At 33.5% G+C, this 288,358-nt stretch overlaps 5 protein-coding genes and 2 long non-coding RNA genes across 13 annotated transcripts in view; 3 read left to right on the forward strand and 4 right to left on the reverse strand.

The window, feature by feature from the left end:
* Positions 1 to 21,138: 21,138 nt before the first annotated feature.
* LOC116421521 lies at positions 21,139 to 24,188 on the reverse strand. Its single transcript, XR_004231909.1, has 2 exons — positions 23,767 to 24,188; positions 21,139 to 22,534 (listed from the first exon to the last, which is right to left on the reverse strand). It is a non-coding gene; the product is annotated as an uncharacterized LOC116421521 (long non-coding RNA).
* Positions 24,189 to 35,125: 10,937 nt separating this feature from the next.
* On the forward strand, positions 35,126 to 193,788 carry GNAS (GNAS complex locus). The gene is made up of 13 exons (XM_031951690.1): positions 35,126 to 35,307; positions 38,726 to 38,798; positions 66,015 to 66,021; positions 106,342 to 106,392; positions 106,480 to 106,599; positions 140,645 to 140,742; positions 176,695 to 176,749; positions 179,638 to 179,711; positions 181,436 to 181,494; positions 188,128 to 188,248; positions 188,728 to 188,858; positions 189,717 to 189,784; positions 190,969 to 193,788. The coding sequence occupies exons 1-13, from the start codon at positions 35,169 to 35,171 to the stop codon at positions 191,113 to 191,115; spliced, it is 1,143 nt and encodes a 380-aa protein (XP_031807550.1). The 5' UTR covers positions 35,126 to 35,168; the 3' UTR covers positions 191,116 to 193,788.
* A 2,079-nt stretch (positions 193,789 to 195,867) lies between these two features.
* LOC116421520 lies at positions 195,868 to 203,276 on the reverse strand. Its single transcript, XR_004231908.1, has 2 exons — positions 203,194 to 203,276; positions 195,868 to 196,303 (listed from the first exon to the last, which is right to left on the reverse strand). It is a non-coding gene; the product is annotated as an uncharacterized LOC116421520 (long non-coding RNA).
* NELFCD (negative elongation factor complex member C/D) lies at positions 202,933 to 220,874 on the forward strand. Of its 2 annotated transcripts, XM_012539666.3 has the most exons (15): positions 203,340 to 203,399; positions 208,823 to 208,938; positions 209,734 to 209,843; positions 213,640 to 213,749; positions 214,062 to 214,169; positions 215,269 to 215,421; positions 216,745 to 216,875; positions 218,130 to 218,295; positions 218,539 to 218,673; positions 219,192 to 219,331; positions 219,481 to 219,595; positions 219,855 to 219,950; positions 220,046 to 220,186; positions 220,358 to 220,487; positions 220,571 to 220,874. In XM_012539666.3, the coding sequence occupies exons 1-15, from the start codon at positions 203,340 to 203,342 to the stop codon at positions 220,603 to 220,605; spliced, it is 1,746 nt and encodes a 581-aa protein (XP_012395120.1). In that variant the 3' UTR covers positions 220,606 to 220,874. The 2 variants fall into 2 exon arrangements, with proteins under 2 accessions (XP_012395119.1, XP_012395120.1); XM_012539665.3 differs by having other exon boundaries at positions 202,933 to 203,399; positions 220,358 to 220,874.
* A 106-nt stretch (positions 220,875 to 220,980) lies between these two features.
* On the reverse strand, positions 220,981 to 229,715 carry CTSZ (cathepsin Z). Its single transcript, XM_003757642.4, has 6 exons — positions 229,484 to 229,715; positions 228,887 to 229,050; positions 222,936 to 223,115; positions 222,253 to 222,403; positions 221,846 to 222,011; positions 220,981 to 221,292 (listed from the first exon to the last, which is right to left on the reverse strand). Exons 1-6 carry the CDS (start codon positions 229,636 to 229,638, stop codon positions 221,182 to 221,184), a joined length of 927 nt encoding a protein of 308 aa, XP_003757690.1. The 5' UTR covers positions 229,639 to 229,715; the 3' UTR covers positions 220,981 to 221,181.
* Positions 229,716 to 272,851: 43,136 nt separating this feature from the next.
* TUBB1 (tubulin beta 1 class VI) lies at positions 272,852 to 282,020 on the forward strand. 6 transcript variants are annotated; one of them, XM_031951692.1, is made up of 6 exons: positions 272,852 to 273,009; positions 275,222 to 275,365; positions 276,707 to 276,815; positions 277,663 to 277,773; positions 277,894 to 279,045; positions 280,062 to 282,020. In XM_031951692.1, exons 2-5 carry the CDS (start codon positions 275,309 to 275,311, stop codon positions 279,018 to 279,020), a joined length of 1,404 nt encoding a protein of 467 aa, XP_031807552.1. In that variant the 5' UTR covers positions 272,852 to 273,009; positions 275,222 to 275,308; the 3' UTR covers positions 279,021 to 279,045; positions 280,062 to 282,020. The 6 variants fall into 6 exon arrangements, with proteins under 6 accessions (XP_031807552.1, XP_031807551.1, XP_031807553.1 ...); XM_031951691.1 differs by lacking the exon at positions 280,062 to 282,020 and having other exon boundaries at positions 277,894 to 279,090; XM_031951693.1 differs by lacking the exon at positions 280,062 to 282,020 and having other exon boundaries at positions 272,858 to 273,009; positions 275,295 to 275,365; positions 277,894 to 279,090.
* A 3,202-nt stretch (positions 282,021 to 285,222) lies between these two features.
* Positions 285,223 to 288,358, reverse strand: part of ATP5F1E (ATP synthase F1 subunit epsilon) — a 6,473-nt gene continuing 3,337 nt past the window's right edge. Inside the window, 2 exon segments of the mRNA XM_012539662.3 lie at positions 285,223 to 285,374; positions 287,834 to 287,960. Of these exon segments, the coding sequence (XP_012395116.3) occupies positions 287,837 to 287,960 (124 nt within the window). The 3' untranslated portion in view covers positions 285,223 to 285,374; positions 287,834 to 287,836.

Raw genomic sequence — 288,358 nt, forward strand, 5'->3', positions numbered from 1 at the left:
GTTTCAAGTCAGTGAGTTTCACAGTTGTGAACTCAGGTGACTGGAAAGATAGGAGTTCCGTCAACATAAACAGAAAAATTAAGAGGAATGGTATATTTAAGAGGGAAGGGACACAATAGGAACTGAAGTATTTGATAGAGTACTATGTAGAAAAGCAATTTTATTTGTTCTGCTTGTGGTTAGATTTCAAGAACTAGAATTAGTAGGTTAAAACTACAGAAAAGAATGGGGTTTTCTCACACACACACACACACCAAAAAACAAACAAAAACTGTTCAGTGATACAGAGTATAGAGCACTAATTAGAGTCAGGAAAGCCTGAATTCAAATGCGGCCTTAGATACTTACTAGTTCTATTACCAGGAGCAAGTCAGTTAATCTCTGTCAGCCTCAATGTCTTCATCTGTTAAAAAAAAAAAAAAAGGAGGGGGATAATAATAGCACCTATCTTTCAAAGCTATTATAGAGATAAAATGAGATAATATTTCTAAAGTGCTTTGCAAATCTCAAAATGGTATATAAATATTATTTATATAAAATATAATATTTATTCATATTATATATAATATTTATATTAATTTAATATATATCATTTATATAAAGTATATAATACTATGTATTATATGTATTACATAAATAGTATTATTAGTAGTATTAGTAGTTGTATTAGTAGTATTATCAGTATTATTAGTTGTATTCATCTCTTCATTCCATTCCCCATTCCCCAATTGAATTAAATTAAAAACAACAGCCCTGAAAAACAAATCTGCATGGCTGGCAAAAGCAAACTCTCACATTAGCAATGTTTTAAAATACCTCTATCTTTTAAGTTTAATAGGAAATGAGAGGTATATTTTATGTTCTTTCTTTTGGGTTCATGGTTTGTCATTGTGTTGAACAGAATTCTAAAGTTGTATTTTCTCTATATTGTTGATATAATTGCATAAATTTTTTGCCTAGTCATACATTTTACTCTGCATCAGTTCAAAAGTTTTCTTAGTTTTCTCTGAAATTATCTATCTAACAATTTCTTATGGAATAATATTCCATGGCATTCTTATACCACAATTTGTTAAATTACTCCCTAATAAGACACCTCTTATTTTACAGTTTGGAGCTGCCATGAACAGAATCAGACAACACAAAGACAAAATTTTCAGTGAGCTGTTCACAAATGAGACTGGGCTGCCTTATAGAGATAGTCTGTTTTCTAAGGAGTCTGGATGATTGTTTTCTGAGAGTGCTGTTGCATAATGGACTAGATGAAATGTAGGTCCTTTATAAAATCACAGTGAATATAACTAATAAATTCCTTTGATGACAGTCTGTGGTATAGTGCAAATGTCCTGCGAGTCATACAGTAGACATAAGATCTTGCTTCATTTCTGTCACTAGCCAGTTTATAAAAGTTTGAACTCCATTCTAAAAGGCTGATTTCTGTAATTCAGAATCTTATAAGTATTCTGAATCATGATTCTGACCATTCATTCCCTTTTTTGATGATGTAAGTGAATGGACTGAATATATATGCATCTTTGACATATAATTGGAAATTGATCTTTTTTTAAAATAAAATGTTATTTTTATTCTTTGTGTTTTATTTCTTCTAATGATAATGTGGAATAGAAATCAATAAATACATGTATAATCTCTATCAAGTTGCTTGCTGTCTAAAGGAGAGTTGGAAGGGAGAGAATTTGGAATTGAAAAAATTTAAAAAATAAAGGCTAAAAATTGTTTTTACATGGATTTGGAAAATATTTTAAAAGAAATAAAAACCACATATTTCATTTGAGCTGGGTTTGAATCAAAGATTTCCCTATCACTAATGTTGACACCTAGAAGAGTGAATCTAAATTGTCATCAAATATGGTTGGAGTTTAGAAGTAACAAACCTTGAAAAATGTAATGCCTTAGGTTTGAATTGTCATCTGGAAGATCTTCTAGGAAATTTTTGTTTGAAAGCTGCCTTTTCAATCTTCATTCATTTGGTTCCTATAAAGTCTTGGATAACTATTATAATAAGCAAGGGAGTCATTACAATGTTGGCTTTTGGATGATGTATAGGGTCGGTGTAAGCAAATGAATAAAGATTTTTTTCTGTAGATTTGAAAAAGCCTATTGCAAACACTCTACCATTCTTGGTTGTTTGCTTTTCTAGACTTTACTGTATTGTTCAGCCATCATTTTTTCTGTCTTTCCAAATTGTTTTTCTACTTCATATATAGAGTATTAATTGTATCTATATCCCTAGGGCTTATCACAGCACCTAGCCCATAGTAAATGCTTTGTAAATGCTTGTTCCCTTGCCTTGCCTAGTGATAAGGGAAGTTGGAAACTTTTTCAGATGATAAAAAGAAGGTTTGATCTTGAGAAAACTACCTCAAAATGGCTGATAAAATTTCATATGAAGTTGGACCCAAAATGGATAATCTCCAGAATTATGACCAGTGATGTAAAATTATTTTTTACAGGACAAAATTTTGACTTGCTAAAGTATTGAACACTCTGTTGCATAATTGTATTCTTCTTTATTCTAAAAAAAAATCTATTTAAAATGGTCCTTTCTAAAGAGTTATATACCACTCTGTGATGACACACATTTCCAATTCTAAGAACTGACCAAGCTTCTAAAAACAAAAAACAAAAAACACCTTTTCTCATTCTCAAAATAAAATACAAACACACAGTATTACTATGTCTACAGAATATAAATTGGATTAGAGATCTGACAGTGTCAACAAAAGGTTGAATGCCAATTAATAATAATTGGTTTTGGCTAAAGCAACTCATGAAAATGTTTGTCAACGTGACTTTTAATTTAAAAACTCAATACTTAATATGTTTAGATAAAACAAAAACATCAAAATGGTCCATTTGTAAAACTATGCAGACCTTCTAGTGATACTGCCAGTGCTCAGAACATTGCTAACCTTTTTGGAAATTTCCTTTACAGTAGTTTAGATGTCATGCAAGAAAACAATTCTCTTGAGGTGTTTCTTGTTTTATAATAATTGGAGTTCGTACAAGATTTTAGAAATGTGTAAAGCACTTTATGTACATCATCCCTTTTGAGCCCCACAACAATAGTGATGTAAGGTACACTACAGCATGGATGAAGTTATTAAATCCTAAAGTGATTAAATGACATGCTTTGGGTCATGCAGTCAGTTAAAAGTCAGAGATGAGATATGAACAAAATTCTTCCTGATATTAATCCAGAAAGTTTTTCACTATGTTATACTGCTTTCTTGGACTGGTTTTTACTATGAACCATGAACACATTACCAAGAACCAATTTTATTCACTTTAATCAGCAGACTTGGCTGCAAATTACTTTTGACTTTTTCCAAAAATCAAATTCCTCCACAAAGGATGAAGATTTGCTACTACTGAGAATCAGAAGAATGTCCTGAGAGGAGAGGGGGAGCTCAAAGCCATTTCCAAAGTGGATTATTGGGTATGTGGGGAAGAATGAGTTTATTTCAAAATAGGACATCTGTTTTGAAATGAATATAAATGGAATTCATTGGTATTTAGTTTCTAAGAGGGGCTTGGGGACTCTGGAAATGAAGGATCAATTTAGAATCAATATACTTGCTAAAAAACCAAATAACAGAGTGGGGGAAAGTTCCAGACATCACACAAGTTCTTTCTAATAATTCTCATAGGACTCATATTATGGCTACAGAATTTGTAATGACTTTAAATATTATTCACCAGGTTCAAGAAGACTTTGTTTTAATTGTCCCAGTGCACTAAAGAGAATATAAATCATTTGGAAGATTTAGTTTTGGGAGGAAGCAGGGTGATATTGAACACAGACTCAAGCATAAGTATGGCTAATGAGAAATATCCAGGAAATAAATGAGAGATTTATTTTTCAGTTTAATACAACAGCATGGGAAGTATTTAATTACATATTGGTTTATAGTATGTATCTATGTGTTTCCATTTTGGTATGAAATGAGTGGAAGAATCAGAAAGAAAAGAAACGGTTATACGTACGTAGAAGCACCTATCATTTTTGCATTTATTACATGAAGACTAAACTACTTATAAAAGTGAAAGTCCTTGGAATAGTCTTTTTTTAGCATATTTTGAACATTTCAAAAACTCAGTTTCCGCATAAGAATAGTTGATTCCTTCACTAAAGTCACTATAAACTACAGATATGAAATAATCCAGTTTTCATGCAATAATTTAAAATGGAATTAATTTTTTTTTGGTTATTTCCCCAGTTGTCATTGGGAGAAAAGATTAGCTGTTTTTTTGTATTATGTGCAGTAAATGAGTGTCTTGGGCTGGATTTGAATTTAGGTCTTCTTGATGTCAGACTCAGTGATCTATCCACTATGCCACCTACAAAAGATGAAGATTTGACACTACTTTGAGTCAGAAGAATAGGCTATAGGATCAGAGAAGAGTATGAACACAATAATTAAAAGGGGAAATCATAGAGCATTAATAAGGACACTAACTAGTGAGGAAATTATGAAGATGACACTACTAACCAATATATATTTTGTGAGTTTAGGAAAGCTGTCTTTTGGGGGTTTGTGGGTTGTTTGTTTGTTTGTTTGTTTTTAGTAATGATGAAGGATGGAATAATCATTAATCTTTTTATGTTTGGGAGGAATAGCCTCTCTCCCTAGGAACATAACACAATGCAAAGAGACTCTAGAAAGAGATCTCATCTACCTGGTTCTTGTCTTCCCTGTCAGAACTCTCAATTATGCATTATTAGAGCGAGTTTAGGAAATATTGGTTCAAAGAAGCAGGATTAATTCTGCTTTCAGAAGTTGGATATGGGCAGCCTCAGAATAGCTAATGGCTAGTCTTTTCTTCAAGGTTATGAGGAACAGTCGCCACCTTTATACTCTACAAAAAGTTGGTCTACCTGCTCAATTGTGCTAATAATGCTAAAGGATTAAACCTAGTACTATAACCTCGCTGATATTGAACTTTAACTAACTACTATTTAGACAGTGTAATATAACCAAAATGTTAATGGATGCTAAGTTGGGGTAGCTAGGTGGCACAGTAGTAAAGTGCTGGGCTTAGAGTCAGAAAGACTCATTTTCTTCAATTCAGATCTGACTTGAGACACTTATTAGCTGGATGACCCTGGGCATTTGCCTCAGTGTCCTCATTTGTAAAATGAGTTGAGAAAGGATTGGTAAAGCACTTCATTATCTTTGTTAAGAAAATCACAAATGGGATCACAGTGAATGAGACATGTCTGAAAATGACTAAACAACAAATTGAAAATATTGACATTTTGAACAATTGAACAACAAAAGTTGAAAACATCAATATGCAATCAGAGAATTTTATTTAAACTTCAATAACTTCACACTTCCTTCATGATTATGTAGACTGATTACTGAGAATGATATTTTCTATGATTTTTCCATAATTTTAAGTTGAGAATAATTTTTAAAATTTAAAATAATATTTCATTTTCCTCAATTATATGTAAAGGCAACATTCTTTTTTTAATTGAATTTTAAATTTTCTTTCTTTCTTTTACTTCCCTCATATATGAAGTAGTAAGCAATTTGATATGTTATACATGTGCGATCATGCAAAATATTTCCATACTAGTAATGTTGTAAAAGATGACACAGACTCAAAGGGAAAAAAACACAAGAAAGTAAAAAATAGTATCTTTGATCTGCATTTAGTTAGACTCCATCAATTCTTCGTCTGGATGTGAATACATTTTTTTTTCATGAGTTTATTAGAGTTGTCTTGGATCATTTTATTGCTGACAATAGCTAAGTCATTCACCATTGATCTTCATACAGTATTGCTGTTTATTGATCTTCACATAATATTGCTGTTACTGTGTATGATATTCTGGTTCTGCTTACTTCACTTTGCATCAGTTTGTGTAAGCCTTCTGAGGAACATTTTTAATCAGTTAGAGAAGTAACTGGGAAGTTGGATATTATAGGCTATTATTTGAGTACTCTTCTGCGACTATGACAAAATATTTATTGACATCCATGAAACTTAACTGAAAATATTTGTTTCTTGTATAAATCACTTGAGATCTTTATTACATATGGTTAATAAAATGGTATTCTTGGAGTTTTGAAAGCTAGATAACAACAAAGGAGTAGAAATGGACTACTAACTCCAGAGAGATTCCAGAGAAGATATTAAAATCTAGATGTATATATTTTCCATGTTTCTTTTCCTTGGTGATTCCAGTACAAAATTTTAATTATACCCTCACTTGAATTATTTTTTGATTATTTCATAAATGTTTATGTTGAATCTGCCAATGAATTTTAAATTCCTTGAAGACAAGTGTCATGCTTTGGAATGTATGCTTTACATATCTGCTATATTACTGAATGTATATCCTGTCAAAATTTGATGGATCAATGATTTCATTTTGGGGGCACACTCTCCATTAGTAAAAATCTCAACATTTCCATGCCTTCTTGTTCTGTGCAGTTCCTCTTCATATCTTTTCATAAATCTTCCAGCTGTACAGGCTCTGGATCCACTCTTAAAATCTGGGGACCTAGTCTGTATAAATTGGGAGATTGAGGTCAAGCTTCAATCACATGTGGGAAAGGAGTAATCCACATCTTCTCAATACTGGAAATCCTTTTGTTAATTTGTAGAACCCTCCTAAAGTTCTCTCCTTAGTGTAGTATTAGTATAGCTTTCTGCTGAGCTTCTTATATAGTCCTAAAGTTGCCTTTCTCCATTCTGTCTAGTTTGTCCTCAGCTCTTAATGCAAATACTGCTATCTGAGGAACACTGTTAGGACCTAAGAAACCCAACATCTTTTGACCCTTCAAGGTTCTCGGGGTTCTCCTCAGGCTAAGGAGTTGGGATGAGGCAGATACTTTTTCCTCTCTGCCCTCCTTCCCAATAAGTTCCTTGTCAGGGGCAAGGATTTAGTTGAAGTTGCCATCTTAATAACATCTGTCATCTGTTACTCCCTCCCAATCCTCTCTGCTCACTGCTATACCTGCCTTTGAACTATCTTGCTGTTTTTATCCAAGTTCAATTCTTTATGACCAACCCTTTAACTAATCCCAATTAACTTCTTACATGGCATACTTTTATTTCATTCAATGACTAGAAGCATTTTACTTCTTTCAAATTAATTAAGGACTTTTTTGTACCTAGTCTGATAACTTTGAATAACTGATTCATTTGAGATATTTTCACCTGATAAAGATATTTGGGTATAAATACTTTGGGTTCAAACTTATATTGAATGCATATGGACTTAGAAAACTACAAATTAATATTATCTCTGTTGTATTGTATTTTTGTTTGTTTTGCTAAATGTTTCCTAGTTATATTTTTATTTGGTTAGTGCCAAGGAGTTTTATAGGCTGCTTGATGCACTAAATTTGACCTCTCTACAGAGTTATTTTGAGGGGGTAAAGAGTTGGAAAACTGATTGAATGAATCAGCCCTAATCCTTATATTCCATAAAGGATTTATCAAAAGCACTAGGGGTCAGATGCTGAGTCTTTTAATATTTTGTAGATAGCAGTGTAACACTTAAGCTGTCCACTTTTTCTTATTATTGTTATTGTTATTATCTCTTTTACCACATGACCAGTTCCTTTCTGGTCATATATGTCCTCAATGACTTTTTAAAAGTCATTTCTCACATATTTGAAATATATTCAACAAATATTGAGTTAATTGTTATTCAGTCAAAGGCTAATGAATGTGTTAGTGTTGGAACTCCCCCATACTCAGATCTTAGCCTGATGATTCAGAGAAATTAAATGACTCATTTAGGGTCACACGGTTAGTAAATATCAGAGGCAGGATTTGAATTAATTTCCTGACTCAAAGTCCAGAAGTCTGACCACTGTAACACATTGCTTTTGAGTTAAAAAAATTTTAATTAATTGATAATCATTAGTTCTTTGACTTTCTTCGGTGTCCTCATCACACTTTGATTGTGTGCTGAATTATTTGGTTCTTAATTTTAATTTTTAATTGTCAAAATGGATAAGATTAATAGGATAATTTTTACATGCCTACATCTGTCTATACAGTCTAAATAGTGTAGACATAGCCCAAGTATTTGGCAATATTTCAAACTTCCTTGAGGAATCAGAATATTTCTGAATAATTTAGGAAGCCATGACAAATCGAACAGAAAAAAAAATGAAAAACTATAATCTTATATATATCTTATAGCTAGTAAAGTAGCATGTATGATAGTCTTTGTCAAAAGTTCTTTTTAGAAGGAGAAAATTGTTTTTTGAATTTGTAAAACTCATTTAGATCCAAAAAAAACATTTCAATAGGAATTATTTCTCCCAATATTTTTATTTATTTCATTAAATATTTCTCAAGTATAAGTAAACAAAAATTAACGTTAATTTTTCAAAAATTTTGAGTTCTTAGTTTTCCTCCTCCCTACTACCACTCCCCCTCTTTAAAAAGGCAAGCACTTTGATTTTGTTTATACATGTGAAGTCATGCTGGACATTTTCATATTAACTATGTAACAAAAGAAAACAAACTGAAAAGCCCAAAGAAAAATAAAATAAACAAAATATACTTTAATCTGTATTCAGACTCCATCTTTCTCTAGAGGTTGATAGCTTTTTTTTTTTTTTTTTTTTTTTTTTTTTTTTTTTTTTTTTTTTTTTTTTTGCATTGCAAGTTCTTAGAATTGTCTTGGATTATTGTATTGGCCAGAATAACTAAGTCATTTATGGCTGATCATTGTCCATTATTGCTGTTACTGTGTGCAATGTTCTCCTGGTTCTGCTCCCTTCACTTTGCATGCATTCATGTAAGTCTTTGAGGTTTTTCTGAAATCAACCTGCTTCTTATTTCTTATAGCACAATAGTATCTATTACAACCATATACCACAACTTGTTCAGCCATTATGCAATTGATGGGTATCTCTTAATTTCCAATTCTTTGCCACCATTAAAAGAACTGCTATAAATATTTTTGTAGCATGATAAATAAATATATCCTTTTCCTTTTCATTTGACCTTTTTGGGATATTGAGAGTAGTGGTATTGCTAGGTCAAAAGATATACACAATTTGATAGTCCTTTGTGTATAGTCCCATTTGTTTTCCAGAGTATCAGTTCACAACTTCACCAACAAGTCCCAATTTTTCCCCATCCCCTACAACATTTGTCACTATCTTTGCTATTATGTTTACTAATCTAATAAGTGTGCTTTAATTTGCTTTTCTCTAATCAATAGTGCATTAGAGCATTTTTATATAACTATAGAAAGCATTGATTTCTTATTTTGAAAACTGCCTGTTTATGTGCTTTGACCATTTAGCAATTGAGAAATGACTTGTACTCTTATACATTCGATGCCATTCTTTATATATTTGAGAAATTTGATGTAAAATCCACCCCTCCCACCCCAGTTTCCTGCTTTCCTTCTTATCTTGGCTTCATTAATTTTGTTTATGCAAAAACTTTTAATGATAATGTAATCAAAATTATCCATTTTACATCCTGTAATGCTCTCTATCTATTGTTTGGTCATATCCCTTGGATTCCTTATCCATGATTTGATAGGTAAAATTGTCTGTGCTCCCCTAATTTGCTTATGATAATACTGTGTAGGTCTAAATAATTCAACCATTTTGACCTTATCTTGGTATATGGTGTTACATCTTGGTTTATACCTCGTTTCTATTAAACTGGATTTCAGTTTTCTCAGCAATTTTTATCAAGTAGTGAATTTTTGTCCCAAAAGCATAGATCCTTGGGTTTATGAAACACTAGGTTACTGTTGTTATTTACTACTATGGTTTGTGTACCTAATCTCTTTCCCTCATCCACCATTCTATTTCTCAGCCAGTACTAGATTGTTTTGATGCTACTGCTTTGTAATACAGTTTGAGACCTGGTACTTCTAGGCACCTTCCTTCACTTTTTTTTTTCAGGGATTAATTATTGTTTAGGAAAAAAATTTCATAAAGGCAATTTTCATTTCCTCTCGAAGGAACTTTAGAAGAGAAGACTGAGGAAGATGTAATAATTCTTTTCAAATATTTGAAAAAAAGGGGAATGTGGAAAAGCAATTAAATTCCTGCTTAGCTTCAGAAATCAAAATTAGGAACAATGGGTAGAAGTTATGAAGAAGAAAAGTTGGGTTCACTTCCTAATCGCCTAACAATATTAGCTCCCCAAATTGGGTGTCTCAGAAGATAATGGGTTCCCTTTTATTGAAGGTCTTCATACAAAGATTGAAAGACCATTTGGGAATATTGTAGAGAATTCTTTTTCAGCTATGGATTGGAAAAGATGATCCCTTCCAATTCTGAAATTATCTGAGTGATATCTTTGTGGAATTAGCTTTTAGTTAAACTACAGTACTAATACAAGTCATTCTCCTTTGGCTAAATTATAGCCAAACACTTTATAAGTGCCATATGTTATTCTTATTGCTTCAACAGCTAGAGTTTGTTTTGCTGGAAACGTATTTAGTGTTTCCTAGACTGTTAAGGTGACATTTTCTCTGAGATCTTTAGAAAAACAATGTGTGGTAATCCCATCTAATAAAACAGAGAGGATAAAGCTTTTGTTCACAAACTGTATTGCAGAACTAGGCTTCCTAATAGTATAAGCTTTCCCACTTAAAAGTGGCTTTATTATCCTGAAATGAATATTAGAAAATCACAGCATGTTAAAGCTGGAGAAAATTTTAGAAAACATATAGATCAACTTGTAGATCTTAAAAACTGAGGTCCAAAGGTACATAGCTAATAGGGCAGCGAAAATTTTTGGCTCCAGGCTAAATCCATGTCCTAATTATTATGATACTATTTGTAAATTAAGATTCAATCAAAGAGAAGCCAACCATACCATTGGCTCCTTGAAATAAAGCTTAAGTAGAATGGCCAGGCCAATTGTGTGATAAGAATGTAATGGAATACTATCATACCTTCTGAAAAAAATGTACATGAGAATTCAGAGAGGCATGGAAAGAAATGGATGTTATGATAGTGATATTAGCAGAAGCTTAAGAATAATATACATAGTGACTATAATATTGTAAAGTAAAATAAGACCAAAAGATTGCCAAATTCTGAATCTTTGTAATAACCAATCTTGGCCCTGAAAAATGAAATGTGCATTACTTCTTTTGGTAAAAAGATGGGAAATTGTAAGTGCAAAAAGTAGCAAGGAATCACTTGCTTTGTTTGGTTTTCTTTAATTACATTTCCTTTTATACTATGTTCAAGAAGGGGGGATTCTGTCAAATGAGCATAATATAGAAACAAAATGCATCAATAAATTTGAAAAAATTTAATCTGTTCTTCATTCTAAAAAACATGTAAACTTAAGCATACATGCAACTTTATTTTAAAATGTAGGGACAGGAAATTTTCTTAAATTTTATTTACCAATTTTGTATGCCATTTATCAAGATAAGGCTAAAATAGATACATGACCTAGATATGAAAGAAGATATCCTAAGAAAATCAGAAGAACATTTTACATATCAGACTTATGAATAGAAGAATAATTTATGAATAAATAAGAGATGGAAAGGGAAAAAAAAGATCATCTATCTGATGTCATTGATCCTCTTCAAAAATGAAGAATGAACAATAACAAGACAAATGTGTAAAAAGCAAAATGATCACTTTATCCTGAATTTTAGATTTAAAAAAACTAGCTAGAGAAATATTTGTCTTTGCTAGCTTTGCTTTTGGGGCAGCGAGGTGACTTAATAGTTAGGGTGTCAGGGCTGGAGTCAGAAATACTTATCTTCCTGGCTTCATATCTGGCCTTAGACAATTAGTAGCTGTTGTGACACTGAGCAAATCACTTAACTTGGTTTACCTTAGCTTCTTCATTTATAAAATGAATTGGAGAAGGAAATGGCAAAACACTCTAATATCTTTGCCATGAAAACCCCAAGTGGTTGTAACCCCAGAATCTAACACAACTGAAAAATAACTCAATAACATAAGCTTTACATTGGAAATTTGTGTTGAAAATAAGAGGCAAATTTGTTGCCTAATTCACTAAACTTGGAATCAGAAGATAACTTTTGAGTCCTAGCTTTAAAACCTATGAATTCTTCCCTTAGTCAAGACATTTAACTCTGTTTCTTATCTGTAATATAGAGATTTGGGATGTGTACATTACTTACCTTAGAATTCTGTTTTGGAGAAAATTGCTTTGCAAAATACTATATACTTGTAGGCTACTGTTGGTCTCTGTGTACTTACATAGGATTAGAGCAAGTTTACTTATTTTTTGAACATTATCCTTTGTATTATGTACTTTGGACTTGGTTTCTGAAAAAAGTATTATCAGTCTTGGTTATTACTTCTTCTTAGGTCCAGTGTCTAAAGATTTATTACTTAGATTTGATGTAAGTTTTTTTTTTAAATTATCAGGGATATTGAACAAGGCAGATACCTAACTAAAAATTTTTTAGTTTATATTATGGGATTGATTATATATCTTGCACTGAAGGAAGATGAATTAATAATTGAGTGTGAATGAAATAATTCTTGTTTATGAAACATAGTTTGGTATCATGGTAAGAGTATCAGATTTGCTGTTAGAAGAGTATTAACTCTGCTACTCATTGAGGTGAATCTAGGTAAATCACTGAAAATCTTTCCTCATCTCTAAAATGAAAGAATTGAACTAGGATATATCCAAGATCTTTCCCAACAATAACAACAACAAAATCTCAGGATACTTTCTTAGAGTTCTTTTTTTTTTTTTCTTTTCAGTTTTAAAATGGTCCAGTTCTTTTCTGTTATGGCTCCACTGCCAAGATCAGTAGTTCTTAATCTGGGATAACAGATTGTCTCCCTCCCTACTTTTCTTCACAGAATTTATATCTGCATTTCAGGAGTTCTGTGAATTTAAATGGGAACAACTACATCTTTATTTTCATTAACCTCTAATTGTAATGTAACATTGTTGGAGGAGTTAGACATTTCAGAATTTTGAGAAGGGGTTCATAGGTTTCACCAAACTTCAAAAGGATATCACAACTCAAAAAGATTAAAAATTCCTCTGCATCTTCACTATTGAAATTCTCTACAATTGCAAACAATTCCTAAGGTTTCAGTTTAGGTTATAAGTGTTCTAATTTGAATTTCTGGCTTCCAATTTCCAAATGAAATATTTGCAATGATCCAAGTAACCTGAGATATTTTAAATGTTCCTGAGGCTTTTAAAAAAATTCTTTAAAAGGCAGCCTACCACTTAGGATATTCCCCTTTAGGAATATACTGAAGTTTTGAGGATTTGAAAGGGCCTTAACAATTATCTGATTCTATTCCTTCCTCTTACAAATGATGAAGACACTGTGAACTAGAGTTGGGAAGTACCTTGTTCGAGGTCATGCAGTTGGCAGGGTTAACATTCACCAAGGTCTTTTGACTCCAAATCCACTTTTCTTTCCCAATACCAAAATTCTGTGCAGTTCTCAAAACATTATCCACATGCAATAAATATTATGCCATATTATTCCTAGGATGAGGCAAAGTATTTTATCCAATGAACATTTGTTAATAATAACTGCATTTGAAATTTTAAAAATATCTTGTGCATATTGTCTTTTTTGATACAACAACCCTATGAGGAGATACTATAGCTATTATCCTTACTTTACAGATGAGAAAACTGAGGCTTAGAGAAGTTTAAAAAAAAAGTTATTCATGGCCTCCATGGCATTTAAATCTCTTTGTGCTAATTCAAAGTCTTGTGTTCTTTCCACTACCTTATATATATGGACTAAGTGCACTGTGTTAGCTTCTGAGGGAGATAAGAGGATTAGATAGGACATAGTCCCTTATCTCATAGTAGTTGCAATTTAGAAAGAAGATAAGGCCAAATATTGCACAATATTATATGTTAAGGTAAGAGACTAAATGCTATATGAAGCTAGAAGGGGTATTGTAACATTCCATTTAATTTAACAGACTTGTAAAAATGCCTACTAGATGCAGTATATATGATACAAATATAGAAAAACTATACAGTAATAAGAATAAAAATGAAAATGTGATATAGTGTTTTGAATAGGTTAAATAGAATTTCTTTAGAAAATCAAGGAGAAAAAGTTTTTTTCTGTAGAAAACAGGAAAATTTTCTTGAAAGAGGTAGTGTATAAGCTAGACTTTAAAGGAGAAATATAGGAATTGAGAGTAGAGACCATTTGAGTCGTAAAAAGTAATAAATGCAAAGGCCTGGACAGGTGAGAAAAGGTGGAATAAAATTAGTGTTCCAGTTTGGCTTGTGGGCAGAATTTGTAAAGGAAGTATAATGAAATAAGTTTGGAAAGGTAGATAAGATTGAAAGATTTCAGGATTCTGATCAATGCAGGTCATCCATGACTTGAAAGGAGTAATAGTGAAGCCTCCCTTTTACCTTTCAACAGAGAAATGATGTGTTATGAATGTAGAATGAGGTAAAAATGTTCAAGCATAGCTAATGTTTTGTTTTGCTTAACTGAATTTGTTACAATAGAGAATTCTTTAGAGAGGGAATCATTGGGAAATAACAAATGATGTGAAAGAAGACAGAGGCATCAATAAAACATGTAATACTTGGGGGGAGAAGGGAAAGGTTGTAGCTAGGTGGAGGATCTTAATGGTCTAGTTAAAAAAATTCTCATGTTATTTTATAGGTCATGGGTGCTTCTCAAAGTTTTTGAGTGGAGAGTGAGTGATGTGACCAGACATGTACATTTCAAAGATTACTTGAGCATCAATGTAGGAGAATCTAGCTAGCTAGAAGTGATTATAATAGACAAAATGCCTAAACAAAGATAGTGGCATTAAAATGGAAAAGAGAAATTAAATGGGAAATAGTGTCAAGATAGAATCAACTGGGCTTTGCAATTCATAGTTTGATAGGGATTGAAAAATGAAGAAAAAGTGGAAAAAAATCATTCTGGGGTTTTCTAGTCTAAATGGTAAGAAGAAAGAATGGTAGTAGAATGATTCTTGTTTTACATTCTGCAAAACAAAAAAGTAATAGCAAGCTAACAACATGTGAACTATTTCTTTCTGGACTTCAATGAAAATATTCAAAGAACAGACTAATAATGATATATTTATATAGTGCTTTTTAAGATTTGCAAAACATCACAATTGTGTGAGTTGGGTTAGTACACATACTATTAGAGTCATTTTATACATAGGAATGCTGATGCTCTGAGATATTTAGTGTCTTGCTGATAGTCAAACAGCTATTAAGTGTCTGAGGTAAGATTGGTAGGTGTCTGACCTCAAGTCCATCAGTCTTCCCACCATAGAAATCAATAGAAGAGCATATTGTTTCAGAAAGATGAAGAAGTATTCATATTAAAGAAATGCTGTTAAATTTGGTAATTAAGGAATCAGTGATAACTTTGGAGAAAGAAAAACTTTTAGTAATATGATGGGGAAGGGAGTTGAGGTAATGAGAAAATAGTTAGCCAAATATAGGCTATTTCTTTTAGAAGATTATAGAATAAAAATTTAAAAAAAATAGTGTGTGGGTTGGTAAATCCAGAGAAGGGACTTATTTCATTAGGACTGGAGAACTTTAAAACTATTTATTTTTCTCTGAAATTGTTTTATATTCAGCCTCACTCTCCCTTTGCCCCACTTCTGTTATTCTTGCCAAAATGCCCACCTTACCCATAAGTTTTTCTAAGGTTGGACAGTAAATGTTGCAATGGAAAATTTAGTCTTAACCATGACATAAGGTCTTTTGTTCAGTTTGACTAAAAAGAATAGATGGGGTGATTTTTTTTATATTATTATAGTGATGGATAACTTTCTTTTAAACACTAGAATTCCAGGGAAGCTAGCTTGAATTCTGTGGGACTTTTTAGCAAATAGAATTTCTGGTAAATTTTGTAAACTTTTTGTTTTTACACACATACACACATTTTAAGCTTTGTGAAGCTATTTTTTAATCCAAATGTAGTGAAAAGAACACTTAACTTAGGGGTAGAAGAAACAAAAACTTCATCTGTCACTCACTATTACCATAGGAAAGACACAATCTCTATGCTTAAATTTTCTCATTTATAAATTGAGGGAGTCGGACTCAATGACCTGCAAGGACCCCATCAACTCTAAATCCATAATCATATGATTCATAGATAAAGCTCAGTGAAAGTTATTAATCCTATTTAAACCATTAATATCTGGCTATTGAAGTTGAAAGAGTCACTGCTGCTCAAAATTTTGCTGATGAAGTTTTTTTTTTCTTTCATAAATCAAGTGTGGAAGCACACCAAAGGTACTAAGAAAGAATATTCAAAAGTAGGATTATCTCTAAAAGTATGTACACACACACACACACACACACACACACTCCAAACTTGAATGGCTTTAGATTTTTGTTTGTTTCAGAACGCAGTTTCCCAAATTATTTTATCCATTTCATTTCATTGGGATTGCAGGTTCATTCCAGTCCAATTTCAAAAGCCCTTTTCCGAATTGAACTTTGAAAATTCATTTATTCAAATATTCATTCATTCAACAACATTATATATATGGCTTCTAAAGTAGGTTGCTTTCTTTTTTTGATTATATTTTTATTGTATTTACAGACTTTGGTTTAAATACTGACAATACTTAAAATAAATCATCTGTTATTTTAAAAAACAACAACAACAACATTGATAGCCCTTCTGTGCAAACCAGTATACAAAGATAGATATATCTGTTAGCGTTGCTGTCTTCCATGGATTTGTGATCAGAACCAGTCATCATTAAAATAATGGAAAACAGTTCAAATATACAAATCTATTATTGCAAATGTCTAACTACTACGGGGGGGTGGGAGAGACAAAGCAAAGCAATGGCTGGTGAACTATTGATATCATTTTTGTATGTGTGGGATAGCACATTACTTAGTATATTAATCTCTGTTTTGTGATTTGTAAGTTCTACTTCAATAAGGTCAATAAAAGAAGGGACATTTAAAGTTATAGCTAGAATCAGCATTTTAAGAAAATTTATTTTGTTAAGAGTTACTATAGTTACTAGCAAAGCATATACTTTAATTGGTTCTCCTTTTAAAAAGATGTGCATAGAGGACTTTTGTAGACACTTGAATTTCATTTTCTAATTTAGAATGAAAACTTTTACTAAAATAAGGAATATTAATTTGTTCCCAAAAATCAATTGTATTATTATAGTAGAAAAGTGTGATTATAAAAAGATTATTAAGTTGTACTGAAAATTAGATTAATATTGAAAACAGCAATCTGATTTGTGCACTTTCTTCTGCTACTTGCAATTTTCACTCCAGAAAAGGAATTCTTAATTTTTTTGTGTGTGTTGTAGACCTTTATGGTCATCTCATAAAACTTATGGATCTGAATGGTGTTTTTAAATGAATAAAATAAAATACATGGGATCATAAAAAAAATCCAATTGTATTGAAATAGAGCTATAAAACCATTTTTCAAAAAGAAATTCACAGTCCTCAGGTTAAGAAACCCTATTCTAAATCTTTCAAATGATTTTTTTTAACTCCCTGACAGATCTTGAAGCAAGATCTTGATTCTTTGTTAGGGATGCTTAGGGATGAGTTTATGCTTTGGGTTAAGAGTTAACCTAAATGATCTCTGAAGTCCCTTTTGATTATAGAATTTTATGAATCTATTAAAAATAATTAATTTTCTATTTTGCAGTTGGAGCTAAAATTCTGCTAAGTAATAGAAAGAATGTTTCTTTTTTTCTTGTTTTTCCTGGGCTTATATGTGCTGTTTCCTATATGTATTATTAGGAGTATTATGTTAGTTTGCTGCTCTAGCCTATGGAAAAGCATATGGGTATATTCTCTCAAGTCCTATGAAAACAATTACTTCAAAATAAATAAATTGATTAATTTTAAAGTAACATATACAGTAACTACTTTCCCCCACTAAAAAGGGGGGGGGGCTTTTAAAATTCAAAATTTTAGAAAATAGGCAGACAAAATTCCAGTCTAAAAATCCTTAAACAGTGTCCATTTACTACAACAATTAAGTAAATCTCATCTTTCACTTTGTATTAGGTAAAAACAGAAAGTCAAACATACCACAAACTAGCTTGTTTGTCTGAAGTATTGGCATCTTTTGTTTACCAGTAAACTCTCAGTTCCACCTGTTGTCATTTATTTACAAAGTAAATGCTTTATTTGTTAATCAGTGGTTAGTGATAATAAAATTTTGGTGAAACCAACACTTTAAAATATTATATGAAATGGTTGGTCTGCTTATTTAGCAGCAGGAATAATTAACACATTGACCTTGCTATTCACATTCTCAACAAAAGCATCTTCTTTATACTTTACAGTGCTATTGAGAATAGAAATAAAATTTTGATGTATTCATTTTGTGATGGTAATAGTCATACATGTGTTCTCCTACTGACACTAGGCTAAGAATGTCTACCCCTAACTAGCTGAAACCAGATTGATCTGATTTTCTCATCTTTGGTCAGTTTTCTGTTGGTTGAGTTCTGGCTTTTTGCATCATGTACATGTAGTTAATTGATCTCTTTTGTTATATTTTTGATTTTGTGATTTTTTTTTCAGTATTTTATCCCCCACCCAAAAAAATGTAAAAGTTATTTATACTGTATATAACTTGTGCATAACTTGTTTGTATATTTCCTCTCCCATTAGAATTGTGAGCTTTTTAAGGGCAAAGACTATGTTTTTACCTTTCTTTGTATCTCCAGCACTTAGAATAGGATTTGGCACATAGTAAGAGATTAATAAATGCTTGTTGACCGACTAACTCCTCAAGAGCCACACTTCAGTAACTGTTGGCAGGATCATAGCAACTGTTGCTGTGTGGAAGTCAAACATTTCAAGGATCATCTAAGCCCATAATTAAATCAGAACAGTTATACTGCAGTAAAAAGGAAAGTGGTGTTAAAAATTAAAACAACAACAACAAAACATTGGGGAAATTATTGCTTCAAAACAGCCTAATTAATTTTCAGAAAATAAGCAAAAACCTTGAGAAGAAAGTGGAAACTGGAGGAGTAGTTGTTGATTCTTCTGCAGAAGACTAATGAAAACAAACAATTGCTAACCATTTCTATAAAGGGGGACAAACCTGTCATGGGCAAACAATACAAGAACTGGAGTACTGAAGATTGGTAAAAGTTTGCTTTTTTACTGATGAAACTCACTTCTTAATTCAAAGATTGACTAAGAAGTTAGAAGTTCAGGTCTGGCCTATAAAATACGGACATTTCCACAGACTATGAAACATAATCTGGGGGGGAAAAAGTGTTTGGAAGATTCTTTTTCTTCTGGGCCTGGATATTTGTCCCCATTGAGGGAATAATAAATTTGATTAAATATATTGCTAAACTGAGAAGCAGAACTTTTCCAGAATTATCAAAATTTCCAAATAGAGATGGAAAACCTTTTCATTTGACCATGTCTTATTTTCACCAAAGATTAAGAAATTTACTCAATAGCTAGAGATAAAATGCTTCATTGACTTGGAAAATCACTTGATTTAAACCCAGTTGCAAATGTAGGGGCTACAACCAGGACTAAACTTAAGAAAATGGAATATTTATCAAAAGTATACTTAATATTCAAGGTGATAAAAAGTGTGGCTTCATGATAAAATTTACCACCTAGATGCCATACTGACTATCCACTCTTCATATCCCTTATATCCACTCTGTTTTTCAGTTTGGGCAATTAAACCTTTACAATATCTCCCTCTCTTGTGTGACAGTGCCACTACCAATACTCATCACCTTATACCTGAGCTATTCTATTTGTCTGGTTGGTCTTCCTGCCTCAAGTTTTTCTCCACTATAGTTCATCCTCTATTCAGTTGTCAAACTGATCTTCCTAAGATAAAAGTCTGATCATGTCACCTCCCCCTCTTTATTCCATTACATTCCATTGATTCCCAGTCATCTCTGAGATCAAATATAAAATCCTCTGGCTTTTAAAGTTCTCCATACCCTGACTTCTTCCTATTTTGCCAGTGTTTTTCATCATATTCCCCTCCACTTACTCTGTGATCCAGTGTCACTGGCTTCCTAGCAGTTCTCATCAGATGAGATACTACATATTCCAATTCTGTGCATTTTCACTGATCATATCTTTCTCATCCCTGTCAGATTGGCAAATATGGCAAAAGAGGAAAATGGCAATTATTAGAGAGGCTGTATAAGAATATATGCTAAAAATTGGTCTAGTAATTTTGGGAAACAATTTGGAATTATACTCGGCAAAAGTCACTAAACTTTTAATACCTTTTGACTAGCCACAATTTATGAAGGACAAGAAAACAGTTGAGTGACCAAAAATTGGAAAATAACTAGGAAAATTGTGGTATATAAATAATATTATCTTATCATAAATGATAAATAGGATGGATTCAAAGAAACCTGAGGAGTCTTATGTGAACTGATATAGACTGAACAGAACCAAGAGAACAATTTATTCAGTGACCACAATTATGTAGAGAAAATTAGTTTGAAAGACTTTATGACTCTTGACAATTCAGTGACTAATCATAATTTCAGAAAACTGATGGTAAAATTTGCTTCACACCTCTTGAATGAAAAGTGATGGACTAGACGTGCAAAATGAGATATGTTTTCTTATAAGGCAAATATGTTGATTGTTCTCGACTATAATTCTGAGGCTTTGAGGTTAAGGGAATAAGAAGCTGGTAGAAATTTATAATGATTCAAAAAAGAAGAAGAAGAAGAAAATTGAGTCAATGAAACATTTCAAAGTACACAGAAGTGAGCAGAAGGAAATCCAGAACGAATGCAAACAAGCATGGAAGTTTTGTTGTTATGATGTTAATTAAAATACATTTTTAAAACACTTTAAGTAACAAGTTGTAACAAGTTCATTGTTTCACATGCAATCTTCTATTGTTTTTCTATTGAAGTATTTGTTTACTGGTTTTTAAGTTCATAATAAAAAGAAAATAAGTATAGGCATGCAGTCACACCTGAAATTTCCAAAAGGAATCCATTATGTTTTCCTCCTGTTCAAATATGAACACAATTTATTTTCACAGTATGGCCCAGATTCATTTACTGATTGTCAAACTGTGTAGGTTGCCTCCAATGACTGATCATAATCTAGACGAAAGACCTTTTTCCTTCATTCAACTTGGGTTTTTCTATATGGATATTTAGGTCATACTCTTTAAAGTAACTATGGATGCCATTGTTACAGAGTTTAATAAAATCAGCATAATGTTATTTACAAATAGGGATAAGGAGAGGATCTCACATATTTAGGAAATCCATCTTGGGCTTAGAATCTGTTTTCTGGACTTCCACTATGACAATGGTGAACAACTTTTATGAGCTTATGTCTACCAATATAATATATCACCTGATATTAATAATCAGAAGATTTATAAAACAGTGTATCCAATGAATGTTTCAAAATATACCTCAAAAGATGTAACAATAAAGTTAGTTTTATTTGATGACTCCTTGATTATTTTTTCAAGTAAAGTCTGAGATTTTTTTCTCTATTTTTGGTATCTTTGCCTCTTTCTTCTATCTTGAAAACTGACCTTTTAATGCCCTTAAAGTTATGTCACTTCTACCATAGCTCTCCTCTGTGTATGTTTGATTTCATTTAACTGCTTTTTCCACCTTTGTTTTCTTCTATATCATATCCATTTTATTTAACAACATATAACAAAAGAATTTGTTATAAAAATTTCTTGTCTCAACCCCTTCCAATTTAATCCTTGAATACCTATAGGATAATTTTGTTTAGTCAACTTTCATCAATTTTTCTTTAAATTTTTTTTCCCCTTAATGCTACTCACTGATTTGGGAGGAAATATAGCTAATATTCTTTAAATATCCTTCTCAATAAGATTTTACCAATGAATTTGTATCTTAAACTGGCACTGCTCTTATTAGATGTAGTTTTCCATTTGTTAAGAAGACCAAATATTTGCCAGCAGAGGTGATTCCTAGGCTCTTTTGGCCTCCTCATTGATGTCTCTCTCTCTCTCTCTCTCTCTCTTTGCTGTCTTGTTCAGTTCTGTATGAAATCAGTATCAATGTCGTTCCCTTCATCTATTTTCCATTTTCAGCATCAATAACTTGTTTGAATATATTAAGTTGGACTTGTTTTAATTCTATGCACTATCCTTTATTACATTTTTTATTTTTTTTCTCCTAGTTTTGTATTACTTTCAGTATTTACCCTACCAATGTGGTAGTGTACTTGTTCATAGCTGACTTGGTAATGAGTAACTTCCTATCTATGAAAATCAAATCAATTTCTTTTTCATGGTGTTATTTGATGCTTACCACATTCCTTATACTTGGTTCTCACCTCTGGATTATCTTCTTGTGTGCAAAAAAGAAAAAATAATAATGAACTACTGAAAAGGATGATTGGCAGAGCACAACATCTGACAGTTTCTATCATATAAAAAAGCTTCAGAAATTATTCCAATTTCATTCATTCACTGACTTTCTGAGGAAGAATGAATTGAGTGCAAAGAAGATTATCACTAGTAGGTGAACTTGGAGAGGGATTCTTTAGCCATAGAAACCTATGAAGCAAGGGGAAATACAAAATGAGCTTTAATATTCTTCAATTTCAATCCACTTTTTTTCAGTGACAGTGGCAGTGAGTGTTAATAGTAATACAGTTTTTAGACCATATATAAACATTAATTTAACTATTGATACTCTAAATGTGAGGTCCTAATCCAATGATTAATGACTAGACATCGAAACAGGTATTATCTTTAGTTGATATATCTTTTTGCTTGAGAAAAAGATCAAGTATTTGCTAGTAGAGGTGGTTCCTAGATTCTTTCAGTACAGAGGAACATAGTTGTATCAATTTTGACGTTCTTGCTATAAATTAAACTAGAAGACAAAACAAAGTTTCAGCTAAATGCAAGACTAGCTCACAAGTTCTCCTTACAAAGATTAATAAAAGTGTTACCAGAATTGCTTTTGTTGCCCAAGGGCAATAAGATACATCATTTTAGTGGACATTTGCTCATATTGCAGTGCTTATAATAAATATTTACAAAAACACCACGGTGAAAATAATTGCAACATATATTCCAAAATTGTTTGCAGAGTACAGGGAGGATTGTATGTGCAGGAGGAGAAATGAAGGGGAGAAACTTCCCTGACAATCAAGTTTTTCAAAAGAGATAAACTGTTTTGTGAGTCATAGGTTCCCCATCACTAGAAGTTTCAGGTAAAGGTTATATAACCATTTGTTGGGAATATTACAATGATTCCTCTTTTAGTACAGGCTGAATAAGATGACTTTTGAAATACCATCAAACTCTGAAATTCTCTAATTCTATGAAAATGCAGCTTGGTGGTTAGAGCAATGAATCTGGAGTCAGAGAACTTGAGTTCAAATTCTAATTCTGTCACTCACTTATGTGTCTTTGAGCAAGCAAATTGATTTCTCAGGATCTCAGGCTTGGAATAACTGGTCTTAGATGTCCTATCCAGATCATCTGTGACTCTTATACTGAATGCTTATATCTAAGTATATTATATCTAAGTATTTGCATTATGATTTGGGTTTTGGACTGATGTTAACATAATTTTTTAAGTTACTGTTTGTCATTTGGATCTAAATACATTGTATTTGTATATTATACCTTTTGCAAAGACAGAAAAGAGGTTATTTGAGCATAAATAGAAAAGTATAGAAACAAAGTATCTGATATACTCTTTTATAATAATAACTGAATTCTTTGTATCAATCTTTTCAAAAGATGTCATTATTGAGCTTAAACTATATGCTTACCATTATACTGGATGTTTTAGGGAATTCAGAAATGTAAGATATGGTGCCTATGTTAAAAAAAAAAAAAAGCAAAAAAAATGTAATGTAAAATTTAGTTAGGGAAACAAAATTTATCCAAAATAATTAAATAATGACTAAATTTCATGGTCATCTACTTCAGTGATTCTCCAAACAACCCCCTAAATTTTGTTGCCCCTTGATCCATTGCACTTACCTAGCTAGTCTCCAACCCTTCTGATTTCTGATCATCTATCTGACTTATATGTATTCACCTTACTTCTAAGGCTATTAAGAGTTACCAGAAGTCTCAAAATTGATCTTATTTCAGTCACTACAAAATCACACCATATTATGTAGGATGCGATCTCATTGCTACTTTTCAGTTCTTTGAGGATACTCAGTGATTCTGTTTTGTTTTCAATAGGAACTAATGCAAATATTTCTCTCTCTTTGCCTTGAAAGTAAAGGACTCACTTGTTTTAAATAAGAAGATTATAAATGTCAATCTTGAAGTTTTCCACTTTTGTCTACAACTCAAATTTATCCAAAAATCAGTATGAAAACAGCAGTAAACAGATAAGGGATTTGGATTCAGAGGATACAGTTTCCAATTCATGTTCTGTTATTACCTACATGAGACTGGCTAGATAAGTCAGCTTCTCTGGACCTGTTCAATTTTGATGGTGGAAAAACTTCATAAAAACATAAACATGCATATAAATAGGAATAGTTTAGAAACTGGCTTGACTAAAATGAAGTGTTTGTTACAGAGTAGTGGGAAGTAAGGCTAGATATATATAGAAAAAATATTAGCCTGTAGAGAGCCTTCAGAATCCCCTAGAGGAATTTATACTTAATTATTTAGGCATTAGAAATATATCATCGTTTCTTGAGTAGGGGTGACCATGTCTTTTCCCCAAGATGCTAAATTTAGAGGCCATTGGTAGTCTTTGTAGGCTTTTATGATTATTAATATAAGAGTTTAGTATTTAATAATCAAGAATAATGAGGTAAAATAGGAAACTATAAATGACAGACTGAAGAGAATCTCTCAACATCCCTCTCAACTGAACTTCATGTTTCTTTCTTTGGTGTGATGTTTAAAAAATTCCTATGTTGAAAATATCCTAATGATGGCTCTGATTAAAGCAACTAGGATCATTAGTCTGGCTATGATGTACAAAATGACATCAAGAAATGGAGATTCCTACCTTGGATCCTCTTCAGTAGTAACTGAGATATTTTGTGATGAGGGTCTGAACTAACATTGTGGCTAAGGAAATAATGGAAGAGACAGTAAAAATCTGAGAGTAATTTGGGAAAATGAAATGATAAGATTTGGCATATATATATATATATATATATATATATATATATAGGGATTGCAAGAAGTTTTCAGAATATAAATCCTTTGAGTTTACGATCTGTTATATTATCTTCATATTTGCAACATGAAACATGGTAACTTTCCTGGAATAGAAATTCATTAAATATTTACTTTCTTCATTTGAATAACCATTATATTCAGGCCTGTATTTTCTCTTGTCTAGATTATTGAAATAGCCTCCTAATAGGTCTTCCTGACTCAAGTCTATCACATTCCTAATATACCCTCTACTCAAATGCCAAAATAACATTCTTAATGGACAGGTCCAACCAACCCTGTCAATTTGTGTTAAAAAAAATTTTTTTTAATCTCCCTAATTACTTTTAGGATCAACTATAAATACAAATGTCTCTTTGACATTTTAATGTCTTCACTACCTGGTTCTCTAATCTATCTTTCCATGGTTACAATATATGTGTTTTTTGTACTGTCCTTTGTATACTTTTATGTGTCAGTCACATCGAGCTCATTGCTTTTTCTCCTATATAACATTCATCTTCTAACTCTCTCCCTTTGCACTAACTTTCTCCCATGCCAGGAATGTACTTCTTCCTCATATCCACATCTTGAAATTCCTAGATTCCTTTGAAGCTTTACTTCTATTATATGAAATATTTCCTGATTCCTCAGGCTTCTCCTTATTTCCCACCTGGCAGCACTCAGTTTGAACTTTTGACTTCTGCATCATTACTCCCCCTCCCCCCATTAAATTCACCATTGGGCAATATCATCATCTTGCAAGAAACACTCTTTTTACTCACATCTTATCAATACCCTCTGCTCCTCTGATTGGAAGGTGGAGTATAAAATCTTCCATTTAAGGAGAAAGGACAGACATCTCATCTCCCTCTCCCACATGGCTTCTGCACTCAGATTTTCAAAATGCTAGTGCACTGGGTCCTTCTCTCCACCTCCTTTAACTTTCTTTTATGGATTGTCTTCTCTCATTAGACTAAGCTCCTGGAGGTTAGGAACTCTTATTCTTATTTGTATCTCCTATACATAGCACAGTTTCTGGCACATAGTAGACAATTAATAAATGTCTATTTGACTGACTAATTCAATGATGATTCCCTATCTTATTAAACCTTCCCCAAAATTACCTTATCTACACTTTATAAATACTTATAATTAAGAACACATATGTGCATGCTGTTTTACCAAATATAAAAACTCCTTAAGGAGTTTTCTTTTTTTTATTCCCAGTCTAACACAATGCTCAGCACATAACAGATAATAAGTGATTATAATAAGGGATTGATTGGTGGATTGAATTGAAAGAAAAATTGGATTTAATTTTAACGTTTCTAAGTTGATGGTAAGCAAAAGGCAAATTGGTGGTGCCATTGACAGAAGGAGGTAGTTATCAAAAGGAGATATGGAAAGGGGAGGGAGAGAAGAAGAGATTTTAAATTTTGTGTTTTTCAAAATAATGGAAGAATATTTTAGTGGAGTAGTAACTAATTAGATACACAAAACTAAGAGTTAGTATTAGAGTTGTAGATGGAAGTCAGCTGCAAAAAAGTAACATTTGACTCATGAGAGTAGATAATTGAGTTCACTAAAGGAATTCATTGAGAGAAGAGCTAGAGAGCTAAGGCAGAAACTCTGAGAGACATCGAGAAATAGGCAATAGGAAGAGAAGATAGGGAAATAGAGTAACTTATTCAAGAAACATCAAGTTGTTAAGAGGTAACTAGGAGAGAATTTCAGATCATGCCCTTGAAAGTTTAATGGAAGCCAATCTAGAAAAGACAAGGATAGGGGCTGTACTAATTTTCAAATGTGTGAAAGTATTTTCAATCTCTTTTTAACTATTGGTTATTTCTCTGCTGCCTACATATTTTTCCCTGCCCTGGTCCTCATTTAAAAATTTGTTTTCACTTGATCCTACCATATTTACTTACTTTTTTTTTTGCTGAGGCAATTGGGGTTAAGTCACTTGCCCATGGTCACACACTAGGAAATGTTAAGTGTTTGAAGTCAGATTTGAACTCAGTTTCTCCTGACTTCAGGGCTGGTGCTCCATCTACTGTGCCACCTAGCTATCCCATCCTACCATATATTCAATCTATCTTCCTACACCTTTCCTCCATTTCTCAGTCAAACTTCTGGTAGGAAAAAGTCTAGTTTCATTGGATACTTCAATTTCTTTAAGAGGTGAAGCATCCAATGATGCTTCGATTTCTTTACCTCTTACCCACTTCTCAGTCCCTATATCCTGGCTTCTGACCCCATCACTCAATTGAAACTATTCCCTGTAAAATTAACAACGATGTCTTAATTGCCAAATTCAATAGTCTTTTCTCAATTCTCATCCTTCTTGATTTCTTTCAATATATGGCATTATTGACCATTCTCTTCATTCTGGATTTGTGTAATATATTGGTCTCTTCTAATTCTTCTACCTAGCTAGTGTTCTTTTTCCATCTTCTTTTTAAGTTGCCAGGAGCAGCTAGGTGGCACAGTGGATAAACCCACCAGCCCTGTATTCAGAAGGTCCTAAGTTCAGATCTGGTCTCTTCCTAGCTATGTGACCCTGGGCAAATCACTTAACCCTGATTGCCTCAGCAAAATAACAATAATAATAATACATGTATATAAGACAATCATCCAGATCTCATTTCTAACTTTGGGTGCACTCAAGGGTTTGTCCTGAGGCCTATCTTTTCTCTACAGTCTTTATTTTAATAATCCAAACAGCTTTCATTATCATTTATAGCAAAATTCTTCACAGATCTATATATCTAGCTGTGGTCTTTCTTGTGAGTTCCAGTCTTACATTGTCAACTAACTTTTGAAGATTTCCCTGAGGACATATTCTAAGCATCTCAAATTAAACATTTCTAAAACATAACTCATTATCTGCCTATTTCTGTTGAGAGTACCACTAATCTTCTAACTACTACAACTCTCTTGTATAGGACATGCTCCTGTCACCATTATCTTTGTGCAGACCATCTCTCATGCCTGGAATATGATCCCTTTTCACTTTTACCTACAACAACACCTAGTTTCCTTTCCTATTTCCTTACATGCCATGTTCTACATGAAGAATTTCCTGATTATTGCAGCTGTCAGTTTTGTTGTTTCTCATATTGCTTTAATTTTTAAATTTTTTTAAACTAGCAAACAATTATTTTCTTTATCTCCTACTCATCTTCAATTGAAGACAAAAGAAAGAAGAAACCCCTTTTTACAAATATCCATAAGCAAACAAAACAAGTTAGCTAGAATTTGTGTCTCATTTTGCATCTTGGATCTCTCCCTTTTCTTTCAGGAAGTAAGTTTTCATGCTTCATAGTGGCTCTTCTAGATTCCTGGTTGGTCATTGCATTGATTAAAGTTCTTTTTTTTTTTTTTTTAATAGCTTTTTATTTACAAGTTATATGCATGGGTAATTTTACAGCATTAATAATTGCAAAACCTTTTGTTCCAATTTTTCCCCTCCTTCCCCTCACCCCTTCCCCTAGATGGCAGGTTGACCAATACATGTTAATATGTTAAAGTATAAATTAAATACAAGATTAGTATACATGTCCAAACAGTTATTTTGCTGTACAAAAAGAATCGGACTTTGAAATAGTGTACAATTAGCCTGTGAAGAAAATAAAAAATGCAGGCGGACAAAAATAGAGGGATTGGGATTTCTATGTAGTGGTTCATGGTCATCTCCCAGAGTTCTTTCCCTGGGTGTAGCTGGTTCAATTCATTATTGCTCTATTGGAACTGATTTGGTTCATCTCATTGTTGAAGATGGCCATGTCCATCAGAATTGATCATCATATAGTATTGTTATTGACGTATATAATGAATTGATCAAAGTTCTTAAGTCTTTTTCAATTGTTGGTCTTCTCATTTCCAAAATATAGAGAGAATTGACTCTCATTTCTAAAATATAGAAAGAATTGATTCAAATTTATAAGAATTCAAGCCATTCTCCAACTGATAAAATGGTCAATGGATATGAACAGATAATTTTCAAATGAAATTTAAATCACTTTTAGTCATATAAAAAGGTTTTTTTAAATCACTATTGATTAGAGAAATTCAAATTAAGTCAACTTTGAGATACCACTATATATCTTTCAGATTGGCTAAGATGATATGAAAAGATAATGATGAATGTTGGAGGGGATATGGCAAAATTGGGACACTAATACCTTGTTGGTGGAACTGTGAATGTATCCAACCATTCTGGAGAGCAATTTGGAATTATGCCCAAAGGGCTATCAAACTTTGTATAGTCTTTGATCCAGCAGTATCTCTACTGGGCCTGTATCCCAAAGAGATCATAAAAAATGATAAAAAGGACCCACATGTGCAGTTTGTAGTGGCTAGAAACTGGAAACTGAGTGGATGACCATCAATTGGAGAATGGCTGAATAAATTATGGTATATGAATATTATGTAATATTATTATTCTGTAAGAAATGATCAGCAGGATGATTTTAGAGAGTCCTAGAGAGACTTATATGAATTGATTCTAAGTGAAATGAGCAGAACTAGAAACTCAGTGTACATGGCAACAAGATTATACAATGATCAATTTTGATGGACATAGCTCTCTTCAACAATGAGATGATTCAGACCATTTCCAATGTTCTTGATGGAGAAAGCCATCTACACCCAAAAAAAGGACTGTGGGGACTGTGTGTGATTTACAAGATAGCATTTTCACTCTTTTTTGTTTTTTGCTTGCATTTTATTTTTCATTTATTTTTGTTTGATTTAATTTTTCTTGTGCAGCAAGATAATGCATATATTGGATTTAGCATGTATTTTTTTTTTTACCATGTTTAACATATATTGGATTACTAGCCATCTAAGGGAGGTAGTGGGGGAAGGAAGGGGAAAGTTGGAACACAAGATTTTGCAAGGGTTAATGTTAAAAAATTATCCATGCACATATTTTAAAAATAAAAAAACTTTAATTAAAAAAATAGATTGTTAGCCTTTACTCCATATATTGTTCCCCAGTTTACTTCACTTTGCATTTCCTAAAGTACTTTGTACATGTTTTGTACTTATGTGCACATACTCCTTAAGGTCTGGGACAGTTTGCCTAGAACTTAGTAGATATTTAAACAAATGCTTGTTGGTTGACTAATTAACTATAGATCAATTTACTATCTTGTAAGAATTTTGAGACACTAGATCCCCTTTGGAAAGGGAGGCTGTGGCGAAAGCAATGGGGTGTGTGTGTGTGTGCGTGTGCACGTGTGTACATGCGTGCACATGTGTGCTCTCATGTATTTGCTTGTATATATGTGTATATATATACTGTATATGTGAATTTTATAAGCTTGTGGAGAAGGGGAACAATTTCTTAAATAGGAGCTTTTGCTATTTCTAGCCTTTTACATTTTAATAGCCAATTATCTTTAAACTGAAAGTTGAATCCTATATCTTTTAAGAATTTCATCAAAATTGCTAAATTTTTTTTCCTGCCAGGGGAGAGAGTAAAGATAATAAAGAAATGCTCATATTTTCTGTAAAGCAAAATAAAAGTATCATTACATTTAGCTACTTTTCTATATGTAGCTATAGGCTAATGATTTTTCCCTTATGATGATCAATAAACATTTGTTAATCTGAATTTGCTCAACAAAAGGATAGAGGTGTTTTATTGGCAAGTGGCACAGTGGATAGAGCACTAGGCTTGGAGTCGGGATGCTAGTGTTCAAATCCAATCTAAGACATTTGCTAGTTGACCCAAGGCAAATCACTTACCCTCAATTTTCCCAATTGTTAAATCGGTATAATAATAGCATTTACCATAAGAGTTGTTGTGAGAATCAAATGAGATATTTGTAAAAAAAAAAAAAAAAAAAAAAAAAAATGCTTAGCACAGAGCCTGGCATATAATAAAACTATATAAATGTAATATTTCCTTCCCATCTCAACTTTTACTTTTTATTTCCAAGTTTTATCACTTTTCCTGATTAGAGGATAGTGATAAAATTTTGTGATAAACTGATTAGGAGAAGTGGGTTTGAATTGTATGTCAGACATTTGCTAGTGATTATAGGCAAGTCATTTATTGTCTCAGGATCTTAGTTTTCTCATCTGTAAAATGGAGATAATAGTACTTGAGGTATCTACCTCATAGAGAATTTGGGAATGACTCACTTTGCAATCCCTAAAGTACTACAGAAATGAGTTATTATTGGTGTTTCTTAACTATCTCTGTTGTAGTTTCCCATGTAAGAAATAAAAGATGTATTCATGTGAAATTTTTGTCAACCAAGTAGCATTTGGTACTATCCAGTTCTCTTTCAAGTTCTTAGATAGCACAATGTAGAAAATAATAGATTTGAAGTCAGGAAAATCTGAATTTGCCTCCTGTTCAAGCAGTGACCTTAGATATGTCATTTAACTTCGTTATACCTCAGTTTCATTATCTGTAAATGAAAATAATAATAGCATCTATTTTGCCAATTTATTCTGGGTATAAAATTGGATAATTTTTGTGGAATACTTTTGCCAACTTTAAAGAATTATGTAAATGTTAGCTATGCTATCACTGCTGATGGTGATGACATGACTGCTGTGTGCCAGGTAGTGAATATACAAAGAAAGACAAAAAACAGCTGCTTTCAAAGAGCTCACAGTCTAAATGGGGAAACAATATGCAAATAACTATGTATGAATACGGTAAAGACAAGATAAATTGGAATTAGTTTCAGATGAAAGGTACTATGGTAAAGACCCTTGAAAAAGGTAAATTTTAGCTGAGACTTGTAAGAAGTCAGAGAATTAAAAGTACTATTGAGTAAAATAACATGAATTCCTCACTTTGAGGAATTCAACTGAACAGAAAACTATAAAGTTCTCCTTTAATGCTTCAGTTTGGGAGTTCAAAATCCTGGATTCTCAAGGCTGTCAATGGAGTGCAAGCTCTGGCAGCTTTCTTCAAGTTTTAAAAATTTCAAGAAGTACCCAGTCAGGCGAATTCAGCTGAATTTAGAATCTGATCAATTAAAAATCTGGGCAGCAAGTGCTAATTTTTTGTTTGTAGCAACTCCTGAAACTGCCTTCTAAGATAAAGAAAGGATATGTCCACAAAGATGATTTCACAGACCTTCTGAAATATTTTCAGTGAATTTACTTATGTTGAGTGAATTGTTTATTTAGGCAGATTTCAGTTTTGTAACAGTAGTAGATTATTAACTCTTTAATATTTTTCATAGAGAGCAAAATATTAATGTGCTCACCATAATTACTATGTGTTAAGTGTATAGTAAAGATCAAACCATATTCCCTCACAGATTGGAAGGTGTGTCAGAAGTTAGGTTTAATATAAATACGAATTATTTCAACTTGGTATAATTTGTAGACAAAATTTTTAAAAGTTACTGTTTACAGTTGTATAAAATGTTCATTTTTTTACTGAAATTTTTTTATGGTGTGATAAGATGGGATTTTTATAGTATAATACACTAATAACTGAAATCTGCCGATTGTCTCAGTACTTTCTGCATTTGCAATAATTCTTCCATTTACCACATAATTTACTATCATCATTCTTTTAAGAATACATTGTACTCATATAGAATCTTTCAACAGAGATCTGAAACATTTTACAGGTCAAGTAATTAATTAAGATTCACAGGTTCTCAGTGAGTGTAATTATAACCATTTTACTAAGAGAGAAGTGGGGAAAGAAGGGCTTGGAGGAGAGGTTGAGCGACTTGCCTTAGGCTAAAGTTCAACACCGAAAGTCTGAAGTCTTTCTGACACTGACTTCTTAGTCCCCAGCTTCTGGTCTCGTCGCTAAATTACTTCGGTTGTAAATTGCTGAATCACAAAACCCTAGCAAAATAAATATACTGCATATGCGTCCTGGGTGAACCTCACTTCCTTTGCAAGCTTCCTTTTCGGTTCTATTTTTCTCTCTTCCCTTTCCGTCATAAGGGGCTGAAATCCCCATTCCTTCAGAAGAGGTTGGCAGGTCAACAGTCATGGTTAGTTAGGAAAGGGACACTTGGGCGTCACCAATAGAGTTAAAAGCTAACAGGTGGAATGTCCTAGCTTTGGCTCAGGCCCCTAGAACCGTGGCCCTTTTCTTGTACATTATCTGCATGTGTGCGAACGTGCGCGTGTGTGTAAGAATGCGTCTCTCTAAGTCGGCCTCAGGGTTGGTTTGAAGAGGGCGCCTAGCAGTCCTGACGTTTGGCTATCATGTGAATACTCAGTTCCCATGGTTCAATGTGTGCTCTTGCCCCACCCATTTCTCTGTGTGTCTCCCACTCTGTAGACCTAAGTGCATTAAAATATGTGTATACACACACACACACATACATACATAACGACATACAGACTTTGTTCAGAAGATAATTGAACTAAGCATGAGGAGAATACAATAATTAGGGAAACTGACCTAAAAGTCCTTACAAAAAAAAATACTCGGGAAGCCGGCTTTGAGGCTGAGGAGGAGGGGGACTGGAGGTTGGGGGATGGGCGGGGCGAGGGGAGAAGTCTGCTTTAGGAGACCCTCCCAGGGACTGGATGCAGATCACTGTGGAGGGTGTGCCGAAGCCCCAGCTAGGATGAAGAGCCTAGAAATGTGATTGGGGGGGGTGGGGGAGAGAGAGGAAGAGGGGGGTGGTAGCGGAATGAGAGAGGCCTTGCATTGGAAAAACCACCATTAGAAGAAGGAAGAAGAAACCAGAGACAAGGAAGAAAAAATATACACACATACAAACACACAGAGGAGACCCCACAACTCCCAGAAGGGAAGGGGGGGAGGGGAGGGGGCTGAGAGAAACAGGCAGCTAGAAACCGGGAGTGCGGAGGGTTTTTTTCCTGTTTTACCCCCACCCCCACCCCTGGTGGCCGTGTTTGCTCCATATCCCGGGTGGATTTGCTGAGAGTTATTTGGAGTAGAGCTGCATTTTGTTTTTGAAGATTGGTGTCATATGTATATATATTCTTTATATACACATATATAATATATATATACATATATATGTGTGTATGTATATAAGTATATCTATCTATCTATATATATATATATAATAGACATAATTTTTTTTTCCCGGGGGGTTGGGAATCTGTTCCTCTCCCCGCCCCGAGCAAAAAGGAAAGGAAGAGAAATTGCCACCGAAGAGGAAGCGGCGGCCCAGAGTTGGATGTGTGGATGACTCTAGGGGCTAAAGGAGATTGATTTAAAAAAAAATTTTTTTCCGCCCTCCCAACCCCCACCCAGACCCCCGCGAAGACCCGCGGAGGGTGGGGGAAAGCTCTGCGGCCCCAGGGGCTACTGGAGTGGGTGGGCTGTGGGCCTTGGCTTGCCCAAGAAAGGGGTCGTCGCGAGTGGGAAGACATTCTACCCCAGTTGTGGATTTTTCGGGGGGGGGGGGGGGGGGGAGGAGGGTTTTTTTTTCCGCTCTTGCCGCCGCCGCCGCGGCCACGGGAGGGAGAGCGACTCCCCCTCGGGCGGCCCCGGGGATCGCTCTCGCCCTCGCCCTCGCCGCGGCGCGGAGGGAAGGAGGGTTTAGGGAGAGCGCTCTGGGCGGCGGCGGGGCCCGCGACGAAGCCGGGAAGTGGAGGCAGCCCCAGCGGCAGCGGCAACAGCGGCAACAGCGGCAGCGGCAACAGCCGCCGCCGCGGCGCCATCAGCCCCCTCAGCTCGACAGGGCTTCCACAGAGACGGGGGGCGGGGAGGCGGCGGCCCCCGCTCCCCCGCGCCTGGGAGACGATATACACACACGCACCCTCACCCACACGCAGACGCGCGCACACACACACACATACACATACACACACACACTGATATTTTTGGGTAGAGGAAGTTGATTTTGTGAGGTAATTTTTATTTACCTCCCCGCCCCCCCCCCCAGTCTTCTTGCTCCCCCCTTCCTAGTTCTCCCTCGCCCCGTGTTAATTTTTTTTTCACTTTCTTCGGGGTGGGGGCGCCCGGGCCGGGCTGGGCCGGGCGGGTCTGACGGACCGAGGCCGCGGGGTGGGGGTGGGGGTGGGGGGGGCCGCCGCTGCCGCCGCCGCCGCCGCCATGGGGTGCCTGGGGAACAGCAAGACGGAAGATCAACGGAACGAGGAGAAGGCGCAGCGAGAGGCCAACAAGAAGATCGAGAAGCAGCTGCAGAAGGACAAGCAGGTCTACCGGGCCACCCACCGTCTCCTGCTGCTGGGTAAGGAGGGCGGAGGCGGGGGGCACCTCGCCCGTCCGGCCGGGCCCGGCCAGGGGCCAGCACGGAGCGCAGACTCTTCCCCCTACCTTCCCTCCCCTATCGCCGGGGGAAGGGCCCGGGCCGCGGGCTGCTGGGGGGGATATTAGGGGGACGCGGTTATCTTCTTGGAGGGGGGAGTTGGGTGATGTTCGATTGAGGGGTAGGGGGAAGCAAAGACCTTGGGGAGGGGCTGGAGGAGGAAGGAGGGGCCTAGGAAATCGAAATTGGGGAAGGGGGGAAGGCGAAGAGAAGGTTGGAGGGGTTGAAGGAAAGAGACGCTTCCAAGACCCCCACTTTCTGGATTGTTTTAGCCGTCCTGGTGAGAGAGGGGGAGCTAGAGTTGTGACTCTTAAAAAAAACCCCGCAATTTTTGTTATTTTGGGGGGGAACAAGATGAGAGGTGTGTGAGTGCGACGGGACTTGGGGAACAGGAAACGGGGTGTCAAGGCGTGAGGGTGTGAGGGGGAACCCGCCATCGGAGAGAGGTGATTGGATAGGGAAAGGGGTGTCACTTGGGGGCGCCGTGGAAATGAGGGGGGCTAGGAAGAAGAGGATTTGACAAGGGAAATGGCTGTTTGTGAATGGGAGGGGGGGGGGAAGTGTAAAGGCGGAAAGACTGTGACATAAGGGCCTAGAGAAGGATTGGGGTAATAAAGGTGTTGGTTTTTCCTGGTTGAGGGGTGAGCAGGCTGCTCTGGCCTGGAAAAGGATGTTTATAGCAACTTAGTGCATTTTATTATAGAGTGCCATATGTGTCTTGAGGGTAATATGTACATTTATATATATGTGTTTAAATGTAACTAAAATATATACATGTACACATAGTTGTATTGTGATCTCTAGGAAAGGGTATAGAGCTAATGATGGGGGAATCACAATTTTTTTACAACCTGATTTCCCGCCTCAAAATATTCAGTAATTTAAAACCAAATACCAGCATTAGTTGTAGTAGCAGGTGAAACATCCCCCACCCACCCATACATACATACATACACACGTCAGTTCTTTTAAAACGTAGTTTTTTTTTTCTTGTTACTTGAGTCGTTTATAACCTATTTAGTAAAAAATAAAATGGGGCAAAATTGAAATATGAAATTTTTTTTGTTTAAAAAGGTTTATTGGTTTCTCCATCTCCCCCACCCCTCATAAGTCAGAAGAAGAAGTGGTATATTTCAGATGCCTGATTTATTTTGGTGATTATTTCTCTTTGGTGAAAGGGGTTAATTCTTTAATATTAGAACTATTAGAATGTCATCACTGTTACTAATTTAATTTATTTTTTGAAGATAGGAAGAGGCCTAAAGCAAATTGTAGATATGTTTGAGAGGATTACACAAGCATGGAAGTTTCCTATTTAATAACAAAGCTTTTTAAAAATACAAATCTGCTAACTTGAGAACTAAAATGCCTTTAACCTCCCTCCTTCCTTCTCTCCCTGTAACTGACGTTTCAAAAAAAAAAAAAAAAGAGAGAGAAATTGGTATAGTAACACTTTAAAAAAAATCTGCTCATTTTCATGACCTGCCTCTTTTTCAAGTCCAGATTCTTGTAAAAACCAAAGTTCTTAAGTTAAATAAAAAAGTTTTTGCTGTTATTATATGCAGTTTTTTAAATCAATGTTTCATATTTTGAATTATATGTTCTGTAATGGTAGGATTTTGCCCTAGGTATTAATATGTATATTAGCAGCATATATTCAAAGAATAAACTCTAAAGATAGGATCTGCCACTGACCTATGAGTGTTAATTGAAGAGTAATTTAAGTATAGAGATACTTTGTGTATAAAAACATGATTCCAAGAGCCCAAGCTACCCACTTAATTTGTCTTTGAATCTAAAAACATCTTGTATTACTATGGGCAGTAAGTTGTCCCTTAGATGAATACTTTTAAGGTGTTCTATTTCATGACTGTATTGTAATTTGACATAGTATATGATTCAAAATATCTTTTTTCTTAGCTAGTATCATATTTTTATTTTGATTTTTATCAAATAGCTTAAAATAGAAAATTAAAATGCTCTTTACTCTCTTCGCCTAATCTTAGCATAATTGCTTAGGACTTTAATAAATAATAGCCTTCATAATTAAATCTGAAATATACTTAAATAATCTATATGATGTATTTATGGTAATGTTTCTAAGTTATAACCATACACATTCCTATTTCCTCCTTTCGGTGTTGTTTCATAATTTCTTTTATATATTTTAACATGCTGGCAAAAGTCTCTAAGGTACATTTTCTGTTTGAAAAACTTAATTCATAGAGACTAATTTTAAGTCTTACAAATATTGATTAGTGCATTGTCAAAAAGGAAAGAAGACAACTTGGGTCAGGGTAGTTAAAAGGTTGAACAGGTTTGTGTGGAAGGGCAAAGAAATGTCAGTGCAGAAACTTTTTGGTTGGCATGTGCATAGGTAGAGCAAAATAACAACATTAAAAATTCATCTAAGTTAGTAGAATATTTCTTCAACAAAATTGCACTTTATAAGTTTGCATGAGATTTTCAAAATGGAGGCATTTGTAGAGTTTATAATCCATGCAATGGATGTCAGGAGTACTTGTGATCAAAGTGCAGAATATATTTCTTCTTCTTTTATGGATGCTCCAACCTAACTTTAATGTAATTCTCTTGAAGAAGCAATGGGTTTGGTACTAGGAAGGGGAGTTGGGGAAGGAAGACAATGAATGAAGTAAATAAGAAAGTAAATCTTTCACTTTTAACTGGAACACTGTTTTGTCCAGAAAGACTTAGACCTAAAGCCATAGTTTGGGAGGTTGGTGGAAGAGTAGGTAAGTAGGTGGATTTGTTAGAGGTAAAAGTCTATTGTAGCCCAGAGGTAGGCAAATGCAGTGAGAGAGACTGCTTTCTCAGCTAATGGTTTGAACTGTGTAAGAAAGAATTGTAGTTATTGGACTTATTTTGGAGGAGCAACTCCTGGATATTTTATTTGTTATATATCTTTTCCTGTATAGGTATATGTGAGTTTTTATATAAATTCACATGTATTATGCACATTTATACATTTCTACTTAGTGATAGTGAACTAATTAAGTAGTTTCAGAAATTAACTTTGAGTTTTCCCTAAATGACAAAATCATCCTATTTTTTTTCCCATGCCATTTCTGTATCTCAATTAAAAAAGAAATCTTTTTTTTTAATCTTATGACAAATTGATGGTAAGATATTTGAAGAGGACCTAGAACTAATATTTACTTCAACTATGTACTTGTAATAATTTACATTGCAACTGAAATTTCAAAGAGGATTACTATTAATGTCTATTATTTTTTAATCATGTGTATGGAACAAACTGCCTTATGTGTCTTGACTGTCTTTTCGAGCTTCCTGCATAAACTGATTTACTTTCATTTTCTAGGTGCTGGTGAATCTGGTAAAAGCACAATTGTCAAACAGATGAGGATCTTGCACGTCAATGGATTTAATGCTGAGTAAGTACCTTTATTCCTTGGTCTTATAATATATTTAGTAACAGTTAAAAATGTTGTACTTTTACAGGATGTACAAAAATGTTTATGAGATTGAGTAGCCAGAAAGAATTAAATTTACCAGCCTACATTAAAGAATTAGTCATCTTTTTTCCTGCATCTCATCTTTCCTTCCTTTCTTCCTCCTCCCTCCCTCCATTCCTTCCTCCCTTTCTTCCTTTCTTTCCTCTGTCCTCCTTCCCTTCCTCCCTTCCTCCCTCCTTCTTTCCTCCCTCCCTCCTCCCCTCACTCCTTACCTCCCTTCCTCCTTCCTTCCTTCCTTCCTTCCTCTCTTCTTCCCTTCCTCCCTCTTCTTTCCTCCCTCCCTCCCTTTCTTCTTCCCTACTTCCCTTCCTTCGTTCTTCCCTCCCTTCCTTCCCTCCCTTTTTTTCTGTAGGTCTGCCATTCTTTCAGTCTTTCTTTCTGAAACAAAAGCAAAATCACTAATGGTTTGTAAAGATGTTTTTCAGGTTCAATATAATTTAGTTGGAAGTTAGTTAACTCCAGAAACATTTAGCCTCATGAAAACCTTGATCACATCAAGGTTGTAACAAACTTGAGCGAAAGTTTTTGTTGCAGTTTCTTTCACAACATAGTAGACAATAATTTACCTCCTCCGTGTCATGTTAGTTCCTTCTGTTGTCAACATTGTTTTCTGGTAGATTTCAATGTATAAAAATATAGGTTTTTTTAAATGTCAGTAAGAAATTTTGATTTAATATCATTTTTATGCAAAGCCTTTCTGCTTATAAGGTATGGAAAGCATAAATATTTTTCATTTTGTGGCTGAAAATTTGGTTGAATATTTTCATATTTGTGTTAACAAATTTCAGTTGATTCATTTGATAGGTTGAAGAGATTAAGCCTGAAAATCAATTCTTGTCAGTTAATCTATTTAGGAAATCTTTAGATCCCATAGTACCTTAATTTCGTTATGTGACTTCTCCTTTACTTGTTCTTTATTGGTATTATTTGTTTAGAAAAGAACAATTTAACTTGAATCAGAAAAAAATTCTTCACAAAAAATGTTCATCTTTTAAAACTTTAGGAAAAACCTTTTTTTTTTTGTACTAAATGATTATTAGTACTCTGAAAACATTTTGAAGAAGTATGGAGATAAGCATTCAAATGCTAATATAAGTTTAAATGACTGTCATTTTTGGAAAGCTTTTGTTTATGTTGCTTCTTCCTCAACTATTTGTTGATTATTAAGTCTCATTTAATTGTGTGATTGTACTTTGACTCTTAGAATAATATTTAGGGTTTTTTGTTTCTTAGATATTGCTGTTTGGAACATATTTAAGAAATTATTACTACTTTTTTGATATAAGTTGCTTGTACCAAAAGGTTTGAGGGACTTTGTAGTTAAGTAACATTTTTTTTCATAAATGAATTTGCTACAAGCTGCCCTAATCTTTGGAATAAGACTTGAATTTATAACTTTCTCAGTAGTCTAGCATTTTAACATGTATTTGTAAGGAGAATTAATGCTTTTACTTGAGAGACAGCATTTCCTTTTTAAAAAATATTATCAAGGATATTTGGAATACTAACAATGGTTAAAATAAGATATACCTTATGTACTTGTAGGTGGTTAAATAATTTTCTTTGGCTATAATGGAAATATAAAGTTAGTATAACATATGGCATGAAGGAAAATGTGTAGGACACTATCTGATTTTATTAGTCATCTTGCCAAGACAAATAAAACAGTGGAATTAGAGTAATGTAATCCATCCATTACCTTTCTCCAATGAATACAAAATATTTTAGATGTATCATTCTGTTATCATAAAATGTGTTAATAACACATTTTACAAATGAAGCAGAGATTTTACAGTTGAAGGTTAAATGACTTACCCAAGTCATACAGAAAATCATCACCATTGTCAGGATAAGGAGTAATCTGCTGACTTATTAAACTACCTGTTCTTTCTTTAAACCAAACCATAATTTTATCTCTTTTTGGAAAATAATCAGACTCAACTATAGAATTTTAATTTGTATGACAATAGTAGAGTGACATATTTAACTAATCATAGTTTAAAAGTTATAATTACATTAATGCTTTTTTATATATTAGTACTTTGTTTTGATAATTTCATAAATATTAGAAATTAATAAATTCGTTTTGTAAACGCATGCAAAAATTCTAGCTTAAAAAAAGCAAAAAGGAGAGTTTAGTGATAGCTGTGTGATTTTGTGAGGTGTGCATGTATGCAGTATATGGTGAGCAGAGTATGTTTTAGCAACCTCTGAAATCACTCAATAGTCTACCAAATATAACTACATTGAATTTCTATATAAATACAAATCTCAGTATTTCTACTGGAGAAATGGGGGAAAAAACAGTAAAGGTATTCTATTTGTCAAATATTCTTTTCTGTGGTTTAAATCACAATTATTTTTGTAGCCCTGACAAATACTTTAATTTCCTTTATTGATAGTTTACTCCTGTAATAGTTTCATGTTAGAATTTATAACTACATGTGTTGTATGCTGTTTTGTTTAAAAATGGATTAAAGTATCCATGAACCTCGGCTTTCTCATCTGTAACATGAGAGTTGGTTGAATTAGATGATCTCCAAAGTCCCTTCCAACTATAAATCTATGATCCTGTGATTTAGAAAAGTAAATGGCTTTTGTAGGAAGGCTTTGTAATGAAAAAACGTTGTGCATTTGGAGTCAGGAGACCTGTGTTTGTATCATTATTCTAACATCTCACTGGGAGATGAACCTCAGTTTCTTATGTAAAATAAGGATTATAATACTTCCATGAGAAAAGTATAGATCTGAAAATGTGTGAGTTATTATTTGTATATGTCTATATACAATTTTTAATTAGTCATCTTAGTGTATGTAAGACCCGGGATTTTGTAGATAAAGTACATATTTTATAATAATCTAATAAGTAAGTTAAATGCATCTAATTTTATTTGGAGTTATGATGCATTTCAGAAATCATAATTATCCATTTGCCTGTTAAGTTGCTTCCAAAATTGTCATTAAACTTGCTAAATTCTTCAAAATAAAAATGCTTTTTTGAGTGTAAATTAGATTTGTCTTTGCATTTTTGATGATTTGACTTATAAGGGTGAGAAAATAGGTGTTATAAATAGGTAACAGATAAGTTATTAATAAAACCTCATTTTAAAGTTTTAACTACACAGAACTCCAGATTGATTTGTTTTAAACTCTGAATCCTGTGATCCTAAGTCAAGAACTTGAAACTTCTATGTTTGTAAAGAACTAAATAAACAATAAACAAATTGTATTTTCCCTCTCTCTTCCCCTAAAAACACTACACATGATACTTTTCATGTACTGTAAAGAACTATGAGAGAATACATTTAATAGTATCCATCTATGTGTCTTGCTTTTGTGATTTCAAAAATGATTCAACGTTTTAGTTATTTTAAGTTCTGTACTTTGTGTGGCTATAACAATTTATGGTAAAGTCAGTAAATTTCATTAAATTTCAGAGGTTAAAAATTTATACTGCATTCTCATGACAGAATCATCTTTTGAAATTCTAAAATTTATTAAATGAATTTGCATATAACTCAACAAATTAGTTCTCCTTCCCCCTTTAAATAGTAAATATTAGATAGCTTTCAATTGTTTAGTTCTTTAGTATTAAGATCAGGAAGGTTTTGGTCTACATGAGTGGATTTGATCTCTTTCTATTTTATGAATGAGTTGAAATGAGTCATAAATACCTATATTTATGAGTCAGCTGTTCACATGTGTTGTTAATAAGTTACCTACGTTTGTCACAAAATGATTCTAAAATACATAATTCCTGCCACATTTATAAAAATGTTATAGATGTTATTATTGGTCAACAAGCAAAACATCCTTCGATGTATTTTTAAAAATACTGCTTCAATTTGGTTTTTATATCCATATATATGTTTTAAGAGCATCTATATGGGAGTGATTGTTCTTTGAAGTTGGTTCATTTTCATTACAATATCTAGAAATTGCCCAAAAACATACTTTGGACTTTAGTCTTCAAAGTATAAGAGAGCATGGTTATCTTGTGAACATGACTAAAAAAGGGATAATTGTTTGAGTTCTACATTAGCCAGTCCACTATTGAGAAAACTTATAACTTTAACCAAACTAAAATGTCCTCTATATTATTAAGAACTTTCAGAATTATTAAATTTATGTTGACTGTTCAATTCTTGCTCCTTGCATATTGTTAAGGCATAAAAGAAGGAAGATATAATGGGAAGAATGTACAGAGTTAAAGTAGTTTCGTAAACAGCAGCCCTGTCAGAATATCTTCTCGTTTTTTTTTTTTGTTTTTTTTTTAATGGGGGTTTTTGTTTTTGGAGGGGTTTTTTGGTGTATGTTTTGTTTTTTTGCCTGAAATAAAATTAAATAACAGAGTCCATCTTCAGGGAAGAACTGAAAATAGTTGTTTTGAGGTAAAGTAATTGGGTCTGTGGTTTTTTTTTTTTTTTTTCATTTTTCACACAATTTCAAATACATGTCATTGATGATAAACTTTGTACAACAAACTACATATTCCCCAGAAATACTACCAATATTTTTTTACTACTTAGAAATTTTGCTTTTCATAAGATTCTGAAAGTTTCATTTCAGTTTCATAATTTATAGTACTTGTTTAAGTAATATGCAATAAAAAGAGAAAAGTATTGAAATGGACTTTGGATGCTTTAGCCATGAAGGAAAGTTCATTTCTATTTTAACTTTTGCCCCAACACTTGACAGGGCAATGTCTTTTTACAAGGTTAGTTAAGCAATAATAATCTACAGTGTACCCATTGGGTAAATATTATGATTAAAATTGGACACTGCATATATTTTTAAAAGATTGAGCCATTGCTTATTAAAGATTTTTTTTATCTTAGGTTTGGTAGAAAACTATATTTTTATTTAATTATTATATTTTTTTTTACACAATGAATTTTTAAAAGTTTTTTTTAATGAAAAATATATTGATATTTAATTTTTAGAAAATCAATATAGATGAGCTTTTTCTTATCTTGGGCACAGATAAGACATTTAAACCATAACTTCTCTTTTCTATTTTTAAAAAGAGGAAATGAAATCCCCAGACTAGTTCCTTTGTGGAAGAAGCCATAGGTAATCTCAGATTGTTATATTTAGCCTTTGAATGACATACAGGGGAATTCTTCATTTGGGTCATAGTATCTTTTTATTTTTAATCTCTTCCAACTGAATCTTTTCTTTTTCCTTTCCATAGTGGTGTCAGAAACAGAGATTCTTGAACTTAAGAGGAAATATTCATACAGTCTTAGATCTAGATAAGATCTTAAAGAACTTTCACAGATGAGGAATTGAGGCCTTGAAAGGTTGAATAAGTGGCAGAGCTAGTAGGATTTAAACTCAAAGTGGTATCTCCAATCAGTATTCCAAATGATACCTTTCTGGGAGTGTTTATATGCAAAAAGGATCATTCATTTACTTGGTGAATTTGGATTTTATCTAGATCTGGGTAGAAATAGTCTATACTCAACAAACTGATAAGTACATTACCTAATATATTTTTGAAGTATTATGAAATAATTTAACTTTCATCAAAGAGGAGGTTTGTTTTTACCTGAAAGCTAAATATTCAGATTTATATTTTAATTTCAGGAAAATATATTAACTTTGGTTAAATTGCTAAATTTATTTAAAAAAAAAACCAGGAATTTTTTTCTTCTAAAAAATTATACTGGTTTTTTCACAAGGCAGCAAAGTCACAAGACTCAGCTTCAATTCATGTAGGTCTTTCCAGGCTTTTCTGAAATTAGCCTGCTCATTATTTCTTAAAGAACAACAATATTTCATTACTTTCATCACTTATTTAGCCATTTCCCCAAATGATGGGTATCCACTCAATTTCTAGTACCTTGCCACTATAAAAAGAGCTGTTGCAAACATTTTTGCACATATGGGTCCTTAAAAACAAAAACAAAAACAAAAAAAACCCAAAAAACAGTATTTCATTTTAAAAATAAATCAGTATATGCCCCGCATGAATCTTTATTATGTCCTGTATAATGTCCTCCATTTTTATTTGATTTTGATGCCACTGCTCTAAACAACAATTTAACACTGTACATTGAAAAATAGGATGTTGACCTGCATTCATAGAGGGAGTTTCCCTCATTTGGGAATTCCTTAAATCAGTGAAATTATAGGTCCAATCCCTTTTCCTTGTTTTATCTAACACATATTTTTTTTTCATTTCAAAGTTGGAAAAAATTAACTCACTCCTTTTGTTGTGGAGTGTAAAGTGTTCATCTTAAGCACTATTAATGAATTTTACTGCCCTTAGATTTCCCTGGACAAGAACTAATGGTTTTACATTCCAGGATTAAAAAGTGCTACACTGTTTCAGACATTAGAACTAAATTGTTTTAATTTTTAAGGTCCCAGAAATGTGTTATAGAACAGGGCTGTTTCAGATTCTATCTTACTATTATATATTTTTTCTTCCCTCCCTTCTATCTTCCTTCCTTATTTCTGTTTTTTTCTCATCCTTTCTCTCTCCTTCCTTTTTTCCTTCCTTATTTTCACCCTCTTCCCACTCAAATACATGTATATATATATGTATGAATTATGCTTATACCATATATAGATTAGTATTTTTGAAGTTTTTAATTTTGCTTTAAAATATCATAACATCTTTTCTTGTAACATACACAAATAATACATTGTAGTATGTATTTTAAACATTATTTTAAGTTTTTCTTTTGTGATCAGATTTTTTAAAAAATTATTTATAAACATTTAATTTTTGAAAATTGATAGGGTATAGTTTTTACCTTGGAGGTACTTTCTGTTTTAAAAGATATCATATATTTCTATATTTTAGCTTAATTTCAAAAATTTATTCTTTCTGTTGACAAACTCTGATATGATTTTGCTATCTCTAGAACTGAAAATTTTTTTAATTGAACAATTTCTGTTCACTCAATGAATTATTAATAAAGAAATGAAACTTTATTTGTCCATCGTCTCTCTTTTTAAAAGAATTATCTTAATTTATAAAACGTGTTACCATAAACTAAAAATGAAACTATTCTTCAACATCTATTACCATTTAAGATTTGTTTTTCCTTCTAAGACTCTTTACTTTGTTTATCCTCCAAAGGCCATATTTTTTCCTCATTGTCCTTTTCCCTTAGTACTATTCTAAACTTGTTTCAGATATCATCTTTGGCAGGCATTGACAATCTGCAAAAAGTGTGGTGTGCCAGGTTCTAGTTGTCACACTCCTATTCTCTACTGGTCACACCCTAACTGAAGGAGTAATGTTAGGATTCTAAAAGGCATACAACTTTTGTTGAACCAGAAAGCACAGACTTATCACAGATTTGCCTCTAAATAGTACTGATTGTTCTGGGCCTCTCACAATCTGACCACTGGTATAAGACACTGAAAGAAACACATATTGTAATACTGTGCATCTAGAATCATGAGCCAGAATCACATATATCAGCAATGATTGTCTTACTTTTCTCCATTAAATATAGTAAGTGGCTGTTGTTGTATGCTCTACTTTTGAAATATTTGCTACATCCATAATTTTGGAGCTCAACTTTGCCATCTCCTTTGTGGTGCTAACACCAATACCTTACTTTCTGTTATGCACTTGTAAGATAGAATTTGCATGCTAATTTTTTTTTAGTGGACAAATGAACATATGCTCTTTCTGAGGAGTGTGTAATGATTATACTCATGAGAAAGTGGGTGTGGTAGGAGGTGTATGCAACTAAAACTGGCTCTCTTCAAATATTATTTATTTTTATGGTCAGTACATTCCTAAACATTAGCCTATTTATCTTCTTTAATATATTCAGTAATTTTGAATTCCACTGAGATGCCAACATGTATTCATTTTTTATGATAACTATCAGTTTGGTTTTAGTTCAGTGTTTTTTTTTTTTTTGTTTGTTTGTTTTTGAGACTTGTGAATATCTGTTGGTGCAAACTTCTTAGATGTGTTCTATTAGATAGATATAGTATCTCACATTCACAGTTAAAAAGAAGGTATCAGATATAGTACTTTGAACTTAAGTTAAAGTTTCTAATTTGGGAGTCAGAAACAATTTTTGGTAGTAATTTTGCTATATATTTGAACTAATATTTTTTAACATCTTCCTTTGGAGTATGATAACATCTAAATAGGAATTGATATATTATCACTTTTATATCATACACTATTAACTATTGTCTTGTTGAAATCTTTATTCAGGTAAATCTTGTATTTTTATTTATAAGTCTATTTTTCTCAAACCAAATCTAAAAATGAAAAAAAAAAAAGTTTATGTTTAGTAATAAATTTGTTGAAGTAGAATACATTTTTAAAAAATTATACTTATTCTACAAATGAAAGAGGCATATATATTAGTTATTTCACTCTAGGTACTTTAAATTGAATACCACTTATGTTGAATTTATTTTAAACTGTTGTTATAAGTACTTTTCTGATAGTCATAAAAGGAGAACATATTTTTGTACCAGATAATTGTGGGCAAAAGTCATCTTGGTTTTCCCTTCTGTGTGTCATAAAGATAGTTATCTAGTAGGATTAGCCACCAGTTTCTTAACCATATCTCAATGGGACTGTGAAATAAATCACCATAGAATCTTACCTGCTGATGTTCATTTAGCATAGGTACCAGAAAACAATTATCTGTCCCTGCTGCATCTCTCTAGACTCCCAAGAGCAAAGTGTTAATTGTTTAGGCAGAGATATGGAATTCTTCCTTCTAATAACAGATAATCTCAATAGATATTCCAGGTTAGCCGGAGTAGTAAGTTTAAAACAAATTGTATAATTGTCTCTTTAGCTATGTAAAGTATATTTGTTAAATGTAGAAATTGAATTATACATATATATGTGTATAACATAGACCTACTTTATTAATCTCTTACATTTTATGTTGGAAAAAGCATGGTATAATGGGAAGAGCTAGAGGAAATTAATTAACATGCTGAGGAAATTACAGATCCTTAATATCTGTGTTACTGATATGTGAACATATGCATTTATATTCATATATAACTAAGTTTATACATTTTATGAATATAGGATATAACAATTCATGCTTAAGAAGTTCATAATATTTTTAGAGCACTTCTAGGCAAAAATTAGTTGGGAAGTTTATTAAATGGTACTTTCTACAATGGATACATTGTGTAGTATTTAAAAGATAGTAAATGATTGTCCTATCTGAAAGATGTAATTGGGTAGAAATAGGAAAATTCAAAGAACTAGATGACATAAATTTTGTGATACCACTGTAAAGGAAGATAGTTATTTTGGAAGAAAATAGCTACAAAATACTTGAAAGTAGTAAACTTTTTTGCTTCTGAAAGTAGCATTCGTGTGTGTGTGTGTGTGTGTATGGTTATATATAATTTGTACATAAGAATTTGTACCTTTAAGAGAGAGAGAGAATGGAAGGGAATCAATAAATATACTGTCATAAAACTATTAAACAATTTAAGTTTTGAACAAGCCAAGGGCAAATCAAATTTAGCTCTATTATTGAATCAATTTTCAGAATTTAAATATTTATACTCATAATGCATTGAGCAGAGAATATATATTCATTGATTCCCTTTTATTTTTGTTCTCTACTATGCATTTTTAAATTTTTATTCTAATTATTTTATCTCCCTTTCTCCCCATTCTGCACTAGATAGAGCTCTGTAACCATACTACACATATTTCTATTTATCAGTTATTTCTCTTGGGGAGGATAGCATTTTTCATTTTAGATCCTTTATCATTGACTTGAATATTTATAATACTTAAAATAACTTAGTTGCTCACAGTTGTTCATTGAATAATATTGCAATTACTGTATGCAGTGTTCTGTTGGTTCTACTCATTTCATTTTTTCATTATTTCATGCAAGAAAGCTATGTGTTTTCATAATCATGTATTTTATTTGCTATAATGCAATCCTTGTATTTGGAAGAGGAAGTTTAATTATTCCGTGGGTATTTATTTTGGTTAATGTTTGCTAAGTAGTTATTGTGGAAAAAAAAACTTGAACTTAATAACTTCCCTAACTGTAAGAGCCAATCTGTTAACTATTGAAATTCATTTGTAAGATATTTTTAAAATGAGAATTTATTAAATCTATTCCTGAACTAATGACTTTATTTGAATATGGAATTTCAAAAGAAAAACTCTTTAGATTCAAATCCTCTTACACTGTGATTTGTGATCTTGGGGAGTTCGCCAATAACATTTATTAGGACTTTACTATTTATAGTGGGCTGTGTTAGAAAACAAAAATTAAAAAAAAAGAGAAGATTTTGAAGTCTAGTAAGGAGAGGTAATATGACACATTCAATTAAGATACATTTAGAATAAGCATTGTATGATGAAAAGATTTCTGAGTTCAAGTCCTAGCTTTGTCACTTAATATCTTTGTCATCTTGGACAAATCACTTGAAATTTCTGGACCTCACTTTCTGCTTTTGTACATTAAGAAAGAGGAGCTAGATCAGGGGTCCTCAAATTTTTTAAATAGGGGGCCAGCCTCCCTCTGTCCCTCAGACTGTTGGAGGTCCAGACTATAGTAAAAACAAAAACTTTGTTTTGTGGGCCTTTAAATAAAGAAATGTCATAGCCCTGGGTGAGGGGGGATAATTGTCCTCATATGCCGCATCTGGCCAGCTGGCCGTAGTTTGAGGACCCCTGAGCTAGATCAACTTAGTCTCTTTCAATACTAAATCTCTGATTCTGTGGTATTTGCCTGCTGTGGAAAATCTAAGGGGCAAAGGAAAAGTTTTAGATTGGGGGAATTTGAAATAGCTTCATGAAGATATTTTACCTGGAGCTTAAAGGGTAGGTAAATTTTTGGTGGTATTTCAGTTCAGGAAAGTGTATTCCAACCATAAGGAGTAGCACAAGACAGAAAGGCAAGATAACATGTAATAAGTAGGGGGAAAGGGGGCATCTGGTAAGTTTCTTTGAATGGAACAGTAGTGCATGTGGAAAGCAGTAGTCTCAGATTAGGTTAAAAAGGTACGATAGTACAAGATTATGAGAGGCCTTGAATGCTAAGCCTCAATAATTTTATTTTTATTTGTTGGGCAACAGTTTTTATTAGAGGAGTAATATCAATTCAACAGTCATTTGTTAAAGGGATTACTATGTGCAAAAAACTTTTCCAGCCACTCATGATATAAAGGAAAAAAACCATATTTTCTGTTTAAATGAGGTCCTATTCTATGTAGCGGTTAAGAGATAGATAAAGCAATAAAAACAGAAATAACTATATTACTAGGAAATTTGAGGAGGAAGAGAATATTAGTAGAGTCTACATGGAGTAAGTAGCACCTGAATTGAAGTTTAAAGAATCCTTCTTTGGTTTTCTTATGCTGTTTTCTCCTAACTCTTCTCCTATCTGTTTAAGAAGTACTTGTTCTTTCCTTTGCTGATCCATCCTTCTCCTTAATTTTTTAAAAATCTGAGTGAGAAGCTTGGGTATTACCCAAGATACAGTGCTGGGGTATGTGTATGTACATACACACACATCAAAACAACTAAATAGCTCAGTGGATAGAGTTCTGGGTCTGAATTCAGGAAGATCTGAGTTCAAATGTGGCCTCAAAAATTTTATTTAAAAACCCTGTGACCCAAGACAACTCACTTAATTTCTGTTTCCTTCTTTTTCTTCATTTCTTTAATGAAGATGATAATAACAGGTATCTCCCAGATACGTGGTTTTGAACATCAAATGAAAAAAATATATGTACAATGCTTAGCCTATTACCTGACATATATTAGCCACTATATAAAAATTAGCAATTATTATTAATTGAATTCCAGCCTTGCATTTCCTAAGTGGACTTCTGATATTGATATTTGTCAGTGCTTCAAACTGCATATATCCAAAACTCAGTTTTTCCAATCTGCCCCCTTTTTTTCTTACAACCGCTTTATTATTGTTGTGGATAATATCATCCTTCCAGTTAACCAAAAACAAAATCTCTTAAGTCATCTTTGACTCTTCTTTCTTTTTCTTCTCTTACATCTATTTGGTTGTAAATATCCTATATGTAATTCCTCCATTGTATTATTCCCATCTGTTCCCTTTTCTCAACACACTGCCATCATCCTATTTCTAGCCCTTCTCACATTCTGCTTTGATGACTGTAATAGTTTCAGAACTCGTCTTTCCTATCACTCTTTACTGTTCATCTTCCACACAGCTGCCAAAATAATCTTACTAATGTGCAGATCTGATCATATCATTCCCCTGTTCAATAGGAGGAAACATAAACTTCTTTGTCAGGCACTTATAAACTCTCTCCAACCTACTTTATTTTAAATTATGTCTGTTTGCACATTCAGCCAAACTGTACCTCTCATGGTTTCTTTACGTCTTCTAATTTCTCCCAAGGCTATACATATATGTACAACCCCTTTTCCTATGCCTAGAATACTCTCTCATCTCTATATCTATCACTTATTGTGCTTAGTATGGTTCCTGGGACATAGTAACTGATTAATAAATGCTTGTTGCTTTGACTCCACTTATTGAAATCCTTTTCTTTCAAGGACCAGCTCAGGTCCCTCTAAATGGCAGTATTCTATTCCTCAGATTTTCTTAGAAGACTTTAGATTATTCTTCTGTATCACTTTATGCCATACACAATATTTACTTATATATATTATGCTTGATAATAGTGTAAGCTCCTTGAGGATAAGGATGAAGTTTTCTATCTTCATTTTTCTATCTATCCCAGCTGTCTCCATAACTTCCTGTACAAGTAGATATTTAGAAAACATTGAATGTACATGAGAATGAGTATGTTAAATTAATTTTATTATGTAGTACTGAATAATCAAATTCAATCAAAATCTGATTTACAAGATTAGAATGCACACTTAAAATATTTGGTAGAACATATTTAATCATGATGTTTTGGAATAGCTTTTCCCCCACTTTAAATGTTGAGTCAGTAGATTTTTTTGGAGGTAAACCTTTTAAAGAGGACAACCCAATTCATAGAAACAATTAAACATATTAGGAGTAGTGTGTGCTTTTTTTTTTTTAATGCAAAATTTAAATATTTTCTTAGGAAAATTTCCAGAGCAAATTAAGTGTCCAAAGTGTAATTTTTTTTTTTTTGGGGGGGGGGGGAATTATATACTTAAAATGTAATTAGTTACAGCTGTAGAAAAAAAATTAATTTTAGATTTCAGGACTGGAAATACCAGTTTAATATTGTGAGAAAAGTTGACATTTTACATGTAGCTTCTATTTTTTTGTATTAGTTTTGATTTTGAATTGATTATTTGTATTAAAATTTATGTTAAAATTTAGTTAATTGTAGCCACTCATAAGTAGCTCTCATTTTAGATTTGTAGGCCTTTTTGAAAATACTTATTTTTTTTTATGAAAACATATCACTTAATTATTCCTTTTAAGAAATTCTAGGCTAAGGATAGGGAGAAGCAGGGTGGTGGTGGAGGTGGATGTGGAAGGGGATTGGAACACAAGGTTTTGCAAGGATTAATGTTGAAGAGTTATCCATATATATGTTTTAAAAAATAAAAAGCTTTAATTTAAAAAATGCTAGCACTCTGGAAGATGAATTTTAAAAAGAGAGGAAACACAGTCATTCTCCTTCCACATCTTCAGCGTTATGGGCATGGCACCCCCACAGTCTGGAAAATCTGCATAAAGTTTTTTTCCTCCCTTAATATCAGACAAGACATCTGAATTGATAGTATTAAAAGATAAAATATGTTGATATTATTCAATATTATCCATATGTCTAATGTGTTTCTGAGTTTCTAAACTTTTTCTGTGTCATCTTTTGGCCTTCCCATGAAATCTTTGGCTTCTGCAAAACTCCCCAAAAAATTATCATCTAATTTCTTAGGCTGATCTGTTATATAGCCAAACCATGATGTGGAAAATTGTGATGTGGAAAGGATAACTGTAGTCTTAAAAAGGAAAAATGATTGTTATATCATCTTGAAAAACAAGGAACATTTTTGTAATTTTTGTTTTAAAAAAATTTTTAGATTATTTTTATGTTACTTTAAAAATAATTGTACCTACTATAAAGTTTAATTTAGGACATTGTAAAATAGTGCTATAAACAAGAAATGAATGGAAACATTAATCTTTTATTAATGGATTTTCTACACTTTGTAGTATAACTATTCCAAGTAATTTGCTTTATTTTATTATTATTATTATTATTTTGCTATGACAATTGAGGTTAAGTGACTTGCCTAGAGTCACACAGCTTATCAGGAAGTGAGACCAGATTTCAACTCAAGTCCTCCTGATTTCAGGGCTGGTACTCTAACCACTGTGTCATCTAGTTGCCCCTTAATTTTAAAAATACATTTACTTGTGTAGCAATGGTGAAGAATGTGGAGATTAGGTTTTTTCAACTACTTGTATTTGACTCTCCTATTGATGCAGTTAGTGGCAGTGTGGAGAGTCGAAAGTTGAGGTGTGAGAATCCCCTTCTGGTCAGTGCAGGTTCAATGTGAAAGAGTTCACGAACCCGAAATATTAGTGGCAAAAAATGGAAGTTTTATTGTTGGCACAGCAAAAGTCAGTTTTGCTAGGAAGATTGATTTCCAAGTGACATGGTCCTGGCAGAGAAATAAAGGTCCTAGCAGAGAAATCCTGCTTATTTCATTGAGAAGATAATGTCTTCACAGCGGGTAGGAGTTCTGGCAGGCAGCTATGCCAAGGAGAGAGGTCCCTTGACAAGGCATAATCCTGCTTCAGACATTTTGCAACTTATGAATTTAAAATTGCCTTTTTTATAAGAAATCAGTTGAATGAGATTCCTTCAGTGTTGTCACTGCCCCCCAGCCTAGATTTCCAGTTGAATGAGACCACTTAAATTTGAGCTAAGTAGGAGTGGTCCTGGACTAATTTTCAACTCAATAAGAGGGTGGAACTAGTCACCACCAAGATAACAAAATGAAGCCACTTTATCTTGATTCCCTGAAGCAGGAAAGTTTCTCAAGAGTTTCCCCCATGGTTTTCCCCCCCAAAGTCAGAGAAGACAATTTCAGGGTTCCACACACACCCCTGTCAATATTATCTAATTGTCACCCAGATGGGTATCAAAATTTCTTTGATTTTATCTTTTTTCCCCCTCTCCTTTAGTCCTGAATCAAAGAAAGCACTTTTTGGCAAAAACACCTTAGTTTAATTTTTGTCTGTCTTGATGTGCCTCCCAACTTCATTTCCAGTAAATTCACTGGGATTGGGAAAGGCCTGAAGTTAATACTATTTATAAAGACAAAATAAATGTATAAAACAAATAGAGGTAAATAGACTTTACCTTTACTTACAAGGAAAAGGTTCAGTTTTTTTGTTTTTGTTTTGTGAGAGATCCCTTGAATAGAAAAGAGATGTGGAATTACTTCTTGAGGTCTATAGTCTAGGGATTTTGGCAACAAAACATATGCCCCCAAATCCATGTTGCCCAATTAATTGACCCAATCAGCTTCACTTCTGATGAACAGGCCTCTTTAAAACATTTGCTTCTACTTGTTCATGGATTATTATAACTTCCTTTTTTTCTGGCTCCATGAGTCTTTTATTCTTCCGTATCAGGAGCTAGATTCCTTTTTGAGCTTGTCTCCTGGATTTGATGAATTGACTTTTAAAGATCATTCTGAGTTGTGGCCTATCATCCTGCCAGGTTTGTTTCATTTTTTGATTCATTCAAACCAAATCAGCCCTCAGGGAGGGATCACTTGGTGTGTCTACATCTGTTACAGTTAATTGGACTCATTGTTGGCATTGTTTCTGCAATCAGGTCTTGGGCTTTCAAGGATCATTCCCAACTACTTATACTTTAATAACTCAATGGATCTGTGATCTCATTGACATTGGTACTTCCTCAGATAGTGAAGTTTGCAAGTCATTCATACCTTTTCATCTTCTTTCCTTGTGATTCATATTTTCTCATAAATTTTCATAGAGAATCTTTCTAGAGGCCTTCCTCTAGGTCAGGGGTCCTCAGACTTTTAAATAGCGGGACAGTTCACTGTTCCTCAGACTGTTGGGGGGCCGGACTACAGTAAAAACAAAAACTTTGTTTCGGGGACCTATTAAATAAAGAAATGTCATAGTGAGGGGGATAAATGACCTCATCTGCTGCATCTGGCCCACAGGCAGTAGTTTGAGGACCCCTGCTCTAGATCATCTAACTTTTTGTGGACACTAAAACAGCATTCTATTTATGCCCATTTTTATGACTAGCCTGCCTCTCTTTTTTTTTAATTATTTAGTTCCAAGATGATCTATTTTACATAAATTTGAATGTGAATTGTTGGTAATAATATGCTGCAAACCACTTTATACTTTTTGTAGTTTTGAATTGCCCTTTGGAATCAGCCTTAGTTTTGGAATCTTAAGAGTTGGTTGGAAGCAGAGGCAGAGGAAGTATTAAAATTCTCCTGTGCTTGTGCTTTCCAAATAGATGATTTGGTGAGGAGGAGAGACCAGTGGCAACCAGAGAGAAATAAAGAATAGCCCACTCACAGGTGGCAAGGGGAAAGGACCAAGCATTTATGAAATACTTATTATGTACCAGGTACTATACTAAATGCTTTACAAATATTAAGTCATTTGATCCTTATAACAACCCTGGGAGGGAAATAATAGTTCTGTTGTTCTTACTTTACATTTGATGAAACTGAGGCAATGAGAGGCTATGGGATTTTTCTGAGATCACACAGAGTAAATATAATACCGGAGAAACTGAGGCAAGATAGCGATCAGAGAGTTATTAATATTTTATTTGAAAGGGAGAGATTTACTGGGACCAAATGGATCCATGGTTTGGTCCCAGGGCTGAATGAAACTATCATCTCCAAGAATCCAGCAGCAAATGTGAGATACAAGATTCTTTTATAGGGCAACAAGAATGTTGACATAATGGAGAGGTACCTGAGAGGCTCTCAATATTCTAATGATGTCTAAAATGGTTAAAGACCTTTATCCCATCAAACATTAAGAGGGAATGATTATAGCCTGAGGTCTTGGGGCAGTGTAACTGAGGTAGGACAATTAGGGAAACTGGGTCAGGACATTAAAAGGGAACTGTGGCACAAGATAAGTGTCTGAGACTGCATTTGACCCCAAGTCTTTCCTACTCTTTAGCCCAGTGCTATCCACTCTTCCACCTAGCTTTGTGGTTCTGCAACCAGGAAAGAATATAATCACAAATGATCAAGTATGGACAGTGAGACTAAGAGTTTTGCTGCAAGATCTATAAAATGTTCATAAAGATTTTATAATGACTCAATGAAAATCATTGATCAGGCACTTGCTAAGTGTCAGACTCTGTGCTGAGAGCTGGTGATATAAAAACAAAAGTGAAACAGTCCCTACCATGGAGGAAGGTAAATCTTAATAGTTATGAAAACATTATAAGGGAATTGTGGTTAAGCAAGGTTGTCTACACTTGAGAAGTCACTGGGATGCAGAGCAGAACCTGAGGGCAGTTGATTGGCATATCTTTCCCAGAAGCAATGATTATATTGATTTGAGTATTATTCCCTGAATAAGATATTGATAGGAAAATGGATGGAGTAGTCATGGATGGTATCTGGAAGGATGCCTGGATGGAATGTAAACTTGTGTCCTGCTCTGGGACCAGCTAGATATATTTGAACTATATCTTTTTATTTTTACTTACCAATCAGGACAACTCAGCCTCAATGCAAAAGATAAATTGAATGGATTAACTTCCCCAGGGTATGGTCTCTGGTATTATGGTGAAAACTCTAGTGTATTGCTTTTCAGTCCTTTCAGACTCTTTTGGACTGCTTTATTTTGTTGTTTTTTATTTTGTGAAAAAGATATTAGAGTAGTTTGCCATTTTTTTCTCTAGCTCATTTTTACCAGTGAGGAACTAAAACAAATATTAAATGATTTGCTTAGGTTCATATAGCTAGGAAGAGTCTGAGGTCAAATTTGAACTCGGCTCTTCCTGATTCCATGCTTAACATTCTATCCACTGTGCCACCTATCTACCTATTTTATCAAGCATTGAGATGTTATTGTTTTACTTTCATCGGTCATTAAAAAAAAATAGATACTATGTGGTACGGAAGATAGAGCACTGACCCTAGAGTCGGGGAATTCTAAGTTCAAATTTGGCCTCAAATACTTGATATACTTAGTAGCTATGTGATATTGGGCAAGTTACTTAACCGTGATTGTCTCATCATTCTCCCCCCCACCCCCACCAACCCCAAAAAAGTAGAAATGTTAGTGAACACATTCTACTTTTTTGTTAGAATTTTGCAAAATTCTGTTTTGTTGCCCCTCTGCTTTTAACTTTCTGTATTTTTTGTAATTAACTTTGTATATCTATCTTGCTTAGCTTTCTACAGATTCATTTCTATTTAGCACTTTTTGCTAAATATGAGTTGTTGTATGAGTTCATACTTCTCATTATCACTTATAGCCCATAACATTTTACAAGCAAGTTTGTATTATCGTTGGTTACTGTTTCTCTTTGCACTGCTGGCTACAATGATTTCTGAGCTCTTTAGCTTCCTCTTCTGATGATTACTTTATTTCTATTAAAAGTTCTGTGGGAAGTATAATACAGCTAGTATCTCTTCCTTTTATCTATTTCCTATTTTCCAGAATGAGATAGTTTTTGTTTTGTTGGGATTTTTTGGAATAAGACAAGTTAACATATCAACATACTTGGGGAGGGGGTGGTAATTGCTGTTGTAATTGCATGCAGCATCTTTTTATCTCTTATACTTCTGATTTGTTATCGAGTTTTGATCTTTGCTCTAATAAATGTTCTAATTGCACATATCTAATTCTAACATTTTCTAACATCTCTAACCAGTTTCCTATTCACTAAGGTAATTATAATTTTCATGGTTTTGGTGATGCTTACTTAATGCTTTCCATATCAAACTTGTTGTGATTTTTTAAAAGTATTCATGATATATAATTATGAAGTTTCTAAAAACTCTTAAAATTCTTTGTTTAACTTTCTTCATAAGTTCAGAGATTTTTATTTATTTTTGTAATTTTTATTTCATTAAATATTTCCCAATAACGTATAAAAATTATTGAACAATCTTCCCCCCAGTTAGTGAATATTTATTTTTTTTATTTTAAAATTTTTAATATTTCACTTTCTTCCAATTACTTGTGAAAACAATTTTTAACATTCATTGTTAAGTTTTGTATTCCAAAATCTATCCCATCCTCCTTACCTTAGCTTTTTCCTGAAACACTAAGCAATCTGATAGAGGTTTTGCAAACCTATGCATGGAAATGCAAAACATTTCCACATTAGTCATGGGGGAGGGGGAGGGAACTTGGAAGGAAGGAAGGAGGAAAGAAAGAAAAGAAAGAGAGAAGGAAGGAATAAAAATGAATGAATGAACTAGTTTTCCTGGTTCTGCCCACTTTACTCAACATCTGTTCATATAAGTCTTTCCAGGCTTTTCTGAAATCAGTTTGTTCATCAGTTTTGGACTTTGGTTTGTATTCATTTGTTATCAGTTCATTCTCTGGTGGAAAATAGCATTTTTCATCGTGATTCTTTTGCGATTGTCTTAAATCATTGTATTGCTGAGAATAACTTAAGTCATTCTCAGTTCATACAATGTTGCTGTTACTATGTATGATTTTCTCCTGGTTCTGCTCATTTCATACTTTATCAGTTCATGTAAATCTTTCCAGGTTTTTTGAAATCATCCTACCTCTGTCATCGCCTCAGCAAAAAATAAATAAATAGTCTTTATCACAACAAATAGATTCTCCTTTCCCACCACTTTCCCTTTCTAGCTGCTTTTTGTTGTATTTCTTTGGGATACAGACCTAGTAGTAATATTATTGGATCAAAGAATAGGTGCATTTAATAAATTTTTTTTAAAATTGAGTTCCAAATTTTCTTCTTCCTTTCCACCACTCTCCTCTTCTCAAAAAAGCAAGTACTTTGATTTAAATTATACATGTGAGGTCATGCCAAATATATTTCCTTATTAGCCAACTTAGAAAAGGAAAAAAAAAAGAAAAATAAGGAACGTTTTTAAAAGCATATTTCAATCTGCATTCAAAGTTCATCATTTCTTTCTCTGGAGGCAGATATAATTTTTTTTTCTTTTTATTTTATTTTGATAGTATATTATTTTTCCAATTACATATAAAGATGATTTTCAACATTCATTTTTATTAGATTTTGAGTTCCAATTATTTTTCTGTTTCCCTCTCTTACCTCTCCTCTCCCTATGCTAGCAAACAATCTGATATGGGTTATATATATGCATTTAATTTTAATATATTTTCACATAAATCATGTTGGAAAATAAAAGTCAGAAAGGGAAAAATCACAAGAAAGAAAAAAAGCAAAAGAAAAAAAGGTGAAAATTGTATGCTTTGATCTGCATTCAGTCTTCATAGTTCTTTCTCTAGATGCAGATGGCATTTTCCAACCAAAGTTTATTGGAATTGCCTTGGGGAATTGCTGGGGGAAAAAGCTAAGTTTATTGTGATGACTATGTATTTTAAAATCAGAAGAAGTCAGGAATTCAGGTTAAGGGAAAATCTTCAATCTTTATTCTCAGTAGAGGTGAAGAAGGATCGGAGGTGAAGGGGCATCAGAGGTGAAGGGGGGTTCACAATCGCAATGTGTGCAGCTGAGTCAAGAAGCCAGCCAGCCTTCTCTCCCCACCTCTCTTCCTGCCCCTCTGCCTCCACCCACCCAAATCGTCATTTCCTATACAACACAACAAGACTTGCACAAAGAGTGGGTGGGGGCCATTCTTTCTCCAAGCATATATATTAATAGAGTATGGTCCAATTACTATTTAGCCTCACGTGCTTGGGACCTCAGTGCATCAACTCGAGCTTCAGCTCATTACAGTTTATCATAATTGATCATCACACAATTTTCCTGCTATGTACAGTGCTTTCCTGGTTCTGCCCATTTCATTCAGCATCTGTTCACATAAATCTTTTCAGGCATTTCTGAAATCACCTTCTTATTTCTTAAAAAACAAACAGTATTCATTACATTCATATACCATAATTTATCTAGCCATTCCCCAGTTGATGGGCATCCACTCTCATTTTCCAATTCTTTGCCACCACAAAAAGAGCTGCTGCAGCTGTTCATGGAAATGGGGGTACTTTTCCTTCTTTTATGATCTCTTTGGGATACAGACCCAGAAGTAAAACTTCTGGATCAATGGCTCTACACAATTTTGTAGCATAGTTCTAAATTGGTCTCCAGAATAGGTGGATCATTTCACAACTCTACCAACAATTCATTAATGTCCCAGTTTTCTCACATCCCTTCCAATGTTGATCATTATCTTCTCCTGCCATCTTACCCAATTTGATTAGGTGTTCAGTGGTATCTCAGAGTTGTTTTAATTTGCATTTCTCAGTGATTTAGAACATTTTTTCACATAATTATAGATGGCTTTAATTTCTTTCTTCATCTAAAAATTTATCCTTTAACCAATTTGGTAAATTTATCATTTTCATCATGGATCCTTTGGAATTGTCTTGGATCATTGTTTTGATTATTGTACCTAAGTCTTTCACACCCTTACAATATTGTTTTTTATATGTATAATGTTTTCCTGGTTCTGCTCATTTTTCTTTAATCAGTTCATTTATATCTTTACAGGTTTTCCTAATATCATCTTGCTCATCATTTTTTATAGCATAATAGTATTCCATCACAATCACATGCCTTATCTTGTATGACTATTCCTTCATTTGTTGGGCATTCTTTCAATTTCCAATTCTTTGCACCCCCCCAAAAAAAAAAAACTGTTATATATATATATATATATATATATCCTTTTCCTTTTTAAAAATTTTCTTTTATTTATTTGGAATACAGACCCAGTAGTGGTATTGTTTGTTGGGTCAAAATGTATGTACAGTTTGGGCCATATTCCAAATTGTTTTCCAGAATGATTGCCTCAGTTCACAACTCCATCAAGAATACATTAGTGTCTCAATTTTTCCACATTCTTTCCAACATTTGTCATTTTCCTTTTCTATCATGTTATCCAATCTGAAAGGTGTGAGATGGTATCTCAGAGTTGTTTTAATTTGCACTTCACTGATCAGTAGTAATTTAGGGAATTTTGTTATGTAACTCTTGATAACCTTGATTTCTTCTGAAACCTGCCTGTTCGTATCCTTTGACCATTTATTAACTGGGGAATGGCTCTTATTTCTATGAATTTGACTCAGTTCTCGGCATATTTTAAGAAAATGAGACCTTTTTTTCAGAAAAATTTGTTAAAATTCACTTCTAATTTTTTGTTTTCCTTCTCATTTTGACTGAATTATTTTTATATGTGCAGAAAATTTTTAATTTCAGGTAATCAAAATTATCTTTTTTATCTATTTCCATAATTTCTTCTATCTTTTGTTTGGTCCTAAACTCTTTCCTTGTCCATCGATCTGACAGAAACATTTTTCCATGCTCCCCTAATTTACTTAAGGCAGCACTCTATATGTCTACATCATTTATCCATTTTGACCTTAGTTTTACATATGCTGGAAGATGTTGGTCTATGTCTAGTTTCTGCCAATCTGCTTTCCACTTTCCCAGAAATTTTTGTTGAATGTTGAGTTTTTATCTCAAAAGCTTGGATCTCTGAGTTTACCAAATGCTAAATTACTATGGAAATTTACTATTGTGTATTGTGTTCTTAGCCAATACCAGACTGTTTTGATGATTACTATTTTGTAATATAGTTTGAAACCTAGCTTAATTTTTTTAAAAATTGAAATCCTTGATGTTCTTGATCTTTTATCCTTTTAGATGAATTTTTTTTCTAGTTATGTAGAATAATATTTATGGCATTGAATAAGTACATTAACTTAGGTAGAATTGCCATTTTTATTTTATTCTTTTTTTTTCTATCCAAGAACGATGAATATTTTTCTAATTGTTTAGATCTGACTTTATTTGTATGAAAAAATGTAACATAATTGTGTTCGTATAATTCGTGGGTTTGTCTGTAATTATTTTAAATGGAATTTCTCCATTTTCTTCTGTTGAGCTTTGTTGGTTTTATTTTATATTTTGAAATTTTGCTGAGTAGTTTTTTTAATTGAATCATATCATCTGTAAATAGTAATAATTATGTTTCCTCATTATCTGTTTTTATTCCTTCAGTTTCTTTTTTTTTTCTTGTCTTATTGTTATGGCAAGCATTTCTAATACAATATTGAATCATAGTGGTAATAAAGAATATACTGGCTTCACACCTGATCTTATTGGGAAATCTTTCAGTTTATCTCCATTATAGATAATGCTTGCTCTTGGTTTTAGATAAATAATAGCTGTCATTTTAAGAAAGATTCAATTAATTCATATGTTTTCTACTATTTTTATCAAAAAGAGTATTATATTTTATTGGATTTTCTTTCTGCATCTCTTGTCAAAATTATGTGATTTTTGTTGTTATTGTGATAGTTTTCCTAATATTGAACTAATCTACATTCCTGGTATAAATTTTACTTAGTCATAGTATTTGATCCTTGTGATACATTGTCGTAATCTCTTTGCTAACATTTTATAAAAGAATTTTTTTCCATTAACATTTGTTTAATATTAAAAATATATATATCTGTTTTTGTTGTCCTAATTAGGTATCAAAAATCATATTTGTATCATAAAAAGAATTTAGCAAGACTCCTTTAACTAATTTTTACTTTTAAATTTATTTTTTTAATATTTCCCAATTACATGTAAAAAAATTAAATAATAATTTTTAAAAATTTTGAGTTCCAAATTTTCTTCTTTTGGTGCCCTTCTCCCATTCCTTGAGAACACAAACAATTTGATTTTGATTTACACATGTGAAGTCATGCAAAAATGTTTTTGTATGAGCCATGTTGCAAAAGGAAACAAGAAAAATAAAGTATAAAAAAATATACTTTAATTTCCTTTCAGAGTTCATTAGTTCTTTCCCTAGAGATAGATAGCTTTCCCTATTTTTTCAAATAGTTTATATAGTATCAGTGTTAATTGTTTCTTAATGCTTAAACATTTATGTGTGGATCCATCAGGATCTGGGGATTTTTTCTTAGGGAGCTCATTGATGTCATGTTCATTTTTTTTTCCTAAGATAAGGTACTTTATTCTATCTTCTCTTTTATTAGTACAGGCAGTTTATATTTTTCTAAATATTCATCCATTTTACTTAGATTATCAGTTTTACTGGCATATAATTGGACAAAATACCGTCTAATGTTTTAATTTCATCTTTGTTGATAGTATATTAACATTTTTTATTTTTGATATTAGTAATTTGATTTTCTTTTTTTTTTAATGATTTAATTAATGGTTTCTTTCTGTTGTTTTTTAAGTAAAACTAGTTCCTCCTTTTGTTAATTTTGTTTTTTCTAGCTTTTTTTAGGTGTACATCCAGTTAATTGATTGCTCTTTTATTTGTTGATATATGCATTTAGACATATAAATTTTCCTTTAAGCACTGTTTTAACTGCATTCCACAAATTTTGGAATGTTTCTCTTTGTTATCTTCTTTAATGAAATTATTATTTTTATAATTTGTACTTTGATGCACTCAATTCTTTAGGATTCTATTATTTAATTTTCAATTAATTTATAACCTTTATTTTCACTGCCCTTCTTTGATTGTATGGTTTTCCTGCTCTAATAACATGATCAGTTTCTGTGAAAGTGTCATGTACAGCTGAGAAAAAGGTATATTCCTTTGCATTCCTATTCAATTTTCTCTAGAGGTCTAGAGGTCTTTTATAAGATAATATTCCTTTCCCTAATTTCTTCCTTATTTATTTTATGGTTAGTTATATTTAGCTCTGAGAAGAGAAAGTTGAGGTCCCCTATTAGTGAAATTATTAGTTTCACAATTTCCTCCTTTAACTTTTCTTTTAATTTATGTTTAGTTTTGATAACTGTTATTCTGTTCATTATCTGTTATTACTTTTAACAGTCTGTTTATTCATTTTAATTAGATCTATTTTTGCTTTTGTTTGAGATCATGATTTTTATCTTTGTCTTTTATACTTCATCTGAATTGTAGTATATTTTGCTCCAGCCCCTTATTTTAATTTTGTGTGTACTCTCAGCTTCAGGTGTGTTTTTTTGTAAACAACATGTTGTTAGATTCTGGGTTCTAATCCATTATGATATCTACTTCCATTTTATGAATGAATTCATCCCATTCATGTTCACTATTATGATTACTAACTCTACATTTCTTTCCACCTTATTTCTTCTGTTTATCTTTCTGTCTCTCTTTCCATCTTGTTCTTCATCTAAATTTTATTTTGCTTCTGATGGCTCGCTTCTTTTGTCTGCCCTTCTTTTTATTATCCCCTCCCATTCTTCTTTCTTCTTCCTTTCACTTTTTTGTTGGGTAAAAGAGATTTCTCTTAACATTTGAATGTGTATGAATGTATGTATTATGGCTGTATGTATGAATGAGTGGATGGATGCATCTGGCTATAGCTATCTTTTCCCTCTTTGAACCAACTGAGATGCGAGTGAGATTCAAGCATTGTCCACTCTACACCCCCTTCCCCCAACTATTTCTAAGCTCCATTGTAAAAGTTTTTTCTTGTGTATTTCTTTCATGTGTGATGATTGATTTCCCCTAATCTTCGTCTCCTTTACCCTTCTTCTAGGGAATTCCTCTTTAAATATTATTTCATTATAATTGACTCATTCCTGCATCTTCCTTCTATATAGAATCTTTCTAACTGCCCTAATCATGGTAAAGTTTTTAGAAGATAAATGCATCATTTTCTCATATAGAAAGATAAGTAGTTTAACCTCTTTTTTTGTTTGCATTTTTGTGCTTCTCTTGTATCTCATATTTGAAAAATCACTTTCCATTTTGGGATCTCTTTCAGGAGACAATTGATGGGTTCTTTCTATTTTTATTTAAATCAACCCTTTAGTCTAAGTACATCAGGGCAATTTTTCTTTATAATTTCTTAAAATACGATGTCTATACTCATTCTTTGATCACGGCTTTCTAGCAATAAAATATTTTTTACATGATCCCTTCCTGATCTACTTTTCAGATTAATTGTTTTCCCAATGAAATATTTTATTTTTTTTTCTATTTTTCATTCTTTTGACTTTATTTTATTGTTTCTGGATGTTTTGTGGAGCATTATTTTCTGCTTTCCCAATTCTAATTTTTAAGGAATTTTTTTCAGTGAGATTTTATCATTTTTTTCTTCATTTGGCCATTTCCGCTTTTTAAAGGAAATTTTTTCAGTGAATTTTTGTGTCTCTTTTTCCACTTGACCAATTCTGTTTTTGAGGTGTTCTTTTCTTCAATATTTTTGTATCTTTTTACCAAGCTGATGTTTTTTCTTTATCTAATTTTCCCTCTACCATTGTTTGATTTTGAAAATAAAATTTTATCTCTTATAGAAATTTTTGTTAGGCTTGTGTCCAATTCATACTTTTCTTTGAGACTTTGCTTGTTGATGTTTTGACTTCATTGCTGCCTTCTGAGTTTGTTTCTTGATCTTACTTTTCATCACATTAGCTTTCTATGGTCGGGCCCTTTTTTTGTTGTATGCTCATTTTCCTATCCTAATTCTTGATTTGGAATTTTATGTTAATATTGAATTCTGTTTCCAACAATTGTGTAGAGGGGCTCTGTCTCAGGCTTTTAAGATCTGTTGTTTTTGCATTGCTGTTTTCAGAAGTAGTTCTGGTATTTCAGAAGTTTTCAGTACTTACAAGGTATTATGATCCAGAAGGAGATGTGATAACTTCTTTTGTGGCCTGCAATCTGGTTCTTATTTAAGAAGGGCCCCATGACCTCTTGAGATTGCAATCGTTATTGTTCCTTAGCACCCCTTCTCCCTTGGAACCAGAAATGATGCTATTCTTCAGAGTCCCTGATCTCCTGGGGCCAAAGTAATACTGCCTTTTAGGGATTCTATTTCTTTTGACTGGAAGTGCTCTTCTCTGTCCTTGAACCAGACTCAAAAGTGGATATAGTTTAAAAAGAGTTGCCAAACAGTTGCCCCTCAAGACTCTTGATCACTCTTGACTATAAGTGCCCCTCTGTGTCCTTGAACTATGATCCAGAAGAGGACATAGGCAATAGAATCACCAAACAACACTTGTTTTTTATCCATCCAATGCTAGCACAGAAGTACCCTGCAATTTCTTTCTGTACAGTTGCTGAGTCCCTTTATCATTCACCATTTAGTCCCACAAGGGGTGTTACATCCATGTGAGCTCTGAGGCAGCTTCCTCCTCTGTGTCAGATTTCTTTTTCTGATGTTGTTTTGGGTTGGAAGAATGCTTTACTCTGACCTTTTGTTGGCTCTGCCACTCTAGAATTTGATTTGAGGTGTTATTTTAAAATTGTTTGGAGGGGAATTTTGAGTGAGCTCAGCTGAATGCTCCTTTATTCTGCCATCTTGGTTCTGCCCCTTAAAGTCCTGGTTCACAGATTTTTAGAATTTAGAAAGGATTTTAGATGTCATTTAGTTCAACCTCCTCATTTCATAGATTAGTAAACTAAGGTCCAAAATGGTGAAGAGATTTGTCCAAGGTCACATAAATAAGTGGCAAAGCTGGAATTTGAAGGCATTTTTTTTTCAAAGAACAATTCTTGAATGATCTTGAGGTAGGGATGGAGAAATATCTTGTTCAAACAGCTGGTATTTTGCTCTACCAAATTAGATGCTTTTTTAATAATCCACATAAAACAAACATTTGGATTTTATATTCTCTAAATTCTTCAATCAATTGTGGCAGTAAAGGTATGTTCTACCAGGGAATATTGCTTGCTGAAGCTTTCCTATTCCCTTCTAATATCCTCACCAAGGATGCCCTTAATAAATGTGTAGGTTATTTTCGTTTAAATTAATATTCATGTGAAGTCTCTACTCATTGATCTCTTGGCTTCTTTTTTCTTTTTTTTTGGGGGGGGGGCAGGTAGGGGTGTGTGTGTGTGTGTGTGTGTGTGTGTGTGTGTGTGTGTGTTAATAAGGTCTAAGATTTTTTCCTCATCCTTTTGTATAGCAGAATTGAGAATAACAGTGATTTTGGGCTCTGATTGACAAGGAACTTTGGTTTGGTTTTGAATGAATTAATTTTTTTGTCATTTAACAATCATCTTTTATTAATTTTTTTGTAATCTTTTTTTTTATTATAGCTTTTTATTTACAAGATATATGCATGGGTAATTTTTCAGCATTGACAATTGGAAAACCTTTTGTTCCAACTTTTCCCCTCCTTCCTCCCACCCCTCCTCCATATGGCAGATTGACCAATGCATGTTAAATACAATATATGTATACATGTCCATACAATTATCATGCTGTACAAAAAGAATCAGACTTTGAAGTAGTGTATAATTAGCCTGTGAAGGAAGTAAAAAATGCAGGTGGACAAAAATAGAGGGATTGGGAATTCTATGTAGTGGTGAATGAATTAACATTTAACTCTTCTTCCAGTATCAATAAATTAAATTAAAAATCAATATTTTATAGTTTGGGTGCCTCTAGGACAAATTTCTTCCATTTAATCTAATCTGATTATTTTTTCTGTCTTTGTTTTCTTTAATGTCATGTTAATTTCCTCTTAATGTGTACCTTGAACTGAGATCTTAAAGTCTAAATGCAGCCTTTCCACTATCCTTCTTGGGGAAAAATGAAAATCTAACCAGAATTTTCCGATTTTTTTTTCATGTTGCTTTTCACTTCTTGCAATCAAATAACTTTAGAAAACTTTAATTAATTGAATTGCTTGAATTGCTTGACAGACTTGCCTTATTTGCTCGTACCTTCCACTGCTTCTTTCTGTTCTATGAGTTGATCTTATTCTGCTTCTACCATTTTTTTTTTTTAAAGAGAATAAATGTAATGCTGGAGAAATTGAACAAGAGATTAGAGAATATTTAATAATTTATTAAAGAGATATGCTGGGACCAATGGATCCATGTTTGGTCCCAGGGCTGAATGAGAATATTGTCTCCAAGAATCCAGCGAACAGAGTTCTCAATGACATATATACAAGTAGCTCAGACACAGAGGGTAAACTGGGGCAGGGGTGGAGTCAGGGTACTGAGAAGGGGGACAGGGTGAGGTGAGCCTCTGGAGAGGAGATGACATAATCCGGGGGAGGCACCCTGGACCTGGGGAGAGTCATCTTGATAAGATGGTATCTGATATTCTAATTGCTTGGGATGGGGAGAAGCATTCTGATGCTCTATCGAGTATTGTGATAAAGAGGGAGGGGAGGTTTTGCAGAACTGAGAAGGAGGGAAACTGAGTCAGAACTGTGGCATAACAAAGTTTAGCTAGATTTGCTTTTGGCTCTGCTTGGCAATTAAATTGTTTGCTGACTAAAGTATTTTGGGGTCTTTTGGCTTTTCAGTTATAACTACTAAATTTTAAATTTAATTTAACTTAATTTTAAATTTAAATGTTTATACTTATTAATTTACCTCACTTAAACTTTCTTTATAAAATTATTAATATTAGTGCTCTTTTTTCTACTCTTTATCCATTTTTCATCTCTCAATAACTTATTTGATTAAATCAGGATTGAGTTGTCAATTATGTGCCATATGATTTTTTTCATTTTATTCTTTGTGCTAATTTTGATCTTTGTTTTACTAAGTCCTCGTGTGACTTTACCTAGGTAATTAGTTGATTCAGAAATAACTCCCACACCAGTCCCAAGTTGTTTCCTGACAACAAAATTAATGTAATTTCTTTGGACTTTTTTTGAAGGGAGATTAATGCTTGTCATATCCAAGGCATACAAATTCTTTTCTCAAAAAAAGTATTGTTGATGTAGAAATATGAGGCTTCTTAGTAGTCTAAACATCTTAGGCCTCTCTCATTCCTTATTCATGACCCATGTTGTCCAAAATATTTTTCATTAACTTTGTGTATTCTTACCTTTAAATTGAAGCCTCTGAGAATAAAAATTTGTGATTTCTTTTGGAAGGTCTTATCAAATATTTCTTAGAAGTCTTTATGTCCTTATCCTATGCATTGTTGGTCTAAAAACTAATCTGGTGGCCCTTTTGTAGCTATTTATCATTAGTTCTGCAATAGATGAACAGATGTCCCATGAAATAATATTTCTTATTGTATTTAAATGGATGATCATAAAATTAACTCCAGCAGTTCCTTTTTTTGCCTGTCCAAAGAATATATGTGAGCCAATCTTTGGCTTAAGTACAACTTGGTCCTTTATTTTGATTTCATGTACAGTAAGAATATGAAGGTAGATGTAATTCATTTCTTCCAGTAATATGATCATTGGACAAAAATCTCACATTTACAGTGTCAATAGCCACATTAAAACTTATAGATGATATACTTTGTGATTCTTACTGTGATTTATACTGTTCTTTACCCCTGTCTACAACTCACTACCATCACTAAAGTGAAAGGGGGGCCATAAAGGATTGGAAATATTTTTAATTGTTCTTTTTTTTCTTTGGATGCCATAGCCATGAATTCCTAAAATTGAAATCCTACTGGTAATGAATCTTTCTTTGCTTAGCTAAGATGTTCCTCAGAATGCAGGGTCTGATTGCAAAGTATTTGTACCACAGTGAGACCTGCCAAAGCTTATTATACTCTGTATCATAATAAAACATCAGAATTAGTGCTTTTTGGAATCTCTGTATGAGATTATTGTAAAAGAATAAATGTAACGAAGGTATGATGTAAGGATAACAAGGTTTGGTGGGGGAGAGGGGGATTTCAAGGAGTGAAACAGGATTTTTAATGGCTAAGGAAAAGACGTAGAAGATCCAAAAAGACTAGATACCTAAGACGAGAGAAACCTTGGGAATATCTTTAAATCAAACTTTAAAAGAGGAGATGAGAAAATAATGCTAGAAGGCAGTGCTATCAGCTAAGCTGATACAGGAAATAGCTTCTTAGAGAATAATCAATATGGAGACAAAATGAACATACACTTGGAACCTAGATCATAAAAATTACCATAATCTATCAGAATCCAAAAAATAAGCTAAAGAAAATAGGCAAGTGAAGAATTTGAAGAAGAATGACATTCGAGTAGTCCAACGATTAATCCTATGAGCTTGTCTCAAAATTTAGACTAAGGGCCTTTGGAATAAAATCTAGTGTCTATGGGAACAATCCAAGACAAGTACCCTGGTTTATATCTAGTTTCCTTTCATGGCTCCCAGCCTCATCCTCCCATCCTGTTGTAAAATGTAATTGTGTACTTAAATTCATTGTATGTATTGAAATGCACTGGACAAGGTGAAGAGATAAGAAAGCTATTGGAGAAAAAGAGAATTCTTGGAACTATTAGGACTCCGGGTCACACAATCTTTGAAGAAAAAAGTCTTACATTTTATTTGTGAATCATATAATACCACTTCTTATCCTAGTTTTTGAGAGATGAAACTGGGGTATCTTACTTCATTTTGTCATAGAGGCAACTTAATGTATGTCATCTTAGCATCTCTGCATTCTGTCATTTAACTGTATGACCTTCTATAGTTCACTTCTCCACGGGGGCTTCAATTTTCCTCATCTTTATGATGATCAGAAGATTTCTAGGATCTTTCAGTTATTATATATTTTTGTGAAACTTTCAATTTAACTAATAGTTTCAATTTATTTGAAGATTGTGTGAAACAATATATCAAAATAATTTCTCAGTGAATTCAACAAATGCAAGCATATTCTGAGCAATATTCTGTTTTTAATGAGATGATATTTATAAAGCACTTAGTACAGTTTCTAGTATATTGTAGTTGCCTTATAAATACTTAATTCCTTTCTGTGTCTCTTCTATTCTCCCTGTCTTACCCACCCTACCTCTTCCTCTCCAACGTGTTTTGTTCTCACCTTAAACCAATAGTAGTCTTTACTTGAGAAAAGAAAGTTGATGCTTCCAGTGTTTAATTGCATGTATCTGCTTATTAAGTAGAACATTTGTCAGGTGAATTATGTTTGGAAATCTTTCACTGTCAGAAAGAATAGATATTTGCAAAGTGACAATGATAAAATCTTAAAGTTCAAGGAAATATAAAACTTGTTGAGAAGTCTTTAAAATATACGTCCTTGAGGCTCCATATATTAGTGTTCTCCCCCTGTTCTTCTACAAAATCTCTTTGAAAGACCTCCAGCCAGTAACTGTTTTGGAATTCTACACCAGATAAGAACTCTGAATCATGTTTGCAAGGACTTAAACCCAGACTTTTAAGGAATGTAAATTGTTATAAATCTAAATAGAAATGTAAGTTGTTATAAGTCTAATTAGAAGACTATTATTTTACATTTCTAACAATTATTAAGGATAATCATTTTGTATTTAACTTGTTTCTACAATTATTTTATCAATTATTCCTTGTAATAGAATATTTTCAAAGTAATTTATTAAATACAAGAAGGCAAAAACCGAAAAATGTAAATGGGCATAATTGCAGCTGAGTCAAAATAAAAGTTATAACTCTTGACTCCAGTCATCTCTTTGGTTTATGGTGTAGTTTTCTTATTTGTCCAGTGTGGACCTCTTTATGTAATTATAATTAAGATTGGCCCCAGAGCTTTGAAAACAATGCCTCTCCATTCATTCCATGCATAGGTAAGGGATTTGGGATATGAAATATTACTACTCTTAATGTCAGACTTAGTTGATATTTATTTTTGCTGAACTGTTTTCCTTTTTCTTTCTTTCTTTTTTTTTTTAAATGCTTTATTACGAGAGAGAGCTTATCAGATACAGTAACACAGATCGATGATTTGAAAATGAAGATAATGTAAAGTTAAAGATATCAATAACAAATTTGAAAAGTAGCCTTCTCAACTTTTCATTCTGTTGTCTGCTGCTTTCATTTTATACATTCTTTTATATTCTCAATTGATAAATAGTAATCATTTTGAACTCTAGTTTATTCAAATTTCTGTCAGGATTTGCAAATAATCTTGTAACTATGTGCTATAGCTTTTAACATGTAAGAAGATTAAATCAAACACAAACATTTTTATCTGTTATTAAATTCCTTAAATTTTTCATTTGAAAGGGTTGCTTATTTTTACTGACAGTTGTTTTTAAATAGAGAAAGGACCTGGTGTTACTTGTCATACTATCTAATTTCTCTGCTGGCAGAATTTCATATTAAAAGTATTTAGTGTATTACTGGTTCTTCAATTACAAGAATAAAAAGTACAATTTCAATTATTCATCTCGTTTTAAAAAATAAACCATTTCCTAAATTATTTCATATGGCATCTGTTTTAAATTCTATAACCTGGAGAAACTTTTTTGCATGGTTAACTTTGGATATTATATTTTCTTTCAAATTATTCAAGACATAAATAACCTGATTATGCCTAGCCTCTGATATCTTATTTTCTATCTCTACCTTAAGCATTTTAAAAGTGAATTTAACAATCAGCCAACATGAGTATTCCAGGATAAAAAGAACAAAAAAGGATTGTATGTGAAACTATGAATTTCTGTAATGTATATTTTATTTCTTTTGAAAAAATGATAGTGATAGTTATATAATTTGTATTCTTTAAACTTTTCTTTAATTTTTTTACTTATCACTATTCACCAAGTTAGATTTTATCCCTTGTGACAAAAAAAAAGTGTCATCAGACAAAATAATTCAACATATATAAAAATATATTTCTTATTTTGCAACTCTATTCCATAACCTCTCTGGCAACAAGTGGAGAGTATACTTAAATCATCAACTTTTCAAAGTTATGATTGGTAAGTGTTGCTTATAGTTCTGTGGTATTCCAAAGTATTCCAATTTATACAAGTTTTTCAAGACTTCTCTGAATTTTTTATATTTTTTAATTTCTTCTAGTATCACTCTATCACAGACCCATAATATAATCTGTTCAGTCAAACCCCAAGTGATGGACACCTGTTTTGTTTCCAATTCTTTGCTTCAACAAAAAGTGCTGCTATAAATGGTTTTCTTTGTTTGGTTTATTTTCTTTGACCTTTGGAGAGTATATATCTAATAGTACTATCACTGGGTCAAAGGATATGCACAGCTTAGTGAGTTTTGACATATAAGTTGTAAATTATTTTCCAGAATGCTTAGACTAATTCATAGTATTACCAATGGTACATTAATGTATATCCTTGTAAATGGTTCTAACAGTTGTGGTTTTCTTATTTTGCCATCTTTGCCAATCTGGTGGTAATGAGGTAAAATCTCAAGAGTTGTTTTAATTTTCATTTTCCTCTTTATTAGTGAATTGGAACATTTTTTTTTCCATATGGTTACTACATAATTAGTAGCTTGCATATCTTCTGTTGAGAAACTGCTTATTCATTGTTTTGTTGAAGAATAGCTTACAATTTTAAAAGTGTATGTATATCACTTTTCTGTATATCACTGATTTCATATTTTTATCAGGAAGAGCTTTTCCCCTGTGTTTCCATTTTAATTGAACTCCATAGATTTTCCTTATGCAAAGAAAATTATTTTTTTGTGTGTATTTGAAATTGTTTATTTATCTTCTTTGGTCATTTTCTATCCATTATTAAGATTTCTCCCTCTAGCAATGATTATAACAAGTATCTTCCTTCCCTTTGCTTCTGATTTACTTACAATGTGACCTTTTATATTTAGGTCAGTTATCCATTTGGAGATTATTTTAAGTATATATATATATATAATGTTTCTGCTTAGATTGTTTTCTGGCTTTCTCAGCAGTTATTTTTTCCCTAAGGAATCATTGGTGTTCTTAGATTTCTTAAACATAATGTTATTATGTTCTATTGCTTCTAGGTCTTGTTTATTTAATCTGTTCCACTGACCACATTTTTATTTTTAATTAGTTTTGATTATTACTGTCTTATAATGTATCATGAAATAATAATGATATTACTATATTAGTTATTATCAAATTATCCTATTTATATATCACTTTAAAGTTTGAGAAGCACTTTATAAATATTTAATTTTATTTTCACAAAACACTGGGAAGTGCATGCTACTATCATTATTCCTATTTTATAGATGAGGAAACAGAGCTTGAGAGAGGTTTAGTGACATACCATGCAGCTAGTGTATATGTGAGGCTAGATTTTAATTCAGGTCTTCATGATTCTAGATCTACCTTGGTATCATTTGTATTACCTTTATCCCTCCTTTAAAAGAATATATATATATATTTCCTTTGAGATTCTTGACTTTGTTTCTTTCATTTGAATTATATTCTTACCTTGTCTCATTTTTTACTTTACATTTTCTACTCATTTTTACCCCTTTCTATTTTGATTGATGTGTAAATTGATTTAGGTAGGATGGCTATTTGAACCAAGTTGGCATGATGCAATCTTGAAAAATTAACCTCTCTATAATGATTTAAGCTTTCTTTTATTTCTCTGCAAAGTAGTGTTTTGGGATTTGGGGTTTTAGAGGGTTTTGGTTATAATCATAAAAGTTCTGAGTGTGTCCTGGTAGCATAATGCTCAGATGTTCTATATAACTTCTTGTTTTGAATAGAATTTCCTTTTTTTTTTTTTGTTTCATGTGTGTATTTAGCAATATAAAGAAATGCTGATTTTATGAGATTATTTATTTCAATTACTTTTTAAAGTTGAATTTCTAGAGCTGTCTTAGAAAATCACTATGTGATCTACAAATACTGTTCTTTCTTCTATGTTGAAGCTATCCTGAATTCCTGGTATAAATTCATTTTGGTCACAGTGGATAATTCTTCCGTTATGTTATAGCCCTTGCAAATATTTTAGTCAATATTTTAATGTCCATATTCATTAAAAATGTTGGTCTGTTATTTTCTTTTAATTTTTCTCGTCTTCTATCCTCTTCCTCCTGTTTATGCTTAAGAATCATATTTATCTTGTAAGAGATTGGTAGAATATTTTCTGTTCAAGAAGTTTATACAATATTGAATCTTTGCTGAATGTCTACTATTCATTTATAAATCCATCTGGTCATTGGAAGGGTTTCTTTGGGACTTTAGTTTTTATATTCATTCAGTTTCTTTTTCTGAGTTTAGGTTGTTTAGTTGCCTATTTCTTATTCTTTTAAGTAGTGTATTGTGTATTTTTGAATACTTATTTCACTTAAGTTGTCACATTTGTGGGGTTTTTTCCTCTTCATGTTGTGAATTTTTCTTTTTTGTTTTTGTGGAATTTTTTTTCTCTGTTATGGAAGAATAAAATTAAATAATGACTTTATTTTTTAAAAAAAACCTGTTATATGTTTTACTTATTTAACATTTCAGGATTTTTTGACATCAGTTTTGATTCGTTTTGTTTCTAGAATTTCTATTTTATACTTAATTAGGGAGTTCGAGTTTGTTGTTTTCCTAATTTTTTTTATTGCTTGTCCAACTCTTTCATCTTTTTTTCCCTCATTCATTTATGAAAGCATCTTGTTGATTTTAAAAATATTTTTGTTATTTTGGTGTCTTGGTCTTTGAGCCTCTTAGTTTTCTAGCATTCCATTATTCAGTCTCTAAGTTTGGATCCTTCAGATGCTACTAATTGCTTATAATTTTTATTACATAGTAGTCAATATGGATGTATTTGATTTTTCTGCATTTGTTCCTGAGTTCTTTATCTACTAAGTTATTTGTTGATTTTTGTAAATATGCTGTATCAGGCTGAGAAATATATCCTCTGCCTCCTATTATCATTAAGTAATTGAAAGAGATAATACATTTAACTATACTAAAACTATTTTTATTTATTGTTTCTCATTTCATTACAGTTTCTTTTAGCTCCAAAAAGGCCAAATTAAACCTCCTAGCAATGATTATTTTGTTTATTTCTCCTTGTGTTCAGTTAATTTTTCTCATAAATTCTAAAATTTTATGCTATTAAGTTTGTTTTTATATTGATATTATTTCATTATCTCGGAGTTTTAATTATAATGTAGTTTAATTTCTATTTTTACTCTTGTATAAAAAGATTGCCATCCTTGCTTATTTTGACTCACCAAAAAACCATAGAATAATAATTCCAATCTCACATTTTAATTGTATGATTTTGTGTTTCAAGTATGTTTCTTGTAAAAAAACCTATTTTTAGATTCAGAGTACCTATTATGTTGCCAGGCACTGGGCTAATTGCTGGAGAAACAAGGAAAAGCAAAAGGTAGTCCCTGCCCTTGAGAAGCTCATAATCTAATGGGAGAGATAATCTGCAAACAGCTATGTAATTAGGAAATAATATATAAAGGGAAGGCGTTAGAATTAAGAGGGATTGGGAAGAGCTTCTTACACAACAGAACTTCTTAACTTGTGATCCGTTTTCACCTGAGGAATTTTTACACAACTCTAGGTATACAGAAATATCAAATATGTATACAAAAATGTTTACAAATCAAACATTTACTGGTAATAAATCATAATTTTGACCCCTACTTTCAGTTATGAGACCCCCATATGGGGTCATGATCCACAGTTTAAGAAGCTTGGCTATAGAAAGTAGAATTTTAGCTGAGGCTTGAAGGAAGCCAGGAAGGAAATGAGGGGATGAATACTTTAAGAAAATCACTTCAGTGGCTGAATGGAGGATATAATGGAATAATGGGGAGAGACTTATAAGAAAACCAACCTATAGGCTAGTAGTAATCTACTTATGAAGATACCTCTATCACCTGTTCCAGAGTGATGGTAGTATCAGAGGAGAGATGTTGAAAAAGAGAAATTGAGAGACTCTGGCAGCAGATATTCTCTACTTTTTACCTGTAGCTCTTGTTTGGTTTGAATTTCATGGAACATAATGCTACTGCACTGGGTGTTGCTGCTATCCATCTTTACCTGTATTCTCCTTTCTCCGCCCCCCCCCCCCCCAGCCTCCCTCCAGCTTTTCAGTTTTCTTTTGTCTATTGTCTTCTGCCATTGTGCTTAGCACAGTGTCTGCTACATAGCAGGTACTTAATAAATGTTTATTGAATCAAATTTAATTGAATTTTGGGGATAGGTGGGGTGAGAGAGGTTGAGAATGACATCTGTTTTGTGAGTTTACACTCACAAAGGGACTGGAAGAATGATGGTGCCATTGGTGGTGATAGAGAAGTTTGAAAGAAAGGGGATTTAGGGAAGAAGATAAGCCAGTTTTGAACATGTTAAGTTGAAGATATCTATAGGATGACATCTCTTTCAAGATATCTAATAAGTAATTGGAGATATGAGACTGGAAGTCATAAGAGAGATTCAGATTTTATAAGTAAATTTGAAGCTCAACAGCCTAGACGTAATAAATTAAATCCATGGAAGGTGTTGTCACCAAATAAAGTAGGTAGGTTCAAGACAGAAATCTGATACACTCAGCGGGTTATAAGCATGATCTAGATAAAAGAGCCAGCAATGAAAGTTGAAAAGAAATGGTCAGATAGATACAAAGAGAAAATAGTGTCAAGAGAATTTCAAGGAAATGATGGTGATCAAGCAATGTCAAAGGTTGCAAAGAGGTCAAATAAAAAAGGAAAAGGACTAAGAAAAGGCCATTACTTTTGGCAATTAAGAAATCATTAGTAATTTTAGAGACCAATTTTGGTTGAATGATTAGATCAGAAACTAAACTATAGGGAATTAAGAGGAAAATGAGAGGAGACAAAGTGGAAGCACTTGTTGTAGATGGCCTTCTCAAGGAGTTTAGCCACATTCATGATTGTGATTGTTAGATGTTAAATGTGGTTTTTACCTTCTTACTATTCTGTTTTGATGTTTCCTCAATTTAACCTAGTTTTTCCAAAGATAAAGGAGCAGAAAGAAAGATAGGGAATGGGGTGAGTATATAATTGGAGATGTCTATGATTGAAGAAGACCCATACCTCTGAACTTCCTTCATCTAGGCCAATCTTAAGAGTGCTGAGTTTTATCTTTTCTTTTTCTTTCCAATTTTTCCTTTTTTTTCTTTTTCTCCCTATTTTATTTAAATCCTAAGGAATAAAAGGCTTTTTTAAACTTTGTAACCTCTTACTATAAGAGGTTATAGAGGTTTCCTCTTTCAGATTTTAAAAAATATAAACTACCTGAAATAAGGTTTGACAACAGAAATAATTAACAAAGTATTCCAAAGTTGAAAACCATTTACTTATTAAAAATTGGTTTCTATGAGATTAATATTGAGATAAAGGATTAATGGAATTGATAGTCTGAGACACAACAGTGATAAAAAATTTAAAAATACATGATATATTTTGAAAATACTTGGTTCTTATCAGTGTTGATCAAAGTTGTGAGAGTAATCAAATGATCAGGGAAAAAAAGGCAATGGATATTTAACAGCCCAAATTAATTTCAACTGAAGCAAGTTGTTTGCTTTAAGCAAAACAGCTTTTTGATTCATACAAAGTCACATAGAATCTCAAACGAACCCCAGAGGCAGTGTAATCCAATCACTGAGCAAAAATGCTGTCTATAAATAAGTGAACATGTAGTTTTGCTTGAACATTTCCAGTGAAGGGAAACACACTACTTTAAACCTTCGATCGTCAGACAACTTCAAATGTTAGTTTTTTTTCCTTATATTAAGCCTTGATAGACTTATTTGTAACTTCCTCCTACTTCTCTTAGTTCCCTCATTAGAATCGAACAATACAAGTTTAATTCTTCTTTCTTAGCTTTTCAACCAGTTTAGACCAAAGCAAGTGAAAGTTAGACTTCCTGTCTGAATTTTTCTGTCTTGGAAAAGCAATAAATATCTGCCACAAAGCCAGTAAGGGAAAGGATGAATACCTTTCCCACAAACAAATTACAAGGAAGAGAATGCAAATTTGTGCCATTAAATGGCTTACATTCTACCAGTAAATACATATATCCAGTTATGTAAAATAAATAAAACATGATCTTGGGAGAAGTAGCATTGTCACTAGAGAAGATCAGTAAACTCTTCATGTAGAAAGATGTTGCTTGAAGGAAGTAATTTCTTCATTCTAAGCAATGGAGATTATGGGGGATATCAGGCAGGTAGCCAGTACAAAGACATAGAGATAAGAGAGTACTGAGTGTGAAGGAGGTTGGTCGTGCTATGTTATAAAGTGTGTAGGATTGTTGGGCTGTGTTGTAAAGTGTATTAGGATATAGATGGGCTAGAGGGAAGGGAAGAAGCACTTACTAAGTATCTACTGTATGTTAGATAATACTTTGCTAAGTGCTTTTTACAAATATTATCTTACTTGATTTTCATAACCCTGTTAAGCACATGCTTTTAGATCCCCATTTTACAGTTGTGGAAACTGGCAGGCAGAGATTAAGTGACTTGATCAAGTCACAGATAGCTAAGTGTTTTAGATTAGGTACCTGACTCCAGGCCTAGCAGTCCATCTATTGAGCCACCTACTGCCAGTAACAGTTAAAGGGTTGTGAAGAACTTTAAATGCCAGAGCAGTTTATATCTCCTTCTAGAGACAATTGGGAGGCAGTGGGGTTTATTAATTAGAGTAGTGAAAAAGTCAGATCCATCACCAAAGTAAAGGACTTGAAGCAGCTATGGAGACAGAAAATGAATGGGCAAAGTTTCAGCTTGGGGAGAAACCTAGTTAGGAGTCTGTTGTGTAAGGTAAAATGTGAAGAGGGTCTGAAGTAAGGTGGTGGCTGTGTGAGAACAGGGTAACTGCTAGAGATGTAAATGTAGAACAACTGATTCTGAGTCAAGTGTCTAAAAAATATTTACAGATGTTCCAGCTGGTGCTCAGGAGAAAGCCTATCATGAACAAGTAATATCTGTAAGTTTTTTGCATAAATATTTGACACCTGTATGGGGGAGAAGTGGAAAGAGAAGGGTCAAGAGTAATGCAAACCTGTGTGTAAGTTTACTATGTACAATAAGTTTACTGTGTACAAAGCACTGGGAATACAAATAGAAAAAAGTAAGATAATCTGCTTTCAAGAAGCTCACACTCTGCTGTGGAAGACTATACTAATAGAGGTTTTAGCTACAAATTAGATGGAAAGATCCCATAGTCTTTAGTGTTCAGTGGCAAAGCAAATAGCAGTGTATTGTCTTAAATGTCATTTTCAGTAATAAAATCATGTCATCTCGAGAACCATTGATCCACTTAACAGTATCAATGATTTTTATGGCATTAACTTTTGTTTTTTGGGTTATTAGTTGCTATAGATCTAGCACCTGGCCAGGCCACATCTTCAGGGACTTTGATCCCAGAATGATGGCTTACACCAGCTAGATTAGAAGCAGGGCTAGTACTAGTCTGGATTTTGCTTATAATTCCAGTACTCTTGGGTTTACCTGCCCATTAGAAGCATTTGGTCAGCAATTGACATTGGTTGTGGCAAGAAAAATGGACCTGTCTTCACAGTGATTTCTCCCTTCAATGATGTCTTTAGAGCCTAAGAAATAGAATTGATAGTCTTGTTGGCATTATTTCTGATCTGTGATTGTTCTTTCCACTTATTATAGTCATCTCATAATATATTTTTGGCACAGATTATTTAATTTTGCATTAATATATGAAAGTCTATTATATTTATAGTTACTTAGAGCATAGTTGTATTCTATTATCTTCATATTCCATGTGTATCACTAATGTTTAGCTATTTCTCAACAAATAGGCATATTCTTTCTCTCCAGTTCTTTGCTATTTAATGTAGCTACATTAAAAAAGCTCAGCTATATAATGTGGTTTGGGAGGGTCTTTGTGTCATTAATATTTTGGGATGTATGTTTAGCAGTTGAAACTTTTAAGTCAAAAATGAACTTGAGCGATTTTATTTTCATAATTCAAAATCAATTGTATTTATTCATAGCTCCACTAACAATGCACTAATATGACTATCTTTCCACAATCCTTTCAATACTTATGTATACTAATCTTCTGTTATCTTTGCCATTTTGCTGGATTGAAATAATAGGTTTTCAGGGTTAAATCCAAATCATTTAACTCGAAATGGAACAAGAAAAATTAACTATAATATGGTTAGCATGTGAAACCATCCTACTTTCTTTTATGTGCCTTATTTCAAGCTCTTTGAGTTTACTTAAATTCTTAATTTATTTTTCCTTTTTTCTAATTTTTCTGTTTCTCCTCATTTTAATCCCATTACACTTCACTGAGTTGTTAGAGATTTTTCTTTTTCTCTCTAGACAATTATTTTAAGTAACATACTTTTACTATATTCCTTTTCTGTGAATTTTCTCATTATTTCTCTTTATTCACTATGATATTTATTTTCTGATTTATTTATTGATTTGTTCTTGTTCTTATTCTCTCATGATGGTAAAGCTTCTAAAGTACTAAGTTTAAGCTCCCTCTTCTTTGCTATTTCACTGTTTTTATCTTTGAATGTTTTATGTTATCCTCTCTATTTCTATTTATATATCCTCTATATTTCTCTATGGCCTGATCTTAAATGTTTTAATTTATGAAAGGAGTAATATAATAATATAATATTGTGTAATAGGAGTCTGTCTCCCCTCCAACTCTATTACCCTCTACTGCTCTTTTGTACCATGGTCAGTCTGCATTTCTGAGATAGAGTTATTCTGTTTGGGGTTGTATGTCCCTACTACCACTCCAAGTGCCTGGCAGCTCATACGGACTTAAACTTACCATCATCTGGAATTGGGTCTTATGTAGATAGTTACAATCGTTTTTCATAGAAGATGGCTTCCTAATGTGCAAACTCCTCCCAGGTAAAACCTGTTGTAAGATACCTATCTCTTGCTTTAGGTATATACCTCCTTTACCATAGGAATGATCTTTACCAGGACACTTTCCTTCCAGCTCCCAGGGTAATACTGGTCTTTATATTGCCTTCTTTCACACCATTGGTTTAGTGCTGTTCTCCCACTGAAATCCCTACTTTGTTGAGAAACTAAAAGAAAATATTCATCCACTCTTTGCTTGTGGACGTGGTAGACTCCACCTTTCACCTTCCTTTTTAATCACATATTCTATCATTCTCTCTCACAAAAGACTGATTCACTTATAAGGAGTAATGGGATTTTGGTCCACAAAATATTAACTTGTTCAATTTTCCTTTCTTCTTTTTTTTTCAAATTTACATCTGTAGTCCCTTATGTCCATTTTGTCCCATAATGTCTTTGTAATAACATTCCCTTTCTCTACCTCAAACCAAATATTAAACAAACAAAAACCCATGAACACAAGTGAATTGATTTCATTCCTTAGTCTTGCCTTAGTCATTGTACTTACTTTCCATGTTTGTGATTCTATTGTTTGAAGATGTTTGCAAGTCAGACATTCTCTGTTGCACTTACCCTCCTCCCTCTCTTCTCTGAAATGCCTCTATTTCATTAAATATCCTTCTTTATAAAAGTTTGAAAATTAGTGCTCAGGTTTACAAGGCATTATTTTGTGAAGTGGCTTTGAGCTCTTTTGGAATATTCTTATAATTTTTAGTGAATGTCAAATAATCCTGGTTATTTAAACTGCATCATCTTCATATTTTAAGGTCTTTATTACTGATGGCTTGAAAATTAGTAGTTTTTAATTGAACTTAATTGAAACTGCTCTATTTAATTACTATGTACCTAGGAGTTTGTGGTTTGAGATTTTTTCTTCAGGTGTACTTTTTTGAGAGATTATCCCTATACATATCCCTATATATCCTGTCTTCAAGGTCAGTACATTGTGGGTAAAAATTGATGGGTTCTTTTTACATTGTTACTTATTTGCCTAATTTTATTTCATATCAGTATTTTCATGTTTCAAACCCATTTGTTATTCTCTATCTTAGGGTTTCCAGTCCTTTGGAGAGATTTTTGATCATGTATTCAATTTTTCCTACTCTTTTATTTTTGTTTATTTTAATCTATATTGAAGGCTCAGATTTCTGAAATAATTTTTTTCTAATTTCTTTTTCTTAAAGGTTTGTTTCTCTTCTGAACCATTCTTAAGTTTCTTGCTGTTGTGCTATGATTTCTAGGATGTTTACAAAATTATATTTATTTTATTTCGTGTTATAATATTTGTTTCACATGCCATAGGTTGGGTTGTTTTTTAGCTTTCATTTCTCTTTTTTTTTTTTTTTTTTTTTTCTGTTTTCATGAACATTTTTGTAAATTTATCTGCTTGCAAACTAGGCTTTTCCTTAGGCTTTTTGTTTTGTTTTGTTTCTTGCCTTTTTCTTGTTTTTCCAGTCTATGGTTTCAGGAGTTCTTCCTAATACTTGATTTAGCCTTTTCCTTATTTACTATTGAACCCAGAGGGTAGATTACTGAAGATCCTCAACCTCTTCATGTTCAGAATATGGAGCTCTGGGGCAGATGTCTTGAATAAATTTCCCATATAGAGACCTGAAAACAACTGGATTTCAAGTTTACTTTTCTTTGGTATCTACTTTTCTTAAACCTCCCCTTCTCTCTTTTCCCCTCTCCCCCCACAGCTTTAAGTACATTCCATTGCTCCACCCTCTCCCAGTCACTTTCCCTTTATTGTTGTAGGGCCTAATGTGTGACTCTAATCTTTTAAAGATCCCACAATCAGTTTTGGGAGATTGCTACAGCAGCACCCTGAGCTATAAACTTGTAAGTTTTGCGCATGTTTATTTGCTTTGGATACTGTATGGTATCTATCTGTTCAAATGATTCCATTCTGTACTTTCTCCATCAGTAGATTATGTTCTCTATCATTTTTACTCTTTTACGTATTTTCAAGTTCTTCTCTGCTGGCTCATTTCCTACAGCCTATGAACACATCCATGGTTCTCCATCCCTGGGGGAGGAGGGGTAAGGGGATAAGCCCAACCCCATCTATCCTTTCATCTTTGCTAAGTATGGTCCTATATCTCTTCTGATCTTTGTAGCTAAACTCCTTGAAAAAGACTGTTTCCCTGCCTCTACTTTTATTCTCATTTACTTCTTAAGAGTTTACGGATTTGCTTTTGATCTTACCATCCCACTGAAATTGCTCTCTCCAAAGTCACTAATGATTTCTTAGTTGCCAAAAGCAGTGGCCTTTTCTCAGTTCTCATCTTTTTTTGACCTCTCTACAGTTAAGTCTTTGAGATTATTATGACTCTTTCTTGAAACTCTCTTCTCTTTAGGTTTTTGGGACTCTATCCCTACATATCTGACACTTCTTGCTCTCCTTTCTTTGCAAGAGTCTCATTCAGATCAACTCTAACCAGAAGTGTCCCCCAGGACCCCGTCCTTGTCCCTTTTCTCTTCTTACTCTTTATATACTTCATTTGGTAATCTCATCAGCTACTTTGGATTTAATTATTATCCCTGCTGATGATTCTCTGATAAATCTTTCCTGCCCTTCTGCTGATTTCCAATCTCATTTTTCCAACTGTTTTTCATGTATTTTGATTAGGATATATACAGTAAAATCTTAAACTCAATGTGTCAAAAATACAACTCATTATCTTGCCCCTTAAACCTAACCTCACCCTACTTTCTTTATTATTGTAGGAAGGAACGCCATCCTCCCAGGCTCTCTTTGGCTTCTTATAACTAGAAGTCGTCCTGGATTCTTTGCTATCTCTCATCCTCATATTTAAGCTGTTGCCAAGACTTGCTGATTTTATCTTTGTAAAATCTCTCAAATATGCCTTCTTCTCTGACACTTCTCTCCCCCTAGAGTAGACCTTCATCACCTTATTTTCCCCCCTTGAGGCACTTGGGGTTAAGTGACTTATCCAGGGTCACACAGCCAGGAAGTGTTAAATGTCTAAGATCAAATTCGAACTCAGGTCCTCCTTATTTCAGGGCTGGTGCTCTATCCACTGCACCGCTTAGCTGCCCATCACCTTATTTACTGATGGATCTCCTCTCCATTCTAATCCATTTTCCATTCATCCAATAGAGTGATTTTCCTAAAACACAAATCTGATACATCTCTGTCTTTCTGTGTTGCGACGCACACACACACACACACACACACTTCAGAGCCCTTTATAATTTAGCCTCCTTCTACCTTTTCATTTCTCAGCTTCTAGGTACTCTTTCTTGCTGTCTTGTGCCTGGAACACCCTCCCTCCTATATTCCTATTAAACTTACCTCCCTGTCTTTAAGTGTCTAAAATCCAGCCTTCTTCAGGAAGCTTTTCCTAACCCTTTTTTACTCTACTGTCTTCCCTCTTAAGTATTTCTTATTAATCCTGTACAGGAGTTTAATTTTGTATTTGTTTGCATGTGGTCTCTCCCATTAGACTGTAACTTCCTGGAGGACGGGAACTATCTTTTACCTCTTTTTTGTATTCCCAGCACTTAGTGCCACAGAATAGATATTTATTAAATGTTTATTGATTGATTACATATTTCAAATCTCTAATATTTCATGATTTTTTTTTTACTTTGCTCAAAGTACTATCTTTTCTTAGATTCAGTTGCATATAGGCTGTATGTTTTAGGATCATAGGATCATTATTTCCTGAGAAACAATTTTTTAAATCTTTGTTTGAAAGTAGTAATTCTGCTAGATATGCTATGAACTTTTATCTTATGCCATTATAGATACATATATAATTTTGTTAAATATGAAGCTTTCTTATCTAGCATATAGTATGGTAATTACTATATTTGAAAAATGAAAAAAAGTCTATTACCCATAAATAACTTTATATAATAACTTTACCCATAATTATTACCCATAATAACTTTAAAATTTCAGACCTTGAACTTGCAAAGAACTAAACAATGGCTATTCTTATTGAATGGAAACTTTGGTTTGAATTTAATATAAAATATCCCAATATGGTAAAAAGCTGAAGCTGAGATAATACTTCAAAAATATTTGAATTAAATTTTCACTTATTATGTTTTCTGAGTTAGGTTTCATTGAAATTCACTCACATGCTCTGCTGTATTTTATTTTGTCATTCTTTTAGTTGACAATTTACTTATTTCTCTAAGTGAGAGTTCACTCACTGTCTAGATAGACATAAATCAATGCATAGATAAGTTTTGTTGATAGATATTTTGCATATTACAATTCAGCATATGCTTCAATTAAGTACAAAGTATATTTAGGAAAACATATATTTAGAGATTCCATGCGATCTCCTTTAAGTATAATATTGCATATAAACATCAAATTCAGGGTATAATGAAAGTGTAACTTTTTCAATAGAAAAAAACATTTTAATTCATTTACTTTAACCAATGAATTAAAGCCTTTTTAGAGCACTAACTAAATGTTGGAAATGCAGTCAAAAATGAAACAGCTCTGACCTTAAAGGAACTTAAATTCTAATAGGGGAAACATTCGGGAGGGGTTAATAGAAAATTATAAATCAATGATTCCCTGTAATTATTAATTTATCAATGTGCAAATCAAAATCAAAACTATTTAACCTTTGGGTTTTATACAATAACTCAATATGAAGCAATTTTCCTCTTGGATTCACAATTTAATCTTTATATTATTTAAGCCATAGTAAAAATTATGAAAAAAATCTGACAACCTGCTACCCTACTAGATTACCTACATATACTTGGTAATTGCTTCAAGAGAAGAGTTTTATATTTTTGGGTACTACATTCTTGAATTAAATTTTGGATTTTTGTTTTAGCTGTTCTGCACTTGATATACTCCCACACCTATTCACATATGAAGATAAATGAGGAACATGTGCTCAAAATATCCATTCTTAGACTGGAACTTTTCCAAATGTTCTAATACTACTTAGACTAAAAATAGAAAACTGAATTTGGGGGGAAAGTAGTTTCTAGAAAAAAAATTATGCCATTTATAGACTTGAGAATTTGATATGCTGGCATAAAGCATAATTTTTTACATTGAACTCCCTCTTTTTGACTTAAGAATGAAAACAATGTAGATTTTACTACATATAAAATTTTTATATCATAATATTTGTATGGATTGAAGAGAATGTTTGTAGGAGTTTAAAAAAAAAAAAAAAAAAACAGCCTTCTTGGAATTTGAGAGAGTTGTCTTTTAAAAGTCCAGAGGTATGGGGGTAGCTAGATACATAGTGGACAGAACATGCTTTGGAGTCAGGAGGAGCCGAGTTCAAATGTACCCTTATTCACTTACTAGCTGTGTGAACCTAGGCAAATCACTTGATTCCAATTGTCCTTCCTCCCCCCCCCCAAAAAAAAAAAAAAAAGAATAGTTAATAAACTCATAGCTGGCCAAATCCAGACCAAAATATAATTTAGAAATGTTCAACAAAAATAATTTAAAATACAGTTCAACATAGATAATATTGATGGTTTTCTAAGTCAATATGCACCATGCAAAGTTACCTTTCTTTTTTTTTTTTTTTAAAAAACCAGTACCTTTCCATTGATCTAGTCCAAATTCATAATTTTGCTAATGAGGAAACAGAATTAGAGTAGTTAAGGGGCCTTCCTGAGGTCACACAAATAGTAATACAGCTGGGATTTTAACTCCCCTCCTCTGACTTCAAAGTCAGTGCTCTGTCCACTGCAAGGATTTGTGAGTTGGCCATAGTATAATAGACTGTGCCAGGGTCAGAATTTGATTGGGATTGATGAGTCAATTTTGAAGCTAGTAATACTGGGGTTCACTCATCAATCCCATGTGTGATACTGTATTCAAGCATTTGAAAAGCTGTCATATGCAGGAATTAGATTTGTTCTCTTTGGTCCCAGAAGACAAAAGTAATAGCAGTTAGTAGCAGCTACAAAGAAATGAACTTGAGTTTATTGTAAGCAAGAACTTCCCAACAGTTAAGAATCATGCAAATGTGGAGTGAGCTACATCTAAAAATGATGGGTTCTTCCTTTTTATCAATATTCAAGCATTTGTTGAATGACTACTTGTCAGGTATATGTAAGTGGATATTTTCTTTTGAAAGTGGATTGAAATAGATAGTTGCTGAATTCTCTTTCTATTAAAAATTCCAAGATTGTGTGATGTGCCATACTGTATTTCATCTACATGTTGTTATGAAGTCAATAAAGTGCAATCTTTAAGCTTCATTGATAAATATAGAGTATCCAAAAGAAAAGTGCTACTATGCTATGCTGTGATCAGACTATATTTCTAGTATTGTGATCAGTTCTGGGCACTACATTTTAAGAAATATATTAGCATACTGACAAATATTTATTTTGTTCAAATTTTAATTAATTAATCATTTATTAAGCACCTATTCTATGTTATGTACATATTGTACTAGACACTAGGAATATAAATGTATAATAGACCCTTTACTCAAGATGTTCATAGATTCAGATACATACAAAATAAATGTAGTGATTTGAGGCAGGAAAAGATGAGGAAAGTCAAGGAAGGTGGCATGAGTTGACAAAAAAAGAATAAGGGATTCTAAGAAGGAGAAGTAAAGAGGAAACTTCCCTTTTTGTACCATACAGTACAGACTGTGCAAAATACTGAAACTGGAGGCAAAATTTCCTGTACAAGGAAGCACCAACTTGTATGATAATGCAATAAAATCCAGGTGACTAGATCTGATGCTAAATCAAAGTGACAAAATTAAAATATAAACTCAGAATAAATAAAACTGTAATTTTTTTCCTCAGAAGATATTTTATGATTGTACAAACTTTTTAAAGTTATCATTTTGAGTATCAGTTATTTTTGTACTGATGTAGTTCAGCAATTCAGTGAGTATTTATTAAATGCCTTCTCTTGTAAGGCATGGTGCTTAATGCTTGTAATACAAAGATAGAAAAAAAATGAATACCACCCTTCAATGAACTTACATTCTATTGGTTTTCAGGCAGATAAATACATGATTATTGGAAAGGGAAAGAAAACTATCATTATGGGAAACCTGTAGGTGGTTGAATAAGCTTCTTGAGTAGGTAAATGGAATAGTCAGATTTGTGCTCTTAACTGGATAAAGGATCCTGTGGAGCAGGTATTGGAAGTGCTTGATATTGGAAGCAAGGAGTCCAGTTTGAAATAAAGTATAGGAATTCTGGTTATTATGCTTTTATGCAAAATTCTAGATAACATTGTTTACTCTGACATTTTTATTAATATTTCCCAACTCACATGTATTTTTTTATTGTCAATGGATAGGTTTTTAAATGGACAAATACTTTTCTTAATGATTTGTTATAATATTTTAAATATAGCAACTGTACAGCTTTTTTCTTTGCCAAATTTTTATTCTTCTTAGAGATATTTCTATATGCATTTAGGATGTTCTTTACTATATTTGTATGTAATTAGGATACTACTAATAGTAGAATAACATAATTTTCACATTTTTTTTTTTGGTCCTCTAATTCCACTTTCTATTTTTATTTTTATTTGGTTGTATCTACATGTATTCTATGAAAAATAAGGAAAGGGAGGGAAAAAAATCACATTTCTTAAGAAAAGAGAACCATGAACTCAAAGAAAGAAAATGTGGAGTAAATATGTGAATATATATTTAAAGCTATTCTATTAAATATTTATTCATAAAAATAGTTTTTAATTTAATAAATAATATAAACTTTGTCTTGTCACAAATAAAATTTTATTCTAATAAAAAGATAATAAAGTATTAGATGCCATTTTATGTGGTCACATTAAATGTGATACTTTGATTTTCTTTTGAATATTATAATAAAAATTGTTAATAGAACTTCACAATAAAGTATGATATATTAATTTATTAATAATCTTTTTTTTTCTTTTTTTGCTAAGGCAATTGGGATTGATTGACTTGTCCTGGGTCATACAGCGAGGAAGTGTTAAGTGTCTGAGTTCAGATTTGAACTCGGTTCCTCCTGACTTCAGGATTGGTGCTCTATCTGCTATGCCACCTAGCTGCCCCTTACTTTTCTATCTTAAAGAAATCACAAGATATAGAAAAATTTTTATGAGATTACTTGATTCAAAAATCAAGTACTAAAATATTACTTTAAAGTTCCCAAGTGCTATGCCTGTGATTAGATCACATTTTTGTTACAATAGCTCTTGATTTGCTCAACTTTCTTTTCTTAAAGTTTTTAAAGGTAAGGTGTAAGGCTGCATTTCTATATAAAAATGTCTCATTTGAATTTAGCCTTAAGATTTATACTAACAGTGATGATGTAAAGTAGGTAATGAGGAAATTATTGGCCCCAAGGAAGAGGAAACAAAGATTTAAAGTGTTCATATAACATAATGGAGTACTGGAAATGGAACCAGAAAACCTTTGGCTTTTAATGTCTTGGTTTCTTGCAATATTAATTTGTTTTCTGCTACAACTTTTTGCTTTGCTATCTGTGAAACTTGCTAATTTTATTTTAAAAGCTTGTTGATTTTAGGAACTCTTTAAAAAGTGGAAGTAAATAAAATTTCTGATTCTAAGTAGCCTTTTAGAGAATTCTGTTGACAATTTTTTTTGGGGGGGGGAAATGATTGTTTTTCTTTTTTTGATGTTTAAATTCACATTTACATACATACAGCCCCCACCAAAAATATATATGAAATTTCTAAATCTCATTTAATACTATTTGCTTTTATTTTAAAAACTATATAATAAATTCTATACATTACTTTCAAAATTATTATGTGTTTTTTGTTCCTTCTGGATTTCTTTCTGCAGATTTAAAAACATTTCCATGGATTTTTTTTAACTTCCATTAATAACTCATCTTTTTTTCCAACTCTCATTCCTTCCCCAATTAAAAATCAAGAAGGGAGAAAAGAAAAAACTCTTGTAACAAATTATCATAGTCAAACAAAACAAATTCATGCAATGGTATGTCCAGAAATTTATGTCTATATACATTGTGTCTATCACCTCTGTCAGGAACTAGCTAACTTGCTTCTTTATAGATTCTCTGAAGATATAGTTCATTGCATTGAACAGTTTTTACATCCTTCAAAATTGTTTTTCCTTACACTGTTGTAGTTCTTCCATAAATTGTTCTATTCATTTTATTTACTATACTCTATATCAGTTAATACTACTCACAATTTTCTGAATTTAATTTTTTATAACTGCTCACAAACTTTAAAAAAATCTGTTTTAGAATTTTGTTAGCAGTGAATCAGAGAAAGAATTTGAAACCTGTTAGGAGCTTTTGCTTATTTCTATGTGTTGATTTTATGATCCTAGGCAAATTTTTTAACCTCTCAGTGCTCTAGGCAACTCTAATATTGTAAATTTTAGAGAATGTGCTAATCATTGGTAAAGCTAGTTTCTTCACCCAGGAATTTCCTATGCCAGTAAAATCTCAGATCTAGTCCCTAAGCAGCATATTACTTTCTTTTATAAAATCCTGGTAAAATGTTATAGAGACTATAGTAATATAAAAGATATTTTTACTGCATTTCATGGCCAAAACATGTACTAAGTGAAAAATATTATAGACAGTTCATGCTAAATTGTCAAAGTCCTCAAATCTGTATTAAATTTCTATTTGTAACTTTTGACAAATGGACAGGAATTCTTTTCTCTGATTTAGTCAGTCAATAAGCATTTATTACTCATCTTCTATTTGCTAAATACTAGGGATTCAACATTTTAATCTTTCTAAAATGTGATTTTTATGAGTTATTCCTGATATCATTTCAGGATTCACTGCAATCAGTTCTCTTTTGTACATTCATGCAAGTTGTTCCATGATTCTTTCAACATTTTGTGAAGTATGTTCATGGGTATTTGCTTTCAAGAAAATATCTACTAGAGAAGAAAAGACAAATAAGTCAGATACAAAGAAGAGTTTAATAATACACCTTCCTGCCCCAATAAATTGAACTGAATTAAAGTGAAATAACTAAAAATCTAGTTATTGACTTTGTAATATGGTTGATGTTCCTTTCCTCCTTTATCTGCTCTATTTCTGTGTCCCAAATACCACACCAGCCCAGTGGATAACTTTTCCTAGAAACACACAAAGCAAATACAAATACAAACATATAGGAGAAAACAGTTAAGGAGATTCTCCAGAAATCCATCCATTGCTCTGATTTTGAAATCTCAAATGCTTCACTCTCCATCCTTCCAGCACAATTAATTCTATAACTGTAGTTATGGATTCAGTTTGAGGATATCAGTCTAGAGACATAGCCTCAATGTAGCATTTGGGAGGAAGAGATGCTCAGACTTTTGTTAGTGCTTTGATCACAGAATCATAGAATTGTAAAATTAGAAAGGTCTTCAGAGGTCATCAAGTCTAACTTGTATATAACGGCAATTTTCTCTACAAACATACCTGACAAGTAGTCATGGTACCTTTACTTGAAGACCTCTTTCCAGTCATAATGATAAGGGCAAAACTTGCCAAGGCAAATATATTTTCCAGGTAAGGGAATTGAGAAGAATTAAATAACTTGTCCACATTCATCAATCTAATATCAAAATTAGAATTAGAAACTAAAATTTTTCTGACTTCAAATCCAGTGCTCTTTCTACTTTACCACAGTCTAAAACTGCCCTGGTCTTAGAGTCAGAAGACTGAGTCCAACTTTATTCAGCTTTGACTGTCAGGAGTCATTTAATAGTTGTACAATTGTGACCAATTAACCTCTCTGAACCTTAGATTCATCACCTTTAAAATAGGATTTAAATCAAGAAGAAACTTTGTCATGTAGTCCAGTGCTCTTATTTTACTAGATAAATTGTGACTTTCTAAATGTTATGTGACAGTCAGGATATGAAGTCAAATCCAAACTTAAATAGTTTGTCATTTTGTCAACAGCTGTTGTTCTTTCATATTAGACTGAAGGTAGTAAGTAAGAGAGTCATGGTGCAGCTTCAAGAGAACATGCAATGGGATTGCATTGAGGGTTCAGGGAGAAGGATTATGTTAGGCAAGAAAGAAGGACCATCTTTTTGATTTTGAAGAGGAGAGAGGTGGCTAAGTGCATCAAGAGGTTTAACAGGGAATTGAGGAATATCGAACTCAAATAGTGCTTCTGAAACACAAACATCATTTTCTAAAAGCTTTTTAAATCAAATTATCTTTTAGTTTTATATCAATCATTTTAAAATAAACTTCATACCTAACCATCTTTCCCTATCCCCCAGAGATAAAATAAATAAAAGCAATTCAACACCAAGTGTCAGACAACATATTCAGTATTATATGCTCACAGTTAACTCTTCTCTCCACAGAAAGGAATAAAGTGAATTTTCTCATCTCTTAAACCAAAATTATTCATTACAATTATATAGATTTCAGCTTTATTTTAGAACTCTTTTTATTTTGTATTATTGCAGTCATTCTATATGTTTTGAGATGTTTGTATTTTATCTCCTTAGATTCTTTGTGTATGAATATCTTAATGACTTTTCTTGAGTAATTCCAAATTGTTTTTCAGAGTGCTTAGACCAATTTAATCTCCTAATACTATAGTAGTATGTTTGTCTTCTTATCATACCTCAAATTTGGTTATTTATATTTTTGTCATCTTTGCCAATTTGTCAATTATGAAATGAAATCCAGGATTTATTTTAGTTCATATTTCTCTAATTGTTAGTGATTTGGATCGTGTTTTCATATAATCTTTGATAGTTTACAGTTCTTTTGAAAACTGTTCTTGTTCTTTCACTACACTTGGGAAATAATTCTTACTCTAATAGGCTTCTAGTTTCCTGTAGATATCCAAATTTTATCAGGTATTTTCTGAAAAGATTATTAATTTCTCAATTGACACTTAGCTTCATTGATTTTGCTTTTGTTTTATGTAGTGGGAATAGTCTGTTTCTCTTTTATTATATCAGTCTTTTAATTAAGAAATCTCTCCCTCAGAGGACATGAAACTAGGAGAGAATTATGGAATTCTATGATAAAGTGGGTTTAGACAGTGTATCCAAATTAAGTCTAGTATCTGTTTGGTGAGCCCCTGAAAATAGACAACCACCAAGCTTTCTAAAGAGGGGCAAATTTGCTCAGGACAAAAGTGGAATATATTAAAGCTTCTGTGTCATTCAGCAGTGGGACTGGGTAAATCAGGTATCCACTTGGAAATTATTGTGTTCTCTGATACCATGTGGTGGTTACACCTTATTTTCTGCCTATATTAATATTCTTACTTTCTAGTTTTCCTAATATCTGTTGTTAAATTGGCAGTTCTTTTCCAAGTAGTTTGTGCTCTCAGGACAAATATCTATTTTCATTATTTTATGTCTACCTAAGCAAAATAAGATTGGCAAATGAAAGCCAGTTTAATGAAGTAGGAACTGGATACATTTTTTTTTCTGGAATGGTTGCAGTGAAGGGGAAGACCATAAAGCTGGTGTAGGTTTTACAATCAAAACTAACCTAGTCAGGGAGGATTCTGGGAAGATGGTGTAGATAAGTAAATTTCAAGCTCTCCAGGTTTTCTCCACAAATAGAACAAATTTGCATCTCAGGGTGAACATAGACTGGTGAAAATCAAGAAGACTTTGGGCAGAACAAGGGTCCTCCTAAACCACAAGATCTGGAGAAAGATCCCAGATCAAGGTCTGAAGTGCAAACACTCTGCACTAGCTCCATAGAAACAGCAAGTGGGGATCCCTCAAGCTGTCTAATTGTGGTTGGAGCCTCAGCATGAACCACAGAAACTTTCACCTCCTAGACTGTTTGTGGAGTGGGGGTTTGAGTCTAGGAAGACAGAGTGAACCTCAGCTGATTAAGAACACCAAGCCCAGTTGTACGGCTGAGATGAGGCTGTGGGAGAGAAGAAACCAGCACCTGGTGAGTGTAGAAACAGCTGGGTAGAAGCATTGCTGCCTATGGACACTTGCAGGAGGGTAGAGCTCTTTGATTAGGGTTCCTTGTCAAAATGGAGAGCTGAAGGGAAGCTTAAGGCACTCTCACCTGACTCCACAATTAGAGGTGCTTATACCAATACCTCTTATTAAAAAAAAAAAAAAAAAAAAAAAAAAAAAAGTGAACGGGCAAAGAAGAAAGAACCCCACCATTGAAACATATTTTGGAACCGGGATTCATCTTTAAAGAAGGAACTTTAGTTTAAAAAAAAAAAAGCTTCTACCCCAGAGTAACTTTAAAAAAAAAAAGAATTCAAAAACCAAATGAAAGACATTGAAGAAAAACTGAAGAAAAAATTTAAAACCATCCAAAAAAAATTATGAAAAAAGTTAAGCAGTTAGAAAAGGAGGTACAGAATCTCAAAGATGAAAATAACTCTTTGAAATTTGGAATTGGGTAAGAAGTCTATGAAGCTATAAAAGACCAAGAAATAACAAAACATTATAAAGAATAAGAAAATAGTACAGAATGTGAAACATATCATAAGAACAACAACAGATCTGGAGAACAGATCAAGAAAAGAAAATATAAGAATAATTGGATTGCCAGAAAGTTGTGACTAAAAAAGATTCTTGACACAATAATGCAGGAAATAATCCTAGAAAATTATCCCAGAGTGATGAAACATGAGGGGAAAGTAGAAATAGAAAAAAAAATAAAAAATCCACCAGTCACCACCTCAATGAGATCCTTTGTGGAAAACACAAAGAAATATTATTGCCAGATTTCAAAACCTCTAGATCAAGAGAAAATTTTGCAAGAAACAAGAAAAAACCAATTCAAATACACTAAAGCTACAATTAGAATTGTACAAGATTTAGCAGTGGCTACAATAAAAGATCTGAGGTCTTGGAATCATATCTACAGACAAGCAAAAGAACTAGGTCTAAAGCCAAAAATAAAATACCCAGCAAAATTATCTATAATTTTGAATGTGAAAAAAGACATCTAATGAACTTGCAGATTTTTCAGGACTTTATATCAAACAAACCTGAAATTAACAGAAAATTTAACATATAAGAGCCAGTGTCAAAGATCAGTTTTAAGAAATTCAGCATGGATAAATCGTTTGGATTTTTTACATGGAAATGTATGTTTTATGTTTAAGATTTACATCAACAGTAGGGTAAGCTTAAAAGAAAGATTGTCAGAGTAAAGATAAAAAATGTAATTGAGTGACACTAATGAGATGCAGAGAAAGAATAGACAAAAAGTCATTAGAGGGGAGGGGAGGGGAGGACTTGTAGTTCTGAAAACATACTTATATTAGGAATGGGTTCAATAGACAACATTACATATATACCATGAAGGGTATAACACCCTCCAAAATCTAAAGAAATAGGAATGGATAGTAGATGGGGAAGCAAAGGGTGAGGGAAGACAACAAGGGAGAGATCCCTGGATGGAAGGAGAGTAAGTAATTATAAGCCTCGTTATGTAGCAGAATTTTAATGAATCAGCAGGGAAACGAAAGATGTGTGTGTGTGTGTGTGTGTATAGCAACATGTGTATATATCAATAATTATGGCCTGCCTAGGGGCAAGGAAGGGTAAAAAGCAGGGGAAAATAAAGTTTAAAAGGTGTACAGCAGAGAACAAAAAGAACAATTTATAAGGAAGTAAAGAAAAAATGGACAGCTCATGAATATAATTTCTTCTAAATATATATATATATTCTTAAATTGGTATTTGTTGTTATATATTTTGAATTCTCTCTGATGTTCTGATGGGCACGTGATAATATTGTCTTTTCCTTTGTTTCATTTTGTTTTGTATTGCTTTTTTGTTTTTCTTTTTTCTTATTCTGTTTCTTCAAATAAAATAAATTTAGGGAGGAAAAAAGAAAACTAGTCAACAAGTTTGTATACCTACTAAGAAGATTGAATGAGAGGCTCATAACAATGTGATTGTCACTTGCAGGAAAATGCTATTCTGTCAACATCGGTGCTTATGCTCTTAACTTGATGAAATCATAGAAAAATTGTGTGAAGACTTGGAGACTCTTATCATCAATGTGCCAAAAGAGGACAAACTTATAATTCTGGGTTATTTTAATGCAATAATAGGCTCAGACTACCAGTCATGGCAAGGAGTACTTGGGAAGAATGGAGTTAGAAAGAGCAATAGCAGGGATTATTTACTATTGAAGACTTGTATGACCTCATCACCAATGCTGTCTTAAATTTGCCTAAATACAATAAAACTTCATGGATGTACTCTCACAGTAAATATTGGCATTTAATATACTCCATAATTGTAAGAAGAGACAGGATGTGAGAGTGACAAAAGTAATGTGTGGCACAAAATGCTGGACCCATTATAGACTTATCCTTTCCAAGCTAAATATTCTCATTCAACAAAAGCAGCATCTCCAAGGCAAAATATCTACCAGAACATTTTCAGTCTATAGCTTAGAGTCCTTCTCTGAGAGGGAACAATTTGTTGCCAACCTGGAGGGTTAAGTTGAGCCAACACACAGTTAACAACAATGGAGCAGGAAAAGAGTGGGCAGTTTTCAGATATTTGGTGTATATGGGTGCATCACATTTGCTCACCTGGGTCAGAACATTTGAAAACATCAAAACTGATCTGATGAAAATGTTGGGTAAATTCAGAAGTTGCTAAATGAAAAAACAAGAATTTCACAGTGTGTGAAGCAACATTTAATGTCATCAAAAGTAAAGTATAAGTGAAACAGAGAGATGCAGGATTCCTGATTCAGTATGAAAACAGATGAAATTTAATTTTATGATGATAGTAACAATCCAAAACACATTTGTAATTTGAACTGCCCACAAATTAGTACTAATAGAATCAGAATTAATGTGTAATTATTTCATGAATTTCATATGATTTGCATATGAAAAATGCTTAGGGGAAAGGTCAATTGTGTGCTAGCTAATAGAAAAAGAAATATTACTAGTTTCTGTTAACTTGTCTTAAAATGCTTTCTTAACTCATTTTTTCTTTGGTATTTTTGACTTGAATGCAGAATAAGACATGTGTCTTTTAATATGATGAATGTGGGATTTTGCTTTAATTGAACATGCATATTTATTACAAGGATTTTGTCCTTTATTTCTTAATTTCTTTTTTTTTTTTTTTGAAGGTCGTAAATAGAAAGTAGGAACATAGAAAAACAGGAAGAAAGAAAGTATAGGGGAGTGGGAAGGAGGAAAACTGGAATTTTTTTAAAAATGCACAGAAAAGTACAGAACAAAGCACCAAAGGCAATATAATCAAATGGAAGATAATTTATAATATATTTTTTAAAAAAAAGTTCTAAAAGAGTTTGGGGTACCATTCTTTTTCTGTTACACAGTATATATGAAAATGCTCATTTTACTTGATATTAAGAAAAAAAATTAACTGCTTTGACTTCCATGATTACATTATACTTGTTCGCCCATCCTTCTTTCTACCAGTAACAATCTCTTATTGATTCTCTTTCTCTTGTTACCTAATGAAATCAAATATAAACTTTCTCCCTTAGTTTGTCTTTAGGGAATTTCATATATTCTCCTTGCTTTCTCCTCATGTTTGGAGATGGATTTCGAAATCCTTTGGACTTCCTTGAACTCTATAACTGGATTATCAACATTTTCAGGTGTATGTTCTTCCATTGCTTCAAACTGAATATATTTAAAATTGAATCACTTACCTCCCAACAGAGCCTTATTATTGACCTTTCTATTTCTAGTAAGGGTACTATCTTTATGTTTCAACAGAATGATGTAACCTAGCCTTGAAAGCTAAGTCAACTTTGATCATTTCTCACCCTTATCTCCCACATTGACAAGGCAATCTAATTCTTGTGATTTTTCCTTTATACTATCTCTTATATCTCTCTTTTCCTTTCTGTTGCCACTGACAACCTTAGTTCAGGGATTTCTTTCATCACTCTACTGAAAAAGTTTCCTAACTGTTCTCTCTTTTCTATTACATATAGGTAAGGAAATCCTGAAATTCAAATTATGTATTATAATAGTTACTAGTAGTTGTGACTCAGAAGATAAAGCACTTAATGAAGAAATAGTATTGCATGTAAATTTTGCCAGACCAAAATTGAGAAGTGTAAACAAATGAAACTTATTTTTAACTGAATACAATATTGACATCTAAATAAAATTCCTCTGGGGGTGAGAGGATCACTAATATAGTTTAGGGTTTTTTTGGTATTCTATTCCATAGGATAGGCTGGCGTGTTTTTTTTTTTTTTTTTTCAGATTAGAGAAGCAGTATTTCATATATATATATAATCAGCTACCCATCAAATGTCTTTTTCTTTGTGAATCTAAATGGATTCATGAAATTTTTGATTCTCTCCATGAATAAAGATCAGCTTTATAATGTACACAGACTTTGCTCAAAGATCACTATTATAGAAGAACTCACTGTTAACATGGAGAAGTGACCCTTGATCTTGTCCTTATCATGCCAGGAGAGCTGAAAAGGTAGGAGGAAGATGAAGAAAGGGTTTTGTATTCCTTCCAACTTTCTTCTCCAGGTTAAAATTTTGTCACTATTTTATGAACTTTATGGAATTATTTCTAAGACTTTCACTTTATTGGTAGCCCTTCTATGATTGCTGCCAACACAACATTGCCTTTTATATAATGTGGTCCCTAGAACTAAACATAGTTCTGGTCTGATTAGGGCAAAAGACAGGACTTTCAGTTCCCTAATTCTGGATACTTTGCTCCTCTTTAGGGTGCACTCAAATATTCACATAGGAATCCCAATATAACCGAAAGAGGTTCACCATCCTACTCTCATCCTAAGCCCAACATATATCTAATCAATTATCAAATAATTAATACCTCCATAATATTTCTCTTCTCTATTCTAAGACAGCCCATACCTAACTTCAAGCCATATCACCTCTGAATTAGAATATTGCAATACCTTCCTAATTGATCTCACTATCTTAAGTATCTCCCCATTCCATCCCATTCACTGCCTAATTGGCTGTGTGGTTTTTCTACTGCACAGAATTATGTCATCTCTTTGTTAATAAGCTCCAATACTATTCCTTACCCTCAGAATCAAATATACTTTCTTCTATTTGACATTTCAGTTCTTCCCAACCTAGCCACATCTCATTTTTCTTGCCATCTTAACATATAACTCCAAACCCCAAGGTCTTCTTGTTATTTTACACACATAATACTATCATCTTGGGTTTTCCTCATATCTATAATGTTTACTTTCCTCACTTGCAGTCTTAGAATACCTATTTTTTTTTTTCCAAGACCCAGCTCAAGTGATCTTATTCATGGAACTTTTTTTTCCCTTGAATCTCCCAACTGCCTTAATTCCCTTCCTCACATACTTACATTTTAATCTGTTTTGTATGTGCTTTCTATGTATCCATACAGGTTTATTATATGTTCATGTTGATTCCAGTTAGAATGCAAGGTCCTTGAGAACAGAGATCATTTTTTTTTCTGAATTGTGAGACTACTAGCACACTGGTTGGTGTGTTGTAGGCACTTCTAAATAGTTATTCATAGATACAATCTAAAACTACATTAGCTTTGAGTATTATATAGCAAACATTATTGACTCCTTGTAGTCTATTGGATTTTTTTTTTAAATGAAATTCTGTTAGGATACATAAGCATCCATAATTTGCTTTCTAATATTAACTTAATTTTAAGGTTTATGAAACTAAGGTGTGGAGAGGTTAAATAAATTTCCCAGAATTACACAGTGTCTGAGGTAGTATTCAAATTCAAGTCTTCTTAAGTCTCAAATTCTATCCAGGGTGCCACCATGCTTTCTCATAAGAGTCTATGGTGATCAGACAACTCAGTTGTCTGAAGAAAAATATAATTTCTAGGAATAAGAAGATGATAGTCTTGTTTTACACTACTCTGATTAAATCACATATGGGTTATTGTATTCAGCTCTGAGTGAAAATTTCACAGACAAATTTGAAGGAAAAAAAAACCCTTAAAATTAAGAGCTAGTAAATTTGTTCTTATTGAAGTGTTCACACTGATATTGGATGGTATCTTATTGAGTGTGTTGTGGTGATTTTTTTCACATATGGCTTATGTGTTAACTGAGGTGCTTTCAAATTCTAAAATTCTGTGGTTCTTAGTGAAATATGGGAAAATGAATAGCTAAAGAGGAGAAAGATGAGGCAAGAAAAGGGCATTTATGCTAAGTAGAAGATGTTTATGAAATCTTTTCATTTTTAAAACTGAAGTGAATGTCAAAGAGCAAACAATTAAGTACTTTATTATTATTACTATAAGATTTACTCTGGTGAAAAACTACAAAATGTATTCATATATTCACAACAGTATGTCATGTGAGAACATAGTGGCAGTGAGACTAGGACTAGGGACCAGATTTTTTTTCAAAATGATAATAATTACTAAATGATTTGTTAATTAAAGGTTTCTTAAACCACTGAGGAATTTGTGGTAATACTGGGTTTTATATGATGTTAGCATATGACATTAATTACTTACCATAAACTCTATAGTAGTTTTACTATACTGTGTTAAATTAAAGCTGTAGCCTTAATGGGACAGCATTATTAAAAAGAGTTATTGATTATAGCTGGATTGATTTCGTAGAATAAGGTAATTTAGAATAATACAATTTTACTGTTTGGTTTTAGTCTTGAGATATATGAATTGTGTTATATTATTATATGTCATTTTTCAGTTGGAACATAACTCCATGACTCCATTTGGGGTTTTCTTGGCAAAATACTAGAGTGGTTTGCCATTTCCTTCTCCATAGATGAGGCAACTGAGACAAAAAGGGTTAAATACTTGCCCAAGGTCAGATAACTAGTAAATACTAAATACATATTTGAACTGATGAATGTAACCAACTCCAGGGCTGGCACTTTATTCATTGTGCCACTTTACTGCCTGATAGATACAAATTAGTTTTAAAAGATTTGACACTGGCTTGGGCAATGTTTTTCTTTCCTACCTCTTCTCATTTATTCCAAAGTAAATTCTTCATCCTGCCTCCTCCCCACCCTCTTTTTCTTTGATAGATGAATAAAAAGATAGTTACAGAGACTGACAAAACAGACCCGCAGGCATGCATGCATGCATATTCTGTTTGCTGTTAATACAGCAGCCAAGCTGCCCTGGACTAGTGGTACCACCTGGTGGTTACATCGTGGGAAATTATCTGATTTACCCTTGTGTGTCAGTTCATCTGACATGCTACATTTTTTTCTTTCTTTTCTACAACTACTTAGAGCTTAATTCATTCACCTCAGATAATCTCTCAAGGTAGACTCATATGACCCTTTCTTCTGAATTAAATACCCTTAGCGAAACACTGCTTGTTTGACTTGCTTTTGCTGGCCTCCTCCAATTTGGAATGCTAAGATTATTTTTCTTTCTTTTTTCCCCTTAACTTTTCTTCCTTGTTTAATTACTGTTGCTATTTTCATTTCATATATAATAATATAGATGATATATTTATTCTTAACATGCTTTTGTATACTAGTCTGAAAATTCTATTTAATATATTTGTTTTTGTGGAAATGGGTCTTCAGAGCTTAAAAAAAACCACATTGAGTTACAGGTATGCTTTTGAATCATAATACATAATTCAGAACTGACTGTAAATATGTCCATAATTCCTAGTTGTCCACATTGGACCTGTGGCAAATGAAATATTTAAGTTTTTAAGTTTGAGCTTTTATTGCTTCTCTCTCTGCTTTCCTTTCATCTGTTTTTCACTGATGATGATATAGGGCATTTAGTACAGTAAATTGTTGAGTGTCAGTGAGCAGGCTTGCCAAATTTTGTGCACTGTGTATATAGATAAAAAAGTCTTCAGGGCAGTGAGATGGGATTACCAGAGATTTATACCTACTGTTTGGAATGAAAGGGAATCCTAAATGTAAGCAACACTCTTGCATTTCCATTTTCTTCCCTCAGGATCACACTGGTATTGATACCTTCACAAATATACTATCTATGTTAATTCCTTATTGTTTCTCTTAAAATAGCACTTAGCAGGAATATAACTTTTAGGATAAAAGAAAACAAAAATTCTAAATTTCATTTAATTTTTAGTGCAACAGAAAGAGCACTGATAGAGTATTAGGAAAACTAGATTCTTATTTGTTAGGACAATGACTTGTATACTTACTTAAATTTCCTGAACTGAAGTCCAGGAATGGAATGATTTCTCATTTTTTAAAAAGGGGATTCTTATTAGATGACTTTAGTAATATAATAATATAGTGTGCTTTGTAAAGCATTCATAGATATTATTTCATTTGGTTTTCTCAATGACCTGTGAACTAGGTGCTAATATTATCCCCATTTTACAGATGGGGAAATTGAGGCTGAGAGGTTAAGTGACTTGCACAGGGTCACACAGCTAAGTAAGTGTCTGAAGTAGGATCATTCTGTAATTTTTTATTTCTTCATAACATTGTATCACAGTTATTCCATGAATAAGGGGTGGTAAAATGGCAAAGATTAATGAAAATGGGGAAAGGTGATCATAGATCAGAGTCTAGATGATTGCTTGAATTCTTTTTTTTTTAACCTGTCTAAAGTGAAAATATCAAAAACAGAAGAGATATTATGAATAAATACACAATTGTTCTTTTTTTCTTCCCTTAGTTCTTATTAAGATTTTAATTCTTTTTTTTTTTCTTCTGAACTTTGAAACTAAAAAAAAAAAAAAGTCATATTGGCTATTGAATGAACTATATTTTCGTTAAACAGTATGGGTTTTCTAAAAATGTATGTCCCTTTATATTAATTTTTATCTTTCATAATGTTTAAAGAATTAAAATAAATGGGAATTTACATGATTGTTCTTGAATGTCGTTAGCTTTTAGGTTGGGAAAAACTTAAGTAGAATTAAGTATACTTTGGGATATTTTTTTTTCTTTTTTTTTAAATAATATTTTTTTTATTTTCAAAAAAAATATGCAAAGATAGTTTTCAACATTCACCCTTGCAAAATCTTGTGTTCCAAAATTTTTTCCCTTCCTTCCCCAAACCTCCCCCAGACAGCTTTTAATCCTATATGTATTAAACATGTGTAATTCTATATATATATATTTCTACAATTATCATGCTGCACAAAAAAAAAAAAAATCAGATCAAAAAGGGAAAAAATGAGAAAGAGAACAAAAACAAGCCAACAACAACAAAAAAAGGTGAAAATACTATGTAACGATCCACATTTATTCCCCACAATCCTTTTTCTGGATACAGATGGCTCTCCCATCACAAGTTTATTAGAATTGGTCTGAATTACTTCATTGTTGAAAAGAGTCACATCCATCAGAATTATTCATTACATAATCTTGTTATTGCTATGTATTATTGCTGTGTACAATGTTCTCTTGGTTCTACTCGCTTTATTTAGCTCAATTCATGTAAGTCTTTTCAGGCCTTTCTGAAATCAACCTGCTGATCATTTATTGTAGAACAATAATATTCCATACCATTCATATACCATAATTTGTTCAATCATTCCCCAGCTGATGGGCATCCACTCAGTTTCCAGTTCCTTGCCACTATAAAAAGGGTTGCAACAAACATTTTTGCATATGTGGGTCCTTTTCCATTTCTTATGCTCTCTTTGGGATACAGGCCCAGTAGAGACACTGCTGGATCAAAGAGTATGTATGATTGGATAACTCTTTGGACATAGTTCCAAATTGCTTTCCAGAAAGGTTGGATCCATTCACAGCTCCACCAACAACATATTAGTGTCCCAGTTTTTCCATATCCCCTCCAACATTTGTCATTATCTTTTCCTGTCATCTTAGCCAATCTGAGAAGTATGTAGTGGTAGCTCAGTTGCCTTAATTTGCATTTCTCTGATCAATAATGATTTAGAATTTTTTCATATGACCAGAAGTGGTTTTCTTTGTCTGAAAATTATCTGTTCATATTCTTTGGCCATTTATCGATTTATAGTGGCTTGTATTCTTATAAATTTAAGTCCATTCTCTATATTTTAGAAATGAGGTCTTTATCAGAACCCTTGGATGTAAAATTCCACATTCTTCCCTCCCCCAGTTTTCTGCTTCCCTTCTAATCTTGTCTGAATTAGTTTTGTTTGTACAAAACCTTTTTAATTTAATATAATAAAAATTATTGATTTTGCATTTCATAATGTACTCTAGTTTTTCTTTGGCCTTAAATTTTGTCCTTCTCCACAGATCTGAGAGGTAGACCATCCTTTGTTCTCCTAATTTGCTTTAGTATCACTTTTTATGTCTAAATCATGAACCCATTTCAACCTCATCTTGATATAAAGTGGTAGGTGTTGGTCAATGCCTAGTTTCTGCCATACCATTTTCCAATTTTCCCAGCAGTTTTTGTCAAATAATGAATTCTTATTCCATACTCTGGGATTTTTTAGCATTGCAAAATTCTATATCTAGTCAGGCCTTTTAAGCTTATTAGCTAAAACCTCCTATTTATGAAGAGGAACAGTCTTTTATTAATTTTTGTTTTATAGCCCAAAGATAGGACCTTTCATATGACCTAATGAAAGACCCAAGAGCAGGGAGATACCTATTTATTGAATATTAATTCATTCAGTTCCCTACAACATTATGCATATGACAGGTACTTGATAGATTTTTGCTAAAAGAAGGCATGAAAGAAAGTAAAAATTTGAGAATGACTAGGAAAATATCCATTTTCTTATTATTAAAGGGTTATCTATCTCTCCATTTCTTAAGTCGAATGGAATTTTGTTTAAAAAAAAAAACAAAAACTCCAGTCTTATCATTTCTTTACATCTTTATGAAGAATTTGAAACAATATTGTTAAGGTACAGAGTATTGTGTATGCAGTTATATTTCGTGGTTATTCAATCAAATTTACCATTTACCTTTGAGATATTTTCACAACTCCAGGGGGAAAAAGTTTAAGTCCAATTTTCTCCTTTTAGAGAAATTGAAAACTCCTTTTTATGTAAACATGTAAGGTTAAAGCAAGCTAAAATACAAATTTAATTTTATGCTTCTTAGTTTGTTATGTGAATAATTTTTCATATGATCTTATTTTTTTGTCTTCTAAATCATAATGTAGTTGACACTTAAGCATATCAGTTTTCTCCCCTTAAGTTTTGTGAAGCTAAATTCAATAGAATTTAAATACCCCCCCAAAAAAAAACTCATACTAGTTCTCAGTATGTATTCAGAAATGCTAATATGAGTTATGATATAAAGTATACTTTCCAACAAGCAAAGCCTGACTTATCAAAAAAAAAAAAAGTGAACAAAAATTCAATGTGTGGTGTTGTAGCCTTGGTTTTTGTCTTATTTGTTTATTTAGTAATTTGTACTGGTTCTTCATGTTCTTAGGAAAAATTAGTAATGTCAAAATCTCATTGATAGTAACCATTTTTACATAACTGAGTATGTAGGTTAACATTGTTATACAATACATTTGTCCTTTTCAAATGCTTTTGCTCTCATTTCTCTTTTCAGTTCATTTTTATTAATCTTTGATTTCCCCTTTTTAAAATTATCCTTTCCTTTAGCCTTTTTCATCATGAAAATTTATCTTACTTTTCCTCTTTACTTATTTATACCTTTGTAAACATCATTCAGATATTAGTCTTTTGCACACAAAGAAAACAATCTCTTTAATATTATTTAATGTTACTACTACTATAAATTTTTCATTCAAGGTAAGTAATTTTTGTATGATCATTTTAATTCATACACTGTTGGGGACAACATTGAAACTGGAACGATTTGGCCATTTCAAAATAATTTTATTTTAAGATCATGGCCAAACATGCAGATATTTATTGGTAAAAACAAAATGAAATCATTTTAATTGTAATATCTTTTCTTACTCCACAAAGAAAACTTACTAAAACAAAGTATTGCAATTGTTTTTTATAGGGAGAAAAAAATGAAAATTCAAGATATCAAAAATAATATTAAAGAAGCTATAGAGGTAAGTATACAATCTATTCCCTTTTTTATTTCAAACAATGCTATTTAACTGATTGTTTACTGAAATGTTTGTTTTACCTGTTTTCAGACAATAGTGACAGCAATGGGAAATTTGGCACCTCCAGTTGAGCTAGCCAATCCAGAGAATCAGTTTCGAATTGACTACATTTTAAACTTAGCTAACCAGATAGACTTTGACTTCCCACCAGTAAGTAAAGCTTTTATTTAATCTATGCCAGAGTTTCCATTGGTTACATTACTTGAGGGTTTTTTAAAATGTGTAGTTATATAATACATTGTGTTATAATTTTGATACAGGGCACTCCCAAGAAAGGAAATTCCCTCTACCTATACAAATTAATACCTTTTCTGAAACACATAACATCTCTTAGGTCACTGAGATGTTAAATGATTTTTCCAGTGTGACACAACCAATATGTCTCCTAGGTTCAGCTTGAATCTAGGTCTTCCTGATTTTAAGGCCAGCTTTATCTTCTTGTTTCTCTGTGTAATATGCACGCATGAGATCTGAATTTCTTCAACTAAACAGCAAATATCCCCTGGGAGAATTTTTTTCCAATTTTTTTTTAGAATTTGCATAATGTTTTAACTGTAAAGTGGTTTATTTTAATGACTAGCTTTAGAAAAAAGTTTTTGAACAAGCCTTGGATTTGGAATCATGGGATTGAATCCCAGCAGTGTTATTTACTATCTGTGTAGCTTTGAACAAGTTTTATCCTCCTTAGCTTTCACTAACCTCTTTTGTAAAATGAGGGAGTTAGATTTACAGGGCCTCTTCCAACTTAAAAGCTACCTATGTTGTACTGTGACATATAAATTATTGGGTCAGGTATTATGAATATAGTTTACATAGTATAAACATTTTTATCATTGAGAGAGTCATTTTTACTCTCTTAATCAGCCTCATAATAAACACAGAGGGCCTTGATCTCTTTCCATCCATGATCTCTTTCCATCCATTTGTCATCTGGTGTTAATCTAGATCATTTAGTTCTACCAAATCGTGGCTTCAAGATAGTAGCATTTTTATTTTAGTTCAACAAATATTTAAGGTCCTATTATTTGAAAGCACTTGGGATAGTAATTTCTAAAAAATTTCTAATATAGGTAAAATTGACAACTGCTAATCTCACTGGGAGCACTGTCTCATTTGGGGATGCCCAGGACTCAGCTAGAAACCAATTTTTTTCATCACAGTGTCTGAAGGATAACACCAAACATCTGTTTGAAGATTGGTTATATTCATTGTTGTTTTAATGTTTCTGGAGCAACCATGTATTTTTCATATTCTTAAAAACAATGCCCACTACCTTCTTCTTGTATTGAATCAACTGAGTAGAGAAAAGAAGAACCTGATTATTTTCTTTCAGTTCCTCAGCATTATTTGATATCTTAGACAAGTAGCCACATTAGTGGCAAGGTGGAATTGGCATTTTTATATACTATGTAACTATTTGTAAATAAGCAAAATAAATTAATATTATTCCACCAGCTCAAAATGTATACTGAATATAAAATAAAGAGAGTAAAATACAAAAATTTTGTCATGGAGAGTTGTACCAGAGATATCCTGAAGCCAACTTGTCCCAGATTCCAGAGCTAATTATTAAATTTTAGTGTTACCATTTCTACCTCGGAAATCAGAAAATGCTACAAATCATATGTTGATTTATTTTTTTCTTGTTTGTCTAGATTTTTTAAAAGTGATAGAAAAAATGTCAACAATTCAGAATAAGCTTTTTGAATAAATTCATTTTTGAGAGATATTTTGCTAAAGATTTATCAGCATGCCACTGATTGTCATTAAGAAATTATCACTCTGTGGTCTCTTAGGATATAGCTATACTGGTCCTCAGATCATAGACACAAAATCATTTATATACATTTCCATGAATTTTGGTTTTTGCAAAAGGATAATGGGTACGTTTTATAATTTAAATTATTAATTGGTGCAAAGATGTTTAATTATTAGCACTCCTTTTTACATTTTTTTTTAATGTAGTTTATATTGTATGTAGTCAGGTATGATCACTTACCCATCATAACTCTTACTATAAATGCGAGTTATAACATAGTTTTTAGGATTAGTTGATTTTTGTAAGTCCTTTTGTCTTAGTTCAATATCCACTATTATGCCTATAGCAAATACATGTGTTTGGAGAATATAAAACATTTGACAGTTAAAGAATCCTTATTAGGTATTTATGAGATGGGAATTTACCTTTAATCTGTGATTTCAATACTGTGAGCAATTTATAACTTTAATGAATGAAAAAATTTGTCATTCTCTATGATATTGGGATTAAAGGTAGTCCTTGTTCTTTTAGAACTCAAATTCTAATGAGGAAGAATGGTGTTCAGGAAGGGCAGCTAGAAAAACTCATTGTCCTTAAGATGATGGTAGGGCAGAATAATTAATCTCACTTAGCATTATTTTAATTGTCAAAACTATATGGATTGTTTTTTTAAATGATATGCCAAGAATTGGGGGTGGGGGGCAAAATGTTTCTCTTTCTTAAGTAGTAGAGACATAAGCTGTAGCACCTGCACAGAGTTAACAGATCTGGTTTCAGTTGGGACTACTCCCTTGGAGAACAACTTTAGGGGCCAACTGAAAGTAGGAGCAGTGACTTGTAGACACTACTATTCCTCAGGCTTTTTAAAAAGCACAAGGTCCCAGGCTGCCTTGGAGTCCTAAAGAGAAGGTAATAGTCAAAATCATAGTGATATTTTGGTTTACATGCCATATGCTGTCTCTTTTTTCTCCTTTGGAACATACACTTTGTACTTTTAATGGCTTGCATGCCATTAGTGTCAATTGGCAGTTGGTATTGTCAAAGGATTCTTGTGGAGATCACAGTTTACTTAGTAGGTTTTTGAGAATTCCTGCCTCATAAAAATTCACCATTACATAGCCAAACTGGTGACAATCTCTCCAAACTTAGGTCCTGTGTCTGAAAATGTATTTTTGGAGGGTTTTCCCTTATTATTTAGTTGATAAATTTCTACCCTCTAAATCTTTCTCATGGAGAAGTGGGGCCTACAAGTGTCAACTGACTAAACTATTTCATTTCCTAGTTGAACTGGAGTATATTCTGTTCCATTTTCAATATTTTGATATATTTTCCCTAACTTCTTTTTCGAAGATAGTCCAAGCAAGACTTCTTTTTTCTAACTGTTTTGGAATCACTTGTGATTTTCATTTAAAATATAGTAACTCTCTCCACTTAATTTGTTCATTGAAATATGTTGAGTATGCACGTTTGAATTTTTGTAAATTGTAATCTCATTTAAAATCATTGAAAAAATTTTAGAACATTTAGGTTGCAATATGATTTAAACCTTAATTTAAATTTGGAATAACTCTCTCCACTTAATTTGTTCATTGAAATATGTTGAGTTTGCACGTTTGAATTTTTGTAAATTGTAATCTCATTTAAAATCATTGAAAAAATTTTAGAACATTTAGGTTGCAATATGATTTAAACCTTAATTTAAATTTGGAAATGTTTATAATTTTCTAGCTCATTAAAAACTAGAATAGCTATTTTATTTTTGAGTATGAATTATTATTTTTATTAAATTTAATTTTTTATTAAGTATTTATTCTTTTCTCCTTTCCCCTTTGTCCCATTCTGACAACAAAAATTAAAACCTCATAATGAATAATCATAGTTGAGCAAAATTAATTTCCATATTGGTTATTTCCAAAAATGTGTCTTATTCTTCATATTAGTCTATTACCTATCAGAAGCTGGGTAGCTTCAGTATCATTTATCTGGAGTCATTGCTCTGCCATTACATTTTAACCTTAATTCTAAATTTGTAAATAAGTTGAAAACATTTCTCTGCCTAAACGTAATATTATTAACTGACTTCTTGCATCCCATTTTGAAATTCCTTGAAGCTAAAAAGTGCTTACTTGAACATAAAATTTAAAAGGCATGACACTAAAATGATATTGTTTACTCGAGATACTAATTTTTGGTCATTTGATTATACATAGTATAAATAGTGTTGTACATAGTACAATGTTGAGAAAGTATTCCTTTTTCTAATGTTTTTAAAGAAAACTGTTCTTAAGTTCTTCTACAAAATCAAATTACCTTACTTAAAATAAATTCATTTCAAGTAAATTTCATTTTGAAAGCCTTGCTTTTAAATAGGACATTAATTTTAGTTAGTTGCTATTTTAATATATATACCCAAATACTCAGATTATTGCTAACATTTGTTTTAATTTAATTAAGCCTTTAAGAACCTATCCCTTTAACACTTAAGTATCTATTTTGGAAGACAAATTTTGAATGAATTCTAAGGAAAGGATGTAGTCACAGTAATTTAGTTTCATTCTAATTTATAGCCCAAAGTAGTTTTAGAACTTAGCATGAATCAGTCTCTGTTTTTCCGATAAAACATGAAGTTAAGATGTACTTTCATTTAATAAACTAAAATTTATCAAGAAAATTCAATTTTCTCAGTATGGTACCTTAATCTTTTTGTGGATTGTAGCATTCAATCTTAAGAGGACTTCATTAATTTTCTTAGATTATAATACAATTGCCAGAAGTAGCAGCGCCTGTGAGCTAGCACTAATAATACCTGGGGGAAACACTATTCCTTTTTCTTTCCCTTTTACTTGCCTGCTCCTTTGCCTGGTACTTAACTGCCATCTACAGAATTCCTTGACCAACACACCCCTATCCTGCATCATGTCTATTCACTGGGTGGCTTTTCCTATGCTGCTACCTGGCCTAGAGATTTGGGTGGAGGAGGACTGGACAGGATGGATTAATAGCAAAAACAGTGCACATGCTGTGTACCCTCTTCGAAACCTGTAGCAAATATCTCTAGTCATTTGAAAAAAATGCTCTAAATCACTATTGATTATAGAATCGCAAATTAAGACAACTCTGAGGTACCACTTCACAAGTTTTAGATTAGCTAAGATGACAGGAAAAGATGATAATAAATATTGGAGGGCATGTGAGAAAACTGTGACACTCACTAATAAATACATTGTTGGTGGAGTTGTGAATGGATTGAACAATTCTAGAGAGCAATTTGGAACTATGTGCAAAGAACTATCAAACTGTGCATACCCTTTGATCGAGCAGTATTTCTACTGGGTCTGTATCCCAAAGAGATCATAAAAGAAGGGAAAAGGGACTCACATGTGCAAAAAATATTTGTAACAGTCCATTTTGTAGTGGCAAGGAATTGGAAACTTGAGTGGATGCTCATCAGTTGGGAAATGGCTGAATAAGTTATGGTATATGAATGTTATGGAATGTTATTGTTTTATAAGAAACCTGAATAAGTTATGGTATATGGATGTTATGGAATGTTATTATTCTATAAATTAGTAGGATGATTTCAGAAAGACTTTGAGAGACTTACATGAACTGATGTTAAGTGAAGTAAATAGAATCAAGAGAACATTGTACTCAGCAATAATAAGATTAGGAGATAAGCCCCTGTGATGGATTTGGCTGTTTTCAAAACAGTGAGGTGGTTTAGGGCAATTCCAATAGACTTGTGATGAAGACAGCCATATGCATCCAGAGAGAAGACTATGGGAACTGAATGTAGAGCACTATATAGTATTTTCATCTTTAGTTGTTTTTGTTTGCTTACTTGTTTTTTCCTTTCTCATTTTTTTTTCTCTTTTTGATCTGATTTTTCTTGTGCAGCATGATAAATGTGGAAATATGCAAAAAAGAATTCTACATGTTTAATATGTATTGTATTACTTGCTGTCTAAGGGAAAGGGGAGGGAGAAAAATTTGGAACAAGTTTTGCAAGGGTAAATGCTGAAAATTATCTTTGCATGTATTTTGAAAAATAAAAGGCTGTTTTTTAAAAAAGAAAACTTGAAGCAAATAATGACCAATTCTCACTCTTGTCTACCTTTCAATTTTCACAATGTCTTCTGGACAGTTTTAAACTCTTTTACCCTATATTTCTTTTTACAGAAACCTAAGCTTCCTCTTGAAGATATCACCTCTAAACATCCTCTTTAGGTTGGCTATTGCTATAGTCTTTACATTTGCTTAATGGTATATTGGATAAGAGGCAGTGGCAGTGGATCTGATTTCAGATTTTCTTTCTGATACTTATTCTTTATATGACTCAGGCAAGTTATTTAGTATCCCATTTGTTTCATTTGTAAAAAATAATGATTAGGCTAAGTTCTGGGATCCCTTCTATCTCTAGATCTGTGGTGCTACCAGCTTTCATCAAACCTCCCCATCCTCAAATTCTTTACCAAAGTGCCAGTTTCCAGTTATACTTCTGATTGGTACCTACTCTTTGGGAAGCCCAGATTTCCATTTAGGAATATGTATTGTGTATTGTGATGAATCTGTGGATATTATCTACTTGATTATGGTCCCGGTTTCTCATTTTTTCATTGCAGCTGTCTTTTTTTAAACCAAGTTTCCTTCTGTTTCTCTATAAGTAACTGAAGCTATGAAATTTACTTAGACTTAAATTTCTCTGAATCAACACATAAAGCCAAATTATTTTCTTCTACTTTAGATAATCTGAATATTCTAAAATTTCTGCTGTTTCTATGTGATCTCCCAGACTAGCGACTTCCATGTCTCTTTCCATTCTTGTTTAGGAATTACCCTTTTCAGGATTAAAATGAGACAAAATATCCTAGAAATTCTGCTTTTTTATGCATGCAGCAGCTCCTTTACATGTTTTAGTTAGCCTATCAGAATGGAAAAGTTTGATGCAGTTACTGAGGAATATTGCTTACAATCACTACTTGCCACCTTCATATTTCATCTGCCCTGGCTTCCTTAATGTTAAGTGTTGTTCATATATGAGCCTTCTTAATAAATCTTATTTAATTGCATTTCAGATCACTATTCATCTGTATTCATTAACATGAATTAGAAACATGTAACTCAGTGCTTAAAGTATGAGTTTTGAAGACTCCTAAAATGCTTTACCTTCTAAATCTATATCAAAAAGCATATTTGGTAGAATTGATAATTATTTTCATAAAAATAAAATTTCTTTAGCAGAAAAAAAAAATACCCTAGGGGTGAGGGGCTCTAATGTAGCTATTACCTTTAAATCTATTCAATCCATTAGAAAATTAGTAATGCTCACAGTCAGATAAAAGAAGACTTCTGCATTTAGATATTAAATTTATTACTTATCAAATAATTTCTTAAGTTTAGTGATGTAGAATAAAAAGTCAATGTGACAAGAAAAATACTTCTCCTCTCTTCCCCCAAAATATAGCTACTGTGTAAATTCACCTTAGAATTTACTTTATGGGTATGAGAATATGATCTCTTTCATCTTGACTGCTAGCAAAAGAAAATAAATTTGTGAAGTGGTACTGACAATAAAACTTTGCTTTAATACTTCCTTTGCTTTAATAAAGCATTTGGCATATAGGTAGTCACAGAATAGAATCTGGAGGGGAAAAAAGATTCATATTTTCCTTTGTCCATATTTACTATTCCCCCTTTGTCTAGGTAACAGGACAAATAAACAGATGATTAATCTATGTGAAGGAGAAAAGGTGTTTTTCCCCCATTATCATACAAATATGTACAATCTGCAGGCTCAGTTATATGAACACAGTTGGACTCATCAACAAAGTTTTTTTATTCTTTCTGTTTTTATGTTTATTCTTTTATGTTTTGTTCAGAGACCTTTTTATTTGACAATAAGTTTTGTCCCTAAGTAATGTTTGTTATTTTACTCATTAAATTATTTTTCTAGTGAGTTAGTATAAAAGATATTGATTTTTACATCTATAATAGAAAAATGATAATATTTAAGAAGGTATTTTTAGTATGTTATATAAGCAGATATTGTATTTTGATTTTCTGAAAAGAAATAACTAAGGCTCCTTATGGATAAGTTATTGAATTTTTATGGCATATAAAATAATATATTTCCAATAAATTCAAGCTTTTTTATAAAATCCATTATTCTAGCATATGAGGATGCCACCAAGAGACAAAGATTTGAAAATTATATTTTAAGTTGTATTTCAAAGAGTTCCTTCTTTAACCCTTCCCACCCACAAACCATCTTTATTTGCTGTATACGTTAAATATTACATAGAAATATTATTTTCCAGTTGTAAAACTTATTACACTTATACTATTTTAAAATATTAGGGAGTGTGAATTTAAAATGCTCATTTGAATTGAATAATTACAAGATACCTAATGGATTACAAGTGAAATTAGTTTAAATTTTAATATATAATTTAAAAATCTTAACTTTTTACTCTAAAATCGTTTTGCAAATTTTGCAAACAAAATTATGGGTCAGTAATAAGATGCAGTAATATGTGGAGAAATTTGGTTTTATGAACCTCCTAAAAGTAAAGTAGGTGGCCCTAATCTTGTATAAATGTAATAACTAATATTACTTTGTAGCAGTGGCAGAGAGTTGTTGGTTTGGGACTTTTATATACCTTCTCCCCCGCGCCCCCCCCCCCCCCGAAAAAGAAATTAACAAATAGCTCTTCTTGCTCAATTCATGTTTGTATTCGTTCTTGCTGTTTTTTATTATTCTTTAGTTTTCTTTTTTCCAAATAATTTCCCCAAATTTAGCTTATATCCCTCAGTTTCTTGATATAGGTACACTACAATAAAGCTGTTCTTGGAGCATTTGTTTTAACTCCTCTTAATAGAGCTAGGTTTTTAAGGAAATTATCTTGTAAATTATTTTGTAAATAAAATTAAGAATTTATATGTTCAGAGCACCTGGGTTTTAACTTAAAGTGGTATGATTAGATTGACACACTAATAATTAGAACTTGTTGCTGTAGTCAGAAGGAAGCATCCTCCAACTTGTTTGAAATCATAGAAATTCGAAGAACTAAGGGATCTCTGAAGAATCAAGCCCAAATTATACTTGACCAATCTCCCTTTGTCCTTCCCCCTCTGCATATACATGTGGAAATACCTAACTTGAAGTCATCCAGCTTTTGTTTAAAGGAACCAACAAGCTTAATGAATACCTATAAATTGATTAATTAAATTTACTTCTTTGCAACTTCTTTCTATTCCTAATTCTGCCCTATGGAGCTAAGGATTTTAGTGTCTAATTCCTCTATTGGTAATAATGCTATTTAAATGCTTGAAGATAGCTATCAAAATTTTTTCCCCGTAAGTCATCTTTTCTCCAGATGTGGATCTGGAGTTTAAGGACTGGAAATGTGAATTTGAAAGTTAGTTATAAATGATGATAATTAAACTGTGGAATCAACTGAGACTATAAAAGTCACTGGAATCAACTGAGAATATATATATAAAGTATAAATCACAGCCCATTTAAGATGTGAGGAAAGGGTCAGTCAAGAAAGGAACAGTTACAGAAAAAAACTAGGAAACACGAATATTTTATAACCCAAAGGAGGAGCTACTATCCAAGAGGTAATGGAAATAATAACAAATGCAACATAAAAATTAAGAAGAAAGAAGGTTTAAAAAAAGAGATAATTGATTTATCATGAGGTTATCTGGTTACTTTTGAAAGAGAAGTTTTAATAGAATATTGAGAATAGAAGTCAGATTAAAACAGATTGAGAAGAGTGGATGATGAGAAAGTAGAGGTGCAACAGTCAGCTCATTTTTGAGAAGTATGACAATCATGCAGAGAAGAATGAAGAAAAAATAACTTGATGAGGAATAAGGTAGGCAGGAGGAAGCATTTTATTTACAATTGGACAGATGAGCATATATATATATGTATGTGTGTGTGTGTATATATATGTATGTCAGCACTTATCAAACTGCTTTGGTCTTCAAAACCCCATACACACTTAAAAATCATTGAGGTTCCCTGAAAGAGTTTTTGTTTTTGTGGGTTATATCTATTGATATTTGCTGTGTTGGAAATGAAAACATCTTAGTATTATTATTAAAATAATTTAGAACTTGCAGACTCCCTGACATTTTCTCAGGGACCTCCAGAGGTCCTCAAGTCATATTGCAAAACCATTGGTATGGAGGAAAGCACCAATAAAAGGAAAGATTATAAATTCATGGAAGAGAGGGAATGGTTGTTGGAGTAGGGTCCTCCAGGGAGACAAGTAGCTATGGATCCAGGGGTCAGGAGTGAAAGGATTATCCTCAACAAGCATTAAAGGAGATGGTTTTAAAGAAATTTTAAAGATTTTCTGGTATAATTAATTATTTTACAGTTGAGGAAATTGAGGCCTAGAGAGGTGAAGTCATTTACCCACAATAACAAGGAGTAGGAGGAGTTTTCTCTATGATCAGAAGAGAAAGTGGGTTACAGTGCTTTTAAGTTTTAAGGAATTGAAGTAATAGTGCATTTGGGAATTTCTATTAGATGGCTTCACATTTCTCAATGAATTATCTTTTTTCCCTTAATTTTTTTCTTCTTTGCCTGCTCTTCATCTCTTTGTCATCCATTAAAAATAAGTGCCCCTCCTCCAATTCTCTCATTGGCTCACTCATCTTCCCTCTTTAAACTCTTCCTCGAGTCCATTGACACACTGACTTTAATGATCACCTCAAAACAGACATTTTCTAAATTCATCCTATCTTTCAACCTTCTAACAACTTCTCTCTACAGTTCTAAGATTATTTCCCTGTCCTTTGCATATTTTCCCCTGGACATCCAGCTACTTTGACATTGTCAACTGAAGAAATGCATAACTGTGAAAATTATGTTGATCATCATTTCCCAGAGCCTACTTTCTATGCACTCTTCTCTAGTTAGACTACATCTGAAGTCTTCCCAAAGTGGAACAGGCTATCTCATAAGGTAGTGAGCTCTTTTTTCATTGAAAGTTTTCAAGCAAAGACTGAGTATTTAATATAAGTAACATTATAATAGTGGTACCTCCTCAGATATGTGTGGCACTAGATGGACTCTGAAGTTCCTTCCAACACTAACTTATTTTATTCTGTGAAAAGTTGATTTTTTTAGTAAGGTATTACAGTAAGAAACTCATACATATATATATATATATATATATATATATATTCTGCTTTCTATGCATACCTTCCTTCTTCCTCTCAACATTCAATCTATTTCTGACTTGTTTCTTTTTTTCTTTCTCAAAAGTAGTTCTCTAGAAGTGACAAGATCTATTTGAATTGAGATAGTCACAATAGAGAAAGAAAATTTCCCCCTTTTGCTGCTAAAACAGCTTCCTTAACTAACTTAGAAGTATTTGAGAATAATAATGACTCACACTTATATAGTCTATGGTTTCCAAAATACTTTATTTATAACCATGGACAGTCCCTAAAATAACTTAGTAAAAACAACATAAAGAAATGGTTACAACCAATAATATATCCATTCTTTTGTTTCAGTAGATTTTTCATTTATTCATAGCTGCTGGCTTCTAACCACTTTCATATTCAAAGATGGTAAAGATTAAAGACTGATTAAGGAATATGCTTTATTAGTCCCAATGTTATGTATTTTAGCATAAATTTTGTTATTTAATGTCACAATTACATAGTACTTTATTGTACTTTATATGCTTATGATTATACAATGCTTATCTTTTCTAAGATTTTTGCATCCATTTATATAATCATGTGAGTTTTATTGTTTTTATATTAATGTTATTTCTGATCATAATTGATTTCCTGATGATGAACTTGAATTCCTAGTATAAATTCAACTTGTTAATGATGAATATTTCTTGGGTTGTATTAACATAATCTATTTGTAAATATTTTATTTAATATGATTGTATTAATATTATTGCTAATATGAGGCTAGAGTGCTCTTATTTATTCTTTTTAATTTTAGGAATGAGAATTATGTTAGTCTTACAGAATGAATTTTACATAAAGTGCTTATTACTCTTCCTAAAAACAAAATTTTAGTGACTTTAACATAATTTGCTTTTATATTCATTTATATAATGGTTTTGGGTAAAGGGATTTCTACAGGAGATGATTTATGATTTTCCTGATTCCATTTTCTGAGGTTGGATTACTTAGAAAATCTAACTTACTATTTTGTTAATGATAGACATTTTACATTTTTATAGATTCATTTCATCTAAGTTATTTTTATTGCTATTATTATTAAGTTTCTTAGAATTTTCAAATGTTCTTTTCATTTGTTCAAATGTTCCTCTTTCAATTTCTGCTTTTTAAAAATTTGGTTTTTGTTCTCTCTTTTTAAAAATTAGATAATGAATTTTTTATTGTAGTCATTAAAAACCTTTTGTCTTTTAATATTTTTATTTTAAATTCTGTTTTCCTCTCCTTTAATTTTGAATATATCTTTTTGCTTATTTTAGAATTGTATGCTTAGTTTTTTAAAGTTTATATTCACTTCTTTAGTTCTTTTTTATTAATAATTTATATTCAGAGATGTAAATTTTTCTATTAGAACTGCCTTAGTTATATCAAAGTAGTACTATCTTTTTATTGTTTCATTTCTATGATTTGATCTTTGGATGTATGCATTATTTTAGGATGTCATTTTTTAAAGTTTCCATTTAAGTCTATATCTTTGGTTCACATTTTGTTCAGGTGACTAAACTATTTGAGGGCTAGAACAGTTTTTGCTGTCTTTGTATATATAATATCTAGCAAAGTGTGTTGCACATAGTCTAAATTTGATGTTTATTTGTTTTGATTTGAAATTTTTCTTCATATTATAGTATGGCCTGGTGGCAATGTGATATTGCAGAAAGAATGCTGAATTTGGAGTCAGAGAAACTCAATTAACTAACCTGGGCTTGAACTTTCTCATTTTTAAAATGATAGATTTGAGTTTGTTGATTATCTGAATTCCCTTACACTACTAAATTTGTGAACCGATGAACTTTGGAGGGCCTACTAAAAGACACTGAAGCCTAGTCTCTTGATATGGCCACTATAGCTTACTTCCTATCTCCTGCTATATATTACTGGCTTAGTCTGGAAACAGGAATGTGAAGTCTGCTATAACTCTTAAGATGAGAGTCATAAGTATATTTGTTTTGTGATTTTGAATAGTAATTCTCTATATAGGATTTAACCTTCTAGGCGGGATAGTGTAGGTATCATCCTAGTTTTAATGTGAAAAAATCCACATAGAAAGTGCTTTTCCATAATGTCAAGAATGGTATGTTTAGATTTTATGTCAGAAATGAGATTTAAACTCAGATTTTCTGATTCTATATGATTTTATTGTTCTACTATATTACCTCCTGGGTGTGGGGGGCTATCTGTATGTGAGTGTAATGTGTCTTGAGGTCATTTCCTAAAGATGACACAAAATAAAACTAACAGATGCGATCACACATTATTTGATCAAGCCTTTCCTCATAGACTAATATTAAGTGATCTTTTATTTCTGACATATTTAGTTTTGGTTACCTTATTATTTTTCTGCTGATTGGTAATTTTGCAAAACTAGATTTCTCACTGTTTAAACATTATTTTCTTGGCTCACTAGAGAACTTTTTTTTTTTTTTTGGCACAATAAGGAAGTGTTAGCCAATTTCCAGTTTACTTTATTCTAGTTTAGTTTAATATGTCACAAACTCATTTTTAATTCCTTGTCCTCATTGACTAACCTCTAGTATTTTTAATTGATGTTTTGTTATTTGTAAATGTTTTTTTTCTTGGCTGCTTGCAAGAATTCTATTTCTTATGCTGAACCCTAAAATCTGTTGACTTTTTTGGGGGCTGAATTAAACTCTTTGCATTATATGAATTTGTTTACTTTTTCCTTTCCCCAATACTTTTAGATACTTTTCCATATTTTCTGAGATATGTTTCTTTGTATTTTTGAATGAAGAATAATTCTCAGGAGGCAGCTAAGATGGTGCAGTGGATAGAGCACCTACCTTGGAGTCAGCAGGATCTGAGTTCAAATTCGACCTCAGATACTTAACACATACTAGCCATGTGATTCTGGGCAAGTCACTTAACCCCAATTGCTTCTCTAAAAAACAAACAAAAATGAGAGTAATTCCCAGATTGCTTAAGTGAGCTCTGCCTCTAACTTTGTCACTTTGGTTTGTGGAGGTCTCAGGTTGTCATACAGTTTTTCCATTGAAAAAAAAATTATTATTTTTTTTTAATCTCTGCATTTTTTGCGTTCTCTCGGAGCTATTTTACTACTTAAGCTGAAATTTTCTGCCTTTTCTGTTATCTCTCATTCTCTTCCCCCCATCAAAACTGTTACCAAAACCTATTGGTTTGATTATTGTATAATCTTGTTGTTGCCATGTACAATGATCTCCTGGTTCTGCTCATTTCACTTAGCATCAGTTCATGTAAGTCTTTCCAGGCCTCTCTAAAACCACCCTGCTGAACGTTTCTTACAGAACAGTAATATTCCATAAATTCATATACCATAATTTATTCAGCCCTTCTCCAACTTATGGGCATCCACTCAGTTCCCAGTTTCTTGCCACTACGAAAGGGGCTGCCATGAATATTTTTGCATATATGGATCCCTTTCCTTCCTTTAATATCTCTTTGAGATATAGACCCAATAGAGATACTGCTGGATCAAAGAGTATGCACAATTTGATAGTCCTTTGAGCATAGTTCCAAATTGTTCTCCAAAATAGCTGGATCCATTCATAGTTCTACCAACAATGTATTAGTGATGGAGCGTACATTCTAAAGAAGGAGACAAGATGTAAATAAGTAGGTACATACAAGATATATACAGTAATGGTAAAGGTAATCTCAAAGGAGAAGGCAAGCAGTAAGCAGACCAAAGAAAGCTTCTTGTAGAAGGTAGACTTAAAGAAAATAGGGAAACAATGATGGGGCAGAGCATTCCTGGCCTGGGACACATAGCCTATGCAAAGGCTCTAAGACTAGAGACTGAGTATTGTGTTCAAAAAACTGCAAGTAAGCCAGTATAGTTGGAATATAAAATGTGGGAAGCAGTGCCCAAATCAGAATTGTGGTTGTAGGAAGGCATACCGTAAAGATATGATGGAGGTAGAAGCAATATAATTTGGCAGTGGATTGTATATGTAGGGTGAATCAATGAAGAATCTAGAGTGACAGTGAAGTTGCAGGTCAGAGCAATTAGTAGGATGATAGTGTCCTCAACATAAATAATGAAATTCTATGGAAAATACGGAGTTTGAGATACTGTAGTATATCCAGGTTGAGATGTTCAAGAAATGATTAGACTTTTAATTGTGACTAGTTCTACTTAGTATTTGGAAGTTATCTGCACAGATATGATTATTATGATTTTGTTTTAAAGACATCTATAAGAAAAATGAAAATAAAAAAATGAAATTTTTTTAAGTAAAACACTAAAATATAGCTTATATGAATAATTCATATCTTGTGACATGGCTATTAAAAGGTTACTAATAGAATTAACATAAATCATAAAGTATTTAAAGTTGCAGCTGGAAAGGAACTTAGCTAATAGACTCCTTAATTTTATAGTTTAATATTCAGTTGATAATTCTAAAGAAATTAAGTCTGTAAGATAAAATGAAAATTATAGATTTCTAGGAAAATAAGACACAAGAGAACAGGAAAAAAATTATATAGATCAGTAGCCTGCAACATATATGAAAAAGATGCATGCAAGCTGACTATTGCCACTATACCCATTTGTCATTCAAAACCAGCCAGAGCATTTGGAACATCCTTCCTAGAGGAATTAAACCAATTCTGATTTCCTGTTCCAAAAAGAAAGGGATCTTAATGTTAACACATGACATTAAAAAAGTTAACCAAGATCTGGTATGATATCTAAGAGTTTAAAAAAAAAAAAGTGGAAGGAAAGAAACAAGTATTTATTGTTTACTATATATGTTAGGTATTTTGTGAAGTCTTGATGATACAAATACGAGCAAAAAGACAGTCTTTGCCTGTGAGGAGCTTATTTTATAATTAGGGAAGACAACACAAGATCTGAAAAATAGGGCATCTGGCCCCAGGGGGGGAGGACTTAGTTTTGAAGTCTGGGATTCAGGGACAGAGATGAGAAGGGAATAAAGGTTGGTAGGCCTGAGACTCACTGCTCTGGGTGGAGTTTTCTCATCCTATTGTAGAGGCAAAGAATGGAGGCTCCATTTGGAACTTGTGAATGAGAGAAGAGTACAGACCTTCAGAATGCATAATTTGAAGTGCAAAGACTGAAGAGTTTTTGGAATTTCCAGGATGAGAAGGCCCTAGGGGCAGAGTGAAGTTCCAGATAATACAGCTGAAATAACTTGATTTTGAAGTGAAGGAGCAAAGACAAGAGGAAAGTAGAAAGGGAGATAAAATCAGTTGGTTTGGAAATATAGGTAAAATTCTTACTACAGTGAAGACCTAAACACATGAATGTTAAAATATTAACTCTGGCATCTGCTTAATCTTGTTTACCTCAGTTTTCTCATATGTAAACTGAACTAGAGAAAAAAATGCAAATCATTCCAGTATCTTTGTCAAGAAAACCCCTAATATAGGGTCATGAAGAGTCAGACGTGACTGAAATGACTGAAAAAAAGTTTATCCTTTATGACATATTACTGAAATGATGATAGTCATTATTTTTCATTTTGCTAGAATATTGTTAACTGATTTAATTATCTCATTAGTGTCTTATGAACTTCCATTGTGTTGTGCTGCTATAAGATCATTGGGAAAGTGAAATTGATGTTCAAATAGTACAAGTATTTTTGGCAAAAGCAGGTGGTGCAGTGGATATAGTATGGGGCCTGCAATCAGGAAGACTACTCTTCCTGAGTTCAAATTTGACTTCAGACACTTATTAGGTATGACTTTGGGCAAGTCACTGAACCCTATTTGCCTCCATTTCCTCATATGTAAAATGACCTCAAGAAGGAAATGATAAACTGCTTCATTATTTGCCATGAAAACCCCAAATGGGATCATAAAGAGTTGGATGCAGCAAACAAGATTTTTGGCAATGTGTTACTTTCAACTCAATGAATAAGATAGGTCATATTTTCTAAATTGCCATTTCTTTAAAAAAAAAAAAAAACGGGGAAGTTAATTATTTGGACAAAAAAAATTAAAAACTAGTTTGGGTGGTGAAAACATGGGAAGAAAGAAGTGTGGATTTGTCCCTATCAAGATTTTATCAACCACTTCACTATGAAATTGTACCTACTAAAATACTTCAGCAGATTTGGTGGGAAAATTAAAATAAAACCATGAAACAGGAAATTAACTTCTGAACCAAACTTTGAGAAACATGGGTTTATGTATTTTGGAAGGGGGATTTCTCATTATTTAGATCTAAACAACCAACAAAAACATAAATCAGATCTTAAGTTGTGATGTTTGCTGATTTTTGAGGCATAAAAGTTCACATTGAATATTTAATAAGCACTATGAAGAGCCTGTAAAAGCTGACTTCAGACATCCATGCCCTCTCCCCCTATTAAACTTGATCCAAAACAATACAAAAAACAGTTAAGGAAATTCACTTGGCAAAGCAACTATACCTTTTAGCTTATACAACATTCTATATCTGTAGACTACTGACTGTTTTGAGAAAATAGATATTCATTCATTCATTCCCAAAGCACTTGTTTAATGCCTCTGAATAAGGCAGTATGGTATACATGCTAGGAGTATAAAGACAAAACCCAAATAGTCTTTTCTTTTAACAATAGAAGAATTAGACATGCCAATTGTTGCAAACATTTTTTAAAAATTTAATTTTGCTATGATTTTTTTTTCTATTTGTGTATGTATACTTTAGATACAAGTAATTTAAAGCACATATTATCATTTTACTTTGAAATAAAAATTTTCATTCTACTATTTTTTTTATGAATAAAAAGCATGTCTTATGTCATTTGACATAGCTTAGTTCTTCTAGGTATTTTTAAATTCTGTCACAAGGAACTTATATTCTACTGGGGGGAACAACATAGCTGTGCAATAAGTATTTGAGCTAAGTCTTGAAGAAAATTTGATATTCTAAAATGTTTAGATGAGGAGGCAGTGCATTTCAGTCAAGAGGGGAAAGCCTGTGCAAATGGATGCAGATGAAAGATGTAACAGCAGCATATTGGAGACAGCATTTTCGATATTACATATATTGTGTGATTAGAAGCAGAGAGGTCCAACTGGACAAAAGGTACAGGCAAGAAGTGATGAGAGTATAAACTATAGAGATAACCCTTTAAGTGGAGAAAAAGAGATAGGTATAAAAGACAAATGAACACTTGACCAAAAGAGAGTGAAGAGTCAAAGATAATTACAAAATTGAGAACCTGAATAACTGCAAGAATGGTGGTGTTCCTGAGAAAATCCTTCTGTTGTCTGGAACCAAGATTGTTCATCACATTTAATCTGAGTTCATACATATTAAAGATGTATTTCAGGTATGTGAAAATGCTTTTGCAAATATGCAAAGAGAGTGATATGAGGGACAAGAGAGGGAACAGACATTTACTTATTTATTTATTTGGAAATAGTATGCTTTGGTATGTATTCAGACTCCATAGTTCTGATTGATAGTAGAGTGGATCAAAAACCACACTATGTAAACAACATACATGAAATGCACTTGAAGCAGAGAGATACATAGAATAAAAGTAAGGAGCCAGAGCAGAATTTATTGTGCTTCAGCTGAATTTTTTTTTTTTAATAATTTTAACTTTTTATTGACAGAACCCATGCCTGGGTAATTTTTTACAACATTATTCCTTGCACTCACTTCTGGGAACAGACGTTTATTAAGCACTTACTATATGCCAGCCATTGTGGTAGATGCTACTATTGCCCCGTTTTACATTTGAAGGAACTGAGGCAATCAGAAGTTAAGTGATTTGTCCAGGATCACACAACTAATGTGTCTGAGCATTTGAACTCAAGTTCCTGACTCAAGGCACAAAACACTCTATATCCACTTTACCATCTAACTGTGGAGTAATTTGAAATATTGTCCTAGCTAAAAATTTGGGGAATATTAAGATTAGTATCAACAATATTAATCAGCATATGGCATATTAATTTTCATGATGTTAATGAGTAATAGTAAGATTATTATTAAAATAGTACTTAAGTGGATAGGTCAGTTAATAGAAGGTTATGAGCACCATATTAAGCAGTTTACATTTACTTTTGACAGGAAGATATAGTAATCTTTTTGAATTGAGAAATAATGTGATAAAAACTTTATTTGAAAAAGATTACAATTGTAGCTAATGATCCTTTAAGCTACACTAATATCCAGCCACAAAGAACATATAAAGTACGTTCCTACACAGTTTACAAGTATTTTCTTGCTTGTTTCTTATTTTTTACAGTAATTGAGAAATTTAGGAGGAAATAAGAGTTTGTCTCTGGACCTTCTTTTTTCCTTTTCTGAACCCTTTTCTTCCACCAAATACCATTATTTTTTCTCTTACCCATTTTTTATTTTTAGTTTCATTGTTCTGGTCTCTAGACCATTTTTTTTTTTAAAACAAGAAATGTAATATAAACATGAAATAATCTGATATTGACATATCTTAGTGTTTAACTTCCCTATACTCATTCATATTTTAATTCTTAAGTTCTTTGGGACATATTTGGAGATTTTCAACCAGTAAACATTTATTGGAGAGCCTGTTGTGTGCCAGTTACTCTGCTAAGCCCTAGGAATGTGAAGGAAAAAAATGAACTGTTGCCTGACTTCAAGAGGTTTAAATTCTAATGGGGGAAATAATATTTATACATGCAAATGTAAGCATTAAATGAATATGAAATAATCTGAGGAGATTGAGCACAAAAGAATGCACTTGAACTAAATTTGGGAGGAAAGGTGATTCATATAAGTGGAAGTAAAAAAGAGGAGCATTCCAAGGCTTAGCCCAAAAGTATGGATCTGAATAAAGGATGACTCTGCATAAAGATCATCAAGTAGACTAGTGTGACTAGGTTATAGATTGCATTTAAGAGAATAATGTGTAAGAGAACTGGAACAAGAGGAAGCCACAAATTTTTTTTTTTTAAGTTTTAATGCCAAATAAAGCTCTTTATATTTGATAATGGGAGGTAACAGGAATTCACTGGAATTTATTGAGTAAACAGAGACTGGATGGGGTAATTTGTTTTAGTCCCAGTTGAACATTTTAGTAAAAATTTAAAGGATGGTTTGTAAAGAAGAACTTGAGAAAGGAAGACTAAGTAGGAAGCTTTTTCAGTAGGTGAAAGGTGATGAAAGTCTGAGCTAGAGTTATGGCTATATGAGTGGATAGAAGGGGTGTCTACAACAGGAGCTGAAAATCTTTTGGCTCTGTGAGGTGAGTGAGAATAAAGAATTGAGAATAACTACAAGGTTGTTAACCTGAATTATTCCAATAGTGAAGCCTTTTATGATAAGAGAAATCAGAAGAAGAGAAAGTTTAGGAAGAAAGATGAGTTCTGTTTCAGACTTGTCAAAAGTGTTAGAGGCCTATTAGTTATAGAGTTAAATATTAGTAATCTTAGACCTGTACTGCAAGTGGATACTCAAGTCAGCCACTCTGATAAACACTAGGGAATACAAAGAAAAATGAAAACACTAAAAACATTCACTGAAGAAATTCATGTTCTAATAAGGGAGGTAACATGCAAACAACTATATAGGTAAAAGAAATATTCAGAGTAGATAAAAGTCTCAGAGGGAAGGTATCTTAGCTTATTATCTCCCAACTTCATTCTGTTCCTTCCTCAATCCTTCTTTAATACAAAATAATCCTACTGAGACTGTAATTCCTTTATTTATAAATCTTTAGTAGTTAATTAAACAAAATCCAAATTTCTCAGCATGTCATTTAAATCTTTCTACAATCTGACTTCTGCCTATCCTTCCTGACTTAGTTTCATATTTATTAGACACCAAGGTCCTTTTTTTAAAAATTTTAATAGCTTTTTATTTACAAGTTATATGCATGGGTAATTTTATAGCATTGACAATTGCAAAACCTTTTGTTCCCATTTTTCTCCTCCTTCCTCCCACCCCCTCCCCTAGATGGCAGGTAGACCAATACATGTTAAATATATTAGAGTATAAATTAAATACAAAATAGGTATACATGTCCAAACCATTATTTTGATGTACAAAAAGAATCGGACTCCAAAATATTGTACAGTTAGCCTTTGAAGGAAATCAAAAATGCAGGAGGGCAAAAATATAGGGATTGGGAATTCGATGTAATGGTTCTTAGTCATCTCCCAGAGTTCTTTCGCTGGGTGTAGCTGGTTCAGTCCATTACTGCTCTATCAGAACTGAGTTTGTTCATCTCATTGCTGAAGATGGCCAGGTCCATCAGAATTGATCAGCATATAATATTGTTGTTGAAGTATATAATGATCTCCTGGCCCTGCTCATTTCACTCAGCATCAGTTTGTGTAAATCTCTCCAAGCCTTTCTGAAATCATCCTATTGGTCGTTTCTTACCGAACAGTAATATTCCATAATATTCATATATCACAATTTATTCAGCCATTCTCCAATTGATGGGCATCTACTCAGTTTCCAGTTTCTGGCCACTACAAAGAGGGCTGCCACAAACATTTTGGCACATACAGGTCCCTTTCCCTTTTTTAGTATCTCTTTGGGGTATAAGCCCAGTAGAAACACTGCTGGGTCAAAGGGTATGCACAGTTTGATAACTTTTTTGAGCATAGTTCCAAATTGCTTTCCAGAATGGCTGGATGTATTCACAATTCCACCAACAATGTATCAGTGTCCCTGTTTTCCCACATTCCCTCCAACATTCCACATTTTGCCCTGTCATTCTAGCCAGTCTGACAGGTGGTATCTCAGAGTTGTCTTAATTTGCATTTCTCTGATTAATAATGACTTGGAGCATCTTTTCATATGGCTAGAAATAGTTTCAATTTCTTCAACTGAGAATTGTCTGTTCATATCCTTTGACCATTTATCAATTGGAGAATGTCTTGATTTTTATAAATTTATAGAGTCAATTCTCTATATATTTTGGAAATGAGGCATTTATCAGAACCTTTGACTGTAAAAATGTTTTCCCAATTTATTGCTTCCCTTCTAATCTTGTCTGCAGTAGTTTTGTTTGTACAAAAACTTTTCAATTTGATATAATTTAAATTTTCTATTTCATGAACAGTAATGATCTCTAGTTCTTCTTTGGTCATAAATTCCTTCCTCTTCCACAAAGTCTGAGAGGTAAACTATCCTGTGTTTCTCTAATTTATTTGTAATCTCATTCTTTATGCCTAGGTCATGAACCCACTTGGACCTTATCTTGGTGTATGGTGTTAAGTGTGGGTCAATGCCTAGTTTCTGCCATACTAGTTTCCAATTTTCCCAGCAATTTTTGTCAAACAGTGAGTTCTTATCCCCAAAGCTAGGGTTTTTGGGTTAGTCAAACACTAGAGTATTAAGGTTATTGACTGTTTTGTCCTTTGAACCTAACCTATTCCACTGATCAACTAATCTGTTTCTTAGCCAATACCAAATGGTTTTGGTAACCGCTGCTTTATGATATAATTTTAGATCTGGTACAGCTAGGCCACCACCAAGGTCCTTTTTTGAACTAAATTGTCACGCATTCCAGCTATACTACAGAGAGCACAACTGTTGGACTGGCCACAATGTTCGAATGCCAAATGTATACTTAAAAAGATTAGTTTATGAAGAACTCAAAGGTGATTAGAATAAGCTATACAAGGACCACCTTCAAGTTATCTTTAGAATTGATTTGCAATATGAAAGACATTGGTACAGGACCGCCCAGCATGGTGTGCCCTTACTCTGTGCTTGATGAGCATGGCAGAATTGAATTGGTTCAGAACAAACACAAGATATGCAGAGTTAGAGAATCTACCCCAAATGTTCATGGGGTCTATTTGTATCCAACCTGTGACAGAGCATTCTTAGTTCATATTGGTCTAATCAGCCACAATCAGACATGCTGTAACTCGACTCTGACATAATGGTGTGATTTGGTCTTCTTCCAGAACAAAAGACAATAACCAACCAACCAACCAGCATTTCTGCCAATCCACTTGTGCAGACATTTGTCAACCTCACACCTTGCCCACATTGCAATAAACTGCTGGTTGGCCTCCCTACCTCAAATATCTCTCCACTCTATTCTCAATTAATTTTACACTGCATTGTGTACATGAAGTGTAAAAGATCTAGAGGAACACCATTAGCACATTAATTGGTTCCTTTCTGGTAAACCTTTGGAAAAAACATGGCTAAGATTTGCACAGGATAAGAATGCATCTTTGTGTTATAATATGCACCAAAATGAAGAATTAGTGAAGAAATCACTTATCTATTGTAGTATAAATTTAGGTTTCATTGTGTGTTCAGTATTCTTTCTTCAAAAAGTCCTCTTCATAGACTATGTTCATGGAGCACAAGCTCTGTTAGGTGCTACCAAGTTAGAAAAGCTTTGAATATGGGCCTAGTAATAGACTGTAAGTCCATAGTTAGCACTAGTTGTCATGAAAAAAGGCTTAAAGTGAAGCAGGGTAAATTTTTTTAACTTCAAGAGTCTACCTACTAAGTTACAGAGTTGTTGTCATCTTTGACATTATATTATAGAGCGTACCCACATGAATAAGACTTAGAATGTTCAAATTAAAGTATTTAGTTTGTATAAAATTATCTATTAGAATGTTTCTATGTGTATACCTTAACAAATTGTATAATCTCCTTTTTCTCTTCATCTAAATTCTTTCTAATATTTTGTGGTATTTTTTTTTTGTCCTGCTAGGTACAAGTAAAGTTCATTTAGTTGTCATTCTCATAATATTAAGATATCATAACCAAAATGTGAAAAGAAGCAACTTAAAAAGCAATCTTTCAATCACACTAAACTTTATTAACTTCTTTGTTGGAGATTCACTTTCAATTTTAGTCTTTACAATAAAATGATATAGAAAAACTAGAAAAAATTCAAATAAAGTTGACCTTTTTTAATGGATTTAAATAGATTCTGGTAAGAAAGTTGAGGCAGTTGGGGTTTGTTTGGTGAAGAGAAAGAAGGGGAAACAACCAGAAACCTTTTGTAGTCAAGTTAAGCCCATACACACAAGGCTGTTGCTAATACTATGGGCTTAGTAGGATATGCTAGAAAAATATAATTTTTAAACTGATTTTTTTGAGTTAGAAACTCAATATTTTTACTTTGTTTCTTATGGGGGTTTTTTCTGTAGGTGTTTGAAAATTTATTTTTTGAGGCACAGAAGTTAGACTGATGGATAAATTTGGTTTTTCCAAGAAAGGTTTGTATAGGAGAAATCTATATTAATGTGTCTTAATAGATGCCAATAAATGAATCAGTGTAATGAAACCAAGAAACTTCATTTGTGAGATATGCAAGGATTGTGTATGTCTAGTTCCTTCCAGCAAAATTTGAATACCACTAAAAATTAGTATGGCAATTTCTGGCAGGTTTTTTTTTTTTCTATGTTGTTGCTTTTGTAGAGAGGGGAACAGAAACAGGCTGCTAGTGATGATAATAAATAGCATGATCCTTATTATGGCTCTCTGCTACTCTGGATTTTGGCTGCAATGTTCTTGGGAATTCTCATTTGGAGTTTTCTTTTAGGAGGTGGCAAGTTGAGTCTTTCTGTTTCCACTTTGCCCACTGGTTCTAAGAGATCTGAGAAGTTCTCTTAAGATTTCTCAAGATATGATGCAGAGGTTCTTTTTTTGATAATGGCATGTAGTTTATACACTGATTATTCAATTTGTTTTTTCTCTTCAGTCTATGTTTGTTTTTTGCTATGAAATAGCTTATATTTTCTTTGTTTTAAAAAATCTTTTGATTTTGCAAGCTTTCAGTGCTCTTGATCTGATCTTAAACAAAATTTCATTGTTCCCTCCCTTCCCCCCGGACTAAGATCTGCAATTTCTAACCAAGGTTTTTATTAAAGCACCAATAGAATACTGTAGGCTTCAGCACCTGTTAGTCATCTAGGAAGTTCTGCTGGTTCAGAGTAACAGAACTATAACTCACCTTTGATCTGGGATTCTTGCTCTGATTATTCCTCTGTAGACTGGCCTAGATACTGGAACTGAGATCCTGCTCTGTTCCAGGATCTCTTCTAGTACGTTTAGTTCAGATAAATTCGAAGGAATGAGAGACTGGACCATAGTGGCATAATGAAAGATCTGGATTTAAATTCTGTCTCTACCACTTAAAGCTATGCATGTGACTATGGGCAAGTTACTTAACTTCTCCACTCCTGTTTGCTCATTTGTAAAATAAGTGGAGTATTTTAGTGAGAACTCTACTGCTAAATAATCCTGAGCAATTCACAAACACTTCCTTTACCCCTAGTTGTCTCATCTAAAAATGTGGTAGATGCTAGATTACTTAGATTTTTTTTTCAACTCTAATTCTGTTGATTATGTGCGTTTATTTAATATATAGAAATTAATAACTTTGAAGGAACATTAACTTCTCTAGTTCCTCACCTTAGTATTTGTCTGCTAATAATATTATATGAGTCTCAGTCAGGTTCACATTTCTTGATTTGTTTTGCTGTTAATTTTTTTAAGGAAGCAAATCAACATGAGACAGAAAAGTTTCTTGGAGAAATGAAGAGACCATAGGATAAAAAAGAATACGGATGAGAAGGAGGAAGGATTCTATTCGAACAAAAAGTTCAGACCATAGCTGCAACAGTAGTTATTGTTCTTTTGTAATTTTAATAAGCTGCTGGGTTTTTTTTTTCTTTCTGTAAAAAAAATACTATCATGTTTTATGAAATTGATTCTTCCATTTCTTCACTTTTTAAATTTCTCATTGACTTTGTGCTTATTAAACTAGCATAGAAGGAAATTTATGAAGAAAACAAGGATAGGTAGCTTTTTCTGAGAATATTTTTGAAGAATTTTGTTAGAGCGGGCGTGCAAAACTTTCTAACCTCTTAAAATTCCTTTAAGTTTGTTTCTTTTGGGTTTTTTTTTTTGTTTGTTTGTTTTTGAGAGGCTATATTTTGAGGGATTAATTGACTTGCTCTGGATCACACAGCTGGTAAATGTTAAATGTCTGAGGTCAGATTTTCAGATCTTCCTTACTTCAGGGCCAGGCACTATCCATTGTACCATCTAGCTTCCCTAATTTCACTTTAAGTCTTAACTAAAGAATCATCTCCTACTAGAGAATTTTTCTGATTTCCTCTTTGTCCCTTCAGTGCCCTAAAAGAATTGTATTGACTTATCTGTACAGTTTATCTCTTTTCTCTCCTCCCCCACACCTCCCTCTTTCTTCCATTATTTAAAAGTAGTAACTATATCATTTTGTGTTTCTGTCTCCAGCACCTATGCTAGGTCCTTGCATATAGTAGTTGATAATACCCTCCCACACTAATTTAAAGACTATAATAGAAATGAAAAAATTATCAATCGTGACTGATTACCATCTGTACTTTTTACTAATAGTTACTGATAATAATATTAGTTTTTCTTCCCACCTTTCATTGACTCTTCTTTACAATCTATTGACAATTGATTCCTGAATGCTTTCAAAATTATATTGCCTCTGGCACATCTTTTTGTGTATCTTTTGTTAGTTTCCACCACTTTTCCTGTGATTTTCTTATTACTATTTCCTCTGTTTTTACAGAACACTAGGGATAAGTGTCGAGTTCAAATGAGGTAGCTTCATTGCCATGATGAAAATACTTAAAGGAACAATGGGAGATTTGTTCCACTTTCATCTATTTGTTCTCTCAATTTCATCTGTAAATAATTTGTGGATATGCTTAGTTTAACTGGAATGCCAAGTTTCTGCATATTTTTCCTATCCATTGATCTTTGCTATTTTTTGAGATGGTACTACTTATAGGAGTCTACCATCTTCTTCATAATATTTTGCAAATACGTTTATGTTGTAAATTACATGTGCCCTTTTGGTTGCTATATCTTGCTGATTATTAAAGACATTAAATGTTTATCTGTTAAAGCAATGTCTGGGACATTTTGGCATTCCTGTTGTGACAATTATAGGAAGGCTATATACAGATAGGCATGTTTTTCTCATTGTCTTGCCTGTATGGGACATAGTGTTTTTGAGTAGGTTAATTTGGATCTGTTGTAATTTCACACCCGAGTAAATTTCTCAGTTTTTATTTATGTGGTATTGATTTTGATATTTGCTATAACTAGTCAGTGGTCTGACCATATATAAACATGTACCCCACCCTCCATATGATGCACCCCGTATAAGTAATCCATTACCTGTCACTTTTCCTTTTTTGGATGTGATTTTAATTAAAATTAAACCAATTTAAAACATTATAAGACTTATTCTTGTAACATTAACATAACTTTTTTATAAAAAATCTCTCAAGCCACAGCTATTATCACCTATCAGAGTTCCCAATGTGAACAGATGTAATGAGCTCAGTCATGATGCTGCAACTAAGATAACTTCTTAATTTACTACCATTATCACTGTCTAACAAATTCTAACAAACATGAAATTATATTTTCCTTTCACCACATATATTGTAATGGGGCATTATCTTTTCGATTGGATTAAGAAACTCTTTGAGAGCAAGGACCCTATCTTATTTATTTGTTATTCCCACAACATTTAGTGAAATGCCTTGAATGTAGTAAGTACTCAGCAAACATTAAAAAAAAAAATGAACTGATTCTCTGGGCAGAAGTCTCTTTTTTTAATTAAATAATTTTTATTTTAATTTATTTTGCAAAGCAATTAGGGTTAAGTGACTTGTCCAAGGCCATATAGCTGCTAAGTGTCTGAGGTCAAGTCTTAATCACCTAGAAACAAACTTTCTTTGAGATGAGACTTAATTCACTTAACTTCAGCTTCTTATGTGTAAGATTTTCATAGTATATTGAAACTAGAAAAATAGTTCTAGTTTTCTATTTTAAATTATAAGTAAAGATTACAAAACTTTTTTAAAAATTTATTTTCAACAAACAGATACTTATTAGTAACCCTACAGAAGTTTTATTAGTTTTATTAGACTTCAAGATGTTAAGAAATTAATATTAACAGAAAGTAGATATTCAGTGACTGGTAGAATTTAATTAAGTTGTCAAGAAGATAGAAGGCATGGTAAAAGGATATGCGACAATTATAGATGGATTTTGAGAACAGAGAATAGAGCAATCTGACTGGTACAATTGAATTTTGACAAGGGGAAGGAGATCAAATTGGAGAGTTGGACTCAAATTTCAGAAGGCTTTCAATTCTATTCAAAGGATTTTAGTCTTTGATTATAATAAGAAGTCATTGAAAATGATATAATGAAAACAATTAAGACTTAATTTACTGTGGTATATAGTTTAAATTTTTTTAAAGAAAGTTAATAATGCATGACCACAATAATTTAAAATACAGTTGAAATAGTACTAAAGTTAGTTCAATAAAAGTATCCATTATCTATATGAGGCATGGATTATTTAATTCTTCTTTTAAGAGTTGAAAAAATATTAATTCCAAGATAGTAGAGACTTTATTCAACTTTTTCTTTTCTCCAAGAGTACAAATAAATAATTTTGAGTTAATGTTTGATTAGCTGGATTTCAAAAAGGAATATGTTTTCATGATAATTTATTCAGAAAAACTTTTGGATTAGTCTCTCAAACTCTCATACTGTTTTGTTTTGCTTTATTTTATTTTATTTTTTTTAGAAACTCTAAAACATGGCTATATAAATGAGCCATGTTGTGTTAAGGAAATTTCCAGAATTTATGAGTGGATTAACTGTATTCTATCTATGCTTTGGTAATGCATTACAGTTGAATCAGAAATTATATTGAAAAGTTTTAGATATAAAGTGCTACTACTTGGCAACATTTGAGAACTTGAGATAGTGCCAGAGTTTCACTAGGCCAAAATTTAGTTTTATTATTTCTGAAAACCTACTTTCTCAGAAATCCTGCTCCCAGGGCAAAACTGGCAGAACACCAAATCTATTTCTGTGGAAGATCCTTATTGTTCATGATAATCTATGTCTTATATTAGTAAGTATCTGTTTTATTGGTCTTTTCTTGTACTTAAAATTCCTATATTGAAATACTGTGTTGATTATTATTATGGTTTAGTTCATTGATCTTAAAATCAGTAAGGCATATACTACAAAGTGTTTGGATTATTTAATCTCCAAATATTCCAAACCTTTAGTTTGAGTTATGATTATTGCTCTCTCCTGATAATTAAGAGATTTAATTTTCTATGGTAAAAAATATACAAACATTTTTGGATTGAAAATGGTGAACATTTTGAAGAAATGATACTTACTAGTGTGAAATAGAATTTTTAAGGTTTTCCTGAGTAATTAGGCAAATTAACAAATTACCTCTGTTGGAAATATGATTAGGATGTGCAAGCATAATGAGGCAGGATTTTGATTTTAGTTTTGTATTAACTTTGGAGGTAAGGTAACTAATTGGGGTTGAAGAGATAGGAAAACTAGTAATGTTGTTCATTTTTCAGTCATGTACAACTCTTCATGAAATGGTGATGCCCAAAATAGAAAAAGGAAAGAAAGTAGTATAATTGCAGTACTTTTTAATCACAGAAATGAATCTTAAACAGTAGGTCTAAAATATTCTTGCCTTTTCTTTCCTAGCTTACATAATAGAAACAGAGAATGCTAGATGAAATAAATGATCTGCCCAAATAACATAGTGGTAGAGCTAAGTGATAAATCAAATTTCCTGACTCCTCTTTCAGTATACTTGCATACTGATACTTTGATTTAGTACTTAGCCATTATTTACATTTATATTATTCTAGTATGAACATAGACTGTTCCTTTTAAAGAATCTTTGAACTCACTAGACTGTGGGCCCCGCTCCTTGCTGTGTACATTGAGATTTGGTTTCCATAGTCTGACTGTGCTTTAGTTAAAAAGAAACTGGAAATTAAAGGCTCTAATGCTCAGCTCTACACCCTTTGATTTATGTGGCCTATAACTTCTCCTGAGGGTACTGAATTATTTTTAGCATGCTAGCTTCATAATCTTGTGTGGAAAGCTGAAACCAAAGAGTGTGGGTATGCTTTAATCACTACTTTCAGAGAACATGAGTTGCTTGTAAGTTAGCTTTTTAACATAATAATACTTTGCATTTATAGTATGTCTTATACAGAGCTTTTATAGTGCTTTAATATTGATTCATTAATTCCAATGCAATCTTTATATGACAATATTATTATGCCTCTTTTAAAACTGGAGAAATTAAGATACACATTACTTGTTGCTAAAATAGATCTACGTGGTAAAGCAAATGGCATTAAGATAACAGGATCTAGTAGTAGTTTTGCTACTCTTTTAGTATTTAAAATCATGTTCTTTGTTTAGATAAGTCTCATTTTGGTAAAGTTAGGCCAAGTTTTTGCCAAGGGAAGCTACAGACAACTCCTAATTTATGTTAGATCTGTTTTCTAACTCGGAATACATTTTCTCTTAGAAATAATATGACCAGGCCACAGCATAGAAATCTATTTATATGTATTTGAATTATAGAATTAATAATTAATGTACTATATAATTATAATAGATATCACCATATAATATAGTTATAATATGATTTGTCAAAATATTTCTATAGGGAAAAGCATGGGGATAGTCAAAGTTCCATTGTGCAATGCTAGAAACACACTTCATTGTTCTATAGCCTGGCAGAAGTCTCTAAGACTCTCTATCCCAGACACTTCATCCTTGCTCCCACTCACACACATACCTCTCTTCTAGGCAACAAGAGCTTTTCTATTGCCAAGGAATTGATGCTAATTCAGCCCTAAGTCTTTCCAAAGATGGTTACCCATGCCTGGAATGTATTCCCTCCTGACTTCTGTCTCTTAGAATCTTTAGCTTCCTTCAAGGTTCAGCTCAGGTACCACTTCCTCTGTAAGTCCTTAACCTTTAATTATTTTAAAAATCTTTTATTTGTTTTAATCATTTAAGATCTACCAACTTCCCCTCCTATCCCAAACCCCTACTTCCAATTGCGAACATTAAAAAATTACATATTACAAACATGTATAGTCAATCAAAGCAAATTTCCACATTGTCCATATCCAAAAAAAAATTATTCCATTTTGCATTGATTCCTCCTCCTTTGGCCTTTTCATCAGGAATTTTTGGATGTGTTCCATTTCAATAAAGGCACTTTCACCATATACAGCTCAAGGCTTCCATACCTGAGACATCACTTCCCTGAACAAGTTCCTTTCTCATTTTTCTCTGAATCTATGACCTGGAATTGAATACAAAATTGTCACTTGGCACTTCTCCCTGTTATAATGCTCCAGTATGGTCTCAAACTTCCTCTTGTGCTGATACATAGCCTCTTTTTAGGATACTACAGTGCTCCTGACCCCCAATAGCCAAATGCTTCTCTGTCTCTCTATGCCAAACTGAGCTGGACATATATTTGTGATTTCCCCCCTCCCTTCCCCCCCCACTGTATTCTTTTATCAGGATTCAGTCCATTGCATTGTCTAGAACTGTTTAGAGGGGATCTCACCTGACTTGTTTCTTCCTACTCTGTCATCTTGGCTTTACCTTCAGGAATCCCTCATTGTTAATTATTAATGCTGTGGATTTTCTAAACTTAATTTGTATATGTTTTGCAGTAATTTATCCTCATTTTGCCATATCTCTTTTCCCCTACTTGTCTCTGCTTTCAGATAGAATATATGTTCCCTAAGGGCAGAGATAGATTTTTTGTTTGTTTTTTGTAACTTGAGTAAATAGGACAATGTTCTTAAATTAAGCAGCTCTTGATACATTTTTATTAAATTGAATTTAACACTGACTCTAACCAGGGTAAGAATGAAAAGATGATTCATGGTAATAACAAAATATTTATGTGGTGTCCTAGGCTTTATAAAGTACTTTCCCATTTAGAATAAATAATAGTTGTTCCAACAGCTTGGAAGGTGAGGTGCTCTAGGGAGTCAGGATCCTTCTATAGAGTACGCCTCCAGTAGGACTTTTGGTTTCCAAGTGGCTCTCCAATCACCTCTTTCCTTATCTTTCTTAGGACTTGCTTCCCTTTCTCTGGTCTCTACCAATTACTTCTAACCATGACTTTTTCCAAGACCTTCTACTAAAAAAAAATATGTCAAAGCTTTTTTCCTCTACATTCTTTCTGTCTCTAAATAGCACACAACCATTAGGAAGGTTTTTAAAGGATTTTTATTACTAATTACCACTAAGAAACAGAGCAAAGATGTGTAGTTGTTTTTTTTTGTTGTTGTTGTTGTTGTTTTTTTAACTTTGAGCACTTTGAAGTATACTCAGATACTACCTTTAATCTACAACAAAAAGCTAATTTCCCACTTTTCTCAAAACACAGATAGGGAGAGCTACCCCAATTCCCCCCTTGCCTGGACATGCTTTGGTCCACAATTTCAAAGTAAGGCCTATTTGAGTTTATCATCAAATGGTTCTAGAGCCTCATGTCAAGGTTTCCAACAACAAGCTATCTTTATCTGTGTGAGCCTGGGCAAGGCTTTTATGTGCCTCAGTTTCCTCATCTGTAAAATAAGGATGATGATAATAATAATACCTCACATGGTTTTCATGAAGGTCAAGTGAATTAATGCTATACAAAGCACTTTTTGAACCTCAGAGCAAAGATGTTAACAAATAGGAAAGGTACATGTAAAAATTTCAGATATGTATCCTTTGAAATATGACTCTGACAAGTCTGATCCCTACCTCTAAACTCACATTCCATTCAACAAATGCATGAAGATGCAAAGATGGAAATTAGAAGGGTTTGGAAATATTACACATACATAGATAAGTCTGAGTCAAAGTACATTGTGTGCAAAGAGTAGCAAACCTTGAAAAATTGTTGTGGAAGAGGTCGTATTTGAGCTAAGCCATAAAAAAGAGAATAATTTTAACAGGTATAGTTGAAGAAAGAATTCTGGACACATTGACAGGTTGCACAAATACAGAGAAGCAGGAAATAAATTTTGTATTTGGAAAATATAGCCTAGTTTGTAGAAACATTGTGTGTGTGTGTGTGTGAGAGAGAGAGAGAGAGAGAGAGAGAGAGAGAGAGAGAGAGAGAGAGAGAGAAGGGGGGGAGGATATAAATGGAAAATAATCTCAAGTGGAAAGGCAACTAGAGGGAGGGGAATGGGGAAATGCTATCTGTACCACATTTAAGCCTGAGTCTAATGCCCTTGATTTTCCTTCCCTTTAATAAGTAATTCTAGGTTTCTTCTTTTCTTTTTCTCCTGCCCTATCTCACTATTTATTAGACTATATGGTGAAAAACAGCTCTCAAATAATTAATATTGCATATTTGAACTAATCAAACTATTTAGCATTTTATAGGAAAATCTAGACTTCATTCTTTTGTTATCCTCTAAACATTTTGACAGTGGAGTAAAGCTAGGACTTTGGAGTAAAGATTAGGTGGAGCTTTCCAGAGTATGACAGAAGGGAACATGAGGGAATGGGATAGAGGCCACTACCAGTAAGAAATCTTTGTATTTGGGAGAGTGTTTCTTTAACATTTTACAATTCCTTGTTTTCTGCCATTCCCTGCCCACTCACTACTTATCTTGCCACTACAGCTACAACCCTAAATGTAGGGCTGAAATGAAGTGAGAAGGGAGTTGGTCCTTGGCAGATAGAGGGACTGCAACATCAAAGAGGAGAAATGAAATGAGAGGAAGTTCATCTAGTATTACAAAAGAATGCTGAAATAGGAAGTGAACACACCTGAGTTTGAGGCTTAGTTCTGCTTTTAACTAAAGATACAATCTTAACAAAGGTGCTTCATTTCCTCATCTATAAAATGAGGTGATTAGAATAGCATTCTAAAATTTTATTATCTTATGAGAATGAAATCCCAAGAAAAGCAATAGAAAGTAAGGAAGATACTTGTAGGTTGAATTTTTATATACAAGAGATTTACAAGAAATCAGTCATGAGCTCCCTGCAATAAAAACTGGTGATTATTCATGAGCACTTATTAAGTACCTATTATTATATATGAAGTACTGTCTATGCAGCTCATTTGACTTTTATTTATTAGTTGTATATTATAATTTATATTATCCTTTTATTTTTATGTTATATTTAAATTACAAACTCTTGATTATGCGGAATATTTTTTTCTGCTTGCTACATCCAGTACACTGTAGTTCACAGAGTATATGCTGAATCAAAGTGCTAAGCCATGAAAGCCACTTTTTTTTTTTTGAAAGCCACTTTTCTAAGTGAAAAATGTTATAGTTTGATATTTGGAACAGATTTTTGAAAATGGTGACATTTTTATCCTATCTCATAGCTTTATTTAGTATCTTTCTTGTGTTTTGCTTTTAGGAATTTTATGAACATACTAAAACTCTTTGGCAAGATGAAGGTGTGAAGGCCTGCTACGAGAGATCTAATGAATATCAATTGATTGATTGTGCTCAATAGTAAGTAATTTTTCCCTTGTGATAAATTTTTCTGTACTTAGTTTTCCAACTGATTTCTAATGCTAAAATAGGTATTTGTTTTTGTCTAGACAAAGGTTTTCAGAACCCCCCTTTTTTTTCTTAATGTATTTTTAAGTGAGCAAGAGCAAATTTTGAATCTTAAAATTACAACCACTTGAGAGTATAAAATGCATTATTAATAATTAAGAGATTTAATAGAACACCTTGAAATACTTAAGGAAAAATGTTTTTAAAAGCACATTTTCTCCTCATAATTTTAATTACCTTCTTTCTACCATCTGTTATAAGCCACGAGTATAATATTTCTGGTATATGGTAATGTTTCAGGTTACTTGATATCATCAGATAGCTATCACCTAAGTGTGTTAAAAATAATTCTGTAATTTTTATATAGTCACACCTGATTCTTTGATATTGATTTTTCTGTTGAATAAAGAAACTTAGTTGTTATTTCTAATAGATGATTTGTACTGTCATATTCTATCTATAATAGAATCTCAATTGTTTTGGTCATGAAACTAGTTATAACTAAACCTTCTCCATTAGATGATTTTTAAAGAGTCTTATCACAATAGCATCTTATTTTTAATTCTTGGTCTGTTTGGAACTACAAATAAAAGAGAAAGTTGATACTTATAATTTATTGTTTTTAAAACTATTTTCCAAAACTTTGTTTACCAAATTGTCTAACATTTTGATCATTCAAGGGAAATAAGAGGTTGATCTTTTCACAAGCTTTGCCAACATCACTTAGAACTAGTTGTGAATTTTAGAACCTGAACTGTATAAAATATTTCCACTTGAATACAGATTTTGAAGGACAATGTCATTTTATAGTTGAGTAGTAGTACCTCTTGTAATTGTGTGAAAGCAGAACATTTCATTTCAATTTGGAATAATAAATAGGAAAGTTAATTTTATTAATGCTCTTTAGAGAATGTGATGTTGATTTGTAATTGTCTATCACATACCAGGTTGGATATTTTACCAAAGTAAATTTGCTTATAAATCTATTATATAGATTACCAAGAAGTTAAAGGATGTTATTTTATTTGCCTTTATATTAATTAACTTTTTCAAAGAACTTATTTTGAGATAGTGAGAGGTTTGGTTGTTTGCTAGAAAGTGTCTTGTGCCAAAACAAAGTATTTTTTAAAAGAAAATTAAAGAGGGTTTTTGCATGTGCTTTATTATTGTTGCTTTGGACTTTAGAGTTGTTTGCCAAGTAATGAAAAAAGAAAATATTAGCAAAACATGCTTAGTGAGTTTGTTGTATTTTTTAAATGAACATTACTATAAATACATTTACAAAAATCACAGTAAACATGAGTTTTTTTGTTATTGTTTTTAATGTCATTTATATGCACAAGCTAATTTAATTTTTCAGTTATTTTCTAGAATTAAGGAGAAGAGACGAGGGTTTAAGCAGTTAATCATCAATCTTTTAAGATGTGTTCTGTGTAGCAAAGCTTGCCTAAAGATATAAAGGAAAAAACATGGTTTTTGTCAATTCAGTTCTCCTTGAGCATTTTTTTTAAACATCTGCTATATGCTTAGAGCACTTATGAGGTAAATAGTCTCCCAATTTACAGTCCAGATAAAAAGATGAAGCATAAACAATGAAAAAAAGTTCAGCAGTAGTTCAAGTCAGTTTATGATTATGTACCATAAAAAGGGAATAATACAGATAAAACATTAGCAGTTTTCAGAAGGGGAGAGAATTTTATATGATTTTAAGGTACTGGAACTTTTATATAGGCAGAAAAGAGAAATTTGATGTTTCCTACAAGGAAGACAGCCAAAACAAAGGAATAGAAATGAAAATGACCAATGCAGTGAGAACCCACCTAATTGAAAAAAAGTTCAGATGAATAGAATGGAGCAAAATTATAGAGGGCTTTAAATTTATGATCCTGAGCTAGTCTGAAAGTAGTAGATCACCCTTCTGAAAACAACAATTCTTTCTTTAACCTAACTCTTAGGGAAGGAGCTAATTTTGAAGCATAGAGTATTTTGTAGGGAATTCTAAACATGAATAAAATACTATAATGAAAGAGATTTGAGTAGCCAGAAAGTGGCCTAAGGTACTATATGCCATTTAGAGAAGATGAGAGATTTTGACATATAAAGAATCTAAACACAAAAGCATTTTCTTCTGAGAAGATTATGAATTGATTTTGTCCTGTAATTGCTTAAGTCATTTGCCTCTGAACTTAAGCTTTGAATTCAATTGGTCTGCAGTAGGTTAATTTTTGAAATCTAGCTCTCTTGCTACTAATCATTGATCTTTTCTTGTCTCAAGGAATTTAGCTGACCTTAGGATATTATAGGAACACAAGGGAGTCTAGTCTAGTACTATCTTTAAATCACTAACCCATCCTTCCAGCATGTCTGATTTGCTCTCCAAAAAGGACTGGTCTGGTATCTTTTGACCATGCACCTAGACTCCAGTAATAATTCTTAGCCTAATGAGAGAAGGGGGTCATTGTTAGCCCCCATTAGCAAACTGGCAAGCAATCATGTTGTTCCCTGTATCTCAGCTTTGAAACCAATTATGTTCCCCTCAGTCTCATGATGCCATCAACTCTGTTCTGTTCTTTGTTTTATACTTCCCAAAAGGAGAATTGTCCTTTTGCTCAGAGTCTTTGGCATGAAGGGAGGTGAGCCATTGATCATTTATTAACAGGCAGCATGCTGCTGCTAAAAAGTGTTATCTTGCTCAGAGAATGACCTCACTTTTCCCTTTTGTTAATTTCAATGGTGACACTTTGCTATATTTTTTTTTAATTTTTTCAGTCATACAATTTGAAGGAACAGCTCAGTGACAGTAATTACATATAGAAAAGTAGCATCAGAAAATTCTATAAATAGAAGTCTAAAATTGTACATGATAAAATAAATCCACTTCCTTAGAAAGATCTTCTTCCTTATGCCATTACATTCTTTTAAAATTTTGATTTATTTGAAAGTAAATTATTGGAATGGGGACCTAATAAGACCCATAAATTAAATATAGTTAATAGATAAACTATTAAAAAATGGTACATTTCATTTTCACTTGGTAGAAACTTTAAAATTGAGAAGCAGGCAACTTTTGAAAGACTAAATTGAATTGCTTTGTTTAAATGAAACTACATTTCCATTTTAAATCGTAAAGTTAAATGTTAATTCCAGAAATATTTTTCCAGAAAAATAAATTAGGAAAATCAAATAAAGGATAGTAACTAAATCTGTACTTTCTTTGAAATAGAAATTCTCATGTGAAAAAATTATCTAGAACTAATGAACGTCATCAGAGTTAGCTGTAGGCTGAGTGTTTAGAGTACAGACCCTGGAGCCAGGAAGACCTGAATTCAAATGTGCCTCAGAAACTTACTAGCTGTTTGATCCTGGGAAGGTCACTTAACCTCTGCCTCGATGCACTTGAAGAAGAAATGGCAAACCACTCCAGTACCTTTGCCAAGAAAACTCCATGGATAATATGGTCCATGGGGGTCATGAAGAATCTGATAAGATTGAACAACCTTGTATGTAGGTCATTACCATCTCTGCACCCTACAGCTGTAAAGAGTAGCCTACAACAGTAATGTTAAATATATAGAAATAGATTCCTGTTGCATATGTTGACTTAGAAAACTACAGATTAACATTATTTAACTTGTATTTTTATTTATTTTGTTAAATGTTTCCAAATTGCATTTTAATCAGATTCTGACCATATTCTGTAATTTTGCTAAACACATGCAGGATGAGTTTAACGCCTTTAACAGTAAGAGGTTAAGTGACTTATCTAGGTTCACACTAACTGGATGTATAAGAAGCAATATTTAAACCCAAATTGACTCTTCATCCACTACTCTCATCTTGCCTCTCCACAACTCGAGTTTTATTCAGAAAACCAAAAACAATAGCTGTTTTCAGCTATTTTTGCTAATTTCAGTAATTTGCAAATTATGTCTTTTTAGTACAGATTTTCATTTTTTAATGTAATAAATTTTTATGTAATAAATTTTGCCTTACCCTTTGTATGAACAAGTATTAATTTTATTTGGTATTTCATGTTTCAAGTAATTTTAAGGTTCATATAGGTTAGGTAAAAAAAAAATTGCAACTTAATTTTTCATTTTGATGAAGAAATAGTGGGTAGGGAAAAATGGAAACAGTTTCTAATAAAAGTTTGCTAAGAGATTTGTAGTTGGTTTTCTTGTATCCTTGTTTACAGGATTTTGACCTGTAAGCAAAATAATTGTATTTGTAATCACAGATAATATTTCAGTTGATTTTCACTTTGTTATAAATAAGATTAAAATGGTTAAGACAGTTTGTGATAGTTTATGAGCATATCAGTTTGGAGAATGTATTTTAAATTATATTTAAGTTTAAAAAACCAAGTTGGGGGGGGGGGTTATTGGTTAATATTCTTAAATTAATTGTTAGGAACTACTTAAATTAAGACCTTTCTGGGTAAGAAGACAGGATGGGAAATTATCATGAACTTAATAAAAATTCTAGGTGATTTACTGGCATTTCACTTTACCCAAATATATTTTAAGTTAGTAGAATATTATTATCACACTGATGAGACACCAGTAGGATGTTAGTTCCTTGAGAGCAGGAGCTGTTTTCTTTTTGGTTTTGTGTTTTTCATTCCAGTACCTATTACAGAGCCATACTTAATAAAATGCTTATTAGGTTGAATTAAATTGAATTCTAAAGAAAGAAAATGTCTCCAGGATAAATAGCATTTGCAGGGTTGTTTTTTTGTTTTGTTTTGTTTTGTTTTAAGATTTATTTTTAACATGACTTCAAGATCTTTTTGAAGAATTCCCTAGAATTAAGGAAGGTCATCAGGGGCACCTAGAAGCCTGAGTATCTAGAATACTGAGGCTGGAGCCAGGAAGACCTGAGTTCAAATGTGGCCTAAGAAACTTTTTGACTCTGGGCAAGTCACTTAACCTTTTTCTTAATCTATTGAAGGAGGAATAATAATTAACAAAACTAAAATGAAGTGGAAAACTGTGGAGAGAATATTTCAGGACATTAGAGACTTTTAAAATATGTTACCTATCTCTAAAATCAAAATATATTTTAGAATTAGCAGGATATTATGGTATACTTTCAATTTAAATAGACCTCAAAGAATTTGACATATCAAATTAATTATAGCTCTTCTGTTGACATAACTCATTTCAAGTAAATTAGTTATAAAGTTATGTATACTATATTATGCTGTTGTAATAAATTTTATTTTGTTGTAATAAATTCATATATTTTCTGTGAAAATTAAGAAAAACTAGAAATAAGTACAAAAAACAATTATATAAGTTAATAAATATGTCCTTAATTTCACTATTATTTTAGCAATAGTCTCCATGAAGACAGTTGGAGGTTTTTTGAAATACAGTTCTTCTAATTCTTCTAAAGTTATAGAAGACTGGACTAGTAATATAATAGAATATATGGGGAAAATAGACAAAAATCTTACTCTGTTTATATACATTTAATTTGTATTTCTATATGCTTTTATCTGCAGATTTATACACACAAATATGTGTATATATGTGTATCTGTGTATATATATATATAGAGAGAGAGAGAGAGAGAGAGATGTGTGTGTGTGTGTGTATATACATTTTTTTTTTTTCTCGGTAAGCTATTAAGTATCTTGTATCCCCTTATGAGTTGATTTCTTCTTCCCTAAAAATGAATATATAAACTTACATTACTCAAAATGTTAGGCTGGAAGAAGTTTCCCTGCCTTAAACTGTAACAAGTTCTGATGATATGAGCAGGCTGTGGTGTATTTACATAAGGAAATGTAGCTATAAAAGAGTATTTGATATCCAAAATTCAATTTTATTTTATATCCACTGGGTAGCTTATTTATCAAATTTTTCTGATTCAGATATTGCCAACATAATCTATTAGCTAATTATTAAGTTTTATAGATAGCTGAGAGGTGCAATGAATAGAGCACTGGATCTGAAGTCAGGAAGTCCTGAGCTCAAATGTGGCCTCACATACTTACTAGCTGTGTGACCTTGGAACCTCTCTTTACCTTATTTCCTTTAAACTTTACAGTGGGGATAGTAAAAATGTCTATCTCTTGAGACTATTGTGAGAATCAGCCTGTACTTAACAGAGTTAAATGTTACATACAAGTTAAGTATTATTATTGTTTTCTTGTTGTTGCCGCTACTGCTCTAGCTTACAATAAGTTGATCTATAGTTATGGGTTTTTCAGGAACATCAGAAATTATGTGAATAAGCTTTTAAATATTCTTTATGGTTCCTAGAACAGTATGGTTGCCAAGGTTTCTGTTAGCCTTAAAAACAAACAGAAAAAATATGTTAATTCTTAAGGCTGCTGATCTGTTTCAGATATTCAATTTGTCAGCTGTTATTCTGTTTTCAAAATCTAATACAAATGATATTTTCTTTTCTTAGTACATTATTTAAGCAATAGCTTTTTACACAGTCATTTTTTGATGGAAAACTGGTGTATCATATCTGCAGCCCTCCTGTGTCAAAAGAAGAAATAGTCATAAAACTGATCCTACTTGCTACCTGTCATCCCTTATATATCATGTATTTTTAATATCTCTCCATTGATTTCTTTTCTCATGCCTATTTTAATAAATACACAGTTGTTCCTAAATCTAAAAAAAAAAAAATCCCTTCTATCCAGCTACCATCCTATATCTCCTATTTCTTTTATTGCCAATTTTGGAGAAGAGAAGATTTAAACAGTTATTGTTGTTATCATCTAAAATTTGTGTCTTCCCTATTATAGTCTTTTGCATATAATAGATGCTTAATAAATTTGTTGAATTTAAAATTTTTGATACATGAGATGCATTTGCTAATTATGAAGGAAAGCTGTATTTAATATTTAGTTGACAGTGATGAATCTGGACCATTTAACAGAATGGGCAAATAACTAACTTTATATTGCTGAGTGGTGAAAGCAAACTGATAGAAATAAATCCTTTTAAATTTTAAAAGAAAGAATATTTGTCAATCAGATAAGGTGTTTAGGAAGAGGAGATGATAACACATTTCTATAGATCTTTTACTATTGGGCCAACCCCTTTTGAGTAATTATTATTAACATCAAAGAAGTTTTGTAATGTTCTGGGGTTTGAAGTAGTCAGCATCTGTCATCTTCAAATAGAAGTATTTGAAGGACCTTCACTATTTTTTTAAAAAATTTCTTCTATTTATATCTAGTATAATATATATTCCATGATAATGTTGAACCACTTGGTGAGCACATCTGTCCTTGTTTATACTTCCTTTACCTCTAAGAGATTACTTAAACTACTATCTCTGTGGTTGTTGTATTCCTCAAGAAATTTTCTATGTCCTTAATATACATGAGAGATTACATGTATAAGGACAGCCCCAAGAGCCACAATTTGTTCTAACAATTATTTGCAATCATTGAATCTTTCATTCTTTATATTTTAGAATCTCTTGTGATTTTAAAGGATCAATCTACTATAGAGAATATTTTTCAAAAGCCTGTTTATTCCCTCTCATATTTTCCATTAATTATATTCTTGATATATGCATGGTTCATTCTTATAAAAGTTTTATAAAAGAAATATTTAGAAAGTAGGCAGAAGCACCTGTGTTTATAGATTTTTCTCCTCACTTTTAAATTTTTCAGTTATTATTTTTTTCCATTTCATCCTTATTTAATTCTATTTTACCAAATTTAAAAGAAAAATCTTTTAAGAATTCAACCTTCACATTTAGTAACATAACACAAATTTCAGCCCTAACCAAAGAAAAATCTTACAGGGAAGGTGAGATTATACATTAGTCCTCAATTAGTTTACTGGATGATTATATGAAGTGAACTATAAAGAGAAAATGCCTCTCCTATATATGTCTAAAGAACAATGTGGCAGAGTGGAAAGCATACTGAATTGGGAGTTTGGAGACTTGGGTTCAAATCCTAGTTATGTAACTGTGGACAAAAATCATTGAAACCTCTCTTAAGTCTGTTTGGTTATCTGTTAATGTAAAGTCAGTAATCCTTGACTAGTCATCACATAAAACTGATGTGAAGTAAGCTTTGGAAATCTTAAGGAGCTACATAATAAGAGAAGAATTTTTTTTATTAAAGCTTTTTATTTTCAAAACATGCATGGATAATTTTTCAATACTGACTCTTGCAAAACCTTGTGTTCCAGATTTTCCCCTCTTTCCCCCACCTCCTCCTCTAGATGGCCGGTAATCCAATATATGTTAAACATGTTAAAAATATATGCTAAATCTAATAAAATGTGTACATATATTTACAATTATGCATACATTATTGCATAAGAAAAATCAGATCAAAAATGAAAAAAAAAGAAAAAATGCAAGCAAACAATAAAAAGAGTGAAAATGCTATGTTGTGATCCACTCTCAGTTTCCATAGTCCTCTCCCTGGGTGTAGATGGATCTCTTCATCACAAGATCATTGGAACTGACCTAAAACAGCTCATTGTTGAAAAGAGCCATGTCCATCAAAATTGATCATCATATAATCTTGTTATTGCCATGTACAATGATCTCCTGCTTCTGCTCATTTCACTTAGCATCAGTTCATGTAAGTCTCTCCAGATCTCTCTGAAATCGTCCTGCTGATCATTTCTTTTAGAACAACAATATTCCATAACATCCATGTACCATAACTTACTCAGCCATTCTCCAACTGATGGGCATCCACCCAGTTTCCAGTTTCTGCCACTACAAAAAGGGCTGCCACAAACATTTTTGCATGTGTGGATCCTTGTCCCTCTTAAAATTTCTTTGGGAAACAAACCCAATAGAAATACTGCAGTATTCACATTTTGATAGCCCTTTAGGCATAGTTCCAAATTGCATTAGTTCACAACTCCACCAACAATGTATTAGTGTCCCAGTTTTCCCACATTTCTTCCAACATTTGTCATTATTTTTTTTTGGCTGAGGCAATTGGGGTTAAATGACTTGCCCAGGGTCACACAGCTAGGAAGTGTCACGTGCCTGAGATCAGATTTGAACTCAGGTCCCCCTGACTTCAGGGATGGTGATCTATCCACTGCACCACCTACCTATCCTGTCATTATCTTTTCCTATCATTTTAGTCAATCTGAGAGATAGGGTATCTCAGTGGTATTTCAGAGTTGTCCTAATTTGTATTTCTCTGATCAATAGTAATTTAGAGCACCTTTTCATGACTAGAAATGGTTTTAATTTCTTCATCTAAAAATTGCCTGTTCACATCCTTTGACCATTTATCAATTGGAGAATGGCTTGAATTCTTATAATTTTGAGCCAATTCTCTATATTTTTAGAAATGAGGCCTTTATCAATCAGAACCCTTGAATGTAAATTTTTTCCCAGTTTATTGCTTCTCTTCTTGTCTGCATTAGTTTTGTTTGTACAAAAACTTTTTAACTTAATATAATAAAAATTATCTATTTTGTGTACAATAATGAACTCCAGTTCTTCTTTGGCCACAAGAAAAGGAATTATTTTTACAAGTTGGTTAAAGGATGCAGAGACAGGATAGAGGCATGGCACCTGTCAAAGAAAAGCTAATTTGCATAGGCTATAAAGCATGTAAGAACTATTTTGGGTAATGCATATGTGAAGATATACAAGATAAAATAAATTTTATTTTGTTTTTGCCCCATATCCATTCCTGCCTCCATTGCCTTGACTTGTGTAGAGGCTACCTAGTGAGTAAACTCCCTGTTAGGATCCCTTATATGTTAGATTTTTAAGAGCGTTGCCTGGGGTCTTGAGAGTTGAAATGACTTATCTAGGATCACACAATATGTTAGAAGAGGAACTTGAACCAAGATTCTCTTGACTTTAAAACCTAAAGCTCCCTGTCTGCTATGTAATATTGCTTCTTTAAATGTCATTTTATTATATATATATTTTGTATTTTAAGTAGAGTAAAACATTGATAAGGGACAATTTCCTCACTAGAAGTTCTCTACACCAATGAAATCATGTGCCTGAAACCCCCCCCCGCCCCCTCCAAAAAGTCACTTTTACCTATTTGTAGAGACCAAAAGAAGAGCAATTGTGCACCTCAGCTAGTTCTTCTAACCTCCAAATACTTTGCCAATGTCCCTAGGTTTTCTCCAAAGTTTAAACTAAAAGCTGGAAGTACTAATTATAGCAATTCAAAACAAATGGAAATCCTGGAATTGTTTTGTATTTTGTCTTCTGGATCATAGTCAGAAGGACAGGTACAAGATTAACAAACTTTAAGTATTCTGTTTTGAAAGATTTGGGGCCCAGAATTTTCATGCATATACTGGTATAATTAACATATTTTTAACAGCATATTTATTTCTAGACCAAGAAAGTTGAAGTGTTTGATTCATACCAAGATTTGTGTTTTTAACATAGATGCACTGATATTTCATTACTGTATTTTTTTTTCCAGAGTTAAGTTTCCTTACATATACAGTTTAGTTTTAGTTTGTTTTAGTACTTAATCCTCCTTGTGTAATGTTAACCAATTAGTAAATGAAACCAGTTGTGATTTAGTCAGAGTATTCAGAATCAGGGTTGGGATAGGAATTTGTGATTTCATTTGAACAAGGAACTCCCAAATGAAGAAACTTCCTATGTGTATGCAGATCTGAATTAATTGGTTAAATGACTTGATAAGTGGTGAGACTTATATTAAGGTATGATTGCTATAAGACTAGTTCATTATTAAAATCTCAATGTTCATTTTCTGTCATTTATAGCTTGCAATTAAATCTTTCTATAATATTTTTTATTATAGTTGGAAACAATTGGCTTCTTTCTATTCTAATTTGCTTATTACCACAATTTGGAAGTCCCAGCCTTGGATCATTATAGCTCTTTAAAGAAGGGTGCTCTTTAAATCTAAAATAATAATTGAAGTGCTACATATAAGAACATTATCTTTTTCATTTAGTTCCCTTAAATTAGCCTTTAGTAGTAAAGCTGTGAAAATCCACTTCCTTGGTTAAAAAACTGTATAAATACAGAAATTTTTTCTATTAAAATATTTTAAAGCTAAATTATGAAATAACTTATTTAGAGAAGTAAAGCCTGTCTTTGTAAAGTGATTTGCCTTTTCTATAAATTCTTGGAATCAATAATAATGACTGTTTTCTTGATTTTAGGAATTATCTTATTGAAAATACCAATCACAGATTCAGACTTATAGTAGAAGAGGGATCTCCGAGGTTGTCGAATATGATCTTTTTATTGTAAAGATGAAGTAATAGATCTAAAACAAACAACTTACCCAGTGTAATAAGAGGATGCTGTCATCCTCTCCAAAATCCTAGCAAGTCAATTTTTAAAAATCCACACTGATTTAAAATAATTTAGGAAATTGCCCATACACTGTAAAGAAATCTTGAAATAGAAGTATTATCCATTAAATACTTGGTCAAGTATTTCTAAGTAGCAACATACAACACTTTTCATATAATTTAGTTTTATTTTGTCAGGATAGTTTATATTTAAGTAGGACTTTAAGTTGCTTACAAAGAGCTTTCCCCACAAACAATCCTGTGAGATAAATCATATGGTTATTATTATAATCATCTTTTTTCTGAATAGGAAAGAGAAATTCAGAGATATTAAGTGACCTACAATCATATAACCAATTAGTGGACAAACTGGCAATTGAACACTTTTTCCATTATGACTCACTGCCTCATATAATTGTAGGATATATCAGATTTAGATATATGCAAATGGATCTCTGATTTCATTCATTTGAATATTCCCTCTGATAATTCCATACTTACCAATCCCATATTATTTTTATTGTGTTTTTTTCATGTTTTCTGCTAGCCACAGAAAATCCATCCAAAATGTTAGAAGCCTATCTCTCTTATCATATCATGAGGATACCACTGGAGTATTCAAATTGTCCTCTTGTAATCCTCACGTTCACCATGCAATTAGTGTGCCTTTTAATTTACATTTTCCTGATGACATCTTTTACTATTTTTTTGAAATTCTGTATTGGTTATATGTTCCATTCTGCTCATACTCACCATATACCTCTCCGTTACTCTCAGTTGTTTGATGGTAATCCACAATACCAATTTCATTAAAGTGAAATGGATTTATAACTGATATTTATTAAAACTTATATTAAAAAGATATTCCTTAAAGGAAGAATAAATATAACAATAAAAATGTCTTATTTTGACACCTTTGTAGAAAACATATATACCCATTTTGTTCTAACTTTTCTGTCAAAAAATTGCTTATTTATCTCTTGCCTACCCTATTTGTAATATAAATTTCCTTTTATTAATTATACTACACATTTTTTAAATCCAAACCTGTTATTTCATTAGTGTAGGGAGCTCCAAAGAAGGAAACTCTCTACTATGTAGATTTCCAAACTCCTCCGTAATTTGTATTCTTAAAAAATTACCAAATAATAAAAATTATGGTGATAAGAAGAAATAGGATTTATACAAAGATGATTTATGTGGAGTTATAAGAGTTTATAAAGGGTGAGTGTGTGTGTGTGTGTGTGTGTGTGTGTGTGTGTGTGTGTAGTCTCACTTGGGGGACTCAAACACTTGTCTAGGATCACACAACCAAATATGTGTCAGAGGCAAACTTGATTCCTGATTTCATGTTAGACTATTTCTCAATCTCAGTATAAGATGTTCTTATTTTCTCTACCAACTTTTAAGTATTGATAATAGGATTATAGATTTAGAGTTGGAAGGGATTTAAGCCCAAACCTCTCATAATCATATAGATCACAGGGGAGAATTAATCCTATGATATTGTTCGGTGGGATAGAAAACTATCCTGTTAAGTGTGTATGAACATGACACAAGTCTAAACTAGGCCTGCAAAGTACTGGGAGCTATCTCTTTAAAAAAAAAAAAAATTCATATTTTTATTCTGAACTGATTGCATCACTTTTTTATTTTATTTTATTTTTTATTTTTGCTGAAGCAATTGGGATTAAGTGATTTGACCAGGGTCACACAGCAAGTGTTAAGTGTCTGAGTCCAGATTTGAACTCAGGTCCTCCTGACTTTAAGACTGATGCTCTATTCACTGCACTACCTAGCTGCCCGCATTTTTAAGTATAAAATAATTGTATTGCTTCCCAAATTGTTCTGCTTATCTGTGATTCCTTCTGAACATCCTTTTTTCCTCTGTTCACTTTTTTAAATGTTTCAATAGACTTCTTTTTTTCTTTTCTTTGACATTACCATCATTACTCTCATCACCATTGTCTCCATGTAAAAACAAGAAAGGGTGGAGGAAAATCTTTGTAACAAAACAACATAGTGAGGTTAAAAGATTTATGCTGTAACCATATCAAAAAATGTTATGTTTCGTTCATTTCAATCAGGAGGTAGATAATATGTTTTGTCCCTTCAGTTCATCATTGTTTTGATCAAATTTCTTAATTCTTTCAAGGTTGTTTTTCTTGCTGATGTTTTTCCCATTATATGGATTATTTTCCTAATTCTACTTATTTTACTGTGCATAAGTTCCAAGGAGTGTCTGAAATTACCTTTCATAATTTTTTACAAGACAGTATTTCATTACATTCACATTCTACATTTTTTTCCCCCAGCATTTGCCATGAATGAGCACTTCCTTCATTTTCAGATCTTTTCTTTTTTCCTTTTAATCTGCCCTTTCTGGTCAAAAAGTTTGTTTAGATTGTAACTCTTCTCTTCCTAGCCTTGTCCATCTTAATCCCATTTTTTTCTTAGTCTCTACCAGTTTTCCTATTGAAGTTGTTCTACTTCTGCACCTGATTGTTTGTTTTCAACCTTATATTGACTGTTAAGAATGAAGTTCACCTGAGGCCTCCCCTGCCCCCCCCAGCTCCTTACTCCATGTTTTTATACCTCTCTTTTTATGTCCTCTTAATTGTGAGAAATAGTAAGTCCTGTCTCCTTTTAATAAAATAGTAAAAATTCTTCTGTAATTCACTACTTCTTTCTTTTTCACTCTTATTAAAATTTTTAAAACAGAACCAATTCATCTCATCCTTACTTCTTAATATGTTTTGAAGGCATTAAAGTTCTGAAGGAACTCTGATTCTTCTAATCTTAGTAACATTTTATCATATGCAGCCCTTTTTAGTATTCAAACAAATTAACCTTTTTAGATTTGTTTGTCTTTCAGAGTTTCTGGTCAGCTCTGGTCCTTTCATCAGCACTGTTGAAAGCTCTATATTTTTACAGTGAGGTTCTTCTCCCCCCATAAAACTATACTCATCTTAACAAAGATAAATTATTCTTGGTGGTAAACTATTTCTTTTGGAATACTATTTTTTAAGATCTCTTTTTGTTTATAATACAAGCAGATAGATTTTGTGTATTAATGACTTCTTTCTTGGTACTTTAAAAGTCTTTCTTTCTGAATGATTACAATATTTTTTTCTTTGACATAGAAACCTTTGATTTGAGCTTACATTTTAGGGAGATTCTCTTTTGAGATTTCTTTAAGAAGGTCATTAAAGGATTCTTTCTATTTTTACTTTGTCCTCTGGTTCTAATAGATCTGGGTAGTTTTACTTGTGATTGCTTAAAATATACATTCAGACTTTTTAAAAATCATATTATTCAGGGAGTCTTAACAATTTTAAAATAATTTCTCTTTGACCTGTTTTCTAGATCATTTTTTAAAAATATGAGATGCATTAATTTTATTTTTTTTAAATCTTTTGATTTTGTCCTAATATTTCTTGCTATTTCATCAAGTCACTGATTTGTATTTGTTGCATTCTAATTTTTAGGAAGAGTGGGTCTTGGGTAAGGTTTACTACTTTGTATTCTAAGCTATTTATTCTTCTTCTCCCAAATCTTCTAGAGAGTATATATTTAATTTTTTTAAGTCTTTTGTTTCAGTTCTTCTAGATATTCAAGTAAGCATTGTTGAAAATGTATTTTCTTTTGAGACTTTGCTTGTAATTGTTAGGGAGTTGCTTTCACTTTCTACATTGGACTTTTGGGTATCTTGGAGGTTTATTACATAATTCTTTATAATTCTTTGATTTACTTTTCTCTAGCTTTAGTTCCTGGATTGGGGCTGGAGGGGGGGGGGGTCCTCCCCCTTCTGCTTCCATGACACTCTGCTGTAATGTTATTACTCTAATTTGTCCTCCATCTATGTCATCTGGCTTCCTCTACTAACTTCTACCTCTTCTTCAATCCCAATCCTTGATGTTTGAGATTGAGACTTGTATTTTCAGACCCCTCTTTTTGTATTACAGAATACAAAATGTTAAGGACCTCAGAGTGTATGGGCCTGTGATGTAAGTACTGAGCTCTGCTAAAGCCATGGGCAAATTCCTCTGGTACCCCTTTCCTATTGCTCATAGTCTTATGGCTGATTTGGGGACAATTTTCAAGAGAAAGAAACTAGTTAGTGTAGTTACTCATTGTATTCCTTGACTTTTATTCAGCCTAGTGCTTTAGGTTTTTGTTTGAGTTAAGGGTATTGGAGTAGGGCCTCTTTCCTCTTTTTAGAAAGCCATGTTGTCTGGGAATCTATCCCCCCTCATATTTTGGATGAAGAAACTAAAGCTGAGAAAAGTGATTTGGCTAAGGTCATATAGGTAATAAGTGTTGGAGGTAGAATTTGTGTTTGTTTTTTTTTTTTTTAATAGCCTTTTATTTACAGGTTATATGCATGGGTAACTTTACAGCATTAACAATTGCCAAACCTCTTGTTCCAATTTTTCACCTCTTACCCCCCACGCCCTCCCCTAGATGGCAGGATGACCAGTAGATGTTAAATATATTAAAATATAAATTAGATACACAATAAGTATACATGATCAAACCGTTATTTTGCTGTACAAAAAGAATCAGACTCTGAAATATTGTACAATTAGCTTGTGAAGGAAATAAAAAATGCAGGTGGGCATAAATATAGGGATTGGGAATTCAGTGTAATGTGGAGGTAGAATTTCAAGGAAGTCCCAGAATCAGCACTCTTTTTTCAGTCTTTGCTTACTCCATGTTTGTTGTCATTGTTTGGTTGAAAGGGGGAATTATCTTTTATCTCTAAAGCTTGTATTATAACACTACACATTTCTTTAATGCTTTAAAATACAAGTATATCCTTTAGTGGATAGAACATTGGACCTGGAGTCAGGAAGACCTCAACTCAAATTTGGCCTCAGACACCTACTCCCTGTGTGACTTTGGACAAGTCACTGAACTTTTGTCTATCTTAGTTTCCTCAAAAATGGGGATCATAGTAGAACCTATTTCAGTGTTGCTGTGAGGATCAAGTAAGGTCAAATGAGAAAACATTTATAAATACTAAGCACAATATCTCACACACTTAATCTTTTTTCCTTTCCTTCCTCTTCCCATCAGTTAGGTTATATCTTTATTTGTTTTTACCATCCCACAATGGCACTCACTTTCTATAATTATTTCATCATTTAATCCTTCTATGCCCTAATTAAGTGCTTAATTTGCTGTCTTTCATAGCATATATAAATACAGCTTCATCAAAATTCTACTTTCATAAGTGGAATTTATATTTTACTTTGCAGTTTTTATATATCTATATTTTAAAATATGCAAAACCTGATTATTTTAAATTTTACTAAATTGTGTTACTGTGGTGATACACACTGGTAATCTTTGCAGTGGAAGTAGCTGAGGTTAGTGTATTGATTGTGCTCTAGAATTACAAACTGAAGTAGAGCTAAGCTCTACTTAACTCAATCCAGTACTAATATGGTCAGCCTTTGAGAATAGGGGACCACAGCTTGCCTAAGTCAGAAACTTCCATACCATTCAATCAGTGGAATTGGAATCAACTCCACTTCTAACATAGAGCTGATAGGAAACCTAGTCTTTCCCTCTTCTTCTTACCCTGAAAGGCATTATTCATTTAATGCCATATATAAATCAATATTATATAGTAAAATGAACCTTTATCTGGAGCCAAAAGACAAATTTAAGTCTTGCTCTATCACTTATTAGTTGTTGTGCATGTCATCTAACCTATCTATCTTCAGTCTCCTAGTCTGTCAGATAAAATAGCTCTACTACTACTGCCTTACAGGGAGCATCATATAAAGCATGTTAAGTAATGCATATTTAAGCTCTTTGTAAACTTTAAAATGATATGCCTTATGTTTTATGCTTGCATTTTTATACAGCACATGAGTGACTTAGTGGATAGAGAAATATCCTTTTAGTTAGGAATATCTTGTTCTAACTCTTGTCCCTGACACAAACTGGTTATGTAACTCTAACAAGTCACTTAACATTTCAGTATCCTAGTCAACTCTTTTAAGACTATGAGTTCCAGAGAAGGTGATAACTTGCTTTGGCAAAAGGCACAGGAGCTTCTTCCACTGATAATCTCAGATCCATGAAAAAAAAAGAATTTCATGTAAGGGCAAGAAACATTTAATTAATCCACAGAAAGCAATCAAAAATAATTTTAAAGTCCCTGGATGTTTTTGAGAACCTAGATCCAAACTAGATCCAAAGAAACCAGTGAAATTATATCTTGCTATATTTACATATTAAATTTTCATGAAAACTATGAAACACGGAAAAGGAAATTTCAACAAATTGAAAATATATCATAGTACAAATTCTCATTTGATTCATATGACTGTAATTAATAAACTCTACCGATGCAAATTAGAAACTGTTCTTTAATTTAAACTCAAAGACTTATTTGGGTTCCTGAGGTAATTGAAAGATTTGCCAAGGTTTACATGGTCATTATGTATCACAGAAGAGAACTGAACCCAAACTATTCCTGACTTATAAGTTTATACCTCTGTACACTAAGTTATATTGTCTTCATTAAATACGTTAGTAGTAATTCATTATTAACTAAACATTTTTAATGATGAAATTGGATTTTTTCAAGCAAATAAATAAACCAAGCCCAAAATGTTCTCAAATTAAGAAAATTTAGTTGCATGTGTATTTTTCATTTAGCCAATTCTAGCTAATGTGGTTTTTCTGATTTTTTTTTTTATATTTCTGGGGAGTATCATCTAGTCTCTAAATAACACAGAAGGAAGAGCTAGTCCAAATTGTTAATTTTTTATTTGCCAAATCAAATAGCATCAGTTGCCATTCTTAGAATAAGTAGTTCTTTAAAAAATAATAATAATAAATGAAACAAATGCTTTAATATTTTAGTATTCTACTGGAGGCTTATTTTAGAGTAGTATCATATTATGAAGCTAGAGAAAGTCTTCTTCAATTCTATCCAATGTGATCTCCTTTTAGTCTGTATGTTCTTTTAAGGTGTTTACTCTATGCAATAAACTATGGAACCAGCATGAACTATTATTAGAGTGCTGGATTTGGAATCAGGAAGATTATTTAATATCCTACTTTAGGCACTTATTAGTTGTTTGACTATAGGTAAGTTATTTAAGCACTGGGTCTCAGACATTTTTTAGGAATAGGATTTGTCTTTACTATCTGGTGAAAGAAGTTCCCCCTGCCAATGAATTTTTTTTTTTTACTACATTACAGCTTTTTATGTGCTTTTAGTTTTTTTCATGTATGTTTATACATAACTGATTTCAGTTTACTTTTACTTTTAACTTGTCCTCCTCAATTTGTAATCTTCTTGATATTTTGTAACTCCTTGATATTATCATGTCTTCTACTTTTTATTTTGTACCTTCAAACAATATAAGAAACAAATATTTATTACTCAACAATTGCTCATTATAAATGTTAACTAAATTTAGATAGTATAAAAGTAATTCTGAATATTGATCAAAGAACTAAATGCCACTAGCTTTTAAATATATAAATTAGAAATTAAAGGGGGAGTCAATTTGCATAAATTTTCTTTTTCTCAGCACAGTTTACTATTTAAATGAGCTTTGTTATAACCTTATTCTTATGTTTGAAAATATAGAATGGAGTTTGTGGCATGTTATTCCTATTTCATTTATGAGATTTCTTTCCATTTGCTCTGTTCATATCTTATATATAATTAGTTTTTTGTTTGCATGTTGTATCTTTCATTAAAATGAAAAGACCTTATTTAGTTACTGAACCCTGACATTGTGTAAGCTACTATGCAAGTCATTAGGGGATAGAAATATAGATCCTAAGGTTCTCAAGAAATCTACAATCTAAAGAGGTGGGAAGAAGTGACAGTTTTAAGGGAAAAAAATCTGTAGAGTGAAAGTCACAACAAAACATACATTTTTATGATATTTTTCCATTTTTAATTTAAGAGCTAAAAGCTCATCAACCTAATAAAATGTGAGATAAACTTTTGAAAAAATGTCATTTTAAAATTATTATTTCTTACTGATTTTCTTCTCTTGCAATTCTCAGGAGAATTCAGCTAAATGTTGCTTACCATTCTTTGTAGAACCATTAGACTTAATTTGCTGTAGAATAAAATTTTGACAGATAATAGCTTTAATATTATTTACATTAAGGTTAAGCTCTAATATCTACACATATGGACTTGAATATTTAATTGATCTATATATATACCATCACTCCTGAAGAATGAGTTTCTGTCAACAGCGCTTAAGTTCACAGATGTTTAAAGTCTCTCACTATATTTTGACATAAATTATATACATAATACATGTATATTTTTATGTGGAAATATATAAAATACATATAATAACATAAAGTATAATTAAGGAAAATATTTCAAGGTGATACTTATTAAAATGTGTAAAATGAAAATATTACCCAAAAATGCAATATTCTTGGTACCAGAAAATAAAAGTAAGCATATATTTAAGTGGAAATAGATTAAACATACTCCAGTTACAACAAAAGAGTTTTTTAATTAAGATCTTTCAGATATTAACCATAATTTCAGATATTTGAGGTCTTTTACTTAGTTGCAGAAGCAAGAAAATATTAATTACTTGAAATATTTAAAATAATGAATGAATTTTTCCAATTCTATAAAATCCCTTTTTAGACTAAAGAAAATCACACATACACATGTATGTGTACACACACACACACACACACGAATGAAATTATTCTATAGATTTGACAAAATACTGTTTTTCTTTTATAGGCCTTGGGCAATAACTAACAATTTAAAAATCATTTTTATAGCTATACATGGTTATGTTTACAATCCTTGGAATTTTACCTGTTACTATTTTTCTTCACTTTCACTTCTCACAATTTACAACCTACAGCAGTAACTTCAAACTTCATATGCTTTCAAATGATCTCTTATCTCATTTAAAGGAGAATTCTAAATGCAGAAAGAAAGATCATATGATTTTGGTTTAAATACATTTTAAATTAATAAGGAATTATGATTGTTTGCTTAAAAGCTCTGTAATGGATAGAACTTAATTTTTAATTTATTTGATAATCAGACAGCTTATGATAATGCTGACTATAGTGATCTGAATGCTTCGGGTTGCATATTGGCAATAAAAGTATTAGGGAATCATGTTTTATTAAGAAAATGTCTGCTGTTGAATAATATTGAAAAATGTAGTGAATAACATTTTTGACATAACTGCCTTGCCTACACAGATAATTGTGGTGGTAATTGAATGAGTCAATCAAAGGCATAATCTAAGAATAGAACATTCTCTCACCCACTAAAGTGAAAGAAAGGTATTGTTTAAAAGTAGTCCAGTGATGGAGGAAGGGAAGCATGGTTATATAATGATTTAAGAGTTTCATTTTACCTATGAAAATGAATTCAGATATGGCTTGAATCATGAGTGAGATTAATTTTTGGTTTCATTCTCAGATGGGTTTTCTATAAGACTTCTGATAGAATTTATCAATTTACTCTTGAGATAAAATCTTTTCTTTCTAAGTAGGCACAACTCATTTTAAAAGCACATTAGCAATCTGGCTTTCAGGATGTTGGTCTCCTGTCCTGCTTTTGTGAGTATTCGAAGTTGTATCTCTCCTACCACTTAAAAACAAAAAAGCAGCAGCAGCTTTGTATTATTAACAACATCTTTATTTCATTTAAAAATGTTAACATTTGCCTAGCTTGTGAAAAGTGACCCCCAAACGTCCCTCCAAAACCCTAGGGACATTTTTTGTTAATAATGTAGCTTTTTAAATGTTTCTTCACTTGTCTCATTAAATCAACCTTTCATTAAAATGCAACCAACATGTTTCTGTATAATTTTGTAACTCTTTGTATTTGAGTAGAGATACATTATACCTTTTCCATTTCTAAATCAGCCTGTGCCTATTTTTATTTGTCAAGCTGAGGTTTGACTGGCCGGATTCCAGATGTCTTTCTCACAAGATTTGGTGCTGATGGTCTATTTATAGAACTGTGGTTTCATTGTCATGACAACCATGCTAGAGGCCAAGGCGGCTGGGAGCTATTTCTGGACTAGTGCTGTAATGTAAAACTGATTGGGCAAGTTAGTATATCCTCTAAACCAGACTAATTTAGAGGAGTAAAAGGAAAGGGAAAAAAAAATAAGATTTATAGAATTTCTTTCATAAGATTTTTTTTCTCCTTTTGATATTTGTTGTTTTTGGATTACTCCATTTTAAAAAGTTTTATTTATTTCACATTTAAAGTTTTCCATACTGCATAAGTGAATTGTGATTCCAGTTTCTTAAATAGTATGTTTCCAAATGTGGGAGTAGATAAGCAACTGCTATAAGCAGGATGTTTTTCATTTAAGAAAAATATGATTCTTATAATGGATTGACAGGAAAAAAATTATATATGATAATGGATCTTTATGACCTGTAATTGTAACATTTTAGGCTCTTAGGTGTCTTGTTATCCCTTCCATATTTGTAACCTTGTGGTAACAAGTTGATGCCACATCTGTAAAGTCACATTTTTTAGCTTTCGTATTATTTGGTTTAAAAAATTGCCTAGTGGTGCCCCTCTGCCTCCAAGTGGTAAGACTGACTAAGAATATTCTCTAATTGAAATAAAATAGTAGTTCCTTCATGAAAGCAGTTTTATACAATAACTTTTTTAAAAATTCATATGCATTCTTGTTCTGAATGACTTCTGTATTTTTAGCATAAGAGTTAAGTATATTAAAAGCAAAAATGCTTTTTATTCTTAGCAAGGGGCTCTCTTACCTTATTAAAAAACCTTTGGTTTCTTTTTTTTTTTTTTTTTTTTTTTTTAAGTTGTTGAAACTATAGTAATCAGAATATTGCCAGCATATCTATTATAAATCTCTTTTTGACATTTGGCTGTACATATTTCCTTTATTGTGTAACTTTAGTTCTAAAATACATCTTAAAACATATTCCAAAATAATTACTTAGAGATATTCTAATAAATTGAATTTTCAGGTATATTTTAAATAATTGTGATTCCCAAATAGCATTGTTCTTTTACTTCAGATAGCTTTGTTTTGTTTCCAAAATAAAATAGTTCTAATGGATGTTTTTTTAAACATTAACTTGTTTCTGGTGTATTAAGCATGTAATCTTTTGCTTTTTTCTTTTAAAAAAATCTTATTTTAATAAATTTAAATTATACAAAATAAAAATTTCATAAAAGCAAAATTAAAAATTAAATGTTCTCTTTGAGCAACTTTTATATATTGAAGAAAATATTCACAACATCTTTGCCTTGTCATATATAGTAATATATCTTCCTTGGTAAAAGAAACAATTATGTTAATTTACAAATTAAATTTTGTGTGTATGTGTAAATTTGTATTTAGCACATATTACATAAAGTAAAGGAAATTCCTTCTTGAAGGAAGGAATGGTAAGTTCTTAGGTAAAGTGAAGAGATCTTTCATGATATGAACGTTTCCTCTAATCTGTTATATGATTTTTATATAAAGTATACCTCTGTTATTCAAGGTGATAATAGTAATTCTTTTTATATAGCAACTTAAAGGCACAAGGCATTTTTCTCCAAAAAATTCCTGTGAGATTAGCAATGTTTCAACCTAATTTTCGTTTACATTTACTTTTTTTATATCATCACCTTTTCTTTTCCTTTTATAATTGATATATTTCCTATTTGACAGTTACTTAAGCAAGACAAAAATTCCTGCTGCTTTTAAAAATAGTAGTTGAGTCCAATGAGAGGGGGAAAAGGAGGAGGTAACTGAAAGTTTTCTGTGATAGTAAGTAGTACTATCTACTTGGATATGGATTTTCTAATGTCCCAGAGAGTAGCATTGTATTGAAATCTCTAAGAAATTGATATTTTGTCAATTAGAATCAGAATAGTCAGATCTGGAACACTATTTCCTTAACTTTTTTATAAATGTTAATGTATACATATAATTTTGCCTGTCAATTTTATAAGCAAAATTACATTATAAATAATGATAATAAATTAAAATAGTTGAACATTGTTAATATAGACAATTAAAAATTTAGAATATATAGTATATTCAGTTTAGCCATTGAGTGAAAAAATGTCTATTAGAAAATTATATTTATTTCAAATAAAAGAAAATTATATTTATAAATATTTTCTTTCAAATGAGAATTATTATTTACTCAAAAGTTATAAACATTAAATTTATAGCAGAATATTTATATTCAGCTACAAAAGCAAGAAAAATCAGAACCTTTCATGAGGATTTGATGTTCTCCTGTGACCAAAAAAAAAAGTAATACTGCTCTTGAATTAAGAAGTATTAAAATTGTTTTTTCAATTTGGGTGCTTTTAGCTGTTTGTAAGACTTGATATTTTAAGTAGTAGTTATTTTTTTTCCTTCTTCTTGATTAAAACAAGGTTCATTTGATGATCTTTGTATTAGATTGATTTAAAATTGCCATATCTATTATAAGCTATAAAGATAATATCCCTTCAAATGGACTTTTCTTTACCTATAAACAAAATTGTGTTGTTGATAATTTACTTAGGATAAAGGTTGCAGTTCATTAAAACATATATCCATATTTATATTTTAATGAACTGTTACCTTTGAAATCTCACTGTCTGTGTATATAAAATATATATATATATTTATGAATATGTGTGTGTGTGTGTGTGTGTGTATATATATATATATATATATATATATATACACACACACTGTGTATACATATGTGTGTGTGTATAAACACACACATAGAAAGTAATGCTAGGTTATTTTAAAGTTACTTGTTTTTTAAATTGTTTTGATACACAACATTGAGATCATTGAAGTAGTAGATGGATTTTTTTATAAATGTATATTTGTTGTATTTTATAATCCCACTTTAACTTGTTTTTTCAAAGGAAATAGTTATTTAAAAGAATAAAATTTTCACTAGGAGTATATTGTCTACCTAGATGGGAATGCCCTTTTAAATTCCTATCCCACCTCATTTAGTTATATAATAAAAGCTAAAATCTCCAAAGATTAAATAAGGTTATACTTTTAGTCAAAAAGGCATCTGAGAAAAAAAAAAAAAGAGCCTCTTTTCCATTTTTCTTCAGAAGGCTAAAATTTCACAAAATGATTTCTTTCTTTTTGTTCATATTTTCTTTCTTTTTGTTCATATTTTCTTTCTTCAAAATCTTCTCTTATCATCTCTTATGAATCTTCTCTTTTCTTTCCCTCCTTTTTTTTTTCCTTCTCTCTTTCTACCAATAGACATGGCTTGATTTGCTTTAAAATCAAGTATGTTCCTTTAATGCATGACTGATTTAATAGAGTTGTCTATCCTAATCTTAGGCAAGATAACTATCATCCTAGAAAAGATCGATTTGCCATTGATGAGGGAATGAAAATACCATCAATTTACTCTTTAGAAATTAATTTTCTATTTTTGTTAAAAGTTTAATATCTAAAGTATTTTATTTCATGTACTTAATTTGGAATAAAGAGAAAAGTTGTATTTGTTTCCTATTAGAGTCATTACAAGAAAGGACTCTTAATTGTCTCTAAAAGTCTTTTGTTTATTAAATGAAATTCTTAAAAAGTGGAAGGAAATGACATTGACTCCTAGTAGCTGATTAAGCAAGCAGTGCACATTTTGCTAGCTTTCATCAGTCCCTTGAAAAATAAATCTTTGTATGTGTCATTTATCCCTCAAATTAGCACAGACCAATTTTATAAAACACCCACTTAAAATAGTGAATGGTTTGAATTGCAAAATATTTTTAAAGAAATTCATTTGTTACTTCAGAGTCATATAGTAATACAAATTAATTATTAGCTTTTTAGCTAAGAGATTTATCTGGGCTTGCTTTAATATAAGTTATCAGGAAATATTTGCTTATTTTTGTATGCACACACATATTTACATGTATACATTAATACTAATGTTCTTAAAAACTAGATTTAATTATAGTTTTTAATTAATTAAAAGTAGATTTAATAATCTACCTTCACCATAGTTGTCCCTTCACAACAGTGTCTCTCCCTTAAAAATTTCTCAGTAATTGTTAATTTGTTGACTTTTCTGAAAAATCCATTCTTTGTTAGCACTGAGCTAAATTTTAATCCTGGTGAGGTTGAATTATTCCATATTGATTGTTTTCCATACAGAAGATAATTAAAACTAAATGAAGTTAATTATGCTTTTAAAATGTATTCCAAAATGTAAATATTCATAGGGGGTGAGGCAGTATCCAGAATGTGGAATCTGTTATCTGTTTTCTCTTTAATAAATAAATAAATAAATAAATAGATAAATAAATCAGTTATACACACGACTCTGTTTTAACCACACCTGTGATGCAAGAAGAGTTAGAAACTATCCATACCATTGTAGAAGAGGAAGATGGGGCCAGAAGTCAAGTGATTTGCCCAAAGTCACAGATAGTAGTATAACTGGGAGTTAAGCCTGTGCCTACTGAACGGTAATATATCATTGAACATCATTTCATAATTATAGTCACATGTATGTAATAATTTTTTATTGAAAAATACTTTCTTCACAATATCCTTTGATTATAAATAGTGCAAGAATTATTTATCTCCATTTTGTGGATGAAGAAATTAAGAGTTGGGTGAAATAATTTGCTCAAATTCATACTATTAACAAATCCAGGGATTTTTTTTCCATTATATGATGTTGTCTTAATTAAAAGAATTAAGGGGTGTCTCTCTCTCTCTCACACACACACACAGACCCCCCCCCTGCTCTAAACCAATTACTGTTTTTCAGTTCTAAGTTTTTAAAGTTTCTGGAAGTTGGTAGTTAATAATCTAAGGCTCCTATAGATGTACTATATATGTATGTATTTAAAAATATGAATTTGAACCATTGAAAAGTAACCTATATAGCCAGTGGTACTGGGTTATCATGTTGCAGATGAAAATCAGTAAATATAAATAAAAATTACTAATTAAACTTAGCTAACAGACTACAGAGGGGCATCTCCTCCTCTCCCTCCCTCCTAAGTACTAAGAAGACGACAAAGTTATTTTGGCATCCTTTTCCTTTATATTTAATTGACAAATAATAGTATTTGGATAATTGTCAATTAAATATATTATTTGAAAGCATAGTAATGTAGACAGATAAGTAATACAGTATTTTGAACATAAAGATACATTTCTCTATCAAAATTGATCTTTATAGATTTATATATATAAGCAAGCAGTTGAAGGACTATGTTTTTGAAACAAAGGTCCAGGGTTCATTCAGATCCGGATAGGACATTGTGAAAGGCTTTGTTTTGCAAGTGTACCACCTTGGTTACCAGGCAAGAGAATGAACTAATAAACAATAATTTATTTCCACTACTAAAAGAAATCCAAAACATCTCAGAGCACATGCCATATTGATGTTTAAGTGGAAAGAACATGACATATAAGGCAAAACAAGAGAAAATAGGAAAGGCACAACTATGGCAAGAAATAAAACAGTCCTAATGAATTGGTTGGATGGGATTCAACAACACAGTATAATTATGAAAAAGCAAATATAATGCTTATATGTCAATGACAATATAATATCCATGAAGCCAGATACAATTTTATGCTATCTTGGCATTGATCAGGCCCTTCCAAGAATATTAAACTATTAATTTTCCAAAGCAAGTGGAGTTGAGATGAAAAATAGCAAATTGATTAAAAGAGAATATAAAAGAAATTCTTTTTTATTGAACCCTGTTTTCCTGAGAAGCATTATTCTAGAGAAGAGACAAGGAAGTAATAAGTCCTCTGCAAGTCTACCTGGTTTCTTTTCTTTTGTAGTAACCATTTTTACTTTTAGAAAAATCCATATTGGAAAGTAGTAAAGTGGATAGCAGGGTGATAGTAAAAATAGATTCTCACTTTAGAATGAAAAATATACCTCAAAAATTGAATTTTATCAATAAGAGTTTTTTGCAAATATACTTTTCCTTTTTACATATTCCTGGAATTGACATATTAAAGAGAAACATATATTCCTAGCATCAATATATTAAAGAGAATAAGAATTCACTGTTTTATGAGACAATTATTTCCTTTTCTCAAAATAACTAAGGGACACTACTTGGTTATTCTGATAATTGTTATACATTATGGATGTGAACTTTCAGTATTCGTAGGCCATGTATTGGAAAAGAGTAAAACATTTAATATGTTTAGACTTACTTTATCTGACTAGAATTTTGCCATTGGAATATTTCAGTACAGTACTGTTCCTCCTATGGTGTGTATCGTTAACTGTTTTTCAAGGAAATCACAGATCTAAAAATAGCCTGTATAAACAGTAAGAGGTCTGTACTTTCAGTTTGAAGTTTTAGAAATCTCTTGTTAGTTTTCTTCTCTGAGTGCTTCTCAGAGTTTTCAGAGTCTACTGAATTTGATATTAAAATGAAATTAGTATTTGAGTAAATATACTATAAAATATTGTAGGTAAATGTTCAGTGTTTTATGTCTGGGATATCAGCAAGTTAATAATATATGATTAATATACCTCATAATATAACAGCTAGCATTTTTACAGTGTTTTCTTTTAAAGTTTGTAAAGCACTTTGCTTTTGTTACCTTGATTGATTTGTATCACAACCCTCTGATCTAGATGCTATTATTATCCCTGTTTCATAGCTGAGGAAACTGAGGCTGATAGAAGTGACTTTGCCCAGGATCATAAAGCTAGTAAGTATCTGAGACAGGATTTAAATTCAGGTGTTCAGATCTAGATTTAGACTATTATGCCACTTAGCCCTGTCAAGAATCTACCAGCTTATAAAATATGAACATTTTGAAAAAAAAAATCTCAGGCTTTGGAGTCTACCTCACACCTGGATTATTGCAATAACCCTACTGGTAGATATGCCTGCCTCAAGCCTTCCCCCATGTCAATCCATCCTCTATTCAACCATTAAAGTGATTTTCCTAAAGCCTAAACAGTAAACTCTGGGGCTTCTTCTTGCCACCAGGAGCAAATGCAAAATGCTATTTGGCATTCAAAGTCCTTTATAACCTAGCCCCCTTCTACATTTACAGTCATCTTATACTTTATTCCTCAACATTTACTCTTCATCCATGATACTGGTTTTCTGGCTGTTCTATGAACAAAACATTCCATTTCTCAACTCAAGTACTTTCTCTGAAGGTGCCATATTCTTGGAACTCTCCTGTGCTCTATTGGCCCAACCAAAATTCCATCTTCTACAGGAAACCTTCCCCAACCCCTTTTTTCTAATGCCTTCCCTCTATTAATTATTTCATTTTATTCTGAATATATAGCTTGTTTTGCATATATTTGTTTGCATGTTGTCTTCCCCCCCCCATTACACTATGAGATCCCTGAGGGCAGGGAACTGTCTTGCCTCTTTTTATATCCTTAATGCTTAATATAGTGCCTGGCAAATAGTAGGTACTTAATAAATCTTTGTTGATTAATTCATCCTACAACCTCTTATACCTTATTAATTCTAAAAGAAATTGTGCATATTTATGCTTTAAGGAATAATGAAAGTTAACTGATCTTAGGGAAAAAGTAACGACTATATGTAATTATAATAATCTCATGAAATAGAATGGAATGCATGCAACTTAGAATATCTTCTAAGTGCTTTGTCAGAATACCTGATGAATTCCGTCACAGTTACTAAGATGAAGAAGAAATTGACTTAAAGATTGTGCAGTAGATATTGCTCTTGGAGAGACTGAATGCTTATGTGTCATCACCTCCAGGGCCATTCACTCAAATTACATTCTTTCTCACAGGTAGGAGTCATCAGAGGGTTAGTTGACTAGTACTCAGTAGTAATCCTTAGAGAGATAGGTACTATTGCTGACAAGTCCTCACTTAAATGTTTCCTTTCATATCTACCAGCATGGCTTAATTAGTTTGTAGAAAAGTTATTTACTAAACAGGTATAGTTTAAAAAAAAACACAACAACAGTTGAAATAGAACTAGGAACATGCTCTGCTCCTAATTTGGGCTCCAATTTAAAGTGCAGTCATAAGAGAGGCAGATATGTAGTGATCACATGTAGCAAAGGGACATCCACTGCTCCTATTTATAAATCCTTTTCTCCTTTCTTAAAGTCTTCATGAGGTTTCAATTAGGTGTGTAGTTTTCTACTGGGTGCCAAAGGTCAGGCACTTGTTAAATCCATGTCAGCACTTCTTTGTGATCACTATTCTTAGGTGAGAGTGCAATCTGTGATGGGACTTTTGGACTTCCCAAAGTCACCGATTACCTGGGCATTCTTGATTTCCTAAAATAAGGAAAGAATAAACATAAAAGAAATAGAGCTACATGGTGATTGGGTAAGAGACTGGGAAGCTGCCCTTTTCCTTTAGCTTCTTTATGGCATCAGTTCTGAGACTTGTGATTTACATTCTGAATATGTAGATCTAAATTCCAATCTGGCCTCAGATCTTTACTGGTTGTGTGACCCTGTGCAAATCATTTAACTTCTGTCTGCCTCAGTCTTCTCACCTGTAAAATGAGGGTAATAGTAGCACTTAATCACCCAAGAACATTGTAAGGATAAAATGAGATATTTGTAAAGTTCTTTACCATATATAAAGCAATATTATAAATATTGGCTGCTGCTGCTGCTGCTGCTACTACTACAATCATTTTTATTACCACATACTAGACAAGAAATGGAAGAATAAAAGGATAGCATCTCCCTTTTTTTTTTTTTTTTTTTTTTTTTAAATCATGCGTCTTTATGTTCTTGTATCTTTCTCATTGTCCTTGGATAGATAATCTGTTCACCTACTGGGACAGTTTCACCTATAGCATGACCAGTGGGAGCATTGGGAGGGGAAATGAGGAAGAGAGCAAGGGGGAGAAAGACTATGATACCTTCGATCTTGTCATTACATACAAATGCACTGAATTTCACTTATTTGATTACAGTTTCTTATCATTCCACTTTTCCCTCTGCCTTTCAACTTCAAATTCTATTCTTTTTTTTCTCTATGACCTCCAATCTCTTCACGCTTTATCTTCCTCACCTTCTCCAAGCCATCAACCATGGAGGACTGCTCTGCTCCTTTCTTCATCTTCCCCCTTAATAAACCAGTTTAACTTAATTGTTCTCTTCTCTCAAGTCCCTTGTCCCCTTATCTTTTCCCCAATCCTTCCTGGGGAGATTAGTCCCACCATCTGTTTCTTTCATTTATACTCCTGCTTTTGAATGAAGCTGGAGAAAATTATGAAACTGTGCTGACTAGATCCAAAACAAATTTGTGTCACATAATCTCAAATGAACCTTCACTGAAGCAAAGTAGTCCATTTACACCTCTGTAACTGACTCACTATCTATCTCACCACAGCAATTTTTCCAAAATTTTTCATCCTCCTTTAAACCTTGTGACTCCCTCATTCTGTCTTCCCCATTCTCATTTATTTTCAATCCCTCCATGCCTACTTGTTGTTCCCACCAGCCTACAAACATTCTCTCTTCCAGAAAAAAAAAAAAAAGTAATAATAATAAAAATAAAAATTCACATGGCCCGTCAATTCCCACTAGCGATCATACTTTATTTCCCTTCCATTTTGAAGCTAAAATTCTCAAGATGGCTCTCTACAACAGATTTCTCCACTTTTGATTTTTCAGCTCTTCTTGATTATCTATAGTCTGGCTACAGTATTATCAATCAATTGAAGCTACTCTTTCCAAAGTAGTGATTCTTTAATTTACAAATCTAATAGCCTTTTCTAACCATCCTCATCCATCTTGACCTCTCTGAAGCCTTTTAATAGTTGATCAAGCTCTCATTTTTGGCAATGTCTTCTTTCTAGGTTTTTTTGACAATACTGAATTCTGGTTTTCCTCCTACTTGTATGACTGCTTCATGTCAGTCTTTTTTGCTTCACTCAAGTTCATGCTTGCAAATGCTAAGTATCTCCCAAAATTTTATCTTTTATTCCCCATCTATAGTCTCTAGGATTCAACTATCATCATTCTGTTTATCAATATCTATTAAATGCTTACTATATTTGAAGCACTTTGCTAAGAATTAGGGATACTACACCTCATAACTAAGTCTTAGACATGACAGAAAAGAAAAATGATAGATGTAGGAGAAGATTTGGAAAAATTGAAACACTAATGCACTAATGGGGGAGTTGTCAACTGATCTAACCATTCTGAAGAACCAAGACCAAGCCCAAAGAGTTATAAAACTGTGGATAACCTTTGATCCATCAATACCACAACTAAGTCTGTATCTCAAAGATATCCAAAAAGATGGGGGGGGGGGGGGGGGGAAAGAGATCTATTTGTACAAAAAAACATTTATAGCAGCTCTTGTGGTGGTGGCAAAAAAAAAAAAAAAAGAAAATTGAAGGAATGTCTATCAATTGGGAAATAGCTGAATAAGTTGTGGTATATGATTGTAATGGAATACTATTGTACTGCAAGAAATAATGAGCAGGTTGGCTTTAGAAAAATGTGGAAATATTTAAGGAAACTGACAGAAAGTAAAATAAGCAGAATTAGGAGAATGTTGTACACAGTAACAGCAACATTGTATGATCAGCTGTGAATTACCTAGCTCTTCCCAGCAATAGAGTGATCCAAGATAATCATGGTCATGGGGGATAGCCACAGAAAATCCCCAAATCTAAGAGATGAACAGTCTTATTCCTGGAACAGCCAGGAAGCCAACATCACCAGATCAAAAAATATATGACATTCGGAAGTAAGATATAAAAAGACTGATACAATATTATTACTATATTATACTATACTATATATTATAGAGTTTTATATATCAAACAGTGTTTTGTATGTGATCCTGGAGGTGAAAAGAAACTACTAGAGTTTATTGAGTAAAGGGAATGATGTGGTCAGATCTATCTGTACATCAGGAAAATCACTGAATGGAGGATGAAACAGAGTAGAGAGAGATTTGAGGCAGACAGACCCACCAGCAAGCTATTGCAATAATTTAAGCATGAAATGATGAGGGTCTGGGCCAAAGTATTGGCACTTTTAGAAGAGAGAAGGAAGGGAACATATTTGATAGATGTTATAAAAGTGAAATTTACCTGGCAATCAATTGGGTATGTGAGGTAATAAAGAGTGAGTAGTACAGTTATGAACCTGAGGCACTTGAGAGGAAGATGTACTGCCCTCTACAATAAAAGGAAAGGTAGGGAGAAGCTAGATTTAGGGACAGAGATGCATATATTCCCTTCTCTCATCTTTCACTGCCAATTCTTTAGTGTAGGCTCTCATCACACGACACCTATCCTGTTGCTATAGCCTGCTCTTTACCTTACCTGTCAAATTTTTCTATTCAGCTGTGTCAAAATGATCTTCCTAAAGCATAGTCCTAACCTGAAATAAATAGGGTCCAGGATCTCCCTTTTACCTCAGGTTTAAACATAAGATCCTCTGACATGCAAAATGTTTTATAACCTGACCCCTTCCTGTATTTTCAGTCTTTCACACCTTATTTACCCTAATATATTCTTTAATCCTGTGTGGGCTTGTAATATGTCTCCTATTCCTGAAACTCTTTCTCTTCACCTGTAACTCCTGGCCTCCCTGGCCTCCTTCAAGTCCCAGCTAAAATCCTATCTTTTAAGAGAAGCTCTTCCTTGTCTCTGTTAATATTTATGCCTCCTCTCTAAAATTATCTCCAATTTATCAAGCCATAGTCTGTACATTGTTTTCATGTGGTATGCCCCCCTTCGCCCTGCTCCCATTAGACTGTGGCTCCTTGATAGCATAGAATAGCTTTTGCCTTTTTTTAAATGCCGAGTGTTTATTAGCACACCGCCTGGCACATTGTAAGCATTTAACAAATGCTTATTGATTGATTTTACAATAGTATACAGGAAGGGGAGTATTGCATAATAAAACTGGAAAACTAGGATGAGACCACACTATTAAGAGCGAGCTTCTAAAGCCAAACAAAGGAATTTATATTTGATCCTAAAATAAATAGAAACTGGAATTTATTGAGGAGGGGGATGGGATAATTGAAACTATGCTTTAAGAAAATAAACTTGAGTCACTATTTGGAGGATGGATAAGGAAATGGGAGAAACTTGAAACAGAAAGACCAATAAAGAGGCCATTGGAGTAGCCCAGCTTAGAGATCATTTAAATGGACCTACCAAGAGATTATATGAAAAGACATAAGAGAAGTCTATCAGGGATATTTAGGAGATAGAAGTAACTGAGATTTGCAACTTCATGGATATGTGATATGAATGAAAGTAAGGAAAGATGACACTAAATTTGTAAAATTTAGCACTTGGAAAGAAAGTGATACCTTAATAAATATGAGGAAGTTTCCAAGGGAGGAAAAGAGTTTCTCATCTTCTTATATTTTCTTCATCTATTTATGCTGCTTGACATACTCCATTCCATCAAAAAAGAAAACAAGGGAGAAGGGATATGTCACTGCTTCTGAGTCCTCACTTCTGCAAGATGTTCTAGAGTGTATTGAGAAGGAAGGAATTTGAATTTTCCTAGTGATAATTGTACAAATTACTACTATTTAAGTGACAGGTTGCAACTGCCCTTAAAATAGGAATTTGAGAGCTTGCAGCACTTCTGAATCTAAAAATATTTGAGAAGTATTGGGTCATGATGAATGGATAAGTGAGGTTGGCTTAGAGATAAGCTCCAAAATAATCTATTATGGCAAATGTGGCAACTTAGAAGTATGCTTGATAAAATCTTTAACAACTAGTTCTCCAGAGGGAGAAAACTATATTCTTTTGATATTTTTATATTTAATCAGCATCCTAATATTTTCTTCATCATTTTCTTAAGTCTAGAAAATCATATAAAACAATATAAAATAAATCAAGCCTTGATTAGTAGTAGTATGTGCCAATTTCTAAAATGTAAATGCTCACATTGAAGTCACACCATCACGCTGAAGGGGGTCAGCCACCACCTCCACTTTGGAGACTGTTGGCTTAAAGAATAGCTAGTTTTTTGAGATGGTACTAGAATCCAAGAATAAGTAACAACTAAAGTTGTCTTTACTCCAACTTAATAATTATTTCTTTTGAACAGCAAAAGACATGTCTAATTGTAGAAATGTAGAATTTCATTTTCATTTGAAATGAAAATTGTCAGGAAGACTTTTCAGAGTATGAAATGACTATTGATATAGGACTACAGCCAATGGAAAATTATTCTAATTAAAAGCTTTCTACTTGTCATTTGATGGCAATTGTTAAAACTTAAAAAATATTTTAGGACTTGGATGACTGACATATATCTATACACAAGTAGTGTATACTTGAAAGATCACTTTTCTGTTTGGATTATGTGCTGTGAAGTACTGTAGTAGAAAAATTCCTACCATCTTTTGCTTCAAAAGTCATTAGAGAATCACTTAACTGATTATCCTAATAAATATTCAAACATTCTCCTACATTGGACTTTATCTCCCAAGTTTCTTTTCCAACCCTTTCACCCATCCGTATTCACAATCTGCCCTATTTTCTTTATTCCTTGAAATCCCAGCACCTATATTTATTTATATTTTATTTTATTTATATTATTAGAATATCTAGATTATCTCAAATTGCCATTTGTAGAACCATAAGAAAGCAGAGAACTAGGCTTTCCTAAAATACTTATCTTCTTGTTGTTTTAGTAATCATAAGTAAAAAGTGATGTTAATACTTCAAGCTGATATATAGTACATTTTACAAAAATAATTTTTCAAGTTTTTTGGCTAAAAGCAAAGTATTCATAGTTTAGATACTGTTTTTTAATGTCAAAATAAAATTTTAGCTTCTGTGTAAAGCCTTTAATGATGATTCCAATTTATACCAATCTTCTTTTCTCTTTCCATTGTTATCTATAGTCTTATCCTTACCATGTACCATTTTGTTTTCAAATTATCTATTACATATACTTTATCATGTTATTTCAGTAGTTATTCTCATACACAAGGTCACTAATTGATGAACACATCTTATTATTTCCTGAAGTAGATTACAAGTACTTTTATGGAGATAAACCCGTGGCTTATATTTCTTTCGCATTTACTCATATTAGGTACATAGGACAAATTCAGTAAGTAGGAATTGTCGATTTTAGTGAACAGATGAAGGCATAGGAATTCTTCCACAGATAAGTAATTGAAAAATCATTTCACTTTTTTTTTCTTGAAAATGTTACTAAAACAAAAATAGCATTGAAAGGTTGTACTTTTGGCCCTCTGCTGGACAATAATGGTAAATTCCTCTTTGTATTTTAAAAATCACAGTTACTTGACAGAACCTTCACCAAAAACAAAACAACACCTCAACACTGTACCGTACAGTGCTTATAGAAATTTGATGCTCTGAAATTTCATGGAATACTTTGTAGAAGTATTTTTAGCTCACGAAACATATATAGATTTCATTATACATTTCATTATACATATTCATATATACATTTCATTAGTAGCATTCTAATGTTTAACATTTTAAATGTATGCAAGTTATAAAATTAATCAAATAAAACTCCTAGTTAATACAATATATATATGTAGTATAATATAAATAAATGTTTGTGATAATTATTCTGATAAAAGGCATAATGTTATAATTTCACACAGTTTATAGACACTATTTAAATGTTTTTTCTTTTTCTTTCAGCTTTCTAGACAAGATTGATGTAGTCAAACAAAATGAATATACACCATCTGACCAAGTGAGTAAAACTTTTTCTTAAAATCAGGGTGCTTTAAGAAATACTTGAAAAAACTATTTGAAGTTGATTTAATTATGAAGTGGAACTAAGCAATGTTATAAAAAAATGTTTTGGGAGGAGGATGAACATTATATGGAAATACTGTGATCTACTGAAAATAAGGGCCGTTTTCACTTCTACCTTTATATCCATAGGGTGTAGTAGTAAGCAAATAACAAATACTTGTTAACTTTATATTGAGTTAATGGAATGTAATAGGTATCAAATATCTTTTTGTTACTTGATCTTAACTCATACAAAAAACATTCTGTGGATATTGGTGTTGGTCAATTCTGTTTGCCTTTAATGAACAATATTGTATAATATGGCTATTCTTTTATTTTTTTCAAATAACTTACTTGTTTGGAGAAGTGGTGATGGGAGACCTGATAGCCTATTTCTGCCATGCACCTAAGCATACAGTTAATTCACTAAGTGAAAAAGCTATCCAGCATAGAGCATTTGAAAAAAAAAAAAAATGCTGGCATTTTATTGTTTATTTAAGGCATGTAAAACTCTGCATTATTCCATTCTCAAAGATTTTCTACTCAGTCCTGAAATTGATTTTCTAAACCTAGCCTATTTAGGCTACATCAAAACATTATTTATTGAAAATGTACTAGAGGTTTCAATAAATTTGATTGACTTACTGATTGGATAATCTTGATGAATTAAGTAATCATTTAGGGAAATAGAAGACACTATAATACAAGTCAGTCATCTCCCCAGGAATATTATAGTCCCTAGCAGCTCAGTATCAAATATGATATGTAATGTGTTGTAATGGAAAGAGCACAGTGTCCTGATTCTAATTTTGCCATGGTCAAGTGACTTTAGGAATCTCATTTTCTACATCTGCAAATTGAGGGAGTTTGACCAAGTGATCTGAGATCTATTCCAACTCTAACACTCTCTGAATTTATAAGTTGTGTGAAACCTTGAGCAAATCATTGCATTCATCAATCTTCTTTCCTTTCTTTCTTTCTCTCCCTCTTTTTTCCTCCTCCTCCTTCCCTCCTTTTTTCCTTCCTTTTTTTTTTTTTTTTTGGGGGGGGGGTGTCCTTCCTAAGCCAAGGAGCAAATGAGATGATGTATATGAAAGCTTTATGTAAACTTTGTAAAGCACTATCCAAGTATTAGAAGGTTTTACCAAGTATAATTTTTTATTTTGGTTTATTCCAGATAATTTGATGCATTGTTTTTTTCCTGTAAGATAATTAAATCAAAATGTTACATAATCTAAACAGGACTAGGGCAAAAATCTCTAGTGTCTCGCTACTCCAAAAATAAAAAACAAAAACTTTAAGGCTAATTTTAAATAAATCCAAATGTCGCCTATTTATACCAGTAAACAAAAGCAATAATATAATCAACTCTAAACAATATATAATCCAAAAATTGTTTAATTTTAAAGCATATTAAATTATTTTAGCAACATATATATGTATGTATACTGATAGTCCAGCATTAAAATTATTTGTTTATTTTTTAAATATTTGTGGAGATAAAATCTGCTAGATGATAGGAAAAAGTCTGTTGGGTTAATGAATTTTCTGTGGATAATCAGAAGGTGTCCATGAGGAGGCGTTCTTTTATACATTGTTATGAAAACCTTAAGAAACTTTATTAGAAGTTGAAAATCACTTTTTTCATAGTCTTACATTATTGAGGGTAATGTTGATCAAAGTTCCAGTTTTTTTGTAGATATAGTTTTTATTTTTTTGTCCTTTCCTTGCTTTCTAAATATTAGTATTTTATATTTTAAACATTTAATTTTGCAATTCCATTTTCACATAAATCATTTTATACTATTGTATATTGAAAGTTTATATTTAGAAAGCACTTTTTTTATTTCTAAACTGTAAATTACATCTTGATTCAAAAAGCATTTAAAACTGTATTCTTCATAAATTTATTTTAAACATTAATTAAAGTAGATAGAGTGGCTTAGGTCAGGAAGACCTAAGTTCAAATACTGCTTCTAACACATTTTATCTGTGTGATACTGGACGAGTCACGTCAATTCTCATTGACCCTAGGCAGCCCTTTAATATTATAGATTTAAGAACATTTGTCAATCTGCATTGATGTTGACAGTTTCTGTACTTAAAATCCTCTATATCAATAAAAAATCATTATCTGATGCCCCAAAAATGTCAGTTTATCATTATGATTCCTTAACACATGAAGATAAAATTTATAACAGTTTTCTATCTAAATGTTATATATAACTAACCTGAAGAAGATAGAAAATGTGACCTACAAGAATAAATTCTAAGATTCTAATGTTATATTGACAGCTTTATTTCTTTTCTTTTTAATAATTTACTATGGTATACTGATTTATTTTTTCCTTTATGTTATGAAAGAAAGAGTAAGTTAATGGTTTTGGCCTTGAAGAGAAGATTTAAATAATAGTAATTTACCTATGTATTGGGCATAAGGGAAGGGAAATCTGTACAAATATTAAATTGAATTGTACTGTTTTTATTCTAAAATTTATAATTATGTCATAAACTATGAAGGCATTTCTGACTTCATTATTTGCCCTGAATTCTACAAATAATTTAGGTGAAACTGTTAAGGGATAGTTGAAGTAGCTTAATTGGACATAACTGTTAAGCTGTCTTCCCAAACTCCTTTACTCTTCTACTAAGGTTCAGTTTTGCTATGGCTCCTCTGCCACAGTTTAATACTTTTTTCTTACTTTGTCTTATTCATTTTATTGCATATATAAAAACAAGTTGTTTATTATTTAGTTATGAATAGTATTTTTTTATTTGTAATCAGATCTGAAGTCACCATGATATTTATTGTTCTCACTTACTAACTGTTATTTCTGTTTTTAGGATCTCCTCAGATGCAGAGTATTGACATCAGGAATTTTTGAAACCAAATTTCAAGTGGATAAAGTAAATTTTCAGTAAGTGAAAGTGTCACAAATTTCTCCTTTTATGCTTTCCTGCCTTTCTAATATTTTACTAATAAGAACTGAAATATGAGGCTCTTAAAAGATTTCTGATAAAAGAAAGTTATAGGAGTTGCTTTTATGTTTTGTGCAATAGCCTGCTTCACAGAGTTGTAGGAAAATGTTTTGTAGAATTTGAAGAACTATAGGAATGTGAGTTATCAATATGAGTAATAACAAACTTTTTTTTCCTTTTGGCACATAAATTGAAAAATGGACGCATATGTCACTTAAAAATGTGTTTCTATCTATGCTAAAATATGTGATTATTAATGTGCTACCAAACAGAAAAGAGAGATGTTTATTAGGCATTGTGATGGCATTGGCAATATGGAGTTTGAGATTTCTTTTTATCACTTTGTGAAAAGATCAAAACTATTTAAAAATAGTAATTTTAGTCAGTCTAATACTTTTAGATGTCCTATTTCAAAATTAATTTAAAATTGCCTTTATTCAACAAATTCATTAATTCACCAAATATTTGTGAAATAATCCTACTCCTTTATAAAGTAATCATGTCACACTGAGTTGCCTCAGTTTACTTGTGAGAACCATAATTTCACTAAACTGTCAGTAGCATGAAAACTCCTTAAGGGCAAAGACCCTTTTCATATTTTCTTTTCATTCCTAGCACCTAGTATCCTTCTCACCACATAGTAAGTATATAGATATTAATTGAAGTACTTTATTCTACTTAATTCTTTTCACTTTTAACTGTCAAAAGATGTATTTATACATTACATTTGCCTAGAACATGTCTAATGCTCCACATCTGATCATTTCTATTGTTTCTTTTTATTTATATAAGTGGCCTTCGCTTCTTATTCTTCTATGAAAATTCTAAGCATAGGGTTATAGAACTAGTATTATAAGAAACCTCAGAGGCTATCTTACCTAGCCTTATTTTGCAAATCAGGAAACAGATAGCCAAGTGGGTTAGATGATTTGCCCAAGGTCACAAAGGTAGTAAATGTCAAATGAAGAATGTGAACATTAGAGTGTTCACTAGAGTACATCAGGGCTCTTTCTACTCGACCCCACTGCTTCTACTCATTTCCAATGCAGCAAAAATTAAAATTATTCTGATAATTGATATATTCAAAATTTTTGCTTAGGTAAATGAAATTTTAAATGATTTCAAGCAATGTACTAATTACTGACACAGGACAAAAACAAAATAGTCCTTGTCCTTAGGAAGCTTATATTCTCTTGGACTTCTAATTTAGACTAAGTAGAATATTGATCAGTCATTGAAAATGTTCATCTTGATTCACATAAATTGTAATTGATGAGCTTTTATAGAAAATTATTAAATTAGAAGTTTTCAGTACACATACACTAATTTTTATAGTAAATATTATTTATTTGAGAATATAATATGATGGTTGGAAATTATTTTCAAAAACAATTAAGTAGATGAGGCATTGTTTGATATAAACAAATCCATTATTTATTTGTTTCTTTATCTTTATCAGATTGTTCTAAATTATACTAGTTTATTTAGAAACTAAAATTTCTTTAGCTTTAGGGAGGAAAAGAAAGGCAAGCTTATGCTTAAACTGAAAAATGTTACTTTTTTAAACACTTTGAATCAGGTATACAAACTTTACTTCTCTTGTGTCTTTAGTGACTTTTCATATTTTAGTCTCTGTAAGTAACTAAATATTTCTCTTCTTTAGCATGTTTGATGTCGGAGGACAGCGAGATGAACGTAGAAAATGGATCCAGTGTTTTAATGGTATGATTTGAAATCAATTCTCTTAAAAATAATTAAGATTTATTTTAATTCCAAATAACCAAAGCTTTTATTTCAGTTTGTTTATAGGTTTTCTCTTGAAATAGACTTTTTTGTTTGTTATTTTTCCCTCTGTCATGCATGTAATCTACTTTTAATGTCTCATTTATGAAGATACAGTTTTTGATAAAAAGAAAAGTGTATTTTGGTAGTTGATTGGATCTTAGATATACTATCATGTGTAATAAATATTACCAAGTCATTTGCTACTTTCATTAAATGCAAAACCTCTTTGAGATCATTTGTCTGAGGGGTGTTTGACTCTCCCTAAAAGCAATAAACAAAACAAAATGCATATGTAATTACTGTTATTAGGTAATTTGGAAGGCTTACCTGACTTAACACTATTTTAGGTAATGGGGGCTGAAGGATTTTAGGGAAAGAATTGACAGCATTGCTATTTTGCATTCTCTTTTACCCAATATTCTAGCTATGTTAAATTAGTTCATTATTTGTTCAAGTACACTTTCTTTTTCTTTTTTTTCCCCCCTGAGGCAATTGGGGTTAAGTGACTTCCCCAGGGTCACACAGCTAGGAAGTGTTAAGTGTCTGACGTCAAATTTGAACTCAGGTTATCCTGATTTCAGGGCTGGTGCTCTATCCATTGTGCCACCTAGTTGCTCCTCAAGTACACTTTGAAAAAAGGGATTGGGCTCATCTATATTTAATGATCACATATACTTACTGGTATGGTGTGCTTTCAAATTGCTAAGCTCTAATGACAGCATTGGGCATTATGGAGTAGAAGTTGATTTTTTTCCCCAAAAGAGTATTTTACAGAGATATTACTATACTGATTTAAATGTTCCCCAAAAGCAACTATTCTAGGTCTTTGGAATTTGTTTTTTAAACTAATGACAACTTGGTCAGTTGAAGTAATAAAGATAACATTTTTTATAATTATTCAGACATGCTGTGTAGATTATTTGAGTAGAGTTGAAAACAACCCCAGAGATCATCTAGTATAATTCATAATTAAACATCTTCTCTACAACATACCCAATCAAATGTATTCAGCTTCTTTATAAAGACCTTCAATGCTTGGCTACTTATTACCTCCCCGGGTAGCCCATTCCACTTTGGAACAATTTTCATTAATTGGCTTTTGTCTCAAGAACAAAATTCTTTGCAATTTCAACCCATTTTTCCTAGTTCTGCCTCCCAATTCCAAGCAAAACAAATGCTTTTCCAGTTCTTAGCACCATGCCTTATACCTGGAAAATGAATAATGGATAATGGATATCTGAATTGAATTCCTTTTAATATGGACATTTGAATGTTTAAAGGCTATTATACTATTCTCCTAAAGCCATATAGATATGCATATGTATATAAATTAATGCAGCCTAAGACCACATTAGCTTTCTTGGCTGCCTTACACATCATATGGCAGGCTAGATGATGTAGTAAATAGATAGTCAGAACTGGAATCAGGAAGATCTGAGTTCAAATCCAGCCTCAGGTAATTGCTATCTGTAGGACCCTGGCAAATCTTTTAACCTGTTTGCCATAGTTTCCTCATCTAATGAGGAATGAGCTCATCAAATGAGCTGAGGAAGGAAATGGCAAACCACTCCCATATTTAAAAAGAATTAGTCACAAAGAGTTGGACATGACTGGACAACATGCAAATCATACTGTAAACTTAGCTGTAGCTCACTAGCTTATATTCCACTATAATTCCCAGAACTCTTTCCATACTAAATATTGTCAACCTATATTCTACTCTGTCCTATATATGTAGAGTTGGTTTTGGTTTCTTTACTTAGATATAAAAATTTATACTTGTCCCTATCCAACTTAAGCCACTGTTCTTTCTTTCTTAAGAAAAAAAAAATCCACAGTCATAAATATACGAACGGTTACACCATTCTTCTTGTCATCTACAAATCTGATATTTATGCCATCTGTGACTTAAGGTGATCATTGATAAAAAAAATCTTGAACAATACAGAGCCGAAGTTTTTCCAGGACCATTATAGATCTTACACATTACATACTTAACTAAATTACTACTCCCTGTGTCCTGTCCTTCAAAGATTCCACCTAACTATGCTATTATCTCATTGATATAAGATTATCATAAGAGTCTTTGTCTTAGTTGCTAAAATTAAGTGTATATGATGGCAAGAAGATTCTCCTAAATAACCTACTTACCTAGTCACAACATAAAATTAAGTCAGTCTCAGCATATCTTCTTGAGGAACCCATGCTAGCTCTTAGTGATTATCATTTTCTTTAAATGCCTATGGAACAACTTAATAATACTAAACTCTAGATTTTAGCTAGGAATTGAAGTCACCCTTGTCTGTAGTTTGAAGAATCTACCTTTCCCTTTTTGAAAATTGGGATCACGATTATCTGTCTCCACTCGTAGCATATCTCCTATTCTCCACAACTTTTTAAGGGTTATTAATAGTAACTCAGCCAAACTATTAGCAAGTTTTTTAAGACAGAGGTGACAAAAATGTAGCCCATAAGCCACATATAGCCCACAATACTACTAAGTACATTCTGAACAGAATAAAATGCAATTAGAAAATATTTAATGAAATTAATAAAAATACTATAAAACATATATAAGGTTAATATGTAGTTTTTAAAGTCAACATTTAGCTCATAAGGATCCTTATGTATAGTTTAATGGCTGCTGTTTTCTATTTGAATTTGACATCAGTGTTTTAGGATATTATTTATCCAGAGCTTGGAAAAGTGAATTATTTGATACCAACTAGCTATATTCTGTAGTAATTTTTTTTTTTAATTTTCTTGGGTTTCAACTCCTATTAAACATTTCAGTTTTGTGTTTTCTGGTCTGCATATCATTCTTCTTGAAGCAAAAACAGTAACAAAGTAAAACTATGTAATCCTGATTTCTCATTATCATCATCATCCCAAATTCCCTCTGCCATACTCTTATCTCCCTCTTGTCTTGCCCCAAAAAGCTAAGAAAGCTTGTTTTGTTTTCTTTGTTGTTTATTGCTACATCTTGATTTCCTCCCACCCTTAGTGGACCTGAAAGTGTTCTTACAACATAGCAACACTCTTTGTATTAATTATTAACTGAGGTTAGTTACCCTAGTTTCCATAAGTTCCTTATGTATCTTTTCCCTTTTTAATATCTTCCCTATGTTATTCTCTCAGACATCCTTTTTTATTCATCATATTCATTTATGTTTGTATCATCAGAATTTGAGTTTTCAGAACATTCCCTCTCACCCGAGATTTCCCTCTAGAATTTTAGAATTAGAATCTACCTTTTTCTGAACACTAAAATCTTGTCTCATAGTCTTATAGTGCACCAGATACTATCTATCACAAACCACACAATAGTGTGTTCATTTGCTTTAGGAAATATTTGAATAGTTGAAGGATCCCATCACTATTAATACCTTTAGCCAGATTTGTTATCTGTTTCTGGAATTCGTTAACCATCTTCTGTTTTTGGCTATGTAGATGAAAGCTGCTTAAACTGTGGATCATGACCCCATATGGAGGGTCACATAGTGAAGAGATAGTGAAATTATGGGTTATTATAAGTATATGTTTGATTTGTATACCTATATACCTAGGGTGGCATAAAAATTTCTCAGGAGAAAAGGGATTGTGAGTGGAAAAAGTTGAAGTTGGAGATCATAGTATACTCTCCCACCATAGTAGTTCCATTTTTCCTTCCACTGAATCTCACCTGAATGTTTCTGTCATCTTTCTCCCTCTCTGGTGGATTTTCTCACATGGTTATCTCTTTTGATAAATAATACTATTTCGCTATGATTTTGTTTGGAGGCAGATGTTAAAACAGATGCCACATTCCATGCCAAAATAGTTGATAGAAATGATGTAATTAGTTTTGTGGTGAAAATGAAAATGTTTTAAACTTTTTTTAGGCTTTTTTTTAAAAGCCTAACACAAGTGTGAAATTAGTAACTTTTTGTCCACCATTACTTAAACATGAAAAAAGCTTATTATGAAGGAGTCTGAAATTTTACTACATTGAATACAATTTCATTTTTTATATTTATCAAATATATGTGTAGCTTCACTGAAATTAGATAATTAGAGAGCTATTAGAATAGTTTCACTGTTCATTTCTTCAGTGCCTACTCAAGGCACCATGCTAGACAAAAAAGAAGGATAACTTCACAAAGCATATTATATAGATATATAGATATATAGATATAAGTATACAACATCCAGGTAAAATGTGATAGATAGATAGATAGATAGATAGATATAGATATAAGTATACAACATCCAGGTAAAATGTGATAACTCTTATGAGATGAAATAATATAACATTATGAGAATTTAAAATATGAATAGATTGCTTCAGACTGCAGGGATATCATCAAAGGATTCATAAGGAAGTAACATTTTTGACTTGGTTCTTTAAACATGATTAGAACCTCAATAGATAGTGATCATGAAAGGACTTCAAGAAAAGGTAGCAGTAAGCCATAACCCAGAAAAATAAGAGAGATCCCAGCATGATTGAGATAGGTCATGTTTACATTGTAGGGAACATGATGTAGAATATTAAGAGATAAAGTTGAAGTCAGATCATAAGGTTTTTTTTAATGCTTTGATAAAGAATTTAGATTTTTTTTTTTTTATAATCAAGGAGTTTTGAAGTTTTGGATAACCAATAGAAAGCCAGTGAAGCTTTTTTTAAATTTTCAATCCCACAAATGCCCTTCCTAATAAACATTTCTATATAAAAAGTAAAACAGAAAAAGAGGATTATATACAAAATTATCTTAATAATATAAAACTTATCATTGAAGACTTTTACAAAGTATCTACAAGAGAAATCCTTCCTGGAAAGACATAGTGGCCCCTTTATAAATATAGATTACTTCTGTATTTGTCATGTTCAATGATGAATGCATTTACATTCATTTTTTTCATTTGTCTTGCTTCATGATATTCTTCGTGTAACCCTGTGTATTATCTTTTTTGGGGGGGGTGGGGGGAGGGGAAAGCATTCTAGGGATTATTCCGTAGAATGCAATTTACCTGGTTATAAATGTGTCTCTGAAAAATCATTGTCATTGCCCTTCACACTCACTCTGCATCCAGTGCTAAACACTTTTCTCCAAAGTATCTTTTCCTGAATGGTGATTTTTAAGTAGTCATTTTATTCTATTCTCTTTTTCTTCCTTGAAAAACTTTTTTTCTTTATATTCTCTTTTTTTCTCACCTGCTTTTAGCCACTTATTCTAGCTTTCTTTACAGTTCGCTTCCATTTCTATTCCATTCTTCCATCACTTTGTATTTCCATGGGGTGTTGTTTAAATTCTTTTTAAAATTCTTATCCATATAAAGGCCTCATTTCCAAAATATATAGAGAATTAACTCTAATTTATAAAAAATCAAGCCATTCTCCAATTGAAAAATGGTCAAAGGATATGAACAGACAATTCTCAGATGAAGAAATTGAAACTATTTCTAGTCATATGAAAAGATGCTCCAAGTCATTATTAATCAGAGAAATGCAAATTAAGACAACTCTAAGATACCACTACACACCTGTCAGATTGGCTAAGATGACAGGAAAAAATAATGATGATTGTTGGAGGGGATGTGGGAAAACTGGGACATTGATTCATTGTTGGTGGAGTTGTGAACGAATCCAACCATTTTGGAGAGTAGTTTGGAACTATGCTCAAAAAGTTATCAAACTGTGCATACCCTTTGATCCAGCAGTGTTACTACTGGGATTATATCCCAAAGAGATTATAAAGAAGGGAAAGGGACCTGTATGTGCACGAATGTTTGTGGCAGCCCTTTTTGTAGTGGCTAGAAACTGGAAACTGAATGGATGTCCATCAGTTGGAGAATGGCTGAATAAATTGTGGTATATGAAAATTATGGAATATTACTGTTCTGTAAGAAATGACCAACAGGATGATTTCAGAAAGGCCTGGAGAGACTTACACGAACTGATGCTGAGTGAAATGAGCAGGACCAGGAGATCATTATATACTTCAACAACAATACTAGATGATGACCAGTTCTGATGGATCAGGCCATCCTCAGCAACGAGATCAACCAAATCATTTCTAATGGAGCAGTAATGAACTGAACTAGCTATACCCAGAAAAAGAACTCTGGGAGATGACTAAAAACCATTACATTGAATTCCCAATCCCTATATTTATGCACACCTGCATTTTTGATTTCCTTCACAAGCTAATTGTACAATAATTCAGAGTCTGATTCTTTTTGTACAGCAAAATAATATTTTGGTCATGTATACTTATTGTGTATCTAAGTTATATTTTAATATATTTAACATCTACTGGTCATCCTGACATTTAGGGGAGGGGGTGGGGGGGTAAGAGGTGAAAAATTGGAACAAGAGGTTTGGCAATTGTTAATGCTGTAAAGTTACCCATGTATATATCCTGTAAATAAAAGGCTATTAAATTAAAAAAAAAAAATTCTTATCCATAAATGACCATAAAGTATTTTCAAATTCAGGCCATCTCCCTTTTGATTGGTACTCAAAATTTAAGCTTTTCCAAGAATTTATATATTGAGGTAATAATAATTATTGTATTTCTCCCTATCTAGATGTGACTGCTATAATATTTGTGGTCGCCAGCAGTAGCTACAACATGGTTATACGAGAGGACAATCAGACCAATCGACTTCAAGAAGCACTAAACCTCTTCAAGAGTATCTGGAACAACAGGTTCAGGAACTAAACTACTCATATCACCCAATGTCTCAGCACAACATTTAGATAACTAAATTTTGTAAACCACGGGATTTCTGGTTTTGATATAGTTTGCTTCACCTTCATTTTATATTCATTTAAATACCAAATATTCCCTTTGACAATCTGGTGACACTTCTGGACTGTTTCCCAGAAGAATATTTTTGAATTACATAAAATAAAATGCACAGTATTACAAAGGAAATCAACTATATTGAAACAAACTTCCCATTTGTTTAAACCCTGAAATGGAGGATAATAGATTATAAATCTGACAAAATTTAACTAAAGCCTTTTTAAAAAAAAGATGAAGAGAATGTTCCTTGCAATGAGATTGAGGATACATACAATAAAATATTTCACCTTTGTTCAAATGAATATATGATTTGAATAAATGCATTTTATTAATACCTGCCAGCTATCTAACAAATTTTTTGGGCTTCAATTTTTGGTAGGTGGCTACGGACCATTTCAGTAATTCTGTTCCTGAATAAACAGGATTTATTAGCAGAGAAAGTTTTGGCAGGGAAATCTAAAATTGAGGACTACTTTCCAGAATTTGCTCGCTACACTACACCAGATGATGGTAAGATTTTCTTCCTGAAATTGACATTAGCTATTAAAAGGCAGTTTGGTCTGTTATATGTTTCCTAAAGTTATATGTTTTTTGTTATGAATCTAATTTTTAAATATTCATATTGGAAATCTTAATTAAATCCTCACCAAAATTATTTTATATGTTTGTGTGAAATGTCACAAAACATTATTTAGTTAAACATAAGAAATGTATTACCATCTCACTGTTGCAGTGCCCAGATTATTGCCACATTTGGTAGACTTCTGAAGGCTTCTATAATTCTTGAAGTGGTAACAACATTATAAATCAATTGACCACAGCTAGCAGGGGAGAGAGGAAATATGTGATTTCTTCAGCTTAGGAAACTCAGGATGTTAATTTCCCTTTGCCAATATATATCAGTAATAAGTCTGTAATGTAGAGTTATAAATTGTTGCTGGATCACCTGACAATTAATGGCTTACACATGGTCGCTCATATATATCAAATATAAAATTGAAACTCAGGAGTTCCTATCTCCAAAGACAGCTCTCTATTTACTGTACCATCTTTTGTCTCCAACCAGTCACAAACCTGAGGTATAATGTTTCACTTATTTTTTTCAGGTAAAATAATAAAAATGTTAAGAAAATAAGTTCCCATTAGAAATAAAAAAAGTAACAAACATGACCATTTTGTAGAAAAATTACTTTGTTGGGGCCATGCCAAAATATTTTACTTTTTATGAAATTTTCTCTTCATTGCAGAATAATTGACATATATGATTTGTGATATGTAATAAATTTATGGATTTCAAGATCATAAATGCATTGAAACTGTTGCCTTACTATTGTATGATTTGACAAGATTTTTCCCCCCTTCAATTAGCAACACCTGAGCCTGGTGAAGATCCCAGAGTTACAAGGGCCAAGTATTTTATTAGAGATGAATTTCTTGTAAGTATGACATCATTTTCTCTTATGTAATTTAAATTTCATAATAAGATTTTGTCTTTGGGAAATCACTATACCAGTCTAGCTTTATTAATATATAATGTGGTCTTAGTAGACTAGATGCAACTAAGTAGCCATGATAATAATTATTAGTATTTATAATAAAGAAAATGTTTGCCCTTAAATTATTTAATGAGACTGTTGGTTTGTGAAGAAGCACAATTGGGTATCTAATAAACTGAGATTGAATATGAATGACTTTGTTTGAGGGTGAGGTTATTTGTTTACAAAAAAATACAATAAAGATTTCTAGTGAGTTTTTTTCATGATTTTACAGTTAGAAATATGATAGCAAATTTTATGAGTTGCATAATTTATATTTCTAGAAACAGTATTTGAAGTAAAAAATATTATTTAGACATTTGGATGAAAAATAAATATCTAAAGGGGCAATAAAACATTTGAGAACTATATAAGGCAAAACCAGGTCTCTAATTATCAGTAATCACTAAGGGAAGAAATTGCCAAAAATTCTTGAAAATGGTGATTACCCTGGAACTTATATCTGCTTGCTTTAAGAATATGTTCAACGTATTTCTATGTTTCATAGGATCAATGGTTTCATTTATTTCACCTCTTCCTTCTCTAATGCAGCTCACACATGACCTCTTATCCTGTATAATTCTTGCCTGTGTTCTTCCATAAATATATCATGTTATTTCCATTCCCTTATACCTCCTAGCAGATTTGCCTATTTAATTCAATTTCTTATAGGCTATTATTAAAGTTGATTTGTATATCCTGTTTGTGTACTGACTGAAGTTAGGATCAAACAATCCCAAAGCATGTTAACTGATAAGCTAAATAAGAAGTCAGTGTGTCTGTGCCTGTGTGTCTTTGAGTGAGAGAGAGAGACAGAGCCAAAGACAAGATCAGAGAGAGAGAGAGAGAGAGCACGCGAACGCATGCAAAAATTGACTATATGAAAATTGACTTTATATGTTCCTACACTATCATTTAATATCATGCATTGATTTTTCTCTTCATTTATTCTTAGAGATTAGAATTCACTTTGTGTTTGTGCTGTCCCCACAGTTTTCAGAAATATCAAAGTTTTTCATTGTTGCATAAAGTCATGGAATTTAATATATTTGCTTATTCTGATATAATCTTGTTTACTCCTCCAGAGAATCAGCACAGCAAGTGGAGATGGAAGGCACTACTGCTACCCCCACTTCACATGTGCAGTGGATACAGAAAATATCAGAAGGGTTTTCAATGACTGTCGGGACATTATTCAACGGATGCACCTTCGTCAATATGAGTTATTGTGATGGAGAGCACTTTTCCCTGTGTTTTGGACTCCTTAATACTCATGTTAAAACAAAACACAAAACAGATATTTGCCCACATAGGGTAGAAGAGAATTGATGCAGTCACCCTCCAATTTGCACCCTTGCCTTTTTTCCTTGCTGGACAATAGCAGACTTTTAGCTTGCTTCTGTCTCCCCTGGACAGTTTTTAAATGGCCAGCCAAATAGGCTATTTCCACCTGGGTTCCCTAACATTATTACCGGCAACAGAATCAAATAACAAATAAAGCCCTGAATGTGTGAAGCACCATAAAGGATTGGGGAATAATAAAACTTAAAACACATACACTCACATACATACATACACATGTGCATACACATGGAGAGAAAAATATTTGGTAATGTAACACCGTTATGGGCAAACTCATAATACCCATGATTTCAACTTTTTATCCATTCACTGCATCAGATGAGAGAAGGTGCCAAGTTACAGACCAAGTTTGAAGAAAGACACCCAAGTTTGGTTCTCTTTGAACTGTAATGTGGCTTTGAACGGAAATACTGACAATTCAACAGCAGAACTAGTGCAAAAACTTACTGCTACCTTTCAAAAGGGTATTTTTAAATCCAGCTTTGGTGGTCTTAGGACAACCTCGGACATTATTATTTGAACTGCATACAGCCTGTGATTTCAGAGAGCTCACCACACACTGTTTTCGGTTTGTCCACTGATGATCCTGTCTGCTATATATAAAAATCATTAACTGGACAGTTGTCCTCACAGGTTTTTTTCTTCCCCTTCTTCTTCTCCTTTCTTCCCTTCCCGTCATTTTTTTTTTTTTATTTTACTGCTGGATTATTATTCTTGTACAGACTGTAAAATGTATTATTTTGTACAACTTTACTGAAAAAAAAAATAACTTGTAGAAGATCTTTGTGCCTTGATTATGGCTGTACCTGTAAAATGAGCTAAGATGTAAGTATGTTTGATTGCGCTGTACAGCTTTGTCAACCCTATCTGCAGCATTAGCTCATGGTAGGGAAATTTATCTGTAGTTTAGTTTTTCTGGTTTATAAAAGAAGGAAAAATACTGTTTAGTTTAAAAAAAAAAAAAAGTACAAATTGTGCAAACTTAACCACTTTAAAAGTGAGGTCTTCAACAAGTGACCAGATGTCGCAGCATCATGCTTTTTAATTTTAGCTTTAACTCATTTAAATCTCTATCCAAATGCAAAACATGGCTTGTTTCTACATAAACCAAATTTTGCTACAAATTATAAATGTTAGTCTTTGGTCATTCATAGTCCTTTTTGCAACAAAAAAAAAAAAAAAAAGAAAGAAAAAAAGAAACACAAAGGCATTGTGCAGGTATGGTGACCCTCTGTAGACTGGGCTGAATCCCCACCAACCTCCACTAGACTGAGTGGGCAAAATACTATAAAAATGACAAGGTGTACACAGCCCTTGTATTTGGCCACTGAATTCCAGTTGCAAATGACATTTTTATTTCTCTTTTAATAAAGAGATACCTTAGAAATGTTTGTTTTTATATTAACTATATAAGTAGCTTAAAAGTGAAAAGATGTGTGGATTTTTCTTAAACTTGAATAATTTATGCAAATTATATGCTTAGAACAACATGTGGTACAGTAAAAAGAAAAAAGAGCAAAAATCACTGTAGCAATAAGAAAGCATGTAATTTTAGTAACTACTACACTGCTTTATATTTTATACCTAGGTGTTTTATGTCTCTGTGAGTGTTACTTTTTCATGTGTCTAAATCTTCATGTACAATCTGTACAGTCAAGAATTACAGTTGTAATATCCGATTTAGAACAGTGTTAGCCTATATTACTTAAAAACTCCAACAAACCCAAACCAATCTGGATTTTAATGAAGTGAATTTAAAACTTGCCTCTTTAGATTTTTCACCAATACTTGTTTTGGAGAAGAAATTCAGGTTACATGAAAATCTGGTTGCAATCAATATCTATATGAATAGATTTGCAACAGCCAAATACTGGTTTTCAGAAGTCTGTTGTTTAAAAATTGTCACCATTTAAATTAGTATGGTTTTTGTTCTAAACTTCTGTCCCAGTCTAGTTCTTGATTTGGTAGTGTTTGTCTTGACTCCTTTTATCCAAGTAATGAATCTTGGAAATGTTCAGGGCAAAGATAAATACTTTTGGAAAATTGTCCCCAATCTATGCGTGTGATAGCTGATGTGCTTTGAAAAGTTGTTTGTGTAGTTTATAAATTCAAGGAAAAGCTGCTGCATGAACCTCTAAAGTGACAGAAGATCTTGAGGTACAGGATTGCTGTGCACTAAAGAATGTATCCAGTGCCTGTAGTTTTTAAGAATTAGGGAAACTTAATAGGCAGAAGTGGGACCTTAGAGGAAAGTTTTTAAAAATAAGCCTTAATTTTTGTTACCACAGCCAAAAACCTTGAATCATAGTGCCAAACTTTTTAAAACTTTATTTAAGTGTTAAAGATATACAAAGTGTTAAGCGTGTATTCAAACTTCCAAAAAGGCAACAAAGTAATCATGTCTTTGATTAATCATGAAATATGAGAAAAGATAAAACCTAAAAACTGGATTCATCATTTTCCAAATGGTTAAGGAGAGTACCTATTATAAAGAAGTAACCATGACATTTGATATTGAAAACAAAACAAAACAAAAAAAAAAAGAAACCTTTGTAGGCAAATCTTAATGCTAGATAATACGATGTTTATTTTAAAAATGTTTTCTCTGTCCCATCCCACCCCATTTTTGTGTGAAGAAAGGCATATTTTCCAAAGGGTATGGATTGTATGATTGTATACTGTTAGGTTTTTTTTTTTAATCAGTCATGCAGTTTGTTGGCCTAGTAACAAGCCTTTTAAAACTAATAACTCTTCTTTCTTTTTTACTACCCTCTTAAAAAGATGAATCTTTAAAGCTTATTCTTTAGCAACTTGGTGGGGGGTTTCTGTCACAAATTTTGTGACCATCAATTTGCTAATGTCACATTTGAACCATTCCAATGTAACACTTTCCCATATTTTCTTAGACCTAAGCTTTTTTTTCTTTTCTATTTATTTATTTTTGATTTCTTATTTTCATAATCAAGGACCTTTATCTTTCTGTCTCAGTCCCCCATCTTTGACCTTCTAGATAAGAGTTTACTCATTCTATTCAGTGTTCATGATCCTGAAGTGTAAGATACCTGCAAATGTAAACACTACCACTTTTAATAATAAAAAATATAGGGACACATTTGCATTGCTATAGTTTAAGGTTGTCAGCATTTCCATGATAAATCCTTAAGTGGTCTGTTCTATATCTTGGCACTTAATATTTTTCCCCAAGCCAAAATTTAGTTAATATAAAACCTTGGCTCAGGAGGCATTTGTTTTTGTTTTGTATTTTGGGATAGGGAATGAATACCAATTTTCAACCAAAACTGTTGGTTCGGTTTTAAGTTATACAACTGTTTTGTTTAGGGGTTGGTTTAAAAAAATAATAACCAGAATAATAATAATAATTATTGGTTACAAGTTGCTTTTTGACACTTGTATAACTCAAAAACGGTTTTGTTTTTAGGGGGAAAATGACACTTGGCAAACAATTAATTATAAATATGATCTGATCACTTGGGGGTATTTTTTTGTGAAATAATAATAAATGGTAGAGCTGTTGTGGTTTCAAAGTCAGCTACTGTCATTTGCAGTAACTTATTTCAGCCAAAGTTTCCAAGGGTCTTTTATAATATGATTTTAAGTATATGTTAGAATCATAGTACTATGTCAGACAAATGGTTGTCTATTCATACATTAATTAAGAGAAAGAAAGAATTCATGGCCTAAGAAGAACACTTCCATTGTTGACCCTGAGAGCTAAAACTAAACTTGCCAAAATGTAGTCGTTGGCTCTTTCAACTTGAGAAAACAGAAATTATTGCTAACATTTTATTTAAACAATTAAAATTGCATATAATTCAAAAAATACATTGGTAGGATTTTTTGAGTTGAACACCTTTTATGTTCACACTTAGAAAACATAGACCCACATTAAAAGCTCTAGGAAATAAGTTTTTTATTAAATATGTAAATTTGCATTTTATATTTCCATGATGTTTGGCTGAAAGGTGAAAATGTTTACGTGGGTTTACAATTTGAAGATTAAGATCTTGCGCATTCTGCTTTACTCTTAATTTAATCATCAAAATAGTTCTTGTTTCTCCATAACTTTAAAATTCACAAAAAATAATTTCATAATTTGAAGTTTATGGTGTTAGATTTAACATTTTTTAATTCAAATCACAAATCAAATTCTCAAGCTGTATAGTCACAGATTCATAGACCACTATCAATATTTTGAGGGGGGACCATTAAACCCTAAATATCTGAAACATTTCAAAAGGAAACATTGGTTCTTTTGACACATTACATATAAAAAATTGAGCATGGTAAACAGCCCATTAAATATTGATTTAAAAATTTTGGTACTGGACTCTCCACCTTGATGGTGTTATCAAATACAATAAGTTCCTCATAAAATAACTTAGTTGTTTTAAGATCTGAAAAATATACTGTAAGATGTTATACTTTCAAAAATATTTTCTGGATAACACTGAGAATAGCTTTTTATGACTGTTAATCATTATGGGATTGGTATACTAACAGAAACAGTGGACTGGAATTCCATTTATATAGTTTAATGAATATTAGACTGCAGTCCATTTTCATTCATTTGGAAAGTAGCATATTGTAATTATTTGAGATGCAAGTGGCTTTATAGAAGTTGTGGGCTTTGATTTTTTTTTTTTTTTAATGTTATGGATCTACAATACAGCCTTAAGATCATTTATAATGGTATATCCTACATAGTTTCTGTGGAAATTCTAACTTCAATTTTTTTTTTATTGCTTCCACTTGAGAACTGCCTCCAAATTTGCTGATTAATTTGTTATAATAAATATGCCACATTGGAGATCTATGGAGCTTTTGCTGTAGACACCAAAGAGCCAAATTTATCTGGATTAATTCTTAAGGTCATTTCATCATCACACACACACTCCCATTTTTCCTGTACTATTTTATTTGGATGTTTAGATTACTATGGATAATAGATTTCAAAACAAGTATAATGCAATGATTCTTAACTTTTCTTGGTACTCTGGTGAAGCCTGTGGACTCCTCACAATAATGTTTTTAAAATGCCTAAAATAAAATACATAGATAAAATAATCAATTGCACTGAAATACAGTTATGAAGATATTTTTAATAGGCTCACAGACACCAAGTTAAGAATTCCTGATTTAAGGTCAAAAGCATTCATAGAAGACATCCTGATAAAGATGGTTTTGGTCCCCCACCCCTCAAAAAAAGTTGGCATGAATGAAAATTTATCAACAAACATTTTTGGACAGAATGTTATGAAAATACACATATTGTTCCCACTCCAGGAGTCCACAGAAATTCAATTTAAAGGGGAAGCTACAATGATGTCCTTAACAAATCTATTCTTAGTCTTATAGAAGGGTCAGGATGCAAGTCCAAAATGTTGGCTTTACCTGTTCTAACCTAGTAATGGTCTTTGAGAAATTGAGGGTTTATTTTGGGAACTAATTTTTCTGGCTTCATTAGTGCTACATTTGCCAACAGGTAAATTTCCAACATATTCCAATTGTATTTAGAGAATTGATGGAGGTATTTTTATGTTTCTTGGCTACTTTCTTATTTTTGTCACAAATAATCTGTAGTAAAAAAACAGCAAACCAAGTGTTACAAAAACAGAACAAGAAGATCTGGGGAAGAACAAAGGAAAATTGAAAATTGCAAGTAAAATGATCTACTTTTTTCCAGGATAGAAGGGGGATAGACTCCCCAAAGTTAGTTGATCCTATTTTGTATCACTGAAGAAAATATTCAAAGAAAAATGGGGAAAATGCATTAAAAGTTGAATTTCTATAAAGTAACTACAAAAAAATTTACACTGTGTTGAAGTTAGAAAACATTGCAGTAGAGTATCCTTTTATGTTATTCATCCTTCCTTTATTCTCTGAATTACTTAGCATGTTTTACAAATCATTAGGAAAAAGTTTCCATAATGATACTACTGGAAATTAGAGTAAACTGTTAGTGAAAGCATTTTAAGACTGTTCTTTAATGTTATGCTGTTTATAAATATAATTTAATAGTATTTAGCAAATATCTTGAAGAGCCATTAAAATGACATTACATTTTGTAATCAGTACCTATATAAGACTTTCCCTCTATTTTGTCTTTGCTTCCCAATTAGTATCTGTACTACAAAGTCTGAAGTAACAAAATTCTGTTTTTGTCCCAACTCTCAAGGTTATAAAGTTATGCTCTACAGCTTTGGGAATCTACAACCAGATCTCATAATGCTACATTATGGCTATTTTTTTGTCCTTTACTGCAGATTAAATTTCTTAAGGCCATCACTTTTAAATGATCAAAGAAATAGTGTTGATCTAAATAAAACTGATGAGGTAAAAATGGAAAAGTGGATCAAAAAGAGTAAATTTTGAAGAAATAATATAATAGGCTTTCTCAGATGAGAAAGTTATTTTCAATAAGAAATTTTAGAGATTCCTATTTGTCATATGCAAAATGTGTCACATACTCAAGCTACTTAACCCCTTCTACTACCCCCAAAAGGAGAATATTTGTTGGAAGCTTAAAATCAAAAAATATAGCTTAAATTCAAACAAGCAGCATTAATACCAATATACTAACAAGAAGATATTAAACTTTAAACCATAAAATTGTGGGTCATAGAAGAAGCTTACTAGGAAATTATCCTATTTATAGTTCCACACTATTTCAATTTGAAATAAGCATTTTCATTAGAAATTATCTTTTTATGATAGATTCACATACTTTTATACCACTTTGAGCAATAAAGTAAAGCTGCATTGTTATTTTAACCTTTGCCTTAAAACATTTTTAAAAAATGATGCCTAGAAAACCTTATGAACTGCCTTTGGGGAGGGGGGGGGGTATTAAGATTTCATTCAACTAAGGTTAGACTATATCATGAAACCGCTTTTCCCAGCTTTTTTCCAGGAAATCATTTACTTAAAAATAAAAGCTTTTAGTGTTGTTCATTTCATCTATAAGAAAGTAAAAGTATTTTATGATGCCATAACAATTGGAATAAAGAAACTAATATATGCAATTTCAATTTAGAGTTATTTTGTTACCATACATACAAGGCTAAATTAAATGAGTTTTCCTGATAACAGATCAATTGATTGGTTTGGGCAGAAGAGGTGAAAAAAATTTATTCAAATAATTTCTCATTAATCTGAACTGTGATATTTAATTTTTTAAATGTCGGTACTTCTCAAATTGAGACATTTAAGTGAGTTTATTTTTTATCTTTCATTGATTGATGGCTTTTGTTTTGGTTGATTCAGCATGTTGGTAAAATTATATGTATCATGCTAGACTTGATTTTTCTCACATGTTTAGTTTTCCCTGTAAAACTATGAATGGTTTTTCACTTTGATAAGAAAAATATTTCAAATAATATTGCATGTAGGTTAATTTAATGTTATATCTGTTAGTATCCTTGGTTAAAGAAAAATATGAAGAGTCATTGTACTTTATGTATTTCAGAGCCAGATCTAATACCTCTCCTAATGTCTTAAAGTTTGGTTTTGATCTTGAGCAGAATTAAATTAACACATATTTAGAACAGTTATGTTACTTTTAATATGTTCCTGAGCTGCTTAAGTTAAAACAGAATGGGAAAATAATATAAATAGGCTTTCTGTGTTGTTTGTGTCATTATGTAAGGACTTAGCAAATCCATTAGATTTACCTGAATGAATCTGGAGATTAAAGAGTTGTAAAAATCAGTATGTTTTAAGTAGAATTTTGGCATTTCTGCGAATTAGTCTGGATCACTGACAGAGAATAGGTTTTTCTGTGTGATTCTGGATACTGGTTCTTTTCTTGTCCTAAATACCACTGTGTATGGTGTCTTTGTGAAACTGTTTGGGATACTACCTTCTCTTATATTGCTACATGCTAATAGGACTGTTTCTTTACCTGCGTTATCAGTGCTGCTTTAAAAAAAAAAAAAAAAAAAAAAAGTACTATAGCTGTAGTTTGGTACAGACATCCAAGTTCTTTGCTGTCATGACTCCTAAAAGATATCAAATTATATTCAAAATGTAATCCTTACAATCAGAGGTCTGAGCCAGATAATGGCTAAAAATCTGCATAAGCATCATCTAAAAATTTGATTTGCAAATAGGTTCTCAAATAGTCTTAAAACTATCAAAAAATTTTGGAAAATATATATCAGATGCCACATAATTTAATCTATTCTTGGAAAGATTTGGATACAACATATTCAAAAGCTGGTTGAATCATTCAGTCTTGGAGACTTAAAAATTCTTATCACTCTTTCTAGCTTTCTATCAAAGCCCCCAAAGATCTTTTTTTTTTTAAAGTTTTTTCATAGAAGGCATCCAATCACCATTTATGATTTACAATGTACAAAATACTATATTGAGACAAATTATTTGCACAATGGGACAAGTCTAGTTAGATTTTGGGACCTTAAATCTGCTTTTAATAAATATTTCCTACTATAAAAAAAAATGAAAGAGGTAATTTTTAGTAAACAGTCAAAAGAGTTTGAATTTCATGTTTCATTTTTAAAAGTTGTATGTCTTATTTTGTTAACTAATTTGTATCCCAGGATCCCTTAAAGTACTAGCAGAATTTCAGCTCTGATGAGGTACTAAAGGATAGATCTGCTTATGTTCTGTCATCATATATTTAGATGAACAATTTCAACATAACTCTTTGTGCTGTTGAAAAGTTGAATTATATATATATAGTAAATCTAAAAACCATTTATTCTGTCTGTAGCACTGTTTACTTTGGAGAAATGATATATAAATATGATCAGCATAAAAATTTTGTTTTTAGGTTTGGGATAATCTGCATCATTGGAAATAGGATAGTGATAAAAAAAAAAAAAAAAAGATCACATAATTGAAGTTATGTTTGATGGAAATTCCAGATCAGCTAGAATTTTTCTTAGAGGAAATTTTTTAAAATTTCTTATGTATTTTAAATTATAAAAGTTAATTTAGGCACTCTGCAATTCTTATTACAAATTTACAGATCTCAAGATGTCTAAAATTTTCTACAACCCTCTCTTTAAGTCTACTATCAAATCTCCTAATATTTCATCTCTCTATTTTAGTGAAAATCAGGACCATTCTTCATCATCTCCCTGACTTCCCTACAAACTCTAATACCTCTCATTACCACTCCTTTTCTCATTTGCTATTCTGTAATGCAGGGGTGGCCTTTGTCAATTACAGCCTCAACTTTATGCTTTTGATCTCATCCCCCTCATTCTGTCTCTTCCAAGAGATTGTCCCTTCAGTCATCTTTGCATGATCTTAAATCTCTTTCTCTGTACCTACAAATCTACTCAAGACTTTTCCTCCTGCTCTTAAAAATCCTTCATTTAACCCTATCATTTTTATCTTTTCACAGCCAGACTCCTAGAAAAAACCATTTATTGTTTTTGCTTCTTGCAGAAACTGCTTTCTATTAGCAAGGATATAAGAGGATGTCCTCTTAGCTACTAAATCTAAAGTCTTTTTTAGTACTTAACCTTCTTGGGCATACTCTTTCAGCTCTTGACATTCATCTATTTTGATTCTCTTCTTATGCATATGACCATACTTCAGGTTCCTTTGCAGGCTTTCCACCATCCTATGTATGGCTCTCCCCAAGGCTTTGTTCTGGGCCTTCCACTCTCTATTTCTCTCAGTGATATCATCAGTTCTTAAGAGTTCACAATTATCATCTTTATTAATATGACTCCTAGACCTACATAGTCTCTCTCCTGAGCTTCAGACCTACATCACCAAATGCCTGTTAAATATCTCTATTTGTACATTATAACTCATTATCTTCCTCCCCTTACCCTCTCAAAAACTGTATTTTTGTTGGAGGCATTCTTCCAGTCAATTAAGTTCACAAACTCAGTCATCTTTAACTCTTTCCTTACCCTTATCTTCCATATGCAATCATTGCCAAGTCTGGCCATTTCTATATCCAACTCATATCCTTCAACTATCCTCTTTTCTACACATGTGGTCACATTGTAGTTCAAACCATCACCTCTCTCTTGATCTGCTCAACAGCTGCCAAAATACTATTCCTAAAGCATATGTCTGACATCACTCCCCTGCTCAAGAATTTCCAATGAGCACTTGTTGCCTCTAGTATACAATAAAAAATCCTCAGCTTGGCATTAAAAGGTTTTCATTGTGTGTAAGATATAGGGAGGAAATTTAAGTGATATAAAAATATATATATAGCAATTTTTGAAAAAAACTTTAATGTTTAATAATCTGACTCCAGTTTACCTTTTCAGATTGTTTCACAATACTCTTCACCTAATTTTAGTAGTTTCCCAAATTTGCAATCATCTCCCACCTGCTTTCGTTGCAGGGGCACTTTCTCTTCGTATTCTTCATCCCACTGCCTCTTAGCTTCATTCACCTTAGCTCATGTCCTACTTTGCATGGGAAATCTTTCCTCATCCCTATAAACATGTGTTCTTTTCCTCTCCCAAATTAAAGTATGTTTACTTATCTGCTTATGTGTTGTATCCTCCCAACAAAATGTAAGCTCCTTAAGGATAGGGACTAGTTTTCACTTGTAATCCTATCTTTAGTACTTAGCAAAAGGAGTTACCTGAAAAATATTTGTTGCTTGAATTGTATTGGATGAAATCCAAATTTGCTAGCCTGAGAAAATGAGTTTTAAATGACTAGGAATTTGTTATTCATTGCAAAATGTGTAAATCAAACCATTCTTTAACAAATGTAACTAGATTATACTATAGCACATCTGATTTACGCTCAAGCACTATTCACAATAGCCAGAAGAGCAGGGAAAAGATCATCATCTGGACATTTATTCACAAGAAATATATATAGTAAGGAAAAGCCTGGAGATTGCTCCTTGATATGTAAGTAAAGCAGGCACATATTGCAATTTAACAAAATCACTGTTATTTGCATACTCTGAGGAAGTTAAAAATATAAGCAAAGACCTAATGTGTCCAAAAACTTTAAGTGCCATTTATTCACTTTGGGGACATCCTGTATACTAAAATGTTCACAACCCCATTTTTTTGTGCTGGCAAAAACCAAAAAATTAGATGACCATTGATTAGCAGGGGAGGATAGCCTATGGTGGGGTCAGTATGGAATATTATGCAGCAAAATGCAAAAAAAAAAAAAAAAAGTTAACAGAAACAAGTGATTTTTATGGTGTAGAGAAGAATAAACAGAATCAAGAATAGAAGATCACAATGATGAACAAAATTATTAAAAATGGAATGGAAAAACCAATGTTACTCCTGAAGGAATGAGACGTCAACCTCATCACCTCAAGAATAGCGGTTGGGAGGGCAGTTCTAGGACAAAGTATTTTTGGGGTTTCCCGACGAGATTTCTGAGTTGGATTTTTACAATAACTTATGTCACAGTTCAATCTGAAGGGCTAAAAAATGTTTGATTGTGTTTTAATGAGATGGAGGAGCGGATGGACTGCCTACGAGGAGGTTTGGATCGGATCGCTTCTGATCCATGTCACTATTATGTGAAGCTTTGTCTCGGCAAGAAAACCTCTTAGAAAGGTTAATTTTAATATGTAAGGAAAATCCCGCCCTCTTTACACATAAACTGGGAACACACGAGGGAAGGGGGGGGGGGGAAGCAGAAGAGGCGAATGCGCACGCGCGAGTAACGGAAGCGGGGGGAGGGAGGGGGGGAGCACCGAGGCAGCCGGGGCCTCCGTATCGCGGGCCACCGTAGGCTTCTCTCACCGCAAGAGGCCTGAAAACAACCGACAGCGAAACCCCCAACTAGTACAGGTCCAGAGCCCGGAGCGAATTAAATAGGACTAGGGCACTAGAGAGGAAAAAAGGACGGAAGCCTGTTGGAGACATTTCTTGGGGGAGTTTACTGTTACAACGCAGCTTTAGCGAGTGGTTGCGGTCCAGTAGGGGGCGTAGCTCCGCCGGGAAACTCACCCAGCTAGGAAGCAGTGCGCAGGCGCAGCGCAGATGCAGACGGCTGTGAGGAGTGGAGTTTAGGCGTTGATTCCACCTGGCCAGCTCGACCTCCCCGTGGCGTCCGGGCGGGCGGCGTGGCCCCCGAAGCTGGGGTCCGTTTAGTCATGGAGGAAGACTACTTCGGGAGCGCTGCTGAGTGGGGAGAAGACGCCGACGGCGCGCAGGTAAGAGGGCGCCGCAGCGCGGCCGTTGGCCGCTCGCCATTGTCCCGTCTCCCGTCTCGGAGGCGCGCGGCGGGCCCGCTGGGGAGCGGCCGCGGGGTGTGGGGGCGGGTCCTGCCTGTGCCGCGAGGTCTGGAGGCCCCCCGATGTTGGGGGGGAGGGGAGGAGGGAGTAACCGCCGGTTTTGTGTGCAGGGACCAGCTCTGTGCCCCAGTGCTTGCGTGTGCACACACACACACACACCACACAATGTTTACCAACACTTGTTATCGCGTTAACGCTCCCCTTCAGAAATCTTCTCCCGTCCTTAAAATCTTTACGCCGTCTGGCCAGGTCCTCCTGGAACCTTCCCAGGCTTTTCTCTCTCCCCGTCGCACTTTTCTCCAGCAAATGAGCAACCTTGTCTTTCCCTCGGCTAACGCAGTGCCCACCATTTTTCTGCTTCGTGGGTTTGAAATGCTCTCTCCACCCTTCGCTGGTCCACTTTGAAAGCCTTCCCTTTTCCCAGTAGTGGCCTTTGTTCCCGTCGTGGAGCTTTTTGTTTCCTTCTCTAATGCTCTCAGGAGGCAGTAGAGGGTGGCTCGGTGGAGAGAGTACTAGAAGATCTGAATTCGAATCCAGCTTCAATCACTTTATAATATTATAATTATTATAATAAATGTGTATTATATAATATGATACATAATTATATTATAATATAAATAATTATAATAATATAAATAACACATAATTATATAATATAATATAAATAAAATAATAAATTATAATATTATATTCAATCACATAACTGTGTGACCCTGAGCAAGTCATATGACCTAAAAACTCCGGAGAAGGAAAGGGCAAACCACGCCAGTATCTTTGCCAAGAGAACTCCTTAGACATTATTGGTCCACAGGTCCATGAGCCGAGGGAAAGGGAAGTTTGCTTACATGGACAGGAATTAACTCTTCTAAAACTTTTAAACCTCAGTGCTCACACTAGGGTACTTAATAAAAATTTTAGTTCAATTCAAGGAATATTTATTCAGCATCTTTACTGTCAAACATTTTACTAGACTTTGAGGATACAAACAGAACTGAAACAGTCCTTGCACTCACGGAGCCTACATTCTACTGTTTGTTGACATTGTTGAAACACTTCCAGTTTTAAGACAAGTCTCTTCCTTGGTGCAGTCCGCCCTTGACACTACTTGCAGGTGAAGAGGGGATTAAAGATGATTTTTGGTTTAGTTTTATATGATTTGATTCTTCAGACCAATTGCAGAGTCTTACATATGGTAGATTTGAAAACAATAAAGTTATGGGAGAAAGGGATGTGTGTATCAGATTTGAGTCTGGTCTTTCATCCAGACAACCATTATTAATCTTTGGACTGATTCATAATTAGCATATTAGTTGTGTCCTCTCAATAAAGCTCTACTCTAGCACACCTTTTTTTTTTTTTTATAACTTTTTATTGACAGAACCCATGCCAGAGTAATTTTTTACAACATTATCCCTTGCACTCACTTCTGTTCCGATTTTTCCCCTCCCTCCCTCCACCCTCTCCCCAAGATGGCAAGCAGTCCTATACATGTTAAATAGATTACAGTAGATCTTGGATACAGTATATGTGTGCAGAACTGAACAGTTCTCTTGTTGCTCAGGGAGAATTGGATTTAGAAGGTATAAATAACCCGGGAAGACGAACAAAAATGCAAGCAGTTTACATTCATTTCCTAGTGTTCTTTCTTTGGGTGTAGCTGCTTCTGTCCATCCTTGATCAATTGAAACTAAGTTAGATCTTGTCTTTGTTGAAGAAATCCACTTCCATCAGAATACATCCTCATACAGTATTGTTGTTGAAATATATAATGATCTCCTGGTTCTGCTCATTTCATTTAGAATCAGTTCATGTAAGTCTCTCCAAACCTCTCTGTATTCATCCTGCTGGTCATTTCTTACAGAACAATAATATTCCATAACATGCATATACCACAATTTACCCAACCATTCTCAATTGATGGATATCCATTCATTTTCCAGTTTCTAGCCACTACAAACAGGGCTACCACAAACATTTTGGCACATACAGGTCCCTTTCCCTTTTTTAGTATCTCTTTGGGGTATAAGCCTAGTAGAGACACTGCTGGATCAAAGGGTATGCACAGTTTGATAACTTTTTGAGCATAGTTCCAAATTGCTCTCCAGAATGGCTGGATATATTCACAGTTCCACCAACAATGTATCAGTGTCCCTGTTTTCCCACATCCCCTCCAACATTCTGCATTATCTTTCCCTGTCATTCTGGCCAATCTGATAGGTGTATAGTCTAGCACACCTTTTTGCAAGGAAAGTATAAAACCCTGCCTTGGCCTAGCATGATGAGCTCGTGATGAATAATTTGTAAATTTAGAGAGATTTCTCACCATAAGATTAGCCATCAATGGATAAATTCCTGAAGACTATAGAGATGCTGCTGAGAAGGAAGTGCTTGATAAAAATCACTGATCTTTTGCAGATACTTACAATTACTTAGAATGTAGGGATAGAAAGTATAGTGGGAAATTATTTCCCCCAGACATTTGCCAGTAAATCCTTTTCCCACAGTACTAAGATAAACCTAAATATGTTTTTGTCAAGGGTGTTAGTATGCAACCATTCCATGTCCTGAGAATGTTTTCTTTAAAAAATTTAACTTCCAGAGAAGATTTTAGAATATTCTACTAGACAGGCATTTCCATTTTGTCATGGAATTAGTAGGATTCTATTCTTTGAGTATGGCTATTGAACTAGTTCCAAGTTAGTTTGATTACTTTCTAATTACAGGAGATACTATTCCAAATACTTAGCTAAAATCTAAGCAAACTGTATCTATCACTTTCCTGACCTATTATTATAATAACCCTTTCAAAAAAGAAAATAGGATTTGTCTCATGTGATTGTTCTTGATGAGACCATGTTGATTTTCTATTCTAAATCCTTATAATAGGTATTTAGTGACCATCTCTTTATTAATACAGTCTAGAATTTTGACAGGAATTGAAATTGGGATCACTAAGAAATATTTTGCAAATTACATTCTCTTTAAAAAAAAAAAAAAGAAAGAAAATGGGACACACACCCTTCTCCAGTCTCAATACCTTACTTGTTGTCCATGATTTTTAACATATCACTCACCATGGTTTAGCACTCATATCCGCTATTTGTTTCATTACCTAAAAGTGTAGTTCATTTGAGCCAGATGACTTGAATTTATCAGACAGTTAAATATTTTCTTACTATCCTTTCCCTTGCACTAGTTTGAAGATCAACTAATCTCTTAACCATTTTGGTTGATTTCTCTATCCCCTAATCTTCTTTCTATTTAGTTGATGTGTAGTAAACCAGTTACAAAATTGTTTCTGTCTCTTCCTCCCCTTCTGTTAAGTTAAATGCTCTCCACCACGTCTCCATCCTTTGATTTTTGTTTTCTTTGGATGATGAAAATATTGCTTTAAGTTTTGCAAAGGGCTTATGTATACTACCTCCTCAATCTCCATGGAGTTAAATCAACATCTGAAGGGCATTGCTAATAATGAAATTGCATTAACTTTCTCCTTAATCTGATTCAAACCCCACTCAGGCTTGGAAAAGCAAAAATCTTTTTGTCTAGATTGTAGGGGGGTAGTCTGGGAACAAGAGTGATCAGAATTATATTCCCTCTCCTTACCCTTTTCTGCTCCCTTCCTCCTTCTGCCCCCCCCCCCCGACTTTATTAGGATAGGTATATATCTCATAATATTCATTCTTCTAATTAATTCTTTAATCAGAATTATCAGCATCAAAAACACCTATTTTTCCAAGGGCATATAAACATTAAGTGGATTACATGAGGCGTCTTTGACATTCAAGAGTGAAGTTGGCCTCTTCTATTAATCATATACTAGCATAATTAATAACAATCATTAATTACCCAGAAACTATCAAATATTTTTTGTAATTTTTAAATTTTTCACTTAAATACAAAATGAGAAAAGAAAATTGCCATGTGCACAGCAGATCATAAGAGATGATTCAATATAAAACAACAAATTTCCATTTCAAGAAAATATATATAATATATACTATATGTTGTTTTCAAATCTGCTGTTTTTCTTTGCTTTTTTATTGGTTTTATTTTCTTCTTTGCTGTACACTTTTTGCTTTATTTCCCCCTGACACCTTTCCTCTACCCACCCTAAAGAAGGCTACAATTAAGTATATGTGTGTGTGTGTGTGTGTGTGTACACATTAACATATATATACACACACACACACACACATACTCCTACATATATATGTAAGAATGTACTATGCTTATTTCTATCTATCATCTGTTTCTCTGAAACTGGACAATACCTTCTATCATAAGTTTGGCTACCACATCATTTCCTACATCACAGCGGTATTCCTTTTTGGATTCAGACAGTATTTTCCTTCATGGGATCTTAAAGGAATTTGGATATTTATAATAGAATGACTTTGTTGTTCAAAGTTATTATTAAAACAATACTGCAATTACAGTATATAATATTCTCTTTGTTTCATTCTTTGTTATTTCATGGAGGCCTCCCTCTTCAGCTTTTTAATACATCACAGATAAATAGTGAGATCAAGAGTGTAACCACTCCTGTTTGTAGCTGAAGAGGAGAAAGGATATATAATAGTTCATAGAGTTTAGGAGATTGATGAATTACTAGGAAGAGTATTAGTGAGCATATCATCATGTTTATTGAAGGAAGATTCCCCCAACATAATGACGTTATTTTAGGGGACAGGAGTGCTATCCCTGAAATCCTGGAATAAGGTGAAGTATTCCTTGAGTCTCTTATCTATTGAAATACTTTTCCTTCAAAGCCCAGTTCATATGCCACATTATTCATAACTTCTGCTTAGAATTCCTAATTCCCACCCCATAGTGATCATTCTTTTCTTAAATTTCTCTACCTTAATCCTGAACTGGGGTTGTTATTTATTTATTATATCTCTATTTTTAGAAACTAGGCATGCTGCTTTATATATGTATGAGATGCTTTAATATATATATAATTATCCAACTTATTTTAAGGCCCATCCTTGAAGCCTCCCCTATCACATTTCTTATTAAAATCACACTTCTCAGAATTTTGCAATCAGGAACATGTAGCACTAAGGTAAAAAAAAATAGGAAATGATGTATTTGATAAAATTTGCAAAGATGAGCAGTTTGTCTCTCCAACTAAATTGCAAGCCTGTGGGTTGGCATATTCTTAAACCAAGCATAAGACACCAAACACAATAAGTGAAGAATTTTTATCTAGCTTTTAAAGTTTCTCTTCACTTTCTAATCTGATATGTCTCTACAAGTCTGGTCTGTTAAATGTTTTCAATAATAGAAAAAGATATTTACAATCGAAAAAAGTTTAATACTGTCTATTAATTTAATAGCAGGATGATGATTATGGAGAAGGAGAAGATGATGCAGAAGTCCAACAAGAATGTTTACACAAATTTTCCACTCGGGATTATATAATGGAGCCTTCTATATTCAACACACTCAAAAGGTAAAAAAAAAAAAAAAAAAAAGAAAAGAAAAAAGAAAGAAAGAAAAAAAATTCTAATTTGTGTTGGGAAGCAGAGAGGAGGATAATTTAGAAATATAGTCATTCTGAGGCAGCTAGTTGGTGTAGTGGATAGAGCACCAGCCCTGAAGTCAGAAGGATCTGAGTTCAAATTCTGCCTTAGACACTTAACACTTCTTGACTGTGTGTGAAGTGTGGCCCTGGGCAATTCACTTAATCCCAGTTGCCTCTGCAAAAAAGGAAAAAAAAAATATATATATATATATACACACACATACACACACACACACACACACACACACATATAGTCATTCTGAATCATGGAATCATAGGACTTTAGCGGCTCTGTACCCCAATACCTTTATCATATGGATGAAAAATTATTGTCATTTTTCAGTCCATAACCAGGAGTCATTTTTCAGTCCATAACCATAAACCACCTTTTCTTGGCAAAGATACTGAAATGGTTTGCTATTTCCTTCTGCTCATTTTACACATGAGAAAACTAAGGTAAACAGGGATTGTATGACTTGACCAGGGTCACACAGTTAGTAAATGTTTGAGGCCTGATTTGAATTCAGGAAGATGAGTCTCCATGAACTCCACCTTTTGGAGTGGAGTATGCCACTCCCTGGCCAGCCATCCATGAAGTAACTGAGGCCCAAAGAAGCAAACAGGAGTCTTCCAAAAGTCATTAAGATGGCCCAGCTCCTTATAGCTACTTCTTTCTAATCTGTTAGGTTTTCTGCATTTTTGACCATTTTTCACCCCTTGCAGGTATTTTCAGGCAGGCGGATCTCCAGAGAATGTGATCCAACTTTTATCAGAAAACTATACTGCTGTGGCCCAGACTGTGAACCTCTTGGCAGAGTGGCTCATTCAGACAGGTGCCTGGGGATGAGAGGGTGGATCTAGAATTACAGAAGAAAATAACCCCTTTTAACTTCCAGGTTTGAAGTTTGTATAAATAAGAACTAAATTTCTTTCTCAGCTTGATGTTTTTCTGAATAGCAGAGGTTTCCTGATATGAACCATATTATCATTGGATTTTTGCCATATAGTAGAGTCATGGAAGCTTTGTAGAGCTTTTTTTTTTTTTTTTTTAATAAGAAATTAAGAAGTAAAGTATTAAAGCCATTCTCAAAGTCTATGTACTCACTGTATACAGTCTCCTACATATCCAGTGGATTCCAAATTATTTCTTAATCCTTTTAACTTCCTAGTAGAGAAGGGGGCAGAGTCGCTTAGAATGGTCCCAGTTGTGTTGTCTGGCACTTAGAATTTCTTTACTGCAAGTTTTGTCTTGATTCGGATATGATAAAGTACTACCAATCATCAATTTATCAGCCATTTCCTATCAGTGGATAAGAAGAGATTGAAAATGAGAGAATAATCATGTGAAGAAGAGATTTGAGAGTACACATGGAGAGTATGACCATAGAAAAAGTAAATTCAAGATCTCCCAAAATCAGAGCAAGTGACAAAAAAAAATGAGAGATGTTAAGGAGGAGTTTTAAGGTGTGTGTTAGAGAGTAAGCAGAAGCCCTTAAGAGATGGACTTTTTTTTTTCCTCAGTAAAATAGAAAGCCCTGGGAAGAGTGGGAGGAGAGGGTGACAGCACAGTTGTTTTGAGGAGAGAAGAACAGATTTGGAAGATGGTGGAGAGCAGACATGACTTTTTGTGAGCTCCTCTGACCTCTCAAATCAACAGCAGATTAAGCTTCTAAATTGTTTTTGGAGTCAAAGAATCCACAAATTTGGAGTATAACACATTCCCAGAAGAAGATACCTTGGAAGAACTTCAGAACAGGTCTATTTTAAATGGGCACGGGGATAGTCTGCCAAACCTAGACTCCAGCACAGGGAGACTGGGACAAGGAGCTAGGGTGGAGAGTCGGAGAGCGATGCATGTTCCACGCACAGGAGAATCTTCTGTGAGTCTCTTAGGCTTCTCTGCCCTCTTTGCCAGTAGGTGGTTTGGCAGATTTGCTACAAAAGGCAAATTGTAAACTACTGAGCCCCAGAAGAACACCAGATCTAATTGCCATTATCCAGCACTGGAAATCAATCAGCAGAACTGCCCCAAGACATATTAAAACAGCTGTCGTTTCTTTGCATTGAACAGACCTCAAACCTTTAAAAAAAAATGAATAAAAAGCCAAAAAAAAAAAAAAAAACCCTCTCACCATAGACAGGTTTTATGTAGAGAGAGAAGAAAAGACTTCAAATCCTGAGGCTCCTAAAGGCAAAAGCAACTCCAGATGAAGCCCCAAAGGAAGACATGAGCTGGTGATCATTTTGCAAGGCTTTCTTGGAAGATGGCATAAGGGATCTTAAAAGAGAGAAGAAAAATGGGAAAATGAAATAAGATCATTGCAAGAAGGAATGTAAAAAGTATATAATACCCTACAAAAGAGATATGAAAAAGATATTAATTTGCTGAAAAACAAAATTTGTGAAATAAAAAAAGAATGGAATGAACAAAAAATTCAATTGGCCAGTTACAAAAGGAGCTAAAAAGGGTAACTGAAGAAAATAATAAATTAAAAATTAAAATTGAACAAATGGAAGTGAATGATAAGACTTCAACAGTCAGTCAAATAAAAACCAAAAAAAAAAATTAAAAAATAGAAGAAAATATGAAATAGCTACTAGGAAAAACAACTGACCTGGAAAATAGATGTGGGAGAGATAATCTAAGGATTATTGGACTTCTTGAAAACTACGATGAAAAAAAGAACCTAGACATTATCCTACAGGAAATCATAAAAGAAAACTGCCCTGATATTTTAGAATCAGAAAGTATAATAACCATTGAAAGAATTCACTGATCGCCTCCTGAAAGAGACCTCCCCCCCCCCCCCCCCAAGTTAAATTCCCCTAGGAATATTGTGGCTCAATTTCAGAGCTATTGCACCAAGGAAAAGATATTGAAAGCAGCTAGAAAGAAACAATTTAAATAGTGAGTAGCCACAATTAGGATTACCCAAGACCTAGCAACTTCCACCTTAAAAGATTGAAGGGCCTAGAATCTGATATTCCACAAGGCAAAAGAACTTGGATTATGGCCAAGAATAAGCTATCCAGATAAAATGAGCGTTATCTTTCAGGGAAGAAGATGGACATTCAATGATGTAGATGAAATATTTCTAATGAACAGGTTTGGAGTAGCTGCTGATTCTGCATCATCAATTGGGCACAGTTTAAGGGGTGATCATGGGAATTGAAGAGACTACTAGACAAAACAAAGAAAAAAACAGGGTGTTAAAATGAGACATCAGCACATCATTGAAGTCCTAAGAATGAGGTGGACTACGGTCGGGACAGAGAGAATGACTATGAGCTACCCCCTGAAAAGGGAGGGAGATGTAAATGACTGCAATAAAGATTTGGACAGGGTGATGAGAATGGGTGAAGTGAATCTTCATAGGAGAAATTGCAAAGTTATAATGGCAAAAGGAAAGTTTGGAGGTGGGAATGGGGAGCAAAGTGGACCTATTCTCTTGGCTTGTAGGGGTGAAAATAAGGGAAAGAGCAGCCAGTACTAGAGATGATAGCCAGCTCCTGGGAAGAGTCAAGTTTCTTTGGATGTGAAATAATTTAGGATAAAATAAGTTTGTTAATGGTAGAGGGAGGATTGCTAATCCTTAGTGGAATACAAAGAATAGAAAGTGTACTCTGGAGGGATAAAGCTGAGAAAGAAATGACGGAATCATGAGAGTTCACAGGAGAATAATTTTGTCTTAATAGTTATTGCCAGGGATAAAATGAGGATAAACTGGGAACTTCCCCATCAACTATCTGATAAACAATTAATTGATAGAGGTCCCTATCTTTTAATGTTCTTTTATGACTGAGTACTATCAGTATATATACTCAGGTCAGTGTGCACCCTCATTGCCTCTGACTCCTGTTAAGGGTCTTTTAAATTCTGACACACAGAATAGAAAAAATAAGGTGATGATGAAAATATCTGGAGGCTGGGGTGAACTCAGGCTTCAGACCCATCCTGCAACTATATTTCAAGAGGGGGTTTAGCATATACCGAAGACATATGTTACAAGTAATCTGCTCCTGATGTCTGCGTGTTCAGAAGCAAAGATCCAGTCCTCTTCACACATATCCCTACCCCAGTAGCTTTGGTGCACTGAGTTTTTTCATTTTGTTGATTTAAAATCCCCCTTGGAATATACTTTCTACTTTACCACTCCTGACACTTGAAGAATAAAGCCAGACATGGTAAGGAAATCCATTCAGACACAGCTTTTGAACTGTCCTTTCAATTTTCAGAAGAGTTAGAAGGATGCTGCATTCTTTTGTGCATTCCATTTTGTGTGAAAATCAAAATCTAAAAAATTATTATTCTAATCTTTGTATTGCTCTTTAAAGTTCACAAAGTGCTTATAGAGGTATGTTAGTGCAAGTATTATCCCTTTTTACAGATGAGGAACCAAGCTTTGAGAAGGTGTGCCTTGCTTACTGTCTTACTGTGAGCTGGTGAGGCAGATTGGAAACCCAGATTCCTTGACTCCCAGGTCCAATACTATATACTGTGACTAAATGACTCATTGATTGAAATAAAAAAAAAATTTTTGTGAACTAGTCATGAGCTTGCTATTTTCTGCCTGGTTTTTTTTTTTTTTTTTTTTTTTTTTTTTTTTTTTTTTTAATAAATTCTTTTAGGTGTTGAGCCAGTCCAGGTTCAGGAAACTGTGGAAAATCATTTGAAGAGTTTATTGATCAAACACTTTGACCCTCGAAAAGCAGATTCTATTTTTACTGAAGAAGGAGAGGTAAGGAAGATCTCTTATCCACTGGACATTTTCACATTGTTTTGCCTGATCTTTTATTTCTCAAGTTCATGTGTATACACATTCTGGTCACATGTATAATTTTCACATCCCTCCTGTAGTATAACTGAAAAAAAAAAAAAAAACTGGGTTCTAGTCTCAGTTCTGATCTTAAGTAGTCTTCTGGGCCTTAGTTTTCCCTATGAAATTAATGGTTTATATTGGACCCTTGGAAGAAACCTCAGTATGTCTCTTCCTCCTTCCCTCTTCTTCTTCCTCCTTCTTTCTTCTTATTTATTTATTTGTTTGTTTTAGACCCCAGCATGGCTAGAACAAATGATTGCACATACCACCTGGAGAGATCTGTTTTACAAATTAGCAGAAGCTCATCCAGACTGTCTAATGCTTAATTTCACTGTTAAGGTAAGTTAAGGGTCAGTTAAATGGGTGGGTGACTAGGGGCAGGAAGAAAAGGCATTTTAGTAGTACTTTAGAAATAAATTTGCACTTTTTTACAAGTATTATCTTATTTGATCTTCTAGTAGCGTTTCAAGGTAATTGATATTATTAAATCCATTTTTGTTAAGGAAACTGAGACAAAGAGAATTTAAGCACCAGGTCACACTGCTAATACATATCTGAGGCCAGGTTTGAATTCATCTCTTCCTAACTCTAGGCTCAGTGCTTTATCCATTACTTTACCAGTTACCTCTAGTGTTCGAAGGAAACATTGGAATAGAAAGATGAGAGAATTTGAGTGTTTCTAAATGCTTAGAAATATTTGTGTTTATATTAAGTTTCCAAACAATATTCATATTTGATTTCTTATACAGACTAAATTCTAGAGTGAGAAGGATGAAGCATGGTTATTATATTGATAAAGAGGTGGTTTTTTTTGTTATGAGGGGGAGAAAGCAGTTTATCCATGTTTTCAGGATATGGAATTCTGAAAGCATCTAGAATTGCTATAATTATAAAATGAAATAAATGAAAGGACTTTGAAAATGGTAAAATACCATAGGCATTTTGTTAAGGATATGTTTTATTTTTTTAATCCATTTATTTTTACTATTTAATATGTTAGGAAATTAATCATATTGTTCGGGATTCCCCTAATATCTAAGAACCATGTTCTAAAATTCTTTTTAAGTCTCTTAGCTTATAGCATACCTTGGATTGTTTTATTCAACTATTTAATTTTTGTGTATTTATGTGCTACCTAGGCTAACCTGAGCTCCTTGAGGACAGGAACAGTGTCATGCTTTTTAACGTCCCCTTTAACTTTGTGATTAAATATTCATATATTATTTATTTAATTTGACTGATAATTTTAGAGGTGGAAGTAACCTTAGACGTTCTCAAGTCAGAATTGGACATTTTATAGATGTGGAAACAGAGTTAATATGTGGAACCATGTTGACAAGAATTAGAACTAGAACTCAAGTTTTCTCACTCTGTTGTACTCTTTCTTTTTTGCCAATTTTCCAAGAATCAGTTTTCTATGAAATAACTGGTATTGTAGCTTATCTCTGATGCAGGATACCAAGGAGAGATAACTAGTGTATCCACAGCTTGCCAGCAATTAGAAGTCTTTTCTCGAGTGCTCCGTACTTCACTGGCTACAATTTTAGATGGAGGAGAAGAAAACCTTGAAAAAAATCTCCCTGAATTTGCTGTAAGTTATGATTCAAGGAATGGGGAAGAATTGAAATATTATGGCCCATGTATCTTAAAACTTTCAAAATAACCCTTTACATAACTGTAGATGAAAAAAATTGTGACAGATATTACTATTAGCATAGCTAGAAGAGATTCTGGATACTTTTAATTCTCTTTCTCAACTTTTCTAATTGCATTCATTAATGATGTCTTTAAAAATGTTTCTATTATGAACATTTCTATATAGAAAGAACAAAAGAGGATAATCATACATGAACTCTTAAACATTAAGTAATTTGTTATTTTTAAATGTATATTAAATTTAACCTAAAAATACCAATGTGGCCTGCCTGTCTGTGTCCTCATCTGCTCCTTTCAATGGTATTTTAAAACATGTTTCATTGTTGCTCCTTTTTTTTTTTTTTTTTTTTTTTTGCATTATTACTACATCCCTACTCCATGCCACCCCAGATCTTCTTTCCCAGTTCTCCAGCTTCTTCACTAACCAAAAATGAAAGTTCTCCCTTGTAACGAATAATTGTAATTAAGCAAAACAAATTTATACACTACTAGAGTGAGCTCCTTGAGAGCAGGGAAAATGTCTTTTTCCATTTTTTGTAATCCCAGTGCTTAGCACAATGCCCGATTATTAATAGATGTTTATTAATTGATTGACCTATAACTAAGATGTCTCATTCTTGTGTGTTATTCTTACATCACTTTTCTTTCTGAGTATATTCTTCCCCTATCTTCCTTGCTAAGCAGGTATTTTGTTTTAAGTTCAGTCAAATCAGCCAACACACTGAGCAGAGCAGATCTGTTAGTGGGTGCAGTATTAGTAGACTGTCCTTTCTATAGAGAGGAGAGAGATGCATTTTCTTAACATATCTTTAGGGCTTAGCTTTGTCATTGTAATTACACAGCATTCAGTTTCCTTTCCCCTTCCCTGCCTTCCTGTTTACATTGTTGTAGTATTAGGTATATTTTTTCCTACTACTATTAATTCATTCTGCATCAGTTTATATAAGTCTTCCCATGTTTCTCTTTATAGCTTTATTTTTTTATACTTTATAATTTTCCTTTATATTCATGTACCACAGTTTGTTTAGCTGTTTTCCAGTCAGTGGACACTAGTTTTGTTTCTAATACTTTCCTATCATAAAAAGTTTTGCTATGAATATTTTGGTATATATGTGACCTTTCTGTCTAGCAGTGGAATATAAATTATTAAAGAATATGGACATTTTAACCTAGCTTAATTTCTCATTGCATCTATTAATAAGTCATCCTTTTAGAATGGGAACTCAGTGTTTTATCTTTTTCACGTGGAATATTTCAGAAAATGTTATGCCATGGAGAGCATACCTATCTCTTTGCCCAGTCGATGATGTCTATATTAGCCCAAGAAGAACAAGGAGGGTCTGCTGTGCGTAGAATTGCTCAAGAAGTTCAACGATTTGCTCATGAAAAGTAAGATCAAATGTTTCTTTCATGTTTACTGATCCTGTCCTATTACCAAAATTCTCCCTTAGATCTTTTCATTATTTTGAACTAGTGAACAAAATTTTAATTCCTTAAAGATCATGCTAAGGTTAGATATCTAGAACTGGTAGAACAGTTGTGTCTACAACAAAAAATGTGGAAGTTTGAAAGAGGGGAGAAGATGGGGGAGGGAAATGAGTTCATTTTTGGACACGTAGGTTTTAAGATGTTTTAGGGGAGAATTACCTGCATAAAGATAATAAATTCATAGGAGATAATTAGGTTATTGAGAGAGTATAAAGGGAGAAGACGGGCCTTGGGGTATACTCATCCATTGTTGGGGATCAGGATATGGATGATTAATTAACAGAAGAGTCTGAGAAGTGGCCAGGTAGATATGAAAAACAAAAGAATAATATCAATAATGTCAAATGCTGTAATGAGATCAGGGTGTAAACTGAACAGAATCTATCAGATTTGGTAGCTTTGCAGAGACCGTTTTCATTTGAGTTTGGAAGCCATATTATAAAGGGCTGTTAAAGAGCAATTAAGAGGAAATTGAAGAAATTGTTGGCTTTTTCTAGGAATTTGGATTGGAAAGGGCAAAAATTATATAGGATGGTAATGAGGGAATGGTTGGATTTAATAAGGGTTTTTGGTTTTTTTAAGGATGTAGAAGACTTAGTATATTTGAAAGCAATAGGAAGAACTAGTAGATAGAGATTAGAAAATGGGAGGGAGAAGGATGATTGAAAAGGCAGTCTGCTAAAGAAGATGCAGTAGGATTGGTCTTGAGAAGGACCATCTCATCAGATGCCAGAGTAAAAGAGAAATGAGTGGGAATGTGTCAAGAAAAGGGAAGGCAAGCTCATGGCTAATGGCTTTAATGCTCTCCTAAAATAATGGTATACTTAGTTGAGAGAATCTAGGAAAGGGAGATGTAGGGGACTTGAGGAGAGAAGTTTGAAGTATCTTTTGAGGGGTTTGAGAGAGGGAATAAACTAGGGAGTGTTGAAAGGATTGCCTTAGTGTACAATGCAGGAAAGGCCCAGCTGCAGTTAGCTGCCATGACTATCCCTCTATCTTCTACACTCTTCTGCCTCTGAATCAGATATTATTAGCAAACTAACTATCCAGCATCAAAAATGCAAACATTAGTGCCGTTTACTTGTAGATATATTAAGTAGAAAAGTGATCATTCTTAACAGTAGACTTGGGGAATTTTCTTTTTCTAACTTAAAGAGGCCATGATGCCAGTCAGATCACACTTGCATTGGGCACAGCTGCTTCATACCCCAGGGCTTGTCAGGCCCTTGGTGCCATGTTGTCAAAAGGAGCTCTGAATCCAGCTGACATCACAGTCCTGTTTAAGATGTTTACTAGCATGGACCCACCTCCTGTTGAACTGGTATGTTTCTGTTTCATTTTTGCATTATGAAAAATAACCCCATAAACTTTTCCCGTTTGCTTATATAGTGAGTGAATTAAGTAAAAAGAATTACTTTAGCTTTATGGCAAAGTGTTCACTAGTAACGCATTGTTGTAAAAGTGAACATAAATGTGATTTGTTATCACTATCAAATATAAAGGCAGAGCAAAGTGCTAATAAGCCTTGGATATTAATGTCATTGTTTAATGTTTGCCCTTTTAGATAAGAGTGCCAGCTTTCTTGGACCTGTTTATGCAGTCATTATTTAAACCAGGTGCCAAAATCAATCAAGACCATAAACACAAGTACATCCATATATTGGCCTATGCAGCTAGTGTGGTAGAGACCTGGAAAAAGGTAATCTTTGGATTTTGAGACTGTAACACAATTGTTACTTACTGGTTGGTAACAGTTTGAAACTGGTGAACCCAGGCTTAATGAAGCCTGGTACCAAAAAATGTCTTGTTAAATCTTATTTAGAATCTGGGCTTTCTCTACTTATAATTTACTACCCTAAATGATCTGCATGCTGTTCTTCCCATTAGACATGCCATTTTTATTGAATGTCCCCCATGTTTGAACTATTCCTAGTCCTCTGCCTCTTGGCTTCCCTCAAGCCTCAGCTCAAATCCTATTTTAGATGAGATGTTTTTCCCAAACACTTTCTTCCTCTCATTACCTCTGCTCCCTTTTCTCTGAGATTATTTATTCAATATGTATCTTGTCCTCCCCACTAAAATGGGAACTTCTTGAGGGAGGGGAGTGTTTATGTACTCGGCACTCAGTGCCTGGTATATAAATGTTTTATTTCTGAAAAGTATTGTACCATATTCAAAAACCATATTCAAAAATTTAAACTTTATTACATTTTTCAGAACAAGAGAGTGAGCATCAATAAAGATGAGTTGAAGTCAACATCCAAAGCTGTTGAAACTGTTCACAATTTATGTTGCAATGAGAACAAAGGTGCCTCTGAGTTAGTGGCTGAGTTGAGTACACTTTATCAGTGCATTAGGTAAATAAAAGTTTTACTTCTAAAAACTTCTGCCACTTTTGAAGATCAACTGATATATCATTATATATGTTATTTCATATTGCTATTTTTCTAAATAAAACTAGCCTTATAAGCTATTGTTATAAGCCTTAACATGGTTTATTTTGCAGGTTTCCAGTGGTGGCAATGGGTGTACTAAAGTGGGTGGATTGGACAGTGTCAGAACCACGCTACTTTCAGCTCCAGACTGATCATACACCAGTACATTTGGCCTTACTAGATGAGGTATAATGTAATGTTTTTGTGTGTTGGGTTGTCCTTATATATACATCTTGTGGTTTCATTGGACATCGTTTATAAAATGTTAGTTACAACTGTCTTCTCAGTGTGAAAAAATTCAGCTGTTTTTGTCCCAGTGTTTGGGGGAACTAAAAAACAAGTATTCTTGGTCTGATTCAACAACTCTTAACAGTGATGGTTACTTTCTCACACTTAGAGTAGATGCGTAAAAGCATAGTTGTGAAATGAGTTCTTTTGACCATAGATCAGTACCTGCCACCAGCTCCTCCATCCCCAAGTCTTGCAATTGTTGGTTAAACTATTCGAAACAGAGCATTCCCAATTGGATGTAATGGAACAAGTAAGTAGCCAATGCAAAATGAAAAGCCTTTCAAAAAAAATAATTTTGAATGTAGTCTTGTTTCTAAAATAGCTTGTTTAACTTCTCTCCCCCAGCTTGAATTGAAGAAAACACTGCTGGACAGGATGGTTCATCTGCTGAGTAGGGGTTATGTACTGCCTGTTGTCAGTTACATACGAAAGTGTTTGGAAAAGTTGGACACTGATATCTCCCTCATTCGCTATTTTGTTACTGAGGTCAGAAATGCTTCCTTTTGGTAACACTAACCCTAATTTTAGATTAGTTCACTTTGTAGCTGAATTCTGCATGTAGTGTTGGGGATTTAGTTTTCAGCCTGATATGGAGGAGAAAGGGATGGTTAAGGCTAGGAATCATGCTCAGGCTTCTCTCTGTGTCTTTCTTTACAGGTCTTAGATGTGATTGCTCCTCCTTATACTTCCGACTTTGTACAGCTCTTTCTTCCCATTCTAGAGAATGACAGCATTGCCGGTACCATTAAAACAGAAGGAGAGCATGACCCTGTGACAGAGTTCATAGGTAAGGGTAAAAGGACTGCTCTGATTTGTATTTTTTTAAACATCTGGTCACATTTTTAACTCATTCTTTTTTCTTTATTGAAGCCCACTGCAAGTCTAATTTCATTATGGTAAACTGAATCAGACTAATTTAGTCTGCTAAAATCTCAAGAAGACATTTCCAGACAGATCTCTTCAAGAAGTGGTCTCAGAAGGACCATGACCATGGACACTAGTGGTGTGAAAACACTTTTTACTGACCCTATGGGTCATTTTAACTGTGTGGGAATATTCATCTAAAAAGTTTTCAATTAAAATTTGGATGGACATTGTGATATTCATTGGGACAAATATCCCAATCCACACAAGGTGTGGCAGCACCTCACCTCACTCATCAATAAATACTTAATGACTGATAATTGTCTCACATTTCTTTCATAATCAAGATGCCTTATTGACCTCCTTATCATTCGATGCCATTTGGTAAATTTTGTAAAGAATAGCTTTCTACTTTCCTTTTATTTATTTATTATATCAAATAATCCTGTATAGATTTTGGTATAAACCATTCCATTGTAGATCAGTTTTCTGAGGATGAGGCAAAAACAGTGATTTGTATACTTCTACCGTTGGAAGTGTATTTTGCTAAATACTTAAAGATGTGTTGCAATGTGAGGTAAATGTATTAGAAGCAACTAGTTATATTTAATTAAGATTTAAACTATTGGATCCCCAAATGAACAGGACTCTTCAATAGCAAGATTGTAGTTACTGCCTTTTCCATCTTTAAATGTGCTGGTTACAATCCTCATCCAGCCTTTTTCACCCTATGAGGGAAAAAAATGGTATTAAGTTATCCATTATTTCTTGCCAATTCCATCATGTTACAAGTATCTACCCCCCAGAAGGAGAAATTGTATTTAAATTAGAACTGTAGAGGAGAAACTTGGGTTCTCATCAAATTCGTCAGTAGCCCAATTAAGTAGAATTCCCTCACCTCTCAAATGTCCTAACTCCCAGCCAGCCCATATTTGGGAGGTTTTACTTTTGTTTACCAAATTATCCAAACTTGTCTTTCTATGACCCTTTTCTATACTCTGTCCAAAAAATCATAGTCCACTGTATTTCCTATAGTAACATCTCATTAAAGTATCGATTAGTTTCTTGAAAGAAGATAGAAATGGATACAACTTAGAAAGGAAACTTCAATATTAACCTGCAATATAAATCTGCCAAATGTTTTCTTTAAAAGCAGAATTAAAGGAAGGGGATATACTGTGGTGCAACAATGCAGCATCATTTCTAGCTTTAGCTAGCATTTAAAATATCCTTTCTGGTGTCTTATAGTTGCTTAATTCTTGGCAAGAAAAATAAATTTACCCAGGGTTCACCCCATGAATTCCGGACAATCCAGTATTCTGTTCCATCTTCACTGACACCCCAGCCAGCCACAGAGATGATGTGGTTTATCATGGGCCGAGAATTGTATTCATAATAGATCCCTCCAGTGTAGTTATCCATGCCTTCTGTTGCCATTATACCACAACTACAAAGGAAGAAATAAAAATGAAATACTAATACTTAATTTTTTTCAAAGTATCAGCTAAATTAAAAGAAACAAATGCATCATCTGAGCCATTCAGTTCAAAGGTCTCCCCTGCTAAACCATAATGTTTTTGATGTTGAACCAAGAAGGCTCATGTCCCCAAACTGATAAGCTTTTCTAACTCCTATTACCAATCCCAGAAACAAAAAAAAGAAAAAAAAAGTTTTGTTTTGTTTTTTACCTGATAGGACCATTTGCATATATCTCTGCCATCATCTTTTCTCTTCCAGAAAGGGAGCCATAGTCCCCAACTTTCCAGAGGGTATAGTTCTTGATGAAATAGCAATGTTGGAATTCATTGCATGTACCACATTGGTTAAATTTGTCACATTCTGCAGGCAAAGTTAAATAAACCTTGAGATGAGAATCAACTTTTTAAGAAGTTTTGGATAGAGCAAAAATTTAAGGGCTTTCCCACTCAGAAGAAAACAGATATTCATTTAACGGGTAACAAATTGGCCAGAACATCTGCTTTTTTAATGGGATCACAAATGGCAAGCTCCTTAGAATGCTATGACAATCTTAAAACTAAAAGCTTTTTCTTGTTCTTGGTAATCAATGAAAAGTAGCCACTTTCCATATGTTAGGAAAATAAAAACCTACTTTCCTAAACTAAATAGTATCTTGCCCCAAGTAGGACACAGACGGGGAATAAAAATATGGAAGGGGCTAAGCAAAAAGGAATGAGACAATATAAGACAAAGTGAAGAGTGCTTCCTGTGTCCCTCACACAGAAGTTCTGCCTCGTGTTTAACAAGTTAAAATGCCAATAAACAATCATTAGCTTTTTGAAGTGGATTCTTATAAGGCAGCCTGATTAGGCTAATTATACATTTGTGATGGCTTTCAAAGCTGCTTGCCTACCTTGGTCTTTGGCCTGGTAGTTGTTGCAGGTCTCATCAGGAATTCCATGCCTATTAGCATATTCCCACACAGAGAAATCATTCCCCCCTTCACAGGACCCAGCATTGCCACAATCTATCACATGTTGCACAGACAGGAGTGTAGAGGGCCAGGCTCCCTTCCTCTTAATGTTGATTCGATCTGTAATGAAAGTTCCAGCATTTTACCTTTTAGAAATTCAATCCTCAGTACTATACGAGGGGAGAAAAAGATTATTTTTCAATCAAAGTTAGTAATAATGAAGTTAGCTAATAGGTAGAACTCAACCTGGGTCACTTGGATTTGCTGCATTCCAAGGCAGAGTCCAAACTGTTTGGTCACATAGAGAAGCGGGGAATGTAGATATGCTTTTTTCAGGATAGTAAAAGTTTTTTTTTTTTAAGTTCCCTTGTGGTTTTTTTGACCAGTATGAAGGCTGATCTTTGTAAATGGCAAAGTACCACATACATTTTTAAAAATCCAACCACATTGTCAGGGAATCAAGCTGCTTCTAACTCAATTTCCAAATTATATTAAATGCTCATAATTCTCCCAATTTTTTTTTATTATATTACAGCTTTTTATTTACAAGATATATGCATGGGTATTTTTTTCAGCATTGACAATTGATTTGCAAAACCCTTTGTTCCAATTTTTGGCTTCCTTTCCTCCCACCCCTTCCCCCAGATGGCAGGTTGACCGACACATGTTAAATATGTTGACGTATAAGTTAAATACAATATATGTATACATGTGCAAACAGTTATTTTGCTGTACAAAAAGAATCAGACTCTGAAATATTGTACAATTAGCCTGTGAAGGAAATCAAAACTGCAGGCGGACAAAAATAAAGGGATTGGGAATTCGCTGCAGTGAATGACAATTTCATAGTCATCTCCCAGAGTTCTTTCCCTGGGTATAGCTGGTTCAGTTCATTACTGCTCTATTGGAACTGATTTGGTTCATCTCATTGTTGAAGAGGGCCACATCCATCAGAATTGATCATCATATAGTATTGTTGCTGAAATATATAATGATCTCCTGGTCCTGCTCATTTCACTCACATCAGTTCATGTAAGTCTTCCAGGCCTTTCTGAAATCATCCTGCTGGTCATTTCTTGCAGAATAATATTCCATAATATTCACATACCACAATTTATTCAGCCATTCTCCATTTGATAGGCATCCACTCCATTTCCAGTTTTTGGCTACTACAAAGAAGGCTGCCACAAACATTTTTGCACATACAGGTCCCTTTCCCTCCTTTAAGATCTCTTTGGGATATAAGCCCAGTAGAAACACTGCTGGATCAAAGGGTACGCACAGCTTGATAACTTTTTGAGCATAGTTCCAAATTGCTCTCCAGAATGGCTGGATGTATTCACAATTCCACCAATGTCCCAGTTTTCCCACATCCCCTCCAACATTCTGCGCTATCTTTCTCTATCATTCTACCCAATCTGACAACTGTATAGTGTATCTCAGAGTTGTCTTAATTTTCATTTCTCTGATTAATAATGATTTGGAGTATCTTTTCATAAGGCTAGAAATAGTTTCAATTCCTTTGAGAATTGTCTGTTCATATCCTTTGACCAAGAGTCAATTCTCTATTTTGGAAATGTGGCCTTTATCAGAACCTTTGACTGTAAAAATGTTTTCCCAGTTTATTGCTTCCCTTCTAATCTTGTCTGCATTAGTTTTGTTTGTACAAAAACTTTTCAATTTGATATAATCAAAATTTTCTATTTTGTGATCAATAATGATCTCTAGTTCTTCTTTGGTTATAAATTCCTTCCTCTTCCACAGATCTGAAAGGTAAACTATCCTATGTTCTAATTTATAATCTCATTCTAAGTTTTTTTTTTTTTAACCAAAATTTATATTTGTTAAAACAAAAAAATTTACTTAAGGTCATAGTAGCTAATTTTTACATAGCAAATTGAAAATATACTATCTCATTTGACATTCAACAATCCTATGAGGTGAAGTCAGGCAGATTTTGAGGCTTAAATAAGATAATGAAGCTATCTCAGAGGATATAGTTCACTTTGCAAACCTTAAAGCACCATATGAATGCCAGTTATTTATTATTGTTGTTAATTAGCTTATAATCATCGGGCAGAAGCCTGGTAATGATTTCAGTCTAACATAGCATATCTTTGGAGCTCAAGCAATGTCTAAGAGACAACATGCATATGCTAATAAATGCTTAACAAATGGGATAGGGGAGATATTGTATATACATAAATTTAATTTTCATTTTAAGGCCATATATGCAACAATAGGAAGCTAGGTGATACAGGGTGCAGAATGCAAGGCCTAGAGTTGGGAAGACCCCAGTTCAAATCCAGCCTCAGATATGTATTAGCTGAGTGACCCAGGACAAGTCATGCCTTGTTGCTTCAGTTTCCTTATCTATAAAATGGGGATAATCAGGCCCTACTTCCCAGGGTTGTTGTGGATTCCTGGGATCAAATGAGGTAATAACTGAAAAGCTGATTTTAAAAAGGCCTGGAAAGATTTACACAAACTGCTGAGCAAAACAAACAGAACCAGAAATACATTGTACAGAGTAATAACAAGATGGTGCTATGTTCAATTATGAAAGATTTGGTTCTTCTCAGCAATTCAATGATCCAAGGCAATCCCAATAAACTTTGGGATCTGCATCCAGAGAGAAAACTATGAAGACGTAATGTAAATCAATATATGCTATATTCACTTTTTTTTCCTTTTTCTTGTTTTTTCTCCCCTTTCATGTATGTTCCCTTTTGTTCTGATTTTTCTCTCCCAACATATTCATAAATGTGTATTTAAAAATTTAATGTACATATATAACCAGAAAAAAATACAATATTTTTTTTTTAAAATAGAGAGGATTAAGCTATTAAATTAGAAGCAATAAGTAAAATGAAAAGAAAGCTGGATTTAGGTCAAAAGCTTGATTTACATCCTAAATCTGCTACTTACTATTTACTTATGTGACTTTGAGAAAGCCATTTAATTACTCCGTTTTAAAAAGTAAACAGTATTCTTTTATAGATGCAAAAACAAGACATTCAAAAAATTTCTGGTTATTTCAAACAACCTAAAATTAAGTCATTATTGTCAAAGATATTCACTATTGTTATGAAGGATTACCAATAAAGAAACAACCTAGATGAAAAAAAAAGAACTATGTTTCACTTCTGTGGTTTTTCTCTTTTGTTCTGATTTTTCTCTCCTAATATGAATTCATAAGGAAATATATTTTTTAAAAATGTATAATCAAAAGATGTTTTTACATATAACTAGGGAAAATAGAAATTTAAAAATAAAAATTTTGAAAATAAAGTGCTATATAAGTGTTAACTATCATGATGAATCATGTTCTGACTTGTAGCTAAATGCCAATTTCTGAGGTGTAAATATATACCTTGAAAATTTAACAATTCACTCAAGCAGTTTAGAGCTAGTTAGAGGACAATCTTGTATACGATACTACTAATATTCCTGTATGATAGATGAGGAAATTGAGACTTTCAGAGGCTTACTTGCCAAGAATTACACAGCCAGTAAGTTCAGGATACAAACCTAAGTAAGTCAATCACTATTCATCATGCCACAGTGTTTCCAAAAAGCTTTTTTTTAATTACCAGGCAATATTGACATTCAACTGTACCTTAATATTTTTTTTCTATTGCCTTTCCCCCAGATAGAAAAAATAAAATGAACAATATAAAGGGAAGCCCAAACTAGAAATAATAGTTACAAACACTGGCCCATCTTCATGAGAGAGTAGATTTCTAGTATTAGAATAACTCCTTTGGGTATACATCCAGGGATTTAATTAAGACATAAATGGACCTCCTTAGGGGGAAGTGTTTTCATTTTTTTGGTCATCTGGAATAAGGACCCATTACAGCAAGATTCCAACATAATATATAACTGTGTATTAGTACTTTGTCCCTCTTTCCTACTTCTAATAGAAGAGGCAAAATGCTACCAGTGCTAGAGCTAGCAGAAACCTTAAAGACCACATTACTTGTCACTGACAACACTTAATTATTAAGTAGAGAAATAGATTGCTGACTGATTTTTAAAGTCAAAATTTAGTCATCTATGCCCCTTTGAGGGGAAACCATTATTTAAAAAAAAATTAAGGACCATTTCTACATGGCTTCAAAATGCAAATGTCACTCTTAACCATTAATGGTGGGGGAAAAGTGACTCTCAATGAATTAGGATTAAATCTGATATGTAAAACCACAAGATAGAGAATGAATCTGAACCTTGTGAAATTAAAATGATTAAATTTAGCCCCAGAGAAAAGGTGGGGGGATGGGAGGAAGATGTAACTTTTTCGGAGGTAGGGAGAATTTATAAGAATGAAATGAATATTGCATACACTGTCAGAAAAACCTTGATTTTCTTTTTGTTTAATAAACTATTTCATATTTTTAAATCTTAATGGGAAGAAGTGAATGCCTGGATAGCAAAAGAAAGAAATTTATTTGGAAATTACTAGGAACCTGTGACTTTCCAACACAGACTGGCACCTTATTGTAGCAATATTTAGTGTCAAGAATTTCTTAGAGTGTACACAGCATATGTCAAGAGACAGGACTTAACCCCTGGTCTTCCTAGCTTAGAAGTCAGCTTTCTAATATTTATATTACATTGTCTCTGTGTGTTGGGCAGTCCTGTTGATTATGATTAGCCCTGTTTCCTAAGGGCATCAGCCTGACAAATGAGACTTCTGCCTTTTTTTCCCTTCAAATCACAAACTCTGGAACCTTCCCCCATTTTTCTCTAGAGGCAAACACACCCAAAGAATTCTGTTGCTCTGTATAACTAAAGAAACAGGAAGGAGAAACAAATCACACTATTATGAACTTTAATTCTTCCCAAGTGAAACCAAAATATAAATTTCACCAGAAGACATTTGAGCAATGCTCAACGTACAAAGTCCCAGCCCTAAAATGCCCTTTCAACCTTTTCACTTCCTATCTACTTACCTTAGGTATTCTATTGCTATATTAAGTTATGCAATACCCAGAAAGTGCCAAGGGATAAAAGCAGAGGGAAACATGTTGAGAAAATTATACATTTTATATACATACAACTACTCAAAACATCTCCAGCAATGGAGCATATTGGCAACTTTGTATACAAAGCTTCTGAGCTTCTTGACTAGTTTGTTTTTGTTTTTTTAATTTTGCTGAGGCAATTGGGGTTAAGTGACTTGCCCAGGATCACACAGCTAGGACGCATTAAGTGTCTGAGGTCATATTTGCACTCAGGTCTTCCTGACTTCAGGGCTGGTGTTCTATCCACTGCACCAACTAGCTGCCCCAACCATAGTATTCTCTAACCTATCATGTCAGTGACACCCCTTCTGGCCCCAGCCGCTTCCCCCCATACCCAAATGCCCACAGGTCTTAGTAAGAATCAAAAACTCTTAAGCCCAGAAATTGGCATTAATCCAATGGCAAGGAGTTTCAAACATTAAATAATGGTGAATAATTTACTTCTCAAGAACAATGACTTCCTAAACTAAAAAGAGCCACGAGGGATTTTTTTGTTTGTTTTTTTAGGTGGTTGTGGTTTAGCATTCTTGCTGTTCCTGTAAAATTAGTTTTTTTTTCCCTATCAGAATCAGAACGGGAAAACAAGGAACACAGGAGGGCGGGTGGGTCTGAGTCACCTAAGAGGGTAGTTTTGCAATTTGAGGAATTAGCAGAATCTCGGACACACATGGTCCAGTCATCAAGAGGAACTTTTTTTGCTATTCTACTGCATTAGCCGCTTGTTTCTGACTTGGGAAAGTTCTAGGATCAAATGCGGAGAACCCCAAACTCCCCACAACTTCGACCCGGATAGAAGGGGTGTCTTTCCTCCCAATCTGGCCCAAACCAGCCCCGTGCTGTGCCCTGCCCTGCCCGCTAACCCACCTGCCAGGGCGCTGGTGCTGCCGTGGGCCCAGCAGGAGCCGCAGTACTGGGGGATGTGCTGGTTCCGGGTGATGCTGGCATAGTTGACCCCATTCACGTTGCGCCAGTCCCAGGCTTTGGGCAGCTCGGAAGGAGACAAGTATTCGTGGGGCCTGGGGTAGGTCCTAACGAAGGGAGCAGGAGTCACCTCGGGAGCCCGAGCCAGGAGGGAGGCGCCCGGGTTTCCTTAACTCACTCATCTCTTTCGGTCCAGATCACAAACTCACACATGCAAGCGCGCGCGCGCAGACACACGACCCTTTCCCCACCCCCACTCCGGGGCAGCTTTGTCCCAAGCCCCGCATCCGTACCGAGAGCAGAGCCTGGTGCGGGAAGGCAGGGCTCACTTCACCACTCTCGCCGCGCCCCAGCCATTCCCTCCTTTGCAGGGGGGGCCACCCAAAAACTCCAGGGAAACTCGGGACCCCTGTTCTACGCTGGGGCCCGGACCCTGCGCTCTGCCCTCCGTCTTGCACAGGGCTGGAGCAAAGAGAGCGTGCGCCCCGAGAGTGGCGCTCCGGAGTGGGGGTGGGGTGGGAGCAAAGCTCCTTTACCCACCTGCGCCCCTGGGGCCGGTCCCCCAGCAGCGGCCGGTAGCAACTCTGGCCCTCCCGATAGTAGATGCCCGCGGAGCCCAGACTCCAGCTGTTCCAAAGTACCAGCAGAAGCAGCGGCAACTGCGGCAGCAGCAGCAGCACCCGGGTCGGAGCCATCCCGCGCTTCCTCTGATCCCCTACTCCTTTCTTTTCCTTTCCCCGCTCGGAGTGCAGGAGTTCGGCTGCGCCCTCGGGGCCTCCTTATAGCTGCGTCTGCTCGGACCCACCCCTGGGGCGGGCCTCTTCTTTTACCCCCTCCTCCCTCGCCCCAGACCCGCCGGTGCCCTGGATCTCCCATCCCCGCTCCGCCCACACGACTTTGAAGCTGAGGAGGGCCCCAGGGAGGCCCCGCCAGTCCCCCTCACACCAGCCACAGACTGGGCCAGGGGTCCTGGAACCTGCTGCACCCGCAACAAGACCGCGCAGGCTGCATTCCCTCTCCCTTTCCTCGGCTCGCAGTCTGTGTTGTCCCAGCACTCCAAGTGAGCTCCGGGAAGTAGACCCAAACTGCTAGAATGTATCCCCTTTCTTTTGAACTTTATCCAGATCCTAAACTTGATCTTGATTTTGAACTTGTCTTGGAAGTAAATTTACCCAGGAATGACTTTTCTCAAAGTCCTTTCCGCTGAAAGCAGCCCGCTCTGATCGGAAAACGCTTTTGACTAAATAAAGCTCAAGAACGAGAAAGATGCCCAGATCCCGCCTCCAATCCCCGAGGTCCTCATCACCTCTAAGAGGAGCTTTCTAAAAGAAGTACACCTCACGACTCTCAGAAAGTACAATAAATTTGTATTTTTGTCGTAAGGGAGTCTCTCTTCCGGATTCCTTTAAGGGTCTGTCTTTGTCCTTTCTCTTTCTTAGAAATCTCAACAATACACTAGACTTCCATATCACTTCTAAGCCAGATCCCCATTCTTTTCTTTCCAATATCAATCTCTCTTCTCACCTCTAAAGTTACAACTCGAACTACCTTCAAAGCTTACCACTTGAAAATGAAGAGGATTAACCAGGTGGGATATTTTTCTGTTCAGAAAAGAAATAGGACAATGGAGAAGTAGAGTCAAGAGGAGCCTATTGTATGTAGGCCAGACACAGACATCCTTATCTTTAGCAGTTTCCAGACTGCAGCAGATGCCATTTTCTACTATTGGGTTCATGACAACTCAAACAATCGTCTCTTTAATCAAAACTTAAAACAATAAATTGTCCCCCAAATTTTTACCTCAAATAACAAAATTTCACTAATTTAGGACTTGAATATCTTTATTTATGTTTCCTTAACCATTGACATTTCATTTATTCTTTCCTGAATTAAAACAGAACACGGCATTCTGGGCTATATTTGATATTGACTCATTAATATGCTGAAGCTACATCTCTAAACCACTCCATACACTTTCGTAATTTTTATAAGTGATGACCAAAATTCATGTTAGGCTTCAGGCAATCTCCCATGATTTCCTTCCTTGGATGAAACCATATCATAAGTGACCAAGGGACAACAAAGACAACAGAGCAGATAGGTTTGCTGGGTCTACTTGTCTACTTACTATTAAGATTTACTTGGTTCCCAGGACCCTCTTTGACTCCTTTGTAAAATGGTGCTAAGGAACAGTCTGATAAACACTATCCTAAAAGTTCAGTTTCTCTCCAAGAATAAGTTATTATGGCTCTACAGAAAATGAAGGAGTTCATTGGATCACAGGTGAAGAACTTAATTCAGAGGTCAATAAGTCCAACCTTCTCATTTTACATATGAGGAAACTGAGACCCAAAAAGGGGAAGCTACCTGTCTAAGGACCAGTAAATAAGAGACAAAACCCAGATTTGAATCCAAGTGTTCTGAAATAATGCCCTAAAGAAAAATAATTTGTCTTACTGTGAATTTTTCAAAAGAAAAAAAAAAAAGGGGGGGGGGGGAAATGATTCTCCTTAAACTGAAATGGAGAACTGAAAACTGAAGTTAAAATGAGAGTAGTTGATCTCATTTCTCCTCTCTTTAGCAATAATCTCCATCCTGTCTATTTTCAAGCTCACTTATGATGAATATCAAAATTACTTTTAGCTGGACAGATTCAAGACACATTTTTTTTTCCTACCCATTCTCATCTGGGAGAAAAAAAAAGGCCAGGCTCAAAAATGTTAGCTATATTCAATAATAACATGTATTTTAAATATAGACAATACTTTAAAGCACCCAGAATAAACTTTTGTAACAAAGGCATCGGAGGATAAGACTACATTACATTAAGTTTTTCCTGTTGAACATAGGATAGTTTACCTCTCAGACCTGTGGAAGGGGAAGGTTTTTATGACCAAAGCAGAACTAGAGATCATTACTGATCACAAAATAGAAAATTTCGATTATACCAAACTGAAAAGTTTTTGTACAAACAAAACTAATGCAGACAAGATTAGAAGGGAAGCAATAAACTGGGAAAATATTTTTACAGTCAAAGGTTCTGATAAAGGCCTCATTTCCAAAATATATAGAGAATTAACTCTAATTTATAAAAAATCAAGCCATTCTCCAATTGAAAAATGGTCAAAGGATATGAACAGACAATTATCAGATGAAGAAATTGAAAATATTTCTAGTCATATGAAAAGATGCTCCAAGTCATTATTAATCAGAGAAATGCAAATTAAGACAACTCTAAGATACCACTACACACCTGTCAGATTGGCTAAGATGACAGGAAAAAATAATGATGATTGTTGAGGGATGTGGGAAAACTGGGACATTGATTCATTGTTGGTGGAGTTGTGAACGAATCCAACCATTTTGGAGAGTAGTTTGGAACTATGCTCAAAAAGTTATCAAACTGTGCATACCCTTTGATCCAGCAGTGTTACTACTGGGATTATATCCCAAAGAGATTATAAAGAAGGGAAAGGGACCTGTATGTGCACGAATGTTTGTGGCAGCCCTTTTGTAGTGGCTAGAAACTGGAAACTGAATGGATGTCCATCAGTTGGAGAATGGCTGAATAAATTGTGGTATATGAAAATTATGGAATATTACTGTTCTGTAAGAAATGACCAACAGGATGATTTCAGAAAGGCCTGGAGAGACTTACACGAACTGATGCTAAGTGAAATGAGCAGGACCAGGAGATCATTATATACTTCAACAACAATACTAGATGATGACCAGTCCTGATGGATCAGGCCATCCTCAGCAACGAGATCAACCAAATCATTTCTAATGGAGCAGTAATGAACTGAACTAGCTATACCCAGAAAAAGAACTCTGGGAGATGACTAAAACCATTACATTGAATTCCCAGTCCCTATATTTATGCACACCTGCATCTTTGATTTCCTTCACAAGCTAATTGTACAATAATTCAGAGTCTGATTCTTTTTGTACAGCAAAATAATGTTGTGGTCATGTATACTTATTGTGTATCTAAGTTATATTTTAATATATTTAAAAAAAAAAAAAAAAAAAAGTTTTTCCTGTTGTGTTTGGAGAGAGAGGATTTGACCCAGGATTTGTGCTAATATGTACTAATCCATATTCAACTCAACAAATATTTTGTACAATGCCTAGTAGACACATGCCACTGATATAAATCTTTTAATGGACCACTGAGAGATAATTTATTATGGAATTTTACTACATTCATTTTCAGATTACATTTTTAAGGTAGCTCTTTTATAGACAAGACAGAGGGGCAACAGAGCCAATCCAATCCAATCCAATAAACATTTAAGAAGTGCCTATCATGTAGCACAGAATTGTATCACAGAACACTGTACTATATATACAAGTGGCACAATTAATAAAAAGGAAAACAGTCCCTAACTTCAAAGAGCTTGCAATTTAAAGGATGGAAACATATAAAAGGAGGCAAGAAAAAGGGAATAAAGAAAGGGGAATGGGATGAGGAAGAGAAGGATAAGAAGACTTCCAGACTTAGAGTTAAGACCTGGACTTCTGCTATTCACTAGCTTTGGGACCCTAAGCAAGTCACTTAATATTAATAATCTTTATTGATGGAGTATGATTTTTTTTTATTATACCTTTTTATTTACAAGATATATGCATAGGTAATTTTTCAGCATTGACAATTGCAAAACCCTTTTTTTTTCTTTCCTTTTTTCCTTTCCTTCTCCCCATTCCCTTCCCCAGATGGCAGGTTGACCAATACATGTTAAACATGTTAAAGCATAAGTTAAATACAATATATGTCTACATGTCCATACAGTTATTTTGCTGTACAAAAAGAATCGGACTTTGAAATAGTGTACAATTAACCTGTGAAGGAAATCAAAAATGTAGACAGACAAAAATAGAGGGATTGCAAATTCTATGTAGTGGTTCGTAGTCTCTCCCAGAGTTCTTTCCCTGGGTATAGTTGGTTTAGTTCATTACTGCTCTATTGGAACTGATTTGGTTCATCTCTTTGTTGAAGAGGGCCATATCCATCAGAATTGATCATCATATTGTTGTTGAAGTATACAATGATCTCCTGGTTCTGCTCATTTCACTCAGCATCAGTTCATGTAAGTCTCTCCAAAGCTTTTCTGAAATCATCCTGCTGGTCATTTCTTATAGAACAATATTCCATAGTATTCATATACCAAAATTTATTCAGCCATTCTCCAGTTGATGGGTATCTACTCTGTTTCCAGTTTCTGGCCACTACAAAGAAGGCTGTCACAAACATTCTTGCACATATAGGTCCCTTTTCCTTCTTTGAAATCTCTTTGGAATATAAGCCCAATAGTAACACTGCTGGATCAAAAGGTATTCACAGTTTGATAACTTTTTGAGCATAGTTCCAAATTGCTCTCCAGAATGGCTGGATGTATTCATAATTTCACCAACAATGTATTAATGTCCCAGTTTTCTCATATCCCCTCCAACATTCCGCATTATCTTTCCCTGTCATCCTAGCCAATCTGACAGGTGTGTAGTGGTATCTCAGAGTTGTCTTAATTTGCATTTCTCTGATTAATAATGACTTGGAGTATCTTTTCATATGGCTAGAAATAGTTTCAATTTCTTCATCTGAGAATTGTCTGTTCATATCCTTTGACCATTTATCAATTGGAGAATGGCTTGATTTCTTATAAATTAAGAGTCAATTCTATATTTTGGAAATGTGGCCTTTATCAGAATCTTTGACTGTAAAAATGTTTTCCCATTTTATTGCTTCCCTTCTAATCTTGTCTGCATTAGTTTTGTTTGTACAAAAACTTTTCAATTTGATATAATCAGCATTTTCTATTTTGTGATCAATAATGATCTCTAGTTCTTCTTTGGTCATAAATTCCTCCCTCTTCCACAGATATGAGAGCTAAACTATCCTATGTTCTTCTAATTCATTTCTAATCTTATTCTTTATGCCTAGGTCATGAACCCATTTGGACCTTACCTTGGTGTATGGTGTTAAGTGTGAGTCAATGCCTAGTTTCTGCCATACTAATTTCCAATTTTCCCAGCATTTTTTGTCAACCAGTAAGTTCTTATCCCAAAAGCTGGGGTCTTTGGGTTTGTCAAACACTAGATTATTAAAGTTATTGACTGTTTTGTCCTTTGAACCTAACCTATTCCACTGATCAACTAGTCTATTTCTTAGCCAATACCAAATGGTTTTGGTAACTGCTGCTTTATAATATAATTTTTAGATCTGATATAGCTAGGCCACCTTCATTTGATTTTTTTTTCATTAGTTCCATTGAAATTCTTGGCCTTTTGTTTTTCCATATGAACTTTGTTGTTATTTTTTCTAGGTCATTAAAATAGTTTTTGGGGAGTCTGATTGGTATAGTCCTAAATAAAAAGGTAGTATTGTCATCTTTATTATATTTGCTTGCCCCATCCAAGAGCATTTAATATTTTTCCAATTGGTTAGATCTGACTTAATTTATGTGGAAAGTGTTTTGTAGTTTTGATCATATAGTTCCTGATTTTCCCTTGGCAGATAGATTCCTAAATATTTTATACTCTCGGTAGTTACTTTAAATAGAAGTTCTCTTTGTCACTATAACTGTTGGATTTTGTTAGTGATATATATGAATGCTGATTACTTATGTGGATTTATTTTGTATCCTGCAACTTTGCTAAAGTTGTGAATTATTTCTAATAGCTTTTTAGTAGAATCTCTGGGATTCTCTAAGTATAACATCATATCATCAGCAAAGAGTGATAATTTGGTTTCCTCATTACATACTCTAATTCTTTTAATCTCTTTCTCAACTCTTATTGCCAAAGCTAGCATTTCTAATACAATATTGAATAGTAATAGTGATAGTGGGCAACCTTGTTTCACTCTTGATCTTATTGGGAATAGTTCCCGTTTATCCCCATTACATATGATGCTTACTGGTGATTTTAAATAGATGCTACTGATTATTTTAAGGAAAAGTCCATTTATTCCTATACTCCCAAGTGTTTTTAATAGGAATGGATGTTGCATTTTATCAAATTCTTTTTCTGCATCTATTGACATGATCATATGTTTTTTGTTCATTTGGTTATTAATAATTGATGGAGTATGTTGACAAATATTGGAAAGAACAATAATTTCATGTTTATGATTAGAATTGGCTCTTAGCAATCCAACCTATGCTTGAAAAATGAATCTCATCTTCAACATGATTACCAAATGATTATCCAGCCTTTACTTGAAGCCCTCTTGTGACAGAGATCTTACTACCTATTTCCAGGATAGTCATTTTCCATTCTTGTATAATGGGAATCTGACCCATGCCGAAATGTAGCCACATATTTGTTTAATACAATTTTTCTGAACAGAGAAGCTGAAGAGCCTGCTTCCTGGAGAGACTGTGTATAAGTACTGTAACTAGTTCCAGTGTGTTAAACATTTGGTTAAGAGATGTTTTTGATTATTTGTATAGCCAGGTCTGGGGGTATCTTCCAAAAGGCTTGAGTCAGCTTTAGCCTACTCTCTTTGCTTTGGCACTTCTGGGAATCTGCTTGTTCATTCCTCACAGCAATGTTGGAAGAGAAGAGAAGCCTTGAGGCTTTCTTCTCTCTGAGCTTTTTATGAAAGTGCTGGTTCTTTGATTTCTGATTTTGTCCTTTTCCATTTGAAATGAAGGGAATAAATTCAGTCTTAAGTCTTATGAGTTAATTGGGAATAGTTGAACAAGTTGTTGCATATGATTTTGATGGAATACTACTGTACTACAAAAAATTATGAGCTCAATGATTTTAGAAAAACATGGAAAAAATAACTAAGATTGAAATGAGCAGAATGAAGAGAAAACTGCATATAATAACAGCAATAGTGTTTTAAGAACCACTTGAGTGAAAAAGGTATATAAATACCCAAATTAACTACAAAGGACATATGATGAAAGAGGCTATTATTATTTACACTGCTAAGCACTTGAATCTCTGATTCTAACTAGCTTAAAGACCAAGTCTCTCAATCAAAATAGACTTGCCACTTGGAAGCTGTCCAAGTGTTGTTCCCAACCAGCACACAATTGAGATGTTTCTACCTTATAAATAAATCATAGTATAACATCTGATGAGTTACTTCAGATAAGATGGGTTGATTTGATTGATTTGTTCAATGACCCCTAATCTCACCCCCATCACTTATGTCTAACATACAGTACTTCCAGTACAAAAAACTTAATCATTAAATTGTAAAGTAAAACAACTTTAAAAGACTTAGAAATTCTGATGAATGCAATGACCAACCACTTATTTGAGAAATCCTATAGAAGTCTTTTCAAGGCTGCCCAAACTAGACAAAGGTATACTATTTCCTTAGCTCAGAAGTTGCCCTGCCATTCAAGAAACTTATTATATTCAGGGGGGAAAAAAAGTAATACTTTATAAATTTAAGTGTGCCTTTTGTTTAATCTTCCCTAGAAGTCAGTTTCAGTGTCAAAGTGAGTTAATCATTAGGAAATGAGATAACATTTGAGTGTTGTAAATGAGGAACCTGGGAAAGAAAGGTTAGTATGGGGTAATCTCTGAGTTTGTCATAATTAAGCTTTGGTTCTGTCTTTGCACAATCAGCTCCTTAGAGATAAGATTTATCTATAACTAGATACAACCTCTCTGTTTCTGTCTCTATTTCTGTCTGTCTCTTCTTTCTTTCTCCTTAAAACAGAGGTACTAAACCCTGCTTTTCTGACTTAATGACTTCAATAATTCAATAATTTAGGTAAATTAGATAAAAAAATTTAGGTTAAAAAAAAAAAAAGTAAAAAAAGAATCCTTCCCAGATGCCCTCCATAGTGTTTGTCCGCCCTCTCCTCCACTATGTCCCAGCTCTTGCTTCCGAAAAATCTAAATAAGAACCTAATAATAAGTTTTGCTATCAGTGTGGAGTAACAAGCTTCACTGATGCAGACATGGGGAGAGCCAATGGGGAGGAAGGACAACCAACTTAAAGTATGTGTGTAGACATCTTAAGGATTTGGGTTGATTTCACTAAGCTGATTTTCCTCTCCCTTCCTTTTAAAAACAACAACAACAACAACAACAAAAAACAAACAAAAAAGATGGTTCACTGGGGTAGGGAGGGAACAAGAAGAGAGGATAGTAGAAAAAATATATTCAGAGTGCCCATATTTAATTTTTATCAGATTACTTGCTATCTTGAATAGGGGGATAGTAAAGGAAAGAGGGAGAAAAGTTTGGAACATAAAGTCTTACAAAAATGAATCTTGAAAACTATCTTTACATGTATTTGGAAAAATAAAATACTATTGAAAATGTTTAAAAAGGAAAGAAAGCTATTCAGAAGTAAAAATAATGTAAAAACAATGTATCAACAAAAATTAAAATTTATTTATTTTCTTCTCTTTTCTTTTTCTTTTTAAAAAATTTATTATATCTTTATTTACAAAACATATGGATGGATAATTTTTTCAATATTGACCCATGCAAAACCTTCTGTTCCAAATTTTCCTCACCTTCCCCCAACCCCTTCCCCTAGATGGCAGGTAGTCCAATACATGTTAAATATGTTAAATTATATGTTAAATCCAATATATAACTTATACAGTTATCTTGCTGCACAAGAAAAATCAGATCTAGAAAGAAAAAAAAAATACTTGAGAAGGAAAACAAAAATGCAAGCAAACAATAACAGAAGTGAAAATACTATGTTATGGTCCACACTCAGTTCCCCTAGTCCATTCTCTGGATGTAGATGATTCTCTTCATTACTGGACAATTGAAACTGGTTTGAATCAATTCATTGTTGAAGAAAACCATGTCCATCAGAATTGATCATCGTATAGTCTTGTTATTGCCATGTATAATGATCTCCTGATTCTGCTCACAGAAATTAAGATTTAAAAATAAAGGTAGCACTGCTCAGGCCTTCAGGGAGTCAAAGACAGGATGATATAGACATACACTAGGAGCTAATGAAACACATGAGCCTGGACCTGCTGAGTCCAGTGATAATGATATGAGAGTTAGGATCCCTGTGACTAAAGTGGATTTGGGTTTAAATATTGCATTAACTTTTTGATTAAGGGTGTGGGGTGGTGTAATGATTCTGGTTAACTTTCTGGAGGTCTCAAGACCAGCCTTGGTTTCAGCAGAATAATCATCACGAGAATAGTCAGGGGTAAAGTCCAAAGTCTTTATTGTCTCCTTCAGTCTCCCAGTCTGTCAGCATTCTCAGCCAATCAGTCAGTCAGCAGTCTGTACATCTCAAGGTAATGTCCTGCTTTACTAGAGCCCCCACACCGGGGTGTATTAAAACATAGTGTCCAACATCCAACCATTCTGGAGAGCAATTTGGAACTATGCTCAAAAAGTTATCAAACTGTGCATACCCTTTGATCCAGCAGTGTTACTACTGGGCTTATATCCCAAAGAGATCATAAAGAAGGGAAAGGGATCTGTATGTGCATGAATGTTTGTGGCAGCCCTCTTTGTAGTGGCCAGAAACTGGAAACTGAGTGGATGCCCATCAATTGGAGAATGGCTGAATAAATTGTGGTATACGAATAATATGGAATATTATTGTTTGGTAAGAAACGACCAGCAGGATGATTTCAGAAAGGCCTGGAGAGACTTACATGAACAGATGCTGAGTGAAACGAGCAGGGCCAGGAGATCATTATATACTTCAACAACAATACTATATGATGACCAATTCTGATGGACCTGGCCATCCTCAGCAATGAGATGAACCAAATCAGTTCAAATGAAGACCAAATCAGTTCAAATGAAGCAGTAGTGAACTGAACCAGCTACACCCAGCAAAAGAACTCTGGGAGATGACTAAGAAGCATTACATTGAATTCCCAATCCCTATACTTTTGCCCACCTGCATTTTTGATTTCCTTCACAGGCTAATTGTACAATATTTCAGAATCTGATTCTTTTTGTACAGCAAAATAACGGTTTGGTCATGTATACTTATTGTGTATCTAATTTATACTTTAATATATTTAACATCTACTGGTCATCCTGCCGTCTGGGGGAGGGGGGAGGGGGAAGGGGAAAAATTGGAACAAGAGGTTTGGCAGTTGTCAATGATGTAAAGTTACCCATACATATAACCTGTAAATAAAAGGTTATTAAAATAAATAAAAAAATAAAAAACAAAAACATAGTGTTCAGACTAAGTCTCTGGGGGATTTCGGGACCAGTCTGAGTCCTTGGTCTTAGTAGAGAAGTGATGAAGGCAGAAGAGCCACCACGAGGCTGGTCAAGTCTTCTCTGAGTTTGTCCCCATTTTATATACTCTATTACAATTACATCATTACAATATACTGAGTATGTGTGAACTAGAGAACATGACATTACATAACCATGCTAAGTATATGTATACTAGAGAACCATAATTTCATCAATTCCACTGAGTTAGCACCTCATAGTAAGTACTCTTGTTTCAAGTATACTTCTCCTGAGTTCTGACTCTGGGGGGGAGAGGAGGGTAGGGGAAGAGAGGAGGGAGAGGTGGGGGGGGGGAACTTTTTTCATAAAGGAAGTTTTTCCTGGGGTCTACAAAGAATATCAAGTGGACCACTGCTAGTGCAATCTGTTTTGCCAAAGAGCTGAAAGGTCACTCAACTCAGGCGACTTCATTCTAAAGCTAACTTTCTTCTGTCATCTGTTAAATGAGGAATTTGGACTAAGTGTTCTGGAAGACCAACCCTGTCCAGTCTTATGATAACATAAATTTAAATAGGTGATCAGTAAAGACAGAGAGAAAGAGAGACACAGAGAGAGACATAGAAATACAGATAGAGAGACAGAGAGACAGAAAGACAGAAACAGAGAAAGATAGGCAGAGAGAGAAAGGAAGGAAGAACCTTTTAAGCACATAGTGCTAAAGGCTGAGCTAAATCAGTGGCAGTTCTGTGTGAGCCATTTAATCTGCTCTTCTCTGTCTGGCAGAAAATGGTAGAGGTTATTATGAATAAGAAGTATTAATTCAATTTAATAAATGCTCATTAAGCAATTATTACCAACAAAGTACTATTAGACCAAACATATATATAGTCCCCAGGAACTTCAAGGAGCTTATATTCTGCTAGAAGGGTTATAATAAATATCCAAATTGTTGTTTTGTTGTTGTTGTTGTTTGTCCTTTGTTCTCAAAGAGAATCATGATTATCAGAGATGTGATGCCATCACATGCAAGTGAATTGGATTTAAATGAGGGAGAGAAGGCTGTATAAGGTCACCTGCCCCACTTTCCCCTCCAGAGCCATCTGGGTCCAGTGATAAGATATAGATCAAGACATATGGAGATGACTCTGGATGAAATGGGAGACCTTGGTCTCTTTAAGGTAAGGGCTTCAACAGGTCTCAGTTTGAATGAGGCCGCATCCATTCAGTGATTAAGGCTGGGTAGCAACTAAGGCAAAGAATCTCCTCTTTCACAAATAAAAATAATTTCAGGAAAAGATGGTACTTCAAGTGAGCCTTGAAGGAAGCTAAGGATTTGGTGAGTTCAGGATGAGAAAGAGCATTCCAGACATAGAAGACAGTTCACAGAAATATATAGAGGCAGCAATAGATGGGGCAGCTAGATATACATGTGGCTAGAGTGCTCAGCCAGGGCTCAAGAAGATTCATCTTTGTGAATTCAAATCTGACTTCAGACACTGGCTGTGTGACCCTGGGCAAGTCACTTGACTCTATTTGCCACAGTTTCCTCATCTGTAAAATGAGCTGGAGAAGGAAATGGCAAATCACTCCAGTATCTTTGCCAAGAAAACCCCAAATAGAATCACAAAGAGTCAGACAAGCCTGAAAAATTATTGAACAACAAATAGTAGCAACTTGGCTATAACTAGAATTTGTCAAGGAATAGGTCAATCAGTTAATAAACATTTATTAAGTGCCTAAGCTATATCTTCCAAGCACTGTGCTAGGCTTTAAGGGTATAAAGAAAGGCAAGAACCAGTTCCTGCTCTCTGTCAGTTTAATGACAACATATAAACAGGTATGTACAAACAAGACATACAAGATAAACTGAGGGTAAACTCAGAAGGAAGACAGTAAGTTAAAAAAAAAAAAAAGTCTGGGAAAGGATTCTTATGGAAAGTGGGCCCTAAACTGCATGTATGGAATTATAAAGGTAAAAGGGAGTCAGATTAGAGAAAGGCTTCAATGGTAGTATGAAGCATTCTGGGACCACAGAGAAATTTGAACAGGAGAGCAGCATGATTGTGCTCTGAACTGTGTGGGATAGTGAACCCAAATTAAAATCAGAGACTCAAAGTAAGAAAAGCAAAAGGGGTTTATTACAACCTCCAGAGAAAAGGCAATTCCCAATAGACAAGATGTCATCAGTATAGGAGTGCAAATTGCAGACACAAGATTATATAGACCCTAACCAGAAGCCCCTACCAGCTCTCTGACCTTTTTTTCCTTTGGCTGGAGAGTTCTAATTTACCCAGAGAATAAATATGGACCCCAGAACATACTTCACCATATTAGGTACTTAAATAAGTTCATGAAAAGGGGGGAGGGGAGATGGGGGGGGGGGATGTTTGTTTATCTAAGATAATCGAAGACCTGCAGCTTTTTAGCTATAGCTCAACTTGCTATTGCAAAGTGGCAAGTCACAATTAGGGCATTGAGATCTTCACTCAGTTTATCCAGATTGGACGGTAGAAAGGAATGCAGGGAAGATACATTTGGAGGCTCTGTCATCCATGTCCCAATTGACAAAAATGGTCAAAGCCTATGAATAGATAGTTTTCAGAGAAAGAAATCCAAACTATTAGTAGTCATGTGAAGAAAATGCTCTAAATCATTAATAGAGAAATGAAAATCAGAACAATTCTGAGGCACTATTTCCACCCATCAGATTGGCTAAGTTGACCCCAAACAAGAAAACAGTAAGTGCTAGAGAGGCTGTGGGGGAAAGGAGAAGGAATAAGCAAGTATATGAGGGAGGAGAGAGAGAAGCAGAAAAATTCAGAGGGAGAGAAAAGAAGAGAAAGAGAAGAAAAGAGAAAGAAAAAGAAAAGGAGAAAAAGAGGAAGAATCAGAGACAGAAAAAGAGGGGAAACAGAGAAAGCAAGTCGAGGGGAGGGAAGGAAGAAATGATGAATTCAAAATTTTATTTTGTTTGACTATACATGTTTGTCAAATTTTATTTTTCTTGCTTTCTCAATGTGGGGGGATCCTTGTTGGTGGGATGAAAGAGATGGGAAAGAGTAAATGAGAACTTGAATATAAAATAAAACTGACTTTTTTTAAAAATTGTAATTATAGGAGAAAAATAGAAACCAAAATTATTTTATGATAACTTGATGTGACTCATAAAATAGAAAGTCCCTACCCACTTGATAGCCTAACATTAAAAAGTTCCTAAGTCCTTTGCATATACCTAGAAAAATAGGTGGTTTCATCCATTATTGCAACAACTACTTGTTGTCCTTGAATAAATGACGCAAAGCTTTGTCTTTTAAACATTTGGTCTCTGCCTGAATCTTGAGAATCTCCTGTTCTTGAACAGAGAATTTTTTCTTATTCTGATAATAAATCCTGCCATTTGCATTCCAAATATTCCCCATTTCTCTCTTAGCTGATTCGTCTTTTTCTCTCTTCCTCCCTCTCCTATGAAATGTTTTTCACGCTAAATTACCACAAAATAGTGCTAATTTGTAGTATATTCTCAGAAGACACAAAAGAATGTAAAAATCAACTATGTACCCCAGGAATTGAAGATTTCTTAGCATGGCAATAACGCTCTTTACTTCCAGAGTATTCTCCTATCCTCCAGCCTGTCATCAGACCTTTGCTGATCCATATACCTTTCAGTAAGAGTATTCAAAAGAACTTCTCAACAGAGAAAAAAAAATTCAGAGACATGAAGGGCTTGAAGAATTTGAAAAGTAGAGGAAAAAATGGAGAGCTGTTGTGGAAGCAGAATGGACAAAAATTGGCCAATAAATGGATTTGTGGTAGCGTCTGGGATCAAGGATGGATTGGAAGCTTCAAACTTAGATGATAGGAAGGAAAATTGTGCCTTTCATAGAAATAGGTAAATTTAGAGGGAAGATCTTTTGTTCCCCTCAAGAGGTAGTGAGGAAAATAATGAATTTTGTCTAGAGCTAGTTAAGTTTGGGGAGCTAATAGGACATTCACCTGGAAAGAATGGGTGAAAATAGCCTAGAAATAAGGAGAGAGATTAGGACTGAATGCTCAGATTTGAACATTTCCTATTTAGAAGTGATACTGGAACCCATGGGAACATATGAAGTCATCAAGAGAATGAGAGAAGAGGCTTCAGATAGAGCCATCAAAGGAAATTAGAGAGGTCAGACAGGTAAAAGAACCAGAAGAGGAGCATCACTGAAGACTAGGAAGAAGGGAGAATCCAAAAAGAGAATCAAATGTTGCAAATAGGACAAGGGGGATGAGAATTGAGAGAAGGCCACAGGAATTAGCAGATAAGAGATCACTGGTAGCCTTGGAAAGATTAGTTCCAATAGAGAGATGGGGTCAAGTGAGATGGTTAATAGGTTATGAAGTGAGTGGGTTATGAAGTGAAGAGGAATTGGTGGTCAAAAGTATAGGTGACCTTTTTTTTTAAGTTTGTAAAAGAGAAGTATGGGATTGTATATTGGGTAAAACACAGGGTCAAGTAAAAGTTTTTTTTTTAAGGGTGGGGGAGATCTGGGCAAATTTGGGGGTAACAAGGAAAGAGTGAAGGGAATCAATGGATAAAGAAGTATTGGGGAGGAAAATAAGATGGGAAGAAGATGAATCAAAGGCAAGCTTCCTGACAGAAAGAGGCTGAATCAAAGCTGGCTTTGACCAGAAGAGCTCTTTTCTTCAGAGAATGCAATGAAGAAAGAGGAGAAAACAAAACAAAATAAAACATGATGAGATATAGAAGGGAGAAGAGGGAATTCAGGCAGATTGCCTTTGTGGTTTCAATGAGGGAAGTCTTTAGTTGAAAAGGAGGGAGGAAGGAATAAAGGAAATTGTGATAAAGAATCAATTAGGAAAAAATAAAGGGGCACAATGAGTAGAGCACCAACCCTGAAATCAGGAGGACCGAGAGTTCAAATCTGAACTCCTAGCTTTGTGACCCTGGGCAAGTCACTTAACCCAATTGCCTCACCCCCCCACCCCAAAAAAAATCTAAAGAAAAAATAAAAAGATTGGTTGTAACAGGAAGGGTCTAGTTGTAATTATATAACAAAGCTCAGGATATCTTAACCCACAGTCCATGGATCATGGATTCATCATCCATGAATTTAGATGGAAAAAAATTCACATCTCTTTTCAGTTACCTTTAATTAAATATTATATAGACAACAAAGTGCAGTAGTATTAGCAATTCTAGTGATTTTGTCGCTAACAGAAATTACAAATATTTTCATATCAGAGTTGTTGCAGCTTTCTTAAATTACTTCAAAATGAATGTTCTTCTTATATGCGGTGCTAGATTTATTACCATGTCATATTTTAACAAGCATTTTAATAAATATATATTTTATTTATTTTCAATACACATTGCTTTATGAATCATGTTGTGAGAGAAAAATCAGAACAAAAGGGAGAAACCATGGGAGAGGAAAAAAAAAAAACAGAATAACGAAGTGAACATAGCATGTGTTGATTTACATTAAGTCTTCATAGTTCATTTTCTGGATGTAGATGACATTCTGTCCAAAGTATATTGGGATTGCTTTGGATCACTGAACCACTGAGAAGAATCAAGTCTTTCATAACTGATATCACACATTCTTGCTGTTCTTGTTTATAATGTATGCCTGGTTCTGCTTGTTTCACTCAGCGTCAGTTAGTGTAAATCTTAATAAGCATTTTGATAACTATGTTTCAATATTATTGAATTTCTTTGCAATCTTATGTTTTTTCTTTATGTAAAATGCATTATTCCAAGGAGTCTATAAGTATGCTTCACCAGACTGCCTGAGGGTTCCATGACCCCAGAAAGGTTAAATTCTTTAACTTCTTTGCTAGATAAAGCATGTTGTGGATTTCTGGCATTCCCAAACAAACATAAGTAGTAAAGGGTGGGATCAAAGAATCATAGAAACTAGAATTGGAAGAGATTTTATGGGTAGTCTAATCCAACTGCTTCATTTTACAGATAAGAAAACAAAACAGAGAGCTACAGTTAAGAGACTTATCCAGAGTCCAACAGGCAGAGACAGAATTTGAACCCACATCTCCTGACAAAGTCCAGCACACCCAGGATTGAGATTTACAAATCTCATGATGCATAATCTCATGTATGATGAATATGAGCAGTGATAAAATAGAGAAACCTGGATAGTAAGGGTAGGATAGTATACAGTTTAATTGATTAGCTACAGGATTGGAAGGTAATTAAATATCTGTTTACCCATCTTCCTTCTACCCTTTCCCTCACCAAGATTAATGTAGTTAACATATATTAAAAGCAAAGCTTATACTGAGAGGAGAGCCATAGGAATAATAAATATTCACAAACCTTACTTATTTCCTTTATTTCAATATTTCAAAGATCTTTAATATTGTTATGGTGGGTACTCATCCAGCTAAGAGTAACTCAGGTTAAAAAAATTCATCATCTTGTAGCCTGAGGCTAATTGTGAGACAAAAGACACAGTTTATGACATACCAAGGTCTGTACTGTGGGGTATTCTGCCAGCACAGCCTCCTAGCAGAACCCAGAGTGACCTTCTTAACCAGATGAGGTAAGTAAGATTTAAGAAAAAATTCCCTTAATTTGTTCTTGAGAGATAACTTAATTGATGGCATTCAAAGAACTGGCTCCTAAATTTGCCCTAGAGTTATGGAAGGTTGAAAGTGGAAAAGATCTTAGAAATTAGCTACTGATTATGTATCAAAAGAGCAGTTTAGGAAAATCTTAACCACTCTCTGGAAGCTAAAGAAGAGTTCACTTTTGTTTTGGGTGAAGGTTGCCTTATCTAGAAAATTCGAGAGGCCTAGAAGTCCCTGATTCTATAAACTTAACCAAAGAGAGGATACTTGTTAATGGTTAGTTTTGAAGAAGACCTAAGGCCTTCCAGATAGAGCCGCTACAAAATGATTAGAATCAGATCTATTTACATTGAAAGAAGCATCAAATTACCTAGATTTCAAGGTCTGAGGAACATTTACAAAAACACAAGGACTCAGGATTTAAGAAGGAGGAAGAAAGCCCACAATGACTCATGGTAGTGTGCTTGTGATCCATCAAGTGTAACAAAGCAAAATGCTTTATTTAGGGTTTGGCTTCAGTTTCCAAAGGGAAGTGTAATCTGAATCTAGAGCTGTTTCTTCAGAAAAGCAAAAGGTTATGAAGTTTGTATAAGCTTGTCAATCTAGAATCAATGTGATACTAAGTTGGTTTTATATATCTCTGTGTATATAAGGGGTTGGGAAGATGGGCCATCTAAAAATGCTACTGGTTAATATTTATATAGCTTGAGGTTTGTAAGAGGCCATCTCATCAAATCCCTTCAACAACCTAATGAGGAGGTATTCTTTTTACATATATATATTTATGTTTGTGTCTATATATAAAATAGTTTTGTTTTTTTTCAAAATATGTGCTAAGACAGTAGGAAAGTTAATTTTATCTTCATTTTATAAATGAGGAAACTGAAATTGGGAGAGAATAAGTGACTGGCACAAGATCAGGTAGCTAGTAAGTATATGGGATAGAATAACAAGGAAATCAACATTACTTTATCACAAAAAATATGGAGGTGAGTAAGATGTAAGAATCTGGAAAAACAGAAAGAGGCCTCATTATGAAAGGCTTCAAAAATCAAACAGAATTTTGTGTTTCATCTTGAATGTAATAAGGAGTTACTGATGTTTACTGATTTGGAGGATGGGATGAAGTTTAAAATGATGAGATCTGAGTATTTTATATTTCCCAATTACACGTAAAGATAGTTTTCAACGTTTATTTTTGCAAAATTTTGAGTTCCAAGCTTTTTTCTCTTTCCTTCCCTTACTTTCTACTCCCCAGGACAGCAAGCAATTTGAGATAGGTCATATTTGTATAATCATTTTAAATATATCTCCATATTACTCATGTTGTGAAAGAAAAATCAGAACAAAAAGGGAAAAAAACATGAGAAAGAAAAAGCAAACAAACAACAACAAAAAAGGTGGAAATAATATGCTTCAATCCATATTCACTCTCTGTAGTTCTCCCTCTGTATGCAGATGGAATTTTCCATCCCAGGTGTACTGGAATTTTCTTGGATCACTGCATTGTTTGATCATCACATAATCTTGCTGTTGCTGTGTTTAATGTTCTCCTGGTTCTGCACACTTCACTCAGCATCAGTTCATGTAAGACTAGAAATATCAATTTAAAGCTGAGTGAAAGATAGACTGCAGTGGTTGGGAAGAGACCAACCAGAAGGCTATTATAATAGTCCAAGTGAGAAAGAAGATCTTGAGGTTCAAGAGCCAGCTCTACTCTACCATTCATTACAAGCATGGCCATGGGTATATCACTTCAAATGGTTGAGTTTATTCCATTTAGAAAATGAGAAGGTTACACTTAATGACCTCTAAGGTCACTACTAGATCTAATTATATAAATCTAAGCATGCATATTTGACAGTGTCTGAAAAGGAGTGGCTACTGTGTAAGAAAATGCAACTTTCTAATAGTATCCAGGGGTCATTTGTTATCCTATGTTCATTCCATGGAATAGAAAGATAGTTAGACAAAAAGATAAAACATTTATTGAGTGCATACATAGTGATGAAATTGATGACCAACCAATGATGAGGCTGAGGTGTTCAGATATGTGACAAATTCACAATGGTCTTTCTCCTTGCCAAAAGGTATTTTTATTTATGAGAAAAGGTTATGGACAAAATGAAAAGGTAAACTAGGCAGGTACATATGAAATGGATTTGGGAGAAGACATAATTTGCTAGGAAAGTGATTTTAACAATTAACAAGGGAAAAGATAAGTTCCCCAGTGGAATTCAAAATTAACCAGAAAAAAAAAGACTATGCCATGAGTAGGAATGTCATTGACTGGCAGGCTAAATCCATAGAGGGATTTAGCACCCTAAAAGAGCTATAAGCTCTAAGAAGGAGAAAGGTACTATATGAAGCATGATGGAAGGATGAGAGGAAAGATACTATGAAGCATGGGAGAAGGGAGAGGAGAAAGACACCACAAGGCAGAATACCATGACAATTAACCCAAAGGGGAGTCAGCGAAGATGGTGTAGGCCATGGAAAGATTTATAAGGGAAATTAAAGTCAGAGATTTGGCTTCCTGATTTGGTTTTCTGATTAAACATATTAAGGTGAGATTACCCAAGACCTCCACAGGAGGTAGGATTATAAGGCTGAGTTGATCCCCCTAAATTCCTTTCTCTGCTTGCCTCAGAGACTAGTCTTGTCAATACTTCAGGCTTTCTCTGCCAACCCCACCTAATGACCCAGCACCTCATCAATACTATGTGATAGGCCCTGTGCTAAGTGCTAAGGATACAAAAGCCTGCCAACAAGACAGGACTTGCCCCCAAGGGGTTTACATTCTATTAGAGGATGACAGCATCTAAAGAGGTTCTAGAAAGGGGAAGGTGGCAAAGAAAAGGAGATAGAATCTGGAGATAGTCCTCAGAAAGGGAGATGAAGCATAACTGGAGTACTCAAAAAATTTTTTCCCAGGAAGAAAGACTCCAAAAAAATAAGGAGGGCTTCAGGTTGGAGGTCTCTCAGGGTGGCAATATGGCCTGAAAGGAGAAGGGTGGGTTCACAGCTCTCAGATTGGCCAAAATGACAAGAAAAGATAATGATAAATGTTGGAGAGCATATGGGAAAACTGGGACACTGATACATTGTTGGTGGAATTGTGAACTGATTCAGCCATTCTGGAGAACAGTTTGGAACTGTTCCCAAAGGGCTATAAAACTGTGTATACCCTTTGATACATCAGTGTTACTAAGTAGTCAAAAGAGACTATAAAAAAGGAAAAGGGATCCACATGTGCAAAAATGTTCATAGCAACCCTTTTTGTAGCGTCAAGAAACTGAAAATGATGGGTGGATACCCATCAGCTGAGGAATGGCTGAATAAATTACCATATATGAAAGTAATGGAATATTATTGTTCTAAGAGAAATGATTTCAGAAAAGCCTGGAAAGACCTACATGAATATTGTACACAATAACAACAAAATTATGTGATGATCAACTCTGATGGGCTGGGCTCTTCTCAACAATGTGGGTGATTCAAGGCAATTTCAATAGACTTGGAATGGAAAATGTTAGTCATATCCAGAGAGAGATCTATGGATACTGAATGTGAATCAAAATAAGAGTATTTTCACTTTTTTTATAAAAAAAATTTCTAATAGTTTTTTTTTCCTTTTTGTCTGATTTTTCTTGCACAATATGACAAATTTGGAAATATGTTTAAAAGAGTTGAACATTTTTAATCTATATTACATGAGGTCTTTGGGGGGACAAAGGAAAGAGATGAAAGAGGGAGAAAAATTTTAACACAAAGTTTTGCAAAAATGAATGTTGAAATCTATCTTTACATGTATTTGAAAAAAAAATACTATTGAATTTTTTTTTTAAAAGAATGGTGGGAAGAAAGATGGAACACAGTTGTTGAAAAGTGGAAACAAAAGCTTTATCTTATCTGGATTCTGATCCAAAGGGATAGTATTTGATATGTATTTATGATAGAAATTAGAGCGGAGGGTAAGTTAGGAGAGAGTCCTCTTTACCCAATCCAGGCAGTGTGGATTCCCAGAAGGCAAATCCATTTCAAAAGCAGCCTGCATAAAATATGATTAGGATGGTAAATCCCTTGCCAAAAGCAAAACAATGCAATTCCCAAGCCAAATGTAAAAAGCTTTTGGATCATTCTCTCCATTAGTACTTTTTTTTTTTTTTTTTGTAATTAGACTCTTCACAAGATGACACTAATGCTCTCAGTCTCCACATTCCAAGCATTATAGACTCTTAAGAAGCAACGTTCCTATTTTAACTTTGGAGCAGTTTAGTTCCTCGAGAAGACTTTACATTTTTAAGAAAGTTGATCTCTGCTGACTAGATAGGGAATGTGTATCCATGTTTCTAAACTATTGGGTTATAACCAATTTCCTCCTTGAGGTTGAGTCTAAGCTAAATTGAATGCTATTGGGCTCAAGTAGAAATACTATAATGTTCTTCCTTCTGCCAAGATTTATGAAGAGCCCCCTATGTGCATAAGGAATTAGGAAGATTTATCTTCATGAGTTCAAATCTGGCCTGAGACACTTCCTAGCTGGGTGACTCTAGACAAGTCATGTAACCCCATTTGCCTCAGTTTCATCATCTGCAAAATGAGATGGAGAAGAAGTGGCAAACTATTCCAGTATCTCTATCAAGATAATTCCAAATGCATTCTCAAAGAGATCAACATGACTAAAAAACTACTGTACCACAAAGAGCAAATGCTCTACTGGAAGAAACACAGAATATCAGCATCAGAAGAGACTTCAAAAGTCTTCTAGTTCAAGTCACATCTGAAAAGGAATTGCCTTGACATCATATTCAACACCCATTTGAGATAAGTTTAATTTTGAGGAAGGATTTCCATGCAATAAACCTAAATGCGATTCTCTAACATTTCCACTCATTGCAGCTAATTCTGAACTCTGATCTCAAGCAGAACAAGCCTAATATCTCCTCCACATATTGGAATTTTCTAGAGATTCAATCTTATGTAAAGTTCACAATGCCTCAGTAAATGTGCCAGTATCTTAGGTTTTCTCATGATTTCAAACTTAAAAGCACCTTTGCTTAATCTTAGAAGGAAGGATTCTAGAACATCCCAGTTACTGAAGTCTCTAGGGAGATGTAAAGAATTTCTCCCCTTTTTTTTTGTTTATTGAGGTTGTTTGGGACAAAAAGACCTACCCAAAGTGACTACTACAGAGATCACTCATAGAAAGCAGAATTATTTATTAGAATCTCGAGAAGCAGAGCCCATCCTGGTCTGTGAGCCAAATTCACAGCAGAGAGAGAGCCACTCCCTTGAAAATGTTCACAGCTTTTATGCATTTCAGACAAAGAACCTCCAAAATCCTACCCTCTATATGGTGTGATTGGTCATATAAATCTTTATCCCCCTATTTGGTCAGTGGAATGCAGTAGACAAGGTAATATATAGCTTCTTTGGACAATGGAATGCAGTCCAAGCCTTACCTAAAAATCACATGACTGGGACCTGTAGGCCTGATTTACTTTAGTTAACAGTCTCAGATCAATATGTGCTTAATCTGTAAATTCTTCACCTTTCCACACAAGGTGCTCTTAAGCTTGAAGTCTGAGATCGTGCCTGCAGACATTCTCTGCAATTCTTTTTTTTTTTTTTTAATAGCTTTTTATTTATAAAACATATACATGGATAATTTTTTTTTTTTTTTTTTTTTTTTTATTTAATAGCCTTTAATTTACAGGATATATACATGGGTAACTTTACAGCATTAACAATTGCCAAACCTCTTGTTCCAATTTTTCACCTCTTACCCCCCACCCCTCCCTAAATGGCAGGATGACCAGTAGATGTTAAATATATTAAAATATAACTTAGATACACAATAAGTATACATGACCAAAACATTATTTTGCTGTACAAAAAGAATCAGACTCTGAATTATTGTACAATCAGCTTGTGAAGGAAATCAAAGATGCAGGTGTGCATAAATATAGGGACTGGGAATTCAATGTAATGGTTTTTAGTCAACATGGATAATTTTTCAACACTGACCCTTGCAAAACCTTCTGTTCCAAATTTTCTCCTTTCCCCCCACTCCCTCCCCTAGGTATTCCAGTACATGTTAAAATATATGTTATATCTAGTATATGTATACATATCCATACAGTTATCTTGCTGCACAAGAAAAATCGGATCTAGAAAGAAAGAAAGAAAAAAAACCTGAAAAGGAAAAAAAAAATGCAAGCAAACAACAGAAAGAGTGAAAATGCTATGTTATGGTCCACACTCAGTTCCCACAGTCCTCTCCCTAAGTGTAGATGGCTCTCTTCACCGCCTCTGCAATTCTTTTAACTATGATCCAGAAAGCAGCCTACCAGAGTAGGTTCACAGATACAGACACATATAAGTAAAATTACAGCAAATGCTAGGAGTATAATTTCATGCTCAATGGCACTGAATGGTCCTTGTGCTCTCTTAATCCAATCAGCAATTGTTTGGGTAGTTTGGTCAGGTCCTAAATTTTCATGTGATTCTTTAACATATCAGCAATCTTTTGAAGATCTTCAATATCCAATGTAACATTTGAATTTCCCCATAATCTATTAAGGTGATTTCTAATTTTATCCCATTCCTACTCTGATTCATTGTATTCCTTGTTAATCATACAGAAACTAATGAATCTGTAATCATACACCAATCTTGATCTAATCCTCAATATTTCTATTTCTTGTCTTATTTCAAGGACATCCTCCCTTAATTGATATATAGTTTCATAAAACTCCTTATTAATTTTATTCTGTATAGCAAACCCTTTAGAATGGGCTAATGGTAGTTGAAAAGGAGGAGATGGGATTGCTGAATTCAACATAACCATTTATTAAGAGAAATCATGCTGTTTATATATCTTAAAATAATATTATGAAAAGCATTGTTCTGTGACCAATTCTGGTTTCTGTTTTTTATGATCCAATTTTCTGAAGCATATTGTTATTTTCTGGAAACTCAATTTTTTTTAATTGAAACTTTTTTTTTTAATAATTATAACTTTTTATTGACAGTACATATGCATGGGTAATTTTTTACATCATTATCCCTTGCACTCGCTCCTGTTCTGATTTTTCCCTTCCTTCCCTTCACCCCTTCCCTTGATGGCAGAAAATCTTATCCATGTTAAATATATTATAGTATATCCTAGATACAATATATGTGTGCAAAACCAAACAGTTCTCTTGTTGCACAGGAAGAATTGGATTCAGAAGGTAAAAATAACCTGGGAAGAAAAATAAAAATGCAAACAGTTTACACTCATTTTCCAGTGTTCCTTCTCTGGGTATAGTTGATTCTGTCCATCATTGATCAATTGGAACTGAATTAGATTGAAGCCTTTTATTTTCAAAACATATGCAAGGTTACTTTTTCACCATCGACCCTTGCAAAACCTTATGTTCCAATCCCCTCCCTTCCCCCTGGCCCCTCTCCTAGATGGCAAGTAATTCAACATATGTTAAACATGGTAAAAATATATGTAAATTCAATATAGGCATACATATTTATATAATTATCTTGCTTCACAAGAAGAATCAGATCAAAAAGGAAAAAAAAAGAGAAACAAAATAAAATATAAGCAAACATCAACAAAAGAAATGAAAATGCTATGTGTGATCCACACTCAGTTCCCACAGTCTTCTTTCTGGATATAGATGGCTCTCATCATCACAAGAGCATTAGAACTGGCCTGAATCATGTGAGAAGAGCCACATCCATCATATAATCTTGTCTTTGCCATGTATAATGAAATCCTGGTTCTGCTCATTTCGCTTAGCATCAGTTCATGTAATTCTCTCCAAGCCTCTCTAAAATCATCCTACCGGTCATTTCTTATAAAACAATAATCTTTCATAACATTCATGTACTGTAACTTATTCAGCCATTCTCCAACTGATAGGTATCCACTCAGTTTTCGGTTTCTTACCACTACAAAGAGAGCTGCCACAAACATTTTTGCACATGTACTCTCCTTCCTTCCTTTAAGATCTCTTTGAAATATAAGCCCAGTAGAAACACGGCTGGATCAAAGAGTATGCACAGTTTGATAACCTTTTGAGCATAGTTTGGAGACTCAATTTTGTGTAAAGTTTACAATGTCCAGTAAATGTGCCAGGTCCTTATGTTTTCTCATTATTTCAAGCTTAAATACACCCTTAATTAATCTTAGGAGGAGGGGAACATCCCAGTTACTGAAGTATCTAGCTTCCTGGGAGTTCTCTACAATCCTCCTAATATTTAAAGGCAACTATTGTATTATCCTCATTAATGTCTTCTCCAGGGTAAATATCCTTGGTTCCTTCAGGAAATACCCCTGAACTCCTGTGGCATAAACTCAAAACTCTTTATTATCCTGGTTTCTTTCTTTGGGAACTCTCTAGTTTGTAAATCCATGGCCAAAAATTTAAAGGAAGTCACATAAGGCTGTGGGTGCCAGCCTATCATCAAGTCATCAACTTTCAGTATATAACGCCCTAAGGATGAGGGGCCAACCCACACCTAGGTAACATTAACACCTACGGGGAGGAAAGAGAGTCCTTAGCAAGGTTAAAGTTTTCATATAACTTCAAGTTAACTGGTTGGTTGATAATTTAAGGGAAAGTACATTATTTTGAAAATCAGAAATTTACAATAGTCAGGACACCTTTAATTTTATTTAATGAAACAGAAAGACATATTACCTACTCACTTGGGATCACATCAGCTCCCATGATTTAATTATCACCTCTATGCTGATGATCCTCAAATTAACTTCTGAACTCTCAAACTCTTTGCTAAACTGCAATCTGGCATCTCTACCTGCCTTTCAAACATCTTGAACTGGATGTCCTAATGTTGGATTTCAGAAAAGAGACCCCAAAAGGTTGGGGTTGCACAGTGGTGTCTCAAGGTATTTCAAAAGAATTTTCAGGATTGAATCCATCTCCAAGTCAAGAGGCAAAGTTTATTGTAATTGTAATGACAATTGAAGTGGACTAAGTTCCAAAAGAGATAGATTTATAGGACAAAGTCAGACCAGAACTTTGTTACTTATTTGCAAATTTTATGGCTTACACGTAGGTTTGAGAGGTGGTCTATTCAGTATTGTCTCAGGAACTTGGTTATCACTGAGCAACATATCTATCTGACAGTAATGTTTGTAGAACTATTCTTTTTTTAATTAAAGCTTTTTATTTTCAAAATATATAGATGGATAATTTTCAGCATTCACCCTTACAAAACCTTGTATTTTGAATTTTTTTCCCTCCCTTCCTTCCACCCCATCCTCTAGATGGCAAGTAATCCAATATGTGTTAAATATATGCAATTCCTCTATACATATTTCCACAAATATGATGCTGCATAAGAAAAATCAGATCAAAAAGGGAAAAAAAATAAGAAAATGAAATGCAAGCAAACAACAAAAAGAGTGAAAATATTAAGCTGTGATCCACACTCCTCTCTCTAGGTACAGATGGTTCTCTTCATTATAAGACCATTGGAACTGGCCTGAATCATCTCATTGTTTAAGAGAGCCATGTGTAGAACTATTCTATGGCCAGAAGACTTTAGAATCATTGACAAAGAGATTGTTAGAATAATAGTACTCTAAGGTCGGGAGACCTCAGAATCTAGGCCAGAAGACTTTTACAATCATTGACTGATAGATTGTTAGAACAATAGCATTCTAAGGTGGGAGAACCTCAGGATCGCTGATTCTAAAGCCAGAAGACTTTAAAAATATTGACAAATTGTTAGAACAGAAGCATCTAAGGTCAGTGGGTCCTCCTCGCTGCTATGTTTCCCCCTAGAAGCTGTACCTCATCATTTTCCCCTCTAAAGCACTTTGAACCCCAAATTCATTTGAGACAAAGGAATGGAGAGCTTATTTCCTGGAGCTACTTCATGCTAATAAGGGGTGTAGAGGTGTTCTGTCTAGTAGGCTCCAGACTGAGTATGGGGGCAGCAGCATCCAGGATGATGCTGAGTGTCAGAATCAGTAAGCCAATGGTATTCAGGTTGAACAAGTAGTTGGAAGTTCATAGCCTGGAGTTTGGAAGAAACAAATCTCATAAGTAGATTAAAAATACAGGGGCCAAATATGAGCAATAAATAAATAAATAAATAAAAGTGGAGTTAGTAGGAAGTTTACTAGGGACAGTAAGCAGAAACCTCACCTAGAAGAAGACTTGGGGGGGGAGACCAAGCTATCATGAATGTCTCACAGCCATTCAGCTTTTCCTAGGATAAATAACAAAGAAAAATTTCCCCAAATCCCTGCTTTTGATTCCTCAAAGGAGTAGGGGAATGGGTGGAAGAGTGGCATTATACACAGTAAAAGCAGTACTCAGATGGTTTAGGGTGCAAGTACCATGTTTAAAAGGCATTAAGCATTGCATAGAGAGGATAACAGGCAGAGTGGAAATGATCCTTAATCTTTTTTTTTAATTAACCCTTTTTATTTTCAAAACATATGTATGGATAATTTTTAACATTCACTCTTGCAAAACCTTGTGTTCCAAATTTTTCCCTACCCCATCCCCTCCTCTAGATTGTCTCAGGAACTTGCTTATTACTGAGCAACATATTATCTATCTGATAAGTAGTAATTCAGTAGCAATAAGTATCTGATAAGCAAGTAATTCAATATGGTAAATATGTGCAATTCTTCTATACATATTTCCACAATTATCATGCTACACAAGAAAGGTCAAAAAGAAAAAAAAAAAGGAAAAATACAAAATGCAAGCAAACAACAACAAAAAAATGAAAATACAATGTTGTAGTCCACACACAGTTCCCACAGTCCTCTCTGGGTATAGATGGCTCTCTTCATCACAAGATCATTGGAACTGGCCTCAATCATCTTGTTGGAAAGACTCACATCTGTCAGAATTGATCATTGTATAATCTTGCTGTTGCCATGTACAATGATCTGGTTCTGCTCACTTCATTTAGTCTCTCCGGGCCTCTCTGAAATCATCCTGCTGATCATTTCTTATAGAACAATAATATTTCATAACATTTATATATCATAACTTATTCAGCCATTCTCTAACTGATGGGCATCCATTTAGTTTCCAATTTCTGCTACTACAATAGGGGCTGCCACAAACATTTTTGCATATGTGGGTTGCTTTCTCTCCTTTATGATCTTTTTGGGATATAAACCCAATCAAAAACTGCTGGAGATGAGCCTTAAAGTACCTCAGCCATGGAGAATCACTTTGTAAAAGGCTGAGCAGGCAAAAACAAGGTATGATCTCCCTTAGCAAAAACTCTTTTCAATATTGCAAAGGAAGGCATTTATCCAATTAGGTGTCAACAAAAAAATCAAAAGCAGTCTGAAGCCCTTGCAAGGGGTCTTATGTGTAAAATCTGCCAATCTTTCCTTGGATGTGTACCCCCTTGGGCACAAACTGGGCAGGCCTGACAGAGTGGTTAAATTGTTTCTCCTAGCTTGTAACCAATGAAAATAGATTTCACAAGCAATTGGAGAGCATTTTTTCCCAAATGAGTAGCTTGGTGTAGGCCAAAGAGAAGTTTTCACTGACTGGCCTCTGGGATTAGAAGTTGGCCTGAGGTGTTTAAAACCACCCAGAAAGAGAAAGAGTGTACCCCTTTTCTTTAGTAAGGACTTGTTCCTTGGAACTATGATGGAGTGTAGGAGTTGGGGAGCTGGGGAATTAAAGGTATCATGGTCAGGGGCAAAGAGGAACAGCATGGTAGCTGAATCTGCAAGCCTGTTTCCCCTGGCCTGAAGTGAATCCCCCTTCTGGTGTCCTTTACAAAACATAACAGAAACCTCTTTAAGTTCAGGGACAACTTGCAGTAATTGTTACTCTGAATACTTAAGCAGGGAATGTTTGGCTGTCAAAATAAATAAATCCCCTTTCTTTCCATATAGCCCCCATGAGCATGCAAAATATGAAAGGCTTATTTGGAATCACTCTTAATCCTTTCCCCAATTCTAAAGCTCTTGTGAGGGCAAAAATGCTCTGAACCTTGTAGGGAATTAGAATCTCCAATGATTGGCCTATGGAGAGCTTAGAGGCTTCCTCAATTAGAAAGACTATGGCAGGTACTGCTCTAAGGTAGGAGGGTCACCCCAAAGATATCAAGTTTATTTGAGAAGTAGTAAAAGGTTTTAGGTAGGGCTAAGGACAGGGAAGAGATCAGTTTAGCTTTCAAGATCTTAAAAAGCCTTGGCCTGATTAGAGCCTTGAATAGAATTATAAAGAGGCTTGGAAATAACTAAAGTTAAGTATTCACATTATACAAAATCTAGCCATGCCCAGGAAAATAAGCAGCTGTTTCTTAGAGGAAGGTTCAGGGACTGATAAGATTGTTTCCTCTCTGCAGTTAGCAAAAGGGAGATGGGAATTAATCCATGGCCCAAATACTTAAAAGACTGATAGGCAAGTGGGTCTTCAAAACAATTATCACCCTAAGAGGCCAGAAAGTCAAAGGTTTTTATGGCAGCAGCCAGAAAAGTTTCCAGGGCTGGGCTGCAGATCAAGATATCATCTACACACTGTATTGTGCTCCTAGCTTCTGCTGACCACTTGCCCTGATTATAGAAATTTGTTGTAAGAGGAAAAAAGCAGCAACATGATTATAATATTGTTAAAATTAATCCTTCAGGGCCTCATCTTGAGAATACATAAATGACGAGGTAAAGCATCCTTACCTCTGTTTGACAACCAATCATGCATAACAATTCTACTTCATAACCAGACTCAGGAATAATCAGGTGGGAAACAAAGTAACAAAACTGGGACACTGAGTCATAAGGATCCCACCTTTAGCAGAGGCTAAAGTAGTCTTTTCAACTCTTGCCCCCAGACAAGACATCCACAGTTCAAGAAGGCATGTCTCTGTGTAATTTATGGCATTTCTCTCATATGGTAGGTTATTGACTTAATGATTCATCAGGCAATCATACCCAAATTCAAAACTCAAAAGAATATCAGTTATAGTCCCAAGAGATTTTATCTCTGATAGCAAATTCTACTAATCACAGTTTATGGCTAAATATATTATTTTAAAAGTTTACCAGGACTAACACACATAGGAAATTTTGTTTAACATGTTTCTCTTTTCTTTTCTTGAGTTTAAACTCATCCTGTGGCAAAGGATCAATCATTAAACAGCTTATAGATTTTTAGTAAACATATTCCTTGCTTAAGAATCCTAAATAGGCTCATTTCTCAAAGCTGATGACCTTGCTTACCTTGATAGTTTCAAGAAAGCTGACAAGCTCATAAATCAAGGGGAGTTGACAGGAGATGTCAGGGAATCCACTGAGCTTACTGTTGCCCACCCCCACTATACTTAATGTTTACATAGGCTGTGCTGTTTGATATCCCCCCCATCTACTCCACCCCTCCCTTCGAAGGGAAAAAAAGGTGCTGTACAATCTCAGAGTACTTGGAGGTGAACTGATAAGGCTTTCAGCTCATCCTTTTTGTTCCATACATAGTAATTACCAATTTCAGGTTTAACATGAACATGATGACAATAAGTTAACCATTTTGAAATTTTACTAACAGCTAAATAGTCTTAGCTGTAATTTCTCTTAATTTTCTAACAAAGGTGAAAATACCTAATTCCCTAGATTTCATTTACAAAGCATTATAAAACAGGATTAGCAAGGCTAAATAAATTTTCCACCTTCTTTTAGTTGTTCAGTACATTGTGTCCCCAAGCTGTTGCAGTTTTGGAAGTTCTCAGGGAGGATTTGTATTCCTTTAAATAAGTCTCCCCCCACCACACACACACACACCCCTTTTTATGGAGAAAACAAGACAATTTAAAATTGAAATAGAACAGATTTTAAAATTGACTTAACTTTAGTTCATAAGATTCCCTAAATTCTAATTAAATGTTCCAAACAAAATGAATTGCCATTTGGTTATTTTCCAATTCATACAAACCATTTCCTTTTTGTGTGCAGGAAAGGGTTAAGGTGTCAGGTTTTAGTGACAGGGCCCTTAGAAATCTGATTCTTAATAACACAAAAGCAGGCTTTTGATTACTTATTAAAGTGATTATTTAATCACTTTAGTCAGTCAACAAGCACATGTTAAGTGACTATTATGTGCCAGGGACAGGTAGGTGGCTCAGTGAATTATGTGGCAGTCCTTGTGTCAGGAGAACTTGAGTTCAAATTCAACTTCAGACACAATGTGACCCTGGACAAATCCTCTTTACCTCAGTTTCTTCATCTGTAAAATGAGTTAGAGAAGGAAATGACAAACCACCACAATACCTTTGCCAAGAAAACCCAAATGGACCATAAAGAATTGGACAGAAGACAATTTTGTTTTTGACTAGAAATAGACTAGAAAATAACTATGTGCCTGGCATTGTGCTATGTCCTGAGGGTATAAAGAATGGCAAAAGACAGCTCTTGCCAGGAACAAAATCACAATCTAAAAAGGGAGACAACAAGCAAATTAAATATGTACAAGTTATATACAAGAAAAATGAGGAGGAAGGGATTGGGAAGGAAACAATAGAGAGAAGGTACTAGAGCTAAGAGGGACAGGGAGGTTGCTTCACCTGTAAAATGAAAGCTTGAAACTTCCAACTCTAAGATTTTATGATTACATAGATTAACCAATAACCAATACTTATGCCCTTTCCTACCTTTCCCTCCTAGTTGAAGATGAAAATTGTTTTACATTTACTTAATTACTTAATTTACGCAATTTACTAATTACTACCACTATTCTCTATACCAAGGACTATACAACAACAACTAGGTATTGATCAACATCTTACATCCTACACCAAGATAACATTGAAATGTATTCATGATTTAGACATTAAGGGTGGTTGGTATTACAATAGAAACTAATTCATCTAATAATGTGGCTTGGCTCAGCTGACTCTGCTCAGCTGACTCAGGCTCAACCAACAGTCCCTTCACTAGTGTCTTTACTGAGATATTTAGGGACTTTAGCCTCTTAAGGGACAAGCAAGAAACTTCCCAGGCTTATTCAGCAACTTTAATGCTTTCAAAAGTAGATTAGAAGCAAATAAAATCAATGAACTTCCCAAGCACTGTTTCCTTCAAATCTATTTATCAGTTAGACAAAGAGCTGGGGGTAATGACTATGGAAGGATTCTAAAGGAGAGTCTATAATGAATTGGTTGGTTTGTCTTTTCTGTAGATTGTTCTGTTTTTCCCTTTTCTAATCCCCATTTCCCAAAAATGTCAGCCCGGAGGAAATGGAATATTGCATTAGACTGCAGGATTGCATTATTCTGCTTGTGGATATGGGGTTTGCTTGTGAATTAAGAGGAGGTACATAATGAATAAATAACCTTCTTGAATGGAGGAGTTTAAGAGGAAACCCTCTTTGAAATCCTCTTGCACAATGTTTGGTGAAGCTCTGCATCTGTATCTGTTCAATACTTAAATTGACCTTTTTTTAGCTTGTATCTTAGTGAGATCATTCATTCCATGATGTCCTTTTTTAACCATTAGTTCAATACTATGGAATCACTTTTACCACTCTGACTGAAGTAAGATTAGGGCAATTGCTGACTTCTCCATCTGAAAAGACTTTCTTATGAATAAGCTTTTCTGTTGGTCTAAGAAAAAAAAAATTGTGTATTTCTTTGCTCAATAAATATTTATTAAACACCTATATTTTGTTTGTTCAATAAATTCTTATTAAATTTATTTGTTAAACATGTCGAAGCACATATATGTATATGAGAAGAGGGGAAAGGGAGAGCAAGAATTCAACTGTCTTTTGGATTCAAATAGGCCTCATGTAGAATAGAAATAGCATTGAACTTGGTATTCTAAGATCTGAATTCAAATCCCAAAGGTTGGTTTAAATGGTCTCTGCATTCTTTTCTAGCTGTATATCTATTATCCTAGATAAATAAGATAATATTTGTAAAGCACTTAGCATAGAGGCTAGCATATAGTACCACTTCATAAATATGCCCTTCCCTCCCTTTCCCTCCTAGTTGAAGATGGAAATTGTTTTACATTTACTTAATTACTTAATTTATGTGATTTACATATTTTACTAATTACTACCACTATTCTCTATACCAAGGACTATACAATGCCAACTAGGCATTGACCAACATCTTATATCCTACACCAAGATAACATTGAAATATGTTCATGATTTAGACATTAAGGGTGGTATTACAGGCAAATTAGAAGAGGAAGGGATAGCCTACCTGTCAGATCTATGAAGGGAGAAATTTAGGGCTAAAAAAGAACTAGAAAACATTATGAAATGCAAAATGGATAATTTTGATTACATTAAATTAAAAGGATTTTGCACGAAGCCAATGCAGGCAAGTTTAGAAGGGAAGCAAAAAAAAACTGGGGGAAAAATCTACAGTCACTGTTTCTGATAAAGGCCTCATTTCTAAAATTTAAAAATGACTCAAATTTATAAGAATTGTATTCTTCAATTGATAAATGGTCAAAAATATGAACAATTTTTAAAGTCATTTCTAATCATATAAAAATACTCTAAATCATTATTGATCTGAGGTACCACTTCACATCTTTCAGATTGGCTAAGAAAAGATCCAACCATTCTGGAGAGTAATTTGGAACTATGCCCAAAGGGCTATGAAACTGTACATTCTCCTTAATCCAGCAAGTGTCATGGCATCTCAAAGAGATAATAAAAAAGGGGAAAAGATCCATATGTGCAAAAATGTTTGTGGTAGCTCTTTTTCTAGGGGCAAGGACCTGGAAATTGAGTGGATACTCATCATTTGAGGAATGGCTGAATAAGTTATGGTATGTGAAGGTAATGGAATATTATTGTTCTATAAGAACTAATGAGCAGGCGGATTTCAGAAAAACTTGTAAAAACTTACATGAACTAATGCTGAGTGAAGTGAACAGAAGCAGGAGAACAATGTACCCAGTAACAACAAAATCATGTGATGATTAACTGTGATGGATTGCTCTTGTCAACAATGTTATGTTTCAGTTCCAATAGACTTGGGATGGAAAATGCCAGAAAAGAGAGAGCTATGGAGACTGAATGTGGGTTGAAACAGTATTTTTACTTTTTCTTTTTATTTCTTGTGATTTTTCCCCCTTTTCATCTGATTTTTCTTGTACAATATGACATGCATCAGATTGCTTGCTATCTTGGGAAAGGGAAGGTAAAGAAGAAAGGAAGAAAAATTTGGAACACAAAGTTTTACAAAATGAATGTTGAAAACTATATATGTATCTGGAAAAATAAAATACAACAGAAAAAAGGGAGAGAAAGAAAAAAAAAAACAAAATAATAGAAGGGGAAATAAGAAATGTTGAAGGAGATGTGGAAAAATTGGGACACTAATACATTGTTGGTAAAACTTTTTTCCTTTTTTTTTTTTTTTCTGAAACATTGCCCAGGATCACACAGCTATGACGGTTTAAATATCTGAGGTCGAATTAGAACTCAGGTCATCTTGACTTCAGGGCTGGTGCTCTATCCACTGCGCCACCTAGCTGCCCCTGTTAATAGAACTACTTCTTAAGTAGTTAAGATTATTACCTTTCCCATTCCCTGACAAGAAGAGGGTTATGACCTAACCTTTCTTCTTTCTGACAAGAGGAAGTCAGGGACCCCTGACAGGAAGGGTCAAATAGAGAATAGTTTTAGGAAATTTAGTGGCTTGATGTTTTTTTAGATGGAGCAGAATGTTAACTCCAAACAATATTTTAATATATTGTGACCTTTTCCTTTTTAAGATCTAAATTATTGTAAAATTATGTTAAATTACATAAAATAACTTGTGTTACAGAAACAGCAAGATTATGCAATGATCAATTCTGATGGACGTGGCTCTTTCCAACAGTGAGGTGATTCAGGCCAGTTCCAATGGATTGGTGATAGAGAGCCATCTGCACCCAGAGAGAGAGAGGGACCAAGTGTGGATCACAACATAATATTTTCACTTTTTTGTGATTGTTTGCTTGCATTTTGTTTTTTTCTCATTTTATTCCTTTTTGACCTGATTTTTCTTGTGCAGCATGATAAATGTGTTAACATGTAGAGAAGAATTGCATATGTTTAATTAGATTATTCTAGGGGAGGTGGTGGGGAGAAGGGAGGGAAAAAAGAATTTGGAACACAAGGTTATCTCTACATATATTTCAAAAATAAAAAGCTTTAAAAAAAAGTCTTTTGTTAGAGAAATATTCAAGCACAGGGAAGGGCTATATGAGTTTGGTCTCTTGTTCCTCTAGAAATGCTTAAATTTGGAATAATGCTGAGAAAATTGTTTTGGCAAATGAGACTAAAATGCAGAGAATAGCATTCATATTTTTTTTCCTTTTTGGGATGTGGAAAACATAGCATCCGGGGCTCTGTATGGAGAAGCTAAATAAGTGCTGCAGAGAGCAAAAGACTGAGTGCATTCACACCACATTCCCCTACACCTTTGTACAGTTGACTTTGTTTTCACTTGCCTAGCTGATCAGTTTGAGCAAAATTGGGGAAGTGAAACAATGCAGAGCACAGTGAAATCGGCGTCAGAACAGCTTTCAGACTCATTTCTGGCAGTTGCTACATATATGACTATGGCAAATAATCTCCCTTCTCCAAGCCTCAGTTTTCCTATCTGTAAAATGGGCATAATAGCATTTGCCCCATCAACTGCATATTGGTATTGGAAGGAAAAATAAAGTGATGCAAAAAGACGAATTATCATCAGTATAAATAAAACCTTTAAGGCTCTTGGGCAAAAAGAGCTGAGGAGACAAGAGGAAAGGCACTGAGGCCATAGTTGTATTTCTAAGGGAATTGAGAAATGACCTTGAGGATTGTGCTTTCATAGAGCTCTGATGCAGCAGCACCCCCTAGAGTGTCAAAGACAGAAGATGGAATTGTTAGAAATACCCACTTTTGTAAGACAATCCATTCTGAGGCAACAAGAAATAATTTATGGGAAAAGACTTGGCTTTAAATGCCAAAGCTTAAGGCTGCCCTTCTCCCAGCATTCTAATTTAGACTTCATAAAATGCTCTCAGCTACTTTATCTCTTTTTATTCTAACTGAAAATCCTGAGTTAGAGGGAAGAATAAAGGAAGAAGCATTACACATGGGAATGCAGGCTCAGAGCCATCTCAGAGAGTTTAAGTGAGTGTAGAGAAAGGACTCAAATTCCAAAGAAACTTATTAAGTGGAGGGTAGCTAGATGCTGCAGTGGATATGGCACTGGCCCTGAAGTCCACTTAACACTTACTAGCTACGATGGGAGATATGATGCTTACAAAAACAAGTATGGGGGAAAGGAGAAGTGAGATAAAGGATTCTCAGAAGTTATTTGAGGAGGGTGGCTTCCCCTTCAACTGAGGGAGGGAAAGTTTCAAGGAAGAAGGAGAACATGACCTGGTTCTTAAATAAAGCCAGATAGCATGTGAATAAAATCCTGGACCTGAAGTGAGGAAGACCCGAATGCAAATTTAGCCTCAGACATTTATTTAGTTAAGGGACTATGAGCAAATCACTTAACCTTGTCTGCCTCTGTTTTTTCATCTGTAAAATGAGGATAATAATAGTCACTACTTCCCCAGTTGTTGTGAAGACAAAAAGATCATATTTGTAAAGCATTATATGACTTTACTTCATTATTATTAATTGTTAATACTAATAAACCAAGAAGAAAAAAGCTCAGAAAATAGTTGGTAAGTCTGGCCCAGGATTTTTCTCCAAGATTATTGATATTTATTGACTATACTGTAAGCCAATTCAGAAATAAGGTCATATCATTTAGAATAGATCTAAAGTTTTCTGAAAAAAAAAATCAGTTTATGTAAATTTGTTTGGGTAAATCAGGAAATACACAGTTTCAGGAAAACATGAAGAGATACTCTTTAATTTAGAACAGGAACCTCAGAATATAGATTTGTCTGGTTAGCTCGCTGTGACAAGTAATTAAATACAATGTCAGTTGTCTCACTTCATAAAAGATTCAATTTCCGGCAATGTAAATATTTTCATAGTTCTGGTCAAAATTTCACACTTACAAATGTTTAATACAGGAATTTTGGTATATGTCTTTATTCGTACAACATGCATTTTTCATAAAATTTTCTAGTTTTTAAAATGCTATTACTCAAGGGAATGATTCTTAATTGGATAAAAATGTGAAGGATCTAAATCTTTTGCTTATCATCTTATGTTAACCTTACCTGAACAATTATTTATGATTAAGGAAAGAAAAGAAAGGATTTATTTCAAGTGAATAAGGGGAATAAACATTTTGTATCAGTCTTTGTGCTAAGCACTTTACAAAGATCTCTTTGATCTTCACAACAATCTTGGGAGAAGAGTGCTTTTTTTTTTTTTTTTTTTACTACTATTTTATTGATGAGAAAATTGAGGTAAATAGAAGTAAAGTGACTTTCTTAGAGTCATACAACTATTAAATATCTGAGTCTAAATTTTAAGTTAGATCTTTCTGATGAGAGGCCTAACTCTTGATACACTTTACCATCTAGTTGCCTCAATTATGTTGAGGTGATAAGGCCAAGAAGAGGAAGAACTTGATTTCAATGAGGATTTTTAAAACACATACTCACTTTTTGCACTTTTTGGTCAACAACAGAAATTAGCATCTCCTTCCCCTTTTATATGCTTTCTTTTTTCTCAAAGTATAACAGTTTCAACATGCTTGCAATTAGCTAATTGCTATCGTTCTTTTTAAAAAATTAAAGTCTTTTATTTTCAAAATATATATGAATAATTTTCAGCCTTCACCCTTACAAAATTTTGCGTTCTAAATTTTTTCCTCCCTTCCCCCCACTCCCTCCTCTAGATGGTAAGTAATCCAATATATGTTAAACATGTGCAATTCTTCTCTACATATTAACACATTTATCATGCTGCACAAGAAACATCAGATCAAAAAGGAGAAAAAAGAGAAAGAAAACAAGATGCATGCAAACAACAAAAAGAGTGAAAATACTATGTTGTGGCCCACACTCAGTTTCCACAGTCCTCTCTCTAGGTATAGATGACTCTCTTCATCACAAGATCATTGGAACTGGCCTGAATGTCATTGTTGAAGAGAGCCATGTGCATCAGAATTGATCATTGTATAATCTTGTTGCCGTCTATAATGATCTCCTGGTTCTGCTCATTTCACTCAGCATCAGTTCATGTAAGTCTCTCCAGGCCTTTCTGAAATCATCCTGCTCATCATTTCTTATAGAACAATAATTTTCCATAACATTCATATGCCATAATTTACCCAGCCATTCTCCAACTGATGGGCATCTACCCAGTCTCCAGTTTCTTGCCACTAGAAAAAGGGCTGCCACAAACACTTTTGCACATGTGGATTGTTTTCCCTCCTTTATGATCTCTTTGAGATATAATCCCAGTAGAAACACTGCTGGATCAAAGTGTATGTACATTTTGATAGCCTTTTGGGCATAGTTCCAGATTGCTCTTCAGAATGGTTAGATCAGTTCACAGCTCCACCAACAATGTATTAGTGTCCCAGTTTTCCCACATCTCCTCCAACTTTCATCATTATCTTTTCCTATCATCTTAGCCAATTTGAAAGATGTGTAAGTGAGACAACCTCAGAGTTGTCTCAATTTGCATTTCTCTGATCAATAATAATTTAGAGTACTTTTTCATATGATTGAAAATGTTTTCAATTTCTTCATCTAAAAATTGTCTGTTCATATCCTTTGACCATTCATTAACTGGAGAATGGCTTGAATTTTTATAAATTTGAGTCAATTATATATTTTAGAAATGAGGTTTTTATCAGAATCCTTGAATGTAAAAATGTTTTCCCAGTTTATTGTTTTTCTTCTAATCATGTCTGCATTGGTTTTGTTTGTACAAAATTTTTTTAACTTAACATAATTCAAATTATCCATTTTGATTTCAATAGTACTCCAGCTCTTCTCTGGCCACAAATTCTTTCCTTGTGAAGGAAGATTTCAATAATGCAGACATTTTCTGGAATGTTTTCCCTGACAAGAGCTAAATTACTAATAAATTCTTGACTTGCATTAATAATAATTTCATATTTTAAAAGGGGTGGCTAAAGTGATGAGAGGAATTTCTATTTTAGACTTGACTTTGACCAACAAGAAGGAACTGATTACTGAAGTAGAAATAACAGGAAATTGGGGGGGGAGGGGATGTGACTATTTCATTTTAGAAATCAAACCACTAAGCACTTCCTAAGAATTTACTATGTATAAGGTACTATCCTAGGTAGGCACTCAAGACAAGACAAAATGAAAAACAAGCCCTGTCCTCAGGGAGCTCACTCTCTATTGGGAGGTAACAGCATGTAAACAGATGAGCAGGCACATGATGAGTTGAGGTTATGACACAGAACAGTAACTACTAAGGGGATCAGGGAAGATGTCCCAGAGGAGATGAAGCATAAGCTAGGCCTTGAAGCAAACTAAATAGTAGAAGTAAGGAGAAAGAGCACTGCAAGCTACAGGGAGCAGCCTGTGTACAAAAGAAGCATGGAATTAAAATGGAAAACCATAAAAAGGAACAAGCAAGTGGGCTATTTGAGCTAGAATACAGAATGGATAAAGAAAACAAAGTAACATGAAATAGAGCTAAAAAGGGAAGTTGGACTAGACTGAAATGTTTTAAATGTCAGCTTAAGGATATAGTATCTTATCCTAAAAAAAGGCCAGTGATATGGTTAGACTTTTGCTTTCAGAAGATCATTTTGGCAGTTGTGAAGATGATGGCGAGAGGGGAACAACCGGAAATCTAACTAGGGATGCTGTTGCTAAAAAGTTTAGGTGAAAAGGGATGAGAGCCTGGAATTGGGTGGCAGCTTTCATTTAGAGAAAAGGAGATGTATAGGAGATATTGTGGGAATAGAATTAACAAGACTTGGCCATTGATTGGATATGGGTAAAGGGGGGAAGGAAGAATTACAAATAACTTTAAGATTGACAAAGGAGAAGAAAATGGCCACAACCTTTAATGTACACTAAATTTTGGAAGAGTAAATTTCAGAGTTCAGAGAAATAAGTAGGATCCCATGGCCAAAAATTCTATAAAAGGAATCATTCTAGGAGGGATGGGAACTTTTCAAAAATGAAATTCTGAAGGCAGGAAGAGAAACAGAGAAGAGAGGGAGTTTCTTAAAGAGGCTGATGTATGGTGAAACCATCAACTAATGTTGACATTTAAAAAGTACGTGCAGAGGATGAAAACAAATAGAGGATGAATAAAAAGGCATAGCATGGTTCTGTAAGAAAAATGTCAGGAGTAACAAAACTCAGAATAAGATGAAGCTGGCAAGGAATGATAGCAAATTTGAAAAAAATACTGGGATTTTCTTAACTACATTGGGAAAAAGAGGAAGATCAAAGCAGGTATAGGAGTAGTACTCAAGATGAATGGGACAATGATCATGAAAAATGCAGAAAAGACAGAACAATTTCATTCTTATTTTGCTTGTTTTCTCTACATCATAGTTCCAAGGATAAAAAGTGGCACAAGGGAGATCAGGAAGGAAGTAGGCCAGTTATGTTAAGAAGAAGAAAAGAATAATCTGAGTGCATTCACTGATTACTATAAAATGTAAATAGATCTAGAAGTACACCTAGTATTTGGTGGGTCCTTTGTGGAGAATGTATGGATGAATATAAAGTTTTGAACTCATACTCATGGATTTTTTTTTTTTTTTTTTTACCAATAACTTCTTTTTTTATTTTTATTTAATAGCCTTTTATTTACAGGTTATATGCATGGGTAACTTTACAGCATTAATAATTGCCAAACCTCTTGTTCCAATTTTTCACCTCTTACCCCCCCACCCCTTCCTCTAGATGGCAGGATGACTAGTAGATGTTAAATACATTAAAATATAAATTACATACACAATAAGTATACATGACCAAAACGTTATTTTGCTGTACAAAAAGAATCAGACTTTGAAATATTGTACAATTAGCTTGTGAAGGAAATAAAAAATGCAGGTGGGCATAAATTGGGAATTCAATGTAATGGTTTTTAGTCATCTCCCAGAATTCTTTCTCTGGGTGTAGCTGGTTCAGTTCATTACTGCTCCACTGGAAATGATTTGGTTGATCTCATTGCTGAGGATGGCCAGGTCCATCAGAACTGGTCATCATATAATATTGTTGTTGAAGTATATAATGATCTCCTGGTCCTGCTCATTTCACTCAGCATCAGTTCGTGTAAGTCTCTCCAGGCCTTTCTGAAATCATCCTGTTGGTCATTTCTTACAGAACAGTAATATTCATGGATGGTTTGTAATCAGCATTGATAGAATGAGTACCCACATCAATGAGTTCATAGATACAGCAAAATATAGTTCTCTAAAGAGAATGATTTTTGAAATGGAATTGATGAAACAAAATCAATTTCAGATAGTGGATGTGAAAAAAGTCTAGGATTTTAGTGGACTCAGTATGAACTCTGGGGAATCTGGAATCAAGAAATCTAATGTGATTGACATTAAACCTCCAGTGTAATGTTCTCTGGTTCGGTTTTCTTGGGAGTCTCTGGAGCAGCCTTCTTTTCAGTCTGAGTAATCACCACAAGTACATCCAGGTGTTAAAAGACCAAATCCTTTATTATCTCTTTCAAAGTCTTGTCTCCTTTCCTGGGCCCGGTTAGCTTTCTTAGCATCCAGATCCTTTATTATCTCCTTCCCGGGACTGGGCAGCTTTCTGGAGAACTTTTCAGACTGGTTTTGGTCTCAGTAGGGGAAGTGCAGAAGGCAAGGCCAGCCACCAGGAGCCTGACTGAAGGTGAAATGAATTTGTCTCCTTGGCTCCGAGAGCTTCTAGTGTGCTAGTCTTCTGTGGCTCTCAGTCCCTGCTTATAGGCTCCAGACTGAGTATCTCTAGATATCTCATTATATTATTATATCTCTAGAAAACCATTATTTGATGTAAGATTAAATCAATCAAAATGAACCATGCTAAACCAGATAACCATGGTCTCCTCAATTCCACGTAGTACCTTGTAAGGATCCTTGTTTCAACTTCTGAGTTCTGGCCCATAACACTCCAGGGAAAGGCCTGGCCTTTAGAACATGGGTAGTCACATCATATTTGAAAAAATCGTGGTAAAAAGCAAGAATGAGCCAACAAATGTTTAACAACTGGATCTTTTTTTGGAAGGGTGAGGGGATAAAAATGTGCATGACACATTTGCAAGTTCAATCTGTATTAACATTTTCTCCATCACTTTTAAGTCTAGATGTTCAAACAATAAATCAGGCCTTGATTTTCAGTGTTTGCTGATTTCCAAGATATGAATTCACACACTGAAAAGTTAACAGCTTTCTGAAAGCAGTTTTAAATGATTTCAGCACATGAATAAGAAATGACAAATATGATTAAAGTGAATGTAAATAGCAATTATTTCTGTTCTGGCCAGAAACTCTGAGAGTCTTCCCCTCCCAGACTGATTGATTGATTCTTATTTTTTGGCTCTTGAAAAAGCTATTCTTTGCCTCAGTTGCTACCTATCCTGGATCACTGAATGGGTCTCAGTCAAAGAGAGACCAGTTAAAGACCTAAGCTTAAAAAGGCCAAATTCTCTTACTAAACCCAGGGCCATCTCCAATTGTCCAAATGTCTGACCACGGGACCCAGATAGCCTTGCCTCACTCAAATCCGACTTATTTGTATGTCATGGAATTTACTCCTTGATGTCATGGCCCTGTTAGATAACAAAAGACAAACAACCTCTATTGTTCAGTAATTTCAGTCATGTATGACTGCTTCGTGACTCCATTTGGGGTTTCTTAGCAAATATCTTGGAGTGGTTTGCCATTTTTTTCGTCAGCTTATTTTACAGATGAGGAAATTGAGGTAAACAGGGTTAAAAGACTTGCCTAGAGTCACCCAACTAGTAAATATTTGAAGTCACATTTGAACTCCAGGCCTGGCATTCTATCTATTGACCACTGTTAGAATACACAAAAGAGTTGCTGAAATACACGGGAGCCATCTGGCAGTGGCTACTGGACCTCCAACCCAGAATGGATCTCCTCATGTGAGAGGAAGATACAAGGAAACTGAGAGGTAGTTGCTGTTCTCTGACCTCTCCAACTGAGAGACTGTTGTGTTGTCTGACCTTTCTCCTCTTCCCTCTTGCCTCCAATTTATCTCATTCCCAGTCCGCAACACCTGTGCCAGCCAAGGCTGCCCTGCAACTCCTTCAGATGCTATGATCCACAGCTGTGGAGACTCTCGGAGAATTGACCTGTCCCCCAACATACCATCTAGCTGCAGAAGGTGATAGAGCCAGAAATAACTAAGAAGGAAAAACACCCCACCAAGACAGGTACTTTACTGGCTTTACAAATATCTTATTTGATCCTCATGATAATCCGGAGAGGCAGGTGCTTTTATTATCTGTATTTTGCAGTTGAGGAAACTGAAGCAAACAGAGGTTGTGACTTACTCAAGGTCACATAGCTATGAAGTGTCTGAGGCTGAATCTGAACTCAGGCCTTCCTGACTCTAGATTCAGTGCTCTGTGTATTGTGCCATCTACCTGCCTCTAGAATACAGACGTAAATATTAATATAAAGTAATATATAAAATGAACAAAGTGAAGTATGAGTTTAACAGAAGGAATCATTATATCTAAATGGTGGGGATCAGGAAAAGCTTCGTGAAGGGGACATTGCGTTTTGGGATAGACCTTGAAAGTACAATAAGGTTTTGAGATAGAGAATTGGGGATGAGGGAATAGAAGACATTGTGCAGTTTGTTACAAAAGCTGTAAAATGTGTTCTTTAATACATTCAACTTGTTTACAATTGAAGAAAAAACAACTCATTCTCATTGACTACTTTGGGATAAAGTTTCTCCTTGCTTCCTTTATTTTCAGTTTCTTTTGTTACAAAGTCCAGATGATAATAATAATTATAATGACAATAATAATGACATGTAGCACTTTTAGAATTTGCAAAGTGCTTTACAAACTTTAACTCACTTGGTCCTCATAATAATCCAATCCTGTAAAGTAGGTGGTATTCTTATTTCCATTTTGTAGATAAGGAAACTGAGACAGAGAGAGGTTAAAAAAGACTTGCCCTGTATCCTAGCTAGCAAATGTTTGAGGCATTATTTGAACTCAGATCTTCTTAACTCCAAGTCCAGCTTTCTATCCATGGTCTGTTTTAAAATATAGATCCCTTTATTAGATGAATTAATTACTACTAGTATATTAACAAGCATGTAGGAATTATTATGTACCAAACACTATCTATTATTTCCTATAAAATGAGGCTTATAAAATAGTCACTCTATGAGTCAGGATCCCAAAGTACAAGAGGATCATTAATAGAATGAGAAAGACTGAAGATTGTGTGACAAATTTGGATCTCTAAGAAAGTGTGCAACAATCAAGGTTGACTCATACTGAAAAATTATTTAAATTTGCACTTGAAATTTAACAAAATTAAGGTAAGATATTCATCAGTTGTTATATAGGAAGTTATGCTACAGAGATAAGGGGACAAGATAATGATAATCCTTTTAAAATGTCTATTTCTGCCAACTCAATCCCAACCCCTGGTTGGGAACATTGAAACACGGAAAAGCTGGTAGTGATTCTATTGCATCACAGAATTAACCCACCATATCACACATGAAGAAACAATTCAAAAGATCACTTTCCCATAGTCCTAAGGATCACAGCCAGGCTTTGCCCCAGGTTCTCCGACTTCAAACTCTGCTTTTCCCACTGCTTCTTAACTACCTCATTCGCTTACCTTTTATCCTTCAAAGTCAGAGAACATGTGATTACAATTCTCCCTAGAATTACCAGTTTTTCCACATGCAAAGACATTTCCTTATCCTAACCCAAATCTTTTTTGCCTTCTTTACACTGTTTCCTTATATAACAAGTTACTTTTCTGACTACAAATATATGAGCTCTATTTTCACTAAATGGAAATAAAACAAAATACAAAAAATCACACCTCAGGCTAAAAATGGAAACTTGGGTTTGTAATCGCTCTAAGCTTTTGTTAATTTATTTAGTGGAGAAAGCAGATGCAGATTTAGTGGAGAAAGCAGATGCAGTGACAAAAGTTAGAGGTTGGGGGAAGGGACTTAACTGGTCTCTACCCAAGTTCAATAGTAAAATAAATTAAATCTGAAGACAAAGCTTGTTCATCTAAAGACAATGGGGAGAATTACAATAATCTTATACCAGATCATTAACCATCCTTCAAATTGCAGTCTGGGAGATAAAACCCAACACTAATGCTTTAAGACAACCATGGCCTCCACATAGTCACCAGTACTGATCCAAGTAATGGTATATACATTCAAGCATTTTGCTTTAGACTGGAAAATGACTGGACAATATTAAGTGTAACAGTAAGCAACAGAAAAAAACAACCCTTTCTCAAAGTAAGATAGTCAGAAAAGGAGGGGGGGGGGAAAGGGGGATTTTATAATTGGTCACACCCTTGGTGCTTGTTTTTGAAGGGCAGTTTGGTCACTCTAAAACACTCATTGGAAATGACTCTCACTTCTAGCTGATGAGTTTGGGAAGAGTGGGTTCTTCTGGAATTTGTGGATTTCATTAGAATCCCCCAACTTTGGTTCAAGGCAAAAACAAGAAAATGCGTGAAATCGTACATATTCAGATTGGCCAGTGTGGGAACCAGATCGGATCCAAGGTAAGCTGACTTTGATTATGTATGGTATCTTTCTATGATTAATGAAGAGTATCCAGTGATTATGAGCCCAGCACTGGTATATATACATTTATATATATATATATAAAATTTGTATACCATGCACATACATGACACAACACAAAATTATATAAAGCCTTCTATTATATTTATGCCTCAACAGGTTATTATATATAGCATCACATTTTTCATTACAATTGAAAAAATAATAATTTATCTCAAAATCACTTTCTGAAACTTGGTGGAGAAAATATACCAATCTGAAATACAGGTTTTGCTGAACCATGCCTGAATAATTGTTTTATCATAGTAGATTTTGTTAGACAATTTAAATTCATTTTTATTTAAACAAGTTTCACCAACATTTTTTCTTATTAGTTTTCTATTAAATTACCAATATTCAGCAACAAAAAAGTGTCTCAAGGTGTGAAATGCTAGTTTTAAGATGGTTGATTTTAACGTACCAGCTTGATAATTCATTTTTGTTTTTATTTAAATAATTCAAATATGGCATAATTCTAAATGCCTCTTATTTTTGTGACCTTTCAATTACACTTGTATACAAGTACACTTTAAAAATGGAACAAAAAATATTCCTATTAACAAAAACCAGAATTATAAGACAGAATTATAGGGCATCTAAAACTAAAATAAAGACACAGAAGGGTGGGTCTGCTTTAACCTCACAGTTCTGAGGTTCAGAGATAAGAGGACAGAAGACCAGAAATGAAAGGAAGCTCTAGATATGGTCTGGTTTCTTTTTCTAGAGATATAGTGTGGTCTAATGATCAGTGCATTAAAGAATGGGTATTATTTTGAGTCTATAAAAAAGGTAAATGCATGCTTATTTTGTGTTACTTATATAATTCATTCTCCTTTTTAATTCTCCTCAAGGAACAATACTATAGATTGTTATATCTTACAAGTACAGCTTTATAATTAGGATTATTGCTATTTTGAAAAGAACATTAAATTTGGATTCTGAACATCTAAATTTCAACCTATGTTCTACCACTTAGTACCTGTGTGATCTTGAGAAAATGACTTTACCTCCATGGGCCTTAGATTCTTCATCTGTTAAAAAAAGGGGGGCATTGGACCTTGAAACTTATTCTATAAGAAAGCAAGGGCTTCAAAATGTAAAGATCAGGAATAGGGGGAAAGCCTATGCAAAGGGAAAAAAAAGCTAGAGATGATATGTTGTATGCCGGGAAATGCAAGGAGACAAATTGGATGAACCTAGAATGCATGGGGTTGGGATGGGAGATATAATGTAAAACAGTTTGGAGTCATGAGTCCCATCTATTATTCTTCTTGTTTCAGTTCTGGGAAGTGATTGGGGAGGAGCACGGGATTGATGTCAATGGGAGCTACCAAGGAGATTCACCCCTGCAGCTTCAAAGAATAAATGTTTACTACAAAGAAGCCTATGGTATACTACTAGAATGCATTTCCACTAAACTCCTTTCAGGAGTCAGGCAAAGGCAGTCAAAGGAAAAAGTCCAGTAGATGTAAACGGAGAATAACTAAGTTACAAGTCAGTCAACCAATTAGCACTCAAGAATGACTAAGCAGGCAGATTTCCAAAATAAGCAACAAACCAAACCCTAAGGCCAGAGGAAGGAAAGAGAAAGGAGTATCTGGAACTACCTTGCATGATAGGCACTTAATAAAGTAATCATATTCCCTGAATTGGAAATGCTAAAGAGTGGAAGAAGAAATCATTAGAAGATTTTTTTGGGGTGAAGAAAGGCAATGAAGTACGTAAAACAGGCTGCTGGATTTGGAATCCAAAGGTCGTTAGCTGATTAAAATGGCACTTCTGATGCTAGTTGGCCATGGGCCAGTCTTCTCTGATTTTTAAGTTACTAAGACAAGACTTATCTACAAAGTTATGTCTGATTGGGATCTGCCCTGAGGAGGGAGTTCCCACACTGATAAAATGATATGTAATTTTTAGAGATTTTAAGCAATTTTATACTATAGAAAAAACTAAAAGATAATGCTTTGAAGTCCTTTCTATTCTCTTTTTATGGAATCCTAAGCACCCAGTAGACATTCCTAGTACTCCTTGAGAATAATATAATAATAATATAAACTCCTTGAGAATAGGGATTGATTTTGTTTTCCACCTCTTGGGAGTTCTCAGTGCTTAGCATCATTCATGACACAGAATAGGGACTTAAATGCTTGTTGATTGGTTATCTGCATGAATACTCAATGGATTTATGCTAACAAAATTAACAGCCTTTAGAAAAAATTTTCTATTTTCAAACTAGATAAAACGTACGTGCCTCGAGCTGTCTTAGTGGATCTGGAGCCTGGTATCATGGACAGCATCCGGTCTAGCAACTTAGGAACCCTCTTTCAACCTGATAATTTTGTCCACGGTAGGTATTGCCAAGGCATTGGCTAGAATAAATACAAATGCCCCACAAATGCTGCCATTTTCTTTCCTTGATGTATCCTCCTTCTGGGTGTAATAACACTGAAGACTTCTCTTGCTGCAGGTAATTCAGGAGCTGGCAACAATTGGGCAAAGGGTTACTATACAGAAGGCGCTGAACTGATTGAACAAGTGTTGGATGTGGTCAGGTATGAGAGTGAGAACTGTGACTGCCTTCAGGGTTTTCAGATAGTCCACTCACTGGGGGGAGGAACTGGATCTGGTATGGGTACTCTCCTTATGAATAAGATCAGAGAAGAATATCCAGACCGGATTATGAATACCTTTAGCATAATGCCTTCTCCTAAAGTCTCTGATACAGTTGTAGAGCCATATAATGCGGTACTTTCCATCCATCAGCTCATTGAGAACACCGATGCATGCTTCTGTATTGATAATGAAGCCCTATATGATATATGCTTCAGAACTTTAAAGTTGACAACTCCCACTTACGGTGACCTCAATCACTTGGTGTCCTTGACAATGAGTGGGATTACTACCTCCCTTCGCTTTCCTGGTCAACTTAATGCTGATCTGAGAAAACTGGCAGTGAACATGGTTCCTTACCCCCGGCTCCACTTCTTTATGCCTGGCTTTGCCCCACTGACAGCCCGGGGCACTCAGCAGTACAGAGCTCTCACCGTTGCTGAACTTACCCACCAGATGTTTGATGCCCGTAACATGATGGCTGCCTGTAACCCCCGCAATGGACGTTACTTAACTGTAGCCTGTATTTTTCGAGGCAAGCTATCCACCAAGGAAGTGGACGAACAGATGCTCAAGATGCAAACCAGAAATAGCAGTTATTTTGTGAAGTGGATTCCCAACAATGTCAAAGTAGCTGTGTGTGACATCCCACCACGGGGGCTAACTATGGCTGCAATCTTTATGGGGAATAACACTGCAATTCAGGAGTTATTTATCAGGGTTACTGAGCAATTTTCAGCTATGTTCAAAAGGAAGGCTTTTATCCACTGGTACACTGGTGAAGGGATGGACTTAAATGAATTTCTAGAAGCAGAAAGTAACATCCAAGATTTGATAACAGAATATCAACAATGTCAAGATGGCAAAACAATCCAGAAGAAGCAGCAGCATAAGAATGAAAAAGAAGCTGAGACAGAATCAGAAGAATCAGAAGAAACAGAAGAAACAGAAGAAACAGAAAACGAAGAGTCAACAGAGGAATGAAAGAAAAAAAAAGCTTAAATGTGAGGTAACCACTATATCAAAGATATAATCAAGAATTTTGCTTAGCATAGTTTTTAGTTTGTGTGTGTGTTTTTGTTTAACCCTTTTGGCTTTATGTTCCAAATACAGTGAAGAACAGACATCTTTTTTTCTTTGATGGAGGTTTAGGGTGGGATGGGAAGTGAAGATGGGAAACAAACAAATTAAAGCACTGAATTCCCAGAATTAGTAGTTGCCACATTTAGGAACTTATAGTTTAACTGAAAATTGCATGTCAATCTGACATGGTAAATTTATTGATAAATAGTTATAATAACTATTCTTTTAATAATTACCAATACCTATTATATACAAAGTGCTAAGTTAGGCAGCAAGGGCAGTGGGTGGGTGGGGGATGAAGAGGGTGCCCTACCTCTCTGGTCTGGCAAAAAGTTACTGCAGCTTAAATCAACTCCAAAATTCTTTAGGGTTATAAGTCTAATCTCCAGGAGGTATTTTGGAATTCTTGCCGAGCATCTCTGAGATAGTCTGCTTTGAACCTCCTCTAATCCAGCTTTATATTTTACCTTTCTGCAGCTATCTAATTGTTAGGTTTCACTACAGTTAAGTAAATATATATTCAAAGTATATTTAAATGGCATTAGTGAACCTAATTCTAAAAATTCTAATGATTCTAAAAATCATTGTGTGCTGCTTAGAAAAATATATCTAAAGCCCAGGTAACTCCACACAAGACATTTAAATAGTTTTAGATCAGTGAGTAGCTTTTATTTTTAAGTATTTAATTTTGGCCATTTTGTAGATTAGATTTATTAGAATATTGTAGGGTTTTTTAAAATTCTTGATCCACTTATATTTATATTCACAAAATGTTTTTCAATCAATTTGGCTTTAGAAAAAGGAAATAAATCTAAAGATACATACAAATGTACCAACTACTGAATTCCACTCCTTTTTCTAATTATAAAGAATATAAGTTTTTCAGTGTGTACTTTTAAGCAATTGAATTTTCATTCCTTATTTGCTTTTGTAATTGACTAGAATAAATATAGGAACAGCAAGAAGTGGAAGGATGAAAGAGTGCTGCAATCTGACAAGAATGTTGCTTTTTTAAAATAAAGTACCATGGTAACACCAAGGAAAGCAAATAAGATGGACCATCAGCATTACTGATAGTTTCAATATTTACAGAAGTCAAATCTAATGACTTGAAATTTCTACTTGGAGAGGAAAACAACTGTAAACAATATAGAAGATATGTTGAATTCAATTCAACAAATTAAAGGATTCACTGGACAGAATATTGTTAGGCACTAAGGGAGATAAAGGGACAAATTAGATAAAGTCCCCTATTCTCCAAAATCTCACTATCTAATAGTGAATATCAAGTGTATAAAAATAACTGGCACAGAATAGACTATTAAAAATGTCTATGAGAGATAACAATGTTCTCAAGGAGTTCAGAGGAGAAAAAGGTGACATATTCTGTCAAGGCCAGGAAAAACTTTATGGAGAACTTAGAATTTGACTGAGAAACTGAAGAATGGATAGGACTTAAACAGGTGGATATTAGGATGAGAGGGAAGAAAAGGCTGGGGGAATGAAGGAAATATCAGGCACAGGCATGGAAAACAGTATAAGCAGAGACATAAAAAAATGCCCAAATCCTCAGAATAAGTTTCAAGTAGATGAAGTATGAAAATAAGGATGAAAAGAAGTTAAAGCCACATTTTAGGTGAGTCTGAATAGAAGACTAAGGACATTACTGGCAATGGTACATAATGGGAGTTGTTCAAACTCTTTAGCTTCTAAGGAGTGATGGGATCAGAGGATGTACAATAAGGGATAATATGGAAGCAACAATTAAGAATAGGTTTAGGTACAAAGAGCTTAGAAGCAGTAAGCTTGGTTAGCTTTATCATAGCCTAGATAAGAAGTAAGAAGGGAACAAATAAGGCTGTTAGTCTAAATGAAAGGATAAAAATAGACATATTGGAATGAAAAGCAATTATTTAACACCATGTTCCAAGCATTGTTCAATTTGATGGGTGTATAAATACAGGTCAAGAGAGAGGCAGTCCCTGCCTTCAGGTTTTTTTTTTATAATAAAGGGAGACAAAACTTTGTCCAGGGAAAGATGCTTTGGCCTGAGAATTCAGAGATATTGAATGAATTCAAAGGGGAGTCCACTGACATTCTCTTTCCACATGCAATATTATTTGATTATGGTTTGCAGAATATGATGTGAATAGTAAGATGATTGGAATGAATCTGGGTAAGATGTGAGAATAGGGCTAGTTGAATGTAATAGACTATGTGAGTTTTTGTTCTCATTCATCTATGAGGACAGCTTCCCTCTAAAAGTAGGAGTTTCAAAGTTGAGTTGAGCAGGTCTCTCTGGAAAGGTCAGAGGGCACTCTAAACTATCATGATGCAAGAAGATGGCACATGTGGATGACTGGATTGGATATAAAACATGAATTTTGTAGGGTTAATAGTACTTCCAGTGGAAAAGATAGGAAAAGAGTCAAAGATGACTAAGCAAGGGTGTCTGAGAAATCGTAGTGTTATTAATAGAAACAGGAAAATCAAGCGAAAACAATAGAATTTAGTGAAAACCTGTTAACACCTTTTACAGTGGGCTAATTCCTGAGACCCAAAAGATAAAACTTACATTTATTAAAAAATTATACACGTGCTTGAGAATTGTTGATTCAAAATATGAAGCAACCGTGTATGTGTTGTGTAGTAGAATGTTGCATTTCAAACCTGGAGACCTGGATTCAAATGCCCTTCTAGACTTTAATAGTTAAGTGATCTCGCCTCGGAAAAGAAAATGGTTTCTATAAGTTGTTATGTTAACTGAAAAAGTATGTATAATTTTTTGAAATCTTAAAATGCTATTTAAATGACAGCTTTTATCAACAAGTAGCTATATGAATATTAAAAATATTTCTGTTAACTTAAAATTCTTATGTTTATGTCTGTAAACAATAAAAATCAAAAGAAATAAAAAGGTTTAATAATTTATGTTCATTTTTTTCTGTGAATTTTATACATACAACTAATGAAAAACATGGAATTTAAGTTCCTTGAAGGCAGGAATTGTTTTGTTTCTGAAACTCTAGATCCTGCTCAGCAGGATTCCTGCTTGATTGATCACATTGACTTTTAATAATACTTACCAACTGATTCAACAACATATTTGGGATCTTAAGCAAAAGATTCTTTTGAAAGAGAACACTTTTAAAGATTTACAAAAAACAAAATAAAACACTGTTTATTACAGCCCTTAACAGGTGCTGGGCAATGGAAATATAAAAGACGAAGTGAAATAGTTCCTACTTCAAGCACATAGCAGCTTGTCTATCTATGGATAGATCCCTGGGCCTGGAGTCAGGAAGACCTGAGTTTAAATACAGTTTCATAGACACCTCATAACTGTATGATCCAAGTTTTTGGATCTCTACTTGTCTCATTTTCCTCATCTGTAAAATGGGGATAATAATAGTACCTACCTCCCAGAGTTGTGGTGAGGATCAGATGGGATATTTGTAAAACACTTAGCATAGGGTCTGGTTTTCTTTGGGGGGAAAACATGAATATATATACATAAATTCAAAATATATGCAATTTCTTGGAGAGGAAATAGGTTTAATGGGATGGGGCTGACATGGATTACATCTTTTTCTAAAAAAGTACTCCAGAAAAAATATGCTGTCATCCTCTTCAGAAAAGTTGAACAGTAAATTAGTCAAGAGACCTAGTTTCTTAGGACTTGCTCTGTCACTAAATGGCAATATGACTTTGGAAAAGTCAATCAAACTTCAATGTGTCTCATCTATAAAAAAAAGATATTAGAATGAATAGATGGATCAGAGAATAAACAAACAACAAATTTTAGAAGCATTTTCTGCACATAGATAATCAAAAAGGAGTATTTTGGTCTTCTTTCGCCAAACTGACAACAGTATGACAGAATCACCTTTTGCTTTAAATAATAGGAAGTTGCAGGCATCCTTCCAATTTTAACTTTTGCCATTCTCCTCCTCCCCCACACACTTGTAAAATATAGCTTATGGTTTAAGATCCTTCAAAGTTACAGCATGGGCTTTCTCTATGAAGAGCCACATCTGCTAGGAGAAAAAGGGAAGAAGCCACATGGGAGAGGAACTGAGAGCAGCATTACAGACTATTTGGTGGGAGAAGTTGACGACACATTATTATCAATTATGAAATTTCAAGTGGGTAAAGAAATCTCAATGTGTAAGGGATTTCTATGCCTGGATTTTTCCTATTTCCCGAATAGGGGATATGAGTAACGATTTAAGAAAATCCCTCCAGATAAACTGGGATTCTTTCTGCTTCCAAAGTCAGTGACTAGTCTTGTGTGATCATTGTATTATTTAGTCTTCAAAATAAGCGGGGTCGGTAGTGCAAATATCAATTCCATTTTATAGATGAGGAAACTCAAGGCAGAACAACTTAAGAATTGGATTGATTGAATTGTATGACTTCGAACAAGTACATTTCTTAGTCCCAATTTCCTTTTCTCTAAGATACGGAATGTAAGTATTTTTTTCTAGGCTCAAAAACCTCTCACTTCCTCTCCTTACCCCCTCCCCCCCCCCACTGGCTCCTGCAGTCAATCCTCCAACTTGCTAAAATGCAGATGTGATTGTCACCCTCCTACTAAGAGACTCCAAGGCAACCTCTTAGTTCCAGGATCAGATAAAAGTCTTATTGGCCTTTTAAACCCCCTAGTATCCTTAATACCTTCTCCTAGATCATCCAATTTATCACGTATACACATAATTCTATTTTTTTTTTTGTATAGTTATTATTTTTTTCCCATTGCATTGTAAGGTCTTTGAAGGCAGGGATTGCTGCTTATTTTCAAATGCTTAGTATAATATACATACAATAAATGCTTGTTATTGACCAAGAAAATTATATTTATCTCAAGATAGCATGACCCTCTCTCTCTACTCAGGCCCTCATAACTTTCATCTAGGTTCACAGAAACAATCCCCTAATAGAAGTGTCTGAACCTGTCCAGTCTATTCTAAGTATTACCTAACTTAAAAAAAAAAAAAAAAAGCTTTTTATTTTCAAATCATCCCATAATTTTGTTGTTGTGTACAATGTTCTCTTGGTTCTACTCACTTCACTTAGCACCAGTTAATCTAAGTCTCTCCAGGTCTGTCTTAAATTATCCTGCTGATCATTTCTTATAGGACAATTTTATTCCATAACATTCATATGTGATAACTTATTCAGCCACTCCCTAACTTAATTTCCAGTTCCTTGCCATTACAAAAAGGGCTGCTACAAACATTTTTGCCCATTTGGGTACTTTTCCCTTTTTGAAGATATGTTCAGAAACAATGCTGAATCAGAGAATGCAGAATTTCATAGTCCTTTTTGGGCATACCAACTAATTTTACTTTAATACACATCTGACCGTGTGATATCTCTATTAAAACTCGTGGCTTCCTCCTGAATAAATTACAATTCCTATACAATCTGCCCAACTTTCTACTTTCAATGAACATTTCTTTCTCTAATATTCTTCAGAACAGCCAAATTGGTCTTTATTTCACTCACACATTCCCATCTCCCGCCTTTATGCCTTTGAACATGTTACCACACCATATTTAGATTATATGCCCTTTTTACCTCCCTATCAGAAATCCCTCTCTTCCTTGAAGGCACTATCTTTTTGCCTTTTCTGCAACTGCAAGAGCAAGCTCTCCCAAGCTACCTTTCATTACTATTTGTGATTGCATACATTTTATTTTTAAGCTTATGCATATACTTTAATAGATATTTATCTCCCCAACAGAATGTAAGTTCACTATGAAAAAGGATTGGTGCATTCTTTGTGAACAACTGATTTGAGTTGTCACTCATGTCACAAATGAGTCACTCATTTGAGAAAGACTACTTAGTGATACTGCTTTCCTGCATGAAAGGATAAGAGAATGACATGGCATAATTTCTAGTTGTGATATACTTTCCGCAACAGAAAGATAAGGGACAATTATAGTGACAATAGACATTTCCCACTTTTGTTTTACAGTCTGCTTTACTAGTTTTTCCAGATATTACTTCTACTCTACAGATAACCCTTATGCCCTTAGTCATAATCCCAGAGAAATGGCAAAATTTGGGTAGTTGGCAATAAACCAAAAACAACCAGTTATATTCAATCAGGGCTTAGTTTATTAGCATGTCAATCTATAGACAGGTGTTTTCCTCTTAATAACAAAATATGAAGTGAGACAGTCTCCAATCTGCCATCATATATATAACTGAAAAGCTTCACTTCGAAAATGTAGCATTAATCAGGTTCTAGAGGAGAAAAAGAGAAAGCAAGAGTTGTAAATTATTTGTTTCTTTAAAAATCCAATAATTTAAAGTTATTTCTTTTACTGAACCAGAAAAATCTTACCTTTTTGTTTCAATTCACACAATATGAAAATCTATGTATCATTGTCTATTTTTTACTATACTAGCTTCACTCATCTCTTTTGGCCACAGGGTGGCACTATTAGCTACCAAAAATACTTTTCCTGAAGATATAAAAAAACTGTCTTAGTCAATTATTCTTGTTCTTAAAAGTTAAAAAAATCATAAGCTGGTATCCCAACTCACAATTCAGAACAGAAATGAGGGTTTTGAGGCTGCTGCTGTTTTTTAACCAAACCTGCGATTTTATCAGAATAGGGAACTCCTGATTTGGAACCATTTAGCTCAGCTCTGTAGCTTAACAGTATGAGCTGCCTGGAAGTAAGAGGTTAAGTGTCTTCTATGTGTTAACATCAGCCTAAAAATCAAGAGATGGGATTTGAACAAAAAGTCATCCTGACTCCAAGGCCAACTACCCACTGCCTCTCATGTAATAGGGACTATTGCTTCAAGATGATAAATAATGAAAAGAATACCACCATTACTAATGGAAAGGACACTAAACAGCATGGAGTTGTGTTCCAAGTCTGGCTCTATTAACTATCTCTTTGCTTCCAAATGCTGACTTAGAAGAAAATCAAGTATTCTTCAAAAAGGTTTTTAATTGGTAAATTAGCATTAATTTGCCTATTTCAGGAGTGAGGAACATAAGAACTGCTAGCTCCTATGTACAAAATTAAAGATATGAAGAAATAGTATCAATGACTGATATTTTCCTCGTGAAACTTCTGTTGTAATCTAAAGGTTGAAAATGAAAAAAATAAAGACTTTAGCCTCTGAATTACTTAACTTTGCATATAAGTAAAACAACACATGAAAGCCCTTCTAAACAAAGTTTCATAATCATTCAGTGCCGAATAGATGGCTAAATCAATATTCCAATACTTTTTAAAAGACTTTCCTGAACTGCATACTTGTGTTGCAATGGGGCATAAAAGAATGAGCACTGCTCTAAGCTAAGAAAACCTGGGTTTTGACTTTCACCTCTATGACCATGGGCAAGAGTCATAACCATGAACTTTGTTTTCTCATCTATAAAATGAGAAATTGTGGTGGCATCTTGTCTCACAGTTATTGTGGAAAACAAGTATATGTAAAACACCTTAACAAGATTTTGCAATTTTTGAAGTGTTTATGAAAGCCTGCCATTATTTTTAAAATACCAGAAGTTTAAAGCATAAGATCATTTTGTTAGATTCCCCACATTTTATATCTAAAGTAGTTCCTGATATTATTAAACAATCATTTATGATTGTTACTAGTGTGTGCCAGGGACCATGCAAGCCAGCAAGTTTATAAACAAAAATAAAACTACTCCTGACTCAGAGAACTTAGATTTGAATAGGAGCAGATGCCATTTCTCTTCTATCCTCCCCCGTCACCAAATAATAGCAGCTAGTGGTTTCCAATTATTATTATTTTATTTATTCCTCACAACAACCCTAGGGAGGAAGATGCTATTACTATTATTCTAATTTTATATATGAGGAAACTGAGGCAAATACAGGTTTGTGACTTGCCCAGTGTCAGTATGACCCTGGTGAGGCTGATCTTTTAAGGTTGGATTTAAATGTAGGCATTCTTGACTTTAAGCCTGATGCTTTGGTGCTTTATCCACAAATTCAAGATTATTTGGAAGGAAGTATTTAAGTTAAAACTTCGAAACAAATTATGTGAAGGTCAAGAGAGAGCATTCTAGGAATGAAAAGGAGATGTAGAGTTATCTACAGGGAACAATAAGAAAATCAATTTGTTTGAAGCTGAGAGCTTATGAAGAAAGTAAAGTATACTATGCCTGGAAGGATAGATTGGAACTAGGCGATAAAGGACTTTAAATGTCAAGTAAAAGAATGTAGTTGATAATATGAGCCCACTGAAGATTACTCATCAGGAGAATAGCATTTGGATTAAACAGGGGGAGAAAAGGAAAACCAAGTAGGAAGTTATTGCAATCTTCCTGGAAAGAGAAGACGAGAATTTGAATTAAGATGTTAGCAATGTGGATGAATTGAAGAAAACAGAAAAATGTGGCAAGAGTGGTGAAAGAAGAAATCGGCAGAACTGGTGAGCAATTGTCTGGGTATATAGGGTGAAGGCAGAACTGAGGAAAGTTCATTTTCCCTCAGGCTCAGCTTGAACAGGGATCCCATTATCTCTCAGTTTTGGTTAAGTTCAATTTCACAACGCTTTATTTCATGTACTTTAAGATATTATGGCATTAAGTTTCTAAATGTATTCCAATCCAGACAACAAGAAATATGAAAATCTGAAAAAATTAGAAACTTTGATTTTCAAAGCATGCCATGAAATTTTTAACAGTTCCTTAAAAATCAATTACTTACACATTACTCCTTTTTAACTTTCACTATTTTGACACTGCTGCCGGAAGCTTTTTCAGCATTTGCTCTGAATTCTGTCTTCAGGGCATCTCTTACTGCTTTTGCGCAGATCTGGGAATATCGAATATAGCTAGAAAAAAAGGAAAGTGGGAATAATGGCAAGTTATGAATCACAACTGGGTCAAATTGGCAATATAAAGAAACTTACGTTTATTACGTTATTGCCTTTTGAATATAGAATGTGAATGTTTTTAAAAATACTTCTAACGAGAAATGTTTCTAACAAGCTATCCCAATTCATTACAAACACAGGTTCTCCTTTCCCTCCAAAATGTCATTCTAAAATTGTGCTACTTAATGAGCAAAAACCAAAATGTCTCTGATCTCAAGTTATTAACATTCTGGAGGTTTGAGGTTTGGGCACCAGTATATACACAAATATAAATCAAGATAAACTGAAAGGTCAAGGGCTCAGATAAGACTTCTAAGGAGCCATCTGAGCTTTGCTTTGATGAACAGGTTTCTAAA

Source organism: Sarcophilus harrisii, chromosome 2 (assembly GCF_902635505.1).
Source record: "Sarcophilus harrisii chromosome 2, mSarHar1.11, whole genome shotgun sequence".
Lineage (NCBI taxonomy): Eukaryota > Metazoa > Chordata > Mammalia > Dasyuromorphia > Dasyuridae > Sarcophilus > Sarcophilus harrisii.

Bases quoted from the DNA above. Each gene is read 5' to 3' on its own strand.
- GNAS (XM_031951690.1), top strand. From the start codon at position 35,169: ATGGGGTGCCTGGGGAACAGCAAGACGGAAGATCAACGGAACGAGGAG. The intron at 188,249-188,727 runs GTTCAGGAACTA...AATTTTTGGTAG, and splicing joins AAGAGTATCTGGAACAACAG to GTGGCTACGGACCATTTCAG. The intron at 188,859-189,716 runs GTAAGATTTTCT...CCCTTCAATTAG, and splicing joins CTACACTACACCAGATGATG to CAACACCTGAGCCTGGTGAA.
- NELFCD (XM_012539665.3), top strand. From the start codon at position 203,340: ATGGAGGAAGACTACTTCGGGAGCGCTGCTGAGTGGGGAGAAGACGCC. The intron at 215,422-216,744 runs GTAAGTTATGAT...GGAATATTTCAG, and splicing joins AAAATCTCCCTGAATTTGCT to AAAATGTTATGCCATGGAGA. The intron at 218,674-219,191 runs GTAATCTTTGGA...TACATTTTTCAG, and splicing joins TGGTAGAGACCTGGAAAAAG to AACAAGAGAGTGAGCATCAA.
- CTSZ (XM_003757642.4), bottom strand. From the start codon at position 229,638: ATGGCTCCGACCCGGGTGCTGCTGCTGCTGCCGCAGTTGCCGCTGCTT. The intron at 222,404-222,935 runs GTAGGCAAGCAG...CTTTGCCTGCAG, and splicing joins CTACCAGGCCAAAGACCAAG to AATGTGACAAATTTAACCAA. The intron at 221,293-221,845 runs GTAAATTTATTT...TTTCCCTCATAG, and splicing joins ATTCATGGGGTGAACCCTGG to GGTGAAAAAGGCTGGATGAG.
- TUBB1 (XM_031951692.1), top strand. From the start codon at position 275,309: ATGCGTGAAATCGTACATATTCAGATTGGCCAGTGTGGGAACCAGATC. The intron at 276,816-277,662 runs GTATACTACTAG...TTTTCAAACTAG, and splicing joins TTACTACAAAGAAGCCTATG to ATAAAACGTACGTGCCTCGA. The intron at 277,774-277,893 runs GTAGGTATTGCC...CTCTTGCTGCAG, and splicing joins ACCTGATAATTTTGTCCACG to GTAATTCAGGAGCTGGCAAC.